This window comes from Myotis daubentonii, chromosome 3, assembly GCF_963259705.1.
Source record: "Myotis daubentonii chromosome 3, mMyoDau2.1, whole genome shotgun sequence".
In the NCBI taxonomy this organism is placed as follows: domain Eukaryota; kingdom Metazoa; phylum Chordata; class Mammalia; order Chiroptera; family Vespertilionidae; genus Myotis; species Myotis daubentonii.
Window position 1 is genome coordinate 67,314,796 of NC_081842.1, and position 288,358 is coordinate 67,603,153.

The window sequence follows — 288,358 nt, forward strand, 5'->3', positions numbered from 1 at the left end:
GGCAGCTGCAGTGACTAAGCCAGTGCGGTCGGTGGGCGGTCGGTGCCTCAGGTAAGTTTGGACCCCAACTGCTGGGCAGTTCCCACAACTCCCCCGACACCCTCAAATCTGTTAGCGAGTTAGGGAGCAGTGAACCCCACTTGGATTTCCCTCAGACTGAACCAATGTCCCTCCCCTAGACTTTCCCTCATCCTCCCTCCGGATCAGTTTGACAAACTTTTGAAGTGACTGGCCTTGGCAGGCAGGGAGCTAGACACTGGATACAAAGCGGACACCGTTCCTACCTGTAGGGAGCTCATCCTCCTGCAGGGACAGCAGGAGTCCCAAGTAGACCCGGCTGAGAGGAAGCAGGGAGTCGGGTGGGCACGTGCCTGGGTTCCAGGTCAAGCAGCCGCCCCACCCACCCACACTTGGCTGTGGGACACTTGGCAAGGTGAGCCTCTGCCCTTCGGTTTTCTCATCTCTGAAAAGAAAGATGGTAATGCTAATTTCATGGGGTTCTTGTTACAGTTAAATTGGATAATGCAGGTAAAGTGTGTAGCTCATGAGTCACACATAGTCAGTGCACAATTAATACTTTTTTTCATTTTAATAGATACAGTGGTATAAAAGTAGTGTGTCAAGTCAGTTGTGATTTGTTCCAGGTGGTCATGGACTAAAACTTTTGAGGAGAGGTTAGGGTGGGGGAAGTGACAAGAGAGGAGCTATAATCCTAAAATGAAGGGTCTTCATGCCATGCCAAAGAGCCTGAGTCTTTATTCTATGGCAATGAGGAGCTAAAGGCTTTATATACAAAGAGTGGTACATTAAAAGCTGTGCTTTAGAAATACAGGAAGCAGTGTAGGGAATGGACTGGCGATGGGAGAGACAAGGATGCAGCTGTGGTAGGTTAGAGCTGAGACATGATGAGGACCAGAACTAGGGTGGAAATACATTCTAAAGGCTTAAGAACTGCACACTTGGCGACAGGACTTGCAAAGCAATTGCATGCGCTGGGTGAGAGGGAAGGATTCAAAGAGTAACTGCTCTGCTTTTTCACCTTAAAATGCACCTGACTCAGAGTCGTTTTGAGAAATAGATGAAACAGGATGGGTAGAATCCTTAGAACTATGCTCAATACATGGAAAACATTAAAAAAACAAAAACAAAACAAACGAGCTATTATCCTCTCCATGGTTGTATTATCCTTTGTAAACGCTGAGTGTTTTTATGCAACAATCTCTATGAGTCTTAGCATGACCAGCCCCAGTACACTGCTGAGCTTGTGTTTGAGCTTGTGAGAATGCACTCTAGTGAATGAATACAAGCAGTCTCACCTTGAGGAACCTTTTGTTTGGCTCCCAGATAACCTCCTTCTAGCAGCATGCCCCTCTGCATCACTGCACTATGATTCTCTTTTTCTTTACACTTCCTCAGGGTAGACTCAAAACTTGACATTCTACCTAAATGAGTTGGTTAGCAGAATTCGCCAAAGGCTGGACTACTGAGCCTGAATCTAATGAAAGTAGATTTAAGATAGTTTTGCAAATAGACTCCCAAACCCAGCTAGCTCAGTTGTATAAGACAGGACTTGGCTAAGAACACAAATAAGGTTTAGTCATTCAAGTTGGTTACAAATTGACTGTGATGAGTCTCTATATGAGGATGTGTTGGGAATTAACTTCCTGAGCCATCAAGATTCTGAAAAGAGTTAAAGCCACACTAGTGAGGAATAATGTAAAGAATCGGGATGCTGTAGTTGGGAAAAGAGAGGGTCTGGGGAGAACGGTGAGCCAGTTACACTGATTTGAATGGCCGTAACACACAGGAAAACTTGTTCTCCGTCCCCAGAAGAATAAGGACCAATAGATTCAAGTTGCATTCTTAGCGCTATGTGTTTTAACCAACGTCACCTCTCTGAGAAAGGTTGTTTCCCCAGGTGGGGATTTTTCCCTGGAGTTAGGGATTAACAGGACTAAGGAAGGGAATAAAACCCCTTAACTAAGTGCCAGGCGGGTAGTTAATCACTTTAACTACGAACAATCACGCTTAAGCTACATAATCTTTACTTAGGATAATCTCCTTCAGTTACTTCCTTGTAGCTTAACAGAACGATAGAGTAGTGACCTTGGAATGGAGATAACAAACGCCCTAACCTTTGGAATAGAATGGATAGGATTAAAATCAACTGGTATAAATACAGATGTAACAGGAGAATAAATATAGAACCTGGCTGGAGAACCTGGCTAGAACCTGGCTAGAGAACCTGGCTAGAGAACCTGGCTATGCTGATCAACTGAATGCTGTCTCCGTGTCCTTCCTTCTTCGCTGACTCCGTCCACACCTTTGGGAACCCCTGGACCTGTTGGGGCTGGACCCCAACAGAGAGCCAGACTTTCAACCCAGTCAGTCTGACTCTAGCCAATACTCTCAGCCTGACCAATGCCGGGAGCTGGTCCATCCTTGCTGTTTCAAGGGACCTGGCATATATGGCATACGGTTCTTAATATGTTTGCTCACCTTCTTGGCGCTGTGTTTTTACCAAGGTCACCTCTCTGAGAAAGGTTGAATCCCCAGGTAGGGATTTTCCCCTGAAGTTAGGGAGGGAATAAAACCTCTTAACTAAGTGCCAGGTGGGTAATTAATCATTTTAACTACAAACAATCATGCTTAAGCTACATAATCTTTACTCCCTGGAATGGAGATAAGAAACGCCCTAACCTTTGGAATAGAGATTGATAGGATTGGAATCAACTGGTATAAATACAGATGCAACAAGACAACAACAGACAGAATTCAGAAGTCAGAACCTACACAGAACTTAGGAGACAGGACTTAGAAGACAGAACTTAGAAGAGAGCCAAGAAGACAGAACCTACACAGAACCTACAGACAGAAGAACTTCGCTAGAGAGAACATGGCAAAAGATCCTGGACTGAACCTGACTACAGAAATTGGCAAGAGAACATGACTAGAACCTGGTGACTGAACCTGGCTGGAGAACCTGGACAGAACCTGGCTGGAGAACCTAGCGAGGGAACATGGCCACAGAATCTGGCTGGAGATCCGAAGCAGAACCTCTCTGGAGATCCAGACCAGAACTTGGCTGGAGATCCTGGCTAGAGATCCTGGCTAGGCTGCTGATCAACTGAACGCTGTCTCCGTGTCATTCCTTCTTCGCTGACTCCGTCCACACCTTTGGGGACCTCTGGACCTGCTGGGGTTGGACCCCGGCAGACCAACACACCAGACTCCTTTTCCAATGGTACCGGGCTCCATGTTGTAGTTGTGTGACTTATATTGGGAGTGGAGGGTGTAGTTTGGACTAGGTAAGATCTTTTTCAGCTCTGAAGTTTCCATGATTGTATTTATTGGGCCTAGCTGTATTAGAGAGAATATGAAGTAATTATAGTAAAAATAACTACCAGTTTCAAATATCTACTAGGTGCCTTCTATAAACTCATGGCCCTTAACCCTGGTTATTATCCTTGGTTGCACAAAAGAATTACATAGGGAGCAAGACCCCGAGAATGGAATGGAGTAAAAAGTTTTTCAAGTGATTCTAAGGTGCAACTAGAATTGAGAACTATAGGTATAAAGAAAATGAGATTTAAATCTCTGATAGGTACTAGACCTACCACTGCTGGCTTTAGGGGGCCATGAGCCAGGGAATGCAGGCAGCTTGTGGAAGCTTAGACCAGTTCCTGGCCTACAGCCAGCAAGAAAGCAACCACACTTGGAGATAATGAACGAGTGTAATTTTAAGCTGCTAAATTTGTACAACAGCAATAGAACTCTAAGTATATTTATAGACTAAATCGTTATTGAAACTTGCAGACAAAATATTTTAATTTAGACCTTCACAATACATCATTAGTTCAGCTTGATTGGCCAGCCCACTGCCTATCTTTCCTCCTTACTTGAGGCCTGCATCATGGCAACTTAAAGAGTAGTCTAGTTTCTTGCCAACACAGTAATGTTAATTTTTATCAAGGAAATCTTTATCTGTTGTCCCCAGTTCAATCATGCATCTCTGACTGTCCTGCTCTGGTCAGCCTTGGGTGGGTCTGAATCAGTGATTTAGAAGAGAAGCTGATTCTGAAACTATATTTAAAGAGAAATGTCAATTTCTACTTCTTAGATTGTAACTATTTAAGGTCAGGGGCTGTTTATTGCTCATCTTTCCATGCCTAGCATAATACCATCCTATCTAATAATAGACAAACATGGTAATTGACCATACCTTTGCTACACCTCCCATTGGCTAATCAGCGTGATATGCAAATTAACCCAACCAAGATGGCGGCCGGCAGCCACACAGCTGAAGCGAGCAGGAGGCTTGCTTGCTCTAGTGATGGAGGAAGCCAAGGTTCCCCGCCTGCCGCGGCCTGGCTCTGAGCTCCGAAAGTAACAAAGTTTCAATTATAGAAGCTAAACAAACCCCAGATACCTGCTTGCAGCCGGCCATGGCCTCAGAGCTGGAGCGAGCAGGAGCTGGCTCTCAGCTCCAGTGATGGCAACAAAGTTTCAATTATAGAAGGTAAATAAATCCCAGAATAAAAAAAAAAGAAAAAAAGGAGAGGCTGGGAGCTTCAGTCGCCAGCCAGCCTGAAAACAGCCATCAGCCCCTCATCCAGGCTGGCCAGGCACCCCAGTGGGGACCCCCATCCTGAAGGGGGTGTGATCAGCTACAAACAGCCATCAGCCCCTCACCCAGGCTGGCCAGGTACCCAAGCGGGACCCCCACCCTGATCCGGGACTCCCTTCAGGGCAAACCATCCAGCCCCCACCCGTGCACCAGGCCTCTATCCTATATAGTAAAAGGGTAATATGCAAACTGACCCTAACAGTAGGAAGACTGGGAATGACTGGTCACTATGACACACACTGACCACCAGGGGGCAGACGCTCAATGCAGGAGCTGCCCTCTGGTGGTCAGTGAGCTCCCACATGGAGGAGCTCTGCTCAGCCACAAGCAGGCTGATGGCTGCCAGTACAGCGGTGGTGGTGGGAGTCTCTCCCACCTCCTCAGCAGCGCTAAGGATGTCTGACTGCAGCTTAGGTCTGCTCCCCGCTGGCAAGTGGACATCCCCCGAGGGCTGCCGGGCTGCCAGAGGGATGTCTGATTGCCAGCTTAGGCCCAATCCTCTGGGGAGCAGGCCTAAGCCAGCAGGTGGTCATCCCCCGAGGGGTCCCAGACTGCGAGAGGGCACAGGCCGGGCTGAGGGAACCCCCGCTCCGAGTGCACAAATTTTTGTGCACCGGGCCTCTAGTCCAGGGGTGCACAAACTTTTTAAACAGGGGGCCAGTTCACTGTCCCTCAGACCATTGGAGGGCCAGACTATAGTTTTAAAAAAAAAACTATGAACAAATTCCTGTGCACACTGCACATATCTTATTTTGAAGTAAAAAACCAAAACGGGAACAAATACAATATTTGTATTTGCATGTGGCCTGCGGGCCGTAGTTTGAGGACCCCTGTTCTAGTCTATAATAATACAAGCATAATATGCAAATTAGACCGGATGTCCTTCCTTCCAGACAAAGCTGTGGTGGGTAGGGGCCAAGACAGAGGCAGCAAAGGCCCCCCAGGCTGTGGCAATGGGCAGTGATTTGGGGCTGAGGCAGAGGCAGCCGTGGCGGTGGCGGGGGTCCAAGGCCCTTGCACGAATTATGTGCATTGGGCCTCTAGTTTGTATATAAATATGCTCAATTTTGGGAATTGAATTGATTTAAGTTATGAAGAGCCTTGAAAGAAAGGAAGAAAACAGCATTTAGGTATGCTTGTAGCTATCTGAACAAATTTACCTAATAAGTACAAGATAATTTGTAACCAAGCTGCAATAACTGACATTGCCGTGCAATGCCAACTATTTTTTAAATTATCGTTAATTATTTTTAAATCAGTGACTTATATAAACACAGAAAGCAAGCCTGTGTATCCAAACTTGAAGAAACAAGAAATGCACTGGATGATAGAATTTGGAGTTTAAAAGATCTTGCTACTTAAAAATTTTCTGTCATTTGATTTTTATATACTTTGGGCATATATTCTGCAATCCAGTGAGAGAAAATAAGGAAGGAAGGAGAGAAAAACAACCAAAAAGAGAAAAGAAAAAACCTCTCTTTCTCTCTTTAAAGGGTAAAACATCATCTTGGTAACCCAGAAAAATGGCTCCAAGGTATTAAACACAAACTTAATAAAATGAGTATCAACTTGGACATATCTTTCTTGATAATGGTTTATAGTAAAAACATTTGGGCAATATGCTATTGTCCCCCAAATCAAGAGATAGCATCACTGTGATGTCACTGCAGGAAAACATCTGGAATGAACCCTAATGTCCAGATGAAGGGAGGTGGCAGCCATACCGCACGCCCCACTGAACAGGCGGTACATATCACATCTGCTTTAGGCATACCAGTCTTTCTTTCATGACCAGGAAGGTATAATAATGCACGAGTTCAATTAATTCTCATAGCAGCCTTCTAAGTTAGTTTTTTCTTCTTTCCCATTTTACAGTCGAGGAATTGATGACAAGTTTAATTAGCTAGTTACATGGTAGAACTGGGATTCAAACCTGAATCTAACAATAAATACGACCCAAATAGAACTACCATTTTATTCTGCTCGCCAGCCATGCCCTAGAAGACTGTTGCGGAAACGGGTTGGATCGTGTGGAAAAGTGAAGGACTTAGAAGGGAGGTATAGAAGGTGTTTCCACACGAAGAGCTGCAATAGAGAGAAGACAGAGACAACACCCGGTTGTGTCACCCATCTTCTCAAAATCCTTCATTGGCTTTCAGTTAACTTAGAAAGAAGTTCTCAATTCCTTAGCAAAGCTTAGGGACAGTCTCATGATCTGCCACTGGCCTCCTCTTCAGTGTCCCTTTCACTGTCCCACTCTAGCCAATAGACTACTTTCTGCTTTTCACAGACACAGCCCTCTCTCTGAAGTTCCCTCTGCCTAATGTACTCCTTTCCATTCTAAGCGTGGCCAACTCCTACTCATCACCTGTGCTGCAAACACCTCTTCCTTAATCCCTAGACCTGGTTTAATCTTCTTGCTATATATGTCCACAACACCCCATTCTTTCCTTTTTGTAGCATTCATTATATTTCATTGTTTTTTTAAATAGCTATCTTTCTAAACAACAAGTTCCACAAAGTTAGGGGTCATTCTCTGTAATTCAGTACTACAATTTAGTGTCTAACATAAAACTTGACACATGGTAGGTGCCCCTCAACAAATATTTTTTAACTGAAATTGATTAGTAACACCAGGGTAATTCAATGATGGGAAGAGGAAGAGGGAGATATGAACTAAAGGAAGATGGCAGAGGGTTCGTTTTAATGGTGGAACATTTAGGGACAAGATGAACTTGGGTGGTGTTTGCCTGCAGACCTTTGAAAACCAGAGGGTACCACGCTGAGAAGCTTGCCTGGAGAAAGGGAGTATCGGCCTCTATTTGCTGTTCTGCAGGGGTTTCTGAAGGTGGTGCGCCCTCCTGCTGGTGAAGTCATCTAGGATGCTACACAGACAGATGATTGTCATCAACACCCTTGGTGTTTGGTGCTTATAGAATTTGTTAGGGGAGGAAATCTGCTAACGATTTCTATTTTACAGCTTTATCCCTTTCCCTGTCTCAATGTTGCACTTACAGAGGAAATGAAGGAGCCCGATGATCAAGATACTGAGGTGGGGAGGTCAGAGAGGTCAGAGAGGTCGAAGAGCAGTGGAAGTCAGTCTCAGGGGTCCTCGCAAGCTTTATCAAGATGTAAGTAAAGGTTGTACATTCACTTGGTGTTTGATTATTAAATTTAGCTAAAATAATTTTAAAGAGTGTGTACTTAAATTTATGCAACAGAAATGGTTTACTTGTTGAACTCCCTAAACTCTAATCCTTGAAGAGCAGAGCCTGTGTTTTAATCCTTTTATCTGCAACTCCTGGCACATAGACAACTCTGTGCTGATAATGACCTGTCTGCACCCCCCATCTTGTTCCCACCTGTGAAGTTGTTGTATTGTACCCTGTGAATCACACAAGGACGCCTCAAGAAGTCGAATTAAGGAGCCACATTTATTTCAAAGCCAGAACTACAAGGGGCAATTTGCTCTCCAAATCTCCTAGTGCCCTTTTGGCCGAAACATCAGACTTATATAGGCAAATATCACAAAGGTATTGATTACATCTCGAGGTTTGGAATGAGGAACCTGGTTTGCAAAAAGCAGTTTGTTACAGAAGCTTAGATTGAACAAGTTAGTTACAAAGATTAATTATAGTTTTGGGTCTTGGGACCACTGAGTCAACGGAAACACATTATCTGGAGCCACTGAGGCCATTTAGAGTAATTGTGCTGTCCTGGTCTCCAGGTGCAGAGGAATGTGTTTCGAAAGACCAATAAGATTACTATCAATGGGGGGTATTCAAACCACAATCAATGGAGTATTCAATCGAATGGGATAACTTATATAAGTTCAGAAAATCAAAATAACTTTTTCATTACTTTAGCAAGCAAATAATTATAGAAGCCAAGTCAGCAGGGTTAAAATATTAAACAGCAAATTTTACCCAAGCATGGTTGCTACCATGCTTAAAAGTCCAAAGTTAATGGACTTTTCTAATACAGTGTGGGGCGATGAGAGCTGGACTTTAGTTTTAAGTCCTGGATCTACCACTTAGTGATGCTTGAACTTGGGTAAATTTTAAAACCTCCATTTTCTCACCCATTAACATGATAATTGAGCTATTTCAGGATTAAATTGGGTAACATGTGGAAGGATATTTTAGGCTCCAAATAGAAGAGAAAGAGAGGAATTTTGTAATAGGATTCTTAAAAGATGGCTGGCTCTTTCTGACTAGCCCCATGATGTTAGGTATCTTAGTAGAATCTTGACATTTTTTATTGTAATCCTAAATATAGTTTCAGAAATTATTTTTTACTATTAGAAGAGATATGTTCCTGGGGAAATCAACTCCTTCGCAAAATTTACATTAAATTATTTCAGTCTGAGATATATCTCATAGATTCATGATTTCTCCATACCATCTTTAATTTTAGATGTTTCTCTCCTCTTGCTTGGATTCTTACCACAAGGATTTCCACTGAAATCTTTCTGTTCAAGTCTCCCTCCATACCACCACTAGAGTTATCTTTCTAGAAAATTAGATTATTTCATTCTCCTGAAAAATTTTAGTTTGCTTCTCTCTTGTTTTTTTATTTTGCACTTTTCTCCACTCCCTACATTTCTGAGACAGGATCATCTGCGATTTTGTTTCCAGTCCTTTGCAGCATTTTTCTGGATGGCTGGATTGAAGGACAATGAGCCTTTGTCTAGCCTTGCCTTGGCATCTCCCTTTTCTACGTGAGGCCCTCCGAGAGGCAGGCCTTATCAAGTGTGACCTGGCCCTGTACTCAGCTCATAAAACAGTTTACACATCCTGGGTTGTAGGATCCCAAATGATAATCTGAAAGAATTTGCTGGCACCCTGGAACCTTCTACCCTGGTGATGTTAGAAGAGGTCTCTGTCCTGATTCAGCTACATACCTTATAGCTGGTTCCTGCATCCCCACCTGGGGGACCTTGCCTTGTTCTCAGTCTTGCTGAAATATCTTAGCAACTTCTTACCCTTTAGAATTCTCATGCAGAGTGAATTTCCTGGTTTTCCACCTAAGCATGGATTAAAGTGGACCCTTCCCCGGACTCAGCAATGGGTTTGTGCTGTAACTGAGTCCTATTAAGAAATTTAAGTAAAATGTATCAGAAACCATTCAGCATTTCTTCTAAGAGTGAAGGACTGTTAGTTATTAAGACATTGATTTCTGATTCTTATTAAAGGACTATTTGCTGGCCTCATATAGTAAATTGGGAAGTATTTTGGTCTCTTCTATTTTTAGAAATATTTTTGTGCAGAATTGATATTATTCCTTCCTTATTAAATGTTTGGTAGACTTTACCAATGATGTATCTGGGCCTATACTTTTTTTTAGTGGGAAAATACTAAACTATGAATTCAATTTCTGTAATAAATAGAGGACTACCTATTTCTTTAGTAAGTTTTATAAGTTTGTATCTTTTATAGAATTTATACATTTCTTCTAAATTGTAAACTTTGTTGACATAATTCTTAGGATTTATTTTTATTCCTAATATTGGAGATTTGTATTGCTTCTCATTTATTTCTTGATTGGTCTAGCTAGGAGTTTATCTATTTTGTTGATCTTTTCAAAGAATAAGATTTGGGCTTTGCTAATTTTCTTTATGGTTTGGCTTTTTATTTCATTGATTCTTATGCACATTTTTATTATTTCTACTATTTCCTTCATTCTATTCTTTTTCTTTTCTTTTTCTAGTTTCTTAGAGTAGAACTTTAGGTCACTAATTCTTGACTTTTTTCTTTTTTTATATGTACTGAAAGCTATACACTTCCCTTTTAGCACTGCCCTAGCTGCAACCCACAAATTTTGATGTAATATTTTAATTACTATTTAGTTAGAAGTAGTTTTTAAATTTTTTGCTGATTTTTCCTTGGTCCATAAATTATTTTTAAGTATGCTATTTAATTTCCAAATATTTGTAGTTTTTTGAGATAATTTATTATAATTTAAACTTCTGTTATAATCAGAGAATGCACATATTCTGTGTTATCTTTATCCTTTTAAATCTATTGAAACTTATGTCTCAGCAAGTGGTCTGTCTTGGTGAATAGCCCATGTACACTTGAATGTGTACCTTATATTGGTAGGTGTAGTATTTTATAAATATCAGGTTAGCATGTTTCATAGTGTTGTTCAGATCATATATGTCTTTACTGAGTTGTTGACTAGTTTTCTGTCAATTGATAAAAGACATGTATATAGCCCTGGTCAGTGTGGCTTCGTGGGTCAGAACATCATTCCATTCGTGGGTTCCATTCCTGGTCAGGGCACATACCCAGGTTGTGAATTCAATCCCCATTCAGAGCGTGTGCAGGAGGCAGTTGATCAATATGTCTCTCTCACATCTCTGTCTCTCTCTCTCATCTTTCCTCTTTAAAATAAATATAGAAACAAAAAAGACATTATGTGTTATAATATTAACTAAGTAAACTGTGAAAAGTTGAGGATATATATATATAATAATTTCTGAAACAACTATATATTAATAAACAACTATATATTAATAACATATTGGCAAAATGAATTGAATTAATAATAGCACACTAGCCAATCTTTTTAAAAACATCTTTTATTTCTTAAAAGTATGCTGTTATAGGAAATAGACTGCAAATGAAGTGAAAATGGAGGTTAACTCACAGGAAAGGCTTCTTTTTTGTGTGTGTGTAAAGTTACAAGAATGACCAAATAAAAATGATTTTTCTAGAAAGTTTTGAGTATTAAAATTTATTAACTTTAGAGCACAAATAAATTGGAAGTAGTAGCCACTTTGAAAATAAGAAAATGTTTAAGTCAAAATTTAGAAATTATTAAAACAAATTATTTTTAATAGCCACTACAAGAGAAGATAAACTCCTCTTAGAAGATACAGACGAAATATTCACTGATGGCGAAGAATCATATTTAGAGAATGAGGAATCAGAAGAGGAAGATTGGGAAGGAAGTTCCAGTTCCTTTCAAGATTATTACAGGGAAACCAGTGGAGGTATTATTAGTTTTGTATCAGTAATTGCCACTGTTTTAAAGATAAATTGCCCAAATTGAACAGTCATACTAGTAAATCCATAGAAAAATCTGCAGGATGTGTGAGGATGGTCAAAGGAAAAGCACGGAACATATACAGTACGGTGGGTTAGTGGCTGCATGGCTGTACTCTCCATTTCTGAGGCTCACAGAGAGAGCGCTCACGCCCTGTCTTCTGGAGAGTGGGGTGGTCTAAGCAGTGCTCCACCCTAGATCCATGAGAGTAACTCTCCTTTGGAACGGATTGGGAGTTGCTCTTTGAGACCGCTGAGTTGTGAGGCAAGCTCAGCTTTCACCCAGTGCACACAGGCATGTCGGTTCTTCCTCCCATGTTCTCTGGTGGGTGGCAGCCTATGTTCGGACCAGTAGTGGTACTTACTGCTAGAGAATTGTGGGCTAGCTTTCATCAAACACTCTTCTTAGTTATAATATTTTAATTTTTTTAGAATCTCGGTCTATGGAAACCCCTGGCTCAGCTGCAGAAGAGACAGAGGAGGACGTTAGGAAGAAAATATCAGAGAGCTTCTTTTACGATTACATGGAGATGGTTTCCATGCCTTTTGTGTCTTCAGAGTCGGACATACCACTGGAACTTATCATACTTGTGTATCCACTCCAGTTACATATGCAGACTTGGCATTTCAGCTTCTTAGGCCAGGGGTTGGCAAACTACAGCCCCATGGACCAAATCTGGCCTTCGACCTGTTTTCCTAAATAAAGTTTTATTGGAACACAGCCACATTCATTCATTCACATTTTGTCTATGGCTCCCATCACACTGTAAGGGTAGAACTAAGTAGTTACAGGAGAGCCCATCTGGCCCACAAGGCCTAAAGTATTTACTACCTGGACCTTTAAGGAAAAGTTTGCCAACCCCTATCTTAGGTACTTCTAAGAAGCTTGGCCCTTAGAAACTTAGAAATGCACGATCTTCATTTAAACTAAGCTTTTGTTTGATACCAAGTAACTGTAAAGAGAAATGATGCTTCACCAGCTTCCTTCCGTGAGACATGGTGTGCAGGGGAGCAGAAAGCCTCTCACCCCTTTCACCTCCTCAGCTGATAGGTTACTGCTCCAGTCCCGTCTTCCCTGCTCCTGCCGCTGCTCCCACGTGCTGATGGCGTCGCCCTGCTTGCACTCGCTGATGGCGTGGAGTGATTGGGGCCATTGCCAGCATCAGGTGGGAGTGGGGCCAGTGCCGTCAGCGGATGCGAGCAGCGGCTGCCGGCCCTGATCGCCCCTCAGGAGCAGGGGCAGGTGGAGAAGCCCTCAGAGGCGATCAGGGCCGGCAGCCACTGCTCACACCCACTGATGGTGCCTGAGCAATTGGGACCAGCGCTGGGCGCCGGCAGCGGGTGCAAGTGGCAGCTCTGGCGCTGGTTGCAGGTGCGAGCAGGCCAGCACTGGCAGTGGTATGAGCAGTGGCAAGCGCTGTGTGTGGGAGGAAAGAATTTTCAGTAACCAGAGAGGCTCACCCCATGACAGCGACTGGCGCTCCGCCTTGGTCTGGCACCCCTGCTCACCTGCTCTACCATCCCGCCACAGCCAATGCCCACCATGTTCCACACATGCGCCCTGGTGGTCAGCGCATGTCAGAGTGACTGATTGTTCGGATGTTCTGCTGTTTGGTCTATTTGCATTTTAGGGTTTTTTTTTTTTTAATATATAGAAGATGAATTTTCCAAGAAGACAACCCTGAAAAAGTGGGACACAAAAGAACAAGTTTTAATTGGTCTGGGGCATAAGAGACTGTGAAGAATGTAAGGGTGGAGATGACTGACAAGGGGGTTTAGTGTTTACCATCACTTTATGGTGTTAGGTTTGCAAGGTGGATAGTTAGGAGATGGTTTCCTGGAAGGTCCTTGGCCTGCCTTTAAATTGTGGTTATGCCCACAATAATGGCTTAGACCAGTGATGGTGAACCTTTTGAGCTCGGCGTGTCAGCATTTTGAAAAACCCTAACTTAACTCTGGTGCCGTGTCACATATAGAAATTTTTTAATATTTGCAACCATAGTAAAACAAAGACTTATATTTTTGATATTTATTTTATATATTTAAATGCCATTTAATAAAGAAAAATCAACCAAAAAAATGAGTTTGCATGTCACCTCTGACACGTGTGTCCTAGGTTCACCATCACTGGCCTAGACCACTGACTGGCCTCTCATGAAAGGTGTGCTTACAGAGGTAGGGTGGTGTACCGCCTGACTCAGGTTTGCTTTTTACATAGAGATATAATATGTTGTTATAGTTTCTAACTCTGTGTCTATCTCAGATGTAACTGAAATGAATTTCACCTTGAATCTCATAACCTGGAGTTCTCTCTCTTGAGTGTTTGTTGTTTGGGATTTTTGGTATTGTGTGTGTGTGTGTGTGTGTGTTGTTGTTGTTTTGTCTTTGGATAAGTTACTGACAAAAGTTATGCTCTCAGCTTTCTTCTAGCCTATGTTTGCAAATGGGATGGCATGTGAGAGTCATGGGGAACTTTTCCTGGTTATATTCTGTTAACTTTCTCGACCTATAATCACGTGCAGGGGGGCTTTGGCTTAAGCACTCTGACAAGCTTCCCATGAATTCCCTAAGATATTTAAAATATTATCCAAATCAGATTTTGAGGATTTTTTTCACCTAATTTAAGAACAAAATCGCGTTAGTAATAAATAAATAAAACTCTGAGTTTCAGAGTGAAATTCAACTACGTCAACCCCAAATCTTTACCCAAGAACATGGATTTTAAAAGTATATTTATTTCATGTTACTTTTCTTGTCTCTAGGATGGTTATATGGTGTCACTTCTTTTCCTTAGCAGTTTCTCTTCAGACATTCCTTTGGCTATGACTGCAAAAAGCGGGCCAACCTACAGCTGCTGGACAACAACACAATCATGTATATTGCCGGGAACCAGCTGATCATTCTGAATTTGAAAACCAAGGAACAGCTGTACCTGCGAAGTATTAGTGGTACAGGAATTGGTGTCATTGGGGTATGCCTTTAGTAACTTAGAAAACAAATCCATCTTCTTTGATTGATTGTTCTGTGGACCAGCCAGGGAGGTGCCAACATCACGTGCAGCATTGTGGGGTCACGTGAGATGCGCAGCAGTCTTTATTCCAATGCATTCTCGATTCAGTGACTCCAACCACAGCATCCACTGACAGTATCTCAGCAATATTGCAATGTTACGTTTGTAATATTATCTTCCCACTTTTCAGATAAGGAGCCTGGGGCTTACCAAGGTTAAGTGACTTCCCATGATCACGCAGGTCTTTTCACATTGAACGCTCTGTTGCTATTCTGCAAAAATAGTGGAATGAATAACACAAATGATAATTCAAATAACAAAGAGAAATAAATGCCAGATAAATGCAAGTATCTAATTGAACACTTGGAGATGAAGCATAGATACACATTCAGTACTTTCCAGCCGCTGACAAGAGGATCTGTGTGTGATTGGGAGGGAGCCTGTCTCTTCTTTCCGCTCAGCTGTCTGTCCCCGTCAGTCACCTTCTTTCTTGTAGCATCAGCTGCTGCTTCCTTAGGCTCCTCATCCTCAGCATCAAAGCATTCCAAAGGGACTAGTTCTCATTTTAAAGTTCTCTTACCTCGCAGTCTCTTTACCCTCTTTTGTTTTGATCTTTTCTTTGAAGCCAAGCTTCTGCTGTCTGCTCCGCCCTCACCTCACGGAAGCTGCCTTTACTGCGGTGAGCCAGCTCTCTGGTGGGCGAATCTGGAGAACACCTTTCGAACTAGCTCTTACGTGACCTCTTCATGGCAGTTGGCCCCTTGATGAAACCTGTCCCTTGGCTGTTTTCTACTCCGTGCTCCTTAGAAGCAGGTGTTCCTAGATCTGCTCTTCTCAGTAACACAGCTTGAGGGGCGCTCCTTGGTGTCTTTGGCCTCTTGCGAGGGGCATCTGTTCAGATTATGCTGTGTGAGACAGTGAGGGGGGGGGGAGGGAGGAGCCGGGTTTGGGGCTCATACAGCAGTAGTTCTTTACGAGACGGTTTCTAGAAAGATGGTGATCCAAATACAAGTCTTCCCTGCCCTTGCCCTGCCTGCCAGGGGTGAGTAGACTGGATGGCACTGGCAGGGGCAGGGCCCACTTCACAGCCCCTGCGAAGGCAGAGGGCTTCCAGCAAGGAGGCTGAGACTGGGCCAGGCTAGCAGGGGGTAGACCAGACCTAATAGGACATTGAGATTACAAGTGGGGGTGAGTGCAGAGCTTTAGAAGATCCTTTTTTTAAAGAAAAGGTTTATTTTTAAATTACCATTGATGTACAATATCATATTAATTTCAGGTGTACAACCCTGTGATTAGACATTTATATACCTTACAAAGTGATCACCCTGATAAACCTAGTACCCATCTGACACCATGCATGGTTATTACAACATTATTGACTACATTCCCTGTGCCGTACTTCACATCCCTGTAACTCTTCTGTAACTACCAATCTGCACTTGTAAATCCCTTCACCCTTTCAACCCACCCCTCTCCCACTGACAACTATTGTGAAGAGTCTTGGTCTGAGGAGTGAAGCTGGGAGTTGGCCGTGGGAATGGAGAAGGCGAGGAAAGCCTGAGGCCCACAGATAGAACTTAGGTTGGCCATGGAAACAGGACACAGTGAGATGGAAGCATGAAAGATAATCTTACATTTGTTTCTGACTTGATCATGCACCTATACATAGCATGTGTACAAGATAAAGTCCCTGTCTTCAGGGGATTTGTTATAAGACTAATTAGTGAGTTCAGCAAAAATCTATATATATAAAAGCCTAAGTGACCATCAGGACCAAACAACTGGAATGATCGGTTGACCAGTCGCTATGACATGCACTGACCACCAGGGGGCAGAGATCAATGCAGGCGCTCTGCCTCCTGGTGGTCAGTGCGCTCCCACAGCCAACCTCCTGTGGCCAGCCAACCTCCCGCAGCCTGTCCCCCCGCCTGGACAACCTCCTGTGACACCTCCCCCCTGCTGGCCGCCCCCCTGATAGGCATCGATCACGGGCCAGGCTGAGCCACCCCAACCAAGCACAAATTCGTGCACCAAGCCTCTAGTTTATTATATAACATTCAGTGTCCAACACTACTCAGAACATGCAGGGATTTAAATGAAGAAGGGTTCATGACCTGTATGAATTCAAAGAATTTAAAATTCATCTAAAAAGACAAAATCATATTAGAAAGCAAATCTCCAAAAATTAAATGTATACAAGTACATGATACTTGTGGCACTAGCTGTGTGCAAATATTGATGGGCCCAGATGTGAGGGTCTTGGGTTCTGTGGAGGGAGTCAGTCAGAGGCCTGAATTCATACCATCTACAGAATACTGAGCAACATCTAATGATCCCTTATTCTAGTATTTCTATCACTTTATGGCTAACAATAGTTTTGCAATTTCTGTCTTTCTGTTTTGTTATGCAATAATTTGGTCGGAGGTCAGTAGTTAGAGGATAGTGTGGTCAAGAATGCTCTAATTGTAATCCTCACCTCCTGGACTCGAGCAGCTGTGTCCCCAGGGGTGTTTTCCGAGTGTGCGGGACAGAACAGGGGCCTTGCCTCCACTGCCCAGGTCAACTTCATTAAAAAAAGTTTTTATCTTTATTGTAGAAAGTATTACAGATGTCCCCCTTTTTCCCCATTGACCCCCCTCCAGCTCGCACCCGTGTCCATGAGTTATGCATACATACATACACATTCTTTGGTTAATCTCTTTCCACCCATCCATCCATCCCCATCTTCCCTCTGAGATTTGACAGTCTGTTCCATGCTTCTAGACCCATTTTGTTCATCAGCTTATTCTGTTCACTAGATCCCACATATGAGTGAGATCATGTGATACTTCTCTGACTGGCTTATTTCACTTAGCATAATACTCTCCAGGTCTCCCTATGCTGTCTCAAAGGGTAAGAGACCCTTCTGTTTTTACTGCTGCATAGTATTCCATGGTGTAAAGGTACCGCTTGGGCTGTTTTCAGATCTTAGCTATTGTAAATTGCGCTGCTATGAACATAGGGATGCATATATTCTTTCTGATTGGTGTTCCAGGTTTCTCAGGATATATTCCTATAAGTGGGATCACTGGGTCAAATGGCAGTTCCATATTTAATACCTCATTGTTGTTTTAATTTGCATCTTTCATGATCAGTGACTTTGAGCATTTTTTCATGTCTCTTGGCCATCTGTATGTCCACTTTGGAGAAGTGTCTATTTAGGTCCTTTGTCCAGTTTTTAATTGCATTGTTTATCTTCCTTTTGTTAAGTTCTATGAGTTCCTTACATATTTTGGATATTAACCCTTTATTGGATGTATCATTGCCAAATATGTTCTCCCATACAGTGGGCTCCCTTTTCATTTTGTTGATGGTGTCTTCTGCTGTGCAGAAGCTTTTTATTTTGATGTAGTCTCATTAGTTTACTTTGTTTCCCTTGCCTCAACTTCATTTTTAAATATTTTGACAAGGTTATGAGAAACCTGTGAGAAATGTGTTAGGGGGCATATAAGCTATCTTCTAGAAAAGATGGGATGAATCTATATGTTGAGTGTAAATAAATGACTTACCAGTTCTGGGGTCTCCACTAAAAATGAAGCAAAACACCAAAACTCAACCCCACAGTAACTTCCTATCTGAAAGCGCAGAAACTTTTTCGCTTACTACAAGTAAGACCTAGAAGGATAAAAGAGTTGCTTGAATCCCCATTCAGGTTTCTGAGGCTACAAGTCCTACATAATATTTATTTGGAGAAAGATATCTAGAAAGATATAGTCTCAACCCATATCCTCCTAACTCCTTGGAATCTACCCTTTTTTAGTTACATTTACTTCTTGACTCCAACATCTGGCTTCAATTCTGTCTCTGATGTTTACCAGCTATATGACTTCAAGCAAGTTCCTTAACCTCTCTGTGCCTCAGTTCCTCATCAATAAGATGGGAGTGATAATGGTATCCCAGCTCACAAGGTTAATGTGAAATTTAAGGGAAATAATGCTTATATAAAACTTAGGTCAGGCTCTGGCACATAGTAAGCCCTCAATAAATGTCAGCTGCTTTCAACGTTATACTTATTCTACTGAGTGTCCATCCTATAAATCCAAGCCTTGTTTCAACTTGAAGTGATAGGTATTTACTTGCCTGGAAGAATAAGAGGCAACTTGCCAGCAGGAAAGCAGTCAATCATAGGTCTTATCAGCCATGTGTGGAGGGAAGGAGGTGGTCTGCAACCTTGTCTTGGGCACCAGAACTTCCCGTGCAGTCTGTCTCAGAACCAAGCTCCTGGTCCTTATGTATATAATCTGGAGTTGCATAACAGTAACTGAAAATAGAAATCTATAAGTACAATATGTGTTTGAAATAGCTTATTCTTACAACAATCTATTTTGATTTTTTGGCTACCCATTTACTTTTCCGGTATGTTGGCTTACCAATCAACAAAAGTAACAGAAATGAACATATGATTCTAACCAGCTTATACGTCTATCATTTGAAATGCTGGCACCAAATAATTTATCTAGAGCATGTTAATATATTTCCCTCTATGTCTGGCTTGAAAATAGTGTGACTTTCTCACTTCTAATAAGTTTACATTAATTTGTATTAACTTTGTTCAGGGCAAAATTTTTTAAATTGGGATATAAACTATTCTGGAAACAAGCATTTTTCTATACTAAAATTTAGGTTGATTTATACGAAGGGTAAACAATTAATCCAAATTAGTGGTTCCCAAAGAGTGGTTTTCAGACTACAGCGTCAACATCACTTGGGAGCATGTTAGAAATCTAACTGCACATTCTCGGGCCGCAGCCCTGACTTACTGAATCTGACACTCTGTGGTGGGGCTTGCATTCTGTGCTTTCATAAGCCCTCTCTGGGACTCTGATGCACTTTAACGACTTAGAATCACTGTTCCAGTTCTTCTGAAAGCAACTTAGAAATTTCTGGAGTTGAATATGACTATTAATAAAAGTAAAACTTAAAATGATATTCTAGTTTTCAGTTAAATCATATCCATCATCAAATATATATCTATTGGAGTGGATCCTAATAAACACATTGTAAGATAACAGTTGCTAAATACTGCATTAATAGGACTATTTATATGAAAATCTTTGCTTTATTATTTTAGTGAGATTTTATTTTTTGTAGGTTCACCCTAATAAAACTCACTTCGCAGTAGCTGAAAAAGGAGTTGCCCCAAAGATAATCATCTATGAATATCCTTCTCTGAGGCCTTACAGAATCCTTCATGGTGAGTCCAGTAGAATCTTTAAAACACCGGTGTTTGCCCTAGCTGGTGTGGCTCAATGGATAGAGCATCAGCCTGCAAGTCAAAGGCACATGCCCGGGTTGCAGGCTCGATCCCCAGTGGGGGGCATGCAGGAGGCAGCCAATCAATGATTCTCATCATTGATGTTTCTATCTCTCCCTCTTCCTCTTCCTTCTTCTCTGAAATCAGTAAAAATATATTAAAAACAAAACAAAAAAACACCAGTGTTCAAGGTCAACAACATTCTGAAAAACATGTAACATTATTATATCAGTCAGGGTCCTCCAGAGAATCAGAACTAGTAGAAGACTGAAGAGAGGTATGGTCTCAACCCATTTCCCCCCAAGTCCTTGGAATCTACTATTTTCCCCCTTTATTTAAAGGAATTGGCTTATGCAATTGTGGGGGCTGGCAAACCTGAAGTTTGTAGGACATTGCCTGTTAGATCTGTCTAATTCTGAGAGATGGGTATTGAAGTCTCCAAATATCATAGTAGATTCATATATTTCTTCTTGAAGTTTTTGTCTGTTTTTGCCTCATATAATTTGATGCTCTGTTGTTAAGGGCATACATGTTAAGAATTATGTCTTCTTGGAAAATTGAAACCCTTTATCATTATATAATGCCCTTCTTTATCCCTGATAATTTTCCTTACTTTTAAGTCTGCTCTATCTGAAATTAATATAGCTACTCCTGCTTTCTTTTGACTGGTGTTAGCAAGGTATATATTTTCTCCATTCATTTACTTTTAATCTACATATATCTTTATATTTAATATGTAGTTGAGTCATGTTTTTTGATTCACTGTGATTCACTCTGTCTTTTAATTGGTACATTTAGACTACTGGCATTCAAAGTGATTATATAGTTGGATTAATATCTATATTTGTTAGTTTTCTATTTGTTGCCATTGTTCTTTGTTCCTATTTTTTCTCCCACTTTTTTCTACCTTTTGTGGTTTTAATTGACCATTTTATATGATTCCATTTTTTCTCCTTTCTTAGCATGTTATACTTCTTTTTAAAACTTTTTTTAGTGGTTACCTAGAGTTCACAATACATATTTACAACTAATCCAGGTCTACTCTTAAGTAACACTATACCACTTCACAGGTAGTGTAATTATCTTATAATAACAAAATAATCATAATTCCTCCTTTCTGTCCCTTATATCATTGCTGCCATTTATTTCACTTATCTATAAGCATACCTATATACATAAACATACATACTCAAATACGTTGTGACTATTATTTTGAACAAACTGTTATCTGTTACAACAATTCAGAATAAGAAAAATGTTTTAATTTTACCTTCACTTATTCCTTCTTTGATGCTCTTCCTTTCTCCGTGCATATCTTAGTTTCTGACCTATGTTATTTTCCTTCTCTTTAAAGAACTTAACATTTCTTGCAAGGCAGGTCTACTGAAAACAAATTCCCTCTATATTTGTCTGTCTGTAGGATGATTTCATAGGTTACAGAATTCTAGGTTGGTGTTTCTCTTGTCTCAACACTTTAAATATTTTATTCCACTTTCTCCTTGCTTGCATGGTTTCTGAGAAAAAGTTGGATTAATTCTTATCTTTGTTCTTTTGTCAGTAAGGGGCTTCGCCCTCTGCCCCAGCTTCTTCAATATTTTTTCTTTATCTTCCATTTTCTGTACTTTTGGGGACATTTATCCTGGTTGGTGTTCTCTGAACTTCCTGGATCCGTGGTCTGGGGTCTGATGTTAATTTGGGGGAAATTCTCAGTCATTATTGTTTCAAATATTTCTTCTGTTCCTTTCAGTCTTCTCTTTCTGGTGATCCCGTTACACATATGTTGCACCCATTGTAGTTGCCCCACAGCCCTTGGATATGCTGTTCTGTTTTTATCAGTCTTTGTTCTCTTTGCTTTTCAGTTTTGGAAGTTTCTGTTGACATAGCCTCTAATGCAGAGATTCTTCCCCCAGCTGTGTCCAGTCTACTAATAAGCCCATCAAGGCATTCTTTATTTCTGCTACCGTGTTTTTGATCTCCTGCTTTTCTCTTTGGTTCTATTGTAGGATTTCCATCTCTCTGCTTACATTGCCCGTCCATTCTTAGAGGCTGTCTGTATTATCCATTAGAGCCCTTAGCATATTAATCATAGTTGTTTTGAATCCCTGATCTGATCATTCCAACATCCATGCTATGTCTGGTTACGATGCTTGCTCTATCCCTTCAAACTGTGCTCTATGCTTTGATATGCTGTCTAATTTTTTTCTTGGGAGCCAGGGTTGATATACTCGGCAGAAAGAACTCCTTTAAGTGGGCCTTTAGACATGGCGGTAAGGTGTAGGGGGAGGGGAAGCATTCTCTAGTCTCATGATTAGGTCTCAATTTTTAGTGAGCCTGTTCTTCTGAACTGTGAACTTTAAAATGTTACTCAGTATTTTTCTACACCCATAGGTGGGAGAGGATGGCTAGAGTGGGCTGGAGTTGGGGACAGGCATACCTTGGAGATAATGCAGGTTTGGTCCCATACCACTGCAATCAAGCAAATATTGCAGTGATGTGAGTTGTAATCATTTTGTTGGTGGAGAGCTTGCCTTCAATTTGTAAAAAGCACAGCATCCGTGAAGCCCATTAAGCAAAGGGCAGTATACAAGCAAGCCTGTGTTTTAGTTACTCCTTTTTTTTTTTTTTTAATTTCTTTATTGGTTAAGGTATTACAAATGTGTCCTCATCCCCCCACTAACCCCCAACCCCCCACCCCCCCGCACTCATACTTGCATCCCCCCGTGGTCCGTGTCCATTAGTTTGGCTTATATGCATGCATACAAGTCCTTTGGTTGATCTCTTCCCCTTACCCCCGCCCTCCCCTATAATACCTCAGCGTTGCTGGCGCTGCTCATTGGTTTCTCCTGAGGGCAGGCCTTATTCCGAACAAACTGCTCCGGGCATTTCCAAAGGCTCCTTTTCCCCTCCCCCTGACGGAAGCCGCAGGGGTTTCTCTAGATCAGTGGTTCTCAACCTTGGCTGCACATGAGAATCACCTGGGAATCTTTTTAAAATCCTGATTTCTGGGCCTCATCCTCCGGAAATTCTGTTTCTTTGTTGTGGGGTGAGGGCCACAACATTAGTAACAAAGAAACAGAATTTCCGGAGGATGAGGCCCAGAAATCAGGATCTTAAAAAGATTCCCAGGTGATTCTAATGTGTTTACTGTGGGAGTCTGGAGGTAAAGCTCACAATATTGTTAGGGCCACCTTATGATCGGGTCCCCCTGGAGTTTTTTACTCTCAGACTGGTCCACACAGAGCTTCCAGCAATTTGTCAGTTACAGTTCAGGTTTTTTGTTTGTCTGTTTTAATTTTTATTGTTGAAAGTATTATATAGGCCCTCCTTTCCCCCTCATTAACCTCTTCCAGCCCGCTCCCTTCCTCTCCCACCCCAGGCCCTCACCACCCCATTGTCTGTGTTCACTGGCTCCCCCGCTGTTGTGGCTCCTTCTACCCCTGAGTCTTGGCTCCGGTGAATCGCATATCCCTGTATTCACCTGTCAGTCTCTCCAGTCTTGAGGTGAAGGGTTTGCCCGGGTCCTTGCCTCTCTTGTGGACCCAAGCAGAGTTGTCAAGTTTTTAGTCTGAATGTTCAGTTTTTCACTTGTTAGGATGGAGTCGTGACTTCCTAGCTCCTTACCTGGAAACCTGAAGTCGTCAACTTTTATTTCGTGATTGTTCCCCCCACCACCCCCATTGGCAGATTTTAAATTATAGATTGAGTTCTTTCTGCTAGCATGCTTTTGTGCTCCTCTCCCCAACAACACAAAATGGAAGAGTTTCTCAAATTGTTCTTCTTATGTAAAATATGATTACGATTTATTTATCCTCCATCTATATTATGTAATTCTTTCTAAAACCAAGGGTAATGAATGATGTTAGAATTATTTATTTAGGGGATTCTCGGCATTCTTCTATCAATACACATCATCAAAGAGGCACTTTCTTTCTCCTTCTTTCTGTCTTTCTCTCTCTTGTTTTGTCTCTCTCTCTCCTGTGTGTCTGTGTTTTAAAATCTTGGCATTCTTCCATCAATACACATCATGAAGGTCTCTCTCTCTCTCTCCCTCTCTTCCTCCCTCTCTCTCTCCCTCCCTACCTCCCTCCCTCTCTTGTTCTCTTTCATCTCTCCTGTGTGTGTGTTTTAAATCATACACTTTTGAAAAAGAAATAAATATTCTGTCTGTTCATCACTTACATTTCAGATGGGGCTGACTTAGGCTATGCTTACCTGGACTTTAACTACAGCGGGACACTGCTGGCCTCTGTTGGTAGCAGCCCTGATTATACTTTGACCATCTGGGATTGGAAAGAGGAACAGCCCATACTGAGGACAAAAGCTTTTTCCCAGGAAGTCTTTAAGGTTACTTTCAATCCTGAAGATGACGAGCAGCTTACTACAGCAGGATCGGGCCACATCAAGTATGTGTGTGACTGTACAGGTGCTAGGAGATTATAGTGAGGGTATTTTCTAAGGGAATCGACCAACTGGAGACATTTTTGCTGATGTTGTTAACATTAAGATATCTTTAAAATGTGTTCTTTTTAAAGTTAACTAATTCAATATGGGGATTTATTACTGCAGACAGCACCGACAAAAAAAAAGGGCTTTTAAAGTTAGCCTGCTGTCGTCTTACAGGCTTTACCTCCTAAAACAGTTTGTACATTGTCTGCCTAAAGTTGGCATAGTATTTCCAAATTCATATTGAACTTCCACATTGCCTATTAAATCTGTTGTTCGAAGCAATAATGTATGATGGATAAGCCCTTTTGGCATATTAATCAGGTGAATGAATAAAGGCAATAATATATGTGACTATGAAGTATATAAATGCATCGAGGTAGGTACATTCAGTCTCTGTCTTGTCTGCAGATTCTGGGAAATGGCTCAAACATTCACTGGTCTCAAGCTTCAGGGCTTCCTAGGTCGATTTGGCAAAACAGCCACTACTGATATAGAAGGCTACATGGAGCTCCCAGATGGGAAGGTGAGTACAATGATAAAACTATGTCTTCAAGTGACACGCACATATGAAGGCACATTATACATTCTAAAAAGCACTGCCTTTATTAGCAATAACAGATACTGTAATTGTGAATATAGTGAACATTTAACTCCGCCTCTTCAGATGATCACTTTAATTAATATATTTCCATGGAATTGTCATAACCCACTGCACCTATCACTTGCTGTTTTGTTTTTCTTAAACCTCACCCAAGGATATTTTCCCATTGATTTTTAGAGAGAGTGGAAGAGAGAGGGAAAGACAGAGAGAAATATCGATGTGAGAGAAACACATCGATTGGTTGCCTCCTGCACTCGGCCTGGGGCCTGACCGGGGAGGAACCTGCAACTGAGGTACGGGCTCTTGACCAGATTGAACCCGGGACCCTTCCGTCCACAGGCCGACACTCTGTTCACTGAAACAAACAGGCTAGGGCTTGCTATTTTGTTTTTAATAAGTATTATACACAATATGCAGACATTTTCCTCAATTAATATAATGATATCCTTGTCACTTTTACTTGTCATGGAGTTGCAGTGTTTATAATGTTTATCTTGCCCTTCTTTTCTTTTCCATGATCCTTCAAGAGGATTTACTAGGTCAAAGGTTATATACTATCTTGTGGCTTTTATTTTTTTATTTTATTTTATTTATTTATTTATTTATTTATTTATTTATTTATTTATTTATTTATTATTTTTTCCTCCTGTATTCCCCCATTCAATCTTTTTTTTTTTTTCTTGGCACTATGTGTTTTATTTTTTTATTTTTTTTAATTAAATCTTTATTGTTCAGATTATTACATTTGCTCCTCTTTTTTTTCCCCCCCCATAACTCGCCTCCTCCCAGTTCCCGCCCCACCCTCCGCCCTCACTCCCCACCCACTGTCCTCATCCATAGGTGCACGATTTTTGTCCAGTCTCTTCCCACATCTCCCACACCCCTTTCCCCCCCCCCCCAAGAATAGTCAGTCCATTCCCTTTCTATGTCCCTGATTCTATTATAATCAACAGTTCATTCTGTTCATCAGATTATTTATTCACTTGATTCTTAGATTCACTTGTTGATAGATGCATATTTGTTGTTCATAATTTGTATCTTTACCTTTTTCTTCCTCTTCCTCTTCTTAAAGGATACCTTTCAGCATTTCATATAATCCTGGTTTGGTGGTGATGAACTCCTTTAGCTTTTCCTTATCTGTGAAGCTCTTTATCTGACCTTCAATTCTGAATGATAGCTTTGCTGGATAAAGTAATCTTGGTTGTAGGTTCTTGGTATTCATCACTTTGAATATTTCTTGCCACTCCCTTCTGGCCTGCAAAGTTTCTGTTGAGAAATCAGCTGACAGTCGTATGGGTATTCCCTTGTAGGTAACTGAGTTTCTTTCTCTTGCTGTTTTTAAGATTCTCTCTTTATCTTTTGCTCTTGGCATTTTAATTATGATGTGTCTTGGTGTGGTCCTCTTTGGATTCCTTTTGTTTGGGGTTCTCGGCGCTTCTTGGACCTGTAAGTCCATTTCTTTCACCAGGTGGGGGAAGTTTTCTGTCATTATTTCTTCAAATAGGTTTTCAACATCTTGCTCTCTCTCATCTTCTGGCACCCCTATAATTCTGATGTTGGTACGCTTGAAGCTGTCCCAGAGGCTCCTTACACTATCCTCGCATTTTTGGATTCTTTTTTCATTTTGCTTTTCCGGTTGGATGTTTTTTGCTTCCTCGCATTTCAAATCATTGACTTGATTCTTGCGCTCCTCTGGTCTGCTGTCGGGCGTCTGTATAATATTCGTTATTTCAGTCCGTGTATGCTTAATTTCTACTTGGTTCCCCAATATAAGATCAAGGGTCTTATTAGTTTTCGTGTAGATCTCATTAAGTTTATCGGCAGCTTCTAAACAGTTCTTGAGAGACCTTAAAAGTGTGGTTCTGAACTCTATATCTTCCATTGACAATTTTGTCCTGTTTCTTTGTCTCCGCATTTTGATATGCTTCCTTGGTGCACCCCCTAGTGGTCTTTGTTCGCAGTCTTATAGTTAAATCTTGATTGTTGTAGCTAATTCCAGGGAGGGTTTGACCTCCAGGCCAAGTGGCTATGAGAATCAGCTGTGTCAGCAGTGAGAGAACTTCTGTCCTCTAGGGAGGTGCTAATCTAGCCTTTGCCTGAGGCTATCCGGCAAATGCCTCTGTGCAGGGCTTGGGCGGGGCGGGTCGCACAGGATCAACAGGGTGGGCCGGAGAGAGCAGTTATGGCGGCTCTCAGTCCTGTCCCCAGGGGCTCTGCCTCTCTGAGTCCCAGCACCCGCTGCAAAGCTCAGAGAGAAAGCTGCACTCGCTCTGACCGAAGCCAGACAGTCCCGCTTCTCCCGTTTGAGTCTGGGTCCCTAAAGACTCGCCCGGATCTGGTGCTCAGAGTCTGCGACTCCCTCCCGATTGAAAACAACAACCGCGCCCTCCACCGCCAGCCCGCTCCACGCACTCCGCACCTCAGAATTTGACTTCAGCACTGCGCCTCCTCTGAGTGTCCGTGTGCGTTTCTCTTTCCTCCTAGTTGTAGGACTTCCACTCAGCCAGCGTTCCTGTGGTTCTGGGTGATGTCCCTTCCGTTTTTTGGTTTCACTTTTGAAGTAGTTGTTCAAAGCAGCAAACTCCGGCGTTAACCTATGCCGCCATCTTGGTTCTCACCTATATTCCCCCCATTCAATCTTGTCTACCACAATCAGACAGACAGAAAGGGCAAGGACACTTTTCTCTTGCATCTGTGGCTTTTATTTTTATTGTCAGATTATTATTCAAGATTGAGCAACTTTATAGTAACATCTGCAACACTGCAGCTTTAATCTGTTAGTTTATTTTAAAATATTGTGAGATTACTCCCTCTCTTCCTCTACAAAGCGTATTGGCATATTACCCATAGAATTAGTTCTCCATTAATATTGTATTTGGTTTCCTATTAGGATTATTTTTTGTGATCGTTTCAATTATAAGTAAATGCCAGTATACACATATTACTCTAAGAAACAAAATGGTCTAGTCCTCTACCTAATGGGATGGGATGTTCTTAATTTGAAATCATTGTGTGTAGGAGGAAATAGAAAGCATTGGATGCTGGCTAGGCAATAGTATATCTAAACCTATAAGATGATTGTAAGTTATTCCACCTTCAAATTCTGAATACTGTAAGAATTAAGTTACATAAAGATTAATACAACCCTTGTTAAAAACATGTTGTGAGATGTATCTTTAAAAGGTTCAGTAGAGATTGTGTAGATGTAGGGGAGAAAAGAAGTCTTTTTAAATAAGAGAGCCACAAAAGGAAATGCTTATGATTAGAAATAAATATCATTTAAAAGACTAATTAGAATAATGATTTCATATTGGGAAAGAGTGGGGAATTAGATTGAGAAGCATGGTTAGGTCCTAGTGTGTGAGGGGTTTAACAGCCAGGCAGAACTATTATATTTTGGAAGAGTAGACTTGCAAATGAAAGAAGTTGTAGATACATTTGACCACACAATGCCAGGTGAATTAGAGGAAGGGAAGTCTGGAGTCAAGGAGATGAGCTAGGAAGGAAGATGTTGTTTCCTCTAAGCAGGGGTGATCAGGGCCTAGAACTTTCCTGAAGACAAATGGAACAGGAAAGCTAGACATGAATGACATTTCAGAAAGGAATGCCATATAAGCTTTGGTGAACTTTCGTGGCTTTGGTCACTTGACAGAAGAAACCAAGTGTAAATGAAGACTCTACCAAAAATGGGCTGAAGCTTCATAGGTAAAATAGATAAGAATAGGTAGACAAATAGGTAGAAAAGACTGAGTGAGGTCATAAGCTACTCTGGGTGAGAGGGAAGTGGGGATGCAGAATCCTAGAGCAGGCTGGCAAGAATTAGGTCAGTTTCCCAAAGAGCATTCCATGGAGCATTCGTCTGCACAGCAGCTCTATGAAAAGAAGACTTCCTCCTCAAATTCCTTCTTAGCTAAAATTCTTCTTGCTGATTCCCAGTGAACACTTTTGTGTTAGAGCATCCAAGGAGTCCTAGAGAAGAGAAACGTGTTGGTCTCTGTTTAATCCAGCATCTGTCTCCTTAGGCTGGGTAGTTGGAGCAGGAGCTTTCGAGCCACAGTGCCTGGTTTAGAATCCGGACTCCTCTGAGTAATTTTGGGCAAGTTAGTTAACTGTCCTGTTCTTTTTAATTCTTTTTTCCTTTGTAAAATGGAGATGGTAATAGTCAGGGCTTTCCCTGGCCCATACGGTTTTGTGTGAAAAGAAAAACTGTCTCCCCTGGAGAAATAAAGTCCCAACTTGCACAGCTGTCCATGTTATCCCCAATAAATGCATCTGGTTCATATGGTTGTTACGGTTACATAACTTTATGTACGTAAGGTCTCCATTAATATTACCTTTTAGGTAACACCTGTTAAATGTCCTAAGAACTACCGTTTGGTGGTACGTACTTTGGGAAGTGCTGGATTCAATGGATTAGCATGAGGTGGTTCCAGATGACTATCCTTTGAAATTGGATACTATTAATGATATAATCTTCTGAGTTGAGTAATGCCCTCACAAATTATCAAACATCTTATAATAATTGATATTATCATACTTAAAAAGTAGAATCTCATCTGTCAAGAATTTTAAACATGCCTCTAATTTTTGAGCCAGTAATCCCATTCCTGGATTATGTCCTTAAGACATGTACAAGGAAATATATAAAAGATACGTTTGGAAAAAATACCAGCAGCATACAACCTAGTCACAATAATGAAAATGATGCATAACCCTCGGAGGAAATACATAAAAATGGATTAGTGGTTCTTCTTGGGGCAGTGCATTTTCATTTCTATATTTTCTTATTTTTTCTGTCTTAAAAATTTTACTTCCATAATCAAGAAAAATAATCTTTTAAAAATCATTTTTCCTGCTATTTGAGTCATAAATATACACATTTGTCTGTCTTAATGCACATTCCTTCCTTTGTGCACACCTGCCAGGTGCTGTCTGGGTCAGAATGGGGCAACATGCTGGTTTGGGAAGCTGGCCTCATCAAAGTCGAGCTCACTCGAACTGGAAATAAACTTTGTCACCAGGGCCCCATCAATCAGATAATGCTGGACGAGGGGGAAGTTATCACCATTGGGTCAGATGGATGGGTTAGGGTAAGTTTTCTTGATTCTTGGACAGTAGCATCCACATCTAAGCCTTGCAGATCACCCAGTTGGTTCTATTTATTCTTTATTTCTCACAGAGGTCACTTTATGAAGAAAATTAGTGGCCATTTACTCCCAGGGCCCACTCATTTTAAAGAATGCTCTTCTTATGGTAAATATTTGAATTCTAGTCAAAATTAATTTACAGCATCTGAACTCTGAAATTTGCTGAGGGGATCTTTTGTTATGTTGATTTTGTTGTTGAAATAGTAGCCTCAGAAAATGAAAGCCCATGTTATCACAGTGTAAACAGTGGACACAGATGTTCTTCTAATATGCCCGCTATGAACAGGTCATTTTCTAGGGACAAAAGAGCCAAACATTTGTTGTTGTTTTTTCTTTTTGTTAAATCTTGACCTGAGGATATGATTTTATTGATTTTTTTTTAGAGACAGAGGAAGGGAGGGAGGGAGGAAGAGAGAGAGAGAGAGAGAGAGAGAGAGAGAGAGAGAGAGAGAGAGAGAGAGATCAATTGGTTGTCTCCTCTGAGCCCTGACCAGGGATCGAAGCTGGAGCCTAGCTATGTACCTAGACCTGGAATTGAACCCACAACCTCTTGGTGTACAGGATGATGCCCCAATCAATTAAGCCACCCAGCCAAGGCTTGTTGGTTATTTTTTCCTGAGTTACTAATCAGGAATATACTCAAAAGTGAGATGAGAGGGTTTGGCTATGGATGCACCCTCCTCCCTGCACCTGACACTAGTGAACTCACCTCTGGACACTCTCTTGCCCATAGTGTGGGCTAAGCTGGAAGGTTGCTCCTCCTGGTTGTTGTCACACCGCTGTGTGTGTACCCTGCTCCTGCTGACAAATTTGGAGCCTCCTGATTTGTTTTGTGGTCCCCTTGGTACAGATTCCTTCCCAGGCCTTTCATAAGGAAGTGGTAGTGTTCTCTGGATATTCTTTAGGATGTATGATTACCAGAAATAAGACTGCATCCTAAATAGTCTGGTCATTGTTGACACCTAGAGAGCATACTATGTCTAATATACTGTTTATGCCATATCCTCTGCCTCTTACCATTGGCTTCTTGAACCCAAGTATAATTTTTTTACATTTACCATATTAAATTTAATCTTGTAAGATTTTACTCATTACCCTGAGAGATAGTTTATGTCCTTATTATGTCATACAGTATATTCACTGTTTCCAAGATGTGTCACTCAAAAATGTCAAGGTACCAAATGGAAGAAATCCTCAAGAGAAAAGTTGAGTATTTCACAGAGGATCCCTTCATGGACACTGTTAATTTTTAAGGTTGCTTCTCTTTTCAAAGTCCACCCTCATCTCCTCACTCCCATTAGGAAAAATTGACCCCACTCCCAGGCATTAGTCTGGCCCTAGGACCTGGGCCTCCCACCACAAGGCTAATCTATGGGACAACACCAATCCTCCCAGAGTCTGAGTTATTGAGGCCAGGACATGGCAGGGTGTGTCAACAGAACCATCCAGACTGGGCTTGGCACTTCACAGAGGAAGTCCTTCCGAGTCTCTCTGCTACATGAGGTGACTGTGCGCCCTTATCCTTCCTGTAGCTTTTTGGTCTCCTATCCCAAGAACAACAATCCTTATCTGGACAGTACAGTTTAAATCTATGATAAGGAAGAGGAATAATTTCTAATGAACACATCATCTACATTCATTTTCTCTGCTCATAATGAAGATGGTGGTGTTTGAATTATTAAGCAAGAAGTTCCATTTCCCCTTTCCAGGGGCCTACTAGTGTATGTGTATAAAACAGGGCTTAGGTGTCTTGCTGAACAAGTGAACCATTTATTCCTGATAGCCACTCCATGTGCAAAAAGACCTGTCTGAAACCTTGAAATACAGATTACTTTGGGAAAATTGGAATTCTTTTTTTAAAAATATATTTTATTGATTTTTTACAGAGAGAAAGGGAGAGGGATAGAGAGTTAGGAACATCGATGAGAGAGAAACATTGATCAGCTGCCTCCTGCACACCCCCCACTGGGGATATGCTCGCAACCAAGGTACATGCCCTTGACCGTAATCGAACCTGGGACCCTTCAGTCTGCAGGCCGATGCTCTATCCACTGAGCCAAACTGGTCAGGGCGAAAATTGGAATTCTTAATCAGAGTTGTATTTTCTCAAAAATCTCTATAAATACAAAGAAATGTCTTGGTATTTATTTTCTGGCTTAGAAAACAAATTCAGAAACTGCTGTATGACTAAGGTATTTTCTTATTAATTTTATGAGATATGGGATTTTGAGACCATAGACACTGCTGATATTGTAGACGAGACTGGATTGCTAGAGATTGAGCCCATCAATGAACTTCAAGTGGACAAGAATGTTAAACTCTTCTCCATGATAAAAATGAGCGAAGCTGGAAATAACTTTTGGTTGGCTCAGGTAAATTGCATTCTTCCCTCTTGGCTCTTTTAAAACTACCTGGACATAAACGTAAAATGGTATTATAATTTATTGTCATTATAAGTCCATTTTACTATTAAGACTACTACTGATACCTGAATGAAGAGTTCCTGAATTTGGTATTTTAATTGACATTTTTTATACACAGAAAACCTGTTAGGAGCATTTGTATTATGTTAAACTAACTACAGGTATAATGAGATTGCTGTGTTTACAGTGTGGTTGTGTTCTAAGATATATAGAAGTTGATTTAGTTACATTTTAGGCACACTTAAACATCCTATATAATAAATGGGTAATATGCAAATTGACCCTAACAGCAGAATGACCAGAAAGACCTCTGGACCAATCACTATGAGGCACACTGACCACCTCTTGGTCCCTTCCCTTCCCCTCCCTCCCCCCCGCCCCCTGGCAGGCTCTAATAACCTGATGGCCACCCTTGGTGGGGGCGGGGCCAGCGAGCAGGTGGGAACAACCGACCTCTCGGTCCCTTCTCCCCGCCATCAGGCACCGATCACCTGAAAGCGAACAGGGAACCAGGAGTGGGTGGCCATGGGGAGCAGGGCCAGCTGTGGGCACCTGGGGAAGATAGCCCTGATCACAGGCCAGGTCTAGGCACTGTACCTGCACATGAATTTCATGCACTGGGCCTCTAGTGTGTGTGTGTGTGTGTGTGTGTGTGTGTGTGTGTGTGTGTGTGTATGTTTTTAGTATTATTGTTTGTCCTTACTTTAAATCATAGGAAGAAAATTATTTTAATTTGGTAAAACTTCAAAGTGATAAGACAAAATTTTATTAGGTATTTAATTTTTTAGGATTCCAATGGAGCCATATGGAAGCTTGACCTCAGTTTTTCAAATATTGTAAGTTGCATATTTTCACATTTTTTTCTAATTTTTATAATAATCTTTGTTATTCTTTATTATAAGATACTTTTTTCTCTCCATAATTGATCATTGTTCCCATCAAAAACTTGGTCAAGATATCTGATTCCTGAGAATTCATATTGTTTCTTTCTCTTTCTTCTTTCATTACTGTTGTACATTTAAAAAGGTCTATCTCATAGCAAAAGTTACCAGAAAAGTGGCAATGACAATGGCTAACATAGAGCGCTTTACAGTTTTCATAAACATGAGCCATTTGCATTTATATTATCTCGTGTAGTCCTCACCCCTATCCTATTTAGTAGGCAGGCAGTTGCCATCATTTTACTGATGAAGAAATGGACACTGGCATTCAAAGTGGCTTGTGCAAATTGCACAGCCAGTACTCCATTGCTCCAAAGTCCAGTGTTTTTTCTAACCTATAATGCTTTTTCTTATTTCTATTCAGATAAAATCACACATGTAGTTACAGGGTGCTATTTGTATTTCTTTAAACTTGACCTTAATTCTCCGTTAAGCTATCTTTGAGACCTAATACAATTTCTGTCTTTTGATGATCAGACACAAGATCCAGAATGCCTCTTCTCCTTCCATTCTGGAGCCGTGGAAGCCTTGGCTATGTCTCCTCTCACTTACCTTATGGCCACAACTGCCTTGGACTGTAAGTAGGAACTTTAATTAAAATATAGCTGTCCTTTTTGTTTTGTTTTCAATACAATCTTTTGTATGTGTTTGATTAAAAGCATTTGAGAATTTTTCCAAAAGTGAAACCTCTTAATAACAGTGAGATGAGTCTTTGTGATGGGGAGAGGGCACAAAATGCAGCAGCCATGGTTACTGTGAGATTAAAATGAGTACACAGTCAGTACATCAGTCATGAAAGTGCTATTCACTTTGGTTTTATCTACATTTGTGCTGTTCTTTTCCTTTCTCCTTTCTTCCTTGTTGACTTATGGGGAATCTATGTGGACTGTGCAAGGGAAATTGATCTGCTAGTCAGTTATCAGTTGTGAGAGGGTGCAGGCCAGGCGGAGGGACCCCCCGGTGCACGAATTCATGCACCAAACCTCTAGTTGAGTATATTCCCTATGCTATACTTTAACATTCCTGTGACCGTTCTGTAACTACCAATTTGTATTTCTTAATTCCTTCACCTTTTCTACCCAGTCTCCCAAGCCCTCTCCCATCTGGTAACCATCAGTTTGTTCTCTGTATACATGAGTTTGTTTCTGATTTATTTATTTATTTATTTATTTTGTTTTCTAGATTCCACATGTAAGTGAAATCATATGGTATTTGTCTTTCTCTGTCTGACTCAGCACAATAGCCTCTCAGTCCATCCATGTTGTTGCAGATGACAAGATTTCATTGTTTTATATGGCTGAGTAATATTCAATTTATATATGCACCACTTCTTTTTTACCCATTCATTTATTGCTGGATACTTAGGTTGTTTCCATATGTTGGATATTGTAAATAATGCTGCAATGAATATATGGATGTATATGTCTTTTCAATTTAGTGTTTGGGTTTCTCAGATAAATACTTAGAAGTGAAATTGTTGGGTCCTTCTTTGTCTCTTGTTATATAACCTTTGTTTTAAAGTCCATTTTGTCTGGTATAAGTGTTGCTATCCCAGCTTTTTAATTTCTGCTTCCATTTTTATGAAATATCCTTTTCCATCCCTTTACTTTCAGTCTGTGTATGTCTTTTATTCTGAAGTGAGTCTCTTATAAACAGTATATGTAAGGGTGTTATTTTGTTATCAATTCAGCCTCCGTATGTCTTTTTATTGGATCATTTAATCCATTTGCCTTTAAAGTACTTGTTGATAGATATGTATTTATTGCAATTTTATTATTCATGTTTGGATCTTTTTTCCCTCTTCTTCTTAAAGAAAACTCTTTAACATTTCTTGTAGTACTGGTTTGGTGGTGATATACTCCTTTAGCTTTTTCTGGGAAGCTCTTTATCTGTCTTTTAATTCTAGATGATAACTTTGCTGGGTATTATAATCTTGGTTGTAGGTTCATGCTTTTCATCACTCTGAATATTTCATGCCAATTCCTTCTGGCCTGAAAAGTTTCTGTGGAGAAATAAGCTGACAGTCTTATGGGAGCTTCCTTATAGATAATTAACTGCTTTTCTCTTGCTGCTTTTAAGATTCTCTCTTTGTCTTTAATCTTGGGTATTTTAATAATAATGTGTCTTGGTGTGGAGCCTCTTTGGATTCATCTTGTTTGGGACTGTCTGTGCTTCCTGGACTTGCATGTCTATTTTATTCACTAGATTAGGGCTTTGATCACCATGGAGGATAAGCTCTACAGGGGCTGGTCCCACAGAACAGGACTTCATCATTACTCTGGTTCCTGCTGAGTCCATCCCTTAAGTATGTTCTCATGGAGGAGGTTGGGTTGTGCTTTTATGTGGTCTGAAGCTGTCTACCAGGTGCACTGGCTCTGAGACCTCCTGGGAGGTGCAGGCCAAGGTCAACCTGTGCCCTGCCCAGGGCCTCCTGGTATGAGCTACACAATGACCTGCAGATGACTGCTACTTATGCTGGGTTTGGAGGTGCCCAGGAGAAACCAACCTATGAACCAAGGCCAGCTATCACTAGTGCTGGGCCTAAAGCCACTTACAAGAGGTACATAGCAAGGGAAAGGTCAGATGTTGCTTGCTTGAGAGATTTTAGAAAAGTCTGAAGCATGATCCAAGACAGGTCATTTGTATGGAAAAGCCACTGGAAATGGCTTGGGTTGGGTATGCAAGTTGGGTGGGGTGGGGTTTCAGGTAATCGCCAGGGTGGGGCAAATGAGGACAAGTTGACAGAGACTCAAATATGGCACTTGCCTGCTGGCTCAGTGGGAGCAGGGCTCAGAAAAGAAACAATGGCCTCTGCCAGCACTTCTGTCTGGGAGAAAGCTGCCCCTACAATTCTCACCTCCAGGCCACATAACTCAGTCCCTCCTGTACATCCCTGGTGCCCAGGCACTGGAACTCAGAGCAAGTCGGTCTGTGTGTGGGCCCTTTCAGGGGAACGCCTGAGACTCTGTCTCACTCAACCATAACCCAAGCTGGTTTTTACAGCCTGAAGTTAATGAGGACTTCTCTTTCTAGCTCTGAAATCCTGGGCTGGGAGGCCTGAGATGGAGTTGGGACTGCTTGTTCTTTAGGGGGTCCTCTACAGCTGAAATATCAGTCCTGATTTTTATCTGCCACACCTGGGTGTGGGACCCGTTCTAAGTCTCTGCCCCTACCAGTTTTGATGTGGCTTCTTATATCCTTAGTAGTAGGACTTATGTTCAGCTTGGTTTTAGGCAGTTCAGAATGATGGTTCTTCTGTAGTTTAGTTGTAGTTCTAATGTGGTTAAAGGAGGATGCAATTACTGCATTTACCTACACCGCCATCTAAACCAGAACTCCCACTTGTCTTCTGTATTACACATGTTTATAAGTTAGCCAATCAACACTATACATAGAAATTTTTTTGTTGTTATTGATCCTCACCCGAGGATATTTTTTCCATTGATTTTTAGAGAGAGTGGAAGGGAGGGGGAGAGAGAAAAACATTGATGTGAGAGAGACATATTGATTGGTTGCCTCCTGCATGCTTCCCAACCAGAATCAAACTCTCAATCCTTCGGTGAGTGGACTGATGCTCTAACCCTTGAACTATACCAGCAAGGGCATATATAGAAATTTTTGACTAAGGAAAGGTTATTGGATTATCAGTGGATGTAGTTATTTATGAAATTTCTTGTTAAAATTCTCAACATGTGAAGTGAGCCAAGGTTATTTAAAAAAGGATTACATATACATTTGTTTCTTTTAAAACTATCTTTCTATAGGCTCTGTTCGAATCTATGATTTTGCTAGCAAAAATTTTTTGACTCAAGCGAAATTCAAACAAGGAGGCACAGCTCTTGCTTGGGTACCTCGTCTGGTAAGTTTATTATAAGGAACTTCTATTAGATTTTATTAATAAATATAGTATACAGTGCTATTTCTTAGAAATACAGATATTTTTCGATTCTGGATTTCAGAGAAGAATAATCATTTTAAATTAGTTTATTCACTTAGAATGTGATAGATATCATATGATGACCTTACTATTGTGATTTTGTTCCTGTTTTAATGAACATCTATTTTTATTCTACCTGCAGATTAGTAATAGTTCCATGTTACAAAGTAATTACACAACAGAACTTTTTGTATATATCCTCTATCTGCCTGGCTCTGATTTCATTCATTCTATTTATATTTCCAGCATGCCTACTAGGTGCTGGGCCTTGTTCTGGATTCTAGGACTATAGCAATGAACAAAGACAAAAATACTTGCCCTTGCTGTACCTTACAGTAATAGTGGGAGACAAGGGGCAGAGACAGACAATAAACAAGTAAATTTGTGATATGTCAGACAATGATAAGAGCTATAGAAGAAAATCAGGAAGAGAGAGGGAGTTTTTCTAGTTATCTATTGCTGTGTAACAAACTATCACAAAATGTAGTGGTATAAAGCAACCATCATTTTGTTTTGCTCACTTTGTAGAGTGGGAATTCAGATAGGTGGCAGCAGGGATGGGTTATCACTGCTTCATGGTTTTGGGAACCTCAGCTGGGAAGACTTGAATGGCTGGGTCCTGGAATTATCTAAAGGCTTCTGTATTACAAGTCTGGCACCTGAGTTGAAGGCTGGGCTAAGCTGAGATGTCAGCAGGAGTGCTTACCTAATATCCCCTCCTATGGCTTGGGCTTCATCACAGTATGGTGGCCTCAGGGCAGTCACACACTTCTTACACAGAAGGTTGGGACTCCAAGATCTAGTGTCCCAACAGACAAGGCAGAAGCTGCTGGCCTTCCCAGTCTTGGAAGCCACAGATTAAAGGGGGAGGGATTTAAACCCCATCGCTCTATGGGAGGCATGTCAAAGAATTTGCAGCCATGTTTTTAAAATGTCATGGGAGTATTTTGGGAATGTTTTATCCTTACTGTTTTGGGTTGAAATAAAATACAAAATATTTCAAGTTTAAAGTAGATGTGGAGATGGCTGGAGTGGAGGGGAATTTCATGATGGGATCAAGATCAGAAGGAGAATTTAGGCCAGGGAATAGAGGCAGAACAATGATTAGGCTAAAACAAGTAGAAACCACAAATATTTGGGTTACCAAACCTGGCTCACTATTCTAATCTTTTTACACTCTTACTGAAGTCTTTAAAATACAGCCCAAGTAATTGAATCATTTATTGAGATGGTTATGTGATGTCCATAAAATGTTTCCTGTTTTAGCCTTACATCCAAGTAATGATCATATGGATATTATACTAGAATTAAATGCCCCTTCTCCATACTCTCTTGCCTTCTGGAAAACTCCACATCATGTTTGATAACTCAGCTAAGGTCAAACATCATCTCCTCTGCATAGCCCTTTGTGACCCCACCTTCAAATACAGCCAAGTGTTCCTTCCTGTGTCATTTTTTTTTTTGTTTATTTGTTAAGGATTGTGTATATACTTCTGTTACAGCACTTAGCACAACATACTAAGATGATTTGCTTTATTATATATCCTTTCCATAGGCTGTTTGTTGTTTTTGTTGTTAATCCTCACCTGAGGATATTTTTTTCTATTGATTTTTAGAAAAAGAAGAAGGGAGAGAGAGAGAGAGAGAGAGAGAGAGAGAGAGAGAGAGAGAGAGAGAGAGAGAGAGAAAGGGAGAGAGTCATTGATGTGAGAGAGACCTGCATGCTCCTTGACTGGCTGGAGGTCAAACCTGCAACCCAGGTATGTGCCCTTGACCAGCAATTGAACCCATGACCCTTTGGTACATGGGCCAACACTCTAACCACTGAGGAACACTGACCAGGGCAAGACTGTGTTTTTCATGGTGACAATCATACCTACTCTTTGTACCTCCAGGGCCTCTACAGTTACTGGTACATTTAGAAATTTAGTAAATATTTGTTGAATTAACAACATTCCACTGGAGTTGAGTGGGGTACAGTTTTCTTATTCCCAATATTCTCCTAATTGCTTGGCCTCAGGCATGATCACTGTGCTGTAAAGCAGTGATCGCCAACCAGTGGTCCACAGACCACTGGTGGTCCATGGGATCTGAAAGATTGGCGACTGCTGCTCTAAAGATACCAGGGATGCCTGGCTGGTGTTGCTCAGTGGTTGAGCATTGACTTATGAACCAGGAGGTCATAGTTTGATTCCTGGTCAGAGCACATGCCCTGGTCTCGGGCTCGATTCCCAGTGTGGGGTGTGCAGGAGGCAGCCAATCAATGATTCTCTTTCATTATTGATGTTTCTATTTCTATCTTTCCTTCCCTCTCGGAAATCAATACAAAAATTTTTTTTTTTTAAAGAGAGAATACCAAGGCTATTGCCCTTCTCCTGAATGCCTTTAAGACAGCATATTTAGCACTTTCAGGCATTGCTGGATTTATATTCCCAACCCAGACTTCTCCTCTAAACCACAGATGATATGTCATCTCTGAGATCTCCAGGGGACTCCAAACTCAACATAGCCAAGACTAAATTAATGACTTTCTGCTTGCCCCCAGCTATCCTCCCTCCAAAACAATAGCAGCAACAAACCACACACACACCTGGCTTCTTCCAGTGTTTCCTGACTCTCAGTATATATCTTAGTTGTCATTGACACCTTCCTCTGCCTCATTCCCCATGTCCATTCATTACCAATAGGGCCATTATACTTCTTACTAAAATGTGTCTATGTCCCTCTTCTCCACTACATCACCTCAGACCACGTTACCACAGTCACCTTTCTAGAGTATGGAGTCATCTCTTCAAAGGACTCCCAAAGGTCGCCCTGCATTCCATCAGGCCATCCCAGATATACCTTACACACAGCAGTGAGGATGACATTTCTAAAATAGCAAATCTGATCATGTCACTGCCCACCCCCAGCCCACCACTAAAAACTTTTGTTGACTTCCTGCTACTCTTGGGATGAAGACTATGCCTACTGTGACATGGTGCCTGCTTATTTCCCTCGCTAGCCTCTTGTGGATGCATTGCTCCCTTACTCAGTCTGCTCTAGTCAAATTATAACTTTTTTCTTGAGTTCCATTCTTTACTGACACATGACATTTGCACAAGCTACAGCCTCTCCCAGAAGTGCTTCTGCCATCTTCCTGTTCATTAATTCCTGGGCCTTTTTCTGATCTCAGCTCCACCATCTCTTCCTTCAGAAAGTCCTCAGTCTAGGTCAGCTTTCTTTGTTATATGCTCTCAGGGAATAAGTTTCTTTCCTTTAGCACTTATTTCAGTCTTTAATTCCTCACTCATTTGTGTGATTTATTAATTAATGTCAGTCTTCCCCACTAGATCATACATTCTGTGAAAGCAGGGACTGAGACTGCGTATGCTCATTCTTGAGTTGCTGGTGGTAGGCGCCTGACATGTAATTGACAGACACTCCTCCAACATTTGCTCATGAGTGGTTGAACTGCCATTGTTTACCCATCTCATAGACATCCTAGAATAGATGGAGGTTACCAGAAAGTGGAAGAAGGAATTACCAATGGGCAGCCATTGTTAAATGATTTAAGTCTACTAATAAATAAAATACAGATGTAACATAGTATAACTTCCCTAATCAACTAATTTCAGATTTCTTGCATTTAATTTTTGTCTAAGATAAGCTTCACCGGAGCACAGATTATTATAGGATTTGAAGATGGGGTTGTTCGAGTTCTTGAACTTTATGATCCAAAAGAGCTCACAGTTTTTGCTGGACGGAAGAAATATTCAGATGCAGATCTTCATTTGAAACATGTTTTCAAACCCCATACTGCTCAGGTTACTGCGTTAGCTTTTGAACGTGATGGAGAAATTCTAGCCACAGGGGTGAGTAGTAGATTTTCTTTGCTTTCTATTGATGTTTGATGGTTAACCTTGCCTTATTAATCTTCCTACTTAATGATGCCTTATTTGGTGATGCTCATTTCTAAGAACATACCCATATTTTGCTTTCTTTGTATTCATATTCTTTCAGCATGGTCTGTGCATGACATTTTAAAATATTCTTACAATTTGAGTTCTAATGTTTATTTTAAAGTAATAGAAAATTTCAGCTGGGAGTCATGCAAGATGTTTTATCTATATCAATATTTCATAGCATAGGTATATTCCCATAATAGAAGAGAAGAATGAAGAGAATGACTATGTAAATTCTTTGTGCATTAATGGGTGAGCATTGGCATTGGGGAACATTTTTTCTGAATTAATCTTATGTACAGGTATGGTCATTGTCTTTTCAGAACCAAATACTGGAATATATGGTTTATCAAGTGTTTTATGGGGAAAATGAAGTAAACATTTGCAATTAGAATTTTTCCAGAACAATCTGGGAATACATGATCATTGTAGTTATAAGTGTGCATGTAGGAATAAGTATACAGTAAATACATGATAGCTAATAAATGCTGCTTTGTGTTCTATGGAATTGATTTTATAATAATATATATTTGGCTGATATTTATTTTTCTTAGAGTAAAGATAAAACTGTGTTCTTCTTTGAAGTGGAAAAGGATTATAAACCAATTGGTTATATTAATACTCCTGGACCTGTTATCCAGTTAGTATGGTCTCCGATCTCTCATGTAAGTAGTTATTATTGGTCTTCATGCTTAAATCTTAATTACTACACAATGAAGTGACCTAATAGATAGAGAATAGCAGGCGCAATTATTAGCCCAATTCCTGGCTTCTGCATTGAGGGACCAGGATGCTGCTCAGCTTAGCTATTAGTATATCCTCAGGAGCTTCACATTCTCCCCACTACCCCTCTTCCTTCCATACACTCTAATTGGTTGGCCACAGTCCCCTCTGAAAACATTGGGTTATTTATATCCAGCTTTGCTTCAACAGTGGTGCCTTATCTTGATAACACAATATATCAGAACTAGAGGCCTGGTGCATGGATTCGTGTACCAGTGGGGTCCCTCAGCCTGGCCTGTGGGGATCGGGATGAAACTGCCTTTCCGACATCCCCCGAGGGGTCCCAGATTGTGAGAGGGCACAGGCCAAGCCAAGGGACCCCACGATCAGGGCCGGGGAGCGATCACAGGAGGGCTCCAGTGCATGCCCAGCCCACCTCACCCAGTCCCTATTGGCTGGACCCCAGCAGCAAGCTAACCTACCAGTCAGAGTGTCTGTCCCCCTGGTGGTCAGTGCGTGTCATAGCAACTGGTTGAATGGTTGACTAGTTAGACACTTAGCATAGTGGGCTTTTATTAATAGGATATGTTGACTTGGGTCTGTCAGTCATTCTGATGTTCACCAAGTTCTGTTAAGGTCTTTACTTCTCTTCTGCTCCCATCCCACATCCATTTGCACTTCTAATCTTCCATTCTCTCTTAACAACTAGTGATTTAGTATTGAGTACTAATCTTGTGTAATGCCTATAATTTTCCTAAGTTTGCTCAAAGGATAATTCAGCCATCTGAATAGTGATTAAATTTCTAAACTGGGTGCTGTACTAGGTTCCAGGATAATAATAATACTGGTGATCTGCATAGAAGTGATGTCAGGATTACTGGGTTAACATCTATAATCTGTTTTAAGATTTTCTAAAGAAAAGGATAGAAAAATATAGTAGTAATATCAAGAAAAGTGTCTTAAAATTAACAATGCTCATTGTTTTTTTAAATGCATTTATTTATTTTTTTAATTACAATTGACATACAATATTATATTAGTTTCAGGTATACAACACATTGATTAGACATTTATAAAACTCATTAAATGATCACCCTGATAAATCTAGTATCCATCTGACACCATACATAGTTATTACAATATTATTGACTATAATAATCCCTATGCTATACTTTATTTCCCTATGACTATTCTATAACACTAATTTGTACTTCTTAATCCTCTCACACCAATTCTCTCTCCCCTCTGGCAACCCTTAAAATGTCCTTTGTATCTATGAGTCTGCTTCTGTTCTGCTTGTTTATTTTTTAGATTCCACATATACTAGTAAGTAAAATCATGGCATTTATCTTCCTCTGTCTGACTTATTTCTTTAAAAAATATTTTTATTGATTTCAGAGAGAAAGCGAGAGGGAGATAGAAACATCAATGATGAGAGAGAATCATTGATCGGCTACCTCCTGCACTCCCCCTACTGGGGATCGAGCCTGAAACTCAGGCAAGTGCCCTGACCAGGAATCAAACCATGACCTCTTGGTTCATAGTTCAATGCTCAATCACTGAGCAACACTAGCCGGGCTGTCTGACTTATTTCACTCAGCACAATACCCTCTAGTTTCACCGATGTTATTGCAGATGGCAAGATTTCATTCTTTTTTATGGCTGAGTCTTATTCCATTGTATATGAGCACCAATTCTTCTTTATCAATTCATCAGTTGATGGACATTTAGGTTCTTTCCATATCTTGACTATTGTAAATGATGCTACAATGAACATATTGATGTAAATGACATGTTTAATTTTTCTTTTTTAGCCTGAAAGTACTTTATTGATTTTCTGTGAGAATGGCTATGTCCTTGAAGCTCCATTTCCAACCATAAAGGCGGACGTGGAGGATGACAATATAGTTACCTATGAAATCAAAGACATGTGCATAAAATGTTTCCATTTCTCAAGTGTCAAATCTAAGATTCTGGTATGAGATATCCTTGAAGCATTATTTTTTAATATTTTGTTTCTTAGAATATAAAATAGTCTGTGTTAAGTGCTGGGAAAATACAAAGAGGAATAAGACATAGACCCTGTATTTGAAGGCAGCAGTGAATAGATATTAAAATCACAGCACAAAGAAAAGAATTTTAGGGGCATGCAGAGAAAAGAATATATGATTCTGATGGAAGCATGAAAGGAGGTCAAGAATGACTCTTTTGAGGTGACATTCAGTCCTTAAAAATTGAGAGGAATTTTGAAAGGTTGAAAATGAGGAGGAAGGCAATAAAAGTTGGGAGAACATCCTGGGGGAAGGCAGACTTGTTTTGGTGTTTGGGGGAAATGAAGAATGAACTGGTAAAATAGAGGGAGGCAGTTTGTGATGGGATGTGGCAAATCTGTGACCAATACCCGGGACTCTAAATACTAGCCAAGGTGTTTCCATTTATTTCTTAGACTATTGGAATCCATTAGAGTTTTTGTGGAGGGGATTGATGAGAGCATGTTAAATTAGAGATAATTCTGAGAGGTAAGCAGAATAAAGAGGTAAAAAATGAGAGTTAGGAATGCCAGTTTTAGGGGCTTTTTTCAATAATCAGTTGATAGTGCTGAGGGCCAAAGTCACAGTTTACTAAAAATAGAAACAACTTCCCTCATAGATTATTTCAGTGTTATTGGAAAAGGGGCCTGGACAATAGTGGGTCTGCCTAGAGCAAGCATGTCAAACTCGTGGCCCGCGGGTGGCATGTGGCCCACAACAAATATTTTTGCAGCTCAGCCAATATAACGGTTTCTAAGGAACATTTTAATAAAAATTTCGTAACTTAATTTTTACAATATTCTGTTACACATAATTATTAATAACAAACTAAAACATCCGCTAGTGACTGATTACTATAATCATGTATTCATTTCTGTTACCCGCCTTACACACAGGCGCACCATTCCTCTCCACCAGTACTAGCAGCAAATATTTTAGCAGCTGATTGCCACGTCATTAGTCTTGTACTGACTTGTTTGGTGTGCGCAACAGGAAATATTTCGCTTTTGGAGAGCAAGAAAAATAGGTTTATGCTGGAAGCAAATTCCAGCAGGTCATAATTATGCAAGAAGTTCATCAGAAGGCTGATGGATCTTGGGGCTTCAGCAGGGCTGAAAATCTGCATATATTATTACTTGATGCTGAACAGCTGTAGGCATTTCCCCTAACCTGATACTCTTTTCCTGTTTACCAAACTTTACCTGTTTGCATTCCTAAAGGGCCTGGCCAGCAAATAAAAAGCCATGGGTCCGGAGATTCAGAGGGCCCACTTCACTAGGAAGTGGAACCTCCCCTGGCTCCCCCATGCCTCCCAAATTTATATTCCATGTCTAGTTTATTTAATTTATGTTGCAGCCCTTCTCCAGATTCTTGAACCCTTTTGCTGCAGATAAGACCCCAGCAGGTTTATTTACATTATGCTTATTAATTTGTGCAGTTATTCAGTGTCTGGTAAGTTAATGTTGAAGAAAAAATATTAATTTTTATTAAAATGTTCTATTATTTTAAGTTAATGATTACTCATTGATTTCAGCCCTCTGTATCCAGCGTGTCTCTATAGAAATAAACCTCTGTTTCTATGAAATTTTTTGCGGCCCAGATACACTTAAACCTTGTTTATTTGGCCCATGTTAGCCTTTGAGTTTGACATGCGTGGCCTAGAGCCTCCGATAGTCTGTGGGTTCTAACTTCATGTAGGAAAAATTTCACAACAGAAGTCCAAGTGAATTCTGGAGGATGTTTATTATCGTTGGGGACAGTGAAACAAGAAAGGGTTGAGGAAATGAGCCTAGGCTGGTCTGCTTGGCTCACTAAGAAGCTGGAAAAGGGGGGGTCTTGGCGACAGGTTCAGGGGTTTGCCCTGGCTTGTCGCTGCCCATTGGGCATGTTCCTGGGAAAGAGAGCTCACTAGGACCTTAGCATTAAGGGCTTTTAGAAAGCCTGGGTGTTTAGGAGAGGCCCTAAGGGAGGATCTCAATAGAATATTCATTTGTTTTATGCTGATGTGCCAAAATGAGATTTATTCCCTTAACTTCATATGTCCTTGGGTGTGGTTGGCAAATAGGACTGATTAGATTTCTGCTATCTATCTCCTTAAGTAGGGTGATTTAAGCTATTTACCCTCTTGTTGGGGAGAAGTGAAAACCATTTACTCATAAATGTCCCTGGTTAAGGAAGAAAGGATTTACTAGAGGGCTGCAAACTGCTGTTTAACTATCTGTCTCAGTTTACCTATTCCACTTGCTAAGAAATTTTCCTAGCTTCTTAACTATACTATCTCAAGTCCACCTAATTGTTGGTCTGACAGGGTTAGACTCTGAGAGAAACTGTATTTAGCTGTTTATTAGGGGAAAAAACCCCCAATGAAATAATGCCTATAAAGCCAGGATCAGTTGTGGGGGTGGGGGCTAATATAGAAATAAAGTTATTCCAAAGATTTGAAAAATTTAGTGATAAAAATATATCCCCAAATTGATATCTATTGAGTTTCTCTAGGACAGCGGTTCTCAACCTGTGAGTTGCAACCCTTCTGGGGGTTGAACGACCCTTTCACAGGGGTCGCCTAAGACCATCGGAAAGCACATATATAATTACATATTGTTTTTGTGATTAATCACTATGCTTTAATTATGTTCAATTTGTAACAATGAAATTGGGGGTCACCACAACAAGAGGAACTGTATTAAAGGGTCGCGGCATTAGGAAGGTTGAGAACCACTGCTCTAGGACGCCTTCCTTCTATTTTCTTTGTCTTCCCCAATAGTGTAAATGAATGAATGATTGTAATGGTTTTTACATCTCCTTAATGTCTCTTTTGCAAAAGAGATTAATAGAAATTGAAAAGAGAAGGAAACATAAGGAGTTGAAAGAGAAGGAAAAGGAAGAAAGGAGGACACGGCTAGCAGAGGTGGAAGAAGAGGAGGTGGAGGATAAGAAAGAAGAGAAGGAGGAGGAGGAAGAGGAGGAGGCAGCGGTGGAGGAGGAGGAGGAGGAGGAGGAGCCATTACCCGAAATCTTTATTCCATCAATCCCCAGTCGCATCCTCTGTGGGTTTTACTCTGGACCAGGGAAGTTCTGGCTTTCTTTGGTGAGTAATCAAATCTAATAAAAGAGAAACATGCAAATTGACCATACCCCCGCTACACCCACAAGCCATGCCTACAAGCCACAGCCACCCCCCAGTCAGGAGCAAATATGCAAATTAACCCAACTAAGAAGGCGTCGGCCATGGAGCTGGAGCGAGCAGGGGCCTTGGGTTGCCCCAGCAATGGAGGAAGCCAATATTCCCGCCTGCTCTGCTGGTCCTGAGCTCTGCTCAAGGCTACAAAGTTTCAATTATAGAAGATAAATAAATCCCACATACCTACTTCCAGCCCACGGCAGTGGCCAGCCTGAAAACAGCCATCAGCTCCTCAACCAGGCTGGCCAGGCACCCCAGCAGGGACCCCCCCACCCTGAAGGGGCTGTGGGCAGCCTGAAAACGGCCCTCAGCTCCTCACCCAGGCTGGCCACACCCCCAAGGGGTGAGGGTCCCCACTGGGGGGCTTGGCCAGCCTGCAAACAGCCATCAGCCCCTCACCCAGGCTGGCCAGGCACCCAAATGGGGACCCCCACCCTGAAGGGGGTGTGGCCAGCCTGAGAACGGCCCTCAGACCCCCACCCAGGCCGGTCAGGCACCCCATTGGGACCCTCACCCTGATCCAGGACACCCTTCACAGAAAACCAGCTGGCCCCCACCCATGCACCAGGCCTCTATCCTATATAATAAAAGGGTAATATGCAATTTGACCCTAACAGCAGAATGACTGGGAATGACTGGTCACTATGACACACTGACCACCAGGGGGCAGATGCTCAATACAGGAGCTGCCCCCTGGTGGTCAGTGCACTCCCACAGGGGGAGCTCTGCTCAGCCACAAGCCAGGCTGACGGCTGCCTCTCCCACCTCCTCAGCAGCGCTAAGGATGTCCGACTGCAGCTTAGGCCTGCTCCCCGCTGGCAAGTGGACATCCCCCGAGGGCTCCCAGGCTGCCAGAGGATGTCTGACTGCCAGCTTAGGCCCGATTCCCTGGGGAGCAGGCCTAAGCCAGCAAGTGGACATCCCCTGAAGGTCCCAGACTGAGAGAGGACACAGGCTGGGCTGAGGGACCCCCCTGAGTGCACAAATGTTTGTGCGCCTGGCCTCTAGTAATATAATAAGTAGTTGTTATGTCAACCCTAAACCAACATATTTGATAGTCATTATATTTAGTACATATTTACTTTTTCACTCTTATGGTATGACTTCATTTACTAATTACTATTAAAGATGTGGAGTTTGAAGAATGAGTGTGAGTTACCATTGTTTTTATATCATCTTTATATATCTCTTATATGTCTACTTGTTATCACCTATGATAATCATCCATATTCTAAGAGGTCAAGGGGAAAAGAATCAGAGATAGAAGAGGGCAAAGGTATAAGGTGTTTTCCTGCTGAGTCTGTTGTTTATACATTTTGAAAATAATTAGCATTTTGAAAATAATGGTAGTGCTATCCAGTATACTTTTGCTATACAGGGATCTTTACAAGTTTTGTCTGCTTCACCTATTTTTACAAATCTTGAATGGTCCCCTGGACCTTCCCAGGTACACTGGTCTAGATGTCTCTTGATCCCATCCCCTCTCCTTTTCTCAAAGATGTTGCATCTGAAGTAAGCCACCTGGTCCTCTGTATCATCAACTTCTTTCTAGTAACTCAGTTCTTATCAGCACATAAACATGCTCTAGTACTTATCTTAAATTTTTCCCCTTAATCTCTCTTTCCTTCCCCTCCACTGCTGCTTTATATGAAACTTTCTTGAAATAGTCATCTGTAATTGCTGGCTTCAATTCTTCACCGCCTATTTGCTCTTTAACCAATTCTAGTTGAGTTTCTGTCTCCACCACTTCACTTCAAAGATTTCCATATTGCCTAGCTCAATGGTTACTTCTCTAACCATTTGACCTTTCAGAAATATTTGATTGAGCTGAGCCTCCATCCTTCTTTTTTTAAAATAATTTTTTATTTTTCAATTAGATTTGGTTTACAATATTATATTAGTTTCAGATGTATAACACTGGTTAGACATTTATATAACTTATGAAGTGATCACCTTGTTAAATCTCAGCAGAGTACTTTCTAGGTTCCTACATGGTGTTGTAAATGGCAAGATTTCATTCTTCTTTTTGGCTGAATCGTATTTCATTGTATATATATGTATCACTTCTTCCTTATTCATTCATTTACTGATGGACACTTAGGTTGTTTCCATATCTTGGCTATTGTAAATAATGCTACGAGTATGGGGATGCATATGTTTTTTTTTCAATTTAGTGTTTTGAATTTCTTCAGGTAAATACCAATAGTGGAATTGCTGGGTCCTTCCTTGCCTTTTGATGTAGTCTTTGTTTTAAAGTCTGTTTCGTCTGGTATAACTATAACTATCCCAGTTTTTTGTTGTTTCCATTTCCATGAAATATCTTTTTTTTTTTTTTTTTTTTTTTGAGTGTTCACTTTTTTTTTTTAATTAAATCTTTATTGGTCAGATTATTACATTTGTTCCTCTTTTTTTTCCCCCCATAACTCCCCTCCTCCCAGTTCCCACCCCACCCTCCGCCCTCACTCCCCACCCACTGTCCTCATCCATAGGTGCACGATTTTTGTCCAGTCTCTTCCCACATCTCCCACACCCCTTTCCCCCCCAAGAATAGTCAGTCCATTCCCTTTCTATGTCCCTGATTCTATTATAATCAACAGTTCATTCTGTTCATCAGATTATTTATTCACTTGATTCTTAGATTCACTTGTTGATAGATGCATATTTGTTGTTCATAATTTGTATCTTTACCTTTTTCTTCCTCTTCCTCTTCTTAAAGGATACCTTTCAGCATTTCATATAATCCTGGTTTGGTGGTGATGAACTCCTTTAGCTTTTCCTTATCTGTGAAGCTCTTTATCTGACCTTCAATTCTGAATGATAGCTTTGCTGGATAAAGTAATCTTGGTTGTAGGTTCTTGGTATTCATCACTTTGAATATTTCTTGCCACTCCCTTCTGGCCTGCAAAGTTTCTGTTGAGAAATCAGCTGACAGTCGTATGGGTATTCCCTTGTAGGTAACTGAGTTTCTTTCTCTTGCTGTTTTTAAGATTCTCTCTTTATCTTTTGCTCTTGGCATTTTAATTATGATGTGTCTTGGTGTGGTCCTCTTTGGATTCCTTTTGTTTGGGGTTCTCGGCGCTTCTTGGACCTGTAAGTCCATTTCTTTCACCAGGTGGGGGAAGTTTTCTGTCATTATTTCTTCAAATAGGTTTTCAATATCTTGCTCTCTCTCATCTTCTGGCACCCCTATAATTCTGATGTTGGTACGCTTGAAGCTGTCCCAGAGGCTCCTTACACTATCCTCGCATTTTTGGATTCTTTTTTCATTTTGCTTTTCCGGTTGGATGTTTTTTGCTTCCTCGCATTTCAAATCATTGACTTGGTTCTTGCGCTCCTCTGGTCTGCTGTCGGGCGTCTGTATAATATTCGTTATTTCAGTCTGTGTGTGCTTAATTTCTCGTTGGTTCCCCAATATAAGATCGAGGGTCTTATTAGTTTTTGTGTAGATCTCATTAAGTTTATCGGCAGCTTCTAAACAGTTCTTGAGAGACCTTAAAAGTGTGGTTCTGAACTCTATATCTTCCTTTGACAATTTTGTCCTGTTTCTTTGTCTCCGCATTTTGTTATGCTTCCTTGGTGCACCCCCTAGTGGTCTTTGTTCGCAGTCTTATAGTTAAATCTTGATTGTTGTAGCTAATTCCAGGGAGGGTTTGACCTCCAGGCCAAGTGGCTATGAGAATCAGCTGTGTCAGCAGTGAGAGAACTTCTGTCCTCTAGGGAGGTGCTAATCTAGCCTTTGCCTGAGGCTATTCGGCAAATGCCTCTGTGCAGGGCTTGGGCGGGGCGGGTCGCACAGGATCAACAGGGTGGGCCGGAGAGAGCAGTTATGGCGGCTCTCAGTCTGGTCCCCAGGGGCTCTGCCTCTCTGAGTCCCAGCACCCGCTGCAAAGCTCGGAGAGAAAGCTGCCCTCGCTCTGACCGAAGCCAGACAGTCCCGCTTCTCCCGTTTGAGTCTGGGTCCCTAAAGACTCGCCCGGATCTGGTGCTCAGAATCTGCGACTCCCTCCCGATTGAAAACAACAACCGCGCCCTCCGCCGCCAGCCTGCTCCGCGCACTCCGCACCTCAGAATTTGACTTCAGCACTGCGCCTCCTCTGAGTGTCCGTATGCGTTTCTCTTTCCTCCTAGTTGTAGGACTTCCACTCAGCCAGCGTTCCTGTGGTTCTGGGTGATGTCCCTTCCGTTTTTTGGTTTCACTTTTGAAGTAGTTGTTCAAAGCAGCAAACTCCGGCGTTAACCTATGCCGCCATCTTGGTTCTCTCTGAAATATCTTTTTCCATCCCTTTCCTTTTAGTCTGTGTGTGTCTTTCTAAAGTGAGTCTCTTATGGATAGCATATATAAGGGTCTTGTTTTGTTATCCACTCAACCACTGTATGTCTTTTGATTGGAGCATTTAACCCATTTGTATTTAAAGTAATTTTTAATGGATATGTATTTATTGCCATTTTATTTATATTGTTGAAAGGAGTTTTTTGGGTAAAATAGGAATTTTGGGGGGTGAAATAGGCAGGTTTAGGAAATTTTAAAAATTAAGGGGTCCATGGAAAAAACACAGGGCTACAGAGTTGCAAAAGGGTACATTTCCATAAGACAAGGGAGCTGGGAGCAGCAGAAGTTATATTTTCATAAGGGAGCTGGGAGTAGCAAAAGGTACACATTTACAGAATAAAGAGAAGGAGGAAGAAAGCCCAGAGGGAATAGGAGAACAATGAGAGAGGAGAGCCTCATGTGTCCCATGTGAGGTTTGACCTTTGAGCTCAGGAGTTGCTATAGTGACCAAATCAGAAGGGAATAGTGACCAATCAGCGGGGATCTGAAGGCACAAAGATCTTCAGCTTTTATAAACTGTAGGGAAAAGGGACTCAGTGGCACCCTTTCCCCCTCCCCACATGGGAGTCTGTGCTGTGAGATTCTTTCCCATCCCCATGTGGGAGTCTGTACTTGTTCTTCAATAAATCTCCACCTTCACTATACCATCTTCTGTCCGTGGTTTCATTCTTAGACTCCAACGGACAAAGAGTCCGGGAAAAGCCATCCTACCCAGGGAACACCACACGTCCCAGTTCAAAATTCCCGCATCATTGTTGATCTTTTTCTTCTTCTTCTAGAAGACCCTTGAACATTTCATGTAATACTGGTTTGGTGATGATGAAGTCCTTGGCTTTTTCTTGTTTGAGAAGTTTTTTGTCTGTCCTTTAATTCTAGATGATAGCTTTGCTGGGTAGGGTAATCTTGGTGTTGGTTCTTGCTGCTTATCACTTTGAATATTTCTTGCCAACCCCTCCTGGCCTGCAAGGTTTCTGTTGAGAAATCAGCTGACAGTCTTATGGGAGTGTCCTTCTAGGTAACTTAACTGTTTTCCTCTTGCTGCTTTTGAGATTCTCTCTTTGTCTTTAACCTTTGGCATTTTAATTATGATGTGTCTTGGTCTCTTTGGGTTCATTTTATTTTGAATTCTCTGTGCTTTCTGGACTTGCATGTCTGTTTACTTCAGATTAGGAAAATTTCCTGTCATGGTTTTTTCAAATAAGTTTTCAATTCTCTGTTCTTTCTCTCCTCTTTTTGGCACCCCCATGATATGAATGTTGGTATGCTTGAAGTTGTCCCAGAGATTTCTTAAACTGTCCTCACTTTAAAAAATTTTTAGGGGTGGGAGTGTTTTCTGCTTCCTTATCTTTCAAATCTCTGATTAGATTTTCTGCTTTATCTACTGCGCTGTTGATTTCCTATCATGTATTTTTCATTTTAGTTACTGCATTTTTCATTTTTGTCTGGTTCTTTTTTATGTTCTCTCTCTCCATTTTTTATGTTTCCTATCTCTTTGTTGACATTCTCACTAAATTCACCAAATCTTCTCCTAAGTTCATTGAGCATCCTTATAACCAGTGTTTTGAACTCTGCATCTGGTAAATTGCTTGCTTCCATTTTATTTTGTTAGGCTGCATTTTTCTGGAGTTTGTTCTGTTCTTTCACTTAGGACATGTTTCTTTGTCTCTTAATTTTGGCTGCCTCCCTGTGTTTGTTTCTATGTATTAGGTAGAACTGCTACACCTCCCAGGCTTGATAGAGTGGCCGTATATAGTAGGTTTCCTATGGGGCCCAGTGGTACAGTCTCCCGGGTCATCTGAACTGGGTACATCAGATGTGCTCCCCATGTGAGCTGTGTTTATCTTCCTGTTGTAGTTGAGCCTTGATTGCTGTTGGCACATCAATGGGAGGGGTTTATCCCATGCTTTTTAAAAACTTTCTTTTCCTGGCTTCAAAGATACCACATCCTATTGGCCACTTCTTTTTAGCCTCTTCTACTGGCTTCTTATTTGCTGAACAACGTTTGGAATTTGAACTACTCTGGGATGTGGTCTTGTGCCCCCTCTTTCTTGCTAGGTGACTTTATCTGGTCCTGTGGCTTTAAATATCAATTATATGCCAATGATTCTTAAATTTTCATCTCCATTATGAATCTCTCCTCTCATATTCAAATTTATGTATCAATCTAATGTGATATCTCTCCTTGGCACCTCAAAATTAACATGTTTAAAATATAACTTTTAAACCACATGTAAACTTGCTCCATTTCTAGCTCAATAAATGAGATTAGAACCCATCCACTTACTAAAACACAACTCAGAGTTGTTAATGATTTTTTTCCTTTCCCTTGGATACTCTTATATTCAAAGTATGTCTCTTGTAAGCAGCATATAGTTTAAGCTTCTTCTTTTTTTAAAAATTCTGTAGGTTGATTTTTGTCTTTATTTTAATAGAGTACTATGTCTAATTATATTTAAGGTGATAAACTAATGTATTTTTAGATTAAATCCACCATCTTACTATTTCTATTTATCACACTAATTCTATGTTCACTTTTCACCTTCTATTGGATGATTAAAGCACTTTCCCCATTTTTTTCCTCTATTAGGTTATGAGTTATATATTCTTTTACTATTCTTTTGGAGGTGATCCTAAAGATCATAATATGCATCCTTAACCTAATATAATTTGATATGAATCTATTCTTTTACTAGTCCTAGAGAAAAAAGATATTAGAATACTTAATTCCATTGATCTTCCCTCATTGTCTCCAAAAGGCATTTTATTATTGTTTTATTTTCTTAGTATCACTTTGGTTTATTCTTTTTCTTGCCATTCATTTCTTTCTATATCTTTGTGATTACATCTTCTACCTGAAAAATAGCCTTCGGTATTTTCTTTAGTGTGTGAGCGGCAAATTCTCTGGGATTTTGTTAATTGTTATTAAATATTGCTTATTCAGGATAATACTTGAAATAAAATGGAATTCAGTAGGTAGTCAGAAGTGAGAACACTCTTCTATTGACTTTTAAGTGGAAACAAATCATCATAAGGCATATTATAATTGCACTAGAGGCCCAGTGCACGAAATTTGTGCATGGGTTGGGGGGGGGGTCCCCTCAGCCCAGCCTGCACCCTCTCCAATCTGGGACCCCTTGAGAGATGTCTGACTGCCGGTTTAGGTCCGATCCTAAGGATTGGCAGTCGGACATCCCTCTCACAATCCTGGACCGCTGGCTCCTAATCGCTCACCTGCCTACCTGCCCGGTCACACCTAACTCTCCCCCCCGCCCCCCCCCCGCCAGCCTGATAGCCCCTCACTGCTTCTGCGTACCGGCCTGATAGCCCCTACCTGACCCCCTGCCAGCCTGGTCGCCCCTAACTGCCCCCGCTGCTGGTCAGAATGCCCTCAACTGCCCCCTCCCTGCTGGCCTGGTTGCTCCTAACTGCCCCCCCCAACTGGCTTGGTCACCCCTTACTGACCTCCTCACCCCCTGCCGGCCTGGTCAGCCCACACAGCCTGCTTGTTCAGTCATTTGGTTGTCCCTCACTAACCCCCCACCGACCTGGTCGACCCATGCAGCCTGACTGTTTAGTCATTTGGTTGTCCCTCAAAAACCCCCCTGCTGGCCTGGTCACCCCATGCAGCCTGCTTGTTCAGTTGTTTAGTTGTCCCTCACTAATCCCCCTGCTGACCTGGTTGCCCCATGCAGCCTGCTTGTTCAGTCATTTGGTCATCCCTCACTAACCCCCCTGACAGCCTGGTCATAGGCAGCCATCTTGTGAGGGCATGAGGGTTAATTTACATACTATCTCTTTATTATATAGGATAGGTACATATAAATGGATAATGGAGATGCTTTATAACACCTATCTATAATCATAAAAATCGCATAAAGTAGATGTTTTAAGACATCTATTTTTTCCAGCTGGCGAGGCTCAGTGATTGAGCATTGATCTATGAACCAGGAGGTTATGGTTTGATTCCTGATCAGGGCACATGCCTGGGTTGCAGGCTCGATCCCCAATGGGAGGTGTGCAAGAGGCAACCAATCAATGATTCTCTCTCATCGTTGATGTTTCTCTCTCTCTCTCCCTCTCCCACCTCTCTGAAATAAATAAAAATATATTAAGGAAAATAAGACATCTATTTTATGCTTTAAAATTTGAAATCATAAAATACTTCTCATATGGTCATATGTGTCTTTTATTGAAGTACCACTTTCTATGTTATTTATCCCTTTTCTAGGGCGGCTATGATTCTGGTTTTCTATATCATTGTGAGTTCCCCCCATATGACAAAAGCAGTGATATCACACAACAGAAAGATGAACCTTTCGATTTCCGTTTTCTTGAGGCTACAGAAGATAATCCCATCCAAACCATCACTTTCAGGTGAACAGAATTTCAGAAATCTTAAAACAAACATACAAACAAACAAACAATAGCCCACTGGTGTCCGTGTTTTTGTTCATTGTGAATATTGTTAGTGTTCAAAGATCTGTCTAAATAGAGGGGTACTCAAACAATGTTAAATATATCAAAGGAATAAATAGAATCAAAGCTGATCTTAAAACTGTATTTAATTTACTCTATTCAAATATCTTGTCGAAAATTCTGTTTATCACACAAATGAATTGTGTGGATTTACTCTCTATTAGTTAGGAGGATGCTACTGCGTGGTCAGGGTAATGATTCTGGAGAAATCATAAATTGAATTATTGCTCATTTAATAATTACAAATTAATCATATATGCCAGTCATCCTTTTGGAGACCAAATGTAATAGCTCCAACTTTTAAATAGGCTTTTTTCCCTCTACCCTTTTGTATTGGTTTGCTTGGGCTGCCATGGTTTGTGAGGGCTTCAACATGTGAATTTCGAGGGGGACATAATTTAGTCCATAATGCCTTTGTTACTAAACATTTAGAAATTTGACAATTAATTTGAAATTAAACATTTTCAGATTAATATGAAGAACAATTTGCTTTCTTTTTGTTTCATAGTATTAACCAAGATTTTATGTTTTGTGGCCTGCACAATGGAGCAATTCGAATCTATATCCTAAGCCCGAATGACTCTTCACTGACCACTCTGGAAAGCTACTGGCACTTCACTGTGCATGACAATACTTACGGACGTATTACAAGCATTTCTGCTAGCTTTGATGACCAGTTTTTGGTGACTACTGGAGCAGATGGCAATATCTTCGTGTTCACCATTTTTTCTGTTTTTGATTTAAGAGAAAGCATGAAAGCCAAAGTGCCATCTCCCAGGGTATGTAACTGACTAACAACAACAAACCGTTTATTTTAAAATAGTGATGCTAAAATTGTTCATATTCTTTAAAAATTGAAAACTACTTAGGTGCATTTACCTTGTAGACTAATCTTTCTATTAGTATTATAATCTTGATTTTTCTGGTGCCTCTTTTTCAAAAATTAAAGATGTTGAATTCCCCTTATTACTAACGATATAGAATTCTCCAAATTAAAAAGACTGTGCCAGTTTTTCTGTATCAATCACTAAAACAAAATTTGTTTTCAAAATGCACATTTTTTTCAGATATGTATGTTACTTTTTATTCATTCACTCATTGAAGGGGAAGATATGAGTTGTATACCATCATTTGTGCCTTTGAAAGGGGTTGTAAAAATATGGTTGCCTGTAGTATTAGAATATGACAATGCGGATCATGTTCGAAGATTCAGCTAAATTATTGTATTCTTTTTTTTAAAGATTTAAAAATATATATATTTTATTGATTTTTTTACAGAGAGGAAGGGAGAGGGATAGAGAGTTAGAAACATCGATCAGCTGCCTCCTGCACACTCCCTACTGGGGATGTGCCCGCAACCAAGGTACATGCCCTTGACCGGAATTAAACCTGGGACCCTTGAGTCTGCAGGCTGACACTCTATCCACTGAGCCAAACCACTTAGGGCAAATTATTGTATTCTTAAGCAGATACATTATTGGCCTTGTAATAAAGATTGAGGGTTTAGATCCCCAAAGTATATCCTTTGGCCCTGTCACAGGACCTGAATTTCCTATTATCAAAGTGGTTCCTTTAGACAAAATTATTAATAATATTTTGGAATTGCTTTGGGAGTAAGGAATTGTATTAGTGAAAACAGAGTTAAAATTTCTGTGAACACATTGGCTTCCCACTTAACAGGTGGCCAACTTACAAAGAACATACAAAGAACATAGGGAAGATTTGAGCAGGTAAATTTGGAGAATGGACTGTTGTCTAAAGAGGTTCAGCTCAGGAAGAGTAACTACAGAATGGAAAGTGTATGAACAAGACAAAAATCTTTATCATTCTATAGAGCATCAACTCTCTCTATGGAAACCCATATTGGATAGGAAAAAATACATCCTGCATTTGTATAATAGTGTCCTTTTAGTTATGACTGCAATCAATATTTTTTAAACCACTGAAGCAGACTCTGCTTTTAAGAAGGCAAAATCAGAAAGAATTGAACAAACAAAAAAACTAAGCTCTGCATTGGTCTGGGGTTCTTACCTTATTGTACTTTAGAATCAGCGACGGAGTCCTTAAAAGTACAGAGCCTGAGCCCTACCCAAGAGCAATTAAATCAGAATCTCTGAAGGTGAGGCCTAGGTATCTATACCCCTCTCTTTCCCAGCCCCTGTGACTTTAACGTGCAGCGAGAAGCCATCCATTGTCAATGCTATCATGAGAGTGCATCAAGGAACTCAGAAGGCTGATGAACCTTGAGCTGTAGCAGGGCTAAAAGCCATGCATCGATTGTTCTGTGTTGAGATAGCAATGGCTCGAAGCAATTTCCTGACCTAATAGCCTCAAAGTAAATCTTTCCTGATCTTTACTTGTTGTGTTGTAAGTCAGAGAATGAGATACAAGATGCGTTAATGAGCCAATTAATTACGAGTCGTTTATTGCATGAAGCCCAGAGGGAGGTGTCTCTTCCAAATCTCTGAGTGAAGTCACACAGGAATTTTTTCGTATTTATATCTTTGAGCTTCTTTGCAGATTTTACAAAGGGCTCTGTGTGAGTTCTTGTTACAGACAGTTTGTAATCTTGGATACATAAAGAACGAACATTTGGCATAAGAATATGGGAATTATTATCAGTATTAGTTCATTGCATCAGATGGCTAGTTTGCAAGGTCGGACAGTTAAGATGATCGTTTTCTATTATTTGAACTAAAAACAAAGTCATTTTATAGAATAAGAGAATGTCTTAAAGTGACAGAGTTTACAATGACAGAGTTTACAAGACTAGGGACTATCTAACAATAGCAGAGAGTTTCAAACAGAAGTTTTTTATACAAGATGGGGGTTACTATGCTTCATACTGACCTTTGAGACTGTCTATCTGCTACCTGTTTGCTGTGCTGTACTGAGGGCAAGATGTGTATCTAAAAGTGAATATAAAGCAGACCTGACAGAAGTTGGTGTGCCTCTCCAAGAGGGAGGTTTCCACCTGGCTCCCCATGCCTTCTAAATTCATATTTCTTATCTAGCGTTTTCATTTGTGTGTGGCCCCTTCTTCAGATCCTGAACCCTAGCCATAAAATGTTGTGGCAACCAAGATTGAGAACAATTGACATATATACACACACACACACACGCACACACACACACACACACACACACACACACTAGAGGCCCAGTGCACAAAAATTTGTGCACTCGGGGGGGAGGGGGTTCCCTCAGCCCGGCCTGTGCCCTCTCGCAGTCTGGGACCCCTCGGAAGATAACGCCCTGCTGGCTTAGGCCTGCTCACGGGTGGCAGAGGGAAGGCCCAATCCCTAGGTGCAGCCCATGGTCGGGCTCAGAGCAGGGCCAATTGGGGAGTTGGGGCGCCACCCCGTCATGCATAGAGCAGGGCGATCGGGAGGTTGTGATGCCACACTCAGTCACGCTCAGGGTAGGGCCGATTGGGGGGTTGGGGCACCGTCCCCTGTCACACTCAAGGCAGGGTCGATGGGGAGGTTGCTGCGCCATCCCCTGTCACGCACAGAGCAGGGCCAATCAGGGGGTTGGGGCACTGCCCCCTGTCACTCACAGAGCAGGGCCCATCAGGGGGGTTGGGGCTCTGTACCCTGTCACGCACAGAGCAGGGCCCATCAGGGGGTTGGGGCGCTGCCCCCTGTCACGCACAGAGCAGAGCCCATCAGGGGGTTGGGGCGCCGCCCTCTATCATCCACAGAGCAGGGCTGATCAGGGGGTTGGGGCGCCGCCAGTGTCACACTCAGGGCAGAGCCGATGGGGAGGTTATGGCTCTACCCCGTCACACACAGAGCAGGGCCCGAGGCGGGGGCGGGGGTTGGGGTGCCGCACCCTGTCACACACAGAGCCGTAGGGTGATCAGGGGGTTGGGGAGCTCCCCCCTATCAGGCACAGAGCATGGCTAATCAGGGAGTTGGGGTGCCTTCCCCTATCACGAACAGAGCAGGGTGGATAGGGAGGTTGTGGCCCTGCCCCCTGTCACACACAGAGCCGCAGGGCAATCAGGGGGTTTGGGCGCTGCCCCTGTCATGCTGATCCCTGTGCCAGGAGGCCTCGCGGCTCCGCTGATCCCTGTGCTGGGAGGCATATTATCCTTTTACTATATAGGGTAGAGGCCTGGTGCATGGGTGGGTGCCGGCTCGTTTGCCCTGAAGGGTGTCCTGGATCAGGGTGGGGGTCCCCACTGGGGTGCCTAGCTAGCCTGGGTGAGGGGATGATGGCTGTTTGCAGCTGGTCACACATCCTTCAGGGTGGGAGTCCCCACTGGGGTGCCTGGCCAGCCTGGATGAGGGGATGATGGCTGTTTGCAGCTGGTCACACACCCTGCAGGGTGGGGGTCCCCACTGGGGTGCCTGGCCAATCTGAGTGAGGGGCTGAGGGCTGTTTTCAGGCTGGCGGATGACTGAAGCTCCCAACCGCTCCTTTTTTTCTTTTTCTTTTTTTTATTCTGGGCCAGCTTTAGCTTTGAGGCTTGGCTCCAGCTCTTAGGCCTCTGCTGCTGAAAGTAGGTTTCTGGCCTTTGTTTACCCTTCTGTATTTGAAACAATGTTGCGGTCCTGCTGGCTGAAGCCCGGCGGACTAAAGCAGGTTTCTAGGGTTTTGTTTAGCTTTTTTATTTGTTACACAGTTGCTTAGAGTTGCAGCTCAGAGGCCTGCAGCGGCAGGCGGGGAACGTTGGAGTCCTCCATCACTGAAGCAAGCAAGCCTCATGTTAGTTTCAAGCTGCCTGGCTGCCGGCTGCCATTTTGGCTGGCAGTTAATTTGCATATCGCCCTGATTAGCCAATGGGAAGGGTAGCGGTCGTATGCCAATTACCATGTTTCTCTTTTATTATATAGGATATATATATTTTAAATATATTTTATTGATTTTTTACAGAGAGGAAGGGAGTGGGATAGAGTTAGAAACATTGATGAGAGAGAAACATTGATCAGCTGCCTCCTGCACACTTCCTACTGGGGATGTGCCTGCAACCAAGGTACATGCCCTTGACCGGAATCGAACCTGGGACCCTTGAGTCCACAGGCTGACACTTTATCCACTGAGCCAAACCAGTTAGGGCATTGACATATATTTGAAACAGTTGGGAGCACCTTTGTTTAAACTCAAATTTATTGTAAACAGCTGGCCAGGAGGTCCTGGAAAATAACACTAATTTGGAGAACTAAGGGGCTTATCTCTGGAAATACATACAATTTAACCAAGTTATGTCCTAAGTGATTAGCGGTAACTGCAATGTATTAGCCATCACTGTCTCTTACATTGGTAATGATTTATGACTCCACTTTTACTAAAGTCATAAACCTGCCATATATAAAAATATTTAGACTTAATTTCATACATATGAAGGTATAAAGACTAGCAAGGTAACAAAACAAATTGATCAAAAAGGGTCTTTACAATGAATGACAGAAAAGCAGAGACCTATCTACACTAATAAAAGAGAAAGATGCAAATTAACCATCACTCTATCAATCTGCCACTCTGCTACACCCACAAGCCACGCCCACCAGGCAATAAGGAGCGAGTATGCAACCACAGAGTTGGAGCCAGCAGGAGGCTTGGGTTGCCCCCGGTGATGGAGGAAGCCAAGCTTCCTGCCCTGGCCAGCCCTCATCTCTGCTCAAGGCTACAAAGTTTCAATTATAGAAGATAAATTAATCCCAGAAAAAAAAGGAGAGGCTGGGAGCTTGGGTTGCCAGGGGGCATGTCTAGCCTGAAAACGGCCCTCAGCCCCTCACCCAGGCTGGCTACACCTCCATGGGTGAGGGTTCCCACTGGGGGGCTTGACCAGCCTGCAAACAGCTATCAGCCCCTCACCCAGGCTGGTCAGGCACCCCAGTGGGGACCCCCACCCTAAAGGGGGTGTGGCCAGTCTGAAAATGGACCTCAGCCCCTCACCCTGGCTGGCCATGCACCCCAGCGGGACCCGCACCCTGGTCCAGGACACTCTTCAGGGCAGACCAGCCGGCCCCCATCTGTGCACTAGGCCTCTATCCTATATAATAAAAGGGTAATATGCAAATTGACCCTAACAGCAGAACGACTGGGAGACTGGTCACTATGATACACACTGACCACCAGGGGGCAGATGCTCAATGCAGGAGCTGCCCCCTGGTGGTCACTGCACTCCCACAGGGGGAGCTCTGCTCAGCCACAAGCCAGGCTGATGGCTGCCAGCACAGCAGCACTAAGGATGTCCGACTGCAGCTTAGGCCTGCTCCCCGCTGGCAAGTGGACATCCCCCGAGGGCTCCCGGAATGCCAGAGGGATGTCTGACTGCCAGCTTAAGCCCGATTCCCCAAGGAGCGGGCCTTAGGCAGCAGGTGGACATCCCCCGAGGGGTCCCAGACAGTGAGAGGCCGGGCTGAGCCACCACCCTGAGTGCACAAATTTTTGTGCACTGGGCCTCTAGTCTAATCTAATAAAAGAGAAACATGCAAATTGACTGCACCTCCGCTATGCCCCAAGCCACGCCCACCAACCAATCAGAGTGACTATATGCAAATTAACCCAACCAAGATGGCAGCCGGAAGCCATGGACCTGGAGCAAGCAGGAAGCTTGGTTGACCTGGTGATGGAGGAAGCCAAGCTTCCTGCCTGCTCTGGCCAGCTGTGGCCTCCACTCAAGACAACAAAGTTTCAATTATAGAAGATAAATAAATCCCAGATACCTGCTTCCAGTCAGACTCCACTGGTAACTTTGGTGACTGTGGGCCATGGCCAGCCTGCAAACATCCATCAGCCACTCACCCAGGCTGGCCAGGCACCCCAGCAGGATCCCCCTCCCTGAAGGGGGTGTGGCCAGCCTGAAAACAGCCCTCAGACCCTCACCCAGGCTGGACAGGCACTCCAGCGGGAACCCCCACCCTGAAGGGGGTGTGGCCAGTCTGAAAACAGCCCTCAGACCCTCACCCAGGCTGGCCAGGCATCCCAGCGGGACCCCCACCCTGATCCGGGACACCCTTCAGGACAAACCAGCTGGCCCCCACCCATGCACCAGGCCTCTATCCTATATAATAAAAGGGTAATATGCAATTTGACCCTAACAGCAGAAAGACTGGGAATGACTGGTCACTATGACACAAACTGACCACCAAGGGGGCAGATGCTCAATGCAGGAGCTGCCCCCTGGTGGTCAGTGCGCTCCCACAGAGAGACCTCTGCTTAGCCACAAGTCAGGCTGATGGCTGCCAGTACAGCGGTGATGGTGGGAGCCTCTCCTGCCTCCTCAGCAGCGCTAAGGATGTCCGACTGCAGCTTAGGTCTGCTCCCCGCTAGCAAGTGGACATCCCCCGAGGGCTGCCGGGCTGCCAGAGGAATGTCTGATTGCCAGCTTAGGCCCAATCCCTGGGGAGCAGGCCTCAGCCAGCAGATGGTCATCCCCTGAGGGGTCCCAGACTGCAAGAGGGCACATGCCAGGCTGAGGGACCTTCCCCACCCTGCCGAGTGCACAAATTTTTGTGCACCGGGCCTCTAGTCTCTATATATAAAAGCATAATATGCAAATCGGCCTGATGGTGGAATGACTGTTCGCTATGATGCACACTGACCACCAGGAGGCAGATGCTCAACGCTGGAGCTGCTCCCAGCACCCCAATTGGGGCCTGCTGGCCAACCTCTTGGTTTCTCCCCCTGGCTGGCAGGCTCCAATTGTCTGATGGGGAGCGGGGAACCGGGGATGGGTGGTGGTGGACGTGGGTAGTGCCAGGACAAGGCGGGTGCAAGTGAGCGGGGCCCCAATTGCCCCGCCGGTTGCCCCACACACAGAGGGCAACCAGTGGCGAGGGGTGGGGCTGGTGAGTGGGTGGGAACAGACAACTTCTCGGTTTCTCCCCCCAACCAGCAGGCTCTGATCACCTGATGGGGAATGAGGAGCTAGGGGTGGGTGGTGGTGGACGTGGGCAGTGCCAGGCCAAGGTAGGTGTAAGTGAGTGGGGCCTCGATTGCCACACACACACAGGGCAACCAGCAGCGGGGGGCGGGGCTGGCAAGTGGGCAGGAACATCCTACCTCTTGGTTCCTCCCCCCAGCTGGCAGTCTCTGATCTCCCAATGGGGAATGAGGAACCATGGGTGGGTGGCCATGGATGCGGGTGGCTACTGGCAGCCAGGGAAGATTGGCCCTGACCGCAGGCCAGGCCTAGGGACCCTAACCATGCACGAATTTCGTGCGCCAGTCCTCTAGTCTGTTATAAAAGAGAATAGAGAATTAAAAATTTTGATTTTTACTTAAGACATTACAGACCAGTAGTTTTATTGCTAGCTTTACCCAGTGGCCAGATAAATTTCTATTAAACGAGTACAAAAAATGTTTTACATAAATGTTAAAGGCACGCTTTAAAATTAAATACCCAATGCATTTTTAAGTTTATTTTTTACATGTTCTTACAAGCTAATATCTTTTTAAAATATGATACTTTGTAAAACACTGTGTAATATGAAGTGGAACTAAACAAAGCTGGCAAATGTAACACGTTTCTCTTCTCATTACTTTTGCATACTTTGCAAACTTTAGTAGGATATTTCTTTTTAAATAAAGTTTCCACAATTGAAATGCTATTGTAATAATTATCTTGGTATATGTGATGCTCCAATTCCAGATACGGCTGAAGTAGTGACAGAATAGAATCATTCAATTTTTTTCCTTCACCAGTGTAAATTTCCATATTGCAAATATACCCAGTCTTGCTCTCACATACCATTCTTACAAGTAAACCATATTTAATAATTTTAGCTGAGTTGTAAGTTTGAAATAGAAGACATTTCCTCCAGGGAATCATGCCTTCATCTAATGATAATTCTTGCATAGGTTTATATATTGTTTGAAATTTACTAATAAAGTGGTCGAGTACAGATTGAATTTTAAATAGCCCGAAGATTTACTCATGTTTGCATTGTCATTGAAATGCCAGTAAGTCTAGGTTTGTTCAAATGATTTCGACTGATCGTCTGAGGAAATATTGGGACAGCTAGAACTGGATTTATAGACCAATATTCTTTCAAAATAACCTTTCGAGTATGCCCCATTAGCACTATAAGTCCTAAAATACTTTTCATATCTGTTGGAGTAACAGGAGACCACTTTATTGCTTTCAAAATTTTGTGCTTTCCCAAATTTTGGTTATAATACATGTTTGATTGATGACAAAATAGTTCAAACAGATTGTCATCAAAAATCAGGTTGGTGACTTCAATTATGTTCTTAGAATCAGATGGTATAACTGTAACCCCAGAATTACCTTCAAAATTTCCCAAATTAGGTTGAAAGTCCTCTTTTGACCAATCATTATCTTGGGAACCAAGATGCAAATTACACTCAAAATAATGTGTGGAATTGTTCAAATTTTCAGGTTTGGAATCACTTGAAATTACTATTTTTCACCTTTTTGAAGGAATAACTATATCACTACCACTGTCAAAGCTTTCATCACTTTCACTTATAATATCTGATAAATTGTCAGCAAATATATACAAAATTTTATCATGTTCTTTGTCACTATCATGGTTACTGAGCACTTTAAAAATATCAAATTGATATAAAACAGTTATTGTTATTACTAATGACAAGAGACTAATCACTTTTAATTCCTTTTTTAATTTTTTTTTTTTTTTTACAGAGAGGATGGGAGAGGGATAGAGAGTTAGAAACATCAATGAGAGAGAAACATCAATCAGCTGCCAGCTGCACGCTCCCCACTGGGGACGTGCCCGCAACCGAGGTACATGCCCTTGACCGGAATCGAACCTGGGACCCTTGAGTCCGCAGGCCGATGCTCTATCCACTGAGCCAAACCGGTTAGGGCGAATTTTTAACTTCAGTGAATGCATTTTCCATTACACTGTTTCTTTCTAAATGACAACTATGAAAAGCCAAGAAATCTCATGATTGGCCACAAGCCTGAGAACAGAAAACATGAGAATTCTCGTGGTCCGTCCGCAATGTGCTAAGAACTGATGAGCTAGTAAACTAAGACTCTTTGCTTGGCTCACCAGGTTATAATTCTTCTACTTGAACAGCCAAAGATATTTTACAGCATAGTAGCTGAATAAACAAAGCATAGTAACCCTTAATTTAAACTGATTTTCTTTCTAAAAGAAGATTCGTATTTATGATTTCATATCTTTCTCAAAGAGGGGGATTATATTATTCTGTATATTTCCCACTGTATGTCTTCTTTTGATAAGGTCAAGTGAAATGCTTACAAGTTTTAAAAATTTAAAAAATATATATTTAACTGGATAACCTAGATGAAATGGATATATTCTTAGAAAAATACAAGCTTCCAAAACTCAATCAGGAAGAATAAAAAAACCTGAATAGGCTGATAACTACCAAAGAAATTGAAGCAGTAATCAAAAATCTTTCAGCAAAAAAAGCGCTGATCCAGACGGCTTGCAGGGGAGTTCTAACAAACATTCAAAGAAGAACTGAAACTTATCCTCCTCAGACTATTCCAAAAAATTCAAGAGGAAGGCACACTTCCAAGCTCTTTCTATGAAGCCAGCATTACCCTAATTCCAAAATCAGATAAAGACACCACAAAGAAAGAGAACTACAGGTCAATATCCTTGATGAACATAGATGCTAAAATCCTTAACAAAATTCCAGCAAATCATATCCAGCATTACACTAGAAAGATCATACACCATGACCAAGTGGGATTTATTCTGGAGATGCAAGGTTGACACAACATCCACAAATCAATAAATGTGATACATCACATAAACAAATTGAGAGATAAAAATCACACAATCATATAAATCAATGCAGAAAAAGCATTTGACAAAATCTAACACCTTTCTTGATAAAAACTTTCAGCAAGTGGGAATAGAGGTATCATACCTCAACATAATAAAAGCCTTATATGACAAACCTACCGCCAACATCATACTCAATGGACAAAAACTAAAACCATTTCCCCTAAGGACAGGAACAAGACAGGGATGCCCACTTTCACCATTGCTGTTCGACATAGTACTGGAAGTGCTAGCCATAGCAATCAGACAAGAAGAAATAAAAGGCATCCAATTTGGAAAAGAAGAAATAAAACTGTCATTATTTGCAGATGACATGCTATTGTACACAGAAAACCCCAAAGATGCCATCAAAAAACTACTAAACTTAATAAATGAATTGGGCAATGTAGCAGGATAAAAAATTAGCATCCAAAAGTCTATGGCTTCCCTATACACCAATAATGAACTCACAGAAAGAGAAACTAAAAAAAAAAAAATCCCATTTACCATTGGACCAAAAAAGTTAAGATATCTAGGAATAAACTAAGGAGGTAAAAGACCTATATGCAGAAAACTACAGAACATTGAAAAACGAGATAGAGGAAGGCATAAACAAATGGAAGAACATACCGTGTTCAAGGATTGAACAATGATATTGATTCTATATTATTAAAATGTCCATACTACCCAAAGCAATTTATAGATTCAATGCATTCCTCATTAAAATACCAACGGCATATTTCACAGACCTAGAACAAACTCTCCAAAAATTCATCTGAAATAAAAAAGACCCCAAATAGCCACAGTAATCCTGAGAAAGAAGAAAGTTGGAGGGATCTCAACACCAGATATCAAGCTGTATTATAAAGCCACTGTTCTCAAAACTGCCTGCTACTGGCACATGAACAGACCAATGGACTAGGATAGAGAACCCAGAAATTGACCCAAGTCATTATGCTAAATTAATATTTGACAAGGAGGCAAGAGCATACAATGGAGTCAAGACAGTCCCTTCAATAAATAGTGCTGGGAAAATTGGTCTGATACATGGAAAAAAATGAAACTAGATCACCAACTTACACCATACACAAAAATAAACTCAAAATGGTTAAAGGACTTAAATGCAAGATGGGAAACCATAAAAATCTTAGAAGACTCCATTGGCAGCAAAATATCAGACATATGTTATAGCAATATCTTTACTGATACAGCTCCTAGGGCAATGGAGACTAAGGAGAAAATAAACAAATGGGACTATATCAAAATAAAAAGCTTCTGCACAGCAAAAGAAACCATCAACAAAACAACAAGAAAGCCCACTATATGGGGGAACATATTTGCTAATGTTATCTCAGATAAGGGTTTAATCTCCAAAATTTACAGGCAACTCATACAATTTAACAAAAGGAAGATAAACAATCCAATCAAAAAATGGGCAAAGGACCTAAATAGACACTTTTCGAAAGAGGACATACAGAAGGCTGAAAGATATGTGAAAACATGGTCAAAGTCACTAATCATCTGAGAGATGCAAATCAAAACAATAATGAGGTACTATCTCACACCTGTCAGAATGGCTATCATCAACAAATCAACAAATGACAATTGCTGGAGAGGATGTGGAGAAAAAGGTACCCTCTTGCACTGCTGGCGGAAATGCAGACTGGTGCAGCCACTGTGGAAAACAGTGTGGAGTTTTCCTCAAAAATTAAAAATAGAACTCCCATTTGACCCAGTAATCCCACTTCTAGGAATATATCCCAAGAAACCAGGAACACCAATCAGAAAGGATATATGCACCCCTATGTTCATAGCAGCATAATTTATGATAGCTAAGATTTGGAAACAACCTAAGTGCCCATTAGTGGATGAGTGGATTAAAAACCTGTGGTACATCTATACAATGGAATACTACACCACTATAAAAAAAAAGGAACTTTTACCATTTGTAACAGCATGGATGGGACTGGAGAACATTATGCTAAGTGAAATAAGCCAGTTGGAGAAAGATAAATATCACATGATCTCACTGATTTGTGGGATATAATGAACAACATAAACTGATAAACAAAAATAGACCCAGTGACAAGGTAACACTGAAAAGACTGTCCAACCTCAGAGAGAACGTGGGGCGGGGGGGGGGGAGGGGTTAGAGGTCAACCAAAGGACTTGTATGCATGCATATTAGCATAACCAATGAACACAGACACTGGGTGGTGGGAACTTGCTCTCAGGGTGGGAGTGGCCGATGGGGGGTGGGGATCAATCAGGGAAAAAGTAGACATATGTAAAACTTCAAACAATATATATACACACACACACATATACATATAGTTAAAAGTCTGTCTAGTATATACATGAGGTATTTGTGGGGATTATGTGTGCATAAAAGGGATCTGTTAATAAAAGACAATATCCTATCTAATAATAGACAAGCATGGTAATTAACCGTACCTCCGACACGCTTCCCATTGGCTAATCAGGGCGATATGCAAATTAACTGCCAACCAAGATGGCGGCCGGCAGCCAGGCAGCTGAAGTGAAGAGGAGGCTTGCTTGCTCCAGTGATGGAGGAAGCCAAGGTTACCCGCCTGCCGCTGCTGGCCTCTGAGCTACACTCTAAGAAACAATGTTGCAATTATAGAAACTAAACAAACCCCAGAAACCTGCTTTCAGCCAGCCGGGACTCAGAGCTGGAGCTGCACCAGTGTTTTAATTATAGAAGGCAAACAAACCCAGATACCTGCTTTCAGCAGCCGAGGTCTCAGAGCTGGAGCCGAGCCTCAGAGCTAAAGCCGGCTCTCAGTTCCAGTGACAGCCATAGAAGGTAAACAAATCCCAGAATAAAAAAAAATAGAAAAAAAGGAGAGGTTGGGAGCTTCAGTGACCCGCCAGCCTGAAAACGACCCTCAGCCCCTCACCCAGACTGGCCAGGAACCCCAGTGGGGTCCCTCACCCTGAAGGGGGTGTGACCAGCTGCAAACAGCCATCATCCCCTCATCCAGGCTGGCCAGGCACCCAAGCGGGACCCCCACCCTTATCTGGGACACCCTACAGGGCAAACCAGCCGGCCCCCACCCGTGCACCAGGCCTCTATCCTATATAGTAACAGGGTGATATGCAAACTGACCCTAACAGCAGAAAGACTGGGAATGACTGGTCACTATGACACACACTGACCACCAGGGGGCAGACGCTCAATGCAGGAGCTGCCCTCTGGTGGTCAGTGAGCTCCCACATGGAGGAGCTCTGCTCAGCCACAAGCCAGGCTGATGGCTGCCAGTATAGCGGTGGTGGTGGGAGCCTCTCCTGCCTCCTCAGCAGCGCTAAGGATGTCTGACTGTAGTTTAGGCCTGCTCCCTGCTGGCAAGTGGACATCCCCCGAGGGCTGCCAGGCTGCCAGAGGGATGTCTGATTGCCATCTTAGGCCCAATCCCCGGGGAGCGGGCCTAAGCCAGCAGGTGGTCATCCCCTGAGGGGTCCCAGAATGAGAGAAGGCACAGGCTGGGCTGAGGGACCTTCCCTCCTCCCACCCGAGTGCACAAATTTTTGTGCACCGGGCCTCTAGTTTTAAAATAAATGACTGAGAAAAATTGTGTATTTGTTAATACATGAATACTAGTAATTCACATTTGAAGGGGCAATATGGTGATATTAACATTTTGCATACATATGATTAAGTTTCAAGACTTTTCTACTTACCCCTTTAAATGAAACAGAAACAAATGCAATATTTTTCTTAGTTTATTTTTTGTGAAAATACTTTCCAGGGCTACAGTTGCTAGAAACTGGCAGGGAAAAACCCCTCAATTTACTATGATTAGATATTTTAAGGGAAATATGCAATTTAAAAGGATTAACATTTTATTCCTCATCCTACAGTTTGGAATTGAAACAGAGCCAATTCCAGAAGATATTGAAGATCCCAAAGCCTACAGGTATGGGAATCCTATATAATAAAAGCATAATATGCAAATCGACTGAATGGTGGAACGATGGGTCAGCGGGGCCGGCTGGCATGTGCCAGTGGGCAGAGGGAGGGGATGGTGATGGGGGGCAGCAGTGGCCAGCGTCAGTGGAGGGGCGATGCGGGGGGCAGGGCTGTCCCCAGATCGGCCCACGGGGGTGGCCTCCTGCAGCGGGGTGATTCAGGGTGAGGCCGGCCAGTTCCATCCCTTGATCAGCCTGCCTGGTTGCCTCCCGCAGAGGAAGGCCAGGCTGTGGCTTAGGCCCGCTCCCCGTGAGCGCTCCCGGACTGCAAGAGGGTGCAGGCCAGGCTGAGGGTCCCCCCCCCCCGCCCTCGCCCCCCCCCCCCCTCAGTGCACAAATTTTCATGCACTGGGCCTTTGGTTTTTGATAAATACCTACTAAGCCTGAGCTTTTGCAAAACAAACCAATATGTCACAGAAGTTGACTAAGCTAAATACATTTCCAAATATTTAATACTAATTTTCTCTGTGCTGTTTCTGTATCCTAATTTGTTGGTCTTTCAAATTTTGTTTTCAGTATAGAGAATGCCAGAAGAAAAAGAGAACATGACAAGTTAATGAAAGAAGTGGAAGAAATGAAGGCCAAGAAGAGAGAACAACTCAAAACTTTGAGGAATCAATTTCAGAAACTGTTAGAAATGAATGAAGAATTACCAAAGCATATGCAGTTTCAACGGACAGTAAGTCAAAAAGAAATTCGGCCAGTCAATGTGTTGGCAGCCACCAAACTACTGTACCACTTGTCACACAACTTAGTTTGGATGCAGAAAAACCTCTTAAATACAAAGTTTACTTCTGGATTTAGCTACCTTTCCTTTTTTGTGTGTGTAACAAGATACAAATATAGGTTTGAATCTGGTTATCAACTCTTTATCATATGCAGTGAAGATATCTAACTATTGTATATATATGACCTGATTCTTGGTGCTTCCATTTCCATAATTCACCAGACCTGTTGAAAAGACAATACCTGCTTTATCCACAGAATTTCTGACTTAGTTTATGTGTAGCTATGGTGGTGAACACTGAATTGTTTAAGATAATTTTGTATTGATTTTTTTTTTCTTTTGTGACTTACTGCAAAACTCCATCTACTTGCCAGTGATTCTTTTTTTCATTTTGTTGTTGTTGTTAATTGTCACCCGAGGATATTTTCCATTGATTTTTAGGGAGAGTGGAAGAGAGAGGGAAAGACAGAGAGAAACATCGATGTGAGAGAAATACATTGACTGGTTGCCTCCCGCATGAGCTGGGGCGGGGAGGAGCCTGCAAGCGAGGTCTGTGCCCTTGCCCGGAATAGAACGCAGGACCCTTTGGTCTGCAGGCCAATGCTTCATCCACGAGCCAAACCAGTTGGGGCTTTTTTTTTTTCTTTCCATTTTTTACTTCTTCCTTAATGGGAGTACTGTCAAGCACCTTATCAAATAAAAACCCAGAATTTATCATCCTGACTATATCCGTGGTTTGCCCAGTCCTGTCATTCTAGAGGCACTTAATCGATTTCATATAAAAATGCTTGGGTGGGATCATAATGGTTAACTCACTTTGGTTAAAAGATATCTATGCTCTTTCAGTAAGAAAAAGGTAGACACTTGGCAGAATATGGGTGACAAAATTCAAAATAAAGGACAACTGAGGCAAGATCTGTAGCTAACACCTAACACATATCATGACTTAAACCTCCAGCTCCTCTGGAAAGAATAATTGCTACTCCCAATTTAGTGTACAAAGTACCTGAAATTTTATAGGCGTGAAGGTAGGAAACATGAGGCCTCTAAGTATCTTTATGGGGAAAATAACCCCCTTGGTAACCAGAACTTGGTGATGTTAAGAGGATGCCAAAGACTTTGCTATCGTTCCAGGGTAGGGTCACGTGGGAGGAGGTGTTCAGCTAAGGAGCTAATGGTCAGCTGTGCCCAGTCCAGCTGGTAGCAGTAGTTGCTTTAGAGTGGAGGGAAAACAGTTTTTTAAAACTCTGTGAAGCTCCGGAGTATTTTTTTAAACTTTATATATTCTTTAAATATTCTGTTACCATTCATTATTTTTATTGTGAGAAGATCATTTAGTACATAACTTCATTTGCATCATTGTTAATTATTTTTGAGAACTGTTTTCTATTTTTTGTGGAAGATCAAAAGTTTGTTATTTCCTTCTAGAATGGAGAGTGTTTATGATATTTGGGAGAGAGTAATGATGCGGCAGAAAATTGAGGACACAACTTAAAATATATATGTATGGTATAGGATTGATAAAGTACCCATTTTGATGAACAAATATACCTATCTGCAGGATTTTAATATAGATTCCACAATTCGTGCTGAGATGAACAGAAAAACAGCTCATAAGATTCATCAAGTGGAAAAGGAATTAGCTTGGGAAAAAGAGAAACATGAACTTGGCCTAAAGAAGCTAGAGAAAAGGTAGGATCCATATTTTCTTGCAACTTAAGATGTTTGAGAGCATATATTTGAATAAAATAGTTTGCAGTGACTTAATCAAAGTGGTCAGATAAGAGGTCTTCTGAAATATGCACTAACTCTTAAAATCTCAAGAAATCTTCTTGTCATTCCTACTAATAACTTCCTGAGCTTTCTGCTCACTTCTTGTTAGTTTAAATCTGAGAAATTAGTTTAACAATTAGATACAAACCCAATTATGTAATATATATTTACTTTGTTTTTAACAAATTATTTTTTCTCTAATTGATAAAATAGCATGTAAATATTAAAAAAAAATAAAATAGAACCAAAGGACTTAAGATGAGAGACAACTTCCTGTCTTATCCCTTTATCCCTCTCATGTATGAGTTTGACAGGGAAAATTACTTTTCTTTTTAAGATATAATTTACATGCAGTAAACTGCATAAATATTTTTTTTAATCCTAACCCAAGGATATGTTTATTGATTTGAAAGAGGAAGGGAGGAAGGATGGAAGGAGGGAGGAGAGAGAGGGAGAGAGGACGAAAGAAAGAGAGAAACATTGATTGGTTGCCTCTCATATACACTCTGACCTGGGATTGAACCTGTAACCTAGTTGTGTGCCCTGACCAAGAATCAAACCCACAACCTTCTGGTGTATGGGATGATGCTCTAACTAAGCCACCCAGCCAGGGCTGAAATGCATAAATCTTAACTGAACAGCTTGATAAATTTTTACAGATGTATAAACTAATATATCTGATACCCAGATTAAGAACATATATACATATATATAGCACTCCAGAACATTCTCTTATGATCCCTCCCAGTAAGAATTTAATCTCCAAAAATGAATGTTTACCACCATAGATTAGTTTTGTCTGAACTTCAAATGAATGAAATGTTGCAGTATGAACTCTTTGGTATCTGACTTCTTTACTTGGTGTCATGCCTCAGGTTATCCATGTTGTTGCAGGTAGCAGTAGCTCAATCTTTTTCTTGCGTTGTAATATTCTATTAAATGGTAATGCCACAATTTATTTGTGCATTTAACTGTTGATAAGTAGTTGTTTCTTCTATGTTTTGACTACTTTGAGTAATGGGACTATAAACATTCTTGTGCCTTTTTTTATTTTTTTGGTGGACATAAACACTTATTTCTGTTTGCTATATAACCAAGGGTGAAACTGCTGGGTCCGAAGTTATATGCATGTTTAACTTGATTAGACACTGCCAGACAGTTTTCTAAAGCGGTTCAACCAATTTATATGCTGGTCCTAAACGTGTGAGAATTCGAATTGATCCCCTTGTATTGGTTCCCTAGGGCTTCCATGACAAAGTACCATAGACTGGTTGATTTTTAACAAGAGGTATTTACAAACTGATAGTTGTGGAGGCTGGAAGTCCAAGATCAAAGTGTTGACTAAGTTGTTTTTAACTGAGAGAGGGGAAGGAGAATCAGTTCCGTGCCCGTCTCTGAAATTCTGGTGGTTTGTCAGGAATCAGTGCTGTAGATGCATCACTCCGTGCTGCTGCCTTCATGTGGTGGACTCTCTGCGTCTCTTCCTATAACCTTCCCTCTGGGCATGTCCACATTACCTTTCTTTTGTGTATAAGGACACTAGTCATGCTAGAACCCCATCTAATCACCTTATTTCAACTTGAATACTTCTGCCAAGACTCTACTTTCCAGATAGTCATATTCTGAGGGACTGGGAGTTAGTACTTTAACGTCTTTTTGAAGGACACATTCAACCCATAATACTCATGCTTTTCATCTCTTGGTATTGTCATATCTTTAAATTCCAGCCACTGGCCTTTCCCTAAAGAGTAATGATTTTCATCCCCTTTTCCTACACTTATGGTTATTTATGTCGTCTCTTTTGCTACGTGATTATTCAAGTCTTTTGTTTATTCTAAAAATTGTGTTGTAGGAGTTATTGGCATAGTCTGGATATGAGTCTTTTGTCATATATATGGCATGTACCTATGACACATGTATATATATGACATATATATATATATATATATATATATATATATATATATATATATATATACACACACACACACATACACACACACACACACACAGAGTGGCCAGGTTATTCTGATCGGCCAGATTATTATGACCACCCCATCAGTACTTCGTTGGGCCACCTTTTGCCTTCAATACTGCGGTGATTTTTCTTGGCATGGACTCCATGAGATGTTGAAAGGTGATGCGAGGAATCTGACACCATGCCTGATGAATAGCACTGTCCAGTTCTGTGAGATTTGATGGTTGTGGAATTAGCTGCCTGATGGTTCTTTTAACTTGGCCCACAAATGCTCACTTGGATTGAGATCTGGTGATTGTGGGGGCCACCTAAGCAAGGTAAAGTCTCCCTCATGTTCTTGAAACCACTTCTGCACAATAGGAGCACCATGGCATGGTGCGTTGTCTTGTTGGAAGAAGCCATTCCATTGGGATACGCCATCAACATGATAGGATGAACTTGATCAGCAATGATACTTAGGAATGTTGTGCTATTCAGACGTTTATAATGATCTGGCCCTCTAGCAACTTCAGTGGGAAATTATAGCTAATTTGCCTACAAACGTCAGGTGGTCATAATAATCTGGCCACTCAGTATGTGTGTGTGTGTGTGTGTGTGTGTGTGTGTAAAATATCTTGCTCTAGTCTGGTTGGATTTTCATTCTCATTATTGTGCCTTTTGAACAGAAGTTTTTAATTTCAAAGAGTTCAATTTATCATTTCTTTTCAATTTATTAATATTCCACTAATTCTTTTACCACTAGTTAGAGCTTTCATGCTGTTGTTAGAAAACTTTGTCTGTTCCCAATTCATGAGATAATTCTCCTATGTTTTCTTTATTGTTTCCATTCTCTATCTTGAATAATTCTAATGGGTATTGTAAGATACAGGGCAAGTCATAGATTCATAACTGGGAAGGTCATGGTGGGTAGTCACATTCACACTCCAGGTGTATAACTTCTTTAGTAAAAGGCTTATTTTTGCTGTAAGCAAGCCCTGCACATTGTTTCTTTGCATCTAGCTTAGCACACCTTTGAAATTGCCCCCTTTCAGACCCCTCCTTCTAAAGTATGACCACATTCAAGAAAGCACATGATCCCCACTTTGCTTTCTCCCACCTTCGTGTAATCCCCCCTAATCTCATGCTTATCCAAGAAACTGCAAACTGTCATTGTCTAAAGCATTTATTTCAATCTGTTGAGATCTTGCTTCCAGGCATATCTTCTATTTGGCTCAAATAAATTTTTGTAAAAAAACAAAAAAGAGAGATTGAGTATCATTTGTTTCTATATGGACATGAGCATTACAAATCCCATTTGTTTCTAATTGACTCAGTGTCATTTGCTGAAAAAACTATTCTTTCCTCACTAGATTGTAGGGATGCCACAGTTAACTGTATGTATGTGAGTCTGTTCCTAAACTCTTCTTTCTATTCCATTGGCATATCTTTAATCTAGTCTCACATTGTTTTATTCTTGACTTCTGATATTATTACTCCTCTGGCTTTGTTTTTCATCTTCAATATTGCTTAGGTTCTTTGCATAGAATCAACTTCTCAATTTTCACAAAGCATGCTAATATTTTTTAATTGAAATTCATTGAATCTGTAGATCAATTTAGACATAATGGACATTTAAACAATATTGACTTTTACAATCCATAAACATGATATATCATTAAACATCTCTTCATATATCATTTTAACATCTCTTCTAGTGGTGGCAACCATTAATCTAAATAACATATTTCTGTGAATTTATTACTAATCATTATTTATTGACTTCATAGTATGATGATTTTTAAAAAAATATATTTTGTTGATATTTAACAGAGAGGAAGGGAGAGGGATAGAGAGTTAGAAACATTGATGAGAGAGAAACATCGATCAGCTGCTTCCTGCACACCTCCCACTGAGGATGTGCCTGCAACCAAGGTACATGCCCTTGACTGGAATCAAACTTGGGACTTTTCAATCTGCAGGCCGACGCTCTAGCCACTGAGCCAAACCAGTTAGGGCATAGTATGATGATTTTGATCACCTTAATTACTAGGTGTACTGGTTAATAATGCGGATTTTTTCCAATAGATGGAGTTACACGTATATTGATATATATGCGATTTGATATGTATACTATTTTGTTGTATTGAAAACAAGCTTCAAAACTGATATGTCAAATTTGCTGAAGGTGTTAACATCATAGATATTTTTACGCTTAAAAATGTTGAATTTCGTGCCAAAAGAAGAGCATTTGCGGGAAGTTTTAATTCATTATTTTGAAGAAAAGTGCTACTGAAAGTTACCATATACTTTGGGAAACTTATGGTGAACATGCTCCATCTCAAGATACTTGTGAATGCTGGTTTAAACGCTTTAAAAGTGATGATTTTGATGTGAAAGACAAAGAACGTTCGGGTCATGCAAAAAAGTTCGAAGACCAACAATTACAAGCATTATTGGATGAAGATGCATGTCAAACTGAAAAACAACTTGCAGAAAGATTAAACGTTGCTCAGCAAACAATTTTCGATCATTTACAAGCAGTGGGAAAGATTTTAAAGAAAAGAAAATGGGTGCCACATCAACTGAACGAAAGACAAATGAAAAACCGAAAAGTCATCAGTAAAATGTTGCTTCAATGACATGAAATAAAGTCTTTTTTTGCATCGAATTGTTACTGGTGATGAAAAGTGGATTTATTTTGAGAATCCCAAATGCATAAAATCTGCATTATTAACTGGTTAATGCTTGATCTGCATTATTAATTGGTTAACTCTTGATCTGCATTATTAATTGGTTAGTGCTTAATCCTCATTATTAACTGGTTAACAATTAATCCACATTATTAACCAGGTAATGCTTAGTCCACATTATTAACCAGTTAACAATTAGTAGTACTCATGCTTTTTTCTACCTTGAATATATAAAACATATTTTAATAACTAAAGTCCTTCTCTGCTAGTTATATCATCTGTGTCATTTCTGGGCCTGCTTCCATTAATTGATATTTTTCTCTTTAATTTGGATCATATTTTTCTTCTACTTTGCCTGCCTAAAAATTTTTAATTGGATGCCAGACCTTGTAAATTTTACATTGCTCTTGATCTTTGTTCTGAAATTTAATGAAGTTACTTGAAATAGCTTGGTTTTTTAATTTTTTATTTTTTTGAGGCTGGCTTTCCATTTTTGTTAGGTGGGATCAGGCAGCCTTTAGTCTATAGCTAATTTTCCCCCACTGCTAAGATAAAATACTTCTGAGTACTCTACCCTACATCCTATGTGTTATAAGTCTTATGAAAACACAAACTATTTCAAACTGTGTGTGGGGGGTGGGGGTGGGGGTGGGGGTGGGTGGGTCTGGGGATTATTCTACCTGCTCCCTTCTGGTGTTTCTTTCCCCAGCCTCAGGTGACTCCTCACATGTTATGTGCTGATCAGACGCACCTGAAGGCTGGAAGGGAGCCCTTTGCAGGGCCCCAGAGCTCTCCCTGTGCAGCAGTCTCCTCTCTGGTACTCTGCCCTGTGAATTATGGCACTTGTTACCTGGCATTAATCCCTGAATATTTTAATTCTTGGATAATATTTGAATATATTTACATCCCTAAATTATATCTAGATTGCTACCCACCAAGAGACGAAAGAAGGAAGTTCTTCTCAGGAAGAACCCTCAACATGGTATCCTATGTTTGGCTTTAATACTCATAACATATTCGTAAATGTATTTATATGGCAAGTATTAATTAACCGGTTAATGCTTAAACTCACATGGATGAGCAATATTTCTAGTCTTTATTTTATTTGACTCTGGGCTCCTATTCTACCAGGTAGACAAGAAAATCAGTTTTAGTACCACTGAGGCTTGTTGCCCCAGCCTGCCTGCTTTTTCAGTTCTTTGAATCAATGGTTTCTGTGCTCGGCTGGAGCAGGCAGTCTTTGGTGAGGCTCCCAGGATGGAATATACTTGCCGCCATCACCCTTGAGGCCCGCATCTTCCCAGATGCTGTCAGAAGCAGGGGACCAGTGCCCACAGCTCCAGGACCCAGTTTGCCCATCCAAACCTCTTCCTCGCCACTTTCCTTGCCCTCAAATATTTGTTCCCTTAACTCCCTGCTATCCCACCCTGGTCCCAGCCCCTGAACCTCCATAGGTTGGTTTCTTTAATAAAAATATGGAGGGAAATAATAATTGGAATCCTATCTGATTGGAATGGGGGAGAGGATAAAGTTGTACCACTGAATAACACAGTATTGCCAGTGTTTTCATCTTCACCAATCTCACAGGTCAAATAGAATAACTCTTGGTTGAGTAATTTACATTCTTTTTGTCTTAAAAATACATTTTTATTGATGATAGAGAGAGAGGAGAGAGAGAAACTTTGATTGGCTGCCTCCCACTGGGGATAGAGTCCCCAACCAGGGCATGTTTCCTGATTGGGAATTGAACTGGTGGCCTCTTGGTGCATGAGACAATGCTCAATCAACTGAGCCACACAGGCCAGGGCCATTTTACATTCTTTTGATTATTGATGAAGTTGACCATTTCTTTTCATGTCTATAGCTCTTTTATCTTTATTCTTAGAATTGCCTGTTCAGATTTCTTATTCATTTTCTTGGAGTTTTGTTTATTTCTTCCCTTATTTTTAGTGATAGTCTCTATTTCTTTAAGTATTTACCATTTATTATACAGATTATACTTTCTCCTACTCTGCCATTTGCCTTAAACTTTGTTCATATTTTTCTAACTGTGCAGAAGTTTTAAATTTTGATATGTTCAAAACTATCCATATTTTTCTTCATATTTTATCTGGGTCTCATGGAAAGACTAAAATTTAAAAAGTAAAATAACTCCCATGGGTAAGAAGATAAAGAGAATAAGTTTTATAGAGATGAGAAAGACACTATGCTATGAGAAAAAAGGGAAAATTGAAAAGAATAACTCATTTTAAAAGGAGAAATAGAGTTTAAAAGGTTACAAGGATTGAGTTAGAAAAACAGCAAGAAAGGCAAACAAGCTAGGAATAACTGCTGTATACATAAATAAGTTAAACTCTGAAATTAAAAATAGACGGGATAATTATTAATTAGGCCAAAAAGCACAACAATTTAATTGATGAAGGATTTTAAAAGGTAAATCTCTATGGGCTATATGAGAAAGATGTACTAGAAAGTAATATGAATTTCGGAGCTTAATGATTTTTATAGAGGCAAATAGGGTAATATGATATATACTAAGGCCCGATGCACAAAGATTTGTGCAAGAATGGGCCTTCCTTCCCCTGGCTGCCAGCACCACCTTCGCTCAGGCCGGAGCTGCCTTTCTGCCTTCTCACGCTACCCAGAGGCCTGGAGCGACTGGGGCGGTGTGGAACGCCTGCGTCGTCGTTATGACGATGATGCAAGCGTCCCGCCCTGCCCCGCCCCCCGCCACTCGGTGCCTACATATGCAAATTAACCCACCATCTTTATTGGGTTAATTTGCATACTCCTGATTGGCTGGTAGGTGTTGCAAAAGTGTGGTCAATTTGCATCTTTCTCTTTTATTGGTGTAGATATGAGATATGTGATAGATATCCATCTCACTATTATTTTTATATGTAGTATCTATATTATAAAAAGCCAGTGGCTCTAACGCTGGAAAGCCGGAACAACCAAACAACTGGTCACCAGGAGGTGCATTGATGGGTCCCACGGTGGCGGCAGGAGGGACTCTGGGTCTCATGCCATTTCGTGTGCTGAACCTCTAGTATGAGATATAATAAGATATATGTATATATAATGTGAGTTAATATATAGGGAGGTATATTACATTTTCTCAGTTTGATGTCATCCATTTACCATTAAACTACAGTTAGCTTGAAAACTTTTTTTTATTTTCTACACATTAGCAAAACAGTGGTATTATACTGATTAATAATGGGTTGTTGGAAAGAAATTTCTACTTGCTCTTTAACCAAGCCTTATCCAATTTCCATCACCTCCTTGTTGGTATATGCATAGTAAAATTTTGGAGCCAGTGTGCTATGATGTATTTATAAGCATGGTGTCTTGCAGTCTTGCTTTATTACCTAGCCATCATGTAGAATGATTAAAATGGTGTAAACAATTAAAACGGTGGCTATTGCAGATGCTCGTTTTCTTTTTTCAGGTTTCGTGACTCACTGGAAGGTGATACTATCGTGGTTCATGCCATACAAAGCGATCACAAGATAACCTCCTATAGGCTCGTGAAGCCCTCCAAGTATTTCAAATCCAAACGGCCAAGTCAGTCGGACAGAAGGGCAAGCAAAATGGAGAGGTTTGAAAAAGAAGGAACTGGAAGAAAGGATAGCCAGAAAGAGACAGGTAACCTAAATGACCAGAAGGCTTTTCAATCCTCACTTAAGCTTTGACAGCCGGATTGTGTGTGTGTAGGCAGAACATTGGAAAGCCTTTTGGTGGCTTGAGCTCAGTCTCTTGTCTCCTGTCCTTTATTTCTTTGGAATAAATAATCAAAAGGAACTTTGTATGGCTGGGAAGGAGAGACCAAGTTTCTCCAGCAAATGCTCCAACCAACTTTCCTATGTGATACAGGCTGTGAAAGAAAACCCACCCTGGTCATGTGACTGAGAGGACATGAGTACCGGATGCTTCCAGCCTCCACCAACTTTTATTTTATTTATTATTTATTTTTATTTTTGGTTAATCCTCACCATAGGATATTTTTCCATTGATTTTTTTTTAGAGAGAGTGGAAGGGAAGGGGACAGGCAGAGGGAGAGAAACATCCATGTGAGAGAGATACTTCGATTGGCTGCCTCTCACATGCCAACCAGGGCCAGGGATGGAGCCTGCAACCGGGCATGTGCCCTTGACTAGAATCAAACCCAGGACCCATCAGTCTGCAGGCCGACGCTCTATCCACTGAGCCAAACCATATCCACCTATTTTTAAATCTAGGATTTCCCCAGATGCTAGTTTCAAGGCATTGTTTCTTCCCAGGTTCCTGGACTCTGCCTCAGCGTGTGGGGCTAGAACACAGTATTTCAAACTGTTTTCGAAGAGCACATGCCTTAAACAGAACACTGAGCTGAGAATGCAGATGTGACAGCAGTGCCCCTAATTCCTGTCACCTGCCTCTTGTAACTGCCCACGGGGTGACTGCAAATGACTAGAAGACAGGAACTCAGGGCACGGTGTGGAGAGCCAGGCGACAACCAATAAAGGGCTCTGTAGCCGGCCAGGTCTGGGCTGTGCCTGTGATACAGTCCTGGCATTGAAGCCGGTTTATCCACTGCATTGAGAAACCTTTAGCAGCTCTTTTCTGCCTCTAGGATAAATCCTGAAACCATTATCCCAGTATTGTTTCCCACAGTGTATCCCTATTCTGTTTCCTGTTAACAGCGCATTCCCACACTTGTATTTTTAGTCTATTGCCCTGCTTGCTGCTCCCTGATTATGCCTGATGCTTCCACATGCAGGCTCCTGCTAGAGTGACCAATTCACTCTTTTCTCTGAATTCTGTCAGTTCATGGGAATCCAGACTGAATTATACTTTTAAAAAATAAAACCTTTTCATGACCATCCAGGCCACATAGACTCTTCCTTTTTCTGTACTACTAAATATTTGAAATATGACATGGTGAGTTATAACTATATGACCATCTCATTAACATTTCTCATGTATCTCTAAATTATATCTCTAGCTTGAACATGAATTGAGTAATTCCCCCAGTAGATACTTATTAATTGATAAATCCAATAACTCCCCCTGGAGGAAGCAGTTTTTATTGATGTTATCTCCAGAAACCAGAGAGACTGTATACCCACTTTCAGTCACCCCCTACCCCTTTAGGGGAAGAGGTATAAATTGCCTTTTGGTTTTCTGAAGCCCTAGTCTTTCCCCTCCCCATGTAGGCTTAGACATTCAGTAGCAATATTGTTTTGAGGTTGTTGTTGTTTTCAGCAATGCCTGCTGCAGCTACATACTAACAGTAGGTGAAGGAGTGTGGGGAGAGCAGTTAGGTGAGTAAGCAGAGGGATGCACAGGAAAACAGGAACATAGCCTATCAAAGGGCCCTCTGTCCAGCCTCACCGGCTTGATCCTCCATTGGTGTATTTCTTTTTATGCTGAATCACACCTTTCTGAATCACATCCGGGATTTCTACTGCCAGCTGTGGACCCAGCCCCAGAGCCATGAGATGAGCTAGTCCTGGTCCACAGAGGCTTAAAGTGAGCAGTCAGACATATTTTGCCACCCCTATACTTATCTTTGCTGTTTTTCCATCCAGTTCTGGGACTGCAATTTCTGGAGCAGTAGTGGGATATGGATAGGAATTTCAAACTTGATGTCAAACTCATTTGAGGAGATCATGAATGTACCGGCATTTTCCATACCACCCAGTCCTTTCCCTGTGGGACTGCAGAACCAATCATTGTCCGAGTTCTCATTTTCCACATGAAGGACGAGTCACTGCACCCACAGCTCCTGACCTCGAGTTCGGCATTATGTGTTCAGTACCAGGATGTCAGACACGACATGCCAGGAGGCCTTGTCTGTCATCTTGAACAAGGGCCTAAAACTAATAACTTTAAAATTATAGCTTTGATTGTATGTTTCTGACCAGTTTTTAAATTGGCCACAGACCCCTGCAGTTGGCATATATCATCACCTCAGATTATACATCTCAAATAGGACTCGCTTTCGCCTTCCCTTACTGAGATATCACAAGCATTCCTTCCCAGCTTCCCCATATACAGGGTGTTCCCCAAAATTGTATACATATACTTTAACAGCTGATAGCTCAATTTTGACAATGAGATGTATTTTAATAAACACTGCCTTTATAGTTATTCAAAGTGTGTGTATACATTTTCTGGGACACCCTGTATGTGTCACTGGCCCATCATTATGTATCTCTCTGTTTAATATGCATGTTTTATCTTGCCAACTTTTCAATAAGCAAACACTGTAACTTAGATCTCTTTATTTTGGTATTGTAAAATACTTATGATGGGGTTGAAGTCATGGTAGTTGCTTAATAAATACTGTGATTTACAGATTCATTATGTTATCTGGATTTTAAAAAATGTGATAGGTTGAAAACAATATTTGAGGATTTCATTTTGATGTTTCAAAGAGATTGAAAAAAATGTCGACTCTCTCTGCAGGTGGGATTATTAGTGTGCCAGAAGAATCAATTATAGAAAAAGGGAAGCTATTTCGGCCCAAGACCTTAAGTCAAATTATGATAGAAAATCAAATTGAGAAAACGAAGAAACTTATTTTAAAAGCTGAAAGGGCCCAGCAAAAGATTCAGCAGCGCAAAAAAGAATGGGAGGAACTGTAAGTTTTTTTATGTAAACTCTTTTATTTTAATATGAGTCTCAAAATATCTTTAGCAATGTCAATAAATATAACAATGTTAAATTTAAAGAAGTGGAAAAAAAATAGAAGCAGAGATAGAAGACAGGTCAGCAGAACTTTCAGGGTGGGGATACCTTGGTGGAACTTCTATGATCCTAAGAGTTTCAGGTCCAGGAATTTCATTTTCCTAATATACTCAGAGTGACTTAAGGATAAAGACATTCTCTTTATCCCAACATCAAGAAGACATTCTCCAGATGTTCTTGTAACATCTTATAGTTTTGGCTTTCACCTATAGGTCTCTAACCATCTTAAATCAACTTAAAAAAATCTAATATGAGGTACTTTTATCTAACAAGCACATCTTTTCTATTTTTTGTTGTTGTTGCCATCTATATATCTTTGGTGAAATGTCTTTTCATGTCTTTTGTCCATGTTCAAATAAGATTGTTAACTATTTACATGTTGAGTTTTGAGAGTTTTCAAAAATATATTCTACAGACTCGTCTTGTGTCAGATATGCTGTTTTCAAATATTTTCTCCTAGTTTGTAGCTTGTCTTTTCATTCCCTTAATAAGGTCATCTGCAGAGCAAAAGTTTTTCATTTCGTTGAATCCAATTTGTCAATTTTTCCTTCTGTGAATCTTGATTTTAGTATCAAGTCTAAGAATTCTGCCTAACACTAGGCCCCAAAGAATTTTTCTATTTTTATTAAAGCTTTATAGTTTTACATTGTATATTTAAGTCTGTGATCCATTTGGTGTTCATTTTTGTATAAGGTGTGAGATTTATGTTTATGTTTATTTATTTTTTTGCCTGTAGATGTCCAATTGCTGTCACTATTTATTGAAAAACCTCTATTGCCTCCAATGAATTGCTTCTGCACTTTGTCAAAAATCACCTGGGCATATTTATGTGGGTCTGTTTTCCACTTCACTTTCTGATCCAATGACTTATGTATCTGCCCCTTTGCCAGTATACACTGGCTGGATTACTGTAACTATGTAATAGGTCTTGAAGTTGCGTAGACTGATTTCTTTTTCTCATTTTATTCTTCTTTTAGCTATTCTAGTTTCTTTGCTTTTCCATATAAATTTTAGAATAATCCATGTTTACAAAAAAATCTTTCTGAAATTATGAGAGGAATTGTGTTAAACCTTGTATCAGTTTGGAGAAAATTGACATACAGTCAAACCTCGTTTCTTGGACATCTCCCATCTTGAACAGTTTGGTTCTGGACCAAGTTTTTAACAGAAAAAGTATCTCGGTTGTCAAACCAAGCTTCAGTTTTCGAACTGACAACTTTTTCAAGCTGGTACCTCAGCATGACAAAAATCATCTCTCAGGCAACAAACAAAAGAGAGAATGCTTTTGTTGCCAGCAAAATCCACAATCAACACTTAGCACAGTTTTTAAACATAGAGTCCATCAAGAGTGCTAGTGTTGCCAAGGGTGTGAAAGAAACAATGATCACAGACAATTGCAGAGGTAGAAAAACTGTTGTTTGCCGGGGTCCAACCCCAGCGGGTCCAGGGGTCCCCAAAGGTGAGGACGGAGTCGGCGAAGAAGGAATGACACAGAGACAGCGTTCAGTTGATCAGCAGCCTAGCCAGGATCTCCAGCCAAGTTCTGGTCTCGATCTCCAGAGAGGTTCTGCTTAGGATCTCCAGAGAGGTTCTGTCCAGGTTCTCCAGTCAGGTTCAGTCACCAGGTTCTAGTCAGGCTCTCCTGCCAATCTCCGCAGTCAGGTTCAGTCCAGGATCCCCTGCCATGCTCTCTCGCCAGGCTTTGCCTCCAAGCTCCGAGGCCAGTCCCTGTCCAGGATCCTCCGGCATGCTCTCGCCAGCGAAGTTCTTCTGTCTCTAGAGAACGTTCTGTGTAGGTTCTGTGCCTAGGCTCTGTCTCTCTTGGTCCTGTCTTCCAAGCCCTGTCTGAGTTCTGTCTCTTGCTGTCTTCTTCTGAGTTCTGTCTCTCTGTCTGGTTACATCTGTATTTATACCAGTTGATTCAATCCTATCAATCTCTATTACAAAGGTTAGGGCGTTTCTTATCTCCATTCCAGGGAGTAAAGATTATGTAGCTTAAGCATGATTGTTCATAGTTAAAGTGATTAATTACCCGCCTGGCACTTAGTTGAGGGGTTTTATTCCCTCCCTAACTTCAGGGGAAAACCCCTACCTGGGGATTCAACCTTTCTCGGAGAGGTGACCTTGGTTAAAACACAGCGCCAAGAAGGTGAGCAAACATATTAAGAACCGTATGCCATATATGCCAGGTCCCTTGAAACAGCAAGCATGGACCGGCTCCCGGCAGTTGTTGATTCGGATAAACAAAAAGCAATTAGCCAGTGATAGCAATTAGCCAGGAACAGCCATTTCGGAGGCAGTGATACATGAATAAGCAAAGATGCTGCATGCTGACCTGAAATACATCCCTGGACCGAATGCTCCAAGTGATTCATTTAAGGCTAGTAGGGGGTGATTTGATAAATTTAAGAAAAGAAGTATTTATTTATAGATTAAATAGTATATTAGACATGTACTGTATATAAGAAAGGTTAAAACAGGAAATCGTTTGGGGGTCTGGAATGGATTAATTCAATTTACATTATTTCTAATGGAGAAAAAAAAAGATTTTTTTTTTTTTTAACAAATTGCTTCTCAAACAGCCTTTCAGAACAAATTAAGTTTGAGAACCAACCGAGGTTCCACTGTATTTATTATGTTGAGTCTTCTAATCCATGGACATGGTATGACTCTCCATTTATTTATTTCTTTGATTTTTTCACCTGTTTTGTTGTATCTATCATCTATCTATCTATCTATCTATCTATCTATCTATCTATCTATCTATCATCTATCTATCATCTATCATCACTCGAGGACATGTCTACTTGCCGGGAGCCGGTCCATCCTTGCTGTTTCAAGGGACCTGGCATATATGGCATACGGTTCTTAATATGTTTGCTCACCTTCTTGGCGCTGTGTTTTAACCAAAGTCACCTCTCCGAGAAAGGTTGAATCCCCAGGTAGGGATTTTCCCCTGAAGTTAGGGAGGGAATAAAACCCCTCAACTAAGTGCCAGGCGGGTAATTAATCCCTTTAACTATGAACAATCATGCTTAAACTACATAATCTTTTCTCCCTGGAATGGAGATAAGAAACGCCCTAACCTTTGTAATAGAGATTGATAGGATTGAATCAACTGGTATAAATACAGTTGTAACAAGACAGAACTCAGAATCTAGAGACAGAGACAGAACTCAGAACACAGAACTCATGAGACAGAATTCAGAAGACAGCAAGAGACAGAACTGAGAACACAGGGCTTGGAAGACAGGACCAAGAGAGACAGAGCCTAGGCACAGAACCTACACAGAACGTTCTCTAGAGACAGAAGAACTTCGCTGGAGAGAGCATGCCGGAGGATCCTGGACAGGGACTGGCTTCGGAGCCTGGAGGCGGAGCCTGGTGAGAGAGCATGGCAGGGGATCCTGGACTGAACCTGACTGCAGAGATTGGCAGGAGAGCCTGACTAGAACCTGGCCACAGAACCTGGCTGGAGATCCTAAGCAGAACCTCTCTGGAGATCCAGACCAGAACTTGGCTGGAGATCTGGGCTAGAGATCCTGGCTAGGCTGCTGATCAACTGAACGCTGTCTCCGTGTCCTTCCTTCTTCGCCGACTCCGTCCACGCCTTTGGGAACCCCTGGACCTGCTGGGGTTGGACCCCGGCATCTACTGATTTTAGAGAAAGAGGAAGGGAGAGAGAGAGAGAAATATTGATCAGTTGCCTTCTGTATGCACTCCAATCTGGATTGAATCCACAACCTAGGTATGTGCTCTGACTAGGAATTGAACCGACAACCCTTTGGTATATGGGATGATGCTCTAATCAACTGAGCCACCCAGCCAGGGCTATTTTGTTGTATTTAAACATGGAAGTACTATACATATTTTGCTAGATATACACATAAATATTTTACTTTTTTGTTAGTTGCAAATGGTATTGTGCTTTTAATTTTGGTGTCTGTGTATTCATGTTTATTGCTAGTCATACAATTGTTTTTTGTGTTCATGTGGGTACTGTGACCTTGCTGCACTGAGAGGTTTTTGTTGGTTTTGTTGTTGTTTTTTTGTTATGATTGGTTGAACAGACAACCGGACAACCAGACACTTAGCATATTAGGCTTTTATTATATATTAGAGGCCCGGTGCACAAAACGTTGTGCACTCAGGGTGGGGTGGGGAGGTACCTCATCCCGGCCTGTGTCCTCTCGCAGTCTGGGACCCCTCCGGGGATGACCACCTGCTGGCTTAGGCCTGCTCCCTGGGGCATTGGGCCTAAGCTGGCAATCAGACATCCCTCTGGCCTGGGAGCCCTCGGGGGATGTCCACTTGCTAGCGGGGAGCAGGCCTAAGCTGCAGTCGAACATCCTTAGTGCTGCTGAGGAGGCAGGAGAGGCTCCCACCACCACCGCTGCCATCAGCCATCAGCTTGGCTTGTGGTTGAGCAGAGCTCCCCCTGTGGGAGTGCACTGACTACCAGGGGGCACCTCCTGCATTGAGCGTCTGCCCCCTGGTGGTCAGTGTGTGTCATAGTGACCAGTCATTCCCAGTCTTTCTGCTGTTAGGGTCAGTTTGCACATTACCCTTTTATTATATAGGATAGAGGCCTGGTGCACGGGTGGGGGCTGGCTGGTTTGCCCTGAAGGGTGTCCCAGATCAGGGTGGGGGTCCTGCTGGGGTGCCTGGCCAGCCTGGGTGAGGGGCTGATGGCTGTTTGCAGCTGGTCACACCCCCTTCAGGGTGGGGGTCCTCAATGGGGTGCCTGGCCAGCCTGGATGAGGGGATGATGGCTGTTTTCAGGCTGGCGACACCCCCTTTAGGGTGGGGGGTCCCCACTGGGGTGCCTGGCCAGTCTGGGTGAGGGGCTGAGGGCAGTTTTCAGGATGGCCAAGCCCCCCGGCGACAGAAGCTCCTAGCCTCTCCTTTTTTTCTTTTTTTTTTTAATTCTGGGATTTATTTACCTTCTATAATTGAAACTTTGTTGCCTTTAGTAGAACTCAGAGCCGGCTGTGGCAGGCGGGAAGCTTGGCTTCCTCCATCGCCAGGGGCAACCCAAGCCTCCTGCTCGCTCCAGCTCTGTGGCTGACAGCTGCCATCTTGGTTGGGTTAATTTGCATATAGTCACTCTGATTGGCTGGTGGGCATGGCTTAAGGCGTAGCAAAGGTATGATCAATTTGCATGTTTGTCTTTTATTAGATTAGATGATAGTCCTTTTGAAGTCCTTTTTCCTCTTTTTCCTCTCCTTCTGGGACTGCAATGCTACAAATATTGGAAGGCTGAAGCTGTGTGTTTTGTTGATGCTGTTCTTTGTTTCTAGTGACTTTTCTTTCTGTTGTTCAGATTGGGTAATTGCTATGTTCCGTCTTCACTGATTCTTTCCTCTGCCTCTTCCATTCTGGTATTTAGCCCATCCATTGAGTTTTATTTTGTTTATTTTATTTTTCAGTTCTAAATTTCTAATTGGTTATTCCTTATAGCTTCCATTTCTTTCTGAGACTTCCAATTTTTTCATTTATTTTAAGTATCTTCCTAATTAATTGTTAAAGCAAATAATTAGAAAGATACTTACAATCACTTTATGATTGCTGCTTTAAAATCATTGTTAGATTATTTTAATGTTCTCATTTTGGGATTAGCATCTGGTAATTGTCTTTTCTCATTTAAGTTGGGGTCATCCTGATTTTTGGTATTACAAATGATTTTTTATTAAAATCTGGACATTTTGAGTATTATGAAATTCTAGATTTTATTTATACATTGTTTTAGCTGACTTTCTCTGACTTCAGCAGTACAGGGAAGAGTACCATCTCTCTCTATATAAAAGCCAAGAGATCAGAACGACAGAACAACTAAAACGACCAGAATGACTTGTTGCTATGATGTGCACTGCAGCGGCCAACTGGCCAGATTGGCCCTGCAGCCTTTCCCCCTGGCTGGCTCCACCCCTGATCAGCCCCCAACACCCCAATCAGGAACAGGGTCGGCCGGCCAACTGTCCATGGCCCACCCCCGAGTCAGCCACAACCCCTTCCCCTGGGTTGCTTGGCACCCCCCACCCCGATCAGGGGCGGGGCTGGCTGGCCAACCACCTGCAGCCCACCCCCTGGCTGGCCAGCAAACTGCAGCCTCTCCCCCCAGCTGGCACAGCTCCAGATAGCCCCACATTGAGGTGGGCAGGCCGGACCCCACCCATGCATAAATTCATGCACCGGGCCTCTAGTCTTATTATGAATATAGAAGTCTAGGCTACCCAGTCTTCAACAATTGATACCTGAGGAAGGAAGAGGTTACTTGCTGGTCAAGAGTTGGAGTTTCAGATCCCATTAAGCTCCCATTAACCCACTTTGCTCTTCAGGTGGCCTCCACTGTACTGTGGAGAGTTTTAAAAGTCATCACTCTCTATTAGGCCTTCTCAAATACTACCTCAGCAGGGAGGGGTGGATAATCTTATTATTGCTGCAGGTGGTTGAAGTTCAAGCCATCTTATGGGGTCTCCACTGTGGCTTGTTACTTCACTATGGGAATAAAAGTCCTGGTTCCCAGGACTCATCTTCTCTAACACCAACCCCTAGAGGAGTTGTTTTGCCTTGTTAAAGCCTGGTGATGATAGAAATATGGACTCCCCATTTGGCCTTTGCTGTCATGGATGGAGGTGTGGCCACAGCTTTTTTTCTGTGGTGTTTAGCTGTAATAGAACACTTACTGTCTAGAAATTTTCTGTCTTGCTATTCTGTTCTTTTCTTGATCATTTAACTGAAGAAAGCTGGATTTTGTTGAGTTTTTGTTATCTAAACCAGTGGTTGGCAAACTGTGGCTAGCGAGCCACATGCGGCCCTTTGGCCCCTTGAGTGTGGCTCTTCCACAAAATACCACATGCAGGTGCACACGTATAGTATGATTGAGACTTCGTGGCCCATGTGCAGAAGTCAGTTTTCGGCCTGGGCGAGTCTATTTTGAAGAAGTACTGTTGATATTGGGCTCTGTTGACTAATGAGTTTGCCAACCACTGGTCTAAACCTATTGGTATTTTTGAGTTGCTGTTTTTTTTTTTTTTATTGTAGCTGAGATACAATATGATATTAGTCTCAGACATATAACATAGTGATTTGAGATTTCTGTCCCTTACAAAGTGATCCCCATGAAGAGTCTAGTAACCTTCCATCACTGTACAAAGTTATTATGCTATTACTGATTATATTTTCTACTAGAGGCCCAGTGCATGAAATTTGTGCAGGGGGGGGGGAGGGGTATCCCTCAGCCCAGCCTGCACCCTCTCCAATCTGGAACCCCTCAGGGGATGTCCAACTGCCAGTTTAGGCCCGATCCCGCATCCCTCTCACAATACAGGACTGCTGGCTCCCAACTGCTTGCCTACCTGCCAGCCTGATCGATGCCTAACTGCACCCCTGGCAGCCTGGTCACCCCCAATTGTCTTCCCCTGTTGGCCCGATCTCCCCCAACTGCCCTCCCCTGCCGGCCTGGTCACCCCCAACTGTCCTCCCCTGCCGGCCTGGTCACCCTCAACTGCCCTCTCCTGCCAGCCCCATCACCCCCAACTGTCCTCCCCTGCCAGCCCGATCACCCCCAACTGTCATCCCCTGCAAGCCTTGTCCCCCACAAGTGCCCTCCCCTGCAGGCCTGTTCACCCCCAACTGCCCTCCCCTGCTGGTCATCTTGTGAAGACATGGGGGTGGCCATGTTGTGACCACAGGGGGGTGGCCATCTTGTGCAAGTGCATGACAGTCAATTTGAATATTACCTCTTTATTATATAGGATACTGTACATTATACTCATGTAGTTACTTGTTTAATGACTGGAAATTTGTACCTCTTAATTCCTTGCACCTTATTCACCCATCTCTTGCTCCCCTTCCATCTTGAGTTGCTGTTTTCTTTAGCTCTAAGTCTGAGATATGTGAGGCAAAAAGAAAACTTACCGTCATATCTTTCCTTGGGTCCCAAGGTTCTCTGTGATCTGCCTTCATCTTTCCATATCTCAGAATCTTATGTTTGTTTTGTATATAACTAGAGGCCCAGTGCACAAAATTGTGCACAGGTACAGTCCCTAGGCCTAGCCTGTGATCAGGGTCATCTTCCCCAGCTGCTGGCAGCCGGCCCCACCCCCCCACTGCCACCCACCCTGGTTCCCCATTCACCATCCAGCGATGGAAATCTCATGGCAGGGGTGGGACCGTGAAGTCGGCCGTTCCTGCCTGCTCGCTGGTCCTACCCACGCTGCCAGTCGCCCACATCACACACCACCCACCCCTGTTCCCTGTTCACCATTGGTGGCAATCGGAACCTGTGAGCTGGGGAAGGGACCAAGAGGTCAGCCCATTCCACCCACTTGCCATTCCTGTCCCCCACCGACCCTGGTCCCTGTTCCCCATCTGGTGATGGGAGCCTGATGGTCGGGGGAGGGACTGAAAGATTGGCCATTCCCACCGGCTCGCTGGCCCCACCCCTGCTGCTGGTCACTCTCTGTGTATGGGTGACTGGCGGGGCAGGGGCCTTGGCCTGGCGCCACCTGCATCCCCTGCCACTCACCCCAGGTCCCCGTTTGCCATCGGCGATAGAAGCCTGCCAGCCGGGGAAAGGGACCAAGAGGTGGTTGGTGCACTTCATAGTGGCTGGTTGAGTGGTTGTTCTGGCCATTCTGCCATTATGGTCGCTGGGCTTTTATTATATAGGATGTGCAAGGTTTTTATTTGTACTTAGCAGGAAAAATAGGAAAATGTAGATCTATGCCATCTTCCTGGAAGTGGAAGTTCTCTCAACTGATTTTTAAATTTATATTTACCTTTAACCCAGCAATTTTGCTAAGCTCACTTTTTTGCAGATTCTTTATAATATTTTATGATTATGACAGTGTTGTCATATAAATTCTTCCAGTTCCTGAGCACATAATATATTTCCATTTCTTTGTGTCTTCTTCAATTTCTTTCATCAGTGTCCTTTAGATGTTAGTATACATGTGTTTCACCTCCTTAGTTAAGTTTATTCCTAGGTATTTTATTCTTTTGTATTCTTCAACTTTACTGAATTTGTTTATTAGTTCCAACAGTATTTTATTTTATTTTATTTTATTTTTAAATATATTTTATTGATTTTTTACAGAGAGGAAGGGAGAGAGATAGAGAGTTAGAAACATCGATGAGAGAGAAACATCGATCAGCCGCCTCCTGCACATCTCCTACTGGGGATGTGCCCGCAACCCAGGTACATGCCCTTGACCGGAATCGAACCTGGGACCTTTCAGTCCGCAGGCCGACGCTCTATCCACTGAACCAAACCAGTTTCGGCAATTCCAACAGTATTTTAGTGGTGTCTTTAGAGTTTTCTATGCACACAATGACAGTTTTACTTCTTCCTTTCAAATTTGGATGCCTTTTATTTCTTTCTCTTGCCTAACTGCTCTGGCTAGGACTTCCACTATTATGTTGAACGGAAGTGGTGAGAGCGCACATCCTTCTATTGTTCCTGATCTTAGAGGAATATTGCCTATCATTCAATAACTGAACATAGTTGTTTCATAGATTTTTGTTCAGTTTTCTAGTTATTTGTACTATTACAATAATTATGAGCCTTCTTTCTCTAACATGGCCAGAACAGAAGCATATGCTCTCATCGGTGAGTGCCCTCTTTTAGCATTGTTATATATAAATGAAGTCTCTTTTTATTTTTCACCCTTGCTGGAGCAAGGCCTCCAAAAATTGGTTGCCTCCCCCCCACCCCCAACAAAAAAAAGGGGGGGGAGAGAGAGCATATAAATGAAGTCTTGTCAATTAATACATTAGATGCCATGCATTGCCTCTTCTATTTTACTAGAGGCCCGATGCATGAAATTTGTGCAAGGATCTTGGCTCCGGCTCCCGCTTGCCGCAGCCGGGGGCCTCTGCCGCCTCTGCTGTGGCCCCCGCCTGCTGTGGTGTTGTCCAGAAGGAAGGATGTCCGGAAGGACATCAGGTCTAATTAGCATATTACCCTTTTATTATTATAGATGTTTGTGCTCCTAAAGGGCTGACTGCTAGATATGTACATATTCATGTTGACTGATGGGCTTCACTTCAAAGAATTAGATAAGTAGGTTAGTGTCTCTCAGTGGAGATCTCTACAGTGCTGTATCCTGATGCCCTGGTACCCATGCGTGTCCCCTCAGTGCTTGGAATATCCTAGGAACTCTACCAAGAAGACTGTATTCATCTTTTTATAGCCTTCTCCTGGGAGTATTCCAGGCTATAATTTTCTCTGGTCTGGTTTATCCATTAATGTAATTTCATCTTCTGCCTTCTGGAAGTGTGTCACTATTAGTGTTTTCTCATGGCTATCTATCCCATTATCAGCTTTTCTAATAATTTATTCTCTTTAGTTTCTCTGCAGTATCATTTCCATGGAGCTTGGGGAGAGAGGGGAAGGCAAATACATAGGTCCATACTATAATTTTGAATTAGATGCCTCTTTGAAAATGTTATGACAAATTTTGTGACAATCACTATGTTATTAAAAATTTCAATTAACTTTTTAGTGAATAGAGTGTTGATATCTCCAAGGGTTAATATCTATCAAAGGAATAAATAACAATGTTGATGTAAATTGCTTAGAAATGAACCAAATCCAATGAATGATTCACATTATTTAAGCACGTCTGGTGGATGGATGGATCTGTTTGTTTGTTTATTATTTTGCTTGGGATGCTTTTAAATATCAACTTTAAAAAATGTTTGATCTCTATAGACAAATGTAACACCGCAGGCTAAGAATTATACTTTTGCTTCACGATTGAATTTGATTATATACCTATAGTAAAGTAGACAATTAGAGTTTATTGTATATTTGTGGCTGGGTTATCTGTTTTTCTCATAGGTATAAGAGTAAACCTGCTGATGACTATGAAGATCCCAAAGATGTTCAAGCCATCAAAGAGGCTCAGGTGTTTATGGGAGACTTCAATCTGAAGACAGCCGCAGACTATAAGATACCCGAGCACATGAGAATAAATGCTGCCAAGAAAGAAGAGGAACTGGGACAGCTAGACTCTATGGTACTTAGAAACACGTGTGTGTTTCAGATCAAAAAATGACTGCCTCCCCCTCCCTGCCCCCTGGGACCTGGCTGAGTACACGCCTTCAGGAAGGACTTCCGCTGAGTGGTAGGAGGGGAGGACAGGAGAACTGAGCCCTCAGAGCCAGCTGAGGGATACCACACACTATAGCCAGATTGCCTCCCCTTCTGGAGAAGCTAAATGGGGAAAAGCCTAAAAGCTAGAGAAAAGAGTAATTTTGTAGTGAACAGGAATGGTCAGATACATTTTTATCTTGAAATTTTGTTAGGCATTTCAGTCAGGGGACAAAAGCAAATCATATTTGAAACTGTTCCTTGTGAGTGGGTTGTCATTTTGCTTCCTTTATGTTCTTTTTAATTAGACCCATTCAAAGAAAATGTACTTGAACAAGTCCATCCTCTCACTTCGAGACCTTAAAGTGGCTGTCATCGAGGAGATACAGTGCCTGGTACAAGAGATGAAGAACATTCAGTCAACTCTTCACCCATCCAAGCGCATCCCCATTCCGAAAATCCCTCAGATACACTCGGAAGAAGTTCCTGAAAAGAGATTTCAGTATGATGAGGAAATTCTCCTCGCTTTTAAGCAACAGCTGATGAAAAATGAGGATACAACGGCGCCCCTAGTGGAACAGGCGGGGCCGGTAGGCTCAGGTGGAGGATTCCTTAGATCCTCTTATGCGAAGGATGGGGATTTGACAACACGAGAGTCCTTGTCTAGAGCGTCAAGGTCATCAGCATTCGGCCTAGATCTTCCAAAGCCATCTGAATTTGAAAGAGCAGATCCAATTGATGTAGAGACGGAGATTATGAAGAGAAAGGAGATAAAAAACATATACATGCAGCAGTATTTGGCCAACAGGGTAAGGGGTGAGACTGTGCCTATTTATTTTTTAAATATATTTTTATTGATTTCAAAGAGGAAGGGAGGAGAGAGAGGTAGGAACATCAATGATGACAGAGAATCATTGATTGGCTGCCACCTGCATGCCCTCCCGACCCCCACTGTGGATCGAGCCTGTGCCCTTGACTGGAATCGAACCCGGGACCCTTCAGTATGCAGGCCAGCGCTCTATCCACTGAGCCAAACTGGCTAGGGCCGAGACTGTGACTATTTAAAGCTGAGAGAGAATGGAGCAGGGATGTCTATCTAGTTTATTAATTATTTATTTAACATTTTTCTACATTAACCTTCCCCAAACCCTGACCAGACCACAACTCACTCATGGCTTGGCTTCCTCCCCACCCCGGTATTTTCTGAAAATCACTGTGCTCTGCCCAGAACTGTGGAGCTTTGTAACTCCTTCCTTTTTGGAAAGCTAAGCATTAGGGGCAAATGCATGTTAACTGGCATCTTGCTGAAGCCATGGCAAAGGGGAAGTGATGAGAAGCTTTCACATGATGGATGGAACATAACAAAAACCTTCCAGAGGAAATGGGCCACCCTCTGCTTTTCATACTCTCCCCTTTCTCTCATTTGTTCCAATACTGGGAGTGTTCATGGTGATGAACGGCTTCAAAATTCTTCTGGAGCTAGAATGCCAACTATTTTTATTTCTAGGAATATCAGGACCAGACTGGGAGCAGTTGTGCAGGAGGTACTCCTGGGGTGCTAGTTCCCTGCTACCAGCCATATTGTGTTTTTTCCAGCTAGGCACTCCCCTATAGTTTTCCAGCCTTATTCTTCACCCATCAACTCTTCTACATCCAGCCCAGTATTCTCATGCTTCCTGCTTTTCCCCACTTTCCTCCCCCAATTCTGAATTTCTTATCTGTGCTTTTTCTTTTGCTATTTTCTTCTACCAGAGTTGAGTCATCGTTCAAAACTGAGCCCAGTTCCAAACCCCTTCCAAATCTTCTGTCCACATCATATACTCTTAAAAAACAAAACAAAACAATAAAAAACAACTTCCATTGCACCTATAATCAGCACATCATGTTTTATTCTTAGTTTTCTTTGCTGCTTTGTGTGTGTTAGTTTTGTCTTGCAAATTTGGTTATATAGATCTTAAGGGAAGGTACATAACTTCTCCTGACTCCCTTGCAGTGTCTTGGACAATGCCAAACATGTAAGATGTTTTGACTGAATTGACTAATTTACTTTATTAATTAAAAATACTTATTGGTCCTTCTAAGAGCAGGGACAATGTGAGCTAGGTAGTAGTGATGCAACTCAAGTCAGACATGTTCTCTAGCCTCATAAAGCTTGTAGGGTGTCAGGGATAAGAGAGAATAGGACAAGTGAAACCCTTACAAACTTGGACACCTATGTGGTAAGTTTCAGAATGCTGTTGTACTAAAAATATATAGTCCTGCCTCCAAAGAAATTTTTAAATAATTCAAATGTGTTGAACAAATTTTTGGGGGGAGTCCACTTAATCTACAGCCCTACATAAAGTTTATTTTTTTAAAAAAAATTTCTTTGGTTTTCTTTTGTTTGTTTTTAAGCTATCTGAAATTCTCCAGAAGTTTTACTGTCCCAAACCCACAGATCTCTTCACCACTCTCAGCACCAACCTGGGCCCTCACTCATAAACTGCAAGCATTTGAGGTTCCCCCATCATGTACAGCCTACATGATGTCCTACATGGAATGGTTTGTCTTCTTCCTGCTGTATGCGTTTCCTCAGGAGAATCAGTCCTGGGGCTCTCTCTTGATCTCTTCATCTCCTTTGGGATGGGATGGGCAGGGGGGGGGGGGAGGGGTGGGGCTGGGGGGAGAAGCTGTGCCAAAATCAGAGCAAAACTGAGGCTTTAAAATCATTAGGATGTCAGACGAGTAAGGTCTAGACCAGGACTTGGGATACTTAGGTTCCTATCCCAGTTCTGTGACAAATTAGCTTTGATCTCAGGAAAATCACCGTCAGCCTCAATTTCATCATTTCTACAGTAAGAAGATTGTGAACACGTTTCCTGTGGGTCCATGCTTGTACTTACCTATTTGAAAATATTTACTGTTTGGTAGGTTTGAATATTTTCAAAGTAAGAAGTTGAGGGAAATATTTATCTAGTGTTTACTGTATGAACGTCCATGTAGAATACTGTGGGGGATATAATAGAGGTAAACATAACACTATCCACAAAGAGCTTATAGTCAGTACAAGACTTTTTTGATCAATGGCTTTTAAAAATATTATATTTTATTGATTTTTTACAGAGAGGAAGGGAGAGGGATAGAGAGTTAGAAACATCGATGAGAGAGAAACATCTATCAGCTGCCTCCTGCACACCCCTTGCTGGGGATGTGCCCGCAACCAAGGTACATGCCCTCGACTGGAATTGAACCTGGGACCCTTCAGTCTGCAGGCCAAAGCTCTACCCACTGATCCAAACCAGTTAGGGCTCAATGGCTTTTTTTTTTTAATGGAAGAGAAATAGCTGGAAGGACTATAGTTATAGAATTTCTGCCACTTAATGAATAAATTAATTTATGTAAACTTAAGACCATTAATGAATGATTTATATGACTAGACACAACCACACACACCCATGTAATTCTCCATCTATATTAATGGCATAATGAGAAAATGTTTTTACCCAAACAAATTAGTATTGTTAGTTTAAAAAAATACTGTTCTTAACTTCTAACGTATATACAAATCTTTTTCTACCTCAGATCAAAGAACTGATTGTCACCTTTGATGCAGAACTCCATCTCCTGAGACACCAGAAACTGAAACTAGACATTCAGATGAAAGTATCTGACCTGAATCATGTCACATTATTTCAAGAAATGATGCTCCTCAAGAATTTTGAAAAACAGGAGAACATACTTCAAGAGCGTGTTAATTCATTAGACAAAGAGGAACAGGAGATGCAAGTATGAATGGGCAGGAAAATGCTAGCTGGGTGCACCCTTAAGTTATGGAAGGAACTTGATTCTTCTTTTCTTCTCCACTTAATTTTTTATCTTGTTCAAGTCCTCATCTCTTTCTTGTCTTCTCTCCCTTCTCTTTTTCCCCATTATTCAGACTTGCTCTCTGTTTTTTTGATATCCTTGGTCAGAGAGAAGTGAATCAGATTTTTTTTTTGGTAAATTTGATCTAATGTTTTGTAAGGTAGAATAAAATTTTCAAAAGTTAGCCTTATATTTAGTTTATCCATAGATTTCGAGTTTATTTTATGTTGTTACTACCCACCATGTGAAGTTGAGTTTTCATTATATGCTATTCTTATGAATATAATTGGAAAAGAAGTTCATGAGTTTCTTAAATATGATAGCTAGTTTCAGAGTAATGTCTAATTAAATTTACAGAAAATTGATTCTTTATTTGTTATATATATGTTAAATTTAAAGAGATAAATTATACTATTTCTCTTTGGCCTAAAGGAAGATTCTATTAAATAGATATTACATAGTGAATAGTGACATCAGTTTTTTGATATTTCAGCTTCACTAAAATATGTTGTATCTTTTTTTTTTAAATTGTCATACATAGTGGGCAAAAGTAGGTCTATAGTTGTAATACAAATAAATAATACAATTAATAAATAACACAAGAATAAACTGTATTTTGCATACTCACAACTGTAAGCCTACTTTTTCTCACTCCAGTATAGATATTTAAAAAATTTTGTTTTTGAGACCACCCATGCAATTATATTAGTTGACATCCATATATCAATAAAAATTTCAATTTATTTAATGTAGATTTATTTGAGAAAACAAAACATTAAAAAATTGATCTTATTTGATTCCAAATGTAACCATGTGGTTTTTGTTTTTGTTTTTTACAAAAGAATTATAAAATTTTAGTCATATAAATGAATGGCTCTGCAAACATCAGAAATGTAAACTTCCATTAAGAAGCTTTGGAGCCCTGGCCAGTTTGGCTCAGTGGATAGAGCGTTGGCCTGTGGACTCAAGGGTCCCAGGTTCGATTCTGGCCAGGGGCATGTACCTTGGCTGCGGGCACATCTCCAGTGGGGAGTGTGCAGGAGACGGCTGATCGATGTTTCTCTCTCATTGATGTTTCTAACTTTCTATCCCTCTCCCTTCCTCTCTGTAAAAAATCAATAAAATATATTAAAAAAAGAGAAGCTTTGGAAATGTAACCTTACATTGCAATGCACATTGTTCTCTGAACCTGGTTTAACAGATGAAATATTTTATTTTTAAAAAATATATTTTTATTTATCTCAGAGAAGAAGGGAGAGGGAAAGAGAGAGAGAAACATTAATGATGAGAGAGAATTATTGATTGGCTGCCTCCTGTACACCTCACACTGGGGATCGAGCTTGCAACCCAGGCATGTGCCCTGACTAGGAATCGAATTGTGACCTCCTGGTTCATAGGTCAACGCTCAATCACTGAGCCACACCGGCCGGGCCAGATGAAATATTTTCATCTGTTCTTGTTCTTGTTTGTTTAGTGGAGAATAAATGAATCTATGAAGGAGATGGAAGAGAAAAAGAATGAAATCACCAGGCTCCAGGACCAAGAAAAGGCACTCTATGCTAGTTTTCAAGCAGCCGTTGGAGAAAACAAATTTGCTAACTTCCTCATGAAGGTCCTAAAGAAAAGGATAAAACGGGTGAAGAAAAAAGAGGTCGAAGGAGATGCTGGTTTGTATTTCTTTCTTATATATGAAAATATTTTTTTTCTCACTAGCATGAAATAGAGAAATAAATAAGTCATATTCATCACAACATAGATGATGTGGGAGCATTGTGGGATTTAAAGAGGAGATGATATAAACCTTTTCAGTCTGTATAAGTCAAGTCTCACTTTTTCTTCACTGCCACATCAGACGATGTTTTATTTTCAAAACTTGAAAATAAGAGGAAGGAAAAGACATGGCATGCAAATATTAATCAAATCAAAGCAGGAATGGCTGAGTTAATGTCAGATAAAGTAGATTTCAAAGCAAATAAAATTACTGGAGACAGAAAAACCTTGTACAATGATAAAAGTGTCACTCAGCCAGGAAGACATAGCAATCTTAAATGTGTATGCATAAAACAACAGAGCTGTAAAATATGTGAAGCAAAAACTGATAGAAATGAAAGGATAAAATAGACAAACCCATGATTACATTTGGGTACCTCCATCGCCCTCTCTCAACATTTGATAGAACAACTATGCAGAAAATCAATAAGGATATAGAAGACCTAAACAGCACCATCAACAAAAAGGATCTAAATGACAGTAATGGAATACTTCACCCAAAATAGCAGAATATACACACTTTATAAGTAAGTGCCCACAGAACATATACCAAGATAAACTATATGTTAGACTATGAACAAGTCTTAATAAGTATAAAAGAATTGAAATCATATGGAATGTGTCCTCTGACCATGTCACTTATGTTATTTCTAGAAATGTATATTAAATACAACTAAAATACAAAGTTGTATTTAATACACATTTCTAGGAACCAACCTAGAAATCAGTAACAGAAAGATAACAGAAAAATCTCAAAACACTCAGACCTAAACAGCAAGCTTTATATAATCCATGGGACCCAGAAGACATCTCAGTGTAAATTTTAAAACTACATTGACCTAAGTGAAAAATGAAAATGCAACTTATTAAAATTTGTGGAATACTGCTAAAGCAATGTTGAGAGAAAAATTTTAGTACTAAACTAGAAAAGAGGACAAGTCTCAATCCAATAATTTAAGCTCCCACCTCAAAACCTCAAAACAGAAGTGCAAAATAAAACCAAAGTGCCCTAACCAGTTTGGCTCAGTGGATAGAGCGTCGGCCTGTGGACTGAAGGGACCTAGGTTCGATTCCAGTCAAGGGCATGTACCTTGGTTGTGGGCACATCCCTAGGAGTGGGTGTGCAGGAGGCAGCTGATCGATGTTTCTTTCTCATCGATGTTTCTAACTCTCTATCCCTCTCCCTTCCTCTCTGTAAAAAAATCAATAAAATATATTTTTAAAAGAAATTTAAAAAAACCCCAAAGTGACCAAGCAGAAGAAAGATAGAATTAGAAATCAAGTCTGAAACCCACGCTGTGCCCTGACCTGAAATTGAACCGTGACCTCATAGTCCATAGGTTGGCGTTCAACCACTGAGCCACACCAGTTGGGCTGAATTTGTAATTTTAAAACTCCCCTGATAAAATCTAATGGTCTAAATAGTTTCACTGGAGAACTCTACCAAGCATTTGAAGAAGAATTACTACTATTGTACACAATATCATCCAGAAAATCAAAGAGGAGAGAAAATTTTCCAGTTCACATTCTGAAGCTGGTGTTATCCTGATACTAAAACTTGGAAACTTTCATATTATTTTATGAGGCTCTTGATCTCATTAATATCTTTCATTTAACTTGCCTTTCTCTAATACTGCCCTGCCAGAGAAAGGGGTGGGGGCCCACTCCTTTCTGCTAGGTGGAGGTATTCAGCCTTCATTGTCACCCCAGGGAAGTGTGATCTCCTTGTCACTGCTGTGCAGATGGGAGTCCCGGCTCCTCCTTGTAATCTCTATTGACACATTGGGGATGGCCCTGGTACCACTGCGCAGGGGTGAAAGTCTTGATTCTCCTCCAGGGCTCTTCAGACTCCACCTCTGTGGGGAATGTGAAGGGAACCTTGTTACTGCCAGCTGAGAGTGGAAGTCCAGGCTACCCATAGGGTCTCTACAAATATCTGAATGGTAGAAAAGGCAGCCGGTTACCAGCCAGCAGGGATACAAATCCCTCTTTCCTGCATGGCCTTCTCTGACACCATCCTCGTGCGACTGTTGGTGTGCCTCATTACAGCTTTGCAAGGGTGGATGTCTAGATTCCTCACTTGGCCTTTGCTGATATGGGTGGGAGTGGGGCCACATTTTTTTTCTTTGTGGTATTTGGTTAGGTTATCATCTAAATGTCTTACTAGACTACCTCTTTCTTGGTCATTTGGCGAGAGAGAGGAAGTTCTTGTTGGGTCTTTCTGTATCTGCAGCTGTTGGTGTTTCCAAGCTGCTCATTTATTCATCTCTGAGTTTGAGATATGAGGCCAAGGAACTCATCCGAGTGTTGTTCCTCAAGTTCTGAGGTGCATAGTTGATCTCCCTTCTTCCTGCTTGTCAAAATCTTCTTTTGTTTGTTTTATAAGTAATAACCAGAGTTTTTAACTATATTTAGTGGGAGAAATAGGGAAAAGTAGATCTACTTCATCTCCCTCAAAGAGGAATTCTATTATGTAAGAATTTTAAGGTCTAATTTTAAACTTTGATGCTTTATTGCATAAGTTGGTACAGATCACTTAAAGTAATTTTATGGGAGAGCTTATATTTAAGAAATCTACAGAATATGAGGTCCACCTCTTATCTCTAATTTTATGTTTTATAAGATGCAAATTTCCATTTGGTCATCTATGGTTCATAGAGGTCCTCAAGGTGTTTTAAAAGAAAATGAGGCCGGGGGGGGGGAGGTATATATAAAGGGGGGCAAAGTGGGGAAAATGGGGGACATCTGTAATATTGTCAACAACAAAAATAAATTTAGCCCTGAAAAAGGAAAGAAAAGAAAATGAGGCAGAGTTGGGTGGCAGATGTCTATAACCCCTTATCCAGAACTCTCGAGGGCAGGTGTGTTTTAGTATTCAATTTTTTTAATATTTTACTAGAGGCTTGATGCATGAAATTCATGCAAGGGCCTAGGCCAGTGATGGCGAACCTTTTGAGCTCGGCGTGTCAGCATTTTGAAAAACCCTAACTTAACTCTGATGCTGTGTCACATAGAGAAATTTTTTGATATTTGCAACCATAGTAAAACAAAGACTTATATTTTTGATATTTATTTTATATATTTAAATGCCATTTAACAAAGAAAAATCAACAAAAAAAATGAGTTCGCGTGTCACCTCTGACACGCGTGTCATAGGTTCGCCATCACTGGCCTAGGCCCTGGCCCCTGCCTGCTGCGGCTTTGTCTGGAAGGAAGGATGTCCAGAAGGATGTCTGGCCTAATTAGCATATTATGCTTTTTTTATTATAGGTAGAAGATATTGTATATGACATTATTAAAGAAATCATTCATAACACATGTTAAAGAACAATAAGGCAGACTTTATTTAGGGGGGACTACTATGATGGGATTTTGTAGAAAAGAAGAGAAATCAGTGCAACTTGGAGTACAAGGACAAGTGGAAATTTATAGCCAAGGAGCAGGGTGAGGGGTCAGTGGATGGAAAATTAGTAAAAGGTAATCCTTTGCTAAACTAACCTGGCAGGATTTTGGCTGAAGGAAGGCCACAGTGATAAGATATTGTGGGCACGGAATAAGGAATTTGGTCAGATATCAAGGGTAGGGGATTTTTACTAAACTGATAGCAAGATTCTTCCTAAAACTGGACTAAATGGGCCAAGGACAGAGCCCAAGGCCAAGGACTAGTCAGAAAGAGAACTCAGTAGGGCTGACTCAGTTTGGTTAAAGGAGAGTCTTTGTCAAGTAATCTCCAGAAGGGTTTGCTGCAGGTTCTCTAAATCAAACATCTCAGTCCTCCTGCATCAACACATGAACGTTCACACTTACGTGGGTTAAAAGAAGATTATACATAGCACTCCTTCCGTTCAGATAAGTTGTGGAAATCTTCTCTGCTTTGAGGGCACTGTGGTTTAGGAATTGTAGACCTATGTAACCAATTGTGTGTTAGGTGGGTCCCAGCAGAGACAATTTGACTGCTTGGCCTCAATCCTCTGTGACTATTGCACAACTTTCTGCAGGCATTTGAGTTTGTGGTCTCTATGTCTTTAACCATTTTAAACTCTTCTAAAATATTAAGTAATTCCATGCTTTTTCTCTGCTATTTTCCTAGTGACTTACTCATTGAAAAAATGCCTTATTTGTAAAATGTGGGATTTAGCTTAACGCAGGAACTTCTGCTTATTAGCAATGTTTTACTCCCTCCTTAGAAGAAGATGAGGAAAGTGAGGAATCAAGTGAGGAGGAATCCAGCTTGGAGAGTGATGAAAATGAGTCTGGATCTGAAGATGAGGTTTTTGATGATTCTTTCTGCCCATCAGGTAAGTTGGATAAAACCAGATGTTCTCTGTGAAATAACTATGAATTGACCATACCAAGAAGATCCTTTCTTTTCTTTTTTTTTTTTTTTTTTTTGTCTTCTCAATTATTGCATCATAATATTTAAGGAAAGGATGGTTTAAGGTATACAAAGTATAGTCTAATGAATACTTTGGGGGGCTCTCTGGGTGGTTGATTTTCTGTTTCTTTAGGTGGCTATATATGAGTGACAAATGATCTGCCGACAATCTTTAGTCCATTGAGGGTCATTAATTATGCAGCAAGTTTCATTTTATGGAAAAACAAAAGATTATTATGTATTTTTAAAATGTTTTTTCTTTTTACAAAGGTGTCCCTTTTTTGACAAACCCATTCACATTTTCATATTTCAAATCTGTTTTGTAAGGGCAGTTTGTACCAGTTTCCTGGAGATTCTTGGCAATTTATATTCACTGTTTTCACTGGTGAAACCAGTCTGAAACACCCAGACCAATACTCTTACAGTTGCAATAGGTAAATGATTCTGTAGAAAAAGAATTTCTATTTGATCTAAAATTTATTTTTCTAGTCATTTTATATAAATTATAAATAAAATTTTAAAGTTTAATTCCAAATAAATTTTAAACCTTGTTTTGATTTTTGAAAATAAGAGTCATCTTAAAATCATAATCTTTATGAGTAGAAGAGAGCTAAAAAATCTTGTATTGCACCTCGTTATTTTATACCAGGATCCAATGGGTTGAACAGTCCCACAGCTAGTTTAGTGGTAGAACTAGGATTAGAACTAAGGTTCCTGAATTCCATTGTAGTACTCTATTATATTTTCACACTAGAGGCCCGGTGTGTGAAATTTGTGCACTGAGGGGGGGGTGTGTGTCCCTCAGCCCAGCCTGCACCCTCTCCAATCTGGGACCCTTCAGATATCCCTCTCACAATCTCAGACTGCTGGCTCCCAACCGCTAGCCTGCCTGCCTGCCTGATTGCCCCTAACCACTTCTGCCTACCAGCCTGATCACTCCCTAACCACTTCTCTGCCAGCCTGATTGATGCCTAACTGCTCCCCTGCTAGCCTGATTGCCCCCAACTCCCCTCCCTTGCCAGCCCGATTGCCCCCACTGCCCTCCCCTGCTGGCCCAGTTGCCCCCAACTGCCCTCCCCTGCTGGCTATCTTGTGGCCACATGGGGGCGGCCATCTTGTGCAAGGGCATGACAGTCAATTTCCATATTACCTCTTTATTATATAGGATTCTTTATCTGTTAGTTGGTGGGTAAATTTGGCTGTTAGTGTAATATAGCAGAAATTGATATAGAGACACTTGTACTTGAATCCCATTCTGCCACATGTCAGCCACGTGCCCTCTCTGAGAGTAGGGTCCTCATCTATAAAATGAAAAGAGTAGTTTCTGCCGTGTAGGGCCTATGAGCCTTGAATGAGATAACATACATAAAGGGCCTAGCACACACAAAGCCTGGCTCAGAGGACTGCTCTGAACATAGTGCTAGTACCGTAATCACTATCCTGGTTAGTAACAGTTTCCACCTGGAATAACGGAGCCCCGAGTGTAATGAAACCTTGCTAGTTAGGCCCACAAGTGGACATTAATAATTCTGAAGCCCCGAAGCCCACACTTCCAGTAGAAATACGTTCCATACCAAATGGGACTTCTCTTTTATTGTGTCTTTTCAGATTGCGATGTGAGTCTTTTTGAACTGGCGCTTCAACTTCGAGAGAAAAGGCTCGACATTGAGGAGGCCTTAGTTGAAGAGAAGAAAATTCTTGATAACCTCAAAAAGGAATATGATACATTGTCCAAAAAAGTATGCTTTGCCTTTTTTTCAGGTCTATTTATCCGCCCTCAACATGGTACTCGTTCTCCCAGCTAGAACATTTCAGTTCCATAGCAATGACATAATGTAGGATTTTTCCGAAGAGAAGATGTAGGATTTTTTTCCTTCCAGCACAGTTATGCTGGGGGGGGGGGGGGGGGGCACTGGACTTTCTTTTCCTAAATCATTGATTCCCAAACTTTTATGATTACATACTTCTATATATATATATATATATATATAAAAGTGTGGTGCTTGTACCCACATAATAAATGTATATTTATATATAAGTTGTATTTATGCACTATTGTACAATATACAGTTGACTCCTAAACAGCAGAGGTCCACTTATAACAGAGGTTTTTTTTCCAGTCAATTCTGTACCCCCAGGTTTGGCATTTGTAGATTCAACCAACCATTGATGGAAAACAGTAATTCGGAATCTGTGGTTGGGAATCCGTGGATGTGGAGGCCAGACTTCAGTTATATGCGGATTTTCAACTGTGCAGGCTTGGCGCCCTTACCCCCACCCCCACATTGTTCAAGGGTCAACTGTGTTCTATATAACATGAAACATTCACAAGAAGAGAAATTAAAAAGAATAAGATAAAAGTCAATAGAAATAGAAACTCAGATATTTTCTTTCTTCACTTTTTAACTCTGGGTTGTGTGCATCCCATGTCGGAGACCAGTTAGCTAACCTTTTGGTATAATTATATTGATTAATTTCTCCCTTATCTGCTCATTTTCCCTCTTGGGTATCTTTCCTAAAGCAACATCACTTAACTTGATTGATATTCAGAAATATTTTTGATAGATTGCTTCTCCTCTTTCAAATAGGAAATGGTTTGGGAAACGTTCAAGTTTTTAGGAGATGAAGATGTGCTTCAGAAATACTGTAGTTAGTAGTTTCGTCACTTTAAAGGCTTTCCCCTTTAACTTATTGAGCCTACTATGACCAAACAAGATTCAAACCATTCTGACAAAGACACACTGTACCAAAAGCAGCTTTTCACGTGAAAAGAGAAGGGAGATGAGGACATGCCTTCTGAGCTCACATTCACCAGATCTCTGCACTCTGGGGACATAGGAGTGATGGGAAAAGTGGTGCAGGTCACGACTTAGGATGAAAATACCATACATTTCTGGGCTGCAAACTGGAATCACCCATTTCATCCCAGCCCAGCAACGCAGATCCTGCTCATGCTTCTCCTTCCTCCCAAGATGCCCTCATTTACCACCTCGGGTATGTGTTTGCTGAATCTTGTCAACATTTCACTCATGGGGCCTCCCACAGGTCAAAATTGTGGCGAATAATCTGAATGCAGCAGAGGAGGACCTGGAGGCCTATCAGCGAGAGAAGCAGCAGCAGCTGAATGAAATTCTGGTTGTGATTCCGCTCAAGCTCCACCAGGTGAGGGGCCCAGAGAGGATGTCCCCCTCTGTCTGAGCAGAACCACCCCACCCAGGCCTTTCCCAAGGGTCACTGGTGGGGAGAAGAGCAGTCCTTTGCTGAGAATTCTCCCTGTAGAGTGACACGCCAGTCACACCAAAGCACGTGCGTTTCCCGGCGGCCTGCTGTTCAGCTGTGGAAGTTGAATTATTTCTGGAGAATGGTGAGCCTGGGACTTAGGAGTGGAGTGGCTTGGCAGGTGAAATCTTGGATCTTGCACACGTATCACTTTTCACACCATCTTTACATAGACGTGAAGTAATAGTGCAAGAATGATCTTCACGTAATGTCTACTCATTAATGACAAACGTCAAGACAAAAGGAAAATTTTCTTTTTCCCCATTTTGTGTTCATCTCCACCCTCCACTTGAATTATAATATTTTAAAAGACAGAGATACATATCAGTGAGAGAAAAGACTCGTCATACTATATTTTGTCAGGTAAAGAGAGGGAGCGCAGTATTTTGGAAGAAAAACCGAGGATCAGCCTTATGTATACATGCGTCTGTGTTGTGTGCTGTTGAGTTGGCTCTGACCCGGGTGACCCTATGAATGAGGGATGTCTGCAGTGTCCTGTCCTCAGAGCCCTGCTCAGCTCCTGTAGACTCGTGCCTGTGGCTTTCTTTATGGAGTCAATCCGTCTCATATTTTCTCTCTTTTCCTGCTGCCTTCCATTTTCCCAGCATCATTGTCTTTTCCTGCCTTCTCGCGATGTGCCCTAACTAGGACCGTTTCAGTTTTGTCATTTTTGCCTTCAGCGATGTTTCAGGTATAATTTGCTCCGTGTAACCTGACGCAACCTGGGTCAGCTGTCTGTAGCAATTTGCCTAATGTGCCAGTCCTGAAATGTCCATCCGTCCCATCGTTGTGCAGTTGACGTTAGCCATGATCTGAGTGGGCAGATCTGCCGGCCCCAGAGGGATAATTATAATGTGCTTATTCTCCGCGGGCAACCTCCTGCTGTCACCCTCCTTAGTGGTGAGAATACCAAGCCTGCGACAATGACCTAAACAAGGAGCAGAAGGGACTGCTTGCCCTGTGCTCTCTGTGACTGCACATTTAGTTTGGTCTTTGCTTTGATTTTTGTCTGGTTTTGTTTTTGTCAGATAGAGTATGTGATATTTGGGGAAATACCTACGGACCTTTCTGGAACGCTGGTCTTTTCTAACCACTCCTTGAGCCGGCTCCAAGGCCGCATCGTGCAGCTCCAGGAGGAGAACTCCAAGCAGCAGAAACTCAACAAAGAGTGGCGGGAGAGACGGAAGCAGCTTATTCGGGAAAAGAGAGAGATGGCAAAAACTATAAACAGTGAGTACCTGGGCCCACCATCATCTGGTAATGTCGACTGATACGTAATATTTATTGATAAGAGGGAACTCTCAAGTGACTGTCTCCAACTTTGAAAACACGCCCTGACTGGTTTGGCTCAGTGGATAGAGCGTTGGCCTGGGGACTGAAGGGTCCCGGGTTCGATTCCGGTCAAGGGCATGTACCTTGGTTACGGGTACACCCCCAGTGGGAAGTGTGCAGGAGGCAGCTGATCGATGTTTCTCTCTCATCAAACATCGATGTTTCTAACTCTCTATCCCCCTCCCTTCCTCTCTGTGAAACATCAATAAAATATATTAAAAGAAAACAGTAAGTAACTGAAGAATTAAGAGGAAACAAAAGCACCTTCTCATCTTCCTACTTATTACCTCTCTTACCAATCAGTGATCACTGTCCTATTTTAAAGCGATACACCTTCTATCAAAGAAATGATTTCCCTGAATTATAAAAGGGTTTATGTACAAGGAAATGCAGAATAACACAATAATAACCCACGCACCACTAGCAAGCTTGAGAAACCTTCCTGCTTTCCGTTTCCGCAGGATCAAGTACCAGGCGAGTACATAGGTATGTGCGGGTGTCCACACACACTATGTGAAAGTACTCTGCATGCTTTTTAACTGCGATACTATATTATTCATATAATTTTGCAGTTCACTGTATGAAACCAGTTTTTTAGAGTTATCCAAATTGCTACGACAGTTGTTCATTTTAACTGCTATTACACCGATTTGCAACTGGTGAGCCGCAAGAATTTCTAAAACATGCAATCCCTATTTCATCAGGGGCACTGGCCTCTTCACTCTTACGTTGTCAAATAAAAAAATGACAACAGCCAACACAACAATAGCCATCTCATGTGAAGGAATCAAAATTATACCTATTTTTTTGTCAGATCGACAAAAAATAAAACTTTTTTTGGTGTGCCGCAGAAGTTCAATAATCAGTTTGTGTACCATGGGATGAAAGCAGTTGAAAATCACTGTGTTATTATAATAATCCATTGTATGGCTGTAAAATAACTTATTTCTTCAGTCTCCTGTGGATATTTAAGGTATTTCTAATTTTTCATGGTGACAGGCAGTGTTTCAGTAAACCTTCTTGTATATGTCTCCGTGTGTGTGTGTGTGTGTGTGTGTGTCTCCGTGTGTGTGTGTGTGTGTGTGTGTAGGTGAATCCCAGATGGGGCCCCTGGGTAACAGAGGGATGTGTATTTTTCAGCTCTCTGCAAAGTTGCCACACTGCCCTCCAAAGTGGTTTTACCATTTCAGCTCCCCTCCCGCCCCCGGCAGTGAGTGACAATTGCCCAGGCTTCGTATTCTCATCAGTGCTTGATGCAACCAGGCTTTAATACTTTTGTCAACCTGGTAGATGTTAGATTGTCTTTCATTGTGGTTTTTATTCACAGTTCCTTGATTCTGGTGAAGTTTAACAACTTCACATACATCTATTTGTGTTTCCTTTTCTGTAAGTTGCCTGTCATGTCCTTTACCAATCTGTAACTTCTTTTTTCATCATTTTCTTATTAATTTTAGGGAGTTCTTTGTATATTTTTTATTTGTCCATTAAATGCACTTTAAATCTCTTCTCACTTGTGGCTTGCCTTTGTCTGTGTTTAGTGTATCTTTTGGGGATATAGACATTTTAAATCTTAATATAGTTCATTTCATCTATTAATTTGTGCTTTGTGCATTGTGTGTGTGTGTGTGTGTGTGTGTGTGTGTGTGTGTGTGTATTGTTTAAGAAATCCTTTTCTGCCCAGGTGACGTGTGGCTCAGTGGTTGAGTGTTGACCCATGAACCAGGAGGTCATGGTTCAATTCCCAGTCAGGGCATATGCCGGGTTGTGGGCTCAATCCCCTGTGGGGGCCGTGCAGGAGGCAGCTGATCAATGATTCTCTCTCTTCATTGATGTTTCTATCTCTCAACCTCCCTTCCCTTCTCAAATCAATAAAAACATTTTTTAAAAAGAAATCCTTTTCTGTTTTGAGGTCATAAAGATTTTTTTATAGTTTTCTCTTTAAGTAGTGTTCTTCACATTTGCATTTTTAATCCATCTGGAACTGGATAGAATAAGATGCAGTATAAAGATTATTATCTTAAAATTTTTTTGGTAATATCCAATATATGGGATCTATGTGTAAGTTATTAAGTATTTCAGCTTTAATAAAAATAATATTACTGTAGCATCTACCTTAATACCACAGAACTGTACATTTTAAAATGTATCCTTTAAATCATTTTTTGTCATGTGTGTTTTGCTACAATTAAATAGATTTTTTAAAGAAAAGTTGAAAAAAGAAAACCAAAAAAGGGAGAATATAGTGGTCAACTAGTCCAGGTTGCTTGGGTTTATAGAGGCCACTTCCCACAGTGCGGAAGGCGCTGCCCTCCAGAGGGCTGAAGTATAAAGTTTAAGAAGTCCATGTTAGTGCTCCATGTTTGCATAACACTCATTCGAGACACAGAGTTCTCTCAGGTGTAAACCTTGAGGTACTCGTGTTTCCCACGTGCTTCACGTTCCTTTGGCTTCGGTAGCCCATGAATGCTGTTTATATTTGGAAGCACTATTCATCAAACCAAGGAATAAACAAATAAAAAGTGAGGAAGCTTCTTTCAGTTTGGGGAAACTAAGTTTGGGAAAATGTGTGAAGGAAATGAAATGAAGGATCACACTTTTGGAGTGTTAGTTAAAATAAAATAAAACATAGTTCCGCAGTGCAGGAGTTTTATTCAGTGACTTTTAGTTCTCTCACCTCCAGGCCATTTTCTGAAAGCAAGTTGTGAATTTGGTTAAAGAGTGATTTCTAATTCTGAGTATGAAACTAGAGTGAGTTCCTTTCCTGTAACCAGTGATGAGAGACCCCACAGTTGGTATGTGGTTGCCTCCTCCCCGCCAGGAAAGAAGAGAAGAGTCTAGGGCAGTGATGGTGAACCTTTTGAGCTTGGCGTGTCAGCATTTTGAAAAACCCTAACTTAACTCTGGTGCCGTGTCACATATAGAAATTTTTTGATATTTGCAACCATAGTAAAACAAAGGCTTATATTTTTGATATTTATTTTATATATTTAAATGCCATTTAACAAAGAAAAATCAACCAAAAAAATGAGTTCACGTGTCACCTCTAACACGCATGTCATAGGTTTGCCATCACTGGTCTAGGGCATGGCGCTGGAAGGGTTACGTTTCCTCCATTCCAAGGAGGGCACAGCTCACAGACAAGGGGAAGGTGGGTGGCATGTTCCAGAAGCCTTGATGTCCCCAGTGAAATTAGTTGGTCTGATGGAGTCAAAAGGGCATTAGGTTGGCTCCACAGGGGGATGGTAAGGACCAGAGTCCATGTTGTAGCGCATTGCCATGGGAGAGGTTACCCCCTCAGATGGGGCTAGCTCAGCCGTGAGCAAACTACGGCCCGCGGGCCGGACCCGGCCGGTTTGAAATGAATAAAACTAAAAAAAAAAAAATGACCATACACTTTTATGTAATGATGTTTACTTTGAATTTATATTAGTTCACACAAACACTCCATCCATGCTTTTGTTCCGGCCCTCCCGTCCAGTTTAAGAACCCATGTGGCCCTCGAGTCAAAAAGTTTGCCCACCCCTGGGCTAGCTGGAGGGGAGGCAAGGGGCAGCCATAGGCCAGCCACACTGGGCAAGTAATTTAACCCTTTCATTTGCATCACTGGTTGTCATGGCCACTGCATTACACACATCGATGGTGTCCCTCCTCACACAGAATAGAAACAAGTAGCCCTCCCTGGTGTGTGCCTAATGGCAGCCTAGTCACTGATCCTGTGACAACTCAACCGTAACAATGATACCTGAAGACAGTTTCTGCACCACCACAGAACTGTATCATATTGTACCCCAGGGCCTTCAGACTTCACTTGGGGATGGTCTGTGACTGAGAAGGTCTCCTTACAAGATCACATTTTCTTGAGGCGCTCAGAACCCGCAGATGGATTTTGCCCAGGTGTTCCAGCATTCTCACATTGGGGAAAGACAACAAACACAAGTGAAATACATTACAGGTCAGTTGGATATAGTCGTTAAAAAAACACACTAAAAAGGACTGGGAAAGCCAGCGAGAGGTCCCTAGGAGGATGGGAAGAGCTCTCTGCAAAGGTGACGTGCCTGGTAAGATGCGGCTCTTCCCAGCCGGAGGACCCGGACCTGCTGTTAGTTACACCTTCGGAACTGAGCGTATTGGACATGTCTCCCACGGGTCTCCTGCTTGCTTTCAGAAAATGGGCTAGACAGAGTGAACCATGTGGCTATTTGGGAAACAGCCTTCCAGGTTGTGGGAACCGAGATGGGAGAGAGCCTGGCATATCTGAGATGCCAAGGAGTAACCCAAGAGTGAGGTGTGAGAAAGGAGGTGGGAGAGCTAACACCAGCAGGGAGGGTAGACCATGCAGGGCCTGTGAAACACCACAAGACTTTCATGTTTACTTGGAGTAAGATGGAAACTTTTCTTAAACGCCTGCTCTATTCTTAACACTGATACTATAGCGATCAATAATAAAAGACTTACAAATGGACGTGTTTATAATCTAGTTGGAGTCCATTAGCAGTCTGAGGAGGGGCAGGTCAGGTTGCATAAGCCAGTGGGGAAGATGAGTCTGTTGAACCTGGACCTCCTGGTTCATAGGTTGACCCTCAACCACTGAGTCCCACCAGCTGGGCTTACACAAGGTTTTGAAGTAGATGAACAGATAATGCAGGAATGAGCATTTTAAGTGAAGAGAACAGCAGCTGAGAAGTTAGGAAAAATCAACTGGTAACAAAATCTTTTTCCATCTTACAAAAGCCCTTCCTGATGATGTTCTTGTTATTGGTATTGTTCACTTGGTAACAATGGGAGCGGTTGAACAGCCTGGTAGTGACTGTCTTCTTTCAGAAATGGAAGAAACAGTCCGCGATCTGATGATCAGCAAGTTTGGCCGCGTGATAGACCTTGTAGCTCTTCAGACCCTTTCTGTGAATACAACACTTGAAGAGCTCAGGATCAAGAAACTTCGAAAGGAGATAACGAATGCCAGGGAAATAAAGCAGTGGGAGGTAAGGACGGAGGGCACCTGACCTACTTCGGTTCAGCCTAGGTGGAGGCAAGGAGTCCTGGAGAGCTGTATGCCGTTCCTGTGAAGCATCTGCATAGCTGAAGGCGGGTCTGTGAGCCCCACTTCCCCATCCTGCCCCTCTACTGAGAACTTCTGATCTTTTTTTTTTATGTCTTGGAAATAATTTTAATTCAGTAGGAAGATGCACATGGTCTAATGCAGGATATAAAATTGTATATATAATATTATTTTAATATGTAAGCTTATATTATAGCTATATAGTAATATATACATATATATTTTAAAATATGCTGAAATATTACCAATATTATCTTTGACTTTTGTTGGATATGGCTGCTTCATTTTCTTCATTTGTTCTTGTATTTTCAAGCTTATTATAATAGACTAGAGGCCCAATGCATGAAATTTGTGCAAGGGGCTCGGCCCGCGCAGCCGTGGCGGCTTGCCTAGGCCCTTGCAGCCCCAGTTTCATCCGGAAGGTCGCCTGGAAGGTCATTTGGCTGTCTGGTCTAATTAGCATATTATGCTTTTATTATTATAGACTAGAGGCCCAGTGCACAAATTTGTGCACATTGAAAGGAAATTAATTAGAAGAAATATTTTAGAGGCTGGGAAGGGACCACAGGAGGTTGGCTCCAGGGTGTGTCTGGCCCATCTTGCCCAGCCCCAATCAGGGCCCATTGGGACCAGGGAGGGACTGCGGGAGAGCTCCAGGGCAGGTCCAGCCCATCTCACCCAGTTCCGTTTGGAGCCAATCAGGACCATCTTGCCCAGTCCCCGTCCGGGCGATTGGGGCCAGCCAGCCAAGAGGGGACTGTGGGAGGGCTCCAGAGTGTGTCTGGCCCATCTTGCCCAATCCGCATCAGCCAGACCCCAGCAGCAAGCTAACCTACCAGTTGGAGCATCTGCCCCCTGGTGGTCAGTTCACGTCATAGCGACTGGTTGAGCGTTTGGTCGACCACTCGATCAGACACTTAGCATATTAGACTTTTATATATAGATTTTTATATATTCCTTTTATGATCAGGAAAAAAGGACATCTAGAAAAACGAAAGCTGGGAAGGATTACCTGGGTTTTCGATAGTCAGAATAACATTGTTAATAAATTAGACCTTGAAAGTTATTCAGAACAAATTATTGATCTTTAATACTCTTTTAAGGCCTGTGTTTTAGACATGTGGTAAGCATTTATGTCTTTTAGTTATCATCTTTGGAGGGAAAAGTCTATCAATAATATGTATTTTGAATTGATAGTAACCTCTTGTTTCAGTAGTTTCAAAGCTCTTCTTTGATAGAAATGGGCCCATGAAGAGAATTTGTCCTTACAGAGTGGGTGGTGGATGGCGTGTTGCATTAACTCTCAGACTAAGCTTTTCCATAGTCATCTTGGGTCCCAAGCAAGTCCCTCAACCTTTCTTTGTTTCGGGTTCCTCCTTTATAAAATGAGGGGTTAGACATAGTGGCTTCTATGGTCACTTTCAGCTCCAATGACCTGTGATTTTTATCTTGTCTTTGAGGCAATATCTGTGTTTAGCTCCAATGATTTGTAGTCTGTTCCAGGAAATGAAGCCACTGAGGCCAAGGGCCTTAACAGTGTATGCACAGTTGGTGTCCTTGCTTATTGGCTTTCATTCAAAGTCCTGAGAAAGAAAAATTTAAACTACCAATTAATATATTATACTGTTAAAATAAGAAAATGCAAACCCGGAGAAGAATATGTATAAGTGTAACTTTGCCCTGGCCGGCATAGCTCAGTGGTTGAGCATTGACCTATGCACCAGGAGGTCACAGTTCAATTCCTGGTCAGCACATATGCCCAGGTTGTGGGCTTGATCCCCAGTGGGAGCTTCTGACCTTAAGCCTATCTCCGCCTCCTTACCGTTCACTTAGGAACTAGGCTACCTTGGAATGAAGGCACCAGAACTGGCATTTGGGGTCCAGTGTGCATGTAAATATGATGGCAAAATGGCATGATTACAGAAAGGCTTCATTTTGAGGTCAACGTTCATGTATAAATGCTCTAACAGTGTTAGAAACTGAACGGCTATACTCTGAGGATCCTAATTGTGTTATTCTATATAGCATTTACATGCTGTTACAATTTGGAAATTATTAAACTCTGGGTAACAAATTTTATAACAAGATGCGGACTAGTTAGCTGGCAGGGCCTTAGAAGATGTCCATGCCTATGTCATTCCTAGAGCATGAGGTGAGGCAGTGCCCAGGTACAGCCTCATTCAAAGACAGGAGCTTTTATGGCAATTTCATGGCCTACAAGTCATTATGACTTCTTCAGTTTACTGTCGAATTTCCTCAGTAGATAGGGGAGGTGGAGAGGTTGCCAGTGCTCTCTTGTCTTATCCTTTTTTTATCCAAGATTTGCCACTGTGCTGTGAAGAAGAAAATGGTTGAAGTGCTCATGTGATAGGATTGGTCTTCATGAGGGGAATGCTAGACAGGATATGTGCAATCTAACATAATTTATTGGAGCACTAAGAGAACAAAGGAAAGCCACTAGCAGATGTATGGCCATTCAGGGACTTGGGGGATCCTGGGCCAAGACTGGGGAAAGAGCAACATCTAAAAGTTTTCTGCTTAAATTATCATTCTCCCTTTTAACTAGTGAATACCAGCACTCAGTCTGCATACTAATTCATTTCTCAACAATGGAGTGATATCGATGTCTGTCTTATTTTGCCTACTTTTGTCTTTGATCATACTTACAGTCTTCTTATCTTTTCTGTAATCAGACTAGACCCCATGCAGTTGCTTCTGGCTGCGTTTTCATACTGACTTCTGGTTATATTTTTCTATGTGCACATCACTTTGTTTGCCCGATGGCTTTGATCAAATCTGCACATTCATTTTTCTCTATTTCCTCTCATTCATGTCACCCATTCTGCATCTTCCTGCCCTGGTAGGAAAAGATTGCTCAAGTGCGCTGGGAACTGATGATGAAGACAAAAGAACACACCAGAAAGCTCCACCAGATGAATGATCTATGTATTGAAAAGAAGAAGCTTGATTCTCGGTTGAACACGCTCCAGAATCAGCAGGTATGCTTTCCTTCAGACCCTCTGTTGCATGGGCAAGTTCGGTAGCGGTAGTGTTCATGGGAATTTCAGTGCTGGCATTTCAGCAAACCGTGATCTTACTAGTAGCCTGCTTCTCGCCTCAGGCCAGTCCCTGAGAACACCAATGTGACACTGACCCCATCACAGGGAGCCTGAGGAACTAGCTTCATCGTGTGCATCTTGGGGCCATGAACTTACAGAAATGCTAATCTATGGGGTTTGCCATGGCCCTGGAGAGATAAGGCTATTTAGATATAAATAGTACTAATACACTACCCGAATTTGGTGCCTAACATCCATTTCCAATATCTGCTCCTTCCATTTAACCTAAAAAGGATAAGACAAGAGAGCACTGGCAACCTCTCCACCTCCCCTATCTACTGAGGAAATTCGACAGTGTCTTGACTTGTGGGCTCTCACGTGTTGCCTCACTAAAGCACTTGTTCCTTCTTAGGGCTTTCAAATGGCTCTTTATAATATTTACTGAGCCTAACATTGTGTTCCTTAATTTGTGGTGGATACTACTTATTTAATGAAATTCATCCTTCAAGTCTTGCCCTCCAGGAACCCAACACCTATTCTGAATGAACTATAGCTCATGTCCTTGCAATAGGTTTTGCAAAACTGCCTATTGTTTCTCTTGGTTTTCTTTAAGCACCTGGCAGTGGCCTCATCCAGGAGTGCTTTCCCCTGAGGAAAGCATCAGCATCACCTGGGAGGTTGTTAGAAATAACCCAGATCTACTGAGTCAGAATCTGGGGGTCTGGGGGAGTCCTGGCATCAAACCACATTAACAAGCCTTCCAGGGGACTCTGATGCATGCTTGAGTTTAAGATCTCTAGTCTAAGTTCAAGTCCAAAAGGAGGAAAGAATATGGGTTATTCCACGGAGAAAGAATAAAAGGATTTGGAAAGCTTAAAAGTGGACATTAGATTTGAGAGGAAGCTTAGAATCAGAATACCGAGGGCCCTTTATCCACTAAAGAGTTTGTGAGTGGAGAATCAAGGCAGTGCTGGAGAGGGTTGACACCCAAATAAAATCACAGAGTGAGCAGTCAGTAAACATTTGTTGACTTGAAGTGCTTTGACAAGTCCAGATACATTGAGAAGAGTTTGGAGGTAGATCAGTTGGATGGGAAAATTAATCATATATGTCTTTACAGAGTGTATCTTTACAGTATATCTTGACACGTGCAGTCTCTTTTCAAAGGATATCTCATTTAATCTTCAAAACACTACTTCCTAAAGCTCAGAGTAGGGAGTAACTTGCTTCAGCTCTCAGAGCTAATGCACAGGAAGTGAGTTTTTAAAACGAGGTCTGTCTTCCTCCAAAGCTGACTCGGTTGTTCTTATTCTTACGACAGTCGAGGAATGCATTGGGATGTAGATGGTGAGAAGCTAGCTAGTGTCAAAAGAAATTCCCAAGTAAGATTAGTCAAAAACTTTTTGGATATGGTGAGGAGAATGAGGGAAAATTAAGGTGCCTTTAAGATGATGCCTGGAATGACTGGTGAGTTGGTACAAGCATTTAGCTGCCGGTAACCAAAAGCCCCATTGAAAGTAGCTTAAACAAATAGGGCTCATCTTTTTTTGTTCACTGAACGAGAAGTCTAGAGACGACTTAAGGGGTTTGATTTAGTGGATCTGTTATATCAGGGGCCAGCATGTCTGTGATTCTCTCTGATTCTTTGAAGTTCTCCTCAGAGTCACAAAACAGCTGCGTCAGGTCCATGTTTCACATCCACATGCCAGCCACTTCTGTGCCTTCATAAGGAAGCACCAGTTTTCTGCTTATATTCACTCAGCCAACCCTAGCTGGAGGAGAAACTGGGTGATGTCAGTGTTTAGCTTTCACAGCCTCTACAGTGAAGGCAGGCAAGAGAGGAGCTATTGGGTAATGATAACCCCTATTTGCTAGGAAGGTCTGCCATCGTAAGTGAGGGTAATGGACAAATCATGGGCCTTTGGCTTCAGGTAACCTGGTTGTAACCCTGCTTCTGGTCCTTAATAATATAATCGCTTGGGCCAGTTCATGCATCTCTGTCCCAGTTTCTGTAAAACTAGACCACCACCATCGAATTCACAGTTGTGAGGATTAAATGAAGCACCTGGCAGAGAGTGCAGACTAGCTGGGTGGTAATGTCCTGCCCTTTAGCTTATGTTCAAATTTTATTGAGCATCTACTTAGGTAACAAGTTCTAGGGTAGGTGCTGGGTACAGTGGTAAGATCCAGGATCTCGCAAGAAATATATCAAACATTTAGGTTGAACCATAACAAATTGCCACTTTCTTTAGGTTAAAAAGTGGTCAAATGTCATACATTTTAAATGGTGCACTCTGCTGATTCCAATGACACAGGGTGGCTGTTTTGATAGAACACAGAGCAGAAGACCCTAGTCTAGTCCATGGCGCAAAGAAGGCCTCCCTGAAAGTGAGGTCTGGAGCATGAGCAGGAGTTGGCTGGACAGGGGCTGAAATCAGATAAGGACATACAGATGATTTTTGGTTGTTGTTAATCCTCACCCGAGGATATTTTTCCATTGGTTTTTAGAGAGTGGAAGGGAGGTGTGGGGAGAGAGAAACATGAATGTGAGAGAGACACATCCATGTGAGAGAAACACATTGATTGGTTGCCTCCCACACTTGCCCTGACCAGGGCCAGGAATCGAGCCTGCAACCGAGGTTAAGTGCCCTTGACTGGAATTGAACCCAGGATCCTTCAGTCTGCAGGGCAATGCTCTATCCATTGAGCCAAACTGGCTAGGGCAGGACATAAAGATGATGTTCTTTTCAGAAAATAAAATATGATGATGAGCTGTATAGAAAAAGGAGGCACCTTGTCTTTTATGATTCCAGTGATAAGCCCTCCAAGGTATAAATGGCGGCTTACCCATCTAAAGGATATTTGCATTTTAAGAGTTGTTTGTTAGTGCAAAGGAACACATTTCTAAGGGTGGGATTTCAGTGGATGAATGCAAGCCCCTTAAAAGAAGGAGCAATGGCTGTTTAAATGGATTAAGGCAGGCACTCCCATATAAGAACATATAAGAACAGACGTTTTCTCATCCAACATGATGCTTCAAGTAAGGAGATGCTTTCTTTCAACAGGGCAATGCCTTCCAGGGCCCTCGGAGAGCAGATATTGTGGCAAGAGAGAAGGTCACTCACCTGATCCAACTCCAGGAGGAAAGGATTTTGGCCTTAAAGCAAGAGATTGCTCTTTTGCGTAAGAAAGGCGGCATTATCCTCCCACCCATTAAGTTCCCACCGGAGAACAGATGAAGCCCCTGTGCCTTTTACTTTTTTTTTTTTTTTTGTCTCAAATCCACCCAAGATTTCTGACATAAATTTCCCCAGAAATTGTCTCCTGCGACAGTCTGTTATTTTGAAGTGAATGGACCTAAAAGTCTAAAACGAGATCCAGCCAGGTAATGCCCCAAATCTGTTATTGAGCTGAGCCGTTTCACATTTGTTTGGAACCAACTGGATTGAATGTGCAGTCTCAGAAGGCTGTGTCTCATACTAAGAAAGCATCTTTCATATGTCCCGTTTTAGGAAACTTGTGTTTGTGTGTTTTATCTGAATTTTTAGCCATTGGCAAGAAAAGCTAGCACTGAGAGTGTTAGCTGGTCCATTTCCTGTTGCTGTTTAAAGCCAGTGGGCTAGAAGGTGAGTGGCAGCCTGGATTTGAGGGCCCCAAGGATTAGCTAAATGAAGATTGAGAGCATTAGCCCTCACCCAGGTTGTGTCTGAAGTCACATCTTATTTCTCTTACCTGTTCGACTTCTCCTTGCCTATCATTTGCATGTTGCTTATAGTCCTTCACTTTCTCTCTTAAATTTTTTTTTTTTAAATTCTACTTTTCTGAAAGTCATGTTGCATCTTGAAGAGTTTTTCCAATTTAGCTTTGGCTGGAAAAAGGGGGTAACAATCTACCAGCTGGCACGCTACTGCTTTTGGCCAGCAGAGGGAGCACTTGTCCTAGACTGCCATCAGTCCTGGGGCTTTCCTACCATCTTGCTCATCAAATTCATGACAGGAGTGAGAAGCCAGGGTTCGGCCAGATGCCTCTTCATGAGATTGTGTGTCTCAAGAGGCATTTCATCTGTAACTCAACTCTACTGAGATTGAGAAGAGGCCTTGCAAGCTTCAGCCTCCATCTAGTCCTGGGTATAGGGATCCTATGGATGGGCAGCAAGCAGTAAGTAAATGTGGGTTTTAAACAAGTGGGGAGTCAGCTCCCCTGGCAGTGTTGGTGTATCTTTGGAAAGAAGGGAAGTGAATGTATCAGGCACCACCTGTGTAGCGTAGCTCTTAAATACTTGGTCTTCAGCACACACAGACCTCTACAGAAATGATTAGTTTCATTCCTTGACCTGACCCGAGTTTTACCTTCAGTGCAGTCAGGAGAACTGACTCTGCTTCTCCTTGCCTCCTGTACACTGTCTCCCTCTTGGACTCAGCAGTTACTAATGCATCCCACGTTAATAAAAGCACAACCGGCATTCCGTATTTACAGACAAAAACATTAGAGACATCTATCTTTTCCAGATCTCATCTCTTGATCTGAAAACATCCCAAGTGGGTATTCTCTTCAGATACTCAAAGACTGAATCCTAACATCTAAGGAAAACGCTGACTCACGCATGACTAAGCTGAAGGTTACAGGGAAGACTAAACATTTATTTAGAAGTTACAGTGTTTGTTTTTACAGAGCGATGTTGCCGCGGATTATTGATTCTGGAAGGTCTGTTAATGCTTATAGTACTATACACATCTGAGTCTGTTCTCACGGGCGTCTTCTGGAGACCTTGCCTGTAGCACCAGAGCTGGCCGTCTTCACAGGTGTCTGCAGCCTGTGCGCCCCTGGCCTCTGCGTTACCCGCGCGCTCCTCACGCACAGTGGGCGGGAGTCTTCCCTCGGGCGGCTGCTCTCTGGGCCTCTGCAGCCTCCCGGGCCGGGCAGAGGTTCTGAGCCGCCTCCTCGGTCTGGGTGCTGGCCAGTCCGTGCTCCTCTTTCCTGGTTTGCTCCTGGTATGTGGTGGCTTTTTTGTTTAACCTCTCATACCTCCATGGGTAGGAGTCCCTATGTCTTTCCAGAATTATAACAACACATATACATTTATTTACAAGTGCATAAATATATAAATATGGCTATTATAGAAAAATAAATACCAATTTCCTCTGTCTCTTTAAAAACGATAATAGTCTTTCTGGAATACTGGCTTCTGCCTAAATGATGGGGGGTGGTGTTTCAAAAGATATGTGCACTGGTGGGCTGGGGGAGAGCTGCCTCCCGGGCTCCTGTCCTCCGTGAGTCCCCGTGGGGTGCTGGGGGCACCACTCTCCTCCACCCATTTGGCAAGTGTCAGGACTGTCCACTTCCTCAACCGGTGCCAGGCCCAAGCAGCACGGGGGGCCTGCGGGGAGAGAGAATGGGAACATTAACATCCTGACTGTCCAGGAAGAGGCACTCAGAGACACTGGTCACACTCGTCCAAAAGGAGAGAGAAACCTACAGCCATGACAAGGCGATTTCTGGTCTTGATCACCCCACACACAGTCCATTCCCCCAGGGGAGCCCATCCAGTGTCAGAGGCGCCGGGCCTGGCTCTAGGAGGTGAATTCCATCTCCCAGAGGCAGGGTTGAGGGTCTGCACGTGGACCTACAGCCACACCACGGAGGCTAAGAAACATGACCCAAGCCTCTGCAGCATCCGGCACCCACCCAAGAATCCACTGATTTCCAAGGCACTGGCCCAGGGAAGACAGAGGGATGGGCTAGTGTGCACTGAGTCCCACGGAGAAAAGTTCTGTGGAAGCACAGAGAGTTCCGATGGTTGTGAGAACTTGGCTTCCTAATGATTGATGTAACCTTAGTCCTTAATTAAGAGACAAGACCCAACAAAACAAGGTATTTTGGCATGATTAGAGAGCGCCTCTTATGAGAGGCAGTAGGAATTTGTGAATGGCCTTAATGCAGAGACCAGAAAATGTCTTTCTCTGAAATGGGATGGTGTCCTTTTCCTCAGCCTGTGAGGACGAGGCTTGTGATGGTGGAGAAGGACCCGACCGGTAGGCCCCTGCACATCAGCTAGGCCTTCGGGCAGAAGGGGTGGTGGCCAGCCCCTGTCCTTCCCCGTCTCTCCTGATTAAAGCCGCGGACAGCTCCCTACCAAGCACCACCTTCAACGACTTCTCCCCAGCGCCCCCCTCCTCCAAATCACTCCTGGGTTGTGGGTTCCTACCTCATGCTACCTCCAGCCTCTTTAATTTCCCGCTCTGCCCCCGGCACAAACCTGGGTGAAAAAGAGGGTCCCATGTCGCTTCCAGCCCCAGATTCTGGGGTCCTCGCCTCATCCCGGGCTGGCTGGCTGGAGCAGGCTGCTGCTGGAGGGGGTGGCGGTCCTGGTGGGTCTGCAGCCGCTGGTGCGTTGAGGCGCCAGGCAGTGTGTACAGGAAAGAGGCCTCGTCTGGGTTGGCCTTGGCTCCCCTGCATGCACGAGACCAAATGGGAGTGAGGTGTGGGCAGGGTGGGTCCACGCCCCCACCGCCCAGGGCTTCCCTGTCAAGAACACTAGAGGGGAAAGAGCCCAGACGGGCAGGGACGGCTCCCTTATGAACATCGAGAGGTGCCACACCATTTCCACGGGTAATTCTGGCCTCTCTCCATTGTATTCCATGCAAGTCCTAAGTGTATTAGAAAATGTGGGGTCAGGGGTGTCTGGGCAAAGCCAGCAGTGCCTGGCTCCGCAGCCTGCCAGGTGGGGGGCAGATTCTGAGCGGCTGACCCGTGCTCCAGAGCAGAAAGGGCTTCATAACTGCAAACACTACCCCTCGTGGGGGGCGGGGGGTGGGCAGTGGAGCAGGCTGTCAGATGCGGGGACCCCTTAGTCTAGAAGAAATGAGGAGCATGAGGAATTCTGCGAAGCTGGCCCCGCCTCTCAGTGGCTGGTGCTGAACCTGAGGGCCTAAAGGGAGAGGGAGCTCTGGGAATGGAGACAGATGCAGGGGTGGGAGGGCCTGTTACCTGGGAGGCGGGGCACTGTGGGCGGCATGCCCATCGCCAGGAGCGGCCTGCCTCCGGAGGTGGTTGGTGTCGTCCTGCTGCTCAAAGGGAAGGGGAATGGCAGGGTCATGTTGGCGTCCAGGACACGTCCCCGTGCGTCCTCTAGCAGGATGAGCTGCTCCTGACCAAGGAAGCCTGGCCCGCAGTCCAGGACTGGAGGCCGGCAGGGAGGCAGCCTCAGGGGGCGCCCAGCCCCCTCTCCAGGGCGGCCGCACCCGCTCGCCCGCACCCAGGATGTGTTACCTGCGGCCGTGCCCCGGGACAGTGCAGCGGAGGCTTCACGCCTGGGTGGGCCATGGCAGGCGCAGGGCAGCCCCGGCCCACATGCCCCCCATTGGCACAGGCCCGTCCGTTGGTGCCGCTGAGGTAGGGCTGCCCGTGGGCTCGGTGGCTGGGAGGTCCTCCCAGCGGCACCATAGTGTACTGGCAGGAGGAGGACAGCAAGGTACTTCGAGGAAAACCCAGGTCTGTTGTATGTTCTGGAAGGAAGAAGGACAGAGGTCTGCTGAGGCCACGTGAACCCCAGAAAACTCCTGAGCACAGGGTCAGATCAGGGAGGCAGGGAGCTGGCACCGCCCTAGAGACGAGAATATTCTCCCTCGCAAACTTCTTCACGCTACTCATGTCTCCCTAACAGCGACTTCCTTTGCAGTGGCGATGAGGGTGAGGAGATACAGGGACAAGTGTTCAGGAGGAGGAGGAGGTGAGCGAGCACAAGGAGCAATAGTTAGGGGAGGCAAGATGGACCATGTGTTGTAGGAAGCGGGGAGTGCAGGGCAGCCCTGGACCCAGAGCAGAGGCAGGAAACGTTTGGCGGGGAGAGGTGGGTAAGTGTGAGCACAGTCAGAGCAGCAGCTTCGGGTGTGAAAAGGGGTTGGAGCCAGATGAGTCCTGAGCTCCCGAGATGCAGAAGGGCCAACTCCCCCCTTCACACTCTCCTCCGCCTGCCAGGTCCGAGAGCTGAGAGGAGGGACTTAGTCCTGGGGTGTTCTGTGACTCTCCCTAAGCCCTCTGGGGACCCAGGAGCTTGCGCCCCAGTGAATGGGAAGCAGGCACCTCTGACCCTGCCCTGGGGAGAGGCCTCCTTGGAGGGCGGGGGGGGGGGCTCCCTCCCTCCCTAGGCTCCTCCCCTGGTGTGGGGGAAGGCCGCTCACTCACTCTGCTTGGACCAGGCCCTCCACAAGCAGAAGGGGATGAAGGCGACGATGATGAGGACGATGGAGCCCAGGACGACCCCCACAATCAGGTAGGGCAGGTCGCTGGAGCGTGCCACCATGGCCCCCGTGCCCACCGGCCGCTCCATGGTTTCAGGGGGTGGCGGCTGAGGTGGAGCCAGAGTTGGGGGCGGGAGTCCGCCAGGATGACCAGACTTCCGAGCTGTAATTGTGAACAAAACTCTCATCAGCATCGATTTCTCTGACATTTCGTTCACAACAAACATCCCGATTCCATGGGTGTGGGAAATGGGGCCTCGAAACCCTTTATTGGGTGAGCGTGGTGTCCCAGCTCAGCAGGACCTTGGCATCTAACGTGAAACTTGGGATTACTGAGAACTGGACCTTGTATTTCAAAACACAGTCAGAGGGTTGTGAGCCAAGCCCCGAGCCAGGCTGGGTGCGCTGGGCAGCAGGGTGTGGGGATTTCCAGAAAGAGGAGCTGGGGAACTTCAGGAAGAAAGTATAACAAATGCAGGAAACCAGCAGGAGAACCGGGAAAGGAGGCATTCACCCACGGACTTGCTCTTCCTGGCAGGTTAAGGGGTGCGGAGGACTAGGCATGAGCCCGAGCCGCAGAGCAGGATAGGTGTGTTGGGTGGGATCCCTGGGGCAGACAGGATCTGGGAAACGCTGATCCCGAGGTAACAAGGTAGGATGGTGAGCTCCTCAGGGTTTGCTATCAAGGTGCATCTGACATTGTCAACCCTCTTCTCAGCCGTCCCCTGGCCTTTCTGATACTGCAGCCTTCTGCTATACCCCGGCCTCTGGCTGCTGCTGCTCCTCTCTCTCCTCCTGCTCTCTCCTTTCCAGCTTCTCCTCAGACACTGGGAGGTGTTCCTGGTCCCTGTCGGTCAGCACTCTCTGTGCACCCTCATCTGTTCCCATGATTTCAACCTAATGACACTTCCTCAGAAAACAGACCCAAACCCATCCTTCTCTTTACCTGTGCTCCGCACCCTGCTCTCTCCCCTCAGCCCGTTCCTGCACAGTCAACAGTGACCCCTCAGCAAACAAATCTCCTTTCCAAAGGCCAGCGTGTAACCCGTGTGAGGGCTCTGCTTTTTGCCCTGGGCACTCTGATACAGGACCTCTGGTCCTGGGTGGATCTGCCCCTCACTGCACTGAACATGATGGAAGAGGGCAGGCAGTGCACACAGCAGGTGCTCTGTATTTGCTGGCCAAGTGATGGGAAGCAGGGCACAGCTGGAGAGAGATGTTGCCAATGAAGGAAAATGGGTTTTCTCGTCTCTATTCCTTGGCGATCTCCTGAGTTTGTTCTTTGCAATACACCTGCTTTATACACTTTCAGTGTTTGCAAAAAGGAGACAGTATCTATCCACTTGACCGACGTGAAAATGAATTATTATGTGAATATGTTTAACATGTTTTAATGCCGAGAAAGAGACTGGGCTTGTAATTGGACAAACTTGGCCCAAAGTGTGCTCTACCACTAAGTGGCCGCTTGGCCTTGGTCAAGGTATACCATTTCCTTTTCTGTCTCATGGGGTTGGCGTTAATTAAGTAAATAAACCAGTGTTAGCATCAAATGTTATCATAGGAATAAAGTGCTTATAGAAAGTTTCCAACCTAAGAACGGGTTCCACTCCATGAGCTCATGTAGGAGTGAGTTCCCAAGTTCTTTGTGGCTGTCATGTAGCAAGCCATCTGTACTTAATATGAGGCGCAAGCAAATGAAAGGTTAAGAATGACAAAGTTTAGGGGTACCTGGAAAAAGAGTCTTCCTGGGCAAGAGACACCCAGCAAAGCACACAGAACAGAGACAGACACAGAACCCACAGACCTCACCTTTGGTTTCACAGATCATCACGTTGCTGAACTCACTCTCGCCGCCCTCATTAAAGCACTGCATCTTAATGTCATAGGAGGTCTCCGGCTGCAGGTGGTTGATGGAGTGCCAATACCTATCCCCTGGAGGAGAGACTCAGTCATACATGGGGACGTGGATCTAGTTTGCCTGGTCTCCACGGGCAGTCAGACTCAGGGCTGGGTGCTGGGGCGGCTGCCATGAACGGCCCCATCACCTGTTGTCCCATCACCATGGGAAGGAACCGTGCGGGTTTATGAACTCGATGACCCCAAGTGAGTCATGAAAGAGATGACGATATGGGGCACAGATGCTGTGTGTCACAGCAGCCCAGGCTTTACACCTTCACCAACACCGAGACCCCCCGTGCCAACAGAGGAAACCAAATCACACGAAAGCGTTTCTCACCTTCCACCATGTCCTTCTTGTAGTCACTGTCGTTGTCACTGTCCGTGGGCCGGTAATAGATGTAGAAGCCATGGATGGGGGTGTTGTTGTTACTTGCTGGGATATACTTAGGGAAAGGAGAAGAAACACGTTGACAGTGGAACAGAGAGATCACCAGGTGCGGCCATGGGGGACGGGAATTTCCCCCGGCCTAGAGTTCAAAATTCACGGGGGGACCCTGGCAGACATTTCTGATGACATCCCCAAAGCTCTCTGGAGAATGCTGTATTCAGCCCAGAGATCCCCCAGCCTTTGGAGACAAGAAAAAAATGGACATTTCCCCAAAGAGTTAAGTCCCCTCTGAGCCTGCCTGGGTGGGGATGATGATGGATGGATAGACACACTTAAGGGAGGTCGCTTAGGGGAAAGGCTGGGGAAGACAAGTGGTTCCCTCTCGCCCAACATGAGCTCCGCCCGCCTCCCCATGCAGGCTATGCAAGGCCACGTACCATCCACTTGAGCATGATGGTGGTCTCATTGACAGCGTCGGTGAAGGTGATGTACGGGCCCGCCACGGGCCGCTCATAGAGACGGCCGCTATAGCCCGACACCACGTACGGCTGGGAGGGGGCACTGGGCTCGCTCTCCCCCAGCATGTTCAGAGCCCGGACTCGGAACTTGTAGGAGGTGCCTGGTGAGAGAGACACTCACTGATCCCTCCCAGGAGCTGGGCAACACCTTCCGACTTGCTCACAGATCATTCAGGCCCTGGACCTGGCGGGGGGTGTCTTCTGGGCAGACCTTCCCCAAAAGCAAACCCCAAAGGACTCAGGAGACTTCCCACCCTCATCAGAAAGGGAGAGAGAGGGCTTGTGGAACTGAGGCACCACAGAGCATCCATGGGAGCCTAGAGGTGGGTGGAGGATGAGCAGTGAGAACCCTCACAGCTCCCGTTCTCCTCTTGGTGGCCAGGGGGCAGTGCGGGGGAGGGGAGGGGAGTGGGGACGGGAAGAGGAGGTCAGTGGCCAGGCCCCTACCTTTCTCTAGGCCTGTGATCTCCACTGAGAGCCTGGACGGAGGGATGGCGCTGGTGGCTAGCATCCAGTCCCCCACTTTCTTCAGCTTCTTGTATTCCACACGGAAGGACTGGATCGGGAACCCACCATTCCCACGTGGGATCCAGGTCACAAACACTGATGTCTCTGAGGCCATGGAGATGGTGGGCCTGTCTGGAGCTTCTGGGGCTGAGGGAAACCATTCATGAGGGAGGAAGGAGGAGAAAGACACGGTGAGAAGATGGTTGCGTTGCAACCTGACTTGGCCTCTTCCTGATAGGAACCCGTTCCTCCCCAAACCGCCCCCCCTCCCTGGTGGTTGCACTGGGTCGTCCTGGGGTCACCTTGGATGGGTCACCTAGGTGGCCTTCTCCAAGGAGGAGCCCATGGGCTAAGACTCCCGAAAGCCATACTTCTGCCAGGTCAGAGTGTGGAGGCGCCAATGGCCACCTGCTCTCCCCTCCACTGCCTCTTCACCCACAGGGTCAACAACCCCAGTACTGGACTCCAGGGTTTTATCTGAAAAGCTTCAATCTGTACTTCTTCACTGTGGGGAGACACCAGGAAGAACCAAGAGCCCATTCGTCCTTCAGCAGTGAGCCCGAGGCTGTGGACCGGGTTCTGGTTATGAGCACGCATCATTTCTACCCCGGGGGATTGCTGGGGGCTTACGGGAGAGGCGGCCGTGGTCTGGCTGGCTGCTGCTCTGGGGGCTGGCTCCAGGGTCATCTCTCTGGATCTGCTGCTCCTTGCTGGCCATGATTTCAGGTTTGGGCCGCCGTCCTGGGTAGAAACGGGTTGGGCTCAGCCAGGGAGGGAGCACGCGGTATTAGGTCTCCCTCTCCACAGAGTGCTTTCTGCCAGGGGGTCAGACGAGGAGGTGCAAGTCATGCAGGGCAACGGAAGTGGGGTCTGATCTCCGCTCTGCCTGAGGGGTGCCAGAGAGGCTGGCTGGTGGCATCCTGCTGAGAGGTGGGGCCTTAGTCTGGGCACACAAACCACAGGAGGCAGGCACTGGAAGGGTGGTGAGTAGTGGGACAAGGGGACGGTGGTCTCACCTGAGCCTGGGAGGATTTTCTCAGGCCCATGGGAACCCCAAGCTGGGGCAACGACTGACCCTCACCCGTTCGGAAGGTGACCATGGCTGTCTGGCCTTCGCCTGCACAGTTGTAAGCTGCCATCTCCACTTCATATAAGCTCCCGGGGTCCAGTCTGGTGAGGGTCAGGCGGTGCTGGTTGGCTGGGATGCCAGAGATGGTCCAATCATCAGAGGTGTTTGTGACCTGCTGGGGAAGGTGGCTGGTCATAAGGACCGGCCTCTGGCCGGGAGCTCTTGGTGGCTGTGGTTTGCAAGAAAAGCAGACCTGAGCCGAGAGGGCAGGAGGGGTGGGTGGGAGGAGAACAAGGCAGGTTGGGGGAGCGGTGGTGCAGCAGAGTGCAGTACGACTGGGCCTTCTGGCTCTAGGACAGTATAGTCAGGCTCCCTCCTCTCTCATCTAACGATCCCATCAAAGAAAACCCAGTGGGGAGGGTCAAAAGGCCTCACTGAGATTGCTGGGAATTTCTCCGAAGACCTCTCTTTTTCTGAAAAACTCACTTTACTTTCTTCCTCTTTGCTCTATTTAAAGCAAACAGTTTATATTCTAACTAGAAGCCTGGTGCACGAAATTCATGCAGGCTGGAGGGGGAGGGGTCCCTCAGCCCGGCCTGCACCCTCTCCAATCCAGGATCCCTCTCGCAATCCGGAACCACTGGCTCCTAACCACTCACCTGCCTGCCGGCCTGCCTGCCTGATGCCATTAACTGCTCCCCTGCTGGCCTGATCTCCCTAACTGCCTATCTGCTCCCCCCTCCTGGCCTGATCCCCCTAACTGCCTATCTGCTCCCCCCTCCTGGCCTGATCCCCCTAACTGCCTATCTGCTCTCCCTTCCTCTCCACGCCCTTCGGACCCCTGGTGCAGGTGTGCTGAGAGCTCTCTGCTGCGGCCCCGCCCCTGTCCTGATTGGTTGTTACGTGGTGGTGTCCCAGCCAATTTGCACATTCCTATATTATTAGAATAGATAAGATGGGGATGATGGTAAAAGTAGCAGTGCCAGTAGAATGGCTGCATTTGCTGAGCATTTACCAGGTGCTAGGCATGGAGCACTTTATATATGCTATACAGTGCTTTCATGACAACAGCCTGAGAGAGATGAGTAATTTGCCAAAGGCCACAGCCCCAGTGAGTGCATGCTCACAATCTTAACCTCTTTAGAAAGAAAAACAATCTGGGAGTCAGAAAATCTTGGGTTCTATCCTGGTTGTCTCTCTTACTATCTGTGTAACATAAGCAAGTTCTCTAACCTCTCTCATCCCAAGCCTTTTCATTTGTAAAATGAAGCAAATGAGGTCTCTCAGGTGATTCTGAAGATTAAATTTGGTGATTTGTGTAAAGTGTAAAGCTTTGAACTGGGTGGACAGCAGGTTCCCAACAAATGCCTGGCCCTTCTCCCTACGGCCCCACACCCTCCGCTCTGTGAGGTTTCTGCCATCTCAAACCTCCTTTTTCTACTCCTGCCCTCAGTCCTTGCTTAGAACTTAAAACGTGTGGCTGAGTTGTCAGGATTATGGATGAATAGTAATGGCGTCACATTCCCAGCTCTTTAAAGAAAAAACGACATAGGTGCTTCAGGCTCAGGGCGATGCTCAGAGGCCAGGCTGCTTGCTCTCAGCCACCCTACCTTCCTGGACAGACCTAACTGCGGGCGTGCACGTCTCAGAGAGCCTGCTGGAGCCTGAGGTGTGGTTTGCTGAAGGAACTAAACAGCTGCCAGGAAAGCTCTGAGTCCCAAGAAGAATATTCCAAAGTAGAACAAGCCCTGCTATTCACGGGCCAGGCAGGGCCCGGGCTCGTTAATGTCAGGCTTCCAGGATTTGTTCCAGGGGGAGAAGATTTTACAAACTGAGAATCCCCGGCGGTGCTGGAAACCCAAACACAGTAGCCAGGATCTGCAGATGCACCAGGAAATGAAGCCACTCCCCCGTGTGAAAAGGGGAGAAAGCACTGAAGGGCTCGCAGGCTCCAGCAAGAGAAGGGGGCTGAAGAAACAACCCAAATGCTGATATTTTTTTATGTCCAAATTCTTTCTGATGTGAGGATCTTGAGGACGTTAGTCCCAGAAGAAAGGAACTGCTTCTGGGACATCATTTCTGCCGCGGCCGTGCCCACCTAACAGCTCCAAGTGCCCCACAGGCTGGCTCTATAGAAGCAAGGCCCAGTGGGCAGTGTCTGCTTACTTCTCAGGCCTGGCCTCACACTGCCACTGGGACCAGAAATGAAAATAAGAAATGGAACGGTAATTAGTCACTGTCACACACACCGAGAGGCTGGGTGCCACCCCAGCCTGGCATTTCCGGATCGCCATGCCTGGCTTTTGCCAGCCAGCCCTCTGGCGAGGCAATTTGGTGGCCACCTCTTGGCCTGAAAAATATTATTCTTGCTCTCATGCTGGTTGCCATCTCCTGGGGACCATGAGCGTTTGGCCTGCCCTGATCTTTGTCTACAGCTCCGAGGTGGAGGTGTCCAGTTACACAGAGAAACAAGGATGAGGACCAGCCCTGCCCCGTAACCTGGGCTGAACAATGCTGCTGTTTGTTACAAATGTATTCACCCCTTTGCTGGCTGGCAAGAAGGCGGCCAGCAGGCCGAGCACCAATAAGGACCTGCCAGCCTTGGCCCCCAGCTGGGAGGCAGCTTTGCCCGAGGTGTCTTTCTGACCCCCTCAGAGGCTCTGTGGACTTGTCCTGAGCACATTGGGGGGACAGGCGCAGAGGGGCCGCGTGTCCAGTGGGGGAAACGGCTCCTGCACAGCCAGACCTTCCTCGCCGCAGGGCTGGCTTTCGTTTTTAGAGGGGGAAGAAGAGTTGATAAACTCTTTTAGTTCCACGTTCATATATTATCCAAATTCTTCTTCCAAGTGCACACAGCACTTTCACGAGCAAAAAAATATGAATGCATAAGAAAGTCTAGCATTAGAACGCGTAAGATTTTTTTAAAATCCATTTGAAAACAATAACTGCCTACTGTCTAATGACCTTAGAGAGAAGGTAGCATGCACGGGGGCGATCGGAAACGGACTGCAAGGACATCCCCCTGCAGGGAGCGGCAGGGTCGGAGCAAGTGAGAACGCAGCCCTGAGTGAGGGTGACAGCTCAGGGACCCTTTCTGCTTCCCAGGACACAGTGTGCAGGACGGCGGGCTGGAAGGCTCCGTCCCGTACCCCGTCAGCGCCGGAGTCCTTCCTGACAGCACCCCAAACACCAGGGGACAGACTCCCCTCTGTCAAGGTCTGAGCAACTCGATGTGCTTCCAGCTCAAACGCCTGCCTGTCAAACCCGAGCCACGAGCCTGAGAACTGAGGGCGCTTTGCAGGCCTCAGAGAAATACTGTTCACAAATGTTTGTTTTCCTGGCTTAGAGCTTGCTCACCAGGCCCGGGTTCCTGCAGGTACGCACCCAGCGGAGCTTAGCTTGGTTCAGAAACAGAACAACATCAACAACAAATGGCAGAGCGAGGAGGGGAGGGCCGGGGATGGTTAACAGGGAGACTGTTCGCTCCCTCAGGGACCAGAAGCTGGCGGTGGTAGCTTCCGGGAAGCCTGTGCGTAGAGCCCAGACCCGGAGGCAAAGGCATGGCTTTTTCCGGGGCCTCGTAGGGTCCCAAATGCCCAGCACCACCCTCTTCCTGGAGGTGGTAGGAAAGTCCCCTGGAGGAGACGGGAGGTCGTGCCCAGTAGTGGGGTTGGCTGTCCAGGTTGCGGCGGGAGCTCAGGGGGAGGGAGATAACAGAGACCCCCGCCCAGCCTGAGAGGAGGTGGGCACAATGCCAGGCACCGTACCTTGCGGTGTTTCACCTCATAGTAGAGGATCGGTGCCCGGCTGCCACCCTCATGCCGAGGCCGCCACACGAGCTCGTAAGAGTCAGTCTTGGAGGTCCTGGGTGAGCTGAGGATGACGGGTGCCTCGGCGGGCGCCACCGGCCCTTTCTCTCCAGGGCACTGCGGGGAAGCTGGCTGCACCGACGTTGGAGGCCTCGGGAGCCCTGGGTGCCCCCTCAGTATCTGGTCGGGGCTTCTTGGTCTGGAGGGTGGCACGGGAGGTGTGGCAGTGTCCAGCCTGTCATCGGGCCATGGCCTCAGGGTTGTGCCTGGAGCAGGAAAGACAGGGAAGGAAGAGGGTGGTAGTCCCCTGGTCACCTGCTGAGCTGAGAGAAGACCTGCTGGGCAGGAAGAGCCCTCAGGGCAGGACTGACATGGCCATCGGCCCATTCAACAGGCTCCGTGGGAGAGAGGGTCATGCCCCTGCCCTCCAGTAGGGAAAGGCAGTCTGGTGCCCCACATCCAGGCTTCTTGCCATGGCCCAGGCATGGCAGGCAAGAGTGTCTGCAACCTGTTTGTGTTCCTGACTCCACACCTGAAGTGAACTATCTATTTGCTCCTGGGATGCAGGAACCCCGTGCCCTCTTTCTCATGCCTAACACTTGGGCTGGGGGCATGCCCCACACTGGGGAGTCTTAGCACACGGCACACACGGGCCTTTTCCTTCTCCACTGCACTGACCTGGGAGTGGGAGACGGAAAGCCAACTGTAAATGCCCCTGGGAATCTGAGGAGCCAGGGCAACACTTCCTTCAGGGAGCGTCCACGGACTCTGCCTGCCCCACGGGAGGCTGGCATCTAACAATGACGATTTAGCATTTCATTCTCTGTCATTGTATTTTTCTCCAATTATTTCCTCTGCATATTTTATTTCCTCCATGAAAAAATTCTTGAGGCTAATTCTGTGTTATGTTTCTCTGTATTCCCCAGGCTACCCAGTCCAGTGCTGAGCACAGTTACTGCTCAGTCACTATAGGTGTCAATGGAAATGAATCAAGCTAACAATTCAATTGCTTTCCTTTGCTCCAGAGCAGGGGTTGTCAGACTGGGTTCCATGGAACCCTATGAACCCGCAGATTCTACAAAACGATTAAATTATATTTTTAAATTATAATACAACAGTTAAATGGATCATTTTCACTAGTGAAAACCTTCACTTCTGACTTTTTAATAAGTTAATATAAATTTGAACTTACAACGGAAAGCCACTTTTACTGGTTTTACACATCGGGGCTCTATTTTAGATTCCCTTGGAGAGAAGGGTTCTGTGAGTATTCACTCCACTCTCGGCCCTCGTGCTGCACTCACCTGGCCTGGCGGTCCTCAGCTGGACCACGGCGTGGGCACTGCCAACTTCGTTCTCGGCCATGCACTGGTAGACGCCCTCGTCCTCAGGCCCCACGCTGACCACGCGCAGGGCCCTACGGGACAGCCGGAGGCGCTGGCTGGGGGTGAGGGGCACGGCGTTCCTCAGCCACAGCACTGAGGGCGGGGGGTTCCCGCGCACCTCACAGGTGAGCTTGGCACTCTGGCCCCACGGGATGACCAGCTGGGACAGCTCCACAGTGACCTCGGGGGGTTCTGCCGGGAAACCAGAGCAGGGGTGAGAGAGGCGGAGTCTCCCCGCCCACGCCAGGCAGGAAGGCTCCCCCTTTCCCCTGGCTGCTGACAGAGGAAAGGGAAGGCCTCCGTCTCCGCCACCAGAGCCACATCAGGACAGGGCACCGAGGGGCAGCCTAGTCCCTGGGATCCAGAACCTCCACCTCTCAGTGCTCCTGTCCCTCACTTGGCACGTGGCCTCTCAGAAGGGACGTGACCCTGAGCTGGGGTTAGGAGCTTCTAGACAGGCCAAGCAGACCAAAGGGAAGGTCAAGGAGAAGAAGGTCTGCAGGAGACACTCACCAAACACCTGGACGTTGTAGAGAATGGCCGCCGCCCCAGGCTCCCCGACCCCGTTGTCGGCCATGCAGCGGTAGGTCCCCGAGTCCTCCTCGCTGGTGGTGTCGATGAGGAGGTTGCTCAGCAGGAAGCGCGTCTTGTTATAACCGGAGACACTGGACCCATCCTTGGCCCAGGTGACCCGCGGAGGCGGGATCCCACTGGCCACACACTCCAGGATGAGACTGTGGCCTTTCGTGACGATGATGGTCTGGGCCTCTGGCGGATAGATGATGCGGGCGGCCTCGGCCGTGGAGCCTGGAGGGGGTGGGGGGGAAGGACACCGTGTGGGGCCAGGACTTGGTGTGGAGGACCCCTTCTGTGCGACCTTGGGTGGCCCAGACCCAGGAGGCAGTCCCAGAGACCGCGGATTTGGAATCAAATAGCCTTCAGGAGCTTATGACCTACGTAAAGTGGGGCCAGTCACTTAATTCCCTTCGGCCTTGGTTTTCTTACGCGAGACAAGGACTTCCTGCAGGAGTTGTTACAATAAGAAATGAGACTGCAGTGGCGTAGCATCACGGCCAAGCGTGTGTGGGGGCAGCTGTGTGTCGGAGGAGAGAAGGATGAGGGGTGGCCAGAGGAACACTTAAATGGTGCAGGATTTCCCTGCTTGCACCCAGGAAGGGACTCTAAGACAGGATGAGATGGGATCCACGGATCCCCATACACAGGTCTCAGAACCCAAGTGTCTCCCACAGCGTGAGCAGCATCTCCCGTGAGCATCTTGCTGAGATGAGCAGGACCTATGGTTTAAAGATGAGCATTTCTCCTATTGTGAGGTCTCCCAATCAACTACTTCATTAGGTTCCCAGCTGAGGAAGCAGCCAGCCACCCATTTTCAAGGCTGGGGGAGAGACATGGTTGAACTTATTGAAAGGCATGCTGCTCCCCCACGTGCTGTCTTCCTCGGGACCTTCAGGTGGCATGCTGCCATGTGTGATTTTGCTTTCTGTGCCAACCAGGGACAGACCAGGCTCTGTACGACCTGGAACTCATATAGCTTGGGAAGCCGTCTTTAAGGAAAATAATACAAAATTACAGATACTCAATTAGACGGGTGAGGAACCACTGAAATGTTGCTTCATGAACTTCACAGTAAATCTGCCTTTGTTGCCCACTCTAAAACCTAACTCCACCTTAAGATGTGACTCCACGGAATCCACGGGGATTCAGGAAAGAGCCTGGCGCACAGAACACACTCAGCAAATGCAGCTGTTTTCGCAAAAACGGGGGGCTGTGTGGGCCTCCACGGTCTTCACCCGGGGGAAGTGTTGGGCAAACATCCGCAGTGCAGACTGGTGGCCTCGACATGGGCACAAGGCAGCATGTCTTTCTCACACAGACGCTGCCCGCTGCTGAGCGCGACTGTCCTGCCCAGCCCACATCCCGCCACCCCCTCCTCTGAAAGTTACACATGCACGAAAGCCCTCCACAGGCACAGTGAGGGGGGGTCCCCACAGTGCTCTGAGGTGAGTGAGCAGGAGGCATAGCCCCTTGAGCCAAGCCCGAGGGCTGGGCTGTGAGAGGTGGGTGCTTCGGGAGGTGCCCCCATCCCGGCTGAGTCCTGGATGTCCCACTAGCTCAGCGGTTCTCAACCTGTGGGTCAAACGACCCTTTTACAGGGATCGCCTAAGACCATTGGAAAACACATATATAATTACATATTGTTTTTGTGATTAATCACTATGCTTTAATTATGTTCAATTTGTAACAATGAAATTGGGGGTCACCACAACATGAGGAACTGTATTAAAGGGTCGCGGCAGTAGGAAGGTTGAGAACCACTGCACTAGCTGGAGCCCCACAACCCTCACCCCCACCTCGGGGAACACAAAGCTGGAGCCCAGGCCCTTCCCTCCACCAGGGAGGCCCCGCCCCTTACGGCGCACGCGCAGCCGGTCACTGGAGCCTGAGGTCTTCACTTCTTGGGTGACCGGGTTGTAGGCAGCGCACTTGTACATCCCCTCGTCCTCCTGGCTGGCGTTCACGATCTGGAGGTTCCCCGAAGGCATGATCAGGTAGTTACCTGAGGAAAGAACAGGAAGGGAACATGGGTGAGTTTGGGCCTAAAGCACTACACCCAACAGCTCCCACAAATGGGTGGGGCAGGAGCCGAGATGTGCACCTGAGTCCCAGCAAGCCCACCCCCCAAGTGCTCTTCTCCCATAAAACCTGGAAGCCAGGGGGACAGAATGCCAGGGAACGAAACAACTAAGGAACCAGCTAACCGGGTGGTAACTCCCCCCAGGTCAGTGCACAGACTTGTGGAAGAGCATTTTACATGTCAGGAAGCTGGCGAGAGGCAGCAGGACATGGGGTCGGCCAGACCTGGACTCAAGGCATTGGACCTGCCTGTACTGACGGTGTGATCTCGGGCAAGGTCATAACCTCACAGATTGGGTTCCCTTATTTGTAAAGTGGCCCAACGGGTGCTGCCTCGGCCGCTGTCAGGCTCGAGGGGCCCTGACGCACCCCTGGGAGCTAAGAGGTCATTCCCACAGGAGGGCGGGCTTTCACTTCAGAACCTGCCATCGTCTTGTCAGTCGCAGCTCTGAGCCACCCCACTACTGAATTTCTGCAACGGGGAGAACATTCTGGCCCCAACCCCACGCTCTCTACGAACGCCGCAGAAGCTCTCCCCTCTGCATCACTGGCCTGCTGGGCTGTGTGCTCTGGGCCAGGGGTGTCAGGGGGGCTGAGGGGGGGCAGGGCTGGGTTCAGCTCCTCTCAGCAGGAGATCGGCTCACGCTGCTGGACACACCAGTGGCAAACCACCGGCCCTCCACTCCAAGCTCCTGGGGGCCTGCCTTGGGAGTCGGGGTGTCCCTATACCCGGGCTCATTAAGCCTGGCACCGGCCTGCCCCTGGGGATGAGCTACTTAGGCAAATATCAGACAGACTAGGGAGAAGCTCTGGCCCCTGTGGGCTGGGCAGGCTTCCTCTAGGGGCCATTCCAGGCTCCCGCTGGGGCCGGTGCAGATCGATGTTCTTCCCGCAGTCTCCACGTATTTCGAGGGGCAGGACTCGGGTCTTTACCCTTCCAGAAAACAGTTTTCTGTTTTTTCTATAGTGAACATTCATTCCTTTCATAACCAGAAAAAGTTAATAAAATATTTTAAAATGTACATGTTTTTAAAGTTACACATTTTGAGCTGTGGGGTCCAGTCAGTAGGGTCTACTTGGCCTAGGGTACAGGTTCAGTTGTGGATGAAGCTTCCTGTTCCCCCAACTGGTACTCGGGGGACCAGAGCTCCCCCCCCCGCCCCACCCTGCCCTGAGAGGGCTGCATTACCAGGAAAATGGGGACAGGGAGAAACTCAAGTTCCATAAGAAGACTGCGCTGCTGTGTGGGGACGAGCTCCACCTCCCACGCTGCAGCTGCAGGGGCGGCTGGGTTTGTCGGCAGCCTTTCTGTGTCTGCCTGGTGGCCGGGAGCTCACATGGGGGGAATCTGGAACCTATGCTGACAGCCCTGACCAAATGGTGCAGCTTAGCAACATCATCCAGTGCCTCAAAGAGCAAAGACATTCCTCAGGCAGGGCGGAAGACCTCCGTAACAGGAGCCAGTCCCTTCAGGATCCCACAGGACTAAATATCAAGGCCCAAGACAGGGGTGGCCAGCTTCCCCCCGGCCTTGGCCTCTGGGGTCCTGCTTGCTCACCTCTGGATGCCTCCAGCCACTCTTGTTTGACACTGTATCGGACCTGGGCTTTTGGGTGGCTCTCAGGAAGGTGGCAGGCAATGACCGCCGTGTTCCCCTCATCTACTTCAATCACATGCTGCACGTCTAACTTGAAGTCCTGGAGATCTGTGGAGAGAAGGGGGGGTGCCGGTTGGGCTTTGATAGAGGAGACATGAAATGCTCCAGGGTGGCTTATGGCTCGGTGTCTTTAGTCTCAATAAACAGCTGTAAAACCTCACATTGGGGGCTCTCTGTGAGTCTTTCCTCACCTTTTGTTGTCTAGGGGAGTTTAAAGGATGGATTGTGTGGCCTTCATCACTGCACTGGAGTTCAACTTGGTACATATGAGCTGCAGGGTGGGGTGGACATGGAGATTCCTTCAGGTGGAGCCTGTGATGCGGACCAGACTCTCTGTTACACTGAGACATGGGGGCAAGCTGACCAGGCCCACCGGCCCCACTAAACCTGGTCAGGGTCAAGGCACAAATGTCCTGGCAGAGCTCAGAGGGAACAACAAAAGAGAATGCTGATGTCTCCTTCAGTTCAAGAATGGCCTTCCCTGGTTCTTCTCAGACATCCATAGTGAAAAGTGAGAGGCCCAGGATTTTGCTTGGTTACCAAGCATGGTTCTAACGGGGGCTGTTCCTGCTACCCAGGAGCTATACTCTACATCAAGCATGTCAAACTCATGGCCCGTGGGCCGCATGCTTCGTTCATTTGGCCCGTGTTAGCCTCTGAGTTTGACATGCTTGCTCTACATCATGGCTAATACCGTCTCAGGGCTGGGGTGGGGAGCTGTGGATGCCCCCAGGGTTTCTAAGGCAAAGAGGGGTCTCCCTGGTGTGGTTTAATGGCAGGGGAATGCGGGGGAGCTGAGGGCCCTGACCCTGGGCTGCAGCCCCTGGCAGCACAGTGGCTCTCTCCTGGCTTGGCACACTGGCAGGAAGACTGGGATCTAAGCTGAGAGAGGATGGAGGTCCATCTGGAATAAGAGCCGGATGCTTCCCAATCAATCCAAGAGTCCAAACCACAAAACTGTCTGTAGGAGCCGAATCACTGATGCTGCTGAACAGAATGGGCCATTTGTGCAACAAAACCACATTTCAAATTCGGTTTTCAGAACTGTCACTGAATTTAACTTGAGAGAGGAAATAAGACGGATGGTGGGGAAGATAAGAGAGATGAGAATTCTAGTGTTTACCCACTCTTCATAATGGGACTTAGAAAACACCCTCGAGGTACCCTCACTGACTGCTGACCATACCACCTCTGTTCAGCTCCTGAGAACAATACTACTGTGGGAGCTGACCACACGCCACCTGCTGCTGTTGTTTCCACCGGAGACCCGGAGAAGGCCTCCGGAGCAGGGGGAGTCAGGTGTCTGACAGGAGAGATAATTACTAAAAACAAACTACTGTCGCCAAAGGAGAGCCTGGTAACTGAGGCACTCAGCCGGCTCAGGAGGTTCCCACTCAATGGAACTTTCCAGAAGTTCTCAGTCAAGCCAAGTCAAGCCAGGGCAGGAGGGCCCTTCTGTTTCTATGAAAGGATCCTTGTCCCTTTGATCACTGTATCAGATTGTGAGCCATTTAGGGGCAGGACCAAGTCTTCATACATGTTTTCTGAACCTAACCTAGGCCTGGCCGAGTAGATGCCCAGTGATGTTGAATGACTGACTAAATGACCGTCTCAGAGCTGGCCCCTCCATCAGGTATAAGGGGCCCGTTTGTTGCCTGTGAACTCAGATGTGCTAGTTGAGTTGGCCTACATTGTGAGCTCAAGGATACGGGCCTAGGACGGCCCATGTCCTATGAACCTTTTATCCAAGTGTGGCCAACCGTTTATCTAAGTGTGGCTATTTTGAAAATAGAACGTTCCTTGAGAGGTTACTTCCAGGGTCACAGGAAAGAGGTAAAATAGGTCCAATAAATGTGGAGTAAGACATGCGTGTTGCTGTCCACAGAGTGGCGTGGCAAAACCAATGACAGCCTGCCCAATTCATTTCCCTTACTCCACTTCATTCTCCAGGCCCACCACGCGATGCCTGGATCGAGGAAGGCCAGCCTCATGACCCCTTCCTTTGGGTAGGTGACTGGAAGTGCTTTCTGAGAAAGCCCATTATTTGTTTAAGGCCTTCTGGGCTTTAGAAGATTGATCTCATCATTATTTAACTTTGTGTGCATGATATCTGACCCTAACTAAATTGTAAATTTCTAGGGAGCAGTCTATTTTGCACTCCACGCCTCCAACCCCAAGCCCTGCTGCCCAGTATGCAGAATATAGCAAATGCTCGCGAATCCTCATTGAATACATTGGAACAGTGGTTCTCAACCTTCCTAATGCCGCAACCCTTTAATACAGTTCCTCATGTTGTGGTGACCCCCAATTTCATTGTTACAAATTGAACATAATTAAAGCATAGTGATTAATCACAAAACAGTATGTAATTATATATGTGTTTTCCGATGGACTTAGGCGACACCTGTGAAAGGGTCGTTCGACCCCCAAAGGTGTCGCGACCCACAGGTTGAGAACTGCTGCATTGGAAGAAGGCTGAGCCCAAGGCCAGCTTCATGGGCGTGCAATATGCCCAGTTGCACAGGGCCCCGTGCTTGGGGTCCATGCTAGGTTTAATGTTCTGCTGTCACCATCCTGAAATTCTTCATCATGTTTGAACAAGGGACCCTGCATTGTCATTCTGCACTGGGCCCCATAAATGACAGCCCAGTCCTGGGTGAGCCTCTCCTTCAAGACATAGGATGCACTTTCTCTCAGAGAGAAGGGAGATATGGACTGTGGGAAGGGGAGGATTGCCTGTGCTCAGTGTGTTCTAGCTAAATATGGCTACTGCTTTCCAAAGCCAGGCACTTAAATGATGCCGAGGCCTCGGAGTTCTCAACACAGTGCACGTGTACCTGCCAAGCCAGGAGGCGCCCCACAGAGCGAGCTGTGAGTATTGTGAGCTCAAGGGCATCTGGAAAATTCCCCCATCACTAAGAAGCACTCCCTTCAATGGTCTAATAAATCTAAAAATACTCCACTAAGAGTTTTTGAGTTTTTTCCTACCCTCCCCCTTATCTTTACCTCATTCCAAGGAAATTTGCCTTGAGCAAGAATATATTTAAACCTAACAGATCATTTTGCAAGAAAGGCGTGAGCAACTGAAAGGAGTCTGGCACCAGAATGCCATCACCATCTTAATGGCCTGGGCTCCTGCCCCATGGCAATTGCGGGCTTATCCAGGCAGGAGCAGAGCACGCTCCTGCTCCTCCGTGCAACCCCCTCACCCACCCAGCCCCAGAAATACCAGGCCCTCCTTAAGCCCCTCTTGGCACCCTCTGCACCTCTCACAACTGCTGGGCTGGAGACAGGAGGCTGTGCAGTGGGGGAGGCACAAAGCTGGGCACCGGTCAGCCATGTGGCCTGACAGCCCTCTGTTCTGATGCCAACATGTGCACAACAGCCATGCAGGCAGGACCGAGGACACCCAGCTGGACACCCTGCTCCCCACGGGGGTCGACTGGCAGGCAAACCTTCCTGGTGTCAGAACAAATAAGCAGAAGTTTAGTCCCTGTGCCTCCTAAACGTAAGCCTTAGCTGTTGCTTCACTAGACAAACTCCCAAATTGGCTGCTGGAGCAAAAGTTGAGTTTCACTAAGGGATCAAAGACAGAGTAATGAAGTGATGACCGACTTGAAAATCAGAGCACCCTTTCTAGTGTTTGGGGGTAGGGAGAAGGACAGAGATGGGTGAAGCTTCATGCGCAGTGCCAGCCTCGTCAGCCGCCAGGCGAGGCAGATGCAGAGAGATGCAGTTGCCTGCATGTGAAGGAAAGCAGCCTGTCCCTGGCCCCTTTGTCTGCAAAGCTGGCTTCCTGGCCAGTCTCAGGGCTGCTCAGAGAGCCCCACTGGGAGTCAGGGGCAGGCCCTTCAGTTACAAATGAGGTGAGCAGGCCCTGAGTCAGAAGGATGGATCAGGTTTCACCAGGAAATGGTTTGACAGGACACCTGTCCTTGCCTGTTCGATGGTGTGTTTGAGAAATCCATTACTGGGTTGTTTTTGCAGCTTTAATCCTCTTATGCCTTCTCTCAGACCCGCTTTGCATCCTCTCTTTGTGTATTCCAGCTATTTTATTAACTTGTCTGCACTAATCAGACGCCCATAGGCTCGCTCTTGTTTCTTGGCTCTCAGCAGGTCAGAAGCCCTAGTCACTGGGGCCACCTTAGAGATTCCTGACCTTTCTTACATTCCACAACATGCTGTGCTTTCAGAGAAAGCCCATATTCATTTAGGTTCCAAACAGAACTTTGCTCACTTCCCCGCCTTCTACGTGTTCAATTTCTTCAGGTAACATGAATCTTCTGCTCTGTCTCTTCCCTGGGACCTTAGATGCACAGACTGCAGGGATTTGTTCAAACAGATCATGTGATGTGCCCCATGTTTCCTCTTCACATTTACAGGGTGCATCAGACAAGCCAGCCAGCGTTAGAAAAGGCAAGAAAAAGACATTGAGAGGCACGTGGGCATGGCTGCCACCACCAGGGTCACAGGAGAAAACACGATGGGTAAGTTTTATCTTGAGCCCCTTCGCAATTCCTTTCTCACCACCTTCTGGATTCAGTCTTTCCTTTATTCAGTGAGAGGCTCAGTAGAGCTATGAATGAAACTACAATATTTGGTGCATGTTCATGCCTTCTCATAGTGCAGAAGTGTCCAATCTTAATCATAGGCCCAGCTCCCTGGCTTCTATGGCATTCACACACCCACTGACAGGCGCTGTGTGCCTCAGCAGTGTGCCCTCGTGTAATCCTTAAGCTTAAGGATCACAGTCAAGAAGTTTCCTCATGCCACTTCTTTTCCCTGGGCCCTCACTTAGGCTGCAAATAAAAGTTCAATTCTGTGTAAGAAGTCAGGTGAAATAGTGCCGTAGGCTGGGGCTGCATGGAGTTACCAACATCCTCCTCTCTACGAGCTCACCTTAAACAACTGGCTTTCTACCCACCCAGGCTTTTCTCCCATACAGTCAGTCCTGCCTCCCTCCCGCCTGCTCTCAGGAATCACCAGGCAAGCCTGCACTCATTCACTGAGGCTTGGATGCGATCCACCAGATTGCGGGGGCACCCAGTAGAGCGGCTCCCTCCCTTGGCAATGCTGCCAGGACGGCTCCGTAGCCTCGTGGCCATCGGCAAGTTTCTGGGCTGACGGATAATTCTACTCCCCTCTTCTCATGGCTCCAGGTCTTGACTTGTCCTGTGGTGGCTTGTTGCATGTGTGGCTAACGTTTCACAGCACAGAAGGCTCTGCTCTAACAAAGCATTCTCCTCAGTGCTGACCCCACGGCCCCTCCCTGCACCCGAGTCCCTTCTTGAATTTGGAAAAGTGCAAGGGAAGCGAAGCTCCTAAGAGCATTCTCAGGCAGAGCCTATGGCTCACTGCCCTACAGACAAACTTGGAAGTGGGGTCGGAGAAGAGGAGGGGTCCCGGGCACTGCCTCCCCATGTGGCCTCTGGCCATGCAGAAGCTTGCTAGTGCCTCGGGCTGCTTCACTGATGGGCAGAGAACCACCACACTGACCTCCACCCCAGGCGTGACCCCAAGATCGGTCCTCTCAAATAAAAGTGCTTTGCTAGTGAATCAATTCCAGAGGCAGCGTAGAGACCGGAGCCTGACAGGACTTCCCTTCCGTCAGAAAGCACAGCTCCTGGTGAGTGGCTGGGGTTTGCTGGGGCCCAGGCAGAGCTCAGAAACCACACATCCTGGGTAGTGACTAAGCCTTTTGCCAGTCGGTTGCCCTGGCACACAGACCACTGAAACCAAACCCACTGGGCAAAATCAGGATATTCTGTAGTCAGCACTCAGCACAAGACCACCCCTCCAGGCGTCATGGAGACAGTCATTAGCCAGCCGGGAGCTGGAGATGATCTATTATGCCAGGCATTGCAGAAGACACTGAGAAGACAAGACACAGGTCCTAATCTAGTGAGCTCTACTCTAATGGACAAGACATAAAACAGCACACAAAGCAGGACTCAACAATTCGCCAGAGGGTGTCCCACCTCCACCGGCGTTCCAGCCCAGGGCAGGGCGCCTGCACCTCCTGAGGAAATGTAGAAAGGAGGTTGGCGGAGTGAGAACTGCCCCTCTCTTTGCAGGCAGGGTGACTGGGTAAATATATTTGCTCTCTTTGGGATTTTTTCCCCTGCCTGTTCTATTGCACAAATAATTTTGGCTCCAAAGCACTTTCCTGACAGCCATGGAAACATGACATAAAATTTCTCAAACACACTTTCTGATGAAAACAAGACATGCTCTCTTTTATTTAAATAAAAAACAGTTTCCATGGGGGGAAAAAAACCTTTGCAGATGCCAAACATATTCGCTGTTAAATCTTGTGTTTCTCTCTTTTCCTTTGAGCCGCACTGGAGTTTGCACCCAGATTTGAGCAGTGAGAGAAAACTGAGGATGGAGAAGAGATTAAAGAGCCAGGGGGTGAGGGCAGAAGATCAAAGTCATGACAGGAGGTGGGCAGGAGAGGAGAGAAGACAGAAAGGGAGGAGTGTGAGAGGAAAAAGGAAGAAAAATAAAAAGAACCTAGTTTGCAATGTCATTAAATGATTTGCAATAAACTGGCCTAATGCTTCAGGAATTTCTTGGCTTGAACCAATTAAAAATATATTTTTTAAAAAGACATAAGAGAATGAGAACTGTGATTAATCCCTGAAGACAAGTCAAGGGTGGGAGCCACGTCTCCACCGAGTCTGGCAGCCAGATGAACGGAGAAGATGTCTGTAGACCATCTCGTTTACCTGACTCCAGTGCTGCTGTGAAGCAGGGCTGGTTAGCAGGACTGGGGAGTTTCTTTTGGACTTGACCAAGGAATGAAATGGTTTGAAAAAATACACTGAAGAAAGAGAGAAGGAAAAAAAGATTTACTTGCCAGCAACCCACATCACACATATTTCTCTGATCAACTCAATATAAACTATAAACTTTAGCAATGGGAAAATTAATGTGAATCCTGGTGGTCTGGGCTCATCAGAGCCAGAGCTGGATCCAGGATCCTGGCACGGTCTTTGGCAGGCAGACAGCCTGCACAGGAAGAGGGAGAGGACTGGAAAGCGAGGCCAAGGCGCCCAGGAGGAATGAAGATGAGCACTTCAGCCTGCCTTTAAAAACAGCACTCCAGGTGGGAGAGGAAGGGACATGTCCCATGGCCAGTGAAGCCCACAGGGGTGCCCACTTCTGCCCGCGGGCCTGGGAACCACGTATTCCTGAAGCAGTGGTGGCTTCACCCACCACCTCGGACAGTGTCCCCCAGAGTGTCTGGTGGGACATGGAGCCACATTCACTGGCGTCTCCCTTCAAAGGTTCCAAAGTTTCCTCCAAACATCTCTTTTAAACAACAACAACAACAACCAAAAAACCCCCACAGCCTTTTATGTTTCTCACATCCATCCGTTTTTCTGAACCCTTCCTGAATTTCTTTGTATCTTTATGGCCCGAGTTCTTGCTTCATTCTTTCCTATTTACTTCCTTAAAATGTTTAATATATCAGGATTTAGTGAAGAAGCCTTTGTTCACTTTCTGCATGCCCTTTTTGATCTCCCAGACTTCAAACACATTTTAATCTAGAGTCTTCTTCTTCCTAGACACTCACTGAAGGCCTACTGTGCACCAGGCCCTGTGCAGAGCAGTGTGGGCACCCAGCTGAATGGCAATACCCTGCCCTCCAGGCAGTGAGACAGGGCAGGAGTGGGTTCTCTAACCCAGGATGGTGAGGAAGCTGGGAAGAAGAGACCCTACCACAGACACTGGGGAAGTTGAGAGTTTCAAGAAAAGATTCCTAAAGGAGAAGATACCTGAGTCTTGAGAACTGAGAAGGAATTTTTAAACCAGGGAGGGAGGAACTTTCTGGGGAAAGGAATGGAAAGCAAGATGGTGCAGGCATATGGAGCACCATCCCCAAAACAAGGGGAGTGCCAGGAGCTGAGAAAATGGGGTTGGCTGGGCCTCGATGGAAGTGGGGCTCAGAGACGGGCTCATGTGTATCATCCTACAGCCTGAGTCTTAGTCTGCGACCCCTGAAATCCTCCGATGTTTTTAAGTAGAAGAGACAGTCACTCAAAATTAAGCACAATTTTCCCTACAGGAAAAAAATGCTGTATTTTTCCTCAGTGAGTTTTTTTTTTCTTTTCATTTTGCTTACATTTTTCTCTCACTGTTAAGAAGCAGTCCTTTATCTTAGATGTGAACATTTCACTTGCAGAACAGACTCACTGTCCTTTAGCTCTCAGGGTCATTACCAGGTTCTAAAAATGGCTGAAAGTCTAAAACCAAGATCAGAGTACAAATCCCTCGACTTTTCCACGTACAGAAAAGGGAGTGCCGAGGGACTCGCTTGTTCTCTTGATTCTTTTTCATTTTAAAGGAAACGTTTTGCATCGTGTTTCCTAAAGGATTCCAGTGATTTCCAGCAAGTTAGTCAGCATTCCCCTCTTCTCTGTGGGGGATACGTTCTAAGACCCCGACCGCCAGTGGATGCCTGGAACCGCAGACAGTACCGAAGCCTATATTCACTATGTTTTTTCCTTATACAGTCCTGTGCCACATGACGTTTTGGTCAACGACAGATTGCATATATGACAGCGGTCCCTAAGGTTATAATGGAGCTGAAAACACTCTATCACCTAGAGACACTGTAGCTGTCACAACGTCGTAGCTCAACGCCTTGCTCACGTGTCTGGGGAATGCTGGTGTAAACAAGCCTATTGCGCTGCTAGTTGTATAAAAGTATAGCCCACCCAATTACGTACAGTGTGTAATACTTGATAGTAAATGGCCGGTCCTGGTGTAAGTATTTACTATACTTTTTATTGTTATTTTAGAGTGTACTCTTCCTACCTATAAAATAGTTTTGCTGTAAACAGTATGCAGTGCTGTGCCAGCAGCAGCCTCAGACATCTCGTTTACCGCAGCGTTTGAGTGCATCATTCTCTCTTGCGCTAGATTTACTCTCCTGTTGTTTTGTACGCTAACATGCTGCACAGGCTTGTAGCGTAGGAGCAATAGGCTGTAGCCGTGCAGGTTTGCCTAAGTACAGTCTACGATGTTCGCACAGCAATGAAACTGGCTAACAACACATTTCTCAGAATGTATCCCTGTTGTGAAGTGGCACATGGCTGTATGTACATAGTTATGAAAGCTGAATGTATAAATTAAGCACACGAAGTTATGAACAACAATAACAAATGAAAGAGAACAATTACAACGATAATTGTCCTAATAATGATGCTGCAATAAGAGTTATGTAAACGTGGCATTATTAAGTAAAATTAGGGGTACTTGAACACAAGCACTGCAAGATTGCGTTAGTTGATCTGATAACCAAGGTGGGTACTAAGTGGCTAACAGCATGGAGATGCTGGACGAAGGGATGATTCACGCTACGGGCAGGACAGAGCAGGACGTGTGAGATTTTATCATGCTACTCAGAACTGTGCAACTTAAAACTCAAGAAATGTTTATTTCTGGAATTTTTCCACTTAATAATTTCGGACTGCAGTTGGCTGTGGAAAGTGAAATCCCTGGCCGGGGGCACTGCTGAAATCCTTGCTTCAGCTCTGGCTCGCTGGATCTAGAATTCCCCTCAACACACAGCTTAGAAAACGGCCCTGGGGTTTCCTTACGCGCGTAGCTGTGTGCGAACAACAGACTGAGGAGAAGGGCGGGATGCACTGAGAATGTCCTTGGTGGACGATGCGCCATGGTCTCAAGGTCTTCCTTTGGCAAATCTTGACCATTGCTAAACAGAGAATTGGAAGCCTGGCTGCTGAGGGCCGACAGCCGCTGCCCCCGCGCCCCGAGCAGAGCTTATACCACACGTCTGCCTGGGCACTTGCGCCAGGTCTGATGGGATTAGCGCTGCCAGTGCCGCCTGAACATCGGGGACCTTCTTGTGAGTTGTGAATTTCTGCTTGTATCCAGCAGAAAACAGAAAGAGCGAATATGACTTTGGCCTAAAGATATAAGGTTCTCCTTTATCATTTCCCATGTAGATTTCAAGCTTCTTAGCACCTTTTGGGTCTAAGCTGTCTCTCAATTTTCCTGTCCAAGTGGCAAAGTACAAAGTAGCTAAATTTTAGGCTCAAGCTAGCTCTCCTTTTTCAGCTTTGAACCCCCATATGGAGCTGCTTGTCTCTCCCGGCAAAGGAGAACCTCGTCAGCCCCCCGCTTTGAGCTGCAGCCCCCCCCCTGCCCTCCTGGGGCAGCTCAGGAAGACACCTGTGTGGTTTTTCCTCCCCCAACACTTCTTCACACCATAGCCAGCCCTTCATCCCAAACCAAAGGGATTCTCTGAGGCATCCAAGCCAACAATTTGCAACGAAGGGTTCCTTCTTGTTTTGTCAAGCAATCATTGCCTGGCTGAACAGGACTAGGGGAGAGAGGTGGTGCTGGAAAAAACACTCTAAGGTGTTTCTTTCTAAATCACAAAATGTGTATTCCCAAAGGGAAAAGAGAGGAGAAACAGTGAGAAATGGGGGTTGGGAGTGGAGTGGGGAATAGGAGGAGCAGCAAGAAAGAGACAATCGCCTGGTGGTTAGACTCAGGACCCGAGTGAACTCACTGTGGAGACGAGCACCGGAAATTAAACTCACTATGCCAGTATCTGCCCCATCCCGGAAACTGGCCTGGGCTTCAGTCTCAGTACACAATACTTATAGGTGAGTTTAGATGTTGAAGGTCAGAGGAAGGTATGTGAGGACTCAAAAGATTTGAAATAAAGGTGTCTCCCACACATTCTTCAAACTCAACTCCGGGTCTTTCTCAATCCCCCAATTGAATCACTGTTCATCTGAGCTCCCACTAAAATCTGTTTACATGTCTATGAGGCCACTCAGAGGTCTGGCTTGCTCTTTGGCTCCCATGTTTCTGCAGCCAATTTTCTCCATTAGACTGAGATTCTCAGCCATCAGGACTAGGTCTCACGGTGCATAGTTGGGAATTCTAAACACTCCCCAATTCTCGGGACTCCATTCTCTAAAACATCCAAATACTGAACCCACGGTTGGAGAACGGATGGTTTGCTGGTTCCCAAGTGGGGGTCCTGAGTCCCTATGGATTATGGACTTCCCAGCCTCCACCATCATGGGAGCCAGTCCTTTAAACCTCTTTCTCTCTCTCTCTCTCTTTTTCCCTGTCTCTATTTTTCTCTCTCTCTCCATATATATGTAAAATTGGTTCTGCTTCTCTGTAGAACTCTGACTAAAACAGGGATGAAGGCAGCTAGAAATGACTTGAAGAAAGAAATGTCTACAGTGGCCCTTCATGGCCTGTTCTAGGCTCAGGGTCAGAGCCTAGATGACCTCAAGGAAATGTCTGATGGGAATCAGAGTTGGGGGAGCTGAGCTAACGGAGACAAGGCTCCTGTTTGCGGCATTCACATTCTGGGGGCCGGGTCAGCCCAGCCTGGCTGGAAGGCCGAGCGGCAGTGTACAACAGAGGCCTACACGGCACCCGCGGGCCACAGTGACGGCAGGGCAGGGCCACCGCGGGCCGCTCTGACAGGCAGCTGGGAGGCGGGGCTCTAGGCTGGAGAACAGGTGTACATAGGGAGTAAAGAAGATCACAGGAATTGGTGAGCTCTCTCTTCCTAACAAGGCAATGCTCTCTCTTGGTTCCGGCTATGGCTGGCGCTTTGCCACCCTCCTGGACTCTGGATTCCGAAGGGCTGTTGCCAGGCTGGACCTGGGCAGCCTGGCCCGGAGACTCCGCAGGAAAACACTCCACAAATGTGTGTTGACCAAATTGATGAATGAATAAACGCCTGGGATGTATAAAACGCTTCAAAAAATTACTATCACATATTCTCTCATTTGACCCTCAAAGAAAAAGCCATGAGAGTGAAGACGTAATATACTGTGCTCATCTCAATGCTGTGACAATCTAGATTAGGTCACTTGCTCTAAGTCACAGTAACTCAAAGTGTCAGAGTTATAACTTAAATCCAGTATCTTTTTTTTCCCCTTCAGTTTCTTGTTTGGGATTTTCCCCCCATTAGACCAGTTTGGCTCTTCATCGCATTCATGAGTTAAATTATGGTAACAAAGGGCCTTGTCACCTTCTGACTTTTCCTCAGAGGCACAGAGTCAGGGAGAGAGCTGCCGAAGGAGCACTCCCTCCTGTCCTGCCAGCCACCTGCTGCTGCCGGAGAGACGGTAGCTCAGCAGTGGGTGCCTGGTCTAAGTGCTTGAAGGCCTCGATGGAGAAGCTGCAGGGAGTGACAGACCCGCTCTCAATCACACCAGCATCAGCCTAAGACGTCACATGAACATGAGGACTAAAATTCCTACCCAGGTACCACCAATTTATTTCTGACCTCGACTGGAAACTAGGGCTGAAAGGATAATTGGGAGACTTAAGGAATAAAAATGGGGAAAAAGCTGAAGATGAAGAACTATGTAGGGTAATTACTTGAACGGCAGGTTATTGGGGGGAAGGGACAGGAAGTGGCTGTGACAGGCATGTCAGCTCTGGTGAACCAGTGTGAGCACTGCTGTGCTGTGAGAACCCTTCTCAGGCTGAGTCGGGGCCTGGACAGAGGACTGTGGTGTCCGTTGGCAATTCCTGCTGTTGGCTCAGGTGCACAGAGTGGGAACGTTTGAGCCATGTCAAGCGTTTGGCTCCTGGTGTAAAGCTTGTGAAAAGAAAGGTAAAAGGAATCAAGGATCTCAAAGTCAAATGCATGTCAAAACGCAAGATTTAAATAAGGTGGTCTGAAGTGAGGCATTAGCAGCAAGAGAGATTTACCACAAACCACATGTGGGCTCCATAAGGAAAGAATTCCCTACAGAGGAGAGTGGGGAGGCACCTCCACAGAGCGAGGGCAGCCGTTATCCACACGGCCAGGGCAAGCTGCGGTGGAGGGTAGGAGTGCTCAGGTGAGATTCTTCAGGTGGTTCAATTTTACCTGAAGACCAGAAGCCGACGTCACCAGGTGGGGATGAAGGCCAGGTGCAACCCCCACCCCCCAGCATCAGGGCCAAAGAGGTCTGGACCAGGAAAGTCCTGCTAGTGGCCTCTCCGTACCCCGAATCCTCATGCCAGGCCCCAGCCCGGATCATCAAAAGCTCCCAGTGATCTCCAGAAGTTCACTGAGAGGCAGGAGGCAGTCTGCCAGGCAGGCCACACAGCCAATGCCTTGTCAGAGGATGAACATCTGGACACGCGCAGAGGAGGCCCGAGGAAAAGGAAGTCTCGAACTGTGTGGGGTGTGCGTGCGTGCACACCGGCACGCCACTGCCCAGCCTGGCTTCTCAGTGCAGACTAGGCCTTTGGTAATCCCTTCTGCTGCTCAGCCTCCCTCGCACACCAGCCAACCAGCAAAACACAGCCCCCATTCTGCTCAGGAATGTGCTTTCGGAAACTTAATCTAACTGCTGAGTCTGGGCCAAATGCCCCATGGCATTAACCCAAAGACAGCACCCCTTTTTCCCGCCTCTCCCACCTTCCCGCTGCCTCCTCCACATTGGGAGGCTGCAGTCCCTCTCCACCGACTCCCTGTTCTCCATGACACAACCCCTCCACGCCCGTTCTCCCGGTTTCCAGAACCTCTCCGTCCTTCTAGTCAGGCCCAAACATTTCACTTCTGATTCATGTCTAAATGACAAGCCAATAGCTCTTGGCTTTCAAACAAGACTCAGTTGGCTTCTGCACAAGCCCCTTCTTCTCTCACTGTGCCTTCTTGGGTTGCAACCAAACCCTTCCCTTTGTCCTCACTGCCAACTGCAGATCCCTTTAAGCGTTAGAGAAGAAGTGGCCAGGAATTTTTTTTTTTTTTAATAAAGCTATAAATTGTCTTCCCTCACACAGATACACCTTGAAGTACAAGGAGGGCTCCAAAGCAAACCTCCTCCTCTCCAGCTCTCCCCGTCTCCAAACAATGAAAGGCTCAGCCTGGCTCCTAATTAGGCCAAGTGAATGGTGATGGCATTTTTGCACTTCACGGACATGTGCTGAGCATTTGCAGATGGACTCTCCCTCTGAGATGAGCAGCATTACCCTTCAAAGGCACCAATGCTGCTAAAAAGCACATCTTATGTGTAAGAACGGACAACTGGGAGCAACCTGACTGGTGATGGGAAAAGGGTTCGGTGCCTTTTGGTGGATGTTCCCGGGCCACGGGGAACGATGAACCTGCTCTGGTTGGGGTGGGGCAGGTGAGCTGGGAAGGGGCACGAGGAACCTGCTGGAGTGATGGCACACGGTGTGGACATGTGGAAACCACACCAGGTTGTCATGGAGCATTAGCGCACTTCGTGTGCTTTACCGGATGCATTTAACACTCAATAAAAAAGACAAACTTAAAACGGTCACATGGCCAATGCAAAATGCTTGTCGTACCATGTCCAGGGGAAGAGGAGAAAAGGTAGAGACCACATGTTCAGTAGTCAACAGTGCGAGATGTGGGTCTGGAGAAACGCTGGGAGGGTGTGCTCCACAATGATAATAGTGGTTGTGTGATGGGGGCTCAGGAGAAACACTGTTTTCTATAGATTCCAAACTTTCTATAATGTAATTTAACTATAGTTAAAAATATAAAGGAGGCTGTAACCGGTTTGGCTCAGTGGATAAAGTGTCGTCCTGCGGACTGAAAGGTCCCAGGTTCGATTCCGGTCAAGGGCATGTACCTGGGTTGTGGGCACGTACCCAGTAGGGGGTGTGCAGGAGGCAGCTGATCGATGTTTCTCTCTCATCGATGTTTCTAACTCTCTATCTCTCTCCCTTCCTCTCTGTAAAAAAATCAATAAAATATATTTAAATATATATATATAAAGGAGGAGTATGATGGTAGGAGGTGGAGCTCTGACCTCAACCTTTCCTTTCATGAAGAGATGGCCCCTCCGCACCCTCCCCGTCCTCACCCAAGTCTCCTGCGCCCTCCAATCACCCACAGCTCGGCTACTAGCCCAGGGCCTGCTCCCTCGAGGCCGGCGTGCAAATCCACTGGTGCTCCTTCTGCCACAAAGTGGCTCTCATGGAGGCTGGGGAGTGGCTCCCAGATGCAGCCCAGGCTGGTGGGCCTGGCCCCCGAGGGAGATGGGGACCCACCCTGCCTTCGTCCCTTCTGAGAAACGGGCAGGGCTGCTCCATGGTTCCCGTGGAGGGCAGCCCCTCAGGGATCTGGGAGCCAGAGGGAGAGAAGGGTCTTTCCTCCTCTGCTCTTCTGCCTCCCCACCCTCATCGCTCTCCTCCCAGGGCTCACACCACCCAGGGCCCCCAGTGTGACCCACGGCCTCCTGGACATCTCACCCACCAGGGTGGCGATGGTGGTGATGTGGAAGCCCAAGGCAGGGCTGCCAGGGAGAAGGGGGCACTGCCAAGTGAGTCACAGGGGAGCAAGCTCTGAAGATCTCCGTTTAAACCCAGACCCCTCTAATCTCAGAGTTTCCCCATGCCCTACACTTCAGGCTCCAGGAAAGGGGGGGTGGTTCTTTATATAGCTCGGCTCCAGACCTGGCACATAATAGTGGGGGTGGGGGTGGGGGCTCTCCAGCCTCGGACATTTATTTAATCAGTCAAGTCTCATTTGCCACGCGTGCAGTGGGTAGCAGACCGGGTAAGGTGCGTGTGGTGCCTGGGTCAGAGTAGACCCGAGTGGCGATTACATGTAAGAGTAGCATGAAGTCCTCTCCTGGCAGCCTCCCTGGACCAAACCATCACCTGATCTCTTCCTCCTTTCTCTTCTCTTGAGCCCTTTGTCCTGCAGCTTCCTTTCCACTGTGTGCTGCTGTTTACACTCCAGGCATTTGTATAATGTGCGTGCCCCTCAGAGAGAGGCAGGTGGCCGAGAGTGGGGCGGGCAGGCTCTGTTCAGCCCACACAGAGCCCTGTCAGTGCTCCGACGGCAGCCGCAGTGAGGATGGAGCTCGGAGGATGGAGGGGACAGTGAGCAACTGGCACAACCACCTAAACCCACAGAGTGACCAGGTGGAAAGGCATGGCCAGGCCCAGCTCTGGGGCCACAGAAACAGCTCATCCACGTCAAGTTCTCTCCTTCTAGACACTCAGCCCAGACACACACGTCCCCTTCTCGCCAAGTGGCTTCGCAAGGCACACGCCCCGCCCCTGGGACTGCTGGGCCGCTCCCACACGCGATTTTACATTTCAGTGATCAAAACCCCTTTCTGGTAAGACTAATGACCGGGGGTATGAATGGTGAGGGGGCGAGGGCAGAGAGACCAGAGAGACTGGGAGAGAGGAGGAGAGCCCGCACCACGGCTGGGGAGCAAAGGAGCAGCACTCACTGGCTAGTGTCACCGTGGCTGGCACGCTGGCCACGGCCCCCGCAGGCATCCGGGCCACACACTGGTACCGTCCCACCGTGCGGTTGCTGAGGGCGGTGATGACGAGCGTCCCGCGGGTGATGAGGACGCCCAGGGCATCATCGGAACCGTTCAGCTCCCTCCCGTTCAGGCGCCAGGTGGTGCTCATCCCCGGCGGCTCCACCACGCAGCCCAGGATCACAGTTCCCCCGAGCTTCTGGACCGTGGAGGGAGGCTGCACGCTGACCTGAGGCACCTTGTCTGCAAGAAGAGCAGATGCAGCCGTGAAGTGACACTCTCAGGGCTCCAGCAGCAGGACCTTTGAGAAGCGCAGCACCAGGCAGCCTTTCAGAGCCGAGCGGATCTTTCTCTGAAGACCAGGGTGCCCTCCCCAGCCAGTGCTCAATCCGGAGGGCAGAATGGAGTGGCCGTGGGTGCAAAGTAGGTTTGGAGTTGGACAGACCTAAATCTGAATCCCAGTCCCACGCTTCTGAGCCATGTGACTTTGGCCTTTTTGGGGCCTCAGTTTCTTATCTGTAAAATGGGGCTAATAATACTTCCCACAGGGCTGCTGTGAAGCTCACAAACATGTAAACTGCCTGCCATAATCTCAAATATTAAGTGCTCAGAACAAGGCAGTTACTATTGCTGTTCCTCCTCCCCTGGAATGGCTCTGAAACGATTAACATACCCAGCAATGAGCCCTGTGATGCTGCAGGGATCAGTTCTCATCTTGTGTTACTGAGCGTGTCCCTGAACCAGGGGGAATGAGGGCTCTTTCAAATCCCGAGAGAGGAAGGGCTTCTGAAAGGGCTGTGGTAGAATGTGCAACGCTTCTGTCTGACATTAAGGGGCAAGTGTTCTCCCGAGAGGGGCAGGCGGAGAAAGGGAAGGGCAGACTCACTCAGGTCAGCGAAACAGCCGGCTGTGGCCAAGAGGAGGCAGGTGAGCGTGACCGCGGGCCTCCTTCCTCTCTGAGTCGCCATCGTCCCACGCGGCAGGTGTGTGACAAAGCGTCCGAAGCCAACGTCCCATAAGCCACCAGTCACTCCCAGAGATTCTGCAATCCTCTACAGCACTCTGGAGAGAGAGAGAGAGAGAGAGAGAGCCAGTCATGGTGAGAAGGCCTGAGATGCCCACGTGTAAGCCAGAGCCCGGTTGGTCCCCGCAGCCCCTGCTTCCATCAGACATGACGGACACGCCGAGTGCTGGCCTGCTGTGCTGCTGGAAGGCCCAAGAACATGCTCACACCATTTCTCATCCAAAAGATGCTTCAAAGTCACCCCCACCTGGAGCTAGAAGGTGGCGGTGTGACGGTAAGAATGCTGCAGCCTTGCCTGGCGCAGCGACAGCGGCAAGGACAGGGGCCAGGACACGGGCAGTGAACACCCAGCACAGACGCCGGCACCACTGCTTGCAGGAGGCCAGAGGTCTGCGGCCACGTGCCACTAGCACAGACCACGGCGGACAGCGCTGCGACCCTACCGTGCGTCGGAGCCCCTTGTTTAGGGTGCTGGCAACTGAGTCCTAAAGTCTCAGGGACTCACCAAAGTGGCAGGTTCCCTTTCTCCCCAACCCTATCCCTGCATCTCTGTGAACTTTTTTTTATTCTTGGAATCAACCTACCCCCCTCAGCCTGTCTGTAGCCTCTAGTCCCACAACATATAAAAGTCACACGTCGGCCAAGGCCCCAGCTTCTCTCCCCCGGTGCTGGAATTCCGGCCTTTTTATTTCCACAAAATCTGCACTCCTGAGCCTGACTGATGGACCAGGCTGCCTGTCCGCCCAGAACCGCATCCCTGCGGGTTCTAGCCTTCACTGCACCTCCAGCCGCCAGACGCCCCGCTCAGCTCCCAGCCACCCTCTCACCGCCTGCCTAGGACTTGAACTCCTCCCTGCCACAGTGTTATATCTTGAAGCCTCCTTTAAGCTACAGGCCTTGAAAGCCGCATCAACATCACCGAGAGGCGGGTGTACGCGCTCACACACTTCTGTCGCAGCCTAACCATGACCACGACGTTGCTTCCAGGCTTTCCACTGCTGCACTTACGGCACACTAGGCCAAGAAGGAAGGTGGGTGGACCCTGGTTGGGCAGGGAGGCCCTGGAGTGAGCGTCAGAGAAGAGTGAAGGCAACATGCAGGCCATCGCCAGTGGATGCAGCGTCCTGAACCACGCACAGGTGGGGATACTAGGAGTCACTTCCAGGAGGGTGACAGGCACTCACAATGTGAACCCTCCTAGGCCAGTTTATCTAACCAACGACTCTTTCAAAGACTCTCCGTCGCCACCGGAAGCTCAGGGAAGGAGCGGCGCGCCCCAGCTGAGCGATGCCTGTGCGCACCGGTCTGGCGCTCTGGCTGCCTGCGCAGTCGGCTGCGGGAGCCGGTCCTCGGCTCTTCAACCGCCATCGCTCGGGACACGACACACGGACACACGGGATGAAGGCTGGGCTTCGGGCTCTTGCTCTGTGCTAGGGGTTGGCCTAAACCCCTCCCTTCTCCACGCACCTTTGCCCTGGGCTTTCCCCCTGGCTGCTGGAGGCAAGAGGGCACATTGCTCTGCCCAGCAAGCATCGCCAGAGCAGATGGTGGACCAGCCCCACACTTGCTCTGAATGTTTTCCAAGGAGTTCTTCCCCTCTGCCTCTTCATCCCTCCCTTTGCCTTGTGTTCCACATGGGAGACTTCTCCTTCGCTCTGGGGAAGGACAAGGGCACATTTTCTATAAAAGGTTTGAAAGAAAAGTCTGTGAAAGGAGCTTTTCAAGAGTATTTCCTTGACAAGATAAAATATTTTCCTCTTGGTATTGAGAGAGCTTTTGCTCTTTTCTTTGGACACTCCAGTAAATCAAAAGGGTCATGTTATTAGCAAAGTGAAATTAAGACCTCTGCAAAGGATGTGAATGGAGGTGTCTGGGGACAGGTGTGAGGAGGGGGGGGCGTGGGGCAGGCCTGCTCTCACTATAGGGTCCTTGCTTAGTTCTTTTGCGGGAGGTATTTTTTTAATCTTCATAAAAACACTATAAAGTGGGGAGTGGTATCCCCATCTTACAGGTGAGAACACTGAGTTCCAGGGGTTGGTTCACATAAATGCAGGCCTGGAATGCAACCCAGCTCTGTGCTCTTAACCACAATAGTAGCCTTTCCACACATTTTCTTTTTTTAAAACAATATATTTTTTTTTATTAATTTCAGAGAGGAAGGAAGAGGGAGAGAGAGAGAAACATCAATGATGAGAGAGAATCATTGATTGGCTGCCTCCTGCATGCCCCACACTGGAGACCGAGCCCTGGCCGGAAGTCGAACCGTGACCTGCTGATTCATGGGTCAACATTAAACCACTGAGCAACACCGGTTGGGCCTTCTCACACATGTTCTGTCAGCACCCTGCACCCAGTGGGTGCTTAACGGAGTTAGAATATAGGTGATGTAGAACAGTGAGGAGTTTTAAGTTATTTCTAGAGAAAAGTTCTATACCAAAAAAGCAAGCTTTGGGTGTCCTCTAAATTTTCCAGATACTTGTTTGAATTGCCTCCTTTCCATCAAACGAGACAACATATTTATCTGGAACACTGCATGGATTGCCATCGTAGGAATTTAGGGAACGCGATTGCTCATGACGCCCTCATTTCCTCTATCCTTAAGGACTTTGGGGACACCTGTTCCTTCCCTGCCCCAAGGAAGGGAGGAAGAATGGAAGGAGAAAGGGGAGGAATGAAGGAAGAAAAGCTGGGAGGCAGAGAGGCAGGGATGCAAAGTAGCAAAGGGCAAAAAAGAAGACCAGCGGACAAAGGGGCGGGAGGGCTGGCTCGCATCTGAGCACAGGGTGGCTGCGGAGGTGTTTGGGTTGTAAAGTCCACACAGGTTTTACTGAGGAAACTCAGCTCTGACCCCCTCCTGCTTAACAAGGGCCAGCCAAACAATCCCCGTTACTTCTGCACCCTCGGTAATTTATAAGGTTCAAACTGGAAACAGGCCCCACTGCTGCCGCCCGCCCGCCCGCCCGCCCGCCCGCCACCATCCTGCCTTTAAAAGCAGCAAGGAGAAAAGAATGCCGCTGGGGAGGAAGAGGTGAGAGGAAGCAGGTACCCAGAGGAGCAGGAAGGAATTAACTCATTAATCCCCACACCAGCTTCAGAGCAGGTACCATTTAATGACCCCAAAGCAGGACACCGTGAGGTTTCCTTCATGCAAGAGCAGGGCTGTGACACACACATGGGACCGGGCAGGGGGCCCTGGAACCACGACGCCTCTTATCTAACAGCTGGGAAACGGGGTTACTTCCTGAACCAGGATACCGAGTGAGTTTAGTCTAGAAAGGTCATTCCAAAGAGACAGATTTCTGAGCACTTTGCTTTAATGAGTAAAAAAGGCCAGTAAGGTTCATTGGAGTACGATCTGCAGTGTAACTCTGCCCCACTGTGAAATGATCAAGGTACAATTTCAAAGTTGCAACAGTAAGGCCTGGCATTTTTCCCAGCAAAGCAAGGTCTGTCTAGATAGATCCTTATTTTCTATGCAATTTCTCAGAAAAAGAGGAGAGACCAAGATAAGAGTCAAAAAGCAGAGAGAAGGGAAAATGAATTCTTGACATGAATTCCTCCCTGAGGCTTAAGTCCTTGCTTTTTAAAGGGTTACTTGGACACGAAGCATCAAACATGTCTGAGAAGTTTAACTGCTGACACACGTGTTCCCACTGATACAAGCTCCTCCAAGCAGACGTTTTTGAACTTTCTAAAAACAACAGCAGAATACACTTCTGAGGCTGAGAACGAGCATGAGAAATTATAGCCTCAGTATTTATTTTGCAAGAAAATCACAAACAACTGAGAGCTGATCATGGGCAGGCGGTGGCCAGCTCCAACTTCCCCAGAGGGTGGCTGGCTGGCCGGAGTGGGCGTGAGACCGCAGCGCAGGGGCCACATGTCACCCCGGGTCATACGGGCCATGCCGCTCTCTCAGAAAGGGGGAGCTCTGTGGCTAACACACAAAACACGGCTTTGGATGGACCGTGACCTATAGCCAAGAAGAGCTGAAACATTCAGTGGCAAGAAACAGATCTGACAAAAATTTTGTTCCACTGGTTGGGAGGGGCTAGCTACATAAGAAAACATTTCTAAGCCCAGATGACATTTTTTGCACGTTCCCAATTCCATCGCAGAATTCACCTTCCCCACTACCTTGGAAGGCAGAGAGATTTCCTCCCAGGTGATGCCAAGTGGCAGCGTGCCTGCTGAGTGCTGGGGGCCCCACCCCCACCCCCACCCTCTGCCTCAAGAAAGTGGGGGTGCTCCTGCACACAGGAGTGACATTGGGGGAAATACTGGGGAAATGAGTGAATTCTCAGAGGGCTGGACATGTGAGTTTAGATAGACTTAGGAGAAGGATTTAAAAAGTCATTTTTACTGCTCCACCGGCATGGCTCAGTGGTTGAGCATTGACCTATGAACCAGGAGGTCGCGGTTCAATTTCCGGTCAGGGCACATGCCCGGGTTGCAGGCTCAATCCCCAGTGTGGGGCGTGCAGGAGGCAGCAGATCAGTGACTCTCGCTCATCAACAAGTTTCTATTTCTCTCTCCCTCTCCCTTCCACTCTGAAATCAATAAAAATATGTTTTTTAAAGTCATTTTTACTTAAAAAATTGTATCCACAGACCTAATTAAAGGGAAACATTCTAAATTAGGAGGGACCCTCGGAGAAAACACAGTCATAGCTCAGGGGTATTGAGTGATCTGAGGAAAGAGAGCGATTTGCAGAAGGTGTCCCGGCTGATTAGGAAGGAGACACGGGTCCAAGTCGGGTCGCCCTCGGGACTAGCGCTCTTCCTGCTATCCTGACACTGCCTCCCTGGGGTCAGGTTAGCCAACTGCTAGAGCTGCTTTTAAAACTCAGTTTACAGTGTTTCTGAACTTACTTTCTTATGCATAAAAATGACGTTATCAGGATCATTACCCGTCACAGTAACTACCTGTGTGGTCACTGTCACCCTTTTACCCTTTACACCCTAATCTACAACAAGCTCTCGTTGCTCCTTCCACAGACTCCTCCAATGGAATGTTCTGCACTGAAGAAGACGCTCTGCACCTGTGCTGTGCAAAATGCTCGGGAGCCCTAGCCACTTGCGGCTATTAAATCCCTAAACTACAGCTAATGTGACTGAGGAATGGCATGCTAAATTTTAATTTAAGTGGCCACATGGGGCTAGTGGTCACCCCTGGGTCTAATTCTCTAGCTCTTACCTGCCTTGCCCCAGAAGTGACACAGGACATGTTCACTTACCCTGAACTGCACAGTTCTAGACAGGTCCCTAGAACATCTACCCAGACATCTCTGATGTCAAACAGGGGAGAATAACAATTGTTTTTAGGTTCTTAAGCCTGAGCCAGTCTTCACATGTCTATAGCTTATTCCTTATCCAAATTTTGTGTGTGAGTCTCCCATTTAAAAATGGTGTATTTTGATTTTATTATTGGGAAAGAAAAAATATTACTGCAATCTGCTACATACAAGACAAGTACGCAAGGCACAGTCATAGAAAGTGGATTTAGTCAGCGAGCTCAGCCGACATCCCTACGCGCCTCATTTCCCAGCCTCCTCTGCCACGAGCCCAGGGCCCTGTGACCAGTGCTGGCCAAAGACGTGTAGGTGAACGTGTCAGTGTCACTTCCAGACCAAGGCAGTTAGGAGCTGGAGAACTAGAGAGCGGCTTCCGCGTCTCCCCTCTCCTGTCCCAGGGCCACAGGTCACCGGTTTCAGAGGGCACCGCCGCAAGATGGAAGAAGGCAGCGCAATCTTTTGTTGCACAAAACCACGAAGTTTTGGGATTCCTCTCACGTAGCATCTTTAACATCTTCACTGATCACCACAAGGGAAATAGCAAATGAGAGCAGAGGGAGGAGAGCGCTTTCAAGTTCGAGTTCTCAGGAAGGGTTTTCTGGATCCAGGGTTTGCCACGGGGCCTTTTGGAATACACAGGCGCAGGCATGAGGAGCGCATGGCACTGCAGGAAGGTGACACCATCTGGTGGGAACGCAGGAGTTGGGGTGGGAGGTGCACCGAGCAGTTTGGCTGCTTGTCTTGAACAGTGGTCTCCAGATTTCCTGATCTTGCTCCCGTGAGAAAAATAGTCTGGGCAAATATCCCTTATGCATGCATATCTATGTATACATCAGATGCGGGTACTGCTGAGCTCAAATGTGAAAGAGAGGAGGTAAAAGTGAAACCGTATTTTAATGGCTTGTTAATCACATAACATCATTAAGCTAACACTGCACGCCTATTTAGGCCGAGGCCCATCACTAGTAACACGGATGCAATCTCTTTCAAACGCTCAGCGTGAATGCTAATTATTTGGTGACTTCTCATCAGAAGTGATTCCATTACCATTGTTTCTGCTTCCTAATGTGGCTTGAAAAGGGGCAGCCCTGCCATCTCCTCCTGTTTGCCTGCGCTTGGATTATCAGCTGCTCTGCAACCCAGCTTTTTTGTAGCATCTCTTTAAGCCACTTGTCCTTTTGTGAGAGTTAGTTTAGCTAAAACTAAATAATATAATCTGTAAATCCACTTAACGGAGAGCAGGAAAAGTGAGGAGTACGTGAACGGGCAGCGAGGTCCCCACTGCCCGCCCTCCACGCGTGGAGGCCTCCTGGCACTGTTTGCCCGACACGCGGGCTGAAGGTACCACTGTCCATCCCGGTATTAAACACCAGGAAAGCTTGGTTTCTTTCCTGTGCCTTTTTGAGATGGAAACACACGTTAAGAGCCTCCAGTATGTTCTTCCAGGGTGGAATTTCTTGTATTTCCCCCGTCAGCAGCTTGCAGCCCACTTTGGAGACTATTCTAGCAGAATGACAGGAGGCGAGGGAGGGACTATGAGGTTGGGTCAGGCTGTGGAAGAGGAGGAAATGGAGCTTGAACCCCATACCATAGGAGATGGGACCCTTGGATGGTTTTTGAGAAGGGACTATCTGATCAAGGTGACATCAGTAAAACCTGGGCTTCTCATTCTCACTGCGGCCAATATTGATAACCAGCTGCTAGCAAACATGGACAGAGTCTATTTCCACTCAGGTTGGGGGGGGGGGCGCTCGCTATCCAGGCAAGGGGAGGGGGGACCCTGGCATAGCCTCCGGGCTCCGGAGGATCCCCCACAGAGGGAAGTGCCCTCTGCCTCCAGTGAAGGGATGGTCTGCTCTCTTGGACAAATCGAATTTCCCCAGCTCAGCCACTTGAGGAAGAAGTTACTGGGGAGTCTCATTTCTTTGTCACACATACCCCTTCCTGAAAATAGCCTTATTTCTCTAAAGAGATTTTTAAAAAATCTACTGCGTGGAGCAGGAGGAGACACAAACCTTTATTGCTAAATGGAAAAAAAGAGAGAAAAGGAAAACCATTTCCTTTCTTCTACACCCCTTCTCAATCCCCCACCCTATTCCATATAAATTCAATTTGACAACCCTGCTAATTGGATAAACGCAGCTCCTGCTCTCCTAGAAGGCATTCCCTTTGCTTTTTGTGTTTTGTTTTTGGAGGGCTCAAAACAGGGCGATTGTGCTGTTCTTTAACACGAATTCCATCTGCTTTATTTCTCCCTCCATTCACCCTCCTCTTGAATATTTATGAGGCCTTCCCTGCTGCTGTCCCCTTTCCACCCCACCTCCACCCCTTCCCCTCAGCCACCCTCTCCCCGCCCAGCTCCAGCCCCCTCTCCCCTTCCCTCAGAGCCGGACAAAAACCTTCCAAATGGCCCCCCCTCCTTGCTTTAGATAAACACAGGCAGTGTCAAGTGTGAGGAGTAGGGGGAGGTGGGATGGGGGTTCAACTGCCAGTCAAGCCCCCAGCCTTCAATGGGGCCCAGGGGCCTACCCTAATCTGCTGCATGCTTGCCATATGGGGGCTGTGTTGCCCCGGGAAACACTAACAGGCAGAACGGAGCTTAATAGAGTCCATATTCATTGTAATGCAGTGAGCTCGCTCAGGCACCACTGCCCCTTCGGTCCGGTTTCATTCTTCTGTTTCCCTCTTTCTTTCTGTTTTTCCTCCCTTTTTCTTTCTTTCTTCCTTTCAAAAGGACCAGGACCGAAGAGAGCAGTAACCTGGAGAGGCCTGGGTCGGCAGGAAGGCGGAGTTGGGGGTTAGGCGTGAGGAAGGTGATGGTGGTGTTGGGCTGGGGGTGAGGCTGGTGGGGAGAGGTGAGAAGGGGGAGCTCCCAGGAGGGCAGAGTGGAGTGTGCATCAGGTCAGGGCATGGAGCGTGCAGCTCTGTACGAGTGTGCACGTGCAGGAGTGTGGCAGGTGGGTATGGGCCACCAGGGCCCCGGAGCACAAAAGCCTTCGTATGTACTCAGCCACCTAAGCCGGGGTATCCCAACACCATCTCTAACCCCAGTCAAGGGCAGGTCACAAAAGCCAGTGACACCTACCTCCCCTAGGTGTCAGGCCAGTGGCCCTGAAGTCACAGGTGGTACAATGGGATGAAACCGGTTGGGCCCTTTCCCTCCCCCGGCTGAGCTGGAGTGGAGGAAGGTGTGCCAGCTGTGGTTGACAGCTGTGGTGTGCCACGGCCAAACCAAGGGCACAGGGCCTCTGCCCTGAGTGGGCTTCCCAGCAGACAAAGCCTGGAGTATATCTCCAGGGCTCAAAAGGGAAAGAGGGCAGAAAATGTGGGAAGGGAATGGAGCCCATTTCTCCCAACTTCTCAGAAAGAGTAAAATCGGTAACCGATACTAAGAAATTCCTCAAAGAATGAAGAATCCGTTTCCTAAGTTGTGAAACAAAGCTATTCGTTCCGTTCTGTAAAAATCACAAAATTTAGAATCAAGAGAGAAAACAAATTTTCAGCTACCACAGCTGAAAATTTACCCCCATGGGGTGTAGTACATAGGAAGAGCTCAACAAGTGGTTTCTGGACAAATTGTATACATGTTCCTGTAGTTTCACTACTGCTGGCCAGGACCCTGAAACTCCCCCCGACTACCAGCTGCTGCCAGGGTTCAGATGGCGGCAATGGCTTTGGCGGAAAGGCAGTGCCCTGCCTCAGTGATGCCAGTGTCTGTCACCGAGGCCTTTCGTTATCTGCCCTGTCCTAGGCCAAGGCCAGACAGCCTAGGTCAGATGAACCCGCTCAAACTAGCAGATTCTGTGCTCGCTGTGGTTGGTTTTCTGCCCTCCAAACTTGATACGTCCTTAACCTCACTGGGATGCATCATAAATCCGTGGTTTCCTAAGTTCAACCCACGGGGAACCAACTGTAGGTGAGTACATGAAAGTTCTTGTAATTTTTCTTTGCTTCTATTTTTCATCTTGATTTTAGGGCCCTATACCCAACCAACCCTGCAAGAGATGGTGGCCTGGATTCTCCAGAGCCAGGTGCAATATCAATTCCTGGCTCTGAAACCTAAATAGCATTTGGTTATCTGAAATGCCACCCAGAAACCCGCCTCAGCACCACCTCCACTGACATCCATTAGGGACCCACAAAAGCAGCAATGCCTCCCCGCTGAGAGCTCCAAAGCGGAGCAGACACACACCCACACCAGAGCAGGGTCCTACAAGGCTGGCAGCACTGGGCCTCCCTGCAGGAGACGCCTTCCCTTCCCCCTCTTCCTTCCCCTCCAACTTCTTTCTGTGCAGTCTATTCCCAGCTGTTTCGACCCCAGCATGCTGCATGTGTCACAGAGGAGTGCCTCAAGGGAGCGGGTGGGGACACCTGGAGCTCCACCGCCAGTGCAGCCGAGCTCTTCCCAGCCTTCCCTGCAGCCAGCACTAGGTCAGCAATCTTACCTCCAATGTGCACCATGCGGGTGAGAGCCAGGATGGCTAACGCTTAAAGAAGCAGGGACAGCTACTCTGGTCTAGACCAAATGCCTGCCTTTCATTTCACTGCTGAGAATACCCACTAATGACCTGCTTATAAAAACATACACATGAACTCATCTACTCTTGTTGTCCCTACAACCATGCTGATAATCACCTCCCACTCAGCTGCTCCCACTTGGACTCTCAACCCTGTCTCCTGGCTCCCCTCCCCACCTCTGACTCCCCACCCCAGGATCGGGTCAGTCGCGTGGTCGCTGACTCTGGTGTCAGCAGCCAGAGAGACACAACGCAATGCAAAATCTACGCGTATCATTTAAAAATGTCTAGAAGCCACATTTAAAACACAAGTGAAAATAATTTTAATATATTTTAACACAATACATCTAAAATATTATCATCGCAACATGTAATCAATACAAAAATTATTAGTCAGGGCCTCTTATATTCTGTTTTATACTAAGTCTTCTAAATGTAGTGTTTATATTTGCTACACATCCCAATTTAGACCAGCCACATTTCAGGTGCTTGCAGCTGGTGTCCTGGACAGTGTAGGTCCAGTGACCTCAAACTGGCTCCCTGTCTCTCTCTTCTCCCCATCTACTCAGCCTCCACATTGCCACCTACCTTCTTTCTAGAATATCAAGCACAACCAAGCAGTAAAAATTATAAATGGGCAGCTACCATTCACTAAGCAAGCACCTCCTGCAGGGCATAACCCACAACTCAGCTCACAATGGCCCTGTAAGGCAGGCACATGACCAACCCATTCTATAAATGAGGACATGAAAGCCCAGGGAGATGAGTCTGTCTTAGATCACACAGATGGTAAATCAGAGCCAGGATTTGAACCAGGTCCCCTTGACTTTAAACCCTTTGTCTTTTCACTCTAGCATACTTCTCTAAGGAAATTATGGCATAATAATCGAACCATTAAGCAGCCATTAAAAATGATAATCATAAAGATCAAGTGGCAACATGAAAAATGTTTAAAAGATGTTGAGGAAAAAACCCCATAGATCTCATTGTGTAAAAAGCAGGTAAGCAGCTGAGTGAGACCTAGTAAGGAATATGAAACAAATAAAAGCAGTGGATTTTAAAATGTGAAAGAATTATGAATGATTTTTTTCCCCTTTTGAGATAAGTTAAAAACAAACAAGCAAATAAGCTAACGGACCCCCTTTGATTACTCCTCAACTGAGTATGAATAAATAATAAAGAGGTAATATGCAAATTAATCCTCATGCCATCACGCCATCACAAGATGGCTGCGCTCACAGCAGAGGCGGGGTTCCTGTAACACAAGATGGTTGTGCCCACAGTGGAGGTGGGGTTCCCGTAATGAGCTGTAAGGAGCGATCAGCATGGACCTGAGGTTGCGTGGCGCTGGGGCGGGGGACCTGAGGCTGCGCCCCCCTCCTGGTAGGGCTTGACGGCGGTGGGGCCGGCCAGATCTGGATCTTGCCCAATGGGGTTGGGGCTGGCTGGGTCTGGGTCTTGCGTGATTTCAAGGTGTGCACAGGTGAGTGGGGACTTGACTCTGGGTCAAGCAGTGCGCCCTGGACTCTGACAGGAGGAAGATTTTCATATACATTTTACTAATTTTCTTTCATCTCTGACATTTCTATTATAGAGAAAGGGCAAATAGCAATATTAAAACATTTCCTCTAATTAAGTCCCTTTTAATGTGCATGAATTTCGTGCACTGGGCCACTAGTGAATAAATAAAGTTCTAACTCCTTTGCACAACCCTCCAGGTTCTTTGAAACTGGCTGTAGTCCACCTTCCCCATGTCTTCTTCCCACAAGCAGTCAAGTCTGGGCACACGGCATTTTCACGCCTTCTCTTCCTTCTACCAGGACCATCTTCTCCTTCGCCCTCCATCCCATCAGAGGAACTCTGATGCTCCCAGGACTGCTCCTCATGCCAGTTTCCACAGCACCTTGCAGACCTCCCACATTTCCACAGTGACCTATGGATCTGACCACGTGTCTTTAATGGCCTCTTATCTCTTCCCTCTTACCCCTACGATGAACTTCCTGAAGGCAGGGATGTGTCAACCCAGCACCTCAAAAAGCCTTGGCACATCCTGGGGGCTCAGTGTCTGCTGAAGTGAAGGGTTTGTTCATATTAGAAATCCAGGGTTCAGAAGAGATGTTAACCTGAACCATGGACATATAGGAGGGACACATGGAGACACATTGTTATCAATGGGGGACCTGAGGGAGGGGGTTTCCTAGAAGGAAATGACTGTAACTGTGGCTTTTATTTTTCAAAACCAAATGGCCCCTCGGTCAGTATAGGCAGCCCTGGAGGGAGGGGCCTAGCGGCCTGAGGGAGGTCAGTGTCCCTGCAGGTGCTTCTATGGTTTGGGGTTTCATTCAAGGACCTTTTTTGTTTTCCTTCTTATGTCTTCTCCCAGAACAAACATCCAACTAAGCTTGAGACTTGGGGCTTCCTGCAGCCACTGGACTGTGGGCAATCTAACCTAGGACTATACCATGATTAGGTTATCACCTGGCCAGCATGAACCTGAGCTTTTGGCCAGGGTGGGAGGAGGAGAAATAAGAAAGCCACTGAGTGAGAGAGAGCAGGGGAGGGTAGGATGGAGAGCAGAGAGCTCCTCCTATGTGTCATGCCCAGTGCTGGGGGCTTCACATACATTGTCACTTCCATCTTCACAGCCCAGGGAGCATTACTGTCCCACTTTACAGATGGGGAAAGAGATTATCAAAACCCTCCTTGATGGTTTATCACATAAGGATTTTAGGACACCTTTCAAATTTTTGTCATAGACATAGTTCTCTGCTGAGTGACAGTGTTGGGACTCAGCAGGATCGGGAGCCTGGGGTTTGGACACGAGCTCCGCCACTTCCACCCGGGATAGAAGGTGGCTTTGGGCAAGTCACTGAAGTGCTGAGTCTCAGTTTACTCTGCAAAACGGGAATGATACACCTGTTTTGCAGAGCTGCTTAAAAGAGTTAATAGGATTACACGTGAAAGCATCCTGGCACATAGCAGTGATGCAATTTGGGGAAACAAGTGTGATGGAACTTGACCATGAGCCGTTCACCTGAGGTCTAATTTCACACGGGGCATTGCCACCTGGTGTGCTTTAAATGTCCCTTAAGACAAAGGCACGTTGCATTTTAACAACTCCAGACACGTATGATATCATCTCTCTGCTCATTGTTCCTTATAAACTGTACAAAATTAAGCAATGGCCTGGTTCTGTTGCCCTACACACATGCATCAAAAGTTCAAGAAATATTTGTTGAAAGAAAGCAGGAACACCTGCATCCTGTAGTGTTTTACAGACCCTCACAGTAGCCCGGGGACAGGAGGTCTCTGGAGAGCGCTATACAGTGTTCCCAAGTTTGTGGCAAGACTCAGTCTCTAGCCTCTCAATTTCTATCCAACACTAGTCAACATTTACATCACTTAAGCTAATAACCTCTCCCCACCACCAACCCCCACCCCGTTTATGCCCTCTCCACACTCATTTGATGATGATAATAATCATAATTTCTCCATAGTGTCTCTACTTGTTCAGAGAGAAAGAGGAAAGATCCCATCAAGCAATAGGTCGTCTGGGACAAGAAGTTATGAAGTGTTTATAGAAAGGAAAGCACACCCCAGTCCATCCCTGACCCCCACTCCCAGCCCCGACTTCATCAGTGAAGGTGCAAAGCCGCAGCCAATCCACCTGCTCTTTCCCACCCACCTGTTTCCAATTACAGCCTCTGGCCAGGGCTACCTCCAACAGGTACACAAGGAAGTAAAATGGTAACAGGGACCGCAAAGAAAACGGAGCACCACTTCCCGGCACTCTGGTGCTCATGGTTAGCAGAAGATCCAATGCAAAAGGAATTCATTCGAGTGGTAGGCAGCATAGGTAAGGTCCAGAAACACACCTGACCCAGGGCCTGAGCAGCACTTCAGGCAGATCCCGACAGCTTACAGCCCTATCTCTTAGGACAGTGGTCGGCAAACTCATTAGTCAACAGAGCCAAATATCAACAGTACAATGACTGAAATTTCTTTTGAGAGCCAAATTTTTTAAACTTAAACTATATAGTTAGGTACATTGTTATTAACTTAATTAGGCTTAGGAAGAGCCACACTCAAGGGGCCAAAGAGCCGCATGTGGCTCGCGAGCCTCAGTTTGCCAACAACGGTCTTAGGACAAAGGAAACCGATCCCACTTGCGATCCCTGTGTGAACACACACCTGACTATCGTAAGCGGCTCAGGGAGCAGAAGTCTGGGCACAGACCACCTGACAGGCCCACTGACAGCAACAGGAAGAAGCAGGTGTATTATCCCAGGTAGCAAGGACCTGGGGTGTAACATACACACAACCAAAGGGGAGGCATTTTCCCCAGATCATCCACGCGCGTACAGAGGGGGGCGGGGACGTAGAGGAAATCTAGGCACAGTTCCCTGTCCTTGAAGACCTTGGAACCTAGTGAACGTGCAGCTCTGCCACACCTTTCTGTTGCACCGAAATTAAAATGCGGCATGGCCTGGAGAAAAGATCAAAGTCAAAGATAAACTGCAGGTTTTACCAAGTACAGGCAAGGAACCAGACCACTAAGGAAGGCATCAGAGGAATGACAGAATGAACGTGTCACACACTGGGGCACACTCACAGGGGCACACACCGCTCGGCACAGGCCAGTCCCCCCCATATAGCCCTTTCCAAAGGCCTAAAAGTATCCTCCTATCACCCAGGTTCTTCCCTAGCAAAGTCCTGGGAGACGCATCAAAGAACATCAGTGAAGGCAGGAAAAAGGCAGCAGTGAACATGAGCCTCTGAGGACCCCCGAGGCCTCAGCTCTGTCACTGTCACTTCTCACTATATAGTAACTTACTTGTTAACAAGTCTCTCTCCTGGACACAGAGTAGATACTCAATGAATGTTTGCTAAGCTGTGAAGACCTACCTCCAAAATCATTTCCCAGCCTAACCCTGTCTGGTCCTGGAAGTCTGGGTGGCTTCCCCTGCCAAGCAGGACGTGAGCGGAAGGCGATGTGTCTGCCGGCTCCTCCCTGTCTCCCTCAGGGACCTGGCTTAGGTTCTCCTTCAGCGGAGGAGGCAGGAGGACACAGCTCTCCCTGCTGGAGCATCCAAGCCGGGTGGCGGGGAATGAGTACATAGAGGTGGGCACTGAGCAAACTTGCTCTGCTCCGCAGGCAGCCCCAGCACCTGCTCTCTGCGAGGCAGCGGTTAGGGTCCAGCTCTGTCCCCCCGGAGGCCTGCCCGTCCCCCGGGGACGCACCATCACAGGAATTATCACAGTTGGCCGAACTGCCAGGCCAGTGGTTCTCAACCTTCTGGCCCTTTAAATACAGTTCCTCATGTTGTGACCCAACCATAAAATTATTCTCGTTGCTACTTCATAACTGTAATGTTGCTACTGTTATGAATCATAATGTAAATATCTGATATGCAGGATAGTCTTAGGCGACCCCTGTGATAGGGTCGTTCAACCGTCAAAGGGGTCGCGACCCATAGGTTGAGAACCGCTGTGCTAGACCAAGGGCAGCAGGGACTGGGAACGGAGATGATCTTATTCACAAGGGCATCGTTAGCCTTAACACAGTTCTCGGTAATTCAGCAAATTCCTGTTGAGTGAACAAATAAGGACCTGAGACACAAAGGTGAAAGGTCATGGCAGAGACGAGCCAAACAGGAGCTGTAGTCATATAGCAAAAAAGGGAGCTTTTTCTTAGTACAAGTTGGGCATTTAGGATGCTTTGGGGGGTTAAAGACTTACTTTGATGTACTCTGCTAGGTCACATAATGGCCACCGATTCCAATTAAGCTGTCACCTGCGGTCATTTTCTATGCCCCTTCCTCATGGTGATTAAGCTGCCAATGGCACCAGGCCCACGCCCTCACCCTCCGCATGACTCAAACCAGTCTCAGGTGCTGGGACCCAGAATGAATGGAGATCAGGCTGCTGCTTCTTGCCTGTCTGGTTCTGGGGCTGATTCAAACGTCAGGCAAAACTGCCTCTAACCCCAGCACCCCAGCACGCCAGCACCCACACTCCAACCCCCAACAGGCTCATGCATGCGGGCAGGAAATCTGAAGCATTCAAGCGAAAAGCTAAGCCTTGGGGTAACATGACGGAACTGTTGAAGAAGGCAGCCCAGGAGCTGGTATGTGACTGCGCTGGAGGGACCATACCTCTCCTGGACTTTCCTGCAAGCGAGAAACCTCACCCGGGACTTCAGGAGCTACCCCACTGACAAAGGACACCCCACCTACCTCACAGGATGTCGAAGGAAAACCGATTACATTAGTCAACGTCCAGAGTGATGACGGCGCAAAGGCACAAAGCAGCTGTTCAGTAAAGGACAGCCGTGCGTCTCATTTGAATAGCCCCTTCAGGGGTACTTTTAGGAGCACCCCATATTTTCATTAGTCTGATCCTTATTGCAGATTTATTCCTGGTGTTTCAACAAAAGAGGTCAGAGAATAGGTGATACCTCCGGGGCCAGACACCCCACCTGGGCCGTCCAGCTTCCTGCTCTGGGCCTCACTGCCTCTAGGACACAGACACGCACACGTGCAGGCCTACGTGTGCTCCCGGCAATCCGCTCCAGCTCCAGCTGGTAAGTGTGCTCTAGAATCATGACAGTTTACTTTCTTTCCCATCTGACCTCATACAAACACACTTTCTTCACCACCTCCCTGACCCCTAAATATACACATTCCGTCCCCCACCCACCCTCAATCTTTCTCAATTACAAAGCTCTTTTAAACCAACTAAAACTTAAAATAAATACCAATTTGGAAGCCTGAAGCATGCTCCAGTCCGTCTGTCAGCCTCTGCCTTCTGCTGGAAGCCCCCAACTCCTGTTAGCTCTCCCCGACTTGTGAAGCGCAGTGGCCTGGGTGCACGGGCGGGCACACGCAGGGAAAACAAACACATGGACGCTTGCCAGCACCTCTATTTATAGCAGGAGCAAAGTGTGGGGATCCGGACAGGCTGAGGAGGGAGGGTCAGGACCAGAGGGGCGGGGATAATTCTACCCACTGCTCCAGCTCCACCAGCTGCAAAGGGTCCCCTGCTGAGGTCTGCCTTTCCCAGGTGCAACCCATCCTGCTTATGACTAACACCAGAATGGTGCTGCAGGGAAGCGCAACTCTGAGCGAAGAGAGCCTGCTATCTTGCTCATTATTGTAGCCCCAGCATCTGTCACATCACAGTGCTTGGCACATAGTAGGACTGCAGTAAGTATCTGTTGATTAAATTAACACATGAGCTTTTTTTTCTCCCCTGCCTACTCCACAAGGCTACAGATGGAGGAGGGGGAGTAGGTGGAAGGGAGGTGAGGAATGCCTAACAGTGGTTCTAGCCTGGCCTGTGTGGCTAAGTGGTTGACCATTCACCTTTGAACTGAGAGGTCCCCGGTTCAATTCCCTGTCAGGGCACATGCCCGGGTTGCAGGCTCAATTCCCAGTGGGAGGTGTGCAGGAGGCAGCTGGCCAATGTCTCGCTCTCACAGAAGTTTCTATCTCTCCATCCCTCTCCCTTCCTCTCTCTCTAGAAAAAGCATATTTTGAAAAAGGACTACTTCTAAAAGCCTACAGGATGTTAAAATGTGCTAACAAAAACAATTTCAGGAAATGCAATGCTAAGAAAAGCTAATTAGAATTTTTTCACTGCAGGCCTTTTCAGAGCCTTTAAAATGTGATTTTGCATCATGAATCACCAAGAGGGGGACAGCGTATGCACTGAAGCCTGAACTCACTTAACCACAGGCCTGGACTTACTTGACCACAGGCCTGGACTTATTTGACCACACTACTCTTTTTTCTCAGAGTACCATTAGTGAGGGGAATTTCATCAAATACACTTTGGGAAATGGTGGCCTAAGAGGTTCCTGGAGAATATCCCAAAAGCAATTTGTAAAACAGCATGATCGCATTTTTGCAAATAAAAAATTACATATAAATATGTGGTATATAGTTATTTGGATTGTCATAGGAAAATATCAAGAGACACTTAAATGTTAACGTCAGCTATTTCTGAAGATTAGGGGATTTGCACTTTTTATATTAAACGTTTCAGGAATACTCAAAGTGGGTATGTTATCACATGTAATTAAAAAGGCAAATTTGAAAGAAAAAAAAGAGAAGCTATCCCCAAATATTATTATGTCATCACACACTATTTTAACATCCCACAGGCATGAAGGCCTTATTTCCCAACAACCCCCTGGGCCAAAAAAGCGTCACTCATTGCCCATTATCCCATCTGAACATTTTCCTGCTTCTCTCTCTAACAAATAACTGCTCTGGATGGTGACAAACACCTCCCCCAATTCCAAGATTTTGTTGCTTCCACAAAATATGGACAGGTGTTTTAGAAAAAATGAAAACACATTTAATATTCTGTTAATAACCTTTACAAATCAAATTACTTTGTTAAGTAAGTTGTATAAAATATTCATCAAGTACTTAGTTTGCTGAAATTATCATGTTGGGCATATTAACATTTAAAGACTGCCTTTTTTTTCCCTGCTAAATTAGTAACTTCCTAATTTAACTGATTTGTAAGTGTAATTAAAAGCCCTGAGATTTAGTGAATGTAACGTACCAGGTTTGGTCGCAATGTGAAACCAAGGCAAATATCGAGAACTGGAAGAAATAATCGGTGGTGGCACAAAACAAAGACTTTGGCCATCTGCTGAGTTACTGTGTATGAGACAATTCATGCAGTGTCTTGTCTCACCTCTAAACACCTCTGTGAAGTGGGTAGCATTGTCATCCCATTTTACAGATGCAGAAATTGAGGCTTACAGAGATGAAGCATCTTGTTCAAGCAAAGGATTCAAAGCCAGGGCTGCCTGCTTCCCCTGCCTATTGGTGTCCTTGGTTGATCCAAGCAGATACACAATGAACTGTTTTCTAACCAAGGAACTGAGCCTGAAAACAGTCAGTCTGAACTGGAGTCATGTTCTAGCTACCATATTTCAGGAGGGTTGGGTTGGCCAAGTCCCACAATGCACAGTGCGTCCAGCTCCTGCAGATGTGCTGTTGCCCACCCCGCCCAGAGTCAGTCCTGAGGTCCGAGTTCTGAAATCCCACCCAAAAGTTGGTAGCAGCACTTTGAGTCTGGATTCAAGTTATATGCACCAGCACATATAAGAGACAATAAAATTCTTCCATTTCTGAATCTGGCCTCTCTCATCTTCCTTCTGTTCTTACACAAGGAGTAGGAGGTAGGTTCTCAACTCTGGCTGCATAGAAGAATCATCTGTGGACACCAAAGCACACCAGTGCTTGGGCAGCCCCGCAGGCAAATTAAGTTACAACCTCCGGAGGTGCGGCCTGGGCATCAATCAGTGTTTTTAAAATTCTTTCCTGGAAACCGTGATGTGTCGCCAGGGTTGGGAAGCAGCATGGGCTGCCTCTGCTCTGGACCTGGGGTTATTTTGATTAGGAATGTCTACCTCTGCCAGACATGCCCTGATTGCATTGGATACCATGATTGGAACGGAGAGTTTTGCATACATAAAAATGGTCCTGACTATATTATTTTGAAGAAATTCTTGTCATTCTTAAAGCTATATATTTTTAGTTTCACACATTTATTTTAAGAAATAAAACATTTTCTCAAAGCTTCTCTCAGATTTCCCCAGATATTTTCTGGACTTTTAGATTCCTCGTTTTCTCCTCTTCACATACAAATAAAAACAAAAACCCAAGCAGAAGCCACCACAGGCCCAACAGGCCCAAGAGCAGCAAAGGAAACACAAACAGGTCCCTGGACCTGTCACCCCTGCTGACTAAGGCCACCAACCTCTGGGAGGTTCGCAGGAGCCTAGAGGTCTTCCAAGCATATGCACATTTGAAGCTTGCACATCAAAACCTGAAATGCCACCAGCGATTTCCTTAACAAAGCCAGGCAGTCTGCAGGGGCTCAGGGACCACCGGGAAGTGAAACAGGTGTGGGCCAGCCAGGGGTCCCAGGTCCACTTAGCCCCACCTCACACCAGAGGGCTTTGCCAACACTGGATGGCTTTTTGACATCCCAAAGGGTTAACAGCTCAGCCCCTAGCTTCCGGCCTTCCCTAAGGAGTCCCCGTTCAGTTGGGTCCCTCCTGCAGAGGAGACAGCTTCCCTCCCCCACCCCACCCCCCAAGAGGCTTGGGTCCCACCCAGCCCCTCCCCGCTCTGCGGCCCTCCCACTCCAGGAATGAAGCTGCCGCTGCCCAACATATACCCAGACTGGTTTCATCTCCTTCCAAATCCATTTTGTGTCTTAACTTCTGCCAAGAATAAAAATTAAAACACTCACACACACATCGTGCGAGTATGGGAGGGGAGGACAGGACTGGAAGTTTTAACTGAAAAAGACCAGGCAGGGAGTGGGAGGGCCCCCGGGGTCTGCGATGTCTTGCCCGAGGCCCCTGCTGGCTACACACAAGGTCAGATCTAAGGGCAAGTGTTGGCAGCACCTCCCCTCATGTTCCTCGGACGCCCCCTTCCACCCTCACCTCTGCCCAGAGGGACACAGAGCAGCCTGAGCTGCCAGTGCTGCAAAGGCCGGAAGCGGACTGCATTCCCCACACTTGGAGGGCCTGCTCCTTGCCAACCCCAAAATGAATAAAACAGCACTTGGGATGGCACGCGGACCCTGGCAAAGCAGGTGGCTCCCAGGCTGCTCGTGGCCACCCAGAAAAACGGGTCTGGAGCTGGGGCCTCCGTCCTCAGAGTCCTGTCCCACCACACCCAGGGCAGGCAGAGGCCTGAGACAGCAGCTCTGACCCGGCTCTCCCGTTCTCGTTGTCCGCTCCCCCCAACCCCCGCCGGGGAAACCAGGAGCCCCTGCCCTGCAGAATGACCACACCCAACGCCTCGCCCACCCAGGACCCTGCAGGGTTAGACGATGGCCGCTTACTCAGCTCTGAATCCCACCATTTGCCCCGTTTTCTCCCCAAATGCTGAACTAAGTCCTCACAGTCCTTAAACCTGCTGCCCAGGTGGACACACCCCTCATGGAGTCACTTGCCTTACCAGTCAATAAGCACTTACTGAACTCCACTCCGTAGGAGGCTCTGGGAATCCAAAGATAAAGTTCAAGCGTTCTCTACCAGCTCAACACCTGGTAGGGCGCAGCACAGACACATCTGGGTGCCCTGTGGAACCATTGCAAATTGAGCCGAGTGTTCTGGGCGGGGGTTTTGTCCTTCCCAGGCCGCTGTGAGGAGGGGTGGGGAGACGGGAGGACACACTGCTTAGCAAAGGGTAGCCTGGTGGCATCCATCCGGTTCCATCTGGCACACACAGCATAGCAACGAAGACAAAGCAGTACTTTAAGAGCCCTTCTGTTTGCCTTGACAATGGTTGAATCTGGGTGATGGGTACATTGGGTTTGTGATACTCTTCCTTCAGCTTTTGTGTGTTTGAGCTTTTAGATAACAGATAATAATGAATTTTTCCCCAATAGGATAACTAGAGCAAGATCCTCCCGAAGCTTCCTAATCCTACACCAACTTCCAAACTGCCCCCCCGCCACCGCACCACCACCACTATCACCCACTTATCCAACATCTTCTTTTTAAAGAATTAGTCTCTTTAATGTTGAAAGTATTACAGATGTCCCCTTTTGCCCAGTGTCTTCTTAGCTAGGCCAAATAGCACTGTCAGGCAGGTTTCAGGGGGTGCCCTGGTTCTGGTGGGTGAGGGTAGTGTACCCCCTCTTTGACCTTCAAGTGCTCCCCAGTGTTGGGACAAAGAGGCCACCCCACCCCTGAAAGGAGACTGTTGGCCGCAGCCAGAGATCCTGAGGGGCCTTCTCCCTGGCTCTGCCTCAGCTTCGGGAGCAGTGGGCTGCCTCCAGGCCCCCGGCCTCCAGGCCCCTGCCTCCTTTACAGCTTCCCTGTCCTGGCTTCCCTGTCCCGATGGGCCTCCCCAAAACCCTGGGCCTATCTCACCAGCAGGTCCCCAGCTCTGGCTGGCGTTTCCTCGACAGCAGAACCAACCACGTGCACGGGCCTGAGGCCCAGGTGCAAGACCATCCCTTTGCTCTGGGCCTCCATGCCTCTACCTATAAAATTCTCAAACATACTGTAAGAGACAAGACTCTAAGGAGCCCAGTCTTCCAAGAACATGGGCTTTTGGGAAATAATTACAAATCAGCAGCTTCTCTAAGCCAAAGTAACAATCATGATCATAATAAAGGTGACCATCCAGCACCTACTCTTGTAATGAGAGAACGAAGGGCATGCAATTCAACGTGGAATGACCCCCTTGCTTGGATCTGAGTATCTTGAGGGCAGGCGGCTCAGTGCTCAAGAATCTGCTGGCTGAGCAGTTGACCGGGCCACTCTTTAATGTTACGGACGTGCCTTTGGGCCCGGGTGGAAAACGCCTGGCGAGCGTGCAGTGCTGCTCTCTGCAGGCTTCCTGCTGGGCATCTGAACAACGGAAACAGCTCAGCGTGAAACCTCAGGTGACCGAAGAGAGGCCGGTGCAGGGGGTCCAGAGTTTCAGCAGGTGGTCTTCTCCACGCGAGGGGGACAGGCCGGAACGCCCCAGCCCGGGAGTGGGAGTGTAACACACCTCATCTTAGGAGAGATGGGAAGAAAGCAGGTCTCACTGTGTTCCCCCATCCAGACCGAGGGCATCAGCAGTTCCTGTGTGAGGGAGATTCGTTCTGCCCGCCTGAGGTTCCCTCAGTGGGGCATGTACCCCTCCTCGCCCCCTGGCGTTGGGAGCACAGAGAACCTCGTTACTAAGGAGCCCCGCTCCACTGTCACGGAAGCCTGCTTTCTCTGGAGAGCGGAGCAGGTTGGCGGTGGGTGAAACTGGAACCCAGCGCCGGTTTCTACGGAGAGAAGACCCAGCTCACCAGAGCTCCTTCAGCCCAAGCCAATCCTCCCGAAGGAGCGAGGCCCACGCTGGCCTCCTGGGCATCCGCTCCAACAAGCGGCCACACCGCTGACGTCTGGCATGGCCCCGCTGTGCAGAATGCCATCCTTTATGCTGAAGGCAATTTTGAAATGCGCCACATTTATATTTATATTTACATTTTACAAATATAAAGGCTATTTATGAAGGTCTTTCTGAGACATCCCCCATCCCCAAATCAAGAGAAAAAAGAAATGATTTGTCTGAGCACGTATTTATCTTTGGTTCCGAGAATGTGGGCCCCGTGCCTAGACACACTGCCTGGCATGTACCTACGAAGCCAGCCTGGGATTCTTTCTCAGGACTCTCACTGCACCTCCTGCGGACAGGCTGTGAGGAGGTGACTTGGGGTCAAGGCTGGACTTATCTGTAAGGAACGCAGGGCTCACACTCACAGGTGTCGGCTGCTCTCTACCCTCTGCCTCCCCAGACAAACCGAGGCAAAGGCCAAGGCTTCTGGAAGTGCCGACGGTCAGACTCCGGAGTTAGACCCAGGAAGCCTAACCTGATTCCAACATTAACAACAAAAGCCAGGACCGCTGGCCTATAGAGGGCCTCCCCTGAAGAGTTTAAAGAGCTTCCAACTCTCCACTGCGTTAGTGCTCACCGTCTCAGTGACAACCCTGGGACAGGTATTACCAGCCTCCACTTACAGGGGGACAACGAGGTAGGGCCACCGAGGGGCGGCCCAGAGCTCTGTGAGCGTGGTCAGGCCACGGATGGGAGGCCGGCCGGGGGAAGACAGCAAAGCAGAGGAGGAGGAGGAGGTGTGGATCTGGGTCATCGGCATGGAATGTCCACTTCCCGAGGGGCCGATGAGGCTTCCCCCCTCCTCGTGCTGAACTCTGACACACCTGGCTGGTGTCCGGCAGCGTGAGGAGGTACCAGCTGGCCTCCGCTCTGTGTTTATTCCAAACAGGAAGCAATGGAAGCGGCTAAACTTCAGTCCCTGCTCCCCAGGGCTGGAACCCTCTGCCTAGTCCACCTTTCCCCAGCCCCTGGGAATTTCCAGCCTGGCTTCACCAGAGGAGACACACGACCCCCATTTACATGCACGTCCCTTCTCCTAACGGGGCCCAGCGTTAGGGTGGGGCTGGAGGAGCCTCTCCTGCCCCGGTGATAAAATCCATCACTATCACCTATCTGTCCCCCAAAGAGCCTCGCCGTCTAGAGTGACTGCTGAGTGCGCTGCACGCTGAGGTTCCTGCCCCCACGCTCCCCCGGAATCCTAGTTTGTGAGGCTGACTGGAGAAAGCAGCATGTCTGGGCAGGGGAAATGTTCTCAACCTCTTTGCATCTGAGGGAGTCTTTCTCCCCAGTGACCACAAAACAGGCCCCAGGGCTCAGCCAGTCCCAAGGCCCAGCACAGACACTGCTGGGACTGGGACTGGGACTGGGCTGGGCGGGGAGCAGCGGCCTGAGAGGCTGGGGGACAGGTAGCCCGCACAGGATGTGGTGGGGAGGAGGGCTGCTGCCCGCGGAAGCTCGCTGCCCCACGGCTGGTCCACCGCTCCACAGCAAGTAAAACAAACTACGGAGGAGGAAGGCAAACAGCCCGCGTGCTCCTCCTGTCTACTCGGGAAGGGGATGGGAAGGTCTGCACAGCTGACACTTCCAGATGTGGAACCAAAACACAGGCAGCTCCTGACAGTTTACCAGCCTGGGCTAAACTCCAGTAGCACCAGGGCCGGGCCTGTTCAGTGGGCGAAGAAAAAGGTATGGCACTGCAGGCTCTGCTCAGGTGGGTCTCAGCATAGGGCGCTGGGCTCCTCCTTTGCTGGGCCCTTGCTCCAAGAGTAGAATGGATGGGTGTGTGTGTGTGTGTGTGTGCGCGTGCGGGGGTTGGGGGAAGGTCATGTTTAAAACTCGAGGAGACGGCTAAGTGAAAGAAGCTAGCCTGAAAAGACTACATATTGCGTAATTCAAACTATATGACATTCTAGAAAAGACAAAACTACAAAGACAGTAAAAGCAGCCGTGGTTGCCTGGGATTTGGAGAGGGAAGGAAGGAAGGAAGGTTGGAGAGTGGAGCACAGGGGATTTTAGGCAGTAAAACTATTATTCTGTATGATCCTGTAATGGTGCATGCCTGTCATTGTGCATTTGTCAAACCCCACAGAATGTACAATGCAAAAAGTGAGTTTTAATGTAAACTACGGCCTTTAGTTAATAACAATGTGTCAACATTGACTCATCAGTGGTAACAAATTTACTACACCAACATGTTAGTAATATGGGAAATTGGTACAGAGTGAAGGGTGTGAAGCAACTCTGTAATTTTCACTTAATTTTTCCTGTAAATCTAAAAATGCTTTTTTAAAAAGGCTATTGATTTTTTTTAAGTTAAAAGAAAATGCTGGAGGAGGCAGCTTGGGCCATTACCAGCTCCCTGAGGTGCTGTAGATTTTGGATCTGAGGATTGTGGTAGTGTACTTTCTCAAACACATTTGTGTCAGCACAAAACCTCTTGGGATCTTTATCCCTATTTTTATTCCTTCTCAGCTTCCAAATCTAGAACCAAGTTAGAAATGACTGAGATGCAATTTGAAGTAAGATATGCCCTCAGGCAGATGCAAACATGCTGCCCCTTATACTTCCACACCTGTCAGCTCCCCAAATCCTTGTACTTCCACACCTGTCAGCTCCCCAACAGCAGGCGTCTGTGTGGCCTGTGTGCCCAGCATGGGCCTCACCCCAGCAGGTCCTCACGTGTGTGAGGACTGGACTATTCTTAAATTCATCCCATGTTCCTCATGCCCCTGGCTCGTGGTTCCAAACCAGATTCAGCAGAGCGCCAATTCAACCCGGGTACTGTGCTAGCAGGAAGGGCTGTGCCGTGGAGGGTCCAGGCGCACTGAGGACGCCCCAGCTGAGCAGCTGGACTATTTACTCCTGGTGGAGTGAGAGGATGGGCTGGGTGTCGCTGCATTTCCTAGCCAGGCCCAGCACAGTACTGGGCTTAAGTGGGTGTCCAACAAATTCTTCTTGAGTGAGCGATGCGGAAGGGCCAGGGAGGCATCCATTCCCACACTCCCCTTACAAAAGGAACAACTGGCAGCTGAAGTCAGTCTCCCGAGGAGGGAGAGGAACTGGGCTGCGTCTGCTGCGGCCCAGCACACTGCTTCCCGGCTTTACACGAACATTACTAGGATTCTCTCTCCCACGTACCTCATACACTAGTACATATTCCCAGATGCAGTGTTCTTACATAATTCTGCCTGTAATGATTTCATTTTGTTTGAAACTCATTATACTCCTTTTGAGATTCAGGAGATCCATGAAGATTAGTAAATAAATGAATGAATGAATGAATGAATGAATGAATGAATAAATAAATAAATAAAGCACCAAGTACATATGAGATTCTATTCTAGGCACCGGGGAAAGAGTGAGGCACAAAACCAAGTCCCTGATCTCATGGGTCTTTTATTACAAAGGATAAGCAAGCAATAAGCAAATGAACAAAGAGATATATGTTGGGAGATAACGTTGAGGAAAATAAGTTCGGTTGAAGGGAGAGAGAATGAGGGTGGGAGTGCGACTTAATAGAGGGCAGTCAGGAAGCTGAATGAAGTAGGGAGGGACTGCGCAGATAGCGGGAAAGAGCCTTCCCTGCAGAGAGCAAAGCAAGTGCAAGCCCCTGAGAAGGGAGGTTGCTCAGCTAGTTGGAGGAGCAGCCAGGAGGCCAGTGTGGCCTTGGGAGTGGGCGGGGTGGTGGGGAGAAGAGGGAGGAGAGAGAGGAGAGGGAGTAGACAGAGGAGAGGGAGGAGAGGACAGAGGGGTGCGGCTGAGGGCACCTAGATGTCTGGAGTTTTCTCTGAAGGAAACAGGGCACCATGGAGAGTTCTGGCTTCTCTTTCGGAGGTTGACCCTGACTTCTCTATGAACAGATTACGGGCCAGAAAGGTCTGGGGACTTGGAAGCAGGGAGAACACTTGGGAAGCTCCTGCAATAGTCCAGGTAGGCAATGTCAATGGAAGGCTGGATTCTGGATACATTTTCAAGGCAAAGCCAATACAATTTGCGAATTTAAAGTGGAATATGAGGGAAGAACAGAGTCAAAGGTGACTCGCAGGGTTGTGGCCTAACTGGTAGCATGGACGATGCTGAATTGGGGGAGAAGCTGAGGAAAAGGGTGGAAAGTCTTTTCCAGTGGCCAGGTCTGAGGACTGCTACCTCACGGTGCTCCCAGGGCTGGCCTTGCGCACGGTGGGCTCCTCTCTCTCCCCACTGTCTCATCCCTTTGTCTCTGTAGACCTTGAGCCAGTGGGGGTTCCATCAGCACAGCCTTCCACCTACCCATCCCTCTAGCTGCCCAACCTACCAATAACCCGCCTTTCACTCTGTCCCTTTTCCCTTTTCTTTCCTTCGCTAAGAACAGCCACCTTCTACTGAATGCTCACCACGCATTCCACGCACTTTCTATGCAGTAGCTTGCTTCCTCTTTGCAACAATCTTAAAAAACCAGGGTCTTGTTTTAGTTCAGGTGACTAGCCCAGGGACATACACCTAGTGATTGGCAAGGCCAGGGTTCAAACCCATGCCTGTCTGGCTCTGGAGTCCCCCCTTAACCAGGATGCCCCACAATCTCCAGCCTGGAAGTGGCTCCCTCCTGGTCTGCCATCCTTCTCCACTCTGCACCCTTTTCCTAATAAGGCTCCCTTCAGACTTCAGTGCTTCAGCTGGGGTCCCCCTGACAGCCCCAATCCCCACTGTTCCTTCCTCTCTCAGAGGAATGTTAACCAGGATTCTCCTACTGTGGGATCTTTTCCTCTCCCCACTCTCCCAGGACCCTGAAGCCCTTCACCGCCTCTTACAGCAGGAGAGGGGAAGGCGAGTCAGCTGCAGGGCCTGGGGGTGGGGAGATGGGGGCTCTGTGATAGGACCCCACTGCCTCTGCCCAGGTTCCTCCGTAGAAAAGAGAACAGAGGCGGATGCAGCCCTTGTGCCCAGACTCTGACTCTGGTTCCCTGGAATGTCGTGTCTCCTAACTCAGCCTCGGTGGGCACAGATGCCAGAGGCCTGGGGTCTTGGTGGTGGGCAGGGACACTTGGAATCAAAGTGCCCTCTTGCTCCATCTCGCTGCCTCCTAAGCGCTCTGAGGAGACTGCTTGTGCAGACAGGGAAATAGAGGCAGAGTTCCCATGACTTCCTCAGTCACCCAACTGAGAGGTCACATAATTGCCTTAAGGCCAGTGTCCTGTGTTCCCGCCTGAGCCCAGAACATCCTGGCTCCAGGCTTTCCATGTTTGTGAAAGGAAACCAGGGAGCTGTGAGAACTCCATGGCCTCGCAGCCACATCTCCACTCCCCCGGCCCGGAAGGAGGGCAGGTCTGTTTGCTCTTCTGCAGGTAACTAACTGCCTGAGCAATTCTTCCTGCTGGGCCCTGTGGTATTTGCCTGGAAGGCCCCACCTCCTGTCTGTTACCTGTCTGTCAGAGCCGCTAAGTCCTTCTTCAGGGTGTTTTTCTGCACAAGCTGCCACTTCTCCTGAGCAGGAGGTTTCTGCTCCGTCCAACGCCTTCCCGCCCTCACCCCACCCAGGGCACAGAGCACCTGCCTGATCAGACTCGCAGACCGAGGAGCAATGGATTCAGCTGGCATCTGTGGTGAAGCAGAGCTCCAGATAGCCAATCCGAATGATGTCTCAGGGGCAAAAAAAAAAAAAAAGTCAGGAGCCATGTTCTGAGATGAGACCCAAGATGGAGGCAAAGTCTGACCCCAGCGAGACCACAGAGCCTGGCTTCCTGGTGCTGCTTCCCCGGAGCAGTCAGAACCTTCCAGCTATCGTCCTGGGAAGTCGGTAAAGGGCCCCACCCAACCCTTAGCTTTTGTTGCAAAAGGAGCAGTTCTCCTTAAGCTAAGGGAGCTCTACTTTGGGGGAGAGATTGTCTGGGCAGTTATTTTTCCTTTCAAGCCTGAGTTTTGGAGTCAGCAGCCCTGCAATGAAATCTTGTGTGACCAGAACAAGTCATTACAATCATTGAAGCCTCAGCTCCCTTACCTGCAGAATAGGACCACTGTGCCCATCTTCCTGGGACTGCGGGGGACTGGGCTGGGCACACAGTGGGTGCTCCCTAAATGGCAGCCGTCATTCTCCACATCCCTGGAAGGACGACGGAGGCAGGTGGTGCTGCCACTCTGGCCCGAGATTCCTGCTCTCAGCCTGCCCTCCAGGCCCACTGATGGCTCCCTGAGTGACAGGGTGATAATTCGTCCCTCCCATGATCAAGGGTACACGCTGCTCCTGTGTGCTCACCTCTGGCAGGAGATGTTCGCCACATCAACGCCAGCCTTCATTTGTCAATTCAGAGGAACAAAAACGCCTCCATCCCCATCCTGCCTTCAGCCACCTGTCCGGTTCTTTTCACCCAAACTCAAGGCCTTTGTGGTGTTTCAGTGACAGGGATTGGCTGCCAACCTTGCTGTTCCCTTTGGGCAGGAGAGCCAAGCTCCCTCCCCGCTCTCCCTTTGTCAGAGACCACCCAGTGGACCTTGCTGGCAAGCTGCCAGCGTCCAGACAGGCGAAAGCGAGGCCTGACCACGCAGCCTCCATCCCCGCCACAGAAGGCTCTGTACAGAGCCCAGAGCACCTGACTGAGGGGCTTTCACCTGGAGCTGATGCAGCCCTCCCGATGGCGGACCACCAAGGGCGGCGAGGGAGGGCTGCAGGTGACTGCTTCGAGGGCCTGCACGTTGCAAGAGCCATTAGAATCTAACACGTGGCTGGAACACCGTGGATTTTATATAACTCGTTCCCTACAAAACATCCATTCATAATGACAGAGGTACACAGCTGTGAATTTCCATCACTTCACGTGGGCTCACTGTGCTGACGGACTGCGTTATGAAACCCCCTCCGCGTGGGCACAGGTACATAAAAAGGAAGGGCCACACTCACACCACTGTGAGGGGATCGCCTTCCGACAGAAAGCAGAGAGAGAGTCATGTGGGGGGGGGGGGGAGGACTTGTGAAATAATTAGGAGCAGCGTCTGCTTTCACAGAAAAGTCGTAAAGCCAGAACCCCCCAATTTTCCTCTCCCATTAAGTGTGACCCATACCTAATAAACCTGCTGGAACTGTAATGTGAGGTAAGTTCAGACTAGTAAAGGCCCGGGACTGGGACGAATCTGGAAACATATTGGCAGAGCCCGGGAAGGTGGGGGAGGGCTCTCCTCAAGCATCCAGTTCCAGCCCGCCTGGGGGCCTCCAAGGCCAGCGGGTTCCACAGACACTCCTCCTCTTCCCTGTGCCTCCCATCCTGGGCGCAGGCTACCTCTCGGCAGCCAAGGAGGCTCCTGGGCAACTGCAGGGCCCAGCGGCTTTTATTTGTCCCTAAAATTAATGTCCCCTCACTTGCTGCTCTGGGAATGGTTTCAGAGCCAGGCAAACCTACCCTGGACAGCAGAGCCAAGGGCAATGGGACTGAAAGGCAAAAAGCTGAAATCAGGCCCGTGTTTCTAGAATTCTCAACTAAAATCTGACACGGACAAGGAAAGAAAAGGCACATTTCTCCTTTTCTCCCTGAAAGGTATTCAGTAACTGGTTTTAGAAATGTGTCTAGTACTCACATTTCTGAGATTCTGTATCAATGCAGAGATTCTAGTTTTTAACTTTCCTAAAATTAAACACACACACACACACACACACACACACACACACACACACACACACACAACTACTCTGAACTTAACATCTCCTGTGTCAAGAGTACTTCAGCCCGTAGTCTGCAAAGGAAAGGTAATTTTTCAGGGAAAAAGTAATGAACATCAGGATGAACAGAGGTGAAGGAACAGCGGCACTGCCCGCCGCTCTGTGCCTGTGAGATGCGGCCTGAGAGGCTGGCAGCCTTTCTCACCGGCCAGGCTGTGTGCTGGGTCGCTAGAGTGTGGGTCGCACTGCTCTGCATTTCCCTTCCCCTGCTCTGCATTTCCCTTCCCGTCAGTAATGGGATCTGAACGGCCCGGGCTCAGGTTCACAGCAAGTACGCAGTCAAAGCTTGTGGAGGGGATGAAGGCTCCAGTCTGGCACGTCATCCTCCTCCTCTTGTCCAAGGCTGTCCAAACTCATTTCAGAGGAGAATAAACATTCCTTTGCCACACTTGCTGCTGCTCAGCTCTTTCTGCATTCTTTTTAAATTTGATCCTACTCACCCTGGCCATATTGTGTGTTTTCCTGCTACTTACTAACCAGGAGGACCAGTTGAGACTTTCCTCAACATTTTCTCTGGCAACCGAGTTAAGTTGACTGTGTATTATTGGCTCTGATCTTTCTCCTATGATTTCCTCTTGCTGCCCGAGAATCCTGTCCTGAACATCAAAGGCCTTCTTTGAAGATAAGGCCAAATTCACCATTAGGAAAAGAGAAATTATTTCCTAACTTTATTTCAGAAGATGGAACGACACAGAATCCCTCTGGGTTTTGTGAGATAAACACTGCCCGGGACATCGGATCACAAGGCATTCGCTGTAATACCGCTGACAGAGACATAAACACAGGGCTTTCCTTGCCCAAACCTAAGCAGGACTTTTCCACAGCGGTCTTAGATGCCAAATCCCATAGGAAATGGTTTGCATGCAGCATGTCCAGGAGTGTGCCTAAGGGAAAGGGGGCTTCACGTGGCCAGCCCCGGGGAGAGAGGCCACCACTGTTTAGTCCAGTCCCACTTCAGTTGGATCCTTCCAATACCAAATGAGGAGAGACATTCCATCTTCAAGTGGCAACACAAAACATGAAAAATGACGGACCCTGCAGGCCAGAGATGCTAGACTGTGGGCAGGAAACCTCACCTGTTTCTTCTATTTCGTTGCTGCTGCTGCCATCAGCCGGTGTGAGTGTCGACAAGACTTCATGGGTCACGGGTTTCAGGAAGCTTGTGCTGGGACTGAGGAAAAAGAGAAGTGTCTCATCTTTTGAACAAGCAGATAAACAAACACTTCTGAAGTATTTGCTTTTTATAAGGAGCATTGCTACAAACCGGGGTGATTCCTTGTTAATCCATTTTATGCAAAAGAAAACAAAGAAAAAGCAGTTTTTCTAAGATCAGAGGCTTCCTTCAATCTCCAGTTACCTGGCTCCTTGCTAGACATGAAGAGAAAAGTGGATGAAGGACAATGACGGCATTGAAAACAATCTGTTGACCTTACAGAACCATTACCTGTGCATCCAGCATCCCCCTTTCATCAATATTCCCCAAATATCTCTCAAAAGCACATTCTTAGCTGGCTTCATACAAAGTAAGGTGGGTTTCCTGGGAAGAGGTTTGGGGTAAGGCAGTAAGCAAGAAATGGGCCCAGCAAAGTCCAGGGCCAGAGACTGCCAGGCCAGGCTGGAGCAGAAGGCTCCTAGGGCGGTGCCATCACCATGCAGTGGGACGGAGCCACCTATGAGAGGGCTAAGGAGTTTGGATTGTAAACTTCGACTGTTTTTGAGCTGGGTGGTAACTTGTTTGTAGGACTGATGGGAGATGGGTGGGGTAGACAGAGGAGAGTCCAGCCACGTGTCAGCAACAACTGTGATGGGCATGAACAAGTGTGGAGGTAGCAGGACTCGAGAGACGGTGTGGATGGTGGAATAATAAAAGGAAGAGCAGGAAAGACTAGATGAGCTTGGGAGGGAGTCTACCTCAGAGGCAGTGGAGATGCAGAGATCTGTGCTCAATGGTTTGAACCAGTGTGAATGGAGTCCACAGGCAGAGCCAAGGCCCCAACCCAAGTTTCCTAATCGTCAGGGCAGTGCCACTTGAGCTGCATCTTTTAAGCCTTGCTTCCAGTATTGCTCCTCCCTTTCTCTAATCATCACCACCCTGAGGGGTCTAAGGAGGCACAAGCCCTATTGAGGAAGGCTTTTGGTAAACACGGATTTCTAGATTAAAAGCAAACACACTCTTCATCCCACCCCACCCCCACCCGCGCCCCCAAATATTTAATGTAGCCTCATAAATGACGAAAAGATTACATGTGAGGGCTTCATATGGGAGCACTCTTAGGATTTGGTCGTTCCCACCAATAGCAAAAGGACTGGACATACCTGTTTTCTGAGTCTTTGGTCAAAAACATAAGAGAAGCTTCAGGGCTGTCACAACTACGTGAAAAGTATTTACGCACATGGATGAAGAAACACAAGTTGTATTATAGCATGGGATTGTAGGTAATTTTCAAAAAGTTTCTTTATTAGTAGATGCTTGTGCAATAATTAAAAATGGGGGCAGGGCTAGTTTGGAGAACCACCCTTGGACTAAGAAAGCTTATTCTCCTGGGACAAGATGCTCCCAGCCCTGGGTCTGATGTACTATAGATGCTATTGTACTGAAGTATGGAGATGACAAAGAAGTTCCATATATTAAAGTAAACAGATTTTTAAAAATCTAAAAAATCACTTTCTTTTCTCTCCCTCTCCAATTTCCATTTCCCCCCTCTTTCTTATTTTTCCTGACAGCAAGAAAGTTTGGAGTTTGAAGGAAAGAAAGCAAACTCCAGAGGCATAATACTATCTTTTGGTGCCAGGTTAATACTTTCTTATTCAGAGGCCAGAAAGTACTGGATAGTAATTATCTGTTGCACTTGGGGTTTCTTTGGTTTCTTCTCACTTGTTTGAAAGACAAAGAGGGAAAAACCCTTATTCATGAATCATATCAGTGTCTTCGCTGAAATCTGAACCCAGACCCTCTAGGGCCTGTGAAAGACTGTGACCAGCAGGCTCACTTCTCACCCTCCTTGCTTAAACCCTGGGGTTCCCTCAGGAAGCCAACGGAATTGTTTCGTGAGTAAAATCTCCTACTCCTTCTTAGGGCATGGAAACCACAGATAAGTTGTTAAAGAGGGCTGGAAGCCCAAACACTTGAAAGAACAGTTCAAAGTCAGGAAAATCTCTGGACCCAAATTTGTAGGACGATGGAAAGGAACATAAATCACCCTCTTAGCACAAGTTGGCCAACCAATCAATAGCTCTCTGCTGATTTTAAGCCTTGCTTCCGGTATTGGTCCTCCCTTTCTCTACCATTACCACCCTGAGGGGGTTGAGGAGGCAAAAGCCTTATTGAGGAAGGCTTTTGGTAAACACGGATTTCTAGATTAAAAACAAACACCCTCCTCATCCCGCCCCCCCACCCTCTTCTTCCCAGACTTGGTCCTTGGTCAAGGAACCAATCATCCTGTCCTCTATCAACCTCCTCTCCCAAGTAAAGCCAACTCCAGTAGTTTAGGCAATTCTCTTAAGAAAATGTCTCTCCCAATGTTACTCTCTGAGATCTCTTGAAAGAGGACAAAAGGGACAGTGTCTGTCATCTCAAACCTCAGACAATCCTCAGAATGTGTACGTAGTGTCGACATTCTCTAGCCACCTGAAGGGCCAAACTCTAGGTGATAGATGGGGGCAGACAGGGTCAGCAAAGAGGCACAATAAGGTAACTCCTACTTCTTTCATTTTTACCTCTTTCCATAAACTCAAAGACTCATCTGGTAAGAAAATCATAACTCCACTGCTGTTCCCTCCCTGCCTCTATCCCACTGACCCCAAGGTGCTTCAGGATTACCATGGGAACTTTCTGGGTTTCAATTACCAGACCATTAAAAAGTGCCAATTATAAGACCTCAGAAACGTTCCTGGGTAACCTGTTACACACCTCAAAATGGCCACGCTGCTGCCTCAGAGTCACTTCAAGTAAAGTTTAGAAAACAGTTCCCCCAGCTGTACTGAGCCCTCCAGCCCCCACCTCAGTCCAAGACCCTGTTTTAATATTGTCTATACTGCCCTTGAGAGAATAGGGATTAATTTATTAGCTGTAACCAGCAGGGTGAAAAAAAACACAAACCCCATCACAGAGCTGGGCTGCCGACTCAGGGTCCAGTTGTGGGATAAATCAGAAATGTATGTGCATTCAAGAATTTTGAAAATGACATTTGTTCAATGGCCAATATTTGCAAAGTTCTGGGCAACAGAGAACTAGGTGACAAATAGGAGCAGGGTACAGGGCACTTGGGGGTGGCACAAGGGCCTGACACCAAAATATGCTTTTCACTCAGTCCACTCAAGGAGGTTAACTCTGGGCCAAAAACTTGTGAGCCCATCTGAACCAGCTGAGAAGGGATGGGGGAGGGGCGGAACACCCCACCACACCCAGAAAGTGCCTGTTTAGGACCGCTGGTGTGCGGTTTGGGTATTCTTAGCTTCACTGCCACATCTCTGGAGCGACACAATAACCATTCAAGTAACCCTGCCACTGCCATCCCCATCCCCAAGACAAACTCCATAAAACAAACCTTCAATTCCTCTGGTCTGTCTGCTCACCACCCCTCAAAATTCTCCCATCACCTGGAGCAGACTAACCTCGGGCATCCTGAAGGGTTTAGCAGGGCCTTCAAAACCCAGGCAGAAAATTCTTCCTAGGTTCCTGGCCCCTCCCCACAGCCCCTTCCCACTTGTTCAGCGGTTCATTGCCCCACCTTCTCACAGTTATACAAACAAAAACTCCAAGAGCACAACCCCAGGAGCACGCTGCGCGCGAGCGCGCGCGCGCACACACACTCCTTTTTACTGCTGCCCCAACCCCACAGACACCTCTGGACACCCCACTGCAGCCTCGTCCCTTCCACCCCTACAGCTGGGGATGCTCATTTTAAACGCCAATGCCATAAACCCTCACCCCCTAACAAGACCAAACTGGTGTTGGGTGGTTCTGTGTGTTTGTCAATCCCCATGTGGGCTTCTCCCCATGTGGGTTTCTCCCCGTGGTCCGGCGCACGGAGCCAGAGCACTGGTGTCAACCTTCGGGGAAGTTTGGGAGGCTATCCCTGAGCTTCCTCCAGCCCAGGAGCTTCCGGGAGCCACCGGCCAGCCCGCACCGCAGGGAACAGGGAACGAAATGCGGCGCCCCAGGCACCCCCCGGCCCGCCGCGTCCCCACTCCTCGTCCCGGCGCCGGTGCGCCCCGCCTCGGCCGCAGCCACCGCCAGACCCGCGCGGGCCGAGCGCTCGGACCCGCTCCGGCTCCCCGCGTGTCCCCATCAGCCACCCGCTGGCGCTTCCTCGGCTTCGCTGGCCTGCGGTCGCCTCCCGCCCCCTCCCTCCCCAAACCAACAAATAAACACAACTTTTTATGAAAAGAAAACAAACTTCAGCGACGTGACTCACCTCTGGTGCAGCCGGCTCCTGGGAAGGGAGAGCCGGCCCGGGGCCAGCGTGGTGAGCGCGGAGAGAGCCCCACAGCACCGCACCGCGCGGACACGCAACCCGCACAGTGACACGCAGCAACGCGCAGCACCGGAGAGCGCCGCGGCGGGAGCAACAAAGGAGCCCGGAGTGCGGGCCGGGAGCGAGGGCGCGTGCGGGCGCGTGCGGCTGCGGCGGGCGTGATTGTGAGTGTGTGTGAGTGTGTGTGTGTGAGTGTGTGTGTGTGCGCGCGCGCGTGTGTGTGTGTGTGCGCTTGTGTGTGTGCGCGCGCGCGGCTGACACCGCGGGCCGGGCTCAGGGTCCCCGCGGCAGGAAGCGGGGCCCGCGGCGGCGGCGGCAGCAGGACAAGGCAGGGGACGCCGCGCCGGGCGCACCCGGTCCCTCCATATGGAAGAAGCTTTTTTGGATGACTGAACTCGCAGACAATATCTTCTTTTGCTTCTCCTGCCTAGGAACCTCCCATTACCGCGCGAGGCGGAGGAGGGGGGCCGAGAAGGCGGGGAGGAGGGGGAGGAGCAAAATGGAGCAAAGAAAACGTCTTGGAAAGGAAGCTGGAAAAAAAAGTCTCCCAAACTCAGTTTTCCTCCTAACACCCATTTTCTTTCTGTTGCGCCTTCGTCTCGCGCTTCCCCCAGCTCCTCTCTTTCCAATACAAATGGGATGTCCTCTGCCTTTCGCCCACACCCGCGGGCTCCCCTGGACACCCACTTTCTCCTTAGCTTAACCTGGGACCCTTGCTCTCATAGGCTATCCTCCTCCCTCCAGTCTCTTCTCCCCAAGCTTTTTTCTGACATCCCTCCTCGCAATAGTCTCTCATTCAAGCTGCAAACTATTGACTAAATCATTAAAAGCAACTTCTTTTATTAAACTTGACCCCCCCCTCCCCTAAAGTTCGTTAGCAACTGTGGAGAAAATGATAAGGAAACCAGTCTTGGGGAAGCCCCAAGGCCACCTCCCCGGACACCCCCCCAACCCGCCCCCCCCCCTCCGGTGGATTGGAGAGGGAGGGCTTGCCGTCCTCGTTGACAGCGCCCTGCCCTGACCTCCATTCATCATCCCAGGATGGAGGAGCAAGGAAAAGGGTGAGAGGGGGAGGGCGAGTGGCTCCAGAGAAAAGTTATCTCCGCGTGTGCGTGTGTGTGTGTTAAGTCCTCTCTTTAGTGTTGGGCAGGAAACATTCAGAATAGCGGTTCTCAAACTTGAGTTGCATCAGAACCCCCAGGAGGCTTATTAAAACACAGTCTGCTGGGCCCCACCCCCAGAGTTTCTGAGCCAGCAGGGTCTGGGGTGGGCCCCGGGAATTTTCATTTCTAGTAAGTTCCCAGGTGCTGATGCCGCTGCTGGTCCAGGGCCACATTTTATTTATTCATTATTTATCTTTTTATTTTATTATTTTTTACTTAAAAATTTTAATTGATTTCAGAGAGAAAGAAGAAGGGAGGAGGGGAGAGAGGTAGAGACATCAATGAGAGATAAACATGATTGGCTGCCTCCTGAAGCCCCTACTGGGGATCAAGCATGTGCTCTGACCTGGAATCCAACCAGCCACCTCCTGGTGCATGGAACCACGCTCAACCAACTAAGCCACACCTGCCCCGTGAGGGCCACATTTAAAAACTACTTTTTCAGGGTATTGAGAAGTCAAACATATGCTGAGTTGGTGGCATGTTAGGTCCCCTTATTCTTTGTGGATGAAACATAAATTGTGAAGGGTCATTTCATACCCTTATATGGCCATTGAGTGAACCAAGACCCAAAAGGGTTAAGGTGTTTATTCAAAGTGGACCTGAGTTTGTGCAAAAGTGGGAAGGAAGGTGACCTGGGAGTTGGTCAGGCAGGCCAAGAGTGGGTCCAGAGTGACAGTGCTGCCCCCCCCCCCCTTGGGAGTCAGGATGCCACTGTGTGGCTTTGAAAAAGTCACCACCTTTCTGGGCCTCTGGACCTCAATTTTGTTCTCTTTAGTTTCTCATCAGTAAAAATACATACTTTATGCTGAATATATGATTTTAATAGAATCTGAATAGAAAGATGTTTAAAAGGGCAACATAAATATATTTTATACATTTTCAGCAAGATGAAAAAGACTATGAACCCCCTCTTTGAACTATATACTTGTATTCTTTCCTCTCCTTTCTTCTCTTGTTTCTTCCCTCCCCACTATCCTTCTCTTTTAATAGCCAACATTCTCCCTCCAACATTCTCCAAGACCTGTTTTCCCCCCCAGTCAATTATGATGTTAGCTTCTACCTTCTTACTGTCCTCCTTCTGAGGCACAACTCAGGCCTACAACTCCTGGGGTCCACCCTGGGTACAGAACTCTTCATTTCCCAAGGGAATGGGTCAGCCAGCTTTCCACTGCACTGAAAATACCCCCTTTCCCCACAGCCCCACCAAGGGGATCCTGCTGTTTGGTTTTCAAAGATGATTCCAAGTATCACTGGTAATGTGGGAGTCCAATGAGAACAGATGCATGAACTTTTCATTGATTCTTCAATTTCCTATATATAGGAAAATATATATATGTATATATATACATATACATATATACATATACATATATATACATATACATATATATATATTTTAGAGGCCCAGTGCACAAATTTGTGCACAGGTGGGGTCCGGGGTCCGGCCAGCCCGGCCCAAATCGGGGCAGATCAGGGTTGGGCCTGTTGAAAGGAGATGGTGGGAGGTTGGCCGGCTGGTCCGCCCTGATTGGGGCTGACCAGGGCTGGGCCGGCTGGAGGAAGGGGCCATGGGCAACTGGCCCCTGATTGGGGTTGGGGGGACGATTGGGGGTGGAGCTGGCCATGGGGAGGGGCTGTGGGCGGTGGGCCAGCTGGCTCCACCCCTAATTGGGGTGGGGAGGCCCATCTGGGATGCAGGATGGTGGGGGCCCATCAGGGGCGTGGCTGGCGGGGGGGAGGGGTTGCAGGAGGTTGGAGGGCCAGCCCCGCCCCATATTGGGGTGGGCTGGCTGGGGAGAGGGGCCTATCATGGTGGGGCTGGCTGATCGGGCAGGGCTGGCCAGGGGAAGGGAGGGGGTGTTTGGCCAGCCAGCCTGCTCTTGATCAGGGTGGGAGAATCCACCCTGCATGCTGGCAGGGGGGAGGGGCCCTGAGGTTGGCTGGCTGGCCCCACCCCCTGATCAGCCAGTTTGCTGGCCACCGGTAGTTATGGTCATATGGCCGTTATGGTCACTGGTTTTTTATATAGATAGGTAGATATTACTCAACATCTCCAAGATTTCCCTTACCTCTTCACATTGTCCTAGGACTTACTCCCAGGATTCTCCATACCCTCTATTCTGGCCTTTGGGTCTCACCCTGGACTCCGTGGAAAGGAGTCAGAGCACAGCAGGAAACAAAGATTATCACAGTCTTCACCCACACTATTTAGCCAGGAGAAAAACCCATGGCCTTGTAATTAACAGAAGAGTCATCCCAGGCTGTCCACATGGCTGCTCATCCTTCCCATACAGTTTAGACAGAATGCAGATCACAGCTTAATTGAGAGGGCTTAATTCTGCTGCAGCAGCAAGCACACTGTTGGCACCTCTGATAACATATCTTACTGTTGCTATGGCTCTTTGTATTAATATAATTGTGTTTGTTGTTATTATTCCTGTTAAGAACATTGTATCTCTGAACTCTCCCCCTTTGCCTTGCTTAATTCTCCCTCCCTCCCTCCCTCCCTCCCTCCCTCCCTCCCTCCCTCCCTCCCTCCCTCTCTGTTAATTTCTCTATTCTAACCCTCCCCACCCCATAGTAGCCCTGAGCCATCGTAGTCAGAGACTGGGCTTCTGGTAAGATGCTTTCTGCTCCTCTTCACTCTGCTGTTCAAGGTGACTTCCCTCTGGCATCTTACTTTCTTATGGGCTTTCTGAGCCTCCGTCAAGAAGGAAGCATTTAGTATGGAGGCGATCATCACATTTATTATGTTTGGGGGGCAGGCAGGGGCTGTGGGTCTAATAAGTCAGCACATCACTAAGGCTGTGCAGAGTAACTGGAAGGAATCCCAGTGAGTGAGGTGAAGAGAGGGGCGTTCCCTCCTCAGTGTGCTGCAGGTACTACCTGTATCATAAAAACAGAGAGCTAGGTTGTGAAAGCGATCTGGAGAGGATTATGCTGAGAAAATTACTAAGATGTAGACAAAGAGAATAATTTTCTCTCTTTTTAATATAAATCTGTTCTACCCAGAGGGAAGGGGGCTTGGGGGACTGGGTGAAAAGGTGAATGGATTAAGAAGTGCAAATTGGTCGTTATAAAATAGTCACAGTGATGTAAAGTACAGCATAGGAAATATAGTCAATGATATTGTAATGACCATGTATGGTATCAGGTGGTCTATCAGGGGGAACAATTTGTAGGCATATGATTCACTATGCTGCACACCTGAAACTAATACAAAATAATATTGAATGCAAATTGTATTTGAAAAATAAAAGTTAAAAAATTCCAAATACATTATATACAAGTATACACACACACACACACACACACACACACACACACACACACACACACACACACACTCTAGAAGCCTGGTGCACAAAATTTGTGCACTGGAGGGGGGAGGGGTGTCCCTCAGCCCAGCCTGCACCCTCTCTAATCTGGGACCCCTCAGGGGATGTCCAACTGCCAGTTTAGGCCCGATCCCACAGGGATCACAATTCGGGACTGCTGGCTCCCAACTGCTCGCCTGCCTGATTGCCACTAACCACTTCTGCCTGCCAGCCTGATCACTCCCTAATCACTCCCCTGCCGGCCCGATTGCCCCCAACTGCCCTCCCCTGCCAGCCTGGTCGCCCCCAACTGCCCTCCCCTGCCGACCATCTTGTGGTGGCCATCTTGTGATGACATGGGGCAACCATCTTGTGATGACATGGTGGAGGCCATATTGTGACCACATGGGGGCAGCCATCTGTGTGATGGTGTGATGGTGAATTTGCATATTACCTCTTTATTATATAGGATATATATATATATATATATATATATATATATATATATATATATTCTCCTGATTATTGAAAAAAAAAATTAGAAAAGCACAAAGAAAGGGGAAATCGCCTTAAATCCTACCCAGGGATGACACTGTAACCAAATTGAGGTGGTTTTTCTAGTCATTTTTCTCTATTATTTTTGTTTCTCATTAATACAAATACATACTTCATCTACACTGAGTATATGTGTCTAATTGATCAGAATTGGAAAATATTTTAAAGGGCAACATAAACAGATACCTTTACTCAATATTTTGTAGTACTTTTTTTATGCATTTGGTAATTTAGACAGGAGCCAGTTTCTTTATTGACTTATCTGGTACTTGCATATTTTGCAAAATTGAGTCTATTGCACAGCATCTACAAGTTGTTATCCTACTTTTTAAATTTAATATCCTAATGTGATTCTTATTCCCAGGTCATTAAGTCTTCTCTAAAGTTTAACTTTAACAGCTATGTATTATTCCATCAAAAAGAGAGATTGTTATTTATTTAACTGTCTTCCTATTGTTATATATTTAGATTGTTTCCATTTTTGTTATGATCATGCCTTGCAGTTGACTAAACATCTTATCATAAATCTTTATTTAAAACTAGAGTCCCGATGCATGAAATTCATGCAAGAATAGGCCTTCCTTCCCCCAGCTGCCGGCACCGGCTTCCCTCTGGCACCCGGGCTTCCCTTTGCAGCCCCGGCTTCATCCGGAAGGATATCTGGTCTAATTAGCATATTATGCTTTTATTATTATAGATTTTGATTATTTCCTAAGGGTGAATTCCTATGGGTAGAAGTTTTGGATCAATGGATATAACATTTTTAAAGCTTTTGATTGGTATTGCAGAAAGGGCCTCTAGTGGCCCCAATGTACATTTTCATCTCTTGGATCTCAACAAGGTCATCAAACACAAGGCCCCAAGTGGACACTTGATTGAATTATCTATTTTGGAAGACTCTACTGGCCAGATAAAGAAAACAACTGCCCAATATTCAGTACAGTGGAGACAACACCCAAGTGGGAGGAGTTAAACAGTAATTGCTGACTATGGGAGTTCTATTATATTCATGATCTTATTTAACCTCTCCAAAAACCCTCTGAAAAATAACCTAAAGTTTATTGAGCACCCACCTCTCAGCTTCTATACTGGATTCCGTGCGCACATTCAATCTTGAACCCCTACAGCAACCCTTTGCTGTAGGTTTGATTATCTCCACTTTACAGATATGGAAAATTAAGTAGCTTGCCTAAGATCCCTAACAACCAAGTGGTTGTACTAATTTCAAAGCCCAAGGTTTTTACAGTCCAACACACTGTTTCCCTGCAACTGTTTTATGAGTTACAGGCTACATACATGATGGAGTAAGAAAGGCATATTTAGAAGATGCTTGAATTTTGTCAAGCCATTAAGGAGTCTTTAGTGGGCTTCCAAACGACCGTTGTTTCAAAGGGCATCCAAGAGTACAGTAACTTACTAATTGTAATTAATAGAAGAGTCCAAGGATTGTATACCTTAAGAGAATGCAGTTCAGTGTATGAGTTAAGATGAAAGGCTAGATACTTAAATTCACAGTACCAACAGTAATTAGCAAATTGACGTTTGTATACATTCCTACTCTCAAAACTGATGTTTGGATAAAGACGTTTTATCTTGATCAGAGGTGCTAGAAGTAAAATATTTGTGAATCCAACTTCTGTGTCTCAAATTCTAGCTGTTGAATGTATAAAGTTTACATTTATTATTGCAATGTTGTAATGCATTTTAAAAATAAATGCAAAAATTAATTAATTTATTTATTATTTGAAAAGATAGCCCTCATTTTTTTCTTTAGTTATCTGAGTTGGCCTCCCTCTTCGTGCTAGGCATCACAAGGGCTGCTTGAGAAAGAATGTGCGTAGTTGCTCCAAAATATTTGATGACTGAAAGAAGAATGATAAATGAAAGTATATGATTGACCTCTGCAACAATTAGTAAACAATGCAAGACAGCATGTAATTAAAGCCTAAATTGCATGGTTCAGGCAGAATTACAGGTGAGCCTGGTACAATGCCATCTACTCCCCATACAAATTAAGCTGGCTGGGACTGACTTCTCTAGCCCAGTGCTGCCAACTCAGGCTTTCTTGCTGGCCATGTGTTCTACTGTCTTTAAGAGATCAGTCTCTGGATTCCTTGGAGCTCCCTACAAACAAGGGTACCCTAGGAGAGGATGACATAAAAAAGCAAGATTGTGGAATCAAGACAAATCTGGGTTTGGATCCAGTCATGAGCAAGCTGTGTGAGCTTGAACACTCTGAATCCATTTCTTCTGTGAACATTAGAAATAACATGTATGAAGTCTTTCTCTCATACTGGGTCATCTGGTACAAAACTAAGCCAGTTGTTTGTGGCCAGTGCTTGTTATGATTAGTCAGTTCTCATGTCATGTCCATTGTGTATATAGAGTGGAGCAAAAGTAGGTTTAGAGTAGTGAGTACTCACATACAAACTACTGTAAACCTACTTTTGCCCCACCCTGTGTATATCCTATATAATAAAAGCCTAGGTGGCGTCATACATAACATCATCACAAGATGGCCACCCTCACATCGTCACAAGATGACTGCCACAAGATGGCCACCACAAGATGGCTGGCAAGGGAGGGCTGTTGGGGGAGACCAGGTTGGCAGGAGAGGGCAGTTGGGGTGACCAGGCCAGTAGAGGAGGGCAGTTGGGGACAACCAGGCCAGCGGGGGAGGGCAGATGGTGGTAACTGGGCCAGCAGGGGAGGGCAGTTGGGGGTGATCAGGCTGGCAGGGGAGCAGTTAGGCATCAATCAGGTTGGCAGGGAAGCGGTTAGGGGGCAATCAGGCTGGCAGGCAGGAGAGGTTAGGGGCAATCAAGCAGGCAGGCGAGTGATTAGGAACCAGCAGTCCTGGATTGTGAGAGGGATGTCTGACTGCCAGTTTAGGCCTGATCCCACAGGCAGTCGAACATCCCCCAAGGGGTCCCAGATTGGAGAGGGTGCAGGCTGGGCTGAGGGACACCCCCCCCCGCCCCCGTGCACGAATTTCATGCACCGGGCCTCTAGTCCTATATAATAAAAGCTTAATATGAAAATTGACCTAATGGCAGAATGAGCATGGAACGACTGGTCGCTATGACATGCACTGATCATCAGGGGGCAGATGCTCAATGCAGGAGATGCCCCCTGGTGGTCTGTGCGTTCCCACAGTGGGAGTGCTGCTCAACTGACCAGTGAGTGCCAAATGCCTGGCTGACCGCTGGTGAGTGCAGCTGCGGCAGTGCAAGCTTCTCCTGCCTCTGTGGCAACACTAACAGGGCAGTGGCAGCAGCAGGCGCAGAGGGCCAGGATGAGCGGGAGCAGTGCAGAGCCTGGCCTGGACTCCGGTTCCTTCCCAGCCACTTCATGCACTGCTACATCCCTTGGGGGATATCGGACTGCTGCGGGGATCGGGCCAAAACCAGCAATCTGACATCCCCTGAGGGTTCCTGGATTGTGAGAGGGTGCAGGCCAGGCTGAAGGACCCCACTGGTGCACGAATCTGTGCACCGGGCCTCTAGTTTAATATAATCTTTGGTAGTTATTACCAAATACAGTCCATGGTAGTTATTCAGTAAGTTTGAGCAACAGGTGAAGCTAATAGAGAGAAATGGAAAATAGGGTAATATAAGACCATTTCTTTGGCCCATGGTGCATGCTTGATTTTTGCACATTCTTTAAGTAGAATCTGTCTGTTGACACTGAGTTTTAAGAGACTCCATTATTCTGTTATATCAGAAGCAAGCACAGGCCCCATCTAGTCCCACATGAAACCCCCACCTTCCTCAACAACCTCCATCTGTCCCCCCAACCCCTTTCTCGTGTTAGGCTGAGAAACTTAGATTCTGGAGCTGCCCAGACTCCAGCTGTTTGATATTGTGTGGTTGATGGAGGGCAGGGGGCAAGAGACTCCAGATGAAAGCAAAAACTCAAAGAGAACTGAACCTCAGAGCTTTGATACCAAACTCAGTGGGTAACAGCCTCCGTTAAATTTGTTCAGCCAGCCATTTAAGAGGGAAGGCGTTTCTCACACATCCTGTAAGGGTTTTAGTGATGGGATGCTTCCAGGAGGGGGATCAATGTTACAGGGACTGAGCAGGGCAGAGTCAAATGCCAAAGCTGCCCTTGCAAGCTCAGAGACAGGTAGCGTGCTGGCTTGTTTTGCTCCTAAGATATTATTTTCTTTCTCCTTAAAGAGGTACTGGGGATTTACTGGGACTTTTGGTCCCAGCAACAGAAAATGACTATGCCCCACCCTAACCCTTCTCCACCCCACTTCTTTGGGTTCTTACCTCAAGGGAAGGCCATGAAGAAGGGAGGGGAGTTGAGAGGAAGACAGAGATGCTGGGGCTGGAGGAGAAGTGGGAGCCTCCCCCTGCCTCTTCCACTCATTCAGAAACCAGTTTCATCTTGTTCGCCTTCTACTGGTTGGATTCATCAACCAGGAAATGGATTCGCTTGAGACTTGGTGGGCCCAGGTTGAGAAGCATCTTACCTCTGCCAGGAATAAGGGAGGACTAAGAAAATGAATCATACAACCCACTGATATCCTCATACCTAAAAGCAGAAATGAAAATCAAATCAAACCCATAAACCTTGTCCTTTTTTACCCAGGAGAGATGAAGATGGGATCAGTCATGTCACTGCCTTGCCTGAAGTTCTTTAGTAGCTCCCAGCGCCTTAAAAAAAACACACACACTTTTTTTATTGATTTCAGAGAGAGGAAGGGAGATAGAAATATCAATGATGAGAGATAATAATTGAGCGGCTGCCTCCTGCATGCCTCCCACTGGGGATCGAGCCTTCAACCAGGACATGTGCCCTGATCTGGAATCAAACCATGACCTCCTGGTTCATGGGCTGACGCTCAACCACTGGGCCACACTGGCCAGGTCCAGCATCTTTGATAGAGGGGACAAGCACTCTCTACTTTGGCCCAGCCTACTTCTCTAGCCTGGCTCCTCAGTGGCCCCTGCCTGCCTGTATCTTATGCTCCAGCCACCTCCTTTCCCTTCCTCAAAGCACCACATGATTTCATACTTCTCATCGGCCTGATTTCTGTCCTTTTATAAGCACTTTCTTTTCTTTTGCACTTACCTATCTCCCACTTACTTTTTAAGACTTCCCTCTAACAACCTCCCTTCTAGGGACACTTGTCTGAACCTCCCTTCTCCCCTCCAATTGTTCTCCCATGGAGCCCTCTTCTTACCTTTACTGTAGCATCTATCATGAGCACTGCAATTGTAATTGTGGGTCGATCTGACTTCTGCTCTTGACTAAAATATCCTCAAGCATGAGGGCGACCCCTGTTTCATTTGTACACCCAGTGCTTAGCACAACGCCTGACACTTGTGGGTGCCCAATATACACATATATCAAATGGCTGGATGAATGAATGAAGAATTCATAAGATCAGGTATCTCTGTCACAGCAGTGGAAGCCTAATGGATCCACGTGGTCTGGAATGTTGAAAGATGGAAATAACTGGTACTGCGCATGTGTGGGATCAGTTTTAAAACCAGGCCTTTGGCTAAAGCAAGGGAGACTGGTTTGTTTTAGATACAAAACTAAATGGGTGCCGAAACCGATTTGGCTAGGTGGATAGAGTGTCAGCCTGTGGACTGAGAGGTCCCGGGTTCGATTCTGGTCGGGGGCATGTGCCTGGGTTGCGGGCACATCCCCGGTGGGGGGTGTGCAGGAGGCAGCTGATCGATGTTTCTCTCTCATCGATGTTTCTAACTCTCTCTATCTCTCTCCCTTCCTCTCTGTGAAAGGTCAATAAAATAGATTAAAACAAAAACAAAAACAAACAAAAAAAACCACTAAATGGGTATTATACAGTATTTTTAATTTAGATGCTAATGGTATTTTGAAGTGATAGCATATCACTGATTTTTAGTTATATTTTTCCACTTTTAATTTGGAAATAACTATAGATTCACATGAGTTGTAAGAAATGAGAGAGATCTTGTATACCCTTCACCCAGTTTCCCCCTAATTAGCACAATATCCAGCCTAATTATAGTACAATATCTTAATCACAGATATCTTAACAATATCTTAATCAATTGACTGATAAGATCAGCAACCTTATTCAGATTTTGCTAGTTTTACTGGCGCACTGAATTGTAAGTAGCTGTGTGTATTAACAATGATCTGTAGGCTATTGCATCTGTGCCCCTGATTGACCACATTTGTCAAGCCATGCCCAGCGGGTCCCATAAAGAAATGGCTGAGTCTTTCCCCAAAAGCGGTGGCAACAAGATTCATCACTGGCTGGTCTCTGCTTTGCACCCACTAAGACCATACTGTAGAATGTCTGCTCCTCCTCAGACAGGAATAGAAAGACCCAGTTTCCTGGAGGACACATGATGAGTTGGAACAATTCCATCTACCTTTTCTTGCCATTGGCCAACACACCCAGGATAGACTATAAAATTTTTAGAGTCCAGTGAAAAATGAAAATGCAGGCCCCAGTCAGGAGAGGGGACGTCAATCTCCCTTTCTCATATCCACAGTAGGTAGGCGACTCCCCAGGAGTTATAACCTTCCCACCAAGGCGCACTAGGGAATGAGCTAGAGGCCCTGGCCCATATGTCTACTGATAGCACTGCCAGCCTGGGCTGGGACAGCCACTACCTTGCCCTTTCCTGAGATGCAGTGGGGTACATGCCCTACCCTCACCCTCCCATATACACACTATTCCCAGGCTCCCACCAGGGGCAGAAGTCAACTGAGGTCATGGAGCAAGGAGGCTGGGGTGGGGTGGGGGGGCGGGGAAAAGGCTGGGGGAAGCCAGGGCACTAGGGATCAAAGGAGTGGGCAACTGAGAAGCTATCCCAGGGAGGTGGTGGGAAGCAGGACCACATGTGTGCTGAGACTCCAAGCCTCCTGTGCCTGCCCCATTGTCCTGTTAAACTTCACTTACAAAACAGAAATTCAAAGACAGAATTTCACAGTGGTGACCACAGAGATTAAGGCCAAGCGACAGGCCCTTCTGAGTGCCAGTCTCTGTGGAACTGCCCTGGCTGCTTGCCCAAGGTGCTGCGTGGACACATCAAACTCCAACACCTGAAGCTGTAACCTTCGCTCCCCTTGGGACTGGGGCCCCCTCCTGGCTTCTCCAGTGGGGTCTAGGGGGGGTGGTTCAGAGCAGTGACACTTTCTTACATTTGACCCCTCCTCAGTGAATATGAGTAATAGTAGCAAAGCCCCACCTATTGGGCAGAAAAATAACCTGCTTCTTTCTCTCTGTCTGATGTAAGAAAACAAAGTCTTAAATCAAACTGCCTTCGTGAACAACTCCATGATCTCCCCAGCTGTCTGAGAAAGGAACTTGGGAACCATCCTCGGTGCCTCCTTTTTCTTCACTCTTCTCACTCGACGGTCGCTAACTCCTGGAGTGCCACATGCACAGTCTCCCAGAAATTCACTACCGGCATTCAGTCCCCTCTGCAATGGCCCTCACCCGGACCTTCGTTCATTTCATATGTGGAATATTGCAAAAGCCTCCTGAACGATCTTCCTACCTCCCGTCTGACTCCGCCACTGGTCCATTTCCCACATTCCTGATGGAGACAGCTTTAGAAATGGCAAATCTGGTCATGTCATATCCCTCCCCCCCGCTCCTTTTAGGATGAAGTCCAACTGCTTAGCAAAGCACACAAAACCTCTCAGAAGTATCTCCTCAGTGTGATCCACCATTCCCCACCTCAGACCCTATTGCCTCCCTCACCATACAGAGTTCTTCGCAATGTTCCAGGACCATTCATATCTCGAGGTTTTTGAATGTGTACCTTCAGTTGGAGTGCCTTGACTGCCTTCTGCACCAAAGTCCTGCTTTCTGGAGAAGCGTAGCCCAATTGTTAGTTCCTCTGGCCCTCCTTGCCCACCTCACCTTCCCAGAGTGTGACAGGTACCTGTTAGCCAAGGACCCTCTCGCTCAGTGTTTACCCTTATTAGTGCACTGACTGCACTGTTTTACAATGAACTATTTCAGGCTGTCGTGTTTATCAACCACAGGGCATGCCATTCACATTGGGGGTTTTGTCAACTTTCTTCACCTGATGAGACACCCTTGAAACCAGGGCTTGGGCTGAACCACCATTGCCGTCCTACTGCCTTGCGCAGCTTATGGAGTAAGGCAAGCAGTGGGTAGCTGTTTGCTGAAAAAAGGAAGGAAAAAAAAGGAAAGGAGAGGGGAAGAATGACAGCTGCCAGCCTTTCTTTCTCTCCCAACCGGGCCCCACACATCCGTCCTCCGGCAGCTGTGATGTCTTAAGAGCCAATGTAGACTCACGGCACAGCCAATCTGATTATGCAGGCATGGGTTGCTGGGGTGATGAAAATAATGATTTGAACAGATTTGAAGCAGTGGTTGTGTAACTTGCCTCCTTAACTTGGGGCCTTTTGATGCGAAACATAGATATGCTGGGACATATCTCCCTCAGGAATGACCAAGTCACAAAGTTATCACAAAGCATTTTGAAAAGTAAATGGAAATGCTTAAATATATACAGCAAGAAAAAAATTCAGTTTTATGGACATAACTTAAAATACATAACATGCAGTTGTCAAAACTCATAGAACTATACTCCACAAAGAGAATTTTACTGCATGTAAATTTTTAAAAAAATCAACCGGAAAGAGGGGGAACCCAAAAATGAAATACAAACTGTAACAACTGAACCGAACTATATTACAAATGAATAACATAACCATCATGTAGGTGGTGGGGAAGAAAAGAACTAACTCAAGTTACTTTGGAAATCAGTACTTTGACTGGATACTATAAGGCTAATGGTGAAAAGAACTGTATACAAATACTGTATTCTAGTTAGTAAATTTATTTCTCACAGGGATATGGATTAGCAAGTCTGAAACTACTTTGTATATATACTGGGGTTGAACAAATAATTAAATACATTGTAGATAATGAAAGCCAGGTTTCTCACTGTGAGAGAAAGAAGTTGTGAATAAGGGGAAGGCTAGAGTGTACTCTATGGTGCTGCACTGGAGTTGGCGGGATCTGCATGAATTCAAAGGGAGAGGGAGAGGGAGAGGGAGAGAGAGAGGGAGAGGGAGAGGGAGAGGGAGAGGGAGAGGGAGAGGGAGAGGGAGAGGGAGAGGGAGAGGGAGAGGGAGGGGGAGAGGCATATAGATAGGTGTATGTACCTAGTATGGTCCTGGTAATTCTTCCATAGATATCCTAGCTCTATCTGCTGACCTGGCCTAGAAGCAATGACATCCCAGTAGCGGGGAGCACACCCAGCACCAAAGTCTTGGTTTCTGTATTCTACTCTCTAATATAAGAATTCAGGGTTTCTTAGAAAAGTGTTTGATTCTGGGTCTGGGGTGGGAAAAAGACAAGATGAGCCAGAAGCATTTCATGCTCCAGGAAAATAAAAATGATGGGGATGTGCTGAAAGGACAAAGGAGTCAACCTGAAGCCAAAATTGAAGTTATTTCAGAGAAAATATAAACAGCAGTTGTATTAGATTCTAACACACAGAGCAAAATAAATATTCATGAATCCATACTGAAATAAATAAATAATTGAATGAATGAATGGGGTAGAAGGGGCAGCTCTTCCACGGAGAAGAATTCCGAATAATAAGTGTAGAAGCAGTTAGAAATAGAAAATCTTTATTAGAACACCACAGAAATAATTTTTCAGGCCGATACTCACTGAAAAATGATAGATGCTAAAATTAGTGGGTAAATATTTCAGGAGAAACAAGATACTTGCATAGTCTCAAAATATCATCTCTAAGATATTTAGTAATTACAAAGTATATATTGTTAAAACTACCTTTACTATGAAGAATCCCAACAGATACCATCTTAATCAAGCATTCATGTTAACATCAAAATAAGGGCCCTGCTGTGGTGGCTCAGTGGACTGAGCATCAGTCATCCCATGGATTCCATTCCCAGTCAGGGTACATGCCCAGGTTGCACGCTCAATCCCCAGTAGGGGGAGTGCAGGAGGCAACCAACCAATGATTCTCTCTCATCATTGATGCTTCTGTCTCTCTCTTCCTTCCTCTCTGACATCAATAAAATATATATTTAAATAATAATAATAATAATAATAATAATAATAATATATATTGATATCATGTACCCCCAATATGATATACTGAAAAGAACATATCACTTCTTCGGTTATTCTGGCCTCAAAATGGGAAACTTTAGACATATCAAAATTAAAGGACATTCTACAAAATAACTAATCAGTACTCCTCAAAAGTGTCAAAGTCAAGAAAAGACTAAGGAACTGCTGCAGATTGACAACTGGGTGCAAGGATCCTGGATTGGATCCTACAACAGGAAAAGGGTATTAGTGGAAATACTGGTGATATCTAAATGAAGTCCACAGTTTAGTCAATAGTATTATAATGATGTCAGTTTCTTTTTTTTTAAAATATATTTTATTGATTTTTTACAGAGAGGAAGGGAGAGAGATAGAGAGCCAGAAACATCGATGAGAGAGAAACATCGATCAGCTGCCTCCTGCACACCTCCCACTGGGGATGTGCCCGCAACCCAGGTACATGCCCTTGACCGGAATCGAACCTGGGACCCTTCAGTCCGCAGGCCGACGCTCTATCCACTGAGCCAAACCGGTTTCGGCAATGTCAGTTTCTTAGTTTGATTATTGAGGTTGTTAAAGATGATAACAATAGAGGAAGTTGGGTGAAGGGTCAGGCCTTGGAGGGATGGTAGGGGAGGGTGGGGGTAGGGGGAGAGATCAACCAAAGGACTTATATGCAAGCATATAGGCCTAACCAATCGACACGAACAACAGGGCGGGTGAGGGCATGAGCAGGGAGATAGGGGGTAATGTGGGGATAAGGACACATACGTAATATCTTAATCAATAAAAAATATATATTTTTAAAAAACTCATTGTATTATATTTGCAAATTTTCTGTAAAGTTACTTAAAATACAAAATTGAAAAAATAAGTTAGGGCCATGCAAGTGAAAGGGTAGTGGGGGACAAGAGAAAAAATGGAGAATGGCATATTTGAAGTTCTCTGAGAGAGACAAACTGTACTGTGGGAATGGAAGAGAGTTCAGAATGGTTCAGCGGAGCAGGGAAGTAGAAAATGTTTGTTATTGCTTTAACTATAAAGGAAAAATCATCATTTCTCATTTTAAGTCACTCATTTAAAAACCAGAGGTCCACTCCACTCAAGCAGCTATGGGCTAGTGTGGGTCTCCACAATGCTAAGGCCTATTCTGGAGCTATGAGCATCACCTCCAGGACTTGCTCTGGATGTCTTAGGAGAGTAAATGAGTGCTTGGCCAGGGGCCAAAATGAGGAGAGCCATGGAGAGCCTGTGGCCTATATCTCAGAGACTTCACAGACACCTTAAATAGGGAAGTCAAATCCCAGAGTTGCCTTAGGGAGCAGTAACACCAGGGAGTTAAATTTGCGGTCCAAATATTGAATGACAACTATTATCATGGTGAAGTCATCCACGCCGGTAGGCCTATATGGGTCAAGTCACTGAGCCACATCCTCCCCTAAGCAGAACTCAAGTGGGTCTTGCTACATTGTCTCTGGGATAATGACCAACTCCTCTTTCTGCTTGCGATATAATTTCTTAGACGCATTAAGATGTCTTACAGGTTCGGCAGCCATTCCACTTCTAAAGTGACTTGGGGTATCTCCTTGCCTATTAGAATTCACGTTATAGTTTAATTCTCATAGGCAATCCACCGCTCTCTCAGTCAGAGATGTTTGAACTGAACAAAGTGTTGAGGCAACTAGCTGGGAAGCTGAGCTGCAGCACGGTGTTGAAGTGTGAGGGTGATACCTGACTAGCTGAGTTCCCACCGATAGCCAGGGTTCCCGCAGCAACTGCACAATCAGGGATCTTGTGATCAGAAGACCTGAGATTGGCTTCTGGTGCCACAGTTTCCAGCTGTGTGGCTTTAAAATGAATCACTCAACTTTACAGTTCGTTTTTTTCATCTGTAAAAAATGAGATTATTTTGAGGATCAGTGTGAAAGTGTGTTTCAAAGGGCAAAACACTACAAATGTTAAATTTCACTGTCCCAATACAATGAAACATACGGCATTTTTTAAATGTAAAAAAAGAGGCACACATTTTTAGACACAAATAATTTTAGTGAACCAATCTTTTTTTAAAAAAAACCCTAAAATGTATTTTTCAGCGCTTAGCTATGTAGTCAGATGTTACACGCAGCAGATTCTTTTCTATAGTGTGCTCAGCAGAGTGAGACCAGTCTGGTTGCCAGGACCGTAAAAACACAAGGCTGTTGATCATTAGTCTATGTAAAACACAGCACTTGGGCATCTCGCTTGGAACTTGCTTTTTAACTTGTTTCAAGAGGTGGCGCTTAGAACTGAAAAGAGCATTGTGTGCCTGAATGAGTGCACCAAAACACCAGGCCAGACTGGGGTGTGGGCACTCACTTATGTGTGCAACTGCCTTTTTACCTAATTAATCCTCTCCTTGCAAGCCTGAACGCGGCCTGTGAACTCCACATTCCACTGGTAAGTGGAACTCTGGGTCCTGCAAAACCTGGAGGCTTTAATGGAACCTTATTTGTTCAAGGCCCTTGAAGCAATGATATCTAATGGAGCAGAAGCAAAGAGAAAATGCCCTGCGCTTCGGTGAGAACAGTTGATTTCCATCGCAGATCTGGCGCTGTCACTCCCCTGCTTAGAAAGCCTGGAGGGCTCCCCTCCTGGACAGAGTCCAAACTCTGCTCAGCCCAGGTGTCATCTCTCCACATTCAGGCCACTCCCACCCCCGCCCACCCCCAAACCTCTGGGCCTGTGCTTCTCAAAGTGTGGTTTGTAGACTGACAACCTGTAAGAAAATAAGGGTTTGTTTAAAATGCTGGACTTGCTGGGTCTCAGAGCTACTGAATCAGAATTTCTGGGTGTAGAGACCTCAGAAATCTGCGTGTCAAAACTAGTTCCTCCAGCAATTCTTATAAACACAGGAGGTTGGGAGGCTCTAGTCCAGCCACACTCAACAAACTCTCTGTTCCTTGGGCTCAGCATGCACTTTTTGTCTCTGGCTCTTCTGCCTTATTTTTCTTGTCCTCGCCACAGACTTACTGAACCTCCTTCCTGATTACCTTCCGTATGCGGCCGAGTGCAGCCGTACACTAAGGCTTCAAGGCCCAGCTCATACTGATGGGTTCTCTGATGCCTTTCCTGATCCCTCTCAAACAATCAACAAAATTAACTGAGTAGCTAGCAGGTTCAGCAAGCAGAGGGGAAACAGAAACGAACTAGGTCCAGTCTCTGTCCTCCAGATGGCTCACTCAGCGTGACAGACCTCCTGTGTCTGTGCCTATAGTCTCTCACAGGAGAGACTGGGCTCTCGGAACCACAGCGCGGGAGGAGGCTGAAGTGTCAGCCAGCCTAGACGGGAGGCCCCGATGGCATGAACCTGAGCAGCACCTGTAGAGCTGGAGTTCATCGTGTGCCACTCCAGAAACCTGTTTCTTTCAAAAATATCTATCGTGGAGGAAATGCTTAAGTGCTTTTGTAATAGGTTTGATTTGGGTACAAGTTTGCCAGAAAGCAAAACTGAGGCTTTGATACATTAAATATCAGAACTGAGTACCTGACCACGTCTCCCGGTGTGGGCCAGCGTAGGGCCCACACAGGACAGGCCCTCACTAAGCGTGGGCCAAGTGAAAGACTGTACCAGCGAATGATCACGGCTTTATAATCTAAAACAGTAAGCCACCTCCCACAGCACTAGCCTAGAGCTTGAGTCTTGAATGTCTCTTACATCCTGGGACGTTGGGTTTACCCTACTTTTTAGTCCTTTGTTCTCTTTTCAGATTTTTAGCTTTAATTTATCAAAACTGTATTTCCCCCCAAATTTGGAAATTTGGCATTTTTTCTTCCTAGGTCTGTCGTTTGGTACTTTCAAAGTTTCTTTTTCTCCTCTCACCTTATTTCCTGCCACTACCCCCATCCCTTCTCCCTCTCCTCCCACTCCTCCCTCCCCATGTCCCACATCCTGAGTATGAATGCAGGGAGGATTAATCCGGCGGGGAACATGATGTCTGCGAGCCATGACAGATGCACTAAAGCGTGCAGCACTGATAAAAGGCAGCTCTGATGGGCTCTGTCAGGAATCCCTCAGAAACACTGAGGGGAAACATTTGCTAACCCCTCTCCTGGCTCCAGGCCCCCGGGCCCCAGGACAGGATCATACCTAGAAAAGCCAACGGAGAAAAGTGGCGAAACGAGAAAGTCTCCTTCCCCTCCTGGAACCCCACTGGGAAACTTTCCCCAGAGCCCAGTTCTCTGGCTCTTTACCTGAAAGGCTGAGCTTAAAACTGTGAGTGGCCACAAACTTTGATTTAAGCCCTGGGTTGTTGGAAGAGTACTGCAAGGCATCTTGGGAGAGAAGATTGTGCAACCTGCTTCTGCCTTGCACAGAGAAAGATGTGCAATAGGGACAAAGATCATTTTAGTGCTGTTTCTAATCCAACACCCAGTGTGCACACATATGCACACACGCACCTGCATAAATATACAAACACATGTGCATTAGCTTTATTTCCCCTCTAGGCACATCCCATTAAAAAGGATTTGCCTAAGGCAGTGAGTGTGGGTACACAGGACAAGAAATGGCACTTGGTTTATTACCTAGTGGATTTGGTCCACTAAACAACACAAACATTTACCCAGTGACCTAATTAACCAAACAATTAATGATTGATACACTCTGTGTCAAGGAGATATAATGATCAGGATAATTCTCAGTATTTATTCATGTTTACTTTTCTGTTTGGTTCCCCCAGGGATTATTCTATTTCCTAGACCCATCGCCATCCTGAATGCCTCCACATCATTCACTACGGAGCTGTTTGAACAGTGAGCGCCTTTCCTTGTTTCTGGGCTGCAGCCTAGTTACTTAAACATCACTCCGCTGGTGCTGTCTCTGGCTCTCTCTCACATCGATTTTTGGTCTCTCCAGCTCCATTACTTAGGGAGGCGGGCTCCCCCCACCCCCCGCCCCAGGCTAATAGCTGACTGCTGGGGTCTTTTGAGATAATAAAGGCTGCATTTCTAAATGGCCTCAGTTTAAATGCTCACCACTTCTTGAGAGCCTGAATTTCAGCCTTTCCCACTAGCACTTCAGCATAAATTAGTTTATTAGATTTATCTGGCTGATACTAAGCTGATAGGTTGCAGGGCTTTAAAGTTTCCCTAGGGAAAGACAAAGTGGTAATAACATCCAACCATTTACCAAATAATGCTCGAGTGCTATCCTGTGCCAAGCACGAAATGCAGTGGGCAGAGGTCTGCACTGCACCCTTAGAAAAGGGCTTACACAGAGAGGAGAGCAAATCAGTCATTTTGCTTGAACAAATACTTCCTGGATTCTTATCTTGTGCCGGCCACTCTGCTGAGGTGAATGAGGCCGGTCCCTGCCCTCAGGAAGCTCAGGCCTTTGGTAACACGCTCTGAGAGAGGCTCAGCCAGCATTCTGGAGAGCCCAGGCTTGGGGGGTTGGGGAAGAGGCATGGGGGAGGGAGTGAAAAACAATCAATGAAGTCTTCCAGAAGGAGTAGCATCTTAGGGGTAATCTAAGGAGGTTGGCTGTGGTGTGAATAAAGGGGAAAATAAAAAGAATAAGACTTCCAGCTGCAGAAATGGGAAATAAGGACATTCTAGGAGGAAGAAGCAATCTGACAAATGACATAGAAATAGGATTGCTCATGGGAGATACTATTGAGAAATTTCCATGTAAGGCAAATTGTAGGGTTTTTTTTGTTTGTTTTTACAGTCATTAGGGAGCATTAAAATGTTTTGAGCAGGAATTTGACATGATCTATGTTTTATGGAAGATGGTACATCAAGCTAGAGTGGCTAGTCAGGTAGTTATTGTAATAACTTAGGTGATCTGCAGTGAGAGAACTAAATAGTGGAAATGGGAATTAAAAGAATAGGCAAATATAAAAGATTAATTTCTAATTGATGTGTATTACAAGCAGTAGTTAAAACATAATTGAGAGAGGCTTTGAGAGTCACGATATTAAGAGAGAAACCTCTGGCTCAAGACGGTTAGTTGAGCATGCACATTTGTGTCTTCGCTCCCCAAAATATATTAAATAATGCTAAAGGAATAATTTAAAAGCTATCAATCCTCTTTGACCAAGACAGAGAGAGGGGGCATCAGGGCACAAGGAATTTCAACATATTTGTGGAAGATGAAAGAGTAGTGACTGATGAAGCAGGATGGAGGAGACAGAACTGAGACTATAGACCCAGCGGTGGCTGTGGCCGAGGAGGAAGTTGGTCTGTCCTGCAGAGCTCAGCAGAAGCTTGAGACTTCAGGAGAGAGGCCAAGGCCTAAACTCAGGAAAAAAGCAAGCATCTCTACATACAACAGTCACCTTTCAACACATCCCCAACTCTGCAAAAGTGTGAGGCAGTCAGCCGTTTACGCAGGAAGAGAAGAACGAAGGGGTCTACCCGAAGGAAACAGAATAGACTCTTTGGGGAAAGCTGGGAAACTACTGTGGAAGTTGGGCCCTTCCGGCACTTAGGGATCTCAAAGCATAATGCCCTGTTTACTAGTACTGCCCCTTCCCCTTTCGACCCCCTCCACCTGTGTATGCAGAGCTCACAGTATGTCTACCTGTTGTCTTATATTTAAATACAAATGAGAACCAAAGATCTTATAACATGAAGATAAGCTAATATGAAAAGATTGGAAGTAGGAGAAAATTCAGGGAATCAAAAAAGAACTGTAAAAAGACACTATGAGTCTTGTTTTATGAATGCCATGATTTCTCAAATCTCTGAGAATACAGTAATTTATAATAGGTTAAATAAAACAAGAACAGGATGCTATTTAAAAAAAAAAACACACACACACTTAAAACTATGGCTCCCTGAAAAAGAAAATAACAGTAAATTTGTCTTCTGAGTTGGAAAGTAAAATGAATAGAAAATATCCCAGAAAGTAGAATTTAAAAGAAAAAATATATAAAAATGAGAAAAAGATAAGAGCTGTAATATACCACCCCAATTGTTCTGATCAATAGAAACATCAAGAAAGGAAAAGAGCCCAGCCAGAGTGGCTCAGTTGGTTGAGCATCACCTTGTACACTGAAGGTTACCAGTTTGATTCCCAGTCAGGACACATACCTGGGTTGCACATTTGATCCCCAGTTGGAGCATGTACAGAAGGTATCTGATCAATGTTTCTCTCTCACATATATGTTTCTCTCTCTCTCCCTTCCTCTTTCTAAGATGTCCTTGGGTGAGGATTTAAAAAAAAAAAGAAAAGAATAAACTTGCTTAAAAAATAAAGCAAAAAGGAGGAAAAATTATAATAGAAATAAAAAAAAGAATTTAACAGAATTGAAGGACACAAGTCTTCATATTTTTTTTATTTTTTTTAAAATATATTTTATTGATTTTTTACAGAGAGGAAGGGAGAGAGATAGTCAGAAACATCGATGAGAGAGAAACATCGATCAGCCGCCTCCTGCACATCTCCTACTGGGGATATGCCCGCAACCAAGGTACATGCCCTTGACCGGAATCGAACCGGAACCCTTCAGTCCGCAGGCCGATGCTCTATCCACTGAGCTAAACTGGTTTCGGCAAGTCTTCATATTTAAAGGTCCCTTTGAGTACCAAGCACAGTGAATGAAAAAGGTTCTCACCTAGAAAACTATTTGTGAAATTTTAGAACATCAAGGTGAAATAGAAGATCCAAAAGCTTCTAAGAAACAAAAAACAAACACAAAAATTGAGAATCAAACTAGAATCCACATCAGTTCTCTCAACAGAAATAACTGAATATAGAAAACAATAAAGCAATGCCCTCAGATTATGAGGAAAATTATTTTCAACCTATTCTACAGTCTGCCAAACTATCAATTAAGCATGACAGGTGAATAAAGACATTTTCAGATACAAGAAATCAAAAAGTTTACCTCCAGTATAATTTTTTAAATTGATTTTTGAGATAGATTGAGAGAGAAATATTGATTTGTTTTTTCACCTTTTTAAAAATAATGTTTTGTATTTAGAGAGAGAGCAAGGGAGATGGAGAGTGAGAGAAACATCGATATGAGAGGGAAGCATTGCTCAGTTGCTTCTTGTACACACCCCTGAGCCTAGGTATGTGTCCTGACTGGGAATCAACTGGCAACCTTTTGGTGCATGGGATGATGCTCAACCAACTGAACCACACTGGCTAGGGCATGTTCCACTTATTTATGCATTCATTGGTTGCTTCTTTTATGTGCCCTGACTGGGGATTGAACTCACAACCTTGGTTATCAGGATGACATTCTAACCAACTGAGCTACGCGGCCAGGGCTACCTCCTGTACACTTTTTCAAAAGGTATCATTAGAAAAGAAAGAGCTAGAAATATATGTGGTACTAGAAAACAATGGATGCAAATCAGAAGATCAGTGAAGTCTTAATATAATAGTGGTGCAGTGCAGATTAATAAAGCAGCTAGTTTAAATTAGAACAGGAGGGAAGGGCTAGAAGAAATATCTCCCAGAAAAAAAGTGGGTGGTATGAAAAGAATTAATGCTATAATAAGGAGGTCTTATTAAATGCAACTCTAACAAAGGCAAATAAAAAGGAGGGGAACCCCTGCCTCCACAAAGGCAATTATAAAAGCTGGGAAACAATAAAACAACAAGAAAGCCCACTGCATGGGAGAACATATTTGCCAATGTTGTCACTGATAAGGGTTTAATCTCCAATGTTTATAGGGAACTCATACAACTTAACAAAAGGAAGATAAACAATCCAATCAAAAAATGGGCAAAAGTATCTACTTTTCAAAAGAAGACATAAGGAAGGCCAAGAGACATATGAAAACATGCTTAAAGTCACTAATCATCCAAGAGATGCAAATCAAAACGACAATGCAGTACCATCTCACACCTGTCAGAATGGTTATCATCAACAAATCAACAAATGACAATTGCTGGAGAGGATGTGGAGAAAAAGGAACCCTCATGCACTGCTGGTGGGAATGCAGACTGGTGCAGCCACTGTGGAGAACAGTGTGGAGTTTCCTCAAAAAACTAAAAATGGAACTCCCATTGGACCCAGTGATCCCACTTGTAGGAATATATCCCAAGAAACCAGAAACACCAATCAGAAAGGATATATGCACCCCTATGTTCATAGCAGCACAATTCACCATAGCTAAGATTTGGAAACAGCCGAAGTATCCATCAGCAGATGAGTGGATTAGAAAACTGTGGTACATCACACAATGGAATACTACACTGTGGTAAAAAAGGAGGAATTCTTATCATTTGCAACAGCATGGATGGAGCTGGAAAGCATTATGCTAAGCAAAATAAGCCAGTCAGAGAGAGGTAAATATATCACATGATCTCACTCATTTGTAGAATATAATGAACAACATAGACTGATGAACAAAAACAGATGCAGAGACAGAGAAGCATCGATCAGACTGTCAAACCTCAGAGGGAAGGCAGGGGAGGATGGGGGTAAGGGGGAGAGATCAACCAAAGGACTTGTATGCATGTATGCTGGAAGCCGGTCCATCCTTGCTGCTTGACACAGTCGCTGCAGGGAAGAAACATCTGCACAGCTTATGTTTCAAGGGACCTGGGGTATATGGCATACTGTTCTTAATATGTTTGCTCCCCCTCTTAGCGCTATGTGTGTTAACCAAGACCACCTCCCCGAGAAAGGTTGTTTCCCCTGGTGGGGATTTTTTCCCTGGAGTTAGGGATTAACAGGACTAAGGAAGAGAATAAATCAGTGAAACCCCCTAGTGTTATAGAAATATCATGTACTACTTATGAAGAACTTGGACTAAGACTGTTGGGACTTGTTGGACCCACATCCCCAGGGGTCTGCCCACCAGGGAAAGCACCAAAGCCTATGACCCTGGAGACTCACCGACACAGGGCAGTCCCAGGGAAGGCAAGCAGCGAGGCTGGGAGGACATAACCTTTACTGGGTAGGATAATCTCCTTCAGTCACTTCCTGGTAGCTTATCAGTAGAGCAGTAACCTTAGAATAGCCCTTATAATGGAACACAGAGATTAACCTAGACAGGATTAAACTCAACAGAACTAGATTAACAAACGCCCTAGCCTTTAGAATAGAATGGATAGGATTAAAATCAACTGGTTTAAATACAGATGTAACAGGACAATAAAGACAGAACCTGGCTAGAGAACCTGGCGAGAACCTGGCTATGCTGATCATCTGAACACTGCTGTCTCCGTGCCATTCCTTCTTCGCTGACTCCGTCCACACCTTGGGAACCCCTGGACCTGCTGGGGCTGGACCCCAACACATGTATATAAGCCTAACCAATGGACACAGACACCAGGGGGTGAGGGCATGAGTGTGGGGGGGGGGATGGGGGGGGTAAGGACACATATGTAATACCTTAATCAATAAAGAAAAAAAGAAAAGAAAAGCCAGGAAAAATAAAACAACTAAAAAATATAGTGAAATGTAATCATCGGGAGGCATTTGGTTCTGTAGTGAATAATTATTACATAGCCATAATAATGTTAATATACTATATTGATTTTAAACTTTAAGGTCAATCGATAGATGATGGAAGACAGTTTCAGTTGAAGAATAGAACATACATGTTTCCAACCTTGACAACGTAAAAGTAAATGTACTGAGGACAGAAACTAGGAGATGGAAAAATGAAAAGGGTGCTAATACCTTATTTTCAAAGTGAGTCAAGTGGGCAGTCTTCAGATAACAGAACTATATTAAAGGTATAATTGAAATTTATAATGGGAATAGGGGAACTAAAAATAGAAGAGGTAGTGATCGAATTTCTCATCTACCATAGCAGGAAGTTTTCCTGCCACCAACACTCCAGGGTTTTCTGAATCATACTAGAGGTCCGTTGCACGAAGGGATTCATGCAATAGGCCTTCCCTTCCCCTGGCTGCCGGCACTGGTTTTCCTCCGGCACCAGGACCCAGGCCTTCAGGCTTTGCTGCTCTGGCCTGGAGCCTTCAGTCTTTGCTCTGCCACTTCACGCCTACATATGCAAATTAACCGTCATCTTTGTTGGGTTAATTTGCATACTCTCCTGATTGGCTGGTGAGCATAGCAGAGGGACAGTCAATTTACATGTTTATTATTAGGTAAGATGGCACAAGGGGCAGGGCTGTTTGCGCTGTAGCCTGGACCTGCTGCAGCCTTTTCTGCTGAGTCTCACTCAGAGCAGGCAGCTTTCTGTGTCCCCAGGATACAGACAGAAACAGTGAGATGTGTTGCCTCTACAACCTAGAGAGGCCTATCAGCCAGTCAGCCTCCACATTTGTAATCTGTCTTTTACTTTGGAAGGGTTTTCCCAGTATGCCCTCAATCATTGGATCCCTAAAAACTTTCGAGAAGTGGCAGATCCTTGAGTCTCCATATGGTTTATCTTCCATCTTCTGGGGCACATGCGTACCAAGACCTTCAGTGAGCTAATCACCTGTTGTTCTTCCTGCCTCAAAAGCACGGTCAGTCATGGAGGGTGTTATATCCTTCAGGATGGCCCGGTAGTCTAGACCTCTTTGGGCTATGACAGCAGCAAGAGAATTACTATATCCCTCAGGCAAACTGTAAATGAACATTGCTTTTCCTTACACATGAATGCAAACTGTTTCTGATTCTCCTTTCTCACTGGGATTGAAAATAATAAATTCACCAGATCAATGGCCAGATCATCTGTTCTAGGAAAGATTCTGGCCTGCCATAGCAGTTATAGTTGGGGCTCCGACTTGCTTGTCCTTTCAGTAGTCTACAGTCATTCGTCAGCATCCATGCAGTTTCTGCTGGTCAGACTGGTGAATTAAATGGAGATGTGATTGGGATTACCACTTCTGTGTCCTTCGATCTTTAAAATTGGTAATAATCTCCTTCCTTGGTGTTGACACTTGTTTTGATTTACTATCTTAGCCAAGTATTAGAGGTGTTTGGGGGAAGTTCCAGAGGTTTCCATTTTGCTTTCTTCACTATAACTCTGCTCAGCAGGTTGAGGATACCAGGAGGGAGTTATTCTAATTGCAAGCATATCATTTCCAATTATACACTTAGACACTAGGGAGATGACCACTTGGTGTATCCACAAACTCAGGCGGCCCACTGTGTGCCAGACTTTGGCCAAGACTTCATTATTACTTGGTTGTCAGAGTCCCCATTCTAATGAAGGTAGAGGAAGCATTATGATGCTTTGGGTCTCCAGGTCTACTCAGATCCTGCATCCAGTAGTCCCCAAAATGTCTGGGTATCCCCCTTTTTGCAGTCTATAGTCACTGGAGTAAATGGCCATAGATCCCTTGGGGGAAGGATGAAGGGAATGATCACTGTATATACTTGCTATAATATCACATGTCCTGACTCATTGGGTTCTAGATCTGAAAAAAGGCTCAGGTCTGGGAACTGAGCAAGAGATCATGACTTTTTATTAGGGTGACTTCCTTCAGCCTCCTGACTTTTTTCAATTACAGGTGTTAAGAAGCATCCTCATTGGCTGCCCATCTACATTGCCTTGTTCATCCTTTATTAAGCCCAACACCTCCCAACCAACTTATGCTGGGATTTAACCCAAGTTATTGGCCAATCATCCGGGAGAGGAGATGGAGAACAGCTTTTGAGAAGGTGTGTTCTCTGGGGAAGGGATCTCTGCAGCATCTTCCAGCACAGGGGAAATGCTACCTCTAACTAAGGAGTGAGCCACCTGCAAACTCTGATGATCTAAGAAAGTGGTAGCTATAGAATCAGTCTTCAGGGACATCTGGCCTGATGATCCCATGCTGTGTTTCAGGGTCCTAGTATTTTCCAGGGAGCGCCCTGATTTTAGCATAGCATACCTGCCTTGGCTGAGCACACAAATGTCTCAGGAGCTTTGCATCTTTAACTATGAGATTTGTTTTTTTGCTCATTCTACTCTTAGCTGCATCTTTGTAAGGTACCAAAGAGGCCTTCTGGCTCTCACATTTAGTCCTTAGCTGTTTACTAATGGCCCTCTTTCACATTAGCTCTCCGTATGGAGTCAATACTAGTACATCTTAGCAGTAACCAGAGACTCCACTGTCTTTGTAGACAGTTTCTCCCATGGTTTTCCAAATACCTGTCTCATCACACCTGTCATGGCATCTCCCTCCACAGAGATATTTTTACCTTCTATGAAATCTTCAGCGATTGGACCACTACCGTGTGACCATCTCTGCCACACACATCACTCATGATGGTGTCTCTTGGCTCACTGGTCACTAAGGGGCCAAGAGACCTATTTACTGACTCTATCTTGGATCACTCCTGGCACCACTATGTTAGCTGGATCCTGTGAGAAGGAGATGCGGAGACAGGAGTAGATGTGTAAGAGATACTAGTATACTGGGGGACATCAGTGAGGGAAAATGAGGAGGGAGACAGAAGAGGCTGGGTCTCCTCTGGGACGTGAAGGTCTGTGAAGGACAGAGGGTTGGGCAGGAAAAATCTTAGGTGAAGTATAGAATAGGGAAGATTCGGCAAAGGTGATGGGCATTCTTGAGTGAAAGTTGTCTTTCTGAGGAGCCTCACTTCTCCCAAGAAGGGGCCTGCCTCAGGATCCCTGCCATGCTTAAGCTTTGGCCTCTGTGCATGGGGATGGATTTCAGAGCACGGCACCTGGGCTGTTGGTCTCAGACACATTTTTATGGCAGCCACATATGGTCCTTTTTATACATTTGGATTTATTTTTTTACCATCTGCATATTTTATTTAAAAAGAAAAAGATGATGTAAGCATATTATCAGAGATATGGGGATGACTACCATAGAAATTATTCAATAGTTATATCTGTAGAGCAAGGCAAGGTTTAGGAAGGATGGAAAAAGTGACTTGCTTTTTATTATCATATCTTCTGTATTTGTTTTTCAACACGTAAATTTATTACATTGATAATTTCTTTTATTATTAAGAAACAGAGAGAGGAACAGAAGGGAAGTCAGGGAAAACAGTAGGAGTGGAAAGATAGGTTTAATTCTGAAAATAAGTTAATAACATTTATTGAACACCTTATATCACTAATCCTTGAAACATTTCCAAGAGAAGAGGTAGGAAGTATTATCCCCATTTTATAGGCCATGATACTGAGATTTAGGGTTAAATCTTAGGTTAAGGATTTTACTAAAGACCACACAGCTAATAATTGGCATCAGGATTTGAATGCAGGTCTGGGTCTGTGCTCTTTCCACAAGTAAATGGGGAAGAGGCAGCTGATAGATGAAGACCACATGGGGGTGAGCCATCTCCCGATCTTTGGCCAGCCTAAACAATGCCTTGGCCCAACCGAGTTCACAAGGAGCTGAAGGGGCCAGTGTTAGTCATTGTTTAACTATATTATACATATTTAGCCTTTTAAAATATCTTGTCTGAGAAATCATTTCTTTCCCTTAATCATCCTTGAATAGCTTCTTATAATGAAAATACATAAAGGAAGATGCCTGTGGCTGAGAGACAGGGCCTGTCTGGGCAGCACTGGAAGCCCGTGAAGTCAGCAGCGCATTGTCTCGAGGGCTGGACAGAGCACAGAATGCCAGCCCAGAGGGCAGCCTCCCTTTGTTTAGCCTACAGCCTGAAAAAGACTCTGTGGCGACAAGTATAATCTTTCTTGATAAACATACTACTTTCCTGTCTCAGTTCAGTGGAGATGGCCCCTGAATCTATGGTACAATCTCTAATAATATTTTCTTTTTCTATGGTGACTACTCCTGGATAGGGTTAGACAGTAGAGGAGAAAGCTGGAGGAGCCCAGTGTCCACAAAACAGCCGTCACTGGCCTCGGAACTAGAGAAATCACAGTGGGCTATTCTGCTGCCATAGACGGGCAGGTGACTGTCAAGCAGGCCAGGCTTGGGACCGAAGAAGTGCAAAGAGAGAGGAGCAAAGTCTTGGGTTAGTAAGTGTTCTGGGTAAGCTGGCAGGTGCTTGGCTGAAGCCACCCCTGTTCAGCTTACTACTTAATGCTGGTGACTCTGGCACCTCCAAGCCAGAGGTTGATAGTAATAGTATCCACCTGGCAGGAGTAAATGATAAGCAAATAGGACATGCATTTTATATTAAATGAAAATACAGTAAGTGAACTTTTTATGTAATATTATTTGATTATGTTTTTAAAAGCAAGCTTCAGTCACAGCGATCTTTCAATTCCTAGAAAAACTCTTTCCAGTCTCAGCGACTCCACATATTCCATGTCCTCCCTGGAAAGAATTTCCACCTGTTCTTTCTAAGGCTGGCTCGTTTTATTCTTCAGGTCTCTGCCTAAATATGCCATTTCAGAGAAGCTTTCCCTAACCACCCCCTTAAAAGAAGATCCAGGTCCCCTCCTCAGCTAGTCTCCGTGTTTAAGCATCTAATTACCTTTTCCATATGGATAAATGCAGCCTCTCCACTTGAAAGGTTCACTTCTAGAAATCTAAGACCATATTTTTTTCTATTTTCTTTCCCAAGTAGCCATTCCTGTGATCTGAATGCAATAAATATGCACTGAATATTTCCTGATACACTTTTCCATTTCCTAATAATTTTAAATCACCTTTATGTCCTTAAAATAATCCACATACAAAAGAATAAAACTGGAACCCTATTTTACACCACTCAGTAATGAAAGACTTAAATGGAAGTCCTGAAACCACAAAACTCCCAGAACATAGAAAAGAAGCTCTTTGGCATTGGTCTTGGTAATGGTTTTATGAATGTGACACTAAAAGCATGGGCAACAACAGCAAAAATAAAAAAGTGGAACCACATCAAACTGAAAATCTTCTGCACAGGGAAAGAAAACCATCAGTGGAATGAAAAGGCAATCTATTGTATGGGAGAAAATATTTTCAAATCATATATCCGTAAGGGTTAATATCCAAAATATATAAGGAATGCATACAACTCATAGCTAAAAGAACATATTCAGGAAGGGGGAATGTGTGAAGATGGTCAAGGATACAAACTTCCAGTGATAAGATGAATAAGCTCTGGGATGTAATGTGCAGTGTGATGATTAAAGTTAACAATACTGTATTGTAAACTTGAAAGTTGCTAAGAGAGTAAATCTTGAAAGTTCTTACCACACATACACAAAAATGTACCTACATGAGCTAAGTTAACTGACCTTATTGTGGTCATTTTGCAATATACACCTATATCAAACTACTGTATTGTACAACTTAAACTTACACAGTGTTATATATCAATTATATCTCTACTAGAGGCCTGGTGCATGAAATTCATGCACAGGGAAGGGGGGGAGGGTCCCTCAGCCCAGCCTGCACCCTCTCCAATCCGGTACCTCTCAGGGGATGTCCAACTGCCTCTCCCAATCTGAGACCGCTAGCTCCTAACCGCTTGCCTGCCTGCCTGATCATCCCTGACTACCTCTGCCTATCTGCCTGATTGCCCCTAACTACTCCCCTACTGGCCTGATTGCCCCTAACTGCTCCCCTACTGGCCTGATCATCCCTAACCGCCTCTGCCTTGCCCCACATCCAGGACCCAGGATTCCTTCCTCTGGCTGATCACAAGCACCCAGGACATGGGCTTCCCTCCCTCTGGCTGGCCGCAGGCACCCAGGACCCGGGCCGGCTTGGCCCGGGCCGGCCGCAGCGGCGGGGTACTGTGGGTGGGCGGCTTTGCCTGGGCCACAGGTGCAGGTGCCCGGGACCATGGGGTGTGTGGATGGTCCCTCTCCCGGGCTGCAGTCCCAGCCTCTGGCACCTGGGACCATGGGGCGTGTGGCTTGTCCCTCTTCCAGGCTGCAGCCCCAGCCGCTGGTGCCCGGGCCACAGCCTGGCTGGTCCCTCTCCTGGGCCACAGCCTGGCTGGTCCCCATTCCTTTCTCCCCCATGTCGAGTGTCTGAGCAGTTCCAGCACGAGGGTGCAAGGGCACGAGGGTGCGAAAGCATGAGTGTCTGAGCCCTTACCACATGATGGCATGAGGGCGTGAGGACCATTTGCATATTAGCTCTTTATTATATAGGACAAAGTGGGGGTGGGCATCTCAGTATGCAGACATGTGACCAGGACAAATTGTGCAGAGGAATAAGTAAGTTGCTGGTTATAAAACTTAAGGCAGATATAAAATATGAAGCAGTGAACATATTTCCGGAAGGTGTATGGATCCCCTCTACCACCTGTATTCCTTTAAATTCATGTCAGACAGAGGATGAGTGTCTGGAGAGAGTGAAGTCAGGCTGGGAATCAGAGCCAGATGCAGCTTCCCTTCTAGGTAGATGGGGCCCTAGATAATTGGACCCAGGTGCCTAGAGGAGGCCCCAGAGCTCTCAAGGTGTAATCAAGCCTACTTAACTTACGATTATAAACAGCATGTGTCCTTCACTTATGAGTCTGGCCTCACATTTGACAGGACTCTCCAGTTCCTCCCTTTAAACTAAATTCCTCGCATCCCCCTGCTGTTTCCTTCAACTCAGTTCCCCTGGCTTTTGTTCTTCCTGCTATGGAAAGGATATTGCTTCAATCCTTTTTCCCAACTCCAAAATCAATCAGGTGAATCTCCAACCTATGAGACCCAGTATCAAGGATTCTTTAAAATTTTTTTTTTAAATCTATTTCAGAGAGGAAGGGAGAGGGAGAGATAGAAATATCAAGGATGAAAGATAATCATTGATCGATTGCCTCCTGCCTGCCCCCTAGTGGGGATTGAGGCCGCAACCCGGGCACAAGGTCTTGGCCAGAATTGAACCGGGACCCTTCAGTCCACAGGCTGACACTCTATCCACTGAACCAAACCAGCTTGGGCAAGGATTCTTGAAGTGAAGCTCTGAATAGGCAAAGAGATGGAGTCTGGGCCCTCTGCACAGATGGGATTTCCCCATAGAAGTCCTCGTGCAACACGAGTTTGTTGCTCACCCACTGGACAAATCCTGCCGTGATGGGCAAGGTCCTAGCATAATGTCTGGCCTATTGAAATCACACCACAGACTTATCACAGACAACGCTTGACATTCACAATTAAACTCTTGCAATTTTGACAATTTTGACCAACCTTCAGGATCTGTTCAAATGCCAGTCTTTCATTTTCCTGAGGCCCAAATTTGAATTTCCTGTGTGTGGGGCTAACCCACAGAGACTAATGATTGAGCTGAGTCAACTGGTCAGTACCCAGATTTCAAAGCAATTTTGTGTATTTTCTTATATCATACGGGCAGTGATATAAACTGTCCTTTGGGGGCAGAAGGGACTCTCACATTTTCACTTACACCCTACTATAATTTGTGGGGGAAATATATGCTATACAGGTATGTACAAAGTAAAGATCCATGAGGAGATCCTTTCGATTTTCACGGGTCTCTTATAGTCCTTGTTTTTTAATTCGTCCCTTAGATTCTAAGATAGAGCAAGATAAATTCCATGTACTCACACAGACAAGGTTAATATTTAGTATCTTCAGGCTGTCAGAGAGGGTCAGTAAAGAAGCTTAGAAAAGTATCAATTTCACAGATGTTTGCCACAGTGGTGGGCAAACCTTGCACATGCTCTCAAACTGTGTCCACGGGTTCACCTTCCCTACCCTCAGTGAAGGCAGCTCCTATTGCAGCCTGCTCAGGGGTCAGCTACAGGCAGCCCAGGGCAGGCTTCCAAGGACCCTGGCCTGCACCCCATGTGGGAGTGGGTAATGCAGGCCTCCTCCCCAGTGGAGAGTTAATTGGAAATGTTACACTTCAAGAGGAAAAACAAGAGTAATGGAAAAGGCATCTGTGTGTGACCAAAGCCTTAACTGAAAACAGGCTTTCTCTTCTCCCAGTCTGGGAATCCAGGGAGGAGAAGCAGCCAGGAGAGCAAATGTGGATGCTCATCTGGGGATGGAATGCTGTGGGAGTGGGGATGTAGAGGGGAGGCATGGAGGGCTGGGGAGATTTGGGGGAGAGGGGGAAGATTGGTGTGAAGAACCCGAATGAAGCAAGGCTATGGTGGGGAGTTAAGTAGAAGAGTTTTGAGATGCATTCCTTCTCTACTTTCTTTTAGGGCTGGGATAGAGAGAGGAGGAAGTGACGGGGGTAAGATAAACGAGGGTTTTATCTGGTGGCCCCCGAGGAAACTGGGGCTTTTAATTAATTAATGACTTAAATAACTCCCAACCCATGCTCAACTGCACTGTCTTCACAGATTTCTGCTCTGGTGTTTGAGAATGCTAGAGAAAACCCACACTGCATTACACCTGCATAGTTTCAATCACCCCTGGGCCCTTGGTTATTTTTTATTTATTTCTTTTGAAATAACTCTGTATATGTAAAGGGCCTACCACTTTGCCTGAACACGTGTAGGAACCCCATATGTTCACTTCCCTTTCCTTTTCCCCTGATACCTTATCACATTACCAAGGGTTCCTACTCCAAACCTTTTCCATTCTTCTCACATTTCTGATTTCCCTCAGCCCTAAGTTTTTGCTGTCTTGCACAAGCTCATTCTCAGCTTACAAGTAATGATTCAGAGTACATGATCTCAAGCACCTAGCTTGGTTTAGTCATGTCTCTAAGCCTCGGTTTCCTCTTCTGTAAAACTTAAATTATAATAGAGATTTAAAAATCTGCTATAATGTCTGTTGGAACTTGCTTTTAATACTCAACATTATGTCACTAAGGTTCCTACATGTTATGTGTAGCTGAATATCATTGCCACTGTATAATATTGTGTGAAAATACTAGGGCTTTTGATTAATTAATGACTTAAAAACAGAGAATTTAAAAATCTCTATTATGCCATTGGGTGTTCAGAGGATTAAAAGAAATAATATGTAGTGAGTACTTAGGATAGGATCTTTTACATAGCACACTCAATGTTAGCTGCTATGATGATGATAATTTTTGATGCATTTAAAGCTTTTGTATCTTATCTCTCTCAGAGAAATAGAGTTGCCAAGAACAAACTCAGAGTCTATCCTCTCCTGATCCTTAGAAGACCTCCCTCTACCATGAACCTCTCTTCTTCAATCTCTCCCTTTCCAATGGCTTTTACTTCGCAATCCATAAACATGTCAACTCTTCTATACCTTAAAAAATAACACATTAAATATCATGTCACAGCTCTTCTATCTCCTCTAACTTTCAATATGCATTCCTCAACTCACTGTCAAACTTATCCAACTGGTATTTATAATACCAGTATTTCTCTTTACCACCCTCATTCCCATGCTCACTCATAAAGCCCTTGACATCTGGCTTCCACCCTCGTAGTCAACAAGCCACAAACAGCTTTCTTAAAGATCACTGATCTTTTCCCCACCTTGATTCTTCTCAAATCATCTCTACAGCATCCTTTGGTGCTGGTCTCCCAGTCTTAAAGAAACTCTCCTCCTGGACTGCTCAACTTTCTTCTCTCCTGCTTGTACTCCCTCTCTTCTGACCACTCATTTCTGTTTCTCTGGTTCCTCTCCCTCCTATACATACCCGAATGTAGATGTTTCTAAGAATCAGACTTCAATCTCTTTTTCCCCCCCTTGCTTTTACATGGTCTCCCTGGACAAACTCATCTTCTACCCTGACTTTAACAATAACCTCCCTAGGAATACCTCTCAAATCTTTCTCTCATTGGCCCAACTACTGGGAAAAACACTTTGTCACTATCTTGAAGAATTGAACATTTGTATGCTTTATGACCTGGCAATTCTACTCCTAAGAATAAGCTCAACATACATATATATATATGTATGTCAGGAAACACATGAAAAAATGTTCATAGTCAGTGTTCAGAATAGCAAAAAACTGGAAACAGCTCATATGCCCAATGACAATAAATTGTGTATTTTCACACAATATTATACAGTAGCAATGATATTCAGCTACACATAACATGTAGGAACCTTAGTGACATAATGTTGAGTGTTAAAAGCAAGTTCCAACAGACATTATAGCATAGCCTCTTTATAGTTAAAAAGCAAACAAAATCAATCGATTTACTTTTTAAAAAAAGAATATACATCTAATAACACAGAAAATAAACTGAAGAAGTTATAGACATAGAAATCAGCATCCTGGTTTCCTCTGAGATGGAAGGATGGGATATGATGAGCACTTGGGTAGGTGTGGGTTATTGGTAATGGTTAGTTCCTATGCTGGGCTACAGTTTTATAGTGTTAATAGTTATTAAAGGTAAAATAAATATGAGAATATTCATAGATCAGTGATGAAGACAATCTAGTTCAGCCTTTCTCCTAAACTCCATTCCTGTTTATCTAACTCATTACTGGCATCTTCACATGATTATTTCACTAGCGATTAAAACTCAAAAAGTAAAAAATTTACTTTATATTCATCTTCAAATTTGCTTAGTCTCCTTAATCCTAAATTTTTATAATTGACCTTCACCTCCTCCAAGGCGGGCTGCCTTATGCCTAGACCAGGGGTCCTCAAACTTTTTAAACAGGGGGCCAGTTCACTGTCCCTCAGACCGTTGGAGGGCCGGACTATAGTTTAAAAAAAACTATGAACAAATTCCTATGCACACTGCACATATCTTATTCTGAAGTAAAAAAACAAAACGGTAACAAATACAATATTTGTATTTGCATGTGGCCCGTGGGCCGTAGTTTGAGGACCCCAGGCCTAGACATTTGTTTTTGTTTCCCCTTAATTCAGCTACTTGCCAAGTCTTACTCTAACCCCCAGTAAGATGCATCTAGGCCAGTGATGGCGAACCTTTTGAGCTCGGCATGTCAGCATTTTGAAAAACCCTAACAACTCTGGTGCCGTGTCACATATAGAAATTTTTTGATATTTGCAACCATAGTAAAACAAAGACATATTTTTGATATTTATTTTATATATTTAAATGCCATTTAATAAAGAAAAATCAACCAAAAAAATGAGTTCGCATGTCACCTCTGACACGCGTGTCATAGGTTTTCCATCACTGATCTAGGCAGTGACAGAGCCAGAATTCTTACCTATATTGCTTATTGCTACAGCCTACACTTTTAGTAACCCCTAAACAATGGCTTTTGACATTGAGGGTTCATCTGCCCTTCTCTGCAGGGTAGCTGAGGCACCAATCTGCTCATCCATAGCCCCACCTTTTTTTGAGTTCTTGCCTCTCCAAATCTAGGCTGCTGGAGCACCCAGATCCAATCCCCTGAAATCCTGCCCAGTGTTCTGCCTGGGACAAACTTTGCCAGGCCTGCTGGACAGCTCTTCAGGCCACCCTGTAGAGAGGAGGGCTACACTAGGCTCAGTGTTGATGGGAATAAACAGCTCTTGTGAGCAGCTGGGCCAGATGGAATCGTTGGATTTTTTTCTTTTCTTCAGACTTGCTGGGCAGCAATCTCCAAGAGCAACCATAGAGTCCAGCCTCAATGCAATTCTATAGGAGCAATGAGGAGGATTGGCGGGGGCCAGGAGGGAGGAAGGAGGTCATAAGCATAGCCTTGACAGCCACTTCTCTGCCTGGAGAAGTGATTATTCCTAATAAGGACACAGCAATTCCTGTTTACAGTTGTTCCAAACATCCCTCACACCACAGCCCATTGCAAAATACATGCCAAGAACCAGCAACCTTTTCTGTCTAAAGACTCTTCTGACTTTACAGCTGGCCTGCAACCTTGCTGAATTCCAGCCTCTGCTCCCTTATAGAGTAGGCACATTCTCACCATGACTCCCAACATAACTTCTCTGCCCTCTTTTTTTTTCTTTTTTGTGCGTCTACCCACATGGCTCCCATTGTGGGCAATGGACACCTACAGACCCTCGAGTGAATTCATTAGCATTTCTGCAGATGTCCAGTCATCAAACACAGGGGTTCTTCAAAATGTAAAGTAGACAATTCCTAAGTGGTTGCCTGTAAAGGGAAACTATGCAATTCAAGTCCTGCAGCTTCGTGTTCTGGGAGAGGAAATGTTTCCTGGCTGGCTCACCATCCATGCATTCATGAGGAGGTAGAGTCAGCATGGAGATGAGGGGTCTCAGGACATAGAAGGGAGGAGAAACCTCCTATAAAACATTTTCTTTCTTTAGGCAGTTTTGGGAAACCCTGTCGGTTTTTGTTGTTGTTGTTTTTGCTGAAACACTCAACATTTATTAAGGATCTACAGTATAAAATATTGCTGTTTCCATGACTGTTGTTTTCTAGAGGTGTTTAAATAACTACTTTATTTTCCTCCCTTTCTCTTCTCCTTATCTACTCTTTACCTCTTTCAGCAAAGGAGCATAGCTCCTACACTCTAAAGATTGGGTCCATTTGGGGGTATTTTTCATTGTAATGAAGTAATAGGAAACTGTTACAGTATCTTCTGTAGGCTCTAGAGTTAGCAGTCTTGTGATACCAGCTCTGCAGGGAAGTAGCTCTGGGACCTTGGACAAGGGATGAAATTCTTAATCTTCAGTGTGGCAATTAGAATAGTTATCTCATAGAGTGATGGGGAGAATCAAATGAGTTAATGTAGATAAACCACCCAGCGTAGTTAGCATTATAATGATCAATAAATGATGGCTAGCCCTGCTGGTGTGGTTCAGTCGTTGGGCATCAACTTATGAACCAGGAAATCATGGTTTGAATCCCGGCCAGGGCACATGCTCAAGTTGTGGGCTCGATCCCCAGTATGGGGTATGTAGGAGACAGCCAATCAATGATTCTCATCATTGATTTTTCTATCTCTCTCTCCCTCTCCCTTCCTCTCTGAAATCAATAAAAATATATTTAAAAAAATAAATGATGGCTACTGTTGTTTTTATTAATATCATTGCCTCTTCTAAATGGAACTCATCTCAGAACTTCATCCATCTGGAATTCAGCCATAAACTAGAAAGTAAAAAGAAAAATCTCTCTGAACCCTCACTGGTATGGCTCAGTTGGTTGAAGCATTGTCCCATACACCAAAAAGTGGCAGGTTCCATTCCTGCTCCGGGCACATAGCTAGGTTGTGGGTTCAATCCCTGTCAGGGTAGGTGTGGGAAACAGCCCCACAGATCCATGTCTCTGGCTCTGTCTCTCTCCCCACTTCCTCTCTAAAATTAATTTTTTAAAAAGAAAACAAGAGAAAAAGGTCTTTGAGCAGCTAAAATTAGTGTCTATGGGCAGATACACAAATACTTTATTCTCAGGTGAGATTATTTTGAGCCTATTTAATATTGCACATAGAACTATATCAATCTCACAGAAGATGAGAGAAGCAAACTGAACAGGGAAGTATGTGGACAGCATTAAAGTGTGAGAGCTGAATTCTAATGATTAATAACCAGAACTACAGAAATAAGACATAAGAATTATAACCATACATTATTGAGGGACATTTATTTATTTTTATTTTATTGATGTGAGAGAGAGAGAGAGAGAAAAAAAAAACACAACATTGATTTGTTGTTCCACTTATTTATCCATTCATTGGTAAATTCTTGTATGTGTTTTGACTGGGGATCAAACCCACAACCTTAGCATATCAGACGACACTCTAACCAAGTGAACTACCTGATCAGGGCTTATTCAGGGGCATCCTATATAATAAAAGCCTAATATGCAAATCGACTGACTGACAGAACAACTGGTCACTATGACGCACACTGACCACCAGGGGGCAGACGCTCAGTGCAGAAGCTTCCCCCAGCTTGCAGGTCCCAGGTCAGCCAAGGTGGGTGCCAGTGGGGGCCTCCCAATAGCCCTGCCAGTCAACCCACAGAGGAAGGCGACTGGTGGTGGCAGTGGGGGGCAGGGCTGGCTGGTGAGCGGGCTGGCACCACCCCCCCCATAACCCCTCCGGTCGCCCCACAGATTGGCCCTGATCTCCCGCCAGGCCTAGGGACCCTACCCATGCACGAATTTCGTGCATCAGGCCTCTAGCTTAGAATAAGGCAATTTATTAAGTACCCACTTGGTGATGGATACTATATTGGGTGTATTGAGCATACTGTTTAATCCTCACAGCAATCCTCTGTAGTGTGTATTTTTATACCTAATATTACAAAGGTAAACACAGTGGTGCACAGAATTTAAGAAAATTGTCACAAAGCCAGGAAGGGGGAATGATCTCAGATCCTGCCTGCATTTAAAGCCTCCACATCTCTGATACTACACACTCTCTCCCACATAGTTTTTTAGAGAAAGGTCCCCAGTCTATCCTCCTTTCCTCCTTCCCTCCCTCACTCCTCTCCTTCCTTTCTGGATGAGGGGATGATGGCTGTTTGCAGCTGGTCACACCCGCTTCAGGGTGGGGGACCCCACTGGGGTGCCTGGCCAGTCTGGAAGGCAGCTATGCTCACCACTATACCACCAACGCAACCTAACCTGGCCAGTCTGGATGAGGGGCTGAGGGCCGTTTTCAGGCTGGCGGGTGACTGAAGCTCCCAACTGCTCCTTTTGTTCTTTCTTTCTTTTTTTTTATTCTGGGATTTATTTACCTCCTATGGCTGTCACTGGAGCTGAGAGCCTGCTTTAGCTCTGAGGCTCAGCTCCAGCTCTGAGACCTCGGCTGCTGAAAGCAGGTATCTGGGCTTTGTTTGGCTTCTATAATTGAAACACTGTTGCAACTCCAGCTCGGCCAGCTGGCTGAAAGCATGGGGTTTGTTTAGCTTCTATAATTGCAACATTGTTTCTTAGAGTGCAAGCTCAGAGCCCAGTAGCGGCAGGCGGGGAACCTTGGCTTCCTCCTTCACTGGAGCAAGCAAGCCTCCTGTTCGCTTCAGCTGCCTGGCTGCCGGCCGCCATCTTAGTTGGCAGTTAATTTGCATATCGCCCTGATTAGCCAATGGGAAGTGTGTCAGAGGTATGGTTAGTTACCATGTTTGTCTATTATTAGATAGGATAATTTGTAATTGGCATCCTTCAAGTGAAATTAAGTTCACATTTTAAAAGTTAAGAAAAGGTATATGCCTTTGGGGAAAATATCATTCAAAATCACTTAAATGAAGTTTTGGCACTTAAGAGTGAACCCTCCGCTCTCTGGTACATTTACTCTGTGAAACAATGAATTTTCCAAAGCATTCTAGATAGGGGTGAGCATCTACAATTTCTCTTCAGAATATGATGGTATTGGCCAAGTTCTTAATGATATGGGAATCTTGTAAAAACTTAGTCCATGTTCAAGGTGTCCATGTGTAACTGTGCAGAGGTTTTTTCCACCATGTTGCTCTTCAGTTTCCAAAATGCATCAGGATGCCATATTACACAGTGTGGGTGGAATATTTGTAAGTTTGGCTATTTCCTCAATTCTTTCCATGTGTGCTATGGAATTTAAGTGCTGGAGTCAGGCATTTCTGAATACAATTTCCATGTGTACATTCACCACTACCCACTGAAGCACACACATCTGATCCAGTTTATTGGGGTGTGAGATTAAGGCAGGATAGTAAGAAGCTAAGAAAATAATTTGGCAAGTAGAATGGGAAAACTGAGACAGACAGTTAAATGGCTGAGCAATTTACAGACAGATGATACATCAAAAGGTCTTATCTTCCCTAACCAAGGATACTTAGGAGCAAATGGTTTTCATATTCCAGACCATGCTGAGCCAGTCGGGTCCCTATTTGGTGACATTCTTTGAAGGTGAAACTAATCAGAGAATGACCCTGACCCCTCGTTACGCTCATTTCAATAAATCAGCATATTAAAGAACACACTTGAGAAGCTGATGAATATTCTATTGAGATCCTCCCCTGAGACCTCCCCTAAAATCCCTGCCTTTTGAAAAAAAGATAAAAACCCCAAGACAAAGGACCCAGTGCACACTCACCCTGGAGCATGCCTGCACCTCCCCTTCTTTTCTGAGGTGTGTATCTTTGCTTTCTTTCTCCTAAACTCTAAAGGTTCCCATGAGACTTACAACAAGGGGAGCAGTGGGCAGCAGCAACTCGTTCTGAGCTAACCCTTGAACCTGTCTCCAAGGGCCCTCCTTTTACCTCTGTAACTTGTTTCCTGAGTTCACACAGCCTAGCTGGCTCACATCTTCTGCCTCTGGGACTTATTTTCTAAAGAGCCAAGGCAGCTAAAATTAGGCTTGACTCATCCTCACATTTCCAAAAGGCCAAGGCAGCTCCACCTAGACCAGCGGTTCTCAACCTGTGGGTCGAGACCCCTTTGGCGGTTGAACGACCCTTTCACAGGGGTCGCCTAAGACCATCCTGCATATCAGATATTTACATTGCGATTCATAACAGTATCAACATTACAGTTATGAAGTAGCAACGAAAATAATTTTGTGGTTGGGTCACAACATGAGGAACTGTATTTAAAGGGCCAGAAGGTTGAGAACCACTGACCTAGACTCACTCTGATGCCCTGATCTTAGCTCTTCTATCTTAAGCCCTTCCTTTGTTTCAGTGTCCCCAACCTTAAAAAAGATACTCTCAAAATCACCTGGACTCATCTTGTGAAGTCTTTCTTGCATGAAACCAAGAACCCACACATTCCAGATCATGTTGAGACAGACGCGTCTTGGTCCTGGTGCCTTTCTGGTGTCAAGATTACTCTTTTCTTCCACTATAAAGACACTCAGAGTAATAATGTGAGACATAGTGGTGTGGGCTAATTCTGACCTGGATATACTCAGGCCAACAGAGCCAATTGTTTCTTCTGGTCTCTGACTGGCACAGCACACAAGAATGGAGCCCCTTCAACAACAGCTCTCATGCTCTCTCAACTCATTCTCTTCTTTTTGCTGCTGGTGTATGACCTTTCTAGGCAGCCTTTTTTTCTCTCTCCTAAAATGAACAAAGGAAGGCCTTCCTAGAGACATCTTATAGAGATGTGCCACCAGACTTAGCAGGTAGGTGCGAAACTGGCTCTGGCATCTCCACTCTCAAATGCATTTCTCTTCTCTAAACTCCACTTCTGCTAGTATCAAGAAACTTAAATGGTGTCCTTAATGCTGCCTTTTCCTTTGCCCTTCACATCTGCGAAGGGCTTAATGCGGTTGATTCCATCTTTTACTCATCTCTCCTCCTGTCCTGTCATTTCCATTCACACTCTCTTGAATCTTGGGCAGGCAAGAAGAAAGAAGCTGTCCACTCTCCTTTGCCAGACTGTGAACTCTCTGGGGTGGGGGTCTGCCTCTTAGCCACGTTTGGGGCTATGAGACAGCTGTGCCACACTTGACAGATGGCAGGCCCTCAGTGATATCTGAGTGGTTAACTCAGATGCAGAATATCATTCCTGGGGGACGAATTCCCCAGGCAGGGTTCTGCTCCTTTTAGGCCGGGCTCCAAGGTTGCAGAAGAGGGAAAACACTGGGGAGGTAGGCCAAGTGGCCTGCAGGACATGGGCCTCTCTATGCCTCTGCTTCTACCAGCTTGCTTAAGCCATTGCTACCTGCCCAGCAGCCATCTTCTGTTTTCCTGTTACCCCAAACTTCCATGTCTCCATGTTGGAACAGGTGAACCTGTTACCTTCAAGTTGATAGTCATGGATCAGATTTCCTATTACCTATCCTCAGCAACATGCAGTCACTCCTCATTCAACAACTATTCATTAAGTTTCTCCTTTGTGTTAGGTGCCCTGTAGTTTTTCTTTCATCAGAATCTCTAATATTCTCTATTGCTCACTCACTCATTCTGTTTTTATGGGACAGTTGTGTGTGTCTATCAACACTGCTTTGAAACTCACCCACTCAATCATTTTATCATTTCACTGGTAAGTGAATCAAAGTGGTAGTTCTGCTTTCAGGGCCAATTTTGGACAGGGCCTTAAAAGGCAACCTGGGATGCCCTACATTCCCTGCCTCACGCTCTACCCTGAGAGCAATCAGATTGTTGAAATCCATCCCATAGAACTACATCTTTGAGTTGCATTCTGGTGGGTTTTCTTTGCCAGGTACTTTCAAACTTCAAAAGTTGTCTCTAACACCATGGGATTTATGTTTATCTGCTTAAGAATATAATCAGGCCACAGCCGGGCATTTTGCAGGAACACACATTGAACATGCATCTGGGGTATTTGTTGTAAAATATGCTTGGGAGTCTCCAGACAGATTAAGCTTTGTAACGTTCGGTATTGAAGGGTCACAGATTCCAATCAAGTGTGGCAGCCCACGTCTGCCAAGCCTGGGACTTCTAGGTATGCTTTGATTCACTGAAGAGACAGGAATGTGAGCTTGGGCTGTGCTGGCTCTGAACCCCTTGAGCCCTGCGAAATTGGGATTCTGGAAAGGCCCTCAACTCTTTTTTTGTATTAAAGGCAATCTGTTTTTGGAAAAACACAACTTCCTGTTTTTATCCTGAAAGCAAGGTTTTTAAATTTCCAAGTAATGCTCATAAAGTTTCTCAAACATCAAACAGATCTTGCATAACAATATTTTGAAGATTTAAGGGTAAGTAAATTAAAAGCATGCGCATTAAATGTCCCTTAAAATACACATGTGTTTTAAGATTATGGGAGAAAAGTGCTTGACACAAGGCATGCTGGGTTTCATGAAGCTTTGAATGTTTGAAAAATAGTTAGGACTGAGTGCGGGGGGCGGGGGAGGGGGAGAGGAGGAAGGGAGGATGGGAATAAATTAACCAAAAAAGCATATATGCATAGCCCATAGTGTGATGAAGGCCTAGGCAGGGGTTGGGTGAAGGGGGCCAAGAGGGTATGTGGGGGGGGTGGGGAACGGGATGTCTGTAATACTGTCAACAATAAAACAAACAAGTAAAACTTGTAAATGTGCATGGTGCCTTAGAACAAAAGAAAATTAAATAGCTAAAAAAAAATAAAGAGTTAGGACACTGGATGAATTCCAAACAAGCCAGGTTCTCCTATCTGCCAGAATGCTGTAAGCTGGTTTTCTGTATTGCCGAGATAAATGGTCTGCCTAATCCTGGAAGAGAACAACAGCCCCTACGCCTGCAAGTGAAGCCCTGCGATGTGAACCATCCATTTCAGCGGAGAAAATGGGAGTGAGGTAATGGCCACAGCCGTGCAGTCAACCCTCCCGAGTGGCCTGATTTATAACTGCTTTGGGAGCCTCACCATATTACATCGCTTGATTTTGTATACACATAACGTCTCAGCCTTCCCACCCACAAATGTGTTAAGTAATATTAAAGGTTTTTCCACTGGGGCATGTAAAGGCTTGGCTTTGGTCCAATCTGAAATTCAGCTACCCCTTGGGCATTATAACTGAGGTCTAAATAGAACTTGGCATCAACTTGGGGGTCTCTCAATCAATCAATGAACATTAAATGCCTCCTAGCGCAAGACAGTCCTGAGATTGGGGGTGGGGGTGGAGGAAGAAGGGCATATAAAAAATTCAGAATCTCAGAAGACAAAGTCCTAGTTTCATGAGGCAAATGATCCAGCTGAGGGGCTAAAACATGTGGGAAATTATCGAATGCTACCTGGCAGGTACAGAGAAGGAATGCTGGACTAGGAAGACATGCTGAAAGAGCAAAGAACTTTGCTAGGCCTTGAGGGTTGAGCTGGTCCATTCACTTGTGAAAATTCACGTGTGAAATGTTTATGGAACACCCACTACATACAACACACTGGGATAGTCCTGGGGATGCAAACAGGCCTGGTCCTTGCCCTTGAGTTGGGGAGATAGGCATCCAACAGCTAATTACATCATTTATCCTTAATTGTAATTGTGAGTGCTAAAAAGGAGGACAGGGTACTCCGAGATGCCTCTAGAAGGGGTATTTCACCAAAGTTACATGAGTTGAATTACCCTAGTAGTTCTCAATGTGGGACACATGCCCCACAGCGGAGCAATTTGATTTTTAAGAGGGGCAATTCGAGAATGAGTTATTAACAGTGAATTTTTTTGCATTTCTTATGGTTCTAGGGGCCTCATCTACAGTATATAAATACATATTGTGACATATTTATGCATTTCAGTTCTCTATTGTGTTTTGAAACTTTATTTGCTATTTTTTCACATCACTTCATTTTTTAACAATTTCCTAGTGATTTCTTCCTCAGTACTTCAACTGTCCTTTTGTTCTTGTATTTTTCTCTTCATGGATGCCATGTTCTTTGGAAGCTTGTTTAGATCAAGTTAATAGCCTTTTAGGCTTCCTCCACATGAATAGGAGTTCACTTTTTGAATAATAACAATTATATGTCACGGGGGCATCAGGATTTTAAAGATCCTTAGGTGGGGCATGGCCAAAAAAAGGTTGGGAACCACTGCCCTAGAGCCTTAAAGTTTGGTCTACCTACCTGCCTGTTACAAATTGAGAATCGCAGGCCCCTCCACAGTCCTAGTGGATCAGAATCTGCATTTTTAACTCAATGCTAGGTGATTCTTAATACACATTAGATTTGTAGTAAGTGCCAGCATAACACAGTATACAGCAAGAGAGCAGAGAACTCCCGGATCACACAAGTGTTTGAATATCTGGATTAAATGGAAGAGACACCCTTTTTTCCACAGTAACAGTTACACACCTGAATTGAATGTGGAGGAGTCTACATCTCCTCCATAGATGTTGAAGAATACCCAAGGTCAGTTAACAGGCCACTCATCTTTACATCTCATGGGGGCCTCTGTCTATTTGTATTTTATTTTCAGTTATGCATCTACTGGGCCAGGATCCTCTCATGTTCCAAAATAGAAGATCAATTGTGTTTGGCATCAATATTTCCCTCCTGTTACCCTCCCTCCACTCTCAGTGCTGGCTAATGCTTTCCAGATGAGGTGTGAGCAGCTGTTAATTGTACCCGGATCAGTCTTGATTTGTGTTTCAGTCAGCAAGGCACCTCACTAATGGGTCTGAAACTTGGCAGCAGGCCTGGGACCAGTGTCAAAGGAAACAGATCCAAAAGACACACTGAGAAAGGCAAGGAGACAGGGAGTGGATAAAAAAGGTTTGGAGGATGAAAGGAGGGGGAGGGAATCAAAAGGACAGGAGAGAACTGGAGAGCATATTGAGGAAAATCAGCAGAGAAACAGATCAAGGAAAGCAGGGGATGTGGAGGAGGGGAAAGAGAAGTAAACCCAGGAAAACCGCAGGGAAGCAAAGAGGCAAGGAGCAATGCCATCTGTATCTCTGCGAGGGGGCAAGATAGACTGCATTCTGGGAAGTGATCCCGAACGCTGCTGGTGCCTGTGGTCGCTCACAGTGACACTGTACATGGGGAGTGTCAAACAGGGCAGCAACCCTCTTTTCTGCAGGCAGTAATCCGACACCTCTCTCTTCTCTAGGCCCCGGCTCTCCAAGGGCTTGGCAGGAGCACTGAACTCTGACAGCAGCCAGTGAGGGAAGGCTCAAGTTCCAAGGCTGACGGAGTGGAAGGGCCCAGACACACCTTGGCTTTATGAGCTGAGGCCCGAGGAATGGCCTCTCCTGGCTTGAGCCCCTGGAGCCAGCTTTCCTGGAATTGAGTTGGAAAGGGGCCCTATTAGGGGAAGCTGAGAACTGAGGCCTAAGGCCTTTCTGAATTGGACACATTCATTGTATTTATTAAAAAAATATCACCTCTAAAGAGGGAGGCAATCCACTCGCCAATATGAATTCCAAATTGTCTGAGTGGGGCAAAACCCACATACACATGGTGCACAATTATGCAGGGAAGAGAGAGTAAAGAAAATGGAGAAACAGATCAAGAGGCACAAAATCAGGGAAGAGAATGAGATGACCAATGGACAGGCTTGTTTAGGCATCTGCAAAGCACCACCCACCCCTGCCCCAGCAAGAGACAAATAAACAGGTCTATGTTTTGGAGGAAAAAATATTAATACTCCAAAAAAAGGATTCATGTTCAAACAAAACTTATACACAAATGTTCATAGCAGTACTGTTCACAGTTGCTAAAAGGTAGAGACAACCCAAATACCCATCAGCTGATGACTGGATGAAAATGTGGTATATTCATGTAGCAGAATATTATCCAGTCATAAAAAGAAATGAAGCACTGATGCATGCTATAAAAGTGATGAACCTTGAAAACATCATGCAAAGTTAAAGAAGCCAGACACAAAAGGCCACATATTATGTAATTTCATTTATATGAACTATCCAGAAATGGCAAATTCATAGTGAAAGAATATAGTTTAGTTGTTGATGGAGGCTTGGAGGGTGGTGGGAGTGGGGAGCAGGATGACTGCTTAATGGGCATGGAGTTTCCATTTAGGGTGATGTAAAAGTTCTGAAACTAGATAGTGATGATGGTTGCACAATATTATGAATGTACTTAATATCACTGAGCTGCACATTTTAAATTGGTAAATTTTATGTTGTATGTATTTTACAATTAAAAAAAGCAAAACAAAACAAAAAAAGCATTACAATACTATCATTGTGAAAATCTGAAAACAAAGATTTTGTTCTCCCACAAACATGTTATACAGTTAGGTACTGCTTTTATTTTGATTCACACTTGGAGGGGCAAATTCACAAAAATACCCTGAAAGGGAAAGAGAGCCTAAGAAGTTCTCAAGGAGAAAGGAAAAATGGTGATGAAAATAGGAGGGTGAAAGTTAAAGAAAATCAGTTACCTATAGGGTAGGAAATAGAAAAGAGGGATGGTTGCCAAAGAAAGGTGGCCAGGATGCAGTGGGAAGAAATACGCTTATCATGTTTCACTTGGGAGAGAAAGAAACCTCACACATAAAAGAGAGAAATAGAGAACAAGGGGAATCTTTGAGTGTTGCAAACAGCACAGAAAAGAAACTAAGATAAACTAAAAGAGTCTCTTAAGTCAAAACAGAACAACAGAAAAACAATGTGAATTTCAATCCTTCATCTCCCACCACCCCCGCCCCCCCATTTATTTCATTTATTTCCCATGAAATGAGATCTTCGTGATCATGGTATCTCCCCTGCCAGGTAAGTATGAAATGAGATCTTAAAACTGTGGTGTGCCATACATCTGGGGACTAGGATCTGAGGGTGGGAGTTATGTGGGGATAGATCCTCCTTCCCTATAAGGTGGATCTTCTTAACTAAGCCATTATCCACCAACTGCTGGTCTCTCAACCCTGTGGCTCCCATGCTGTATGTGACTAAGCAGAGCCTAGGGAAGCCTTACTAGGAGTCAGGGATACAGCAAGGAGCGTTGTACATTGAATGGGCAACCAGGGAAGAATATTTTTGAAATCTCTTGCAATTCTGTGATCTTGGTATGAATGATTCTAAGCATGTGCAAGTGCCTAAGAAAAGGTAGTCAGTGGGTCAGGGAATTGGTTTGTGAATGTTTACTACATGCACGTACCCTATTTAAAAGGCGATTTGCTAGAGAGACTTATAAGAATCTGTCTCACAGAATTGTTAGATGGGAGGACGGAGGTTGAGACTGTAACTTTCTGACATTATATAACAGTAGCTGGGATGTAAATCTTTTCTTAAAATATATTTTTATTGATTTTAGAGAGGAAGGGAGAGGGAGAGAAAGATAGAAACATCAATGATGAGAGAGAATCATTTGTAGGCTGCCTCCTGCACGCCTCACACTAGGGATCGAGCTTGCAACCCAGGCATATGCCCTGACTGGGAATCAAACCTGTGACCTCCTGGTTCATAGGTCGTAGCTGAGCTATGCCAGCTGGGCAGGGATGTAAATCTTTTTTAAAAAATATTTTATAAATTTGAAAATACACATTAAAAATATGAAAATAAAAATCACCCATAATGCCACCACTCTGGTGGATATACCTATACTTAGAATGAACACACACATGCATGTATGCACAATTATACTGAATGTACTGCTCCAAAGTGACTTTTTAAAAATCAGGTGCCTATACATGTATATAAGGATTTCTGCTACCAAGAATGAATCAATCAGATGTAACCTTTTCATGCTACATGACCAATAAGGTGAAACTCCATTATATGACCTATATATTTATGGTTCAAGACAGGGCATTCACACTGGATGGCTATTTTGTGTTCGCTGTTGTCATTTTTTTAATTTGACAATCTAAAGGAAAAGAGGTCAGTGCTTCTGACTAAATACTTCGGTATTGCATGTTTTAAAAATTCTTGCGGCACACCAGTTGGAAATTGGTATTCTAGGTCATTAAATAGCTGTCAATATTATAATAACTTGGGTGTGTGTTCAATATCTTTATGATAAAAACATAACAGGGAGATTGGAGCAAGATGGTGATTCTGGGCAGGCAGTATGGACTCACTGTGTCAAAGAAAACACAGAAATTATACCCTGATTTGCAAAAACTATCAGTGTTTGGGAATTACTCTGATGATGGTGATTAGCATGTTGAATATAGGGACTAGGCCTTCAGCCTTAGTCCTGGAATGAAGATAGGATGGACCTACAGCTATCCACAGTGGACATGTAGCATGAGCAAGAAATAAACCTTTATGTTGTAAGCCACACACACACACACACACACACACACACACACACACACACACACACCAAAACAAAACAAAACAAAACAAAACAAAATGTACAAATGGCAATAAGACTACCTGTATTTTCTAAGGATTCAAGGAAGGGCATCTGGGAAAGAAATCAGCTTCTGGAATCTAGATTCCTTCATTGTGCATATCTGCTAATGCATTTGAATTTTATGAGGAGTGTGGTTTTTTCCAGACTGAGCCTATAAGCACGCTCATTCTTTAACTGTATGGGGACTTAGGTGGACGCCTTACTTCCTATGCAAGGAAGAAGCTTGTGAAGACCTATTGATACTTTGTCCTAGGTGGAAGAAGATGGACATAGCAGGTGTCCTCCTAGGCTCTGTTAAGCAGAGGTCTAGTTTATAATGAGGTTAGGAGGAAGAATTCAAGGACTAGGAAGCAGAAACTACTTTCTGAATATTGAAGCAACAGCCACTGACTTGTGCAAAATACCATTCAAATAGGAGGCCAAGACAACCACTATCTACAAGGCTGCACTCCATCCAGATGAGGAAGACTTTGCTCAAGTGGCCTGCGATTTGCAACATTTATGTCTTTCCCCCTCTTCAGGCTCCTCTGCAGCCCAGAACTACACAATTAATGGTTGAAAGGCACACCTGTTTTCCCTGTAATGAGGGCTGGGGAGCACAATCTTTCACAGGCCAGCAGGTAAGTAAAAGCACTGGAAAATCACACTTACATAATGACAAAGTGTCTTCTAAGTCTTTCAGTAACCTGATGAGTATATAATCCTCCAGGGGCCTCTCACTGCACTCAGAATACAATCCTAAATCCCTACCATAGTCTTTAAGGCGCTTTGTGATCTGCACAATAACACCCCCTCCAACCTCTGTGATCTTATCCTCTATGATGCCACCTTTACTTACTTGTTTCCTTTTGGAACCCAACAAACTCTTGCCTGCCTCTGGGCTTACTGTGCCCTGTACCTTGGATACTTTTCCATCTGTGTTTGCATGGCTCCCTCCCTCACTTCATTCCAGCTCTGCTTAAATGTCACATCATTACCACCAAAACATTATATGACCACTCTACCTAGAATAGATAGCATTCTCCCTCCATCACTTATATTTTAACAGTAGGGATATGTGCTAGTAGAGACAGGGAAGGAGACTGATAGATACGTGATAGAGGAAGACTATATATATGCATAATTATGTAAATATATATTAAAATACATATTTATATATCTTGTTTATCATCTGTCATCCCCACTAGAATATAGGTACTATGAGAACAGGGACTTTGTTTTGTTCACTGTTATATTCCAAATACAAGGATGTCAAATTTGCAGCCTGCGGGCTGCATGCAGCCCACAATGAATATTTTTGTGGTCCAGCCAATATAATGGTATGTAAGAAACATTTTAATAAAAATTTCATAACTTAATTTTTTAAAATATTTTTTTAAATTCTCACCCGATATATTTTCCTTTTAAAAAATTTTGTTTTATTGCTTAAAGTATTACAAAGAGTACTACATATGTCTCCTTTATTTCCCTCTTGACCTTCCCCTGGCCTCCCCTACCCCACAGTGTCTTGTGTCCATTGGTTATGCTTATATGCATGCATACAGGTCCTTCGGTTGATCTCTTACCCTTCCTCCCCCAACCCTCCCAGGCCTCCCCGCTGTAGTTTGACAGTCTGTTCAATGCTGCTCTGCCTCTGTATCTATTTTTGTTCATCAGTTTATAATGGTATTTATTATCCATAAATGAGTGAGATCATGTGGTATTTTTCTTTCATTGACTGGCTTATTTCACTTAGCATAATCCTTTCCAGTTCCATCCATGCTGTTGCAAATGGTAAGAATTCCTTCTTTTTTGCAGCAGCATAGTATTCCATTGTGTAGATGTACCACAGTTTTCTAATACACTCACCTGCTGATGGGCACTTAGGCTGTTTCCAAATCTTAGCTATGGTGAATTGTGCTGCTATGAACATAGGGGTGCATATATCCTTTCTGATTGGTGTTTCTGGTTTCTTGGGATATATTCCTAGAAGTGGGATCACTGGGTCAAATGGGAGTTCCATTTTTAACTTTTTGAGGAAACTCCATACTGTCTTCCATAGTGGCTGTACCAGTCTGCATTCCCACCAGTAGTGCACAAGTGTTCCTTTTTCTCCACATCCTCTCCAGCACTTGTCGTTTGTTGATGATAGCTATTCTGACAGGTGTGAGATGGTACCTCATTGTTGTTTTGATTTGCATCTCTCGAATGATTAGTGACTTTGAGCATGTTTTCATATGTCCCTTGGATTTCTGAATGTCCTCTTTTGAAAAGTGTCTATTTAGGTCCTTTGCCCATTTTTTGATTGGATTGTTTATCTTCCTTTTGTTAAGTTGTATGAGTTCCCTATAAATGTTGGAGATTAATCATAACTTAACTTTTACAATATCCTGTTATACATAATTATTAAAACGAATTACAATGTTCACTAATGACTGATTACTATAATCGTGTTGCATTCATTTCCCTTACGTGCCTTACACACAGGCACACCATTTCTCTCCACTAATACTAGTAGTGAATATTTTAGCAGCCTATTGTCACATCATTAGTCTTGGATTGACTTGTTTGGTGTGTGCAACAGGAAATATTTCGCTTTCAGAGAACAAGAAAAATAGGTGTATTTGCATTACGCTTATTAATTTGTGCAGTTATTCAGTGTCTGGTAAGTTAATGTTCAAGAAAAAATATTAATTTTTATTAAAATGTTCTATTATTTTATGTTAATGATTACTCATTGATTTCCATCCTTTGTATTCAGCATGTCTCTGTCAAAATAAACCTACGGCCCTAACCGGTTTGGCTCAGTAAATAGAGCATTGGCCTGCGGACTGAAGTGTCCCAGGTTCAATTCCAGTCAAGGGCATGTACCTTGGTTGCGGGCACATCCCCAGTAGGGGGTGTGCAGGAGACAGCTGATCGATGTTTCTCTCTTATCGATGTTTCTAACTCTCTATCCCTTTCCCTTCCTCTCTGTAAAAAAAAATCAATAAAATATAGTTTAAAAATAAAAGAAAATAAACTTATGTTTCTATGAAAATTGAAGCTTTTGAATTTTTGCGGCCCACATAAACTTAAACCTTGTTTATTTGGCCCGTTAGCCTTTGAGTTTGACATGCTTGTCCTAATACCTTAAGCAGTCTCTGGAACACAAGGTTAGGTGAGCAGTGGTTGAATGAATAAATGGCCATTCTTTCCTGCTGGCTGGTTACCTTTACCCTTCAGTCCATAACTTAGAACCATTTCTCTAACAGTTCTTGATGTCTTCTTCTTGCTCTTAAGCCTCAAGTCACTGCCAGTTTCAGTCAGAAAATGTCCTTAAGCCACTTGTATCCCAACTCAGGAGAGCAGGTGGGCCTGCCTGTAGAACTCCCTTGGATACAGCTGCTTCTTCATTGGACACAGACTCCTACTCATCAATCACAAGTCTCATGACCCAAATAAATCCCCTCTTCTTTCTACCCAAATCAGAAATAGGCAGGCTCTCATAAAGCCAATGAGGCTAGCCAGGTCTCACCTGTGTGGTAACTGATGCTCCAAATATTAGATGAACCTTATTATATATATCCAGCTGAAGAGCATCTCCAGGCCTCTACCATTTTGGCTCTCAGAGAGAGCTGTTAGCATGTCTATAACAAACCTCCTCTGTCCATCAGCCCCCACTTCTAACTCTATCCCCAAGATCCTTTGTCCATAATGCAGTCCATGACACTGACTTGGGGTCACCTGGCTTCCTGGCACCTAAATCTCCTAATTCTGATCTTTGTGGCTGCCCATCACTCTGTTCTGCTGGACCTCAAGTAGCTCCACCATTCATTTCCCTATAGCCTAAGCCTTGATGACTGAGGCAAATTAATGTCCTTAGAGTGGCCCATCATGTATAACCCAGTGGCAGCTCAGCTTCTGGCCACTCCTCTCAGTTTAGAACCTTGTGTAAGCACAACATTATCTCAAATGCCGAGAGAGAGAGAGAGAGAGAGAGAGAGAGAGAGAGAGAGAGAGAGAGAGAATGAGAATCAAAGGGGAAATCCCTAAAGCCTGAGTGGTGCTCCTTGGAAATAAGTCAAGATGCTCTGGAGTCAAGTTTGGGTAAGCGGCCAGCTTCTCTGTTGAAAGGACATGAGGAGAGGGGCTGTTGATTCTGAAAACTGCTATCTCGGGAATGGCCCTTCCTCACTGACAGAGGCTTTCCCATCTGCAGGAAGGCAGCTTTTCCTGTTCCGGTGCCTGTTTGAGATTTTGGCCTCATCTAAGGAGGAAAGCTGGAACCATGAGGCTGGGAGGTGATGACTGGAAAAGAAAGGACAAAGAGGCAGGATGGCTCTAATTTGTTATAGCTGCTCATCACACACATGTCTAAGCTTGGCTCCCTCCAAGCCCAGCTGACTGACTGACTGACTCTCCTCCCTGCTACCCTGCAATGTATTGGGGGGTCTTTTTTTTAGGTATAAAGAGTATCATTCTGTCTCCCATGCCAGAATCTTTATCTTTGAAGAAAAACAATAATAACAACATTATGTAGCTAGGCAGCATCTTGATGTTCAGCAGAAGACATGACATTGTGACATGCAGAGTTTAAGAAATCCAAATGTTTAGTCACAGGCCATCGAAGCATTTTAGAATCCTTTCATACACATCTAGCCTGTGGAGCCTTGGGCATATTCATTCACCCACAGCAGACAAATAGATGGAGCGGATGTCTACAGAAGTCCAAGTTCTCTTACCCACCAACTTAATCAGGTGTGGAGAGGATTTGAACCAGATTCTCACCCTGCACATGCCCCCCAATCTGCTTTGATTGCTGATCATTCTCTAACTTGCACCAGTCACATTGGAAACAACTTCCTCTCTGTCAATATAATGTATGATTAAGAAGGTAAAAAAGTACTACTATTCTATCAGAAGACCTTATTAAGTATAAAAAAACATAGAAATCAGAAATGAAAAGATTAGTAAACCTGACTACACATAAACTAAACATCTCAGTAAGGTAATAATCCTTGGTAAGCAGAATCAAAAGATACATGGCACACTAGGAAAAAATGCATTTTATATCACAGGCAAATGGTTAATTTCCCTAATAAATAAAGAACTTGGAAAATATCAATAAAAAACCTACTAACCCAATACAATAAAGGGTAAAGGATATTAATTGATGTTTAACAGAAAAGACTATACAAATAGCTCTGAAATGTGTGAAAGAAGAACAATGCCATTCATAATAAGAGAAACTAAAAGTACACTGACAGACCATTTTTCAACTAACTGATAAAGTCCAAAAAATTTGATAAACTGGTGAGCGTTTAGAGAAATAAGCACCTCCATACACTGGAAGTGTAAAATAATATATTTACTGAAGAGAAATTTGACACTAGTTACCATAATCACAGTGCTTATACCATATGACTCCCTTCTAGGAATTTATCCTAAAATATACTGTCATCTGTGAAATGATATGTTTACAAAGTTATTCACTACATCATTATTTTAATTCTTTAAAAAAATATTTTTATTGATTTCAAAGAGGGAGGGAGAGGGAGAGAGAGAGAAAGAAACATCAAGGATGAGTGAGAAACACTGATTGGCTATCACCTGCATGCCCCACATTGGGATGGAGTCTGTAACCCGGGCATGTGCTCTGACCAGGAATTGAACCATGACCTCCTGGTTCATAGGTTGACACTCAACCACTGAACCATGCTGGCCAGGCTGCATCATTATTTTAAATAAAAGGTTGGAAACTTAAATGTCCATCAATAGGGGGCTAGTTAAATTATAATACAAAGAAACATTTTCAGCTTAAAAAAGAATGAGAATTTTTTTTTAATATACTGACACGAATATTAATTTTTACTTTAAAGTATGCTTCTCTTGGTTTTAGAGAGAGGGAGAGGGAGAGAGATAGAAACATCAATGATGAGAGAGAATTATTGATCAGCTGCCTCCTGAAACCCCTCCACTGGGGACTGAGCCCGCAACCCGGGCATGTGCTCTGACCTGGAATCAAACCATGACCTCCAGGCTCATAGGCTGACGCTCAACCACTGAGCCAACCCGGCTGGGCGTATATGAAAAAAATTAAGATATATTAAATGGAAAAAAAAAGAGGTACCAAAATGTATGCAGTATATGCCATCATTTTGTGGAACCAAGTGGGGAAACAGCTGTATGTAATATTTACTTGTATATAAAATGGCTCTGCAAGGATATACAAAAATTAGTAATGATGGTTGCCCTGAAGAAGGGAGCTAAGTGGGGGATGTGACTGAGAGAGATATCCTTCCAAATTTCCTGAATTTTGAGCTTGGTGAATGTATTACCTCTTCAAAAGAAAAAATTTGTTCTTTTGAAACATCAATTGATCCAACCATTAAGTTCAAAAATTAAAGTCTTGGAGAAACATTTCAAAAAATGCACCAAATAGCCTTATTAAAATTCATTATTTTTAGTTCATGGTTGGAATAAGAGAGAGATGGAAAGTGCAAGAACGTGGGAGACTGGAGCGGGATGAGGGGGAATGGACAGGGACTGAACAGGAAAGGCGCGCGGAGGGAGCCGGTCCCTTAGGGAGACCGAGGCGCACAGGCTGCCCTTGCACCTGGCGCTCACCTTTGGGGGCGCCGCAGCCCAGTCTGCCCTGAGTTACCACTGCTCTTTGAGACCGAGTTTATTTTTCCAAAGGCTTCTTGGGGTTTCTCCTGTGCATACAGAATTGACAAAGGTTTGAGAAATTTACTTAGGAAACATGGAGGTCCTCTGACCTCACCAGAGAAAATAAACAAGGGCAAAGTGGTACTTGCAGGAGCATAAAGTAACTGTGGCTTCACGATTCGGCTGATTGATCGATGATATGAATTGTGTGTGTGCGCAGTGGGTTTATCGGATTCACTTACGTATGTTCAAGTGTCATAGAACGTGAAGTACCTGATAATCCCACCCCATTCACCCCAGTATATTTTGCTTAATGTTGATGATGACTTTTGTTTCCGAAACACTTTAAGTCAATATACCCACTACGCTCTCCAGGCTGGCTTATGTACTTCCACGCGCTAGTCTGTGAACTTTTAGGTGGTCACCGCTGAAGTTGACGGGATCCAAATTGCTATCAGTTAGGAGTTCTGCTTGGCTGGGTGCAAGGAAGACCCGACAAACAAGCTTAAACAAGATGGAACTCACATAATAAAAAGTACAGAAGTGGCCGTCCAGCCCGGGGCGGCGCTGGCAGAGGTCCCTCCAGGCCAGTGATGGCAAACCTATGACACGCGTGTCAGAGGTGACACGCAAACTCATTTTTTTGGTTGATTTTTCTTTGTTAAATGGCATTTAAATATATAAAAAAATCAAAAATATAAATCTTTGTTTCACTATGGTTGCAAATATCAAAAAATTTCTATATGTGACACGGCACCAGAGTTAAGTTAGGGTTTTTCAAAATGCTGACACACCGAGCTCAAAAGGTTTGCCATCACTGCTCCAGGCCATGGCGGGCACAGTCTTTCCAGAACTTCCGCCCCCAACCCAGCATTCCCTGCTCCTTCCCGGGATTAAAAATGCCGGCAGGGGTCCTCACCGGGAGGGGAAGGGCAGGGAGGGCAAAGGGCAAGAGGCCAAAGCGCCGGGAGCCTAAAGCCCCACCTAGCGAGCTCTGCTTACATCTCATTGGACAGAAGGGATCACGTGCCTCCCTTAGCTGCAGGGGAGTCTGGGAAGCTAAGTGGTTTGAGGGCAGTGCTGTAGCTCAAAATAGCTATGTAAACTCGGGTTTGCTGAGTAAGGAGAAGGGGATAATGAACAGGAGGATTGGTCACAAGTGTGTAAAGGCCAAAATGCAGACACATTTCCAACTGGGAAACGTTTCTCATTCGGGTATTTCTCCTGTGTGTAGATTCATGACGGGGTCGTGCTGTTCTCTTGCCAATCCCTGCAGGTTCAACCTGACTCTAGACAGGAATCAGACGCCATGCATTCCCTTCCTTCTATCCACCAGGTCACGTGTCTGATGTTTTCTAAGACTCTACAACAGCGGTTCTCAACCTGTAGGTCGCGACCCCTTTGGGGTCCAACGACCCTTTCACAGGGGTCTCCTAAGACCACCGGAAAACACATATATCATTACATGTTGTTTTTGTGATTAATCACTATGCCTTAATTATGTTCAATTTTTAAAAAATACATCCTGCATATCAGATATTTACATGACAAGTCATAACAGTAGCAAAATGACAGTTATGAAGTAGCAACGAAAATAATTTTATGGTTGGGGGTCACCACAACATGAGGAACTGTATAAAAGGGTCGCAGCATTAGGAAGGTTGAGAACCACTGCTCTACAATAACGGGTATGGGGCAGGGCATTTCCTGGGCTCCACAGGCTGTCCTCCGAGTGGAGGATTGGATGGATCCTGCTGCGGGCAGAACTGGAGGCCGCTTCCTTCCCCCGTGGTTGCTCTTCAGCAGTGCCAGGCCCTCCCCCCTCGAAGCGGCCTCTGCGGAGTGTATCCTGGGCTCGTCTCCATCGGTGGAATTTCTGACAAACATCTGGCAGCAGCGTCTTGCCTGTTCCAAGCCTCTGAGTCCTCCCAGACCACAGGCGTTCTCCTGGACGGTCAAGTGATCCTTCCCCTGGGTCTGAGGAGGAAATTTGCGCTGGTCTCCTGAGCTTCTCTCCAAGCAGGGGAAGGTTGTTTATCCCACATAATTAATGGACAGAGAAACTTGGGCCTAATTTATTTTACTCATAGGAATGAAAGTCTGTTCTTTCAAGAGAAAAAAATGTGACTTCGCCTCACCCAAACAGACTACATTTCTCGTAAGTGGTAGGTACACTTGGGCCAAAGGTGAGGGGAGGAGCACATCTCAAATAATCTAAAAGAGAAGCTAAGCACAGCTAAAGGAAAAGTTTCTGTTTTGGTCATATCCTCTTAAGTGTTACGGGTGATCACCTAAATTATTATTGAAAGGCATTTGATGAGGATTTTTGGATGAGGGTGATGTGTCACAAACTGCATTTCTATGGCCATTTAGAATTTTCTAGCCAATGGCCTTTAACTTATTTTGAATCAAGATTATTGGATTTTACTCACACTTTGAAGCTAAATAGAAAATGACCCAACTCAAATGCCTGCCTGCTGTAAACAGTGCAGTGTGATAAATTACACAGGCCATGGCCCTGAGACCCTGTCATACTGTATTTTCAAAACTCATTGCAGATGAACTTTATGAATCCTTTCATAAAAGGGCAGATCAAACCTATGTCCTTCTCAGCCTGGTCATTAATTTGACTCTGGTACTAGCCCCGTGTTTGTGAAGTTTTAAAAGGTGGTGGATATGGGACCAAGTAGGTACTTGAAATATTGGTGGGACCACTTTGTAAAGTGTATGATTGTCACTAGGCTGTATACCTGAAACTCAAACAGAATAATATTACATTAAACTGTAATAAGGGGGGGAGGGGGGCGGGGAAGGTAGTGGAATGGGAAAAGCTTCTGGCCTATGTGTGAATTCCAACTCTGCTCTTCACATTATGGAAGTTACCACTCCTCTAGGAAGTGACGGCTCTCTTGGCCTCCATTTTGTCATCTGTAATTGCCTTGTAAGACTGTCCTTACTGACTGTAAAGTTCTTGACTCATGTCAAGGTACTTGACAGATGATGGTTACAATGAACACCCAAAGCTTTTTCCCGTGTTAAACTTCCTCTGAAACCTGCTAAACAAAACGAGGTGGGCATTGGCCTCAGCACTGCCTCCCCCGACACAAACACTGCCATCACTGACGGTGTGTGCCTGTGCTACTTGCCCACCGCCCGTTTAGTCTGCCAGGGACGATTTCTGCCAGACAGCATCTCCTCTAGGGACCTTGCCCTGAGCACCAGTTCTGGGTTGGGTGCCTAAGTGCTCTTAGAGCCCCTGGGCTCACTTCTATGGCAGCCCTTGACGGACAGTTTTCTGATTGTATCCCTGCTCCTGGAACTGTGTTTTGCTTTATTTTGACAGTGAACAGGTCATGGTAGCTACTCTCTTTTTTAAAGCTTTATTGAGGTTTAATTTAAATACCATGAAATCCAGTAATTTTCAGTGTACAATTCAATGGTTTTTCAGTAATATTGACAGAGTTGTACAACCATCACCACAATCTAGTATTAGAACAATTCCATCACCCCAAAGAGATGCCTTTTGCTCATTTGTAGTCACCTCATTCCCCAGCCCCAGGCAAACACTAATCTACTTTCTATCCGGCAGATTTGTCTTTTCTGGGCATTTTCAGTGGTTCTCAACCTTCCTAATGCCGCGACCCTTTAAAACAGTTCCTCATGTTGTGGTGACCCCCAACCATAAATTTTCGTTGCTACTTCATAACTGTAATTTTGCTACTGTTATGAATCGTAATGTAAATATCTGATATGCAGGATGTATTTTCATTGTTCGTGACCCACAGGTTGAGAACCGCTGAAATGCATCATTCACTATCTTTTACATCTCACTTCTTTCACTTGGCATGAAGAACCTTTTGAGGTCTATATACATTGTGGTTTATATCAGTAGTTCATTTCTTTTTCTTGATGTATAGTATACAATGCATGGATACACAGGGACCAGGTCCTGTGCACTATTGTGTACCCCGCAGCTAGATTAGTGCCTGCATATTATAGTAAAAGCTGAGGAAATGTTTGTTGCTTCAATTAAGTTGACATTACAATAATATTGAAGTTGGTTTGACATATCAATGCACACAGTAATGAGGGGGCAGACAAGAACACCCAGTCAAATTCTTGTGCCATGTTTTGGCAATGTCAAATCATTGACGGGTCATGAAACTTCAACTCATTACCTGGAGAGATCCTTCAGTAGGTTCTGACCTTACCACTTTACCTTGTATGGAGTTTTAAAATTCTAAAGTGAGAACCCCTGCCTCGCCTCAGTTGTTTTGACTTTACTTTTTTCTCATTCTCCCTGTCAAAATTGAATGTGCATATTTGTCTCAACACATGGTGGCCTCTCATAAGTATTAAAAGATAATGTATTCGCTCATTTGATAATTATGTATTGAGCATCTACTGTGTGCCTCTCATTATTTTAGATGCTTGGAATACTTTAGTGAACAAAACAGACAAAAATCTCCACCTTCCTGATGATGAATGTATGCCCATTTGGGTATCCACAATGTCAGCAGTGCTTAAGAGTTTTGCCTACAAAAAATTTAACATGTTTTTCAAAAATCATTAGACATTAGGTCAAAAGACATGAAGAAACTATTTACATAGTTTGACATACTTATAGAACCCAGATCAGCCTCAATAATAATGAAAGAAATTAAAATAAAAAAACTTTATGGATGTTAGTGGAAATGGTATATAATTTTAAGGCATCAAAAAATAAAAATTATATGTGATATAGATGGGTTACAGATAACATAAGTTGCTGATGCCAGTATAAATTGATTGGGTCTTTTGGAAACAGATTGCATCACTGGTTTAGAAATTCTTTCTTTTTAAAAAATAAATGTCCAAAAAAAATGATTTATGGCATTATACCAGAGCTGTTTTTATTTTTTTTTTAATCCTCACTCAAGGACATGTTTTTCATTGATTTTTAGAGAGAGAGGAAGGGTGGAAAGACAGAGTAAGAGAGAGAGAGAGAGAAAACATTGATGTGAGAGAGAAACATTAATTGGCTGCCTTTTGTACACCCCCTGACAGTGGACTGAACCCACAACCTAGGTATGTGCACCGATCAGGAATTGAACCTGCCAACTTTTGGTGTATGGGGCAACATTCCAACCAACTGAGCCACCCTGCCAGGGCTGTACCAGAGCTGGACATACTTCAAATGTATCAACATTTGGGAGTAGATAAGAAACCTATGGTATGATAGGAGGGAAGACTCTTACCCACTAAAAAAATTAGAAGACTATACACTGTGATTTATAGAATGTATGTACAAAATAACATTAGCTAAACAAAGAACGAAAAATATTATGCATGTATGGATCATAGATATATATAAAATATATACCAGAAAAGAGCATAAAGTGATACATATATTTGTGTTTGAGAATTTTTATGACATATAATGGATTTTTAAAACTCAGTAGTTACCCCCATACCATAATATGATTTCCTTGCAAAATATAGTCTTCATTTATACCTCCTTTTTCAGTTCCTTGCATCAGTGAATTAAAAAGACACTATTATTCTTCAGCACTGCTCCCAAGCCTCCTCCTTCAGTATAGATCCCCACAAGCTGTATGTAAAATATCTGGGGTAGAAAGACCCTAGAAGCCAACCACTGCCTCTTTCACTTTACAGAGGCAGGAACTGAGGCCAATAAAGAAGGAGGGTCTTGCCCAAGGTCTCCTAGTAAGTTAGTGGGAAGTTAATACAAAATATAAGTCTCAATCTCCTCACCACCTAACATGCTAGTAGTCTTGGTATGTAGGAGGAATTCAAGAATATTTATTGGACGAATGAATGACTTTTATAACAGAAAACTGATATTCATTGAAATGCCCACAGCCTGGCAGTCTTGCTTCTGGGTACCCAGCTGAGAGTCAACAAATGAATAGGAAAGATTTGGACTCAGAGAGCAGAACTAAAAACCAAAGCAAAGCAAAACAAAACAAAACAAAAAATAATAAAAGAAAGCCAAAAGCAGAAATCTGCCTTGGTAGAGGGTGGCTATTGACTTAAAATACTTGGAAGTCTTAATTTTCATGGGTGTGCCTGCTGTCCTGCAGATCTAGGTCCTGGACCAATTAAAAGCTATGGGTTTATTTTGGTTTATTTTAGGCAGCCTGCTGTGGCATCTTCCTGTTGTGGTTGACGACATTTGTGTGGTTGGACTCCTATTTGAATTAGAGCATAGCGCTCATTTTTTTATTTCCAAAGGAAGTGGAGTTGGTAGAGGAAGTCTATAGTGAGCCCTTGGGGGAGAAGGTGACATCTCTCATTGCATAACTGGGGCAATGTGAAAAACAACAACAACAAAAACAACAACAAAAAAAACCAAGATGGAAAAAGCCATGTGGCAACATGTTTGTTTTGTAGGTAGTCCAGGCTGAGGGGAAGATCTCCATTCTAATGTGTAGAGCTGCCATGGGCAAGTCACACTGGTACCAGTTTATTCGAGGGTAAATGACAACCCTGATTAAGATATTCAGAGGAAGTAATGGATATGAAAGGATTTTTAAAAATATAAAGTGCTGTACAAACTTGTAGTGGTGATGGTAGTGGTTGACATTGAATTTAGCATGGGTAATAGTTTTTTAAAAGCAGTTGGTGTGATATAATTTTTTAAAAAATGATGATGAGCGTAATCAGAGGAGGCCAGCTCATAAGGAGGGAGGGGAATGACTGAATGATGGGTTTCATATGGCAGGGAGAAAGGGGGGGAAAATCTTTGGCCACAGTTTCCTTTTGTTCACGCATCTGCTTTCCAGCTACCACTAATGGGCCTGAGACTAGAGGCCCTTGGTTCTTTCCCATCTTGGCCAAAGTTTACCCTCCTCTTTCAGCATCCCTTTCCTGTCGGTAGTGTTCATCATGGGACCCTGGGGGATAGCTGGGGTTGAAAAGAAAGGATAACAGAGAGATTCCAGAACTTAAGTGTGGACCTGAGTTCCTCCACACGTTAGCGGGGTGGCCTGGAGGAGTCTTTTCCTATCTCTCACCCCAGGTTTCCTCATCTGTAGCAAAGGAAGAACAACCTGTTTAACCTACCACACAGGGTGAGTCCAAATGAAATAACATTTTTTGAAAACTCTTTACAAATTGCGAAGCGCGTTACAAATGCCATTTGTTGTTATTCCTTAGACCCACTTGCCTCCCTTTCTGCATTTGTGAAATAGGGATAATGCCATCCATGGCACCAGGCTCTTACGGCTCTGTGTGAAAGCCCTCTGCACATCACAGCTCGCCCTGAATCCAGAAGCTTCTGTTTCTCTACCACACACTGGAGCATGCATTTCCAATCTGCCATTCTTCCTATTCTGTTGTTAAATTCCACCCTCAGGGAGCTTGCAGTTTACTTGATAAGCTAAGACTTTACCTGACCAGCCTTCTCTTTTTATTTTACAGGAGACTGCCACTGTGGGAAGCTACCTTTAAGACTAAAGGCCTTTGGTTCTATCCTCCAAGGAGATTCGGACATTTTATCTACTCCAGACCCACTTGCCAAGCTGATTAGAGGGAGACCCTGGAGGAGATTAAAAGCCCAGAGGACAGGAAGAAAGAGCTTGCAGACCTGTGCCACTGAGAGCCCCAAGGACACTGAGGGAGAGGAGGGGCTGGGTCCGCTGGGTTGGCCGGCTCCTGTCTTCCCTCCCAAACAGATAGCCCCTTCCATTCACATGCACATGCGTCTATTCTCTGCCTCTTGAGTGGGTCTGAAACTGGAAAACATCTGCACCAGTTTCGTTGGGGTGTGATTTATAAGGACTCCCTGCGGTCTCCTCTCTCCCTTCTCCTCCTCTTCACCTCTGGGGCTTGGGGGTTTCGTGTTTTTTGTTTTTAAACAGGCTTGTGTTTCTTGAGACTGGGTCACCTTGATTTATTATGCCCTGGACTCATTAACAAAAGACTCTGGGACAGGTCATTTATTTTCTGAGTGGCGATTTCCTGTCCTGCCCCAGCCCTGCTCAGCAGGGGCCTCGTGGAGCGCAGACATATTAGCTGCACTGTCACCATGGGAGAACGGGCTTGAGCAAGGCGAGTTCAGAGGGCAGAAAACGGCCCTTTTCTTAAGAGCTTTTCTCCTCAATTTAATGATTTCCTTCAGAGTCCCTTTCTATGGTTCTTTCTTTTTCTCTTCCTTCAACGAATGGGACAAAGTTTAACAAATAAGTTATGGGGCTGCCTTCTTAAAGGAACAAACACTGACCTTTCTTTTCTATTTCATATTGGAATAGTTTAACATTCACATACAAAGTGTGTGTGTGTGTATGTGTGTGTGTGTGTGTGTGTGTGTGTGTGTGTGTGTAAGATACTAGTGGGCACCCAAGTTGAGCATGAATTAGATGAATTAAACTTGATGTTCACTATGGTGAACATTTCTGCCAGGCCTTTATTAAAGTAATACAGTCATGTTTGGGCACTAAAGCCTGAGATGTTAGTGATTTAGAGAGAGACCATAAGGCCAAATAAAACTATTCAAGATTTTCAGATAGGACATTGGGAAGAAGGTTAAAGAAATTGGCATTTTTAGCCTAAAGTTCAGGGGCTGAAGAATGACTTATTAATTGTTTTCAGGTCTCTGGGTGGTAGTTACATATAGGAATGATGGTGACCAGCTGTTTTCTGACTGCATTAAAGATAGAATAAGAGGAAGTGGAATTGAATTGTAGCAAAATGACAGAATAAGTAGTCAGAAAGGTGATTAACTATGGCTGAAGTCTATCAAGGAAGATGTGATATATCTGTAAGGTTATAAGGTTGTTAGCCCCATTTTATACATTAATGAAGGGAGGCTCAGAGAGGTGAAGCAATCTGCGTAAGGTCACACAGTGAGGAACTGACAGAACCAGGTCTAGCTGACTCTAGACTAGTGTATGATAAGGCTGACTTATAGGGCAAAGAAGTTAGTGAAAATAAAAATAAATCATCTTACCACATTCCCATTAGTCTCAGATTGGTTGATGTTCAGAGGACAAGGATGAATTCTGTGGGTTCAAGGCTTTGGGATTCTGTGCTGTACCTGAGTCTGAGCTAGGAAGGCAGTATTCTCCATTCATCCTCAGCCCAAGAGATGGGCAGAGTGGGCAGATCTGGCATCTCCACCCCCCTGGAGCCCCGTGAAGCCCTTGGGCTCTGTCTGACCTGGTGTCTCTGTTCCTTGTCGTTGGCTGCACTCCCAGACAAAAGCTCTGGTCTCAGGAAGGCTCTGGGCAGGTGTGGTGATTGTAGATGGTTGAGGCTCAGGAAAGGCCTGCTGACTGCCACGGTGGGTGTCCTCCCGAAGTTCATCTCCCCTGTGGACATGCCAGTTAAGGAGTTTCAGAGTTTGCTTCGCTGAAAGGACTGGGATTTATCCAGAGCCACTCAAGTGGCTGGACTCCTTCTGAGGAGCCTGCAGAGGTGCAAGGAGCAAATCCCTGCTGATTATGGCCCTGAACATGGAGGAGCCATGCTGGAGGAGCAAGGCTATAAGACACCAGGGTTGATTTGCTGGATGGAAAGGATGGCTAACTTACTGCGCTTACTCTGCCAGGCACTGGTCAAAGGGCAGTGAACTACCTTAGCTCATTCAATCTTTGCAACAACCCTATGAAGTCAGTACTATTATTATCCTCATTTCCAGAAGAGGAAATGCAGTACATAGCGGGCAATATGTATTCAAGTTCAACAGCTGGGAAAGGTCGGACTAGAGGCAGTCCGATCCTGGAGGCTGCGTTCTTAACTGCCACGGCTTAGGATGAGGTGCCTGGGTCCCCACACTTCCTCCCACCCACCCTGGAGGAACTTTTGCTCTGAGGTCACTGACTCAACAATGACATACCTTCTTGCTGCTTGGTTTATAGGAAGTCCTAACATTGTAAACATTGTTCTAATTTAGGGATTTTACAATCATTCTTCCTCTGCTTCTCTCATTATTTTAGAGAGCAAACATTTATCAAGAAGCAAACATTTTACACTCCCCAAATCGGACCCTGGACACTTACAGGTTAATTCCTCTCTACTTCTTTAATTGCTTCAAAGGTGTAGGAGACAGTAGTAGAGGGGGCATGTTTTTTCACAGTAAATCCCAGTGGAAGGGGGGAGAAGGGAGAACCCGTATCTGCTATGTGCAGACTTGAGCTGAAAGTTTTTCCACTAGTTTCTTCATTTTTACCCTCCCAGCAATCTTTTGAGGTAGGTCTTATCAGCCTAATTTTACAAATGAGGCAAGTTATACAATTTGCTAGAGGTCACATTGCCTGTGTACAAAGAGGCTGGGATCTGAGCCCCAGAATGTTGTCCTCCAGACCTGCGCCCAAGACACCAGCCACCAGCCAGTGCTAACACAAGACAAGCTGGACAGAGCGCTCAAGGCTCAGCCAGGAGCACAGTGGAGAGCACATGGAGGGGGTGACCCTGGCAGCATCTTCCAGCTCAGGCTGAGCTCAGCCCGTCTGTTCTCCTGGGAGGATTTCAGACTTTGGTGTGTGGAACAGCAAACTGGACAAACAAGAAGCCATCATTTCTGGGTTCTGCTCTGCCAGAGGCCTGGGGCATGACAAGATGGTTAATGCAAAGCTTGGCAAGCCTTCCCTTCTTAATTTAGGCCTCCTCCCAGGAGGGAATCCAGAGGCGGTGAACATGAGAAAGGGAAAGGAAAAATAATAAGAGATAAGTGAGAAAAGAGAATATTTATAGGGCTTGGAACATCTAATGAAAACCAGCTGCCTGACTAGGGGTGGGGGTCTCTGGTTTTGCCTGCAAGGGATTATTAAGTCTTCTCTTGTACATACCTGTGTGGAGGGTGTCTGGGGAAAGAGAGAGAGGAGGGGTGTAGGGAAGGGAGGGAGAGAAAGGGGGATGGGGAGAGGAGATTGAGAGAGAGATTGAGAAAGATATTGAGAGAGAAGCTGGGAAGTTTGGGGGAGGGCTGTGCTCTTAGACACAAGAGAGCTGATATCCCCTCCTGGCTTCGCTCCACCCCCACCCCCTGCCTTCATTTTAAACTGGAGCTGATTCAAACCTGCTGCTCTTGGAAGGAGGCCATCGGTACAGGCTCCAACAGAAAGATGATACGCGAGGGGATAGGAGTGTGAGAGTGGGGCAATCAGGAAGAAGGAGAAAATGAGACAAGGGAATGGAAAAGGTGAATAAACAGGGGATGATGAAGAGGGGAGAGAGATTGAAAGATTAAAATGTTGACCTGAATGGAATGGGGAGCTTGGAGAGAAGGGAGTGAGTTGGAGCAAATTCAGAGCTAATCCTCTGGGCCCTGTTCTCTCTCCCACAGACCCAGAGGGTTGCCATAAAGATGTGTCTGTGTGAGATTTTCCAGGTCCCTTTCCCATAGATCTGTTTCCTTCTTCATCAAGGTCTTTGGGACCAAAAGGGTCATCCAAGAATTGTGTTAAATATAACAGGAGGTTTCACAAAGGAGAAAAGTGAGAATGAAGGGCCAGAATCCAGGGCACACATTTAGAAAAGCAGCCGTTAACTGCAAGGACTTTCCAGAGGCCAACTGTTCTTGAAACTGAAGCCTTGAGTGTGGGGTCCTGCCCTTTAGTTTTCGCTCTCACTTAGGTTCTTGAGTGAGAGCATGTCCATAAACCACGGGGTGGGACTCCATGTGTATCTAATTGATCGACATGAATTCAATGATATGTGTTAGAAAGAGGAAAAAAAGAAAGTCATTTCAATAGTGAAGCTGATTTGCCCCTTTCTGAGATGAGAGATATGAATCTGCACTTCCCTTGGCCCCTTTTGGTCTTGCTTTATAGATGTATCTCATAATGTGAGCTGATTGGTGTTTATAGAAACAAAAACTTATTTTATAAAATATAACCTTTTAAATAAAAGTCCACTACTTTATCTCCTACCCAACTGAAGGGAAACACCCAACAAACTATGTTGGACTTATTGAAAGATGGTATAACAGTGAAAGATGGTATAACAGCTTGTTGAAAGATGGTATAACATGCGATATTAGGGATTTTCAAAAGTCATTTTTTTAAATTAGACTTTTTTTTTTTTACCTTAACGTGATGCTTTTAGATTTTTTTTTTTTATCCATTTGGTTTAGAGAGTGTCTGAAAATGTTGAGTATTTGGACTTACGGTTGGTTGATGGATTGCTTTCTTCTCATTATCCAGCAAGTTCACACCTATGTAATACCTTGAGAAAGGTTCATAGACCCTTAAACTCAAGCAGGTCCACAAGAAGGGGCCAGTATGACAGATGTGATGGAAACTCTCTCCTTTGAACTTTTCCTTTCCTCTTATTTCATTGTGTACACTCACTCCATTCCCTAGTTTGAAACAAGTGGCTGCCTTGCTGTCCTGTGGCACCACCCTGTAAATTATAGTGGGTCCTGGTACCACCAGAATCTGACTAACAAAGGCAAGCCTCTAATTACTGTCTCAAGGAGGTCTTCTCTTATGCTTTTCTATCTCATTCAACATGTTGACCCTCTTCATGAACTCAAAATGAGTTTTCTGTGCCGGAAGGATTAGAGAGAAAGTCAGTTCCGAGCCCATGCTAATGAAAATGGCAGCTTTCCTTTAGGAAAGAATTATTACCACTACTTTAAGAACTTAAAAAAATCAGACTTCCAAACCAGGCAGGAATTTAAAATCCCTGATGGAATTGGGAAGACATTCTTGATTGAACTGTGTCACAGACAACCTCCTCAGACTGGTGGGTTACAGCTCTGTGGCGGCCTCATCTTGCTCATGGAGGCATCTGTCTTTTAGAAATGAAGACTCTCCTTGATCATCCACGGTTCATATAAGCCTGTGATTTTTGAAAACTTCTATCCCATTAACTCAAGCAGAAATCCTGAGGTCCTGGGCAGAGAAGGAATTTTAAGAGCATTTCAATCTCCCTGCTTTGTCTTCCAGGTCAGACTGTTGCTGGGTCTTTATTCTTCTAGACTCTCCAGAAAGCAATTCTCCATCTTTCAAAGTGATGCTAGAGAAAAGGTGCTTTGGCACTTTACAATGTTATGCACTGGATTCTGCTGATTTGGTACTTTTTGATCATGATGTGCCACATTTCCAGGTGGTTCTTTAGATTATATATTCTTTTTTATTTTTACTTATTTCTCAGTAGGTCCACTGCGTTTTTAAAAGCAATAACTTATCTTTATTGTGTCTTAATGAGTTGTGAAAGACATCTCCCACCATTTCTTCTATCCAATGACCAGTCCTCTATTCTCTATCTTTCTACTGTTTTCTCCTCATTTGCATGAATTTGACACAGGATGCTGGATGTAGGTCACTCACCATGATTGTGCTTGTCAGTGAGTATTAGTAGGGAAACATAACACCCTATATAATAAAAGGCTAATATGCAAATTGACCAAACAGCCAAACAACTGGTCACTATGACGAGCACTGACCACCAGGAGGAGGCAGACGCTCAATGCAGGAGCAGTCCCCTAGTGGTCAGTGTGCTCTCACAAGGGGAGCACCGCTCAGCCAGAAGTCCCGAGCCAGGATCACAGCTGGCAAGGCAGTGGCAGTATCAGGAGCCTCTCCTGCCTCCTCAGCAGCTAAGAATGTCCTACTGCTGGCTTAGGCCCGCTCCCTAAATCATCAGTCAGACATTCCCAGAGGGCTCCCAGACTGCGAGAGGGTGCAGGGCAGGCTGAAGGGACCCCCCCCCCCCCGAGTGCATGAATTTCATGCACTGGGCCTCTAGTAATTTATATTTTTCAGTGGCAAGAACATCATGTGGGGAGTTGGCATTTGAACTTATTCTCACTGCATGCATTGGTCTAAGTGGAAACATTAATTTATTTATGTAGTGTAGCACACCCAAATGCCAATTTGAATAAAATACCCCACTACTAGAACTACTTATATTTTCTAGAACTACTAGAAAATATAAGAGTCCCATGTACTCTGGGACACATATAGGACCATGATTTTTCTTGGCCTATATTTAGGTCCTAGAAAAAGTTATTCCCTTTATCTTGTAGAGGGCTACAAGTACCTCTATCTACTGTGACAGCTCATACCACAGAAACTCCAGGAGTACTCGGATCTGGTGTCAGCTGACTTGTTTTTAAGAATCTACTCCTGCCCTGGCTGGCATTGCTCAGTGGTTAGAGTGTTGGCCTGCACACCAAAGGGTCACAGGTTCCATTCCAGTCAAGGGCATGTACCTGGATTGTAGGTTCAATCCCAGGGCATGGGAGGTAACCAATCTATGTGCCTCTCTCACATAGATGTTTCTCTCTCTTTCTCTCTCTTCCCTCACCTCTCTCTCCCTCTGTCCCCCTCCTTTCCACTCTCTGGTGTGGCTCATTGGTTTAGCATTGTCCCATGCACCAAAAGGTCACTGGTTCAATGCCAAAGTTGTGGCTTGATTCCAGTAGTGGGTGTGCAGGAGTTAGCTGATTGGTGTTTCTCTCTCACATTGATTTTTCTCTCTCCCTCTCTCTTCCTCTTTCTCTAAAACCAATAAAAACATATATATTTTTTAAAGAATCTACTTCTACTTCTACTGGGTATAATGGCCATTAGCAGAGATGCGAATAACATGAGCCATGGAAGATTTAAGAGCAAGAGATGAGTATAATTTTGGTCCAATGATTGAACCAACATATAAATTTATGTAACCATATTTTTATCCAGTCAACTTTTCTATTTCATCTGAAATTTTCATAGAGGTTTTGTCAGATTCTTGCAGATAAGCCTTTTCTATGAATTCCCTAATTCACAAGCCCCAGCCATGGAATGCTCACTCCTGTCTAGAGAATCTCAATCACAGATAGATTTGGAATGGCCATGGAAGCTGAAGCTTGTGGGAAGTGTTGCACTGAGCATTCAGTGCCCTCAATTGATCCATCCAGTCTGACTCTCCCACATATTGACCTCTAACATATGCTTTTACATCCTCTTCTCTCTGTATAGTTTTTCCAACCCGAAATTCCCTCACCTTCTCTTCATATAACCGAGTCCTCATTCTTTAAGACTCAAGATTAGGCCCTAGCAGGCACCTTAGTTATTAGAGCATCATCCCAATATGCCAATGTTGTGGGTTCAATCCCAGGTCAGGGTACATATAAGAATCAACCAATGATTATGGAAAACAGTATGGAGTTTCTCCAAAAAAAATAAATACGGAACTGCCATTTGACCCAGTGATCCCACTTCTCGGAATATATCTTAAGAAATCCAAAGCACCAATCAGAAAGGATGTATGCACCCCTATGTTCATAGCAGCATGATTTACAATAGCTAAGATCTGGAAACAACTCAAGTGCCCATCAATAGATGAATGGATAAAAAAGTGGTACATTTATACCATGGAATACTATGTAGCAGTAAACAAGAAGAATCTCTTACTCTTTGAGACAGCATGGAGGGACCTGGAGAGTATCATGCTAAGTGAAATATGTCAGTCAGAGAAAGACAAGTGTCACATGATTGCACTCATATGTGGAATCTAAGTAACAAAATAAACTGATGAATAAAATGGATCCAGAGACATGGAAGCATGGAACAGAGTGCGGAATCTCAGAGGGAAGGTGGGGGAGGGTGGGTGGGTGGGAGGTAATCAGCCAAAGACCTTGAATTCATATATGCATAACCCATGGACATAGACAATAGAGTGCTGAAGACCTGGGGTGGGGTTGGGGGTGAGGGTGAGCTGAGGGGTTCAATGGGGGAAGTGGGGAACATATATAATACCTTCAACAATAAAGAATTATTAAATAAAAATTTTAAAAATCAACCAATGAATGCATAAATAAGTGGAATAATAAACTGATGTTTCTCTCCCCTTTCCTCTCTCTCTCAAATAAATAGATATATGCATTAATCCCTGGCCTGTGTTTCTCAGTGGTTAGAGCATTGGCCCATGCACCAAAGAGCTGCGGGTTCGATTCCTGGCCAAGGGCATATACTTGGGTTGCAGGTTCAATCCCAGGCCCTGGTTGGGGTATATGCAGGAGGCAACCAATCGATGTGTCTCTTTCACATCAATGTTTCTCTCTCTCTCTCTCTCCCCCCTTCCCTCCCTCTCTTCCACTCTCTCTAAAAATCAATTGTAAAAATATCGTTAGAGAGGATTAATAATATATATAGTATTGTTATATGCATTTTTAAAAAGGCTTAATTTCATTTCCTCTTCCTTTATAAAGCCTTCCTTGACTCTGCAGTTTGCCATAATTTCCCCTCTGACAGCTTTAGTGCCTATCTTGTGCTCCTTCTTAGGTTTCTGCACTGTCCAGTACTCTGTTAGGTTTCTGGGTGTTGAGGCGCCAGTTGCAAGGATTCTTTGCTGATAGGGTCCAGAACTCCCCTAACAAAGAAATTGTGGAGTCACCATATTGGACATGGAAAGGGTAAATTGTGCAATGTGGGGGACTCACACAAGAATGGATAGCTGATATACTTTCCTTCATGGGAAATATTTAGCACAAGTAGCACGTTTCTTTTCCTTCTCCCTTCTTTGTCCCTGAGGGAGGGATGAAGAGACCCAGGCATGAACCTGAGGAGACCAGACTGGCCTAGACGGGAAATACTGGGCTGAGAAGCAGAAAGCTGTTTGCAGGTTATAAACAAGCCCTGACATCTCAGTTTGGGTGTTGGCAAACAATGTCATCAGCCCAGAGAACATTTTCAGAGATACATCAAGGCCCCAGGCTAAACTGTAGGCAAAACTCTTCTTCACCCCTCCTCCCACCCCCGCAGTTCCCCAACACAGTGGACACCCCCAGCCTGAGACTACCCTCTTCGGGCCTTCCATCCCTGGCCTCTAAGTGAGCCTGAGTTTCATAAGGAATCCATATGGTGAAGTTAGCCTTTCTCCTTCTCAATGGGTACTGATCTCTTAAAATGTGTAAGATGTGGTTGATCTGTTAGCTTTATCTTTCCAGTAGGTCCACTGCAGTGGTGTAATTTTGTAAGGGAGATAGAGGGGCTATGGGCTTTGTCTGTCTCTATCAGCTGCCCTCCCCTTCCCCAAACTAGGTATACCAAGATTATCAATTCTGTGACTTCACATGCAGTTTCCTTTCTCTCAGACCTCCTTTGCCCCTTCTTTTTGCAACCAACCAAAGAGTCATCCTCATGGGAAAGGCTGAGAGTGGGCACAGAGACTAATGGACAGGTGATCCCAGAATCTCCTTGATGTCTTATTAATGCAAGTGACTTGAGGACTATCTTTTGGAGGGCTCTGGAACCTCTATCTCTCTCTTTCTCTCTCTCTCTCTCTCTCTCTCTCTCTCTCTCTCTCTCTCTCACACACACACACACACACACACACACACACACACACACACTTACTATTCTAGGTTAGACATTTACATTCCATTAATGTTCCTCATCCGACATGGTTCCAAGACCTCACTACCCTTGATTCCTTTCCCTTCTCTGGATTTTGTTAATATCTCTTTTGAAGTCTGGCCCTCAATTGGTTATGTTCCATTTCTAGAAATGGGCTGGAGTTGAGATTCTTACCCCCCTTGATATAATTGGAATTACAAGTATCTATTGAGCATCTAATTGGTGTGAGGCCCATATAGTAGCAAGGAACTTGTCCTCAAGGAATTCTTTTGCATCCCCTGGGCAATGGTAGTTCACAATGAAATTGTTAGCAGTTACAAATCCAGATCTTTGCTACAAGAACCTTCATCACACAAAGTTTTCCCATCCTATTTTATACAAATATAATTCACATTCACCTACTGCTTTTTCCCTTTGTTATTAGCCAATTTTTTGTCCTTTTCAATTATATGCTTCTCTGGGGTCAGGTAAGATCTGAGTGATGGTTCCACCTGCTTTCATTCATTTTATGTATTAGTTAGGGTAGGCTGAACTGCTACCACAAATACACCCCAAATCTATATAATCAAACACAATACAAGTTTAGTTTTCATATAACTGTTCAAGGCAGGTGCCCCTGATGGGAGCACAGCTCTCTTCCCCATGGTGGTTAAGGGACCCAGGGTCCTTAGAACTTATGGCTCTGTCAGCCCTTGGGATTACATCATCCAGCCCACAGACAGTGTGGGAGAACACAGCAGAATTTTTATGGGCCAGGCCTATAAAGGGTACTTCTACTCCTATTCACAACATTGGAAAGAATTTAATGACATGGCTCCACTTAGCCACAAGGAAGATTGGGAAATGTAGTCTAGCTACATGTTCAGGAAGAAGGAAAGGAGGATTTCAGTGCATAACCTGCAGACTGCTGCAATGACATAATTCTGTTTCTGCTTTTTACCACTATTGTTCATAGCTCTAGCTTAATTTCTATAAAATGTATGTCATTTCTTGGCAATGTTGTTGGATGATCACTGTAATCGAGGACAGCTGGGTGCCCTGACAGCTAAGTTCAGGTCAAGGACTTAGAGGTGAGTGAGCAGGGACACCCAAGAGGCAGCTGATGGCGACTGATGACTTTCGAGGACTGGAAGAGACCCATAGTGCGGGATGCCAGATTGACTGGGAGGCCCTGTGTGGAGATTCATCTGAATAGTGAAAGGGGCAGAGGCCTAAGACAGGAAGAAACAGGAGGATGGTTCATTTGGGTTTGGGAAGGACTTTTTAACATCCTGGTAATGGTGAAGCATATTATACCCTTAATACTACATGTCTTCCAGGAAGTTTCCAAATAGTGAAATAGTAGGTAGCTTCTCTAGCCATGTGTTTAAAACAACTCAATCAATCCATTAAAGGCTAATTTTGAATTCCATTATGCCTGGGTCTATGCTAGCCATTGAATACAGGTTCTAAGTTCCTCAAAGAATTTACAATATAATTAATCAAACATGACATGTACAGGAAATATCTCAATAACACAGGAGAAAAATGAGTGCAAAATACATGGTGTCAAATTTCAGGTTAAAGATTCAAAAGAGAAGTTCACTGAGGGTCAAGATAATGAAAGAAGGCTACACCAAGGAGGTGGAACTTGGTCTGGACTGTAAAAAGTGCAAGGGTTTTTAGAAAGGGGACACAGAAATGTGTACCAGGCCAGGTGAAAAAGCCAGATGAACAGTAAGAGCACCAATACACCTGGAGAATTAGTAGGAGTGAAAGATTATAGAGGTAGGTATAATCAGGTAGGAGCATTTAGACTTGGTTTGGTAAGGAACGGAGGGGCAGGGGGGATCTTCACAGTGGTTTTTATAAATTAAATAATCTACTTGAAGGCATCTACTAATCCTTAACCAGATAAGTGCTTAGTAGCCATTTATTTCCCCCAAAGAGTGAATAGTAAAATGGCAGCGGCGTACAGGAAATACTTCACTCATTTATTCTTTCAGCACTTACTGGGTGTCTTCCACATGTCACATCCTGACCCAGAGGACACAGGAATCATGAAGTCATGGGATTTACCTAGGCTTAGACTCTCACAGGCAAGGCCTTCCCATCTGCTGGTAACCAAGAAGTGCACAGTTCCCTTACTCATGCTGTGTCCACTTGCCCCCTGCCAGGGAGATGCTGTCTGTCCTGTTTAGATCTGACCTCAGGGATCACCTTCTGGTCATCTAAAGACCGGGCCTTCTGCCTGTTTTCTCATATTCATTAGGGCAGATTCAGCCCTCAGTGCTGGGTTACTGGCCTCCTTAGCTCACCAACTTAAAATATATATATTTCACAATATCCTACTATGGTTGGGAGGAACATGAGCTAAGTCACATAAAGCTATTTTCAAAAGTGAGGAAGACCATACAAATGCAATTGATAATCACGCTGATGACGACCAAAGATAAAATCAGTCCCTGATCCTTGGAGCACAGCCCCTTGAAGCTGGGTTCTCATGCTGGAGTTTGTGCAAAAGGCCCTGACCTTTGGGTCCTCAGCCTACTGAAGCCTAGTTTGGCAGCCACAAGTGGATCACCTCAGGCAAATTTATCTGGCTTTGGTGTTAGCTAGTTTTTTTATTATTATTATTGATTTTTTACAGAGAGGAAGGGAGAGGGATAGAGAGTTAGAAACATCGTTGAGAGAGAAACATCAGCTGCCTCCTGCACACCCCCTACTGGGGATGTGCCCCTGACTGGAATCGAACCCGGCACCCTTTAGCCCGCAGGCCGAGGCTCCATCCACTGAGCCAAACCGGCCAGGGCATGTTAGCTAGTTTCTTTACAGGTGGTGTAATATGCATACAGGACTGGGAGTCAGGCTTTCCAGATCTCTAATCCCGGCTCAGCTTCTAGCCTGCTGTGTGGCCTTGGGTAACCTGCCTAACCTCTCTGGTCATTTGGGTTTTAACCATGAACTCAGAGTCATGCGGATTTACCTAAGAGGTGTTTTGTGAGGATGAACTGGATATTACTTCTAAACTGGTTTAAAATACCGGCATAAGGACTTCCAGTTTCCTGCCCAGCATGGAAGGAGCTTAGAAGTTGTTGCTGTGTCTTATCAAGTAAAAAGCTGAACACACTGAAAAATCAATAGCTCTTCTTAGATTGGTTGGAGAAGTGAGATCATAGGATAAACTGCGCCCCCAAACTGGAGAGGCAGACAGACGGAGAATCACCACTTTCCAGCTAGAATCCCTGAGCAGCAGCCTCCAAGGGAACAGCACCAGAGCAGAAAAACCTGAACTGTAACTGACAAGCTGCTGGAGGCTCAGGCTGTAGAAACCTGAGAGATAACACCTCCAGGCGGATCCCAGATATGGTTTGGGGTGGGGGTGGGTTAGCCCTCACATTTTTTTGTCTTTTGTGACTTTTAACTCAGGTGTTCACAGAGAGGATCGGAGAAAAATCCCCTCCTGCTTTAGGCAGGGGAAAAGGAACCAGTTTGAAACACACCCAGAGCATTCTGCTTTTTAACAAGGCCTTGTCCTCAGGAGAAAGATTTCAGTCACAGCCTCATCTGCTGGGGTGTTACAGACACTAACCACATGGGGAAAGGGAGTGCCCAACTCCAGTCCCCTCCGGACTCCCACACGGGGGAAGGAGAGTCGCTAACCCCTATCCCCTCTAGCCATTCTGTGCCACCAAAGGGAGGAAAAAACTGGGAAGCACTGGTGAAGTCATGGTCAGGAGGCAGACTCACCAAAAGTCTGAGATTTAGTGATAGGGCTACAGGACTAATTACCACTGTTCCTTTCACCCAGTACATCATATCTGCATTTCAACAAAGTATTACAAGCCATAGTAAAAGGCAAACAACACGGTTTGAAGAGACACAGCAAGCATCAGAATCAGACTCAGACATTGGCTGAGATATTGGAATTATCAGACCATGAATTTAAAACAACTTTGATTAATATGTTAAAGATTCTAATTTAAAAAATTAGACAATGTGTAAGAACAGATGGGCAATGTAAACAGAGAGATGGTAATGCTAAGAAAGAATAACAAAGAAATGCTAAAGATAAAAAAAACTCTGTAACAAAAAATGAAGAATGCCTTTGATGGGCATATCAGTAGACTGGACATGCCTAAGAAGAGAACCTCTGAGTTTGAGGGTATGTCAATAGAAACTTACAAAATTGAAAAACAGAGGAAATAGTCTGGTGGGGGGAAAGCAGAACAGACTATCCAAGAACAATGGGACAACTGAAAAGGAAAAACATATACTTGATGGGAATACCAGACGGAGAAGACAGAGAGAGGAATAGAAGAAATATTTGAAGTAATAATTACTGAGAATTTCACCCAAATTAATGATAGACAGCAAACCACAGATCCAGGAAGCTCAGGACACACCAAGCAGAATAAATACCCAAAACACCATACCTAGGCATATCATATTCAAATTGCATAAAAACAATGATTTTTTAAAAATCTTGAAAGAAGCCAGAGAAAAATGTTTTTTACATTACTTCTGGATGAGCAAAAATAAGAATTACATCTGCCTTCTCCTCAAAAAATCATGCAAACTAGAAGAGAATGTAGTGAAATATTTAACAGTTTGAGAGAATCTCCCCCTCCATCCTCCAACCCCCCCCCACCAACCTAGAATTCTGTATTCTGTGAAATTATCCTTCAAAAGTGAAGGAGTAATAAAGACTATCGGACAAACAAAAGTTGAGAGAATTTATTGCCAGTAGATTTGCCTTGCAGAAATAAGAAAGACCTAAAATAATAACTCTAAGTTTTACCTTAGGAAACTACAATAGAAGACCAAACTGAATGAAAAGTAAAGAGAAAAAATAATGATAAAATGAAAGCAGTAATCAATGAAATTTGAAACATGAAATCAATAGAGAAAAATCAATAAAACTGAAAGCTAGTTCTTTGAAAAGATCAATAAAATCAATAAGCCTCTAGGCAGCTTAACTAAGAAAAAAAGGAGAGAATAAATAAATTACTAATATCAGAAATCAAAGAGGGAATCATGGACATTAAAAGGACACTAAAGGAATACTGTGAACACCTCTATGCCCCCAAATTTGATAACCTAGGGAAAATGAACACATTATTTGAAAGACACAATCTGCCAAAACTCACATAAAAAATATATGTATGAAGAGATTAAATCAATAATCAATAAACAGAAATCGCCAGGCCCAGATGGGCTCACTGAATTTTACCCAATATTTAAAAAATAAATTATACCAATTCTTTATAATCTCTCCCGGAAAATAGAGGAATATTTTCTAACTCATTCTATAAAGCCAGAATGACGTTTAATATTGCTAAGTGAAAGAAACAAATTTGAAAAGCCTACATGACATTCAGAAAAGGCAAAACTTTAGAGACAGTAAACAGATCAGCGGTCCCAAGGGGAGGGAGGGAGAGAGAATAGACAGAATACAACAAACTAAACAAGTAATAAAAGAGGGCTATGCGTTGACCTATGATGAGAGCGTGGTATGAGTCAAGAATGGTGAGTAATTCAATTCTGTGCCAAAAACAAATTTAGAATTAACTGCAGTGCTTAAAAAAAATTCATAGCTTTATATATTTAGAATAACAAACAAAAAGCCTAAAAATGCAAGAAGTAACATTATGTAAGTAGTTAATAAAAAGAAATGAATGATAATAGGGATAATAATAAACCTAAACAAAGTAGACATAGAAATTAATCAAAATAAAAGCAGCAATTATTTAATTAAAAATAAAAAAATGAGTAGAACTAGTTCCTTTTGGGAAAAAATAATATATTTAATCAAGAAAAAACACACAATTTTATAAGGTAAGAAATTATAAAGGGAGACAATAATTGCAAATGCAAAAGAAGTTAAAAGAAACATTAGATATATCTCAACATTTGCAAATAAATTTGAAATCCTTGGAAATACATAATTTTCTAAAAATAAAAGTTACTTAAAAATGTCTCTAGAAGACAATAGACTATCCACATGAACAAATTACCATTAAAAATAGTAATATATTAAAAGAAATAGTACCCTACTAACAATCAGATAACAACAAAGCACCAGGAATTCATAGGGAATTCTATATTATTAAGGAACAGATCATTCTAACATTCTTAAAACTTTTTCAGAACATAGAAAAAGAGGAAATATCTGAGATAACAGTGATACCCAAATCCCTTAAAACATAGTATAGAAAAATCTCATTTGTTAATATCAATAAACAAATCCTAAAGAAAATATTATCAAATAGAATGAAACATCAAAGTAAAAGAATAATATACTATAACCAAGTGTAATATCCATTAGGAATACATACATGATTTAAGAGTAGGAAAATGTTAACATAATTTACTTTGTCAATTGATACAAGAAGAAAACATATGACCATCACCATGGGTGCAAAAAAGGTATTTGTTAATTTTTAACAAATACCATGAACAAAAATATAATGAAAACGGAGGTATCTTTCCTTTTTTAAATACATAATCTAATAAAAGACAAACATGCAAATTGACTGTACCATCTCTATGCCTTAAGCCACGCCCACCAGCCCATCAGAGTGACTATATGCAAATTAACCCAACCAAGATGGCATCCGGCAGCCACGGAGCTGGAGCAAGCAGGAGGTTTGGGTTGCCCCTGGCGATGGAGGAAGCCAAGCTTCCTGCCCACTCTGGCTGGCTCTGAGCTCCACTCAAGGCTACAAAGTTTCAATTATAGAAGGTAAATAGATCTCAGAATAAAAAAAAAATGGAGAGGCTGGGAGCTTCTGTCGCCAGGGGGCTTGGCCAGCCTGAAAATGGCCCTCAACCCCTCACCCAGACTGGCCAGGCAACCCAGTGAGGCCCCCCCACACTAAAGAGGGTGTGGCCAGCCTGAAAACAGCTATCATCCCCTCACCCAGGCTGGCCAAACCTCCATGGGGTGAGGGTCCCCACTGAGGGGGGGGGGGGGCTTGACTAACCTGCAAACATCCATCAGCCCCTTGCCCAGGTTGGCCAGGCACCCCAGTGGGGACCCCCACCCTGAAGGGGGTGTGACCAGCCTGCAAACAGCCATTAGACCCTCACCCAGGCTGGCCAGGCACCCCAGTGGGACCCCTACCCTGATCCGGGACACCCTTCAGGGCAAACCAGCTGGCCCCCACCCATGTACCAAGCCTCTATCCTATATAATAAAAGGGTAATATGCAAATTGACCCTAACAGCAGAACAACTGGGAATGACTGGTCACTATGACACACACTGACCACCACAGGGCAGACGCTCAATGCAGGAGCTGCCCTCTGGTGGTCAGTGTGCTCCCACAGGGGGAGCTCTACTCAGCCACAAGCCAGGCTGATGGCTGCTAGCACAGTGGTGGTGGTGGGAACCTCTCCCACCTCCTCAGTAGCACTAAGGATGTCCAACTGCAGCTTAGGCCTGCTCCCTGCTGGCAAGTGGACATCCTCCAACATCCCCCAAGGGATCCCGGGCTGCCAGAGGGATGTCTGATTACCAGCTTAGGCCCAATCCCCCGGGAAACGGGCCTAAGCCAGCAGTTGGTCATCCCCTGAGGGGTCCCAGACTGCGAGAGGGCACAGGCCAGACTGAGGGACACCCACCCTCCCCCCACCCTGAGTGCACAAATTTTTGTGCACCGGGCCTCTAGTGATTATATATTTACCAACCCAAAAACAGCAATATGGGAAACTAGAAACATTCTCTTTCAAGTTTGAAATAAGAGAAAGATGTCCATAGTTATCACTATTACTTAAAATTGTTCCGGTTCTGGCTGGCCAATACATTTAACAAAATAAAGAAAATAGAGATTATATTAGTTTGCTGGGGCTCCCATAACAATATGCCATAGACTGGCTGGCTTAAACAACAGAAGTTTATTCTGTCACAGTTTTGGAGGCCAGAAGCCCAAGATCAAGGTCCAGTTGGGTCAGCTCCTGGTGAGGACTCTCTTCCTGGCTCCCAGATGGCTGCCTTTTCACTGTATCCTCACATGGTGAAGTGAGAGAGATAAAACTCTTTGGTCTCTCTTCTTACGAGGACACTAATCCTATAAAATTGGACTTACTTAGCCATAGGACCTCATTTAAACTGAATTACTTCCTTAGAGGTCCCATGTTCAAATACACCCTCATTGAGGGTTAGGGCTTCAACATATAGATTTCTGGTGGACACAGGAAACATTCAGTCCGCAATAGGCATACAAAAAGAAAAGGAGACAAAATTATCATTATTGAGTCATTATATGATTGGATAACCTGAAAACCTAAGAGGCTCTATTACAAATAACATGAGAATTCATTGAATGTTGATTTATAAGCTGGGTACAGAAATCAAAGCTTTCATGTGTACACCAGCAACCACTTTTAAAAGGTAGAAGGAAAGGTCCCATGGAAAATAGAAAGCAATACAAATAAGGAAACCTAGGGATAAACTTAAAAAAATGTGTGAGGCCCTAGCTGGTTTGGCTCAGTGGATAGAGCATCGGCCTGGGGCCTGAAGTGTCCCAGGTTCGATTCCAGTCAAGGGCACATGCCTGGGTTGCAGGCTCGGTCCCCAGTGGGGGTGTGCAGGAGGCAGCTGATCAATGATTCTCTCTCATCATTGATGTTACTATCTTTCTTTCTCTCTCTTTCTCTCTCTCTCTCTCTCTCTCTCTCTCTCTCTCTCTCTCTCTCTCTCTCTCTCTCCCCCTCTTCCTCTCTGAAATCAATAAAAATGTTTTTAAAAATGTGTGAGCCCTATCTGAAGAAAATAATGAATTGCTACTGAAGAGAAAAATGAACCCTTTACCAAATGAAAGGCATCCATAAAGCAACTCAACATCATACACATATTTATTCTTTCTAAGTTGTTGTATACCTTGAATATAATTCCAATAAAAATTCCTACATGGTTTTTTAGGGGGACAAAAACTGATTCTCAAGTTCACATGGAAAGAAAAACAAGTAAGAATAGTTGGAAGAATTCTGAGAACTAGAACCCTGAGGAGGGCTGGGTGGAGAGGATGCAAAGAGACAGGCACCCTCATGCCCCTGAGGGAATCACTTCTAAGAAGGGCAGTTTTGCAATATTTATTAAACTTACAAATGCACAGACCCTTTCATCCAGCCATCCTACTTCGGACATATGCTCACATGTGCAAAATGACACATGAGCCAGGTGATCGAGGGCAGAATTGTGTGTGATAGCGTCTAATTGGAAACGTCCTGCCTGCCCATCTGCGGTTGCCTGGGCACATAAAGTATGAGCTGTCCATACCGTGGAATACTCCAAGGCTGTGGAGAGGAAAGAGAGAGCTCTTCCTGCATTGACATGGAATGAGTGCCAAGATATATGGTGATTTAAAAAAAAAACACCAAGTTGCTTTTGTGTAAAATATGCTATGGTTTGTGTACAAAGAAGGAAAAACAAAGGACACACACACTTAGTTGCTTGTATATGCATGTGCCATCTCTGCTTCCAAGGAGAACTGATAAAGGGTAAGAGAGAACATTTTCACCCTTTTGTATATTTGGATCTTGAATCACATACATTTATTTATTTTAAAAGTTAAGTAATTGAAAAAGTAATTTATTTCTGGGTTTTAGAAATATGGAATTGGATGAGCCTTTACATTTAAGACCATGAACTACAGCAATATAATTTTAATTGTTCTAAATTATGGATTCCAAATTCTCTTTCAGTAATGAAAAAACTTGTAAGAAAATGAGAGTGATGAATTGCTCAGTGATGGATCACACTGAGCCCTGCCCCTCAGAGAGCATGGGGAATGAAAGCAGGAGTGAGACACGAATCTAGGAACCTATCCAGAGAGAGCGGGGTGGGGGGAACCAGAGAATCAGAGAAAGCTGACTAAACAGAAAGAAGTGTAGACTCTCAGTAAGTTTATGAGGAAGACATAAACTCTCAGGTGAGAGTTCTTGTAACACTTTGCTATCCACTGGGGACATGAGTTTCAGAGCAAACTATCCTTTCTACTGCCTTTAAAATTATGGTGTTTAAATATAAAGTTAATATAGGGGATTTCTGTGGTCTGAAAGGAATTGACTAAGGTCTGAGGAATTCACTTAGAACCTAATGTCCCTTTCCCATTAAAAAACAGCCTAATTGCTTTGTCTTTGTTCTTTGAGAGTTTGAGTTACACTCATTTAATAATGTCAGGAGATTATATTTGAAACCATCATTTTATTTCACCTTGTTGAGACTCCCTTAACCACAAATAAATCTAATTTATGGAACTATAAGTGATTTTGCCATGATTTCCAAATTTCAACTAAAAACATCAAATTCTTAGAGGAGCCACCTTAGAAATCAGAGCACAACAGGCCATCAGTGAGGAAAAGGTTGTGTCTGGCTACAGCATCTTGGCTTGAACAATTGCATCTCATGGAATGCTAGTGTAAGGCAGAGGGAAGTGAACCTTCAAGTACTGGAGGTTCTCATCTCTGGTTTATAAAGTAAGACTCTAATCTCCCCGCAGACACAATTACCTCTGTTGCCATCTGCTGGTAAGCTTGTGTCTCATTTGATTTAGAAGTGGCTTTCCCAACCCTGATTAAACACATTTTGAAACATGGAGATAGAGTTGCAGTAAAAGAACATTTACTGCTTCAGAAGTGGGGAGGATGGATCACACTGAGTCCTGCCCCTCAGTACCCAGGACAGCACATGGCAAAGACTGCCCCGATGTGAGGAGTTAGATGTTTTCCTCTGGCAGTGCTCCTGTCATGTCAATTCTTGAAGTTTGTCTACTCTCTTGAGTTCATGTAAATACAGGGGTTTCCTCTCCCTGCCCCCCAAAGAGACCAGTTTTTAAAAACACTGGATATTTTAAGCATTACTTTCTTAAAGTTTTTAATCACACACACACACACACACACACACACACACACACACACACGTGTGCACACACAGGCACTTGCCTCACTTTGGTCCTGGGGTTGAAGCCCACATTAACAAACAGAGACTCCTTCATTTACTCTGCATGCAACTTTCTTTTGCCCCTCCCACTCACATACTTCCCCTTCTGTTTCTTCAAAGCTTACACTTCATATTCAATACTCAGACATAATACACTCATACACACACTGTATGGCTAACTCAAGCTTCAGTAAACAACTCGCACATTTTCTCATGTTTGTAGTAGCATAAAAGTCTTTATTTTATCTGAAACCTTAATAAGTAGATGAAAACATATGACTATTTGCTTCCCATGGTACCACCTCTTGACACTAATTGATCATAATGGATTATGATTAGAGTGGCTATAAACATGCATGCACACTTTTGGTGTGAAAATAAATTTTCATTTCTTTAGGGTAAATATCCAGATATGGGTTGGTGGGTCAAATCGTTTGTGTATGTTTAACTTTTTAAAGAAACTGACAACCCATTATCTATAGCGGCTTTATCATTTTGCATTCTCACCTGCTATGCATGAGAATTGCAGTTGCTCTGTGTCCTTGACAGCACTTGGCATTGTCAGTGTTTTTCTTTTAGCCATTATAATAGTGGTAACTCATTACGCTTTTAATTAGCATTTCCCTAATGATTAATGTTGTTGAACAACTTTTATGTGCTCACTTATCTAGGTATCCTCTTTGGTGAAGTGCCTGTTCAATTATTGTACACATTTTCCCATTGGGCTGTTTGTTTTCTGTTGTGTTTTGAGAGTTCTAATAAATCCTTGATCTGACTTTTGGTGAAGTAGTTCTTGAATTATAAAAAAAAGTGTAAACATTTAGGGTCTTTTAGTGTAAGGCTATTTTATTTGACTCACTTCTTGGTGATTTACATATGCAGACTTACAGTTAAGTCTATAAACTAAACTTTTCCATTAACCAGAACTGAGTATTTTGAACAATGAGATGCTCTCTAAGAAGGACCAGAAATAAAGGTGATGAGCTTCCCAGATGGGACTCTAGAAAGGCGAGTTCACCAAAGTCCAGGGTTTAGGCTTTGAAGGTGCAGAATGTGATTTGGCCAGTGTCCCAAGAGCAGATCCCACTTCAGGGTACTTTTTCATGCTGGCAAAGCTCCAAAGAAACCAGCATGCAAGGCCAGGGGGGAGCTAATGCACGAAGGTAGCCTCTGGTGCCTTCTTCTCTGTAGACTCATATGATAGTTGTAAGCTTCCTTGGTGACCTTGAAGTTGGAGTAAGGGGGGACTTACTCAGCCATGTCAATGGCTGTGATGAACTTTCCACTGGAACATGGTGAAAAAAACAAGCATTATTTAATGTTTTTAATTGGTTTAATTTAGAGAACTATCATTTGTTCTAGGGCTATGTCCTTTGTGCAACTTTGACAAATTCTATATGAGTTTATTTCCCTAGAGTATAGTGATGGCCCAGTAGACATTCAGAAAGCAAAGAGCTGTTCTCTGCTCTAAAGTCTCCTTATCTCTCAAATTTCTGAGACTGTGGGAGGCACCTCCCTGACCCCTCATCCCCACCCCCATCTATATATGTCCAGTTAAACTGAACTTGGCATTCAAGGCTCTATATAATCTCATACCTAGCGTCCAATTTTATTCCCCCACCCCCAATTTTATTTCAGTACACTTTCCCATGTGATTGCTCTCCAGTGCCATACCTTCTTTTGCCTCTGGATATTTGTTGTGTGATTCCTAGTCCATCTCTTCCTCCTCCACTATCTTCCTTGATGTCTTCTGAGCCAGAAGTAAACATTTCTCTGGATTCCTACAGCACCTGTCTTCAGGATCATTCCTAAGGTATTTATGCTAAAATGTCTTTCACTGTGGGTGACTTGTGTATGCTTTAGTGAATAAGACAATATTCCCATCAGCTGCTAAACTTATGAAGGGTGAGAATAAAAGCCCATCTTTTAGAAAGATGAGCATGTCTCACAGCAAATAGCACAGTGCTTCTCACAGTAGGTGCTCAATAACGTTTGTCAAAAGAATTAAGAAAGAAATGAATATATGAGAGATGGTATATTTAAATTCTTGCGACAAATTTCCTCTTTTCACCCATGGTTACCTATGTGTTTTGATACTTGATCGCTCTCTTATACACACCTCCTATATAAATACACAGATCGAGGGCTCCCTTGGGCTCTGTCCTCACATCTGTGCGTGTGAGTGTGGCCTGCACACTAGCATACTCTGGCAGAGGCAAAACAAGCCGGCACTCCCAACTGGGGAAGTCATCTGCAGCTCCTCCCATTATTACTGGCTGGATCTTTTTCTTTAAAACAAACAGAGAGCTGGAAGCAGCATTTCAAGTGGCTGGCTATTAGGGAGCTCAGTTGTCAAAACACAGACCTAGTCTTTAAACACTTAAAACAGCAAACCCCAAAAGTCCACCCCTGACCTTAGCATCTCTGCCGCCAGAGTCCCCCGCCCTAGCAACTCCCTTTAGGACCCTTCCGGTCATATGTCCTTATCACATGGAGGCTATTTTTAGATTTTACTTGGCTGAGAGCACTTGCTTTAAGCACTTGCATTAACCTCAAAAAGACCTTTCATTTTCTTCCTGTTCCACAGGCAAGGACACCCCCAAAGGTAGGCCAGCTACCATCTGCCACCCAGTCGATGGCTAGTCAAGGAAGTTTCTGAGGGTTGCCGAGAAGGTAGTCCTGAAGTCCAGAGCCAGCCAAAGTGACCAAAGGAAGACATCAGAACCTGCTCCCGGTCACACTAGGGAGATGGGGTCATTTCCTGTTTCTGATGTCCACTGAGTGGTCCTGTAATCAGAGCTGCTCAAGTGCTGGCCTATCCAAGCACAGACCCAGGGAGGGGAGTGTAGTTAAACCTCCTTTAATCTGTGATGCTTATGAATCAGCACTGTGGTCATCATCATGGACTCCAATCCTCACCGTGCTGCAGATGGAAAAGGGATGGAAAACAGAAGAAAATTTACGGCAACCACAGACCACAGTTTGGCAATGTTTTGTTTGGGTTTTTAAAATAAATTAGATGTATCAGCTTATTTGTTGTCTTTTACCTCTTTCCCTTAAAAAAATGGAGCTCATTGAAATATTAGTTGCAAAAATATCCTTTTTAAAAAATATATTTTTATATTGATTTCAGAGAGGAAGAGAGAGAGAGAAAGAGATAGAAACATCAACGATGAGAGAGAATCATTGATCAGCTGCCTCCTGCACGCCCCACACTGGGGATCAAGCCTGCAACCCAGGCATGTGCCCTGACCAGGAATCAAACCGTGACCTCTTGGTTCATAGGTTGACGTTCAACCACTAAGCCACACCGGTGGGGCAGTATTCTGAGTATTTGATTATGTAATATGTATTTTATAGGGTCAGATAAAAAGAGATACTTTAATTAAAACCATATGGCCCAGAGCTAGGCATATAGATATAGTCAATAAATGACAACTATTATTATCAGTTCTTGAATTCTTATAACCAAAGATTTTGTTATATTAAGTAAAAATACCTACTGGATTAATTCTCGGTCTCCTGAAAACAGCATTACATACTGTGGTAATATGATCTCAACTATATAATGAAAAAGAAAGAAAAAAGACTTAAAGGAACTATACCAAAGTTAACAGTGACTAACTCTGGGTGATAGAGTCACAGATAATTTTTCCTGCTTCTCTTCACTTTGCATTACTTTTCAAACTTTCTATAATGAGTATTTATTACTTTGTTGACCTGGAAAAACGTTGACCTAATTTTTTTAAATGTGATTACACTGTTCAGTGCATAAAGGCTATTTTCCATCTAATGTATCTTTCAAAGGCTTCGCCACTTTCAACCTGCGTGACCTTGGATAATTTACTTAGCCCTTTGAGTCCTGTCTTCTCTTCAGTAAAATAGGGGAAGGAAGCACCTCCTTCAAAGATCTGTGAGAAGATTAAATGAGAAAACATAGGGAATCACCTCGTCCGAAGCCTGCTGGAGCACAGGCGCTCACAGTCAGTAAACAATACTCTCTCCTCCCGACAGGATAAGCATGCTTAGGAGGACCTGTTTGGACCAGCACCGAAAATGGGGTGACCTGTTTACTCACCACCACTGTCACTGTATGCTTACTGTGTGGGTTCTTCCTTTTCTTCAACTAGGCCTGAGAACTGCCTGACCCAAATTTCAGAAGATTAATGCAGTCTTAAGGGCAATTAGATGAGTGTAAATAAATGGAGTGATGTGGTAAAATGCAGGCCAATGTGCTTTGGATTTGGAAAGACCAGTGTTTAAACTCTAATAATTACTAACCGTATGATGTAAGACAAGCGACTTCAGTCTTTGGAGTTTTCATTTTCTCATATTTGGTAATTCTAACTAATATCCATCGAGCCCATGTTACTTGCCAGCCATAAGACTAAGCATTTTATTCACATCATCTCATCTAGTTAACACAGCCACCCCAAGACATGCAATTATTATTCCCATTTTACAGATGAGCCAGTGGTAAAGTAACTTGCCTGAGGTCACTCAGCTGCTATTGGTATAGAGTCTGGAGTTAAGTCTGACACAGAGTCTGTGCTCTCACCCACTCTGCTGTAAAGACTCCCATTCATCAAATGGGCATGCACATACAAGCTGATGGGTTTATCACAATAATTGAATGGAATAATAATTGAGGTGCCTGTGCAGAGTAGACACTCAATAAATGTCTAAGATTCAAGTAAGCCCTCTAATCTTAGAAGATATGTAGGAACCCATATAAAGGAACTTCATGCATAGTATCCCCAAAGATTGTATGCTGAGAAATGTGTACCCACTGTGTCATACCATTGACTTCTCTTGTGTGCATTACTTGTCATTATTGTGCATTTCAATCTCTTCCGCACTCCCTTTCTTGACACTTAGTTGAGTATCTTAAGGAAAAGGCAACAATTTTAAAATATCCTTCAAGCCCTGGTGGGGTAGTTCATTTGGTTAGAGTGTCATCCTGATACTTCAAGGTTTCAGGTTCTATCTCCAGTCAGAGCACAAACAAGAAGCAACCAATGAATGCATAAATAAGTGGAACAATAAATCTCTATCTCTCTCTCTCTCTCTCTCTTCCTCTCTCTCTCTCCCTTCCTCTCTCTGTAAAAGCAATCAATCAGGTCAATTAAAAATATCTTTTAGATTTTTTACATGATTTTTTTCAGACACCACACTGATATTTGATTAGTCCTATTTGCAGATGAGGAAACTGAGACACAGAAAAGTTAAGAAACTTTCCCAAGTTCACATGTGTAGCAAATGGTAAAATCAGGATGCAAATCCAACTCTGTCTGGCTTTGAAACCTCTGCATTTAATCATCACATCACTCTATTTTCCACTTTTTGTGTGTGGATGTTTGCCTATGTGTCTGGAGATTAGACGCTCACCTGGGATTAGACCCTTCTAGAGACCTAGAAGTAATTGTGCTTCTCCTGCTTTCCTTTGAGGCTAAGGAGACTGAATTCCCTAGTTGGGCTGAAAATGCCTATTAGCCTAGCCTTTTAGGGTGCGGATTAGCATCTGTCAAATCCACGACACACCATTGCGGTGGTCACTAGTGCTATTTGCCAAATATTTCATTTCCTTCAACTCTGGGCACGAATTAAGGATGAACTTCCAGGCTTCTTTACGGTTGGATGGGGCTTTGTCACTAGTCATAGTCTGAATTTTGTGTGGAAGCGACATGTGACGCTTCCTGGCTGGAGCTCAGAGTCTGTTTTTGAGAGTTTCCAGAGCTTTCTTTCTCCTTCGATATAATCACCAGCAACGTTCAAGATGGAAGCTGCTCCATCAGCTTGGGCTTCTAAGTGACTAAAATAGGTAAAGATTCTTACTGACTTGTGATGAATATGTGACTTGAGTCAAAAACAAACCTTTGTTGTTTTAAGCCACTAAAGATATTGGAGTTATTTGTTACTGCAGTATAACCTAGTCCAGTGATGGCGAACCTATGACACGCGTGTCAGAGGTGACACGCGAACTCATTTTTTTGGTTGATTTTTCTTTGTTAAATGGCATTTAAATATATAAAATAAATATCAAAAATATAAGTCTTTGTTTTACTATGGTTGCAAATATCATAAAATTTCTATATGTGACACGGCACCAGAGTTAAGTTAGGGTTTTTCAAAATGCTGACACACTGAGCTCAAAAGGTTCGCCATCACCGACCTAGTCTATCCTGACTGATACAACACTGTAACAAATTGTGGGTCATACAAAGCAGTGCTTGGATATACAAATTGTGTGCTAGCTGCCAACACACTCTTCCCATGACTATCAGGAAGTGGGGGTGAGGAAAGTGGGGAGGGAGACTTTTAGTTCTGGAAGGACCTTTAGGTAGCTATGTCTTTTACTTTAAAGAAACACCCTCCAGGACCATGAGGGCTGAAATGACTGGCAGTAAGTGTTTGTCGAATTGATCATATGTTGGATTATCATTCTATGAACAATAGAATCTGTTCTGGAACATTTCACTTGGTTTTAGAATTCACTTCAGCCAAAATTAACACAACTCTTCTAATTACCTTTTTAAACCAGGCTAGTTCACTTTCTTGCCTTTTCTCCCTCCCTTGTCCAAGGTTTCTAGCTTGGGCGGGGGGGGGGGGGGGGGGGGGCGGGGCAGTCTCAGCATTACAGGTTACACACATTTTTAAAAATTAACAAAGTCCTTCCGCTTTAAAAAGCAGTGTGGGAGCCCATTCACATTCAAATAGGCTCTTAAAATAAATGAATAAACCAGCCCAAACTTCGGCTTAATCTGAGGATCCTGTTCCTTTCATGGAGGGGGTGCAGCCCAGTGGGCGGAGATGACTCACCCAGTAACTGAGCAGCCACAGCCTCCGATGGGGACAACAGCCAGACTCCACAGGCCAGGAGGAAAGAGTGGGAGGGCCAGGAGAAGGAGGAGACAGGGGATGGGCTCCCAGGGCAGAAAAACAGCCTTGTGCTTGCAGGAAGGACTGCACGGTTGGATGTCTCTCCAGGTAATTCCAAATGTTCCTTCTTCTTCCTGCCGGTCATTTTCCCATAACTCGTTCCAGGAACCACTTGCCAGCAAGCTAATGTTCTTGCTTTCATAGACTGTGAGTTCCTGGAGTGCACACCCTGAGTCTTGTTTATTCATCTTGTACCCATCCCACGCCCACAGGCCATGCCTGGCATGTTGACGGCCACTAGTAGATGTTTGCTGAGCAAGTGATACTTGAGGACCTTGGACCATCTTGAAAGCTACAACTAATAAACTGACCTCAACAGAGAATTCCACTTCTGCCTCCTGCCCTACTCCAAGGCATGGGTGGCTAACTTTTCAGCTCTCACACACATTTATTTGCAGCTGCTTTCATCGCTGACTTGATTCCTCTGCTCTTCAAAAGGTTGCTGCTTGAGGACTCAGCCAATTATTACCTAGTTCTTATGTGCAGTGTGGGAGGAATGTCGAATCTGGTTTCACTGAAGGAGGAAAGGCTACTCCCTGATTCAGGAGAAGAGCACCAACTCAGTGTTGACCTCTGCCACCCAGGAGCTGTAATTTTGGGAGAGTTGGCACCTACCAACACATCACAGGATTAGAAGACTGCAGGGCCTAGAGGCCCCAGAAATACAGTTTGTTGTTAAGAGTTAAACTACTAAAATCCATGCATAATGGATGTGATTAGCCATCTGTGGAAGTAAACCAGGAAATCATTCCTAAATATGTGAGCCGAGCACTTGGAAGACTGAAGGTGCCAATCAAGAAGAACTAGAAGAAACCTCAGGGAAACAGGCAGGGTGGTGCTCAGGACCCAACAACTGAACACACACACTGTTTAAAGATGAATGTGCTGTCCTGGCTGGTTTGGCTCAGTGGATGGAGTGTCAACCTGTAGACTGAGGGGTCCCGGGTTCGATTCTGGTCAAGGGCACATACCCAGGTTTCGGGCTTGGTTCCCAGTGTGGGGCGTGCAGGAGGCAGCAAATTGGTGATTCTCTCTCACCATTGATGTTTCTGGCCCTCTCTCCCTTTCCCTTCCCCTCTGAAATAAATAAAAATGTATTTTTTAAAAAAAGAATGAAGAGAACCAAGATGGCGGCATAGGTTAACGCCAGAGTTTGCTGCTTTGAACAACTACTTCAAAAGTGAAACCAAAAAACGGAAGGGACATCACCCAGAACCACAGGAACGCTGGCTGAGTGGAAGTCCTACAACTAGGAGGAAAGAGAAACGCATACGGACACTCAGAGGAGGCGCAGTGCTGAAGTCAAATTCTGAGGTGCGGAGTGCGTGGAGCGGGCTGGCGGTGGAGGGCGCGGTTGTTGTTTTCAATCGGGAGGGAGTCGCAGACTCTGAGCACCAGATCCGGGCGAGTCTTTAGGGACCCAGACTCAAACGGGAGAAGCGGGACTGTCTGGCTTCGGTCAGAGCGAGTGCAGCTTTCTCTCCCAGCTTTGCAGCGGGTGCTGGGACTCAGAGAGGCAGAGCCCCTGGGGACAGGACTGAGAGCCACCATAACTGCTCTCTCCGGCCCACCCTGTTGATCCTGTGTGACCCGCCCTACCCAAGCCCTGCACAGAGCCATTTGCCGGCTAGCCTCAGGCAAAGGCTAGATTAGCACCTCCCTAGAGGACAGAAGTTCTCTCACTGCTGACACAGCTGATTCTCATAGCCACTTGGCCTGGAGGTCAAACCCTCCCTGGAATTAGCTACAACAATCAAGATTTAACTATAAGACTGCGAACAAAGACCACTAGGGGGTGCACCAAGGAAGCATAACAAAATGCGGAGACAAAGAAACAGGACAAAATTGTCAAAGGAAGATATAGAGTTCAGAACCACACTTTTAAGGTCTCTCAAGAACTGTTTAGAAGCCGCCGATAAACTTAATGAGATCTACACGAAAACTAATAAGACCCTCGATCTTATATTGGGGAACCAACTAGAAATTAAGCATACACGGACTGAAATAACGAATATTATACAGACGCCCGACAGCAGACCAGAGGAGCGCAAGAATCAAGTCAATGATTTGAAATGCGAGGAAGCAAAAAACACCCAACAGGAAAAGCAAAATGAAAAAAGAATCCAAAAATGCGAGGATAGTGTAAGGAGCCTCTGGGACAGCTTCAAGCGTACCAACATCAGAAATATAGGGGTGCCAGAAGATGAGAGAGAGCAAGATATTGAAAACCTATTTGAAGAAATAATGACAGAAAACTTCCCCCACCTGGTGAAAGAAATGGACTTACAGGTCCAAGAAGCGCGGAGAACCCCAAACAAAAGGAATCCAAAGAGGACCACACCA

At 44.7% G+C, this 288,358-nt stretch overlaps 2 protein-coding genes and 1 pseudogene across 8 annotated transcripts; 1 reads left to right on the forward strand and 2 right to left on the reverse strand.

Moving 5' to 3' along the window:
• Nucleotides 1-7,649: 7,649 nt before the first annotated feature.
• CFAP44 (cilia and flagella associated protein 44) lies at nucleotides 7,650-121,914 on the forward strand. The gene is made up of 34 exons (XM_059687827.1): nucleotides 7,650-7,758; nucleotides 11,472-11,624; nucleotides 12,109-12,268; nucleotides 14,485-14,647; nucleotides 19,817-19,919; nucleotides 24,166-24,382; nucleotides 24,834-24,948; nucleotides 29,952-30,116; nucleotides 32,390-32,545; nucleotides 33,385-33,432; nucleotides 34,015-34,114; nucleotides 37,302-37,396; nucleotides 41,119-41,328; nucleotides 41,973-42,083; nucleotides 43,956-44,117; nucleotides 46,996-47,259; nucleotides 55,911-56,056; nucleotides 56,667-56,937; nucleotides 70,783-70,838; nucleotides 71,407-71,569; nucleotides 73,179-73,309; nucleotides 81,489-81,685; nucleotides 84,491-84,665; nucleotides 95,619-95,796; nucleotides 96,179-96,679; nucleotides 99,432-99,635; nucleotides 101,188-101,380; nucleotides 105,671-105,781; nucleotides 107,467-107,597; nucleotides 108,904-109,020; nucleotides 110,166-110,367; nucleotides 115,291-115,451; nucleotides 118,393-118,527; nucleotides 121,653-121,914. The coding sequence occupies exons 1-34, from the start codon at nucleotides 7,650-7,652 to the stop codon at nucleotides 121,824-121,826; spliced, it is 5,577 nt and encodes a 1,858-aa protein (XP_059543810.1). The 3' UTR covers nucleotides 121,827-121,914.
• LOC132231848 (ubiquitin-fold modifier-conjugating enzyme 1-like) lies at nucleotides 83,410-83,882 on the reverse strand (annotated as a pseudogene).
• A 1,292-nt stretch (nucleotides 121,915-123,206) lies between the features above and the next one.
• BOC (BOC cell adhesion associated, oncogene regulated) lies at nucleotides 123,207-194,329 on the reverse strand. Of its 7 annotated transcripts, none has more exons than XM_059687832.1 (20): nucleotides 193,835-194,329; nucleotides 189,494-189,588; nucleotides 157,863-158,038; nucleotides 156,941-157,219; nucleotides 140,616-140,762; nucleotides 138,837-138,980; nucleotides 136,916-137,209; nucleotides 136,322-136,594; nucleotides 134,976-135,283; nucleotides 131,215-131,380; nucleotides 130,770-130,880; nucleotides 130,080-130,286; nucleotides 129,552-129,733; nucleotides 129,064-129,169; nucleotides 128,637-128,759; nucleotides 126,772-126,990; nucleotides 125,857-126,092; nucleotides 125,575-125,651; nucleotides 124,844-125,037; nucleotides 123,207-123,964 (listed from the first exon to the last, which is right to left on the reverse strand). In XM_059687832.1, the coding sequence occupies exons 3-20, from the start codon at nucleotides 157,942-157,944 to the stop codon at nucleotides 123,777-123,779; spliced, it is 3,336 nt and encodes a 1,111-aa protein (XP_059543815.1). In that variant the 5' UTR covers nucleotides 157,945-158,038; nucleotides 189,494-189,588; nucleotides 193,835-194,329; the 3' UTR covers nucleotides 123,207-123,776. The 7 variants fall into 7 exon arrangements, with proteins under 7 accessions (XP_059543815.1, XP_059543811.1, XP_059543817.1 ...); XM_059687828.1 differs by having other exon boundaries at nucleotides 131,215-131,383; XM_059687834.1 differs by having other exon boundaries at nucleotides 131,221-131,383; nucleotides 193,835-194,328.
• Nucleotides 194,330-288,358: the final 94,029 nt, after the last annotated feature.

What these genes read in the sequence shown, in the direction of transcription:
- CFAP44 (XM_059687827.1), top strand. Translation starts at nt 7,650, where the DNA reads ATGAAGGAGCCCGATGATCAAGATACTGAGGTGGGGAGGTCAGAGAGG. An exon ending in TGGAGCTCCCAGATGGGAAG is followed by an intron (nt 24,949 to 29,951) that starts GTGAGTACAATG and finishes CACACCTGCCAG; the next exon opens with GTGCTGTCTGGGTCAGAATG. An exon ending in AGCAGTATTTGGCCAACAGG is followed by an intron (nt 96,680 to 99,431) that starts GTAAGGGGTGAG and finishes TTTCTACCTCAG; the next exon opens with ATCAAAGAACTGATTGTCAC.
- BOC (XM_059687831.1), bottom strand. Translation starts at nt 157,944, where the DNA reads ATGGCGACTCAGAGAGGAAGGAGGCCCGCGGTCACGCTCACCTGCCTC. An exon ending in AGACCACGGCCGCCTCTCCC is followed by an intron (nt 130,287 to 130,769) that starts GTAAGCCCCCAG and finishes GGTTTCCCTCAG; the next exon opens with CCCCAGAAGCTCCAGACAGG. An exon ending in CACAGTGCCCCGCCTCCCAG is followed by an intron (nt 125,038 to 125,574) that starts GTAACAGGCCCT and finishes TCGTGCATGCAG; the next exon opens with GGGAGCCAAGGCCAACCCAG.